Source organism: Eublepharis macularius, chromosome 6 (assembly GCF_028583425.1).
Source record: "Eublepharis macularius isolate TG4126 chromosome 6, MPM_Emac_v1.0, whole genome shotgun sequence".
Taxonomy (NCBI): Eukaryota; Metazoa; Chordata; class Lepidosauria; order Squamata; family Eublepharidae; genus Eublepharis; species Eublepharis macularius.
The window spans coordinates 29002315-29290672 of NC_072795.1; the positions used below are offsets into that span (position 1 = coordinate 29002315).

Sequence of the window (288358 nt, forward strand, 5' to 3'; positions counted from 1 at the left end):
AACTCAGAACATCATATGAAAAACCCAGAACATCATATGAAAACAAACATGGTTCACTGTTAACTTCATAAATATATACTTTAACATGTGTCAAAGTTAATGTTAACTGTCTGACATCCAAATTGTGTTGTGTCTTTTTCATAGGCATGTTCTGATAAGTATTTTTAAAAGTTTATCTCCTGCTGGTAAAGAGTCCAGGAGCACCTTTAAGACTAACCAACTTTACTGTAGCATAAGCTTTTAAGAACTACAGTTCTCTTCGTCAGATGCATGGAGGGTATGAAGAAGCTGGCCAGACATATATAGGTGGGGAGAGAAGGGGGGAGTAGATGCAATCTGTTGCAAAAGTCATGAAAGAAGTGGCGTGCACATCCAGGCTGGGTGTGACCCCTCCCCTCCATAGCTGAATCTGAATAGAATGCCTAAAAGGCAGTTACTTCTGATAATGAGATAACCATCCAGAGTCTCTATTCAATCCAAGTCTGACTGAGTCAAATTTACATATGAATTCCAATTCAGCAGTTTCCCTTTAGATTTTTGTTTTGAAAGGTTTTTGTTGAACTATGGTGACCTTTAAATCCTTGATGGAAGTCCTGGTAGATTGAAGTGTGCTTTCTGGATGTTGCCATTTTTAATGTCAGATTTGTGTCCATTTATTCTTTTGCACAGAGGTTGGCTGTTTTGTCCAATGTACAGATGGACATTGTTGGCACATGACCGCATATATTACATTGGCGGATGAGCAGCTGTAAGAGCCAGAGATAGTGTAGTTGACGCCATTGGGTCCTGTAATTTGTATTTCCTGGGTAGATATGAGGGCAGAGTTGGCATCTGGGTCTGTTGCAGGGTCTGGTACCTATGTTGGTGACATCACTTAAAGTTCACCATAGTTCAACAAAAACCTTTCAAAAACAAAATCCAATGGGAAGCTGCTGAATTGGAATTCATATGTAAATTTGATCCAGCCAGACTTGGACTGAATAGAGATTATGAATGGTTATCTCATTACCAGAAGTAACTGCCTTCAGGTATTCCATTCATATTTAGCTATGGAAAGGAGGGGCCACACCCAGCCTGGACTGTGCATTCCATCTCTTTCATGACTTTTGCAATTGATTTGCATCTACTCCCCCCTCCCCTCCCCACCTATATATATATCTGGCCCGTTTCTTCATACCCTCCATTCATCTGACGAAGAGAACTGTAGTTCTCGAAAGTTTATGCTACAGTAAAGTTGGTTAGTCTTAAAGGTGCTACTGGACTCTTTACCATTTTACTACTACAGACTAACACGGCTAACTCTTATGGGTTTATCTCCTGCTGGTAACATCTAGTCAACATTTTAGGAAGTGGTACTACCAGAATAAAAGTGGAGAAGAGGCCTGATTAAATGCTGTCTCACCATACCTGCATCCTATGGAAGGCTGAAAACTATCAAAGGAACAGAGTAACTGAGATTTAAGTATATTGGGCCATAAATTAAATAAATGAATCCTTCAGAGCCAAAGAACCTCTGAATACCAGTGACAAGAGACAACATCAGGGAAGGCCTTGGCCTTTATGCCCTGTAGTTGGTCCTCCATAGTAACTGGTTGGCAGCTGTGTGAGACAGGATGCTGGACTAGATGGACTAGCAGTTTACAAAATGTGTTGTTAATAATATCCTCACGACAATCACTCTGTGAGGTGAGTGGGGCTGAGAGAGCTCCTAGAAGCAGTGACTGACCCAAGGTCACCCAGCTGGCTTCAAGTGGAGGAGTGGGAAATCAAACCTGGTTCTCCAAATTAGAGTCCTACTGCTCTTATCCACTACACCAAACTGGCTCTGGTAACACAGAGCTTTTGCTAGACTCATCCTATTATATAAAAGGCTAAGCGTATTCAAGACAATTCACTTCCTACCCCAGTGTGCCACCAGAGGGCACTGCTGTGCAGAGAAGCTCAGAGGGGCAGACAGACCTCTGGAGAGCATGCTGCGGCAGGAAGCCCAGGCTGGGATCAGGAGCAGAGCAGGTGGCAATGCCTGCCCCCGCCTTCACCGAGCTGGGATCAGGAGCGGAGCAGCTGGCAATGCCCACCCCCTACTTTCACCCAGCTGGGATCAGGAGCGGAGCAGGTGGCGATGCCCCCACACACACCTTCACCCATCTGGGATCAGGAGTGGAGCAGGTGGCAATGCCAGGCCCCCCCTTCACCCAGTTGGGATAAGGAGTGGAGCACCTGGCAATGCTCGTCACCATTTTGGCAAAATGGTATGTATAAAGATGGTATATGGTAATTCTGATATTTATAAACCAGTCACATATCACACCTGTCCTGCGCCAGCTGCACTGGCTTCCAGTTGAATTCTGAATCAGGTTCAAGGTGTTGGTTCTTACCTTTAAAGCCCTGAGTGGGTTGGGACCAGCATATCTTCAAGACCGCCTCTCCTTGTATGTTCCCCGGAGACCACTTCAATCAGTGGATAAATGTTTACTGGTGGTCCCCATCCCTAAGGAAGCCCGCCTCGCTTCAACCAGGGCCAGAGCCTGGGCCTATTCAGTCCTGGCCCCAGCCTGGTGGAATGCTTTGTCAATGGAGACCCGGGCCCAGCAGGACATATTATCGATCCACCGGGCCTGTAAGACCGAGCTGTTCCACCTGGCGTTCGGTGGTTGAAGAGGGTGGTGCCATGTCGGCCTCCCACCGTTGGGGTGGGGGGGTTCTCCCCACCACTGCACTTGGTTAATTTATTTTATTATTCCTTATTGTATGTTGATTTTAGAATTGTTTTCTTGTTTTTATTGATTTTAACTGTTGTTCACCAGCCAGAGCCCCTGAGGATGGACCGTTTATAAATCGAAATAATTAATAAATTTAAAATAAAATATTTAACACTTATCATTTTCTATTGGCTTTTGTTGGGACTATGGGATTTAGACCATTACCATTTGACTAATTGATATTCTTTGTATTCCAGAAGCTACAGTGTAACTGAGAACAATTTCAATCTTGCATTAACACATGTAGGCGTGGTAAGAAGTTTTTGGATTTAATTTATGTTTACATTTTGATATGATTCTACTGGACATTGTTACTGAATGTCTGTACATTGTATTTTGTTGTAGAATTGCCTTTGTAGTTTTGCAACAGTTAATGACTGAAGATGTTTACATGAGAGAAAGTGAATGTATCCTGCTGAAGATTTCTTTATACTTTACCTGATGAAGAAATTGGATTCCAGAAACGGAATTAATACCGGAAGCCTGTTGTACTGTCACCTGTTTGTGACATTGTTTACATAAGACCATTGTTAATATACAGTAATTTAATTTGTTGACACCACATTATAACATTGAATTTAAAAGGACATTGGTGTTACTTGAGTAGCTACACACTGTGGCTCTGATGTGTTGTTGTAAGCATTACACCACGGTCCATTGTTTGTATTATAGGGATCAGGAGCAAAGCATGTGGGAATGCCCCCCCCTTCACCCAGCCTGGATCAGGTGCAGACCAAGACGCAATGCATGCCCCCCCCCATTCAATCTGCCGGAATCAGGCATGGAGCACATGGCAATGCCCCGCACCACTTCACCCAGCTGGAATCAGGCACAGAGTAGGAGGCAATGCCCGTCCTTTCTTCACCTAGCCAGGATCAGGAGCAGAGCAGGTGGCAATCCCCCCCGACTTCACTCAGCTGGAATCAGGCACAGAACAGGAGGCAATGCCTGTCCCTTCTTCACCTAGCTGGGATCAGGAGCAGAGCAGGTGGCAATGCCCACCCCCGTTTCACCTGGCCAGGATCAGGCATGGAGCAGGCGGCAAGGCCTGCCCCTTCACTTGGCTGGGATCAGGAGTGGAGTAGATGGCAATGCCCACTCCCCCTTCACCCAGCCGGGATCAAGTGCAGAGCAGGAGGCAATGCCCACCCCCTATTCACCTGGCCGGGGTCAGGGGCAGAGCAGATGGCAATGCCTGCCCCCCTTCATTTGGCCGAGATCAGGTGCAAAGGAGGTGGTTATGCCCGCCTGCCCCCTCCCCCCCACCTTCATCCAGCCGGGATCAGTGACGGAGGAGGAAGGAAAGCCAACCTGCCTGCCCTTCCCTTTCTAGAGCCCCTTGTATTTTTTCTCACAATGGGCATTGTTGCTAATTAAGCTAAAATGTTTCATTTGTCAACTCCTGGGAGCACATAACAGAACCCCCAAGCTTTTATTCTTGAGGTGAAAGTTGGCCTTTCCTCAACCTTAGGATTCTTAAGTTTGATGCTAAGTTACAGAAGTTACAAATCTTTAGCCAGTTTCCTTCCGACACTAGGCTCTGATGCAGCTACAGCCTGTTCCTAAAGCATTCACTTACGTCAGCATTCTTTGCCACAAAAGACAGACTCTGAGATCTATAGTGTATAGCCTCCCGAGGCAGATTCTCCCCCAGCTAATAGTCTGGAGATGCAAACCCTATCTCCAAATAGCCCCTGTTTTATCCTGCTTACACTCAAGACATGATCCCTCCATTCTCAAGACAAGATCCATCCAGTCTCACTATCTGAAGGCTCAGAATCCAATTTGATCAGTGTCGACAATGTGACAGATTCCCAACACACACACATACACCAAGTTTGGCTTCTTTAGCTATCCGCAGGCCCAGATTAGCTGTTAGCTGCCCTGCACACACATTAATCAGGCACCCAGGGGATTGCGACTGACAGAAAAGGGCATGACCTTTGCCCATCTGTCACAGCCTCCCATCAGAATCTCCAAATGATAATATCCCAAGGACAGGATGTCACTGCAAACCAAAGTTTAATGGACCATAGTTTCTCCATATTGTGGTTTGCTAGCCAGCTTCAAACCAATATTTAAGCTACTGGTTTGGCATGCAACCTCTAACCATGGTTCGATGATTTGGATGTCATGGAACTGTGGTCAAGACCCGCCAAAGGGAGGGATTCGAAGAACAGAATTCTAGAGTCCCTGGTGCTCTGAGGGCTCATGGAGTCGTGCCAAGATCTGGGAGACCCAGGTTCAGTTCCCGGCTCTGCCACAGTAACTTGCAGGGCGACCTTGAGTTATCACATTCTCACAGCCTACCTTACCTCACAGGATTGTTGTGAGTAAAAATGGAGAGGAGAATGATGTAAGGTACCTTGAGTCCCCCTGGGGAGAAAGGCAGGGTATAAATGAAGTAAAATAATAAATATATGCAGGACTGCCTCTATCCATATGTGTCCACAAGACAGCTCTGATCATCAGATGATAATTAACAGCTCCTCCAGCCAGTTTAGCGAGAACTGTTCCTGCTGCGGCTTTCATAGTGGCCGCTCCAGTTTTATGGAACAGGTTTCTTGTCAGGTCTTTGGTTGCTTTAAACACCTCTGCTCATCCCTGTTGGATCCCTTCATGATGATTCAGCATCCACTACAGCCAGGAGCCAGCCTGAGAACAAATTGTTAGCCTAGTTATGCTAACAGTAACTAATGTGATTTGTTTTCATATTCTGTTTGGGTTGGGTCTAGGATTAGGTGCCTGAAGGAATCTTTGTGGGTCTGTGGTGACTCTTGGTGGTCTGTACTGTGGCTTATTACATCTAAACCATGCCACAGAGTGACTCGGCTTTTTTTACATGTGTATGTGGTCAACAGACAACCAGGCAAGTGAATTTTCACAGACACACACAAAACAATATTAAACAGAGTTAACACCCTTCTGAGAGCTAAGCTAGAAGAAACGAATTACACGAGGATGCTCACATGAAGGGAGTCGCAATGTTAGCTGGGAAGGCTCTGTCAATTTCCCCTCTCTACAGAGCCAGGGAAGATCTCTCCTCAGAGGGTTTATTTATTTCCTGTTCGCCTTCTAGAAGGGGAGGTGAAACTGACAGAGCCTTCTGGAAGCAAAGTAGAAATTAGCAAACCCTCTGAGGAACAATATTTGCTGGCTCTGTGGAGAGGGGAAATTGAAAAATCCTTCCAATCTTTTAAAACTCAGCTTCCTGGCTAACATTGCGACTCCCTTCACGTGCATGTCCTCATGTAATTCATCTCTTCTGGCTTAGCTCTAAGCCATTGACTAACACCCTTAAGGACTGCCTTCTCCCATATGAACCTACCTGTCAACAGTCATATTTGGAGGCCTTGTTTTGGATGTCCCCACCATCTGAGGCTACATGAGTAGCAACTAGGGTTGCCAACCTCCAGGTGGTAGCTGGAAATCTCCCAGAATTATAACTGATCTCCAGGCCAAAGAGATCAGTTCCCCTGGAGAAAATGGCTGCTTTGAAGGGTGAAGTCTATGGCATTATACCTCACTGAGGTCCCTCCCCAAACCCCACCCTCTGTAGGCTCCACCCCCCAATCTCCAGGAATTTCCCAAACTGGACCTGGCAACCCTAGTAGCAACCTAAGAAAGGGCCTTCTTGGTTGTGGCACTGAAACTCTCTCCCCAGGGAGATATGTCTGTCTCCATTTCTTATTGTCTTCCACCAGCTGGTAAAAATTCTTCTCTTTCATTTGGTGCACCCCCAGTAATCTCTTATTGGTCCTCCTCCCCGGTTGTGTATGTTTTGTTTCTTTATATGTCAATATATTTTTCACTGTGTTTATATATGTACTTTAAATGTAATTTTAATATTCTAATTATGTGTTGTTGGGGCCCCTGTTTTGAGTGGAAAGGTGGCATATAAATATTTTAAACAATACATAAAATAATAATGAACTAAAAAGTGTATAATTGTGATTAGGATTATACCAGTAGCAATTTATCAGACCCTGAACAATCATGGATAGATCAAAATGTTGTGTACTTTGTACTTCCTCAAATATTAGTTATCAATATCACTAATATAACCAAAGGGGACTATCTGTAGGCTAACAATTATGTTACAAATGTATATGGTTCATAGAGTCACCATTGGATTGTTACACATATAAGTAGCCTCAAATTAGAAAAAAAAGACGAGATCTAACTTTCAGGTAATCAGAAACACTCACAGGGTAGTGTATGTATTTAAACATAAGCAATGAATTGTTCAGCATTATTCTCCACATTTTAGAAAGTATTGTATTAAAGCTTTTATTAAACAAGACATTTAACTAAATTATATATCACCAAGAGAAGCCATAGTGTAGTAGTTATTTGTTTTTAAAAAACCCAAGCGCAATCATTTTTGAACAACTCTTGCTAGTGCAGATGGAGGAGTCTTGCACAGGACTAAATAGGGCACTAATAAAATAAACAATTCAAACTGGATTTACTCTGAAAATGTGAAGATTTGTTCAGAAAAGCGTAAAGTCAGGGAGAGAGACAATGAACTTTTTCCACTCCAATAGACTGTACCCTAGAATGCAGTTTTTAATATAATGCTATCACAATTATTACTCAAATGTTTTCCATTTAAAGGACTGCTGTTTACCATTTATCTAACTCTGAATATTGTCAATAAAGCATATGATCCAGTCCAAGGGTCTTATTGCCTGCATTCTTGGACTGTTCCTTTACAACACCTGAACCACATTCCAAAGGATTTGGTGGAATGTTTAGAAAGAAACGCCACATGGGTTGCTATCAGAGCTGTGCAACCACCGAGCAAATAAGAGCCAGGAATTAGGAACCTGCATTGTAGCTTTGTGGTTAGATTGCTGGACTAGAGCTAGGGAACCTTGGGTTCAAATCCCTGCTCTGCCACGAACTTCGCTATATTAACTTGCGCCAGTCAATCTCCCTCAACTCAAGCAGCTTCACAGGCCAGCTTAATGGAGCTCAAGGCCAGTAACATGGAGGGGGGGGGGTCAAAATGAGGGAGGACCTATCCTGAGCTCTTTGGAGGTCAGGGGGGATAAAAATGTAATCGATACAAGCCAGAAATCAGACACTGGCTGCCCTACCATACTGAGGAAAGCCAGGAGGCAGCATTGTATCTTACTGTGTTTTGCAGCAGTATGATTTACGGAAGCATTTCTGTAGTAGCAGGAATTTTTCAATCAGTTTTAGAACTACCACCAATAGGAATTCATGAGGTTTATTAAGTATTAACCATGTGTCCATCTGAAGAATGATTCATGGACATTCTAGAGAGATGTGATTAATCGAATATCAAAGTCAAGAAAAAGAAATGCCAGCTTAGAGTTTTCAATATGTCATTCCTAGGATACTATATAGATGTATCCAACATCAGATACATCTGTTGATGGATGGGGAAGCCAATTTCACCAGTCCCCTGACTTTCCCTCCATGTTGTTCCTGGAAGTTTTCCATTCCAAAGGAGCAGCATTTCAGTGGAAAATTTTGGATGCAGCTGGAGTGAGGAGGCAAGGAAGCCCCTATCAGCTGGTGGAAATCCCTTCCATCAGCAGAGATTTTGCTGCAGATCCAAAATGAAATACTTCTCAACCAGAACAAGATCTGCAAGCATTCCTAGAACTACTCCACTGTTGTCACTTCTTGAAAAATGAAACCACCATAGAAGGAAGCCTTTGCTGGATACAGGAGTTTGGTAAAAAAAAAAAATGGTTTCGATAAGGCCTTTCAAAATATCATGAAGGTGCTGACCACTGACTTTGATTTTGCTTTCTACGTTGAACTAGGGTCACTGTATACAAGAAGCCTCATCCTTTGGCATTGGAGTGACATTCAGTCACATATAATCTAATTATCTTTCACTAACTGACTTTGGTTGAGAAAAACGATGCCCCAAATGATAAAGGAGCATTGGCTATCATCCCAGGAATGAAGAATTTTCACAATTACATCTACAGTAGCCACCTTTGAACTGAGGCAGCCTTTTTCTTGGTTTTGGTTCACCAAAGAAATTCCAACTGGAAGATCATGCTTCATACTTATGACCACACATGCCTTGGTAAAATTACTGGAAACCCTGCCTGCCACCATAGACCTCTAAATGCATTACTTTTTGCATCAGGAGGAGCAGTCAGCACTAAATAATTAACTCATATGGGGAAATCGTGTACTAATTCCAAAAGAAGAATACAAGATTATACTGCCAACACCACGTGCAGAACACAATTGTGAATAGAAGCCCTAACTGGAAGCTAGCTGGGGTCACCAGAAGTGGATAATGACATTGAAGGCTGATGAGGAAGTTTAACACTTGCCAGGCTGCCTACTACAACTTATCAGAATTGCCAAAGAAAAATGCTTTTTGCTGTACTTTTTCATAGCAAGAACTTTTTGATTGTTGTAGGTTCTTCTCCAGAATGGCTGGAGGCAACCCCTATTGTGGGTCACTTTCAGTTTGGACAATTGTGCTGTGTTCACCCTTGGAGAATTCCAAGGATTACCCTGTCACAACTTCATCTAGACTAGCATAATTGCATCTCATTATTCCAGGTGAGCCTGATCTCAGCAGATCTCAGAAGCTAAGTAGGGTTAGCCTTGCTTAGTAATGGGAGACCTCCAGCGACGACCAGGGTTGCAGAGGCAGGCAATAATCTCTTGCCACAAAACCCCACCAGCTGTTGCCATAACTCAGCTATGATTTAAGGGCACTCTCCACCACTATTCCAAAGGGTTGCCAACATCCAGGTGGGACCTGGAGATTTCCTAGAGTTACAACTGACCTCTAGACTACAGAGATCAGTGCTTCTGGAGAAAATGGCCACTCTGGAGGGCAGACTCTAAGGGATTATGCCCTGCTGATGTCCCGCCCCTCCCCAAACCCACACTCCCTGGGCTTCATCCCCAGTATCTCCAAGAATTTCCCTGCCTGGATTTGGCAATCTTATTGTTCTAGGTGAAGGATTAGTCAAAGGAGAGCAGATTGTAATTGAATATTGGCCAAGTGTTGTATCTTTCTTGAACTCCATGACACCCCAGTTTCCTATACAATAAACTACTCAGCTCTCATTCGGACTGGACCTACATTTCTAGTCAGCCTCACCGTCAAGCCTCAGCAGCCACCAATTAGCTGCAAGAGCCCTGAAGGGCCAAGACTCAAGAACGATAAAAGCGGAAAGCTGCCCCCTAGAGGCTGCTTGTACACATTACAACGATCATTTAACAAGAGCCAGTCTAGCTGAGTTCCTCATGAATTATGTCAAGGTTTACCTCATCCATAATATTACCGATTTGTGCATGGTTGTTCAGGTTAGTACTTTAAAAAATTATGACTACTACCTTTTGTGGACTGCCTTGCTGGTGCCTCTGCCAACTTTGCATCGAATGAAGATTTCAGCAGAAAGAGACTTTGCCATTTGCAGTAGCAACTGGGCTTTTTTCCAGCAGGAACGGGGTGGAACGGAGTTCCGGCACCTCTTGAAAATGGTCACATGGCTGGTGGCCCTGCCCCCTGATCTCCAGACAGAGGGGAGTTTAGCTCGCCCTCCGCACCACAGCACAGAGGGCAATCTAAACTCCCCTCTGTCTGGAGATCAGGGGGCGGGGCCACCGGCCATGTGACCATTTAGCTGAGGGCGATTTAAACTTTAAAAAACTCCCCCCTTGTTCCAGCTGATACAAAGTGACATCATTGTGCAATCCTGAGTTCCACCACCTCTTTTCCCAGAAAAAAAGCCCTGAGTAGCAACAAGCATTGTAAAGGCGATGTTAGCGATGGGGATAATAGCAGTAATAGTGCGCAATGATTTTTCTAAAATATTGGACTAGGATTCTGCTTTCTTCCATGGGCTCTCTCCATACAGCTGCCTTGAGTAATTGGCTTGTGTCACCTATGCTGAAAGGAAATTGACTGTAAGTATACGAATGCCCATGTACTTGGGAGAATGAAAAAGAGCATACAGTAAATTATTCCTCTGAGATAACAAGAGAGCAGCCCCTATTTAGAAAAATCACCAAATTATCTTTCAGATATGGCCAGTACACGAGCTAGAAGACAATGCAGTTAGCAGAGTCATTTTCTCTAAATAACAGTGTTGCTCTGACTGACCTGCTGGAACAAAATAGCGATACATTTGATGGGGGAAGTTCTGAGTGCAAGAACCGGTGACTTTAACAAGCATCCTTAAAATAGAGCCGGTTATTTTTATATGTGTGTGATTTGCTTCAATCTTCTGCCATCCCTCAAAATGACGTTTTCCTCTAAAGAGATGTAGGATTGAAAACTAGATTGAGAAAACTGCGAGGGATTACCACATTGTCTTGTATGGGCTAAATGAAATTTAACATTATGACTGATTCCTTATTACAAACATAGGGCACAATTTATCCCAGGTTATATACTTTAGGGCCGATTCCAGACGGCCCCCCGCCTCGCGAAACGTCGCACGTCGTCGCGCAGAAAACGCGATATTTCGCGTTTTCTGCGCGATGACGCGCGACGTTTCGCGAGGCGGGGGGCCGTCTGGAATCGGCCTAGGTCCTGTTGACATCTTCAGTGTGAAAGATAACCCGATCCTGTGAAAGCTTAAGTCACATAATGCAAGTAGGCATAATGGGCCTGCTCATAAGTAATTGTGTCTAGAGTTGCAGCCTGCGTTAAGCATTTGCTTAGATCTCTCAAACAGAAATTAAGGGAGTTTAACAGTGCAACCCTATGCGGAGTTATTTCTATCTAAAGCTGCAATCCTAAAAACACTTTCCTGGGAGTAAGCCCCACTAAATAAAATAGAATAATAGAATAAAACAGAATTTCCTGCTAAGTATTGCTACTTAGTACTGGCCCCTAGGCCCATGATTTCAGTGGCCTTAGACTGGAATAACTCTGTCCTATTACAAATACAATCCTATATGTCATGTCTACTCAGAAGTAAATTCCACTATGATCAATGGGGCTTATTTCCAGATAAGCACACATAGGGAGCCATCCTAAGCCAGCCTACTCAGAATTCAACTCAAGTCTATTTAATGGAGTTTACTTCCAAGAAAGCATTCTTAGGATGGTACTATAAATCTACCAAACTTTTGGTAGGATCTTGCTTGCTACATGGCGTGCAAGTTTCCACATTTGCATATATCAAAACCACTTTATGGCCAAAACTGGGCAGGGGTGGGGGAAGAATCCCAACTTTAAACAAAGATAAAAAGGTTTTGAGAAATATTGACACTCTAAAGGTCGCATTCCACAATTAAGTCAAGTGGGAAATCATTTCCCTCTTGTTTTGTAAGCAAGTATTCAGCCTGGACTAACCAACTTTACTGTTGCATAAGCTTTCGAGAATCACAGTTCTCTTCGTCAGAGATATTTCTCCAGTGTAATCTTTTGTGAGTCTAAGAGTGTGTCTGATGTATTCGACTAAGTGAGCTCTAGTTTACTAAAAAAAAAAAAAATTATGCTGGAATAAAGGTTGGTTGCCTTTATTGGTTGTCCTGTTTAATTTTGCATTTCACTTCATCGACTTTTCCTCTCTACCCCATCTCGTGGGCAGAGGGCGCAAGTGAGCAAGCCAGAGGCTTTACGGACTGCAAGCCCCAGAATCCATTTGCCCGGGACTGTGCCAATCATACGAGTTTGCCTTGGCGCGGAGGCTCCCGGGACTTGTAGGCCGGGGAGGCCCGAAGAGGCGGCGCGGCGCCCGTCGAGCCCAGCCCAGTGGGAGGGACAGGCGAAAGAGAAAAGGGGAGACAGGTACCTTGCGAGTGGCCGCAGCTGGGGAAGGGGAGGCGGGGAAGGACCGGGGTGACGGGGCCTGTCCAAGTGGGGAAGCGAGCTCCCGGGGAAACGGGAGCACGCCAGGAGGGGAGACCCGGGAACTGCAGCGTGCCTGGCGCCCGCCTGCTCCTTCGCAGCAGCCGGGCAGAGGCACGAGGCGCGCTTTCCGTGGGAGTCTTTGCATGTAAATCTCTGCACCAGATGCGTGAGGAGGGCTGCTTCGGGGAAGCCTTTGCACCCTCCCCAGCGCCTCCCGGGTTTGCAGGGGGGCCTGTGCGAGCTCAGCTCGGTGCCCGAAGCTGCAAGCGCTCTCTCCTCTCAGCCCCCCCCCCCCATAAAGACTTTGGGGTCTTCACAAGTTCCACGGGAGGGGGGCAAACGGAGCGCAGGGAACCCGAACAAGATAGCCGGTCAGGTGCTGCAAGGGGAAGGTGGCATATTAAAAAGCAGAGGGGAGTTTGGGGGTCGTTTCCTCCCAGGCAAACCTGACCCCTCTTATTTACTAGCCTCATTTTAGCTCTGGGAGAATCTAAAGGCTGGGGGTGGGGGATGAACTCCCTTGCTTTCATGCTTCTGCTTGATTCAGCTAGAGTGCCCTGCTGCCAATCACCCTCTGAAAGTGACTGGCATCGCTCGGACTCCTTGCAGCTCTCCTCTGCTTCTTACTCTCCTGGGAGAAGGGCCTCAATGCATGCGCATGTCTGGTTGGAACTGATACAGCTCCTGTGTCTCTCCCCCCCCCCCCCCAGCCCGCCGGTGTTTTCATTGTTTTCTTGTTTCTCAATGGGTCGGTCAATCGCTGCTCCTGGACCCTTTGCAAGCCCCCGTTCTGGGGCCAGATCTTCCAGCTGCGGTTGCATTCGCCGAGCGCGAATTGATTTGCTGTCCTGTTCCAGAGCCTGGGCAGTTGGGAGCCAGCACCCGGGAAACAGCCCCGAGAGGAGGGAGGCGGAAGAATTCTTTTGTGTGTGAGCTTGCACAGACTTGGTTTTCTTCCTCTCCTCCAGCCCAGTTGCGTAAAAAGCTTTGCTATGACACCCAGACGCTGACAGCTCTCTCTCTCTTTTCCCCTTGCCGGCTAGTACTCTCATGTGCTGGTCCATGCCGATCTTCCAGAAGGGAGCCATATGCTTGTTGGAAGCAGAAGGAGCAAGAACGGGAGACGGATCAGCCTGCCCTTGGCTGCGCGGGAGAGCGTGTGGATCTCCACATCAGAGCCACCCCAGCCATCTGTGACTGAGTTCCCTGAAAGAGAGGTGGACGAGGAGGAGGAGACAACGGCGGCAGCTTTAGCAGCGGTGGATAACCCTGCCCTCGGTGGGTTTGTATTACCGGCGCATGCACTGATTTGCTGCCTGGTCTTTAGACCCGTCCCAGTCATCGGGGGTGTGTGGTGCATGGTGTGGGGGGGGAATCTACTCTCTCGGTAATAAATGATAGAGGATACAATGACTTTGCTGTCTCTGTTGGGTCGGATCATGCGTTACTTCTTGCTGAGACCGGAGACCCTCTTCCTGCTATGCATCAGCCTGGCCCTGTGGAGCTACTTCTTCCATACGGATGAAGTCAAGACCATCGTCAAGTCCAGCAGGGATGCAGTGAAGATGGTGAAGGGCAAGGTGGCTGAGATCATGCAGAACGACCGGCTCGGGGGTCTGGATGTGCTGGATGCCGAGTTCTCCAAGACGTGGGAGTTTAAGAACCACAACGTTGCTGTCTACTCCATCCAAGGCCGGAGGGACCACATGGAGGACAGGTTTGAAGTGATCACAGACTTGCTGAACAAGACCCACCCTTCCATATTTGGGATATTTGATGGGCACGGAGGAGAGGCAAGTTGCTTTCTGTCTGTTGTGGGTGAACGAGCTGTGCTGGAACCTCCTCCTCTCTTTTCCTAATAACTATTTACGGGGAGGGAGTATCAAATATGTTAGTAGAAATGGGGGAAAGCTTAATTTTGTGTGTCGGTTAGCATCTCTGGCTTGGGTTTTAGAGGGTGCCTCTCGAGTCAGTGAGGAAGACTTGGACCTAATGTCTTCTATTGTAAAAACTGAGGGGGGGGGACAGCTTGTTTGGAAGAAGCTCTCGGAACGGAGCAGTGGGTGCTTAGATGATGGGGGGAATGAGTAGTGATTTCTGCAGGTCCTTTTAATGGCTTTGGTTAGAAGTAGCAACTTTATTGGGATAAGAGACATTTTATTACAAAACAAGAAGGGAAAGGAAATGCATGTGGAAATCCTAATGTTCCCTTTTGGAGAAAACAAGCCTGAAAGGTTTTTTTCCCTTCCTTCTGGATGAACCACATTCTTGTGTTGTCTTTTTATCCACCCCCCCCCGCCCCAACTTGTGCTTTATGAGTCTTGTTTATACTACTTTCTTTGGCTTCTGTTTCTAGGCAAGGCAATCTCTTTGTCTCGGACAGCAGTTTGAATGGCCTCTGTAGCTTTCCTTTTCTTTTCAGCGCGTACGTGGAAATGTTACTCTCCTCGTAGCTTTTGCAATTCTTAACAAGCAAAAAAAAAAATTAAGGTGTGTTGGTGTGATATTCTAGATGCCGCTGAATAACCCTTGTGGGTTAGTCAGCAAGAGGATGGGCAGAGTTTTTGTTTTGGTTGGAAGAGCCGTCAGGGGCATGTTGGGGAAAGGAGAGGCAAGATGCTAAAGTTAAACTCAGGACTTTGTATCAGCTGAAGCACTTGGCGTGCTGTTTGTTTTTATCCGCTGCTCTGTTCAGGGACAGGGTCTTCGGGTTTCCTGCAGCTGCTCTGCAGAGTCAAACTTGCAAGGAAAGCTCTGACGGTGAGCAGGCTGAAACTGAGCTGCCTGGTGGTAGCAGCTGTTGCTATAACTCCTGGCATGCAGTGTCTTTCACCGCCCTTCTGTGCGCATCGTCCCATAGTGGACAATGGCCTCCAAGGCAGTCCAATGTAGCGCATGCATGCCTTCTGGGAAGCAAATCCCATTGAATTCAGTGGTGCTTATTCCAAACAAAATGTGCATGGAGTTGCATCCCAAACTCTCAATGGATCCTCGAAATGAGTGTAGGACACTGCTGTGGCTGAATATATCAATTGCATTTCAAATCAGTCGATAGGAAAAGGTGGTCTTCTGCTGGATTAAGACAGACACACTTGCTCTGCCTCCCCACCAAAGCACACAGGCATGCACGTGGAGTCATGATCCGCTCTGGGTTCCCAAGTTCTCTTGTACAAGTTCTACTGAAATGAGCAGAAGTTGCGGAAGAACACAGCAGTGTGTGTATGCAGTTCTCAAACAAGTGTTTTAGTGCTGCTTTTTATTATTGAGAGTCCTGTTCTCTAAGGGGTATTAGTTTTATTGTTGATTTTATTGTTGGTAACTCCCCCACCACCGCTTTGTTTTCTCTTTTATTATTTTTTAAAAACTAATATTGTTGGGAGCTGCCTCGGGAATAGAAATGGTAAGAATGCAGAATAGAAACATATTAATGACATTTCTTTTAAGTCTTCGCACGAGGAGTTCTTGCAGATCCTGTTTTGCTAGTTACTCGGAATAGCAATGTGTGCCTCAACTGCCCTGAAACCAAAGGGACCCCCAAACTTCTCCCCCCTGAAGTCTTTGTACATTTGATTTTGAACCAGAGCTAAACATTTGTGGCAGAAATACAAGCTGGCCAAACACTTGCTTCTGAACAGTGTTTTAATCATTTCCCTACTGCCTACACTGGCTAGCCAAGCCATGTCTGGGACCGTGTCTGAATTCTGTTTCAAAAGCTTGATTGAAAACCTATTGTAGACAGAAGCATAATACTAGCATTTAACCTTTGGCCCAGCACGTAATGACAAGTCTTGTTTTGTTCTATCAGATGATACTTGGCTTGAAGGGGTAAACTGTATTGGTTAATGCGGAATGTATTTGGCCTCAGAAACCATTATTTAAAAATTATGTAAGATTACTGGGAAGAGTTTGTGTAAATACAATACATACTATTGAGTCGTTGTTCATACAGAACAAAAATCTCAAAACCCGCTTAGTGTGTATTAATTTCCTTGTATGCAGTCTCTTTTCCTCAGGAACAAGTTTGGTTGAAAAAAATGAAACTGAGATGGCTGTTTCTTCCCTTTGAATGTGGGCAGAATGGGGGATTCTGTGTTTTTTTAAATATTGGTAGTTAGTCTGGATTTATTAATCTGGAAGGGGAAGGAAGATGCAGTTGTGTTTATGTGGCCATAAAGTAGGATTTCTTCAAACTGGGATGTCTGCCCTTCTCAGACAAGAACGGGGAAGCCTGAAGGTTAGAAATAAGTTGGAGATATGCTTGCTGCTTATAGCACTGTACAACAATGTACTCCAGAAATGGAAAGTGAGCAACCTGAATTCATCCTGGTACAGGAGGAGGGCTCCTGTCTTTGGATATGAGAGGTACTCATAGAGTTTCACCTCTTAATAATGGAATCTATCCCCCCAAAAACTTGGTTTAAAATAGTGCCTCTAACATGAGATAATGCTCTAATTTAAATGTACAGTGTTTAATGTTATATTTACACAACAGATTTATTGATTTCTCTTGGGTTGGGTGTTGTTCGCGTGGTTTACTACTAGTTGTAGTGTTAGTAAGAAATGCTGTTAATCTGTAGCAGCTGCGGTGCTCTTAAGAACATAAGGCTGTGGATTTTGGCTTCTAGCATCCTTTTTAGATCTCTTCTTTCTCTGTCAAGTATTACACAGTCATTAGAAAACAGATGCAGTTGAAAGTCACAAGATTATGTAATTCGCATGGGTGAATTATGTGGGAGATGGTGGGATGTAAAGACGGCGTGGGTTTTTTAATCATTTGTGGGAATGTCCTTTGATGTATTGCAGATGAGTAACGAGATAGCAGTTGACCATTTCTTGACTGACATTAACAGCAGTGGTAGATTTTTCTGTCACAAAAGCAATTTTCGGTGGTTCTCCTGTTGGGGTGGGAGAAGCTCAGTGTTCTAGGAGACCATCAAAAGGGTTCCAGGAAATGTTGCGGTCTTGCCATTTGTCTATGACAAGTTGCTGGCTTTCATGCAAATTGGACCCATTGCTATCAGTACTTCAGTCACCACTTTTGAGGGGTCCTTCTCAGGGCAACTGCACATTGATTCTGATCTGATCTCTTTATGACTGAAGCCTGTGTTCACATGGGAGAAGTCGACGTTCTCTCCTTACCACGCTGGCAACACCCCTAGAGTAGGAATCCGCAACCTGTGGCTCTAGAGTCAACTGTGGCTCCGTATGGAACCAAATATGAAAAAAGAAAGTGGAATCTGTAAGTTAAGGTATATTGAAAGGGGGGCGGGGTCAGGTGGGGTGCTCGAATACCCACTATGTGAAGAAAATGGCAGGCAAAGATTTTTATGGAGATGTTCATAGAAATGCTTTACAGAAAGGGAAGTTATAGTGGTGAACAGTTGTCAGTGATCCAAGTGGAAACCACGCACAGATTTATGCCATGGAACTAAAACTGTGTGCGCTGCTGTGTATGTTTAGTATTTATCACGATGCCTTGTGTGTGCCACTTCCTAATCAAGGTCTTGCAACTTCCAGTGTTTGGGCTGCAGAAACATTATGGCTTATTAATCAACATGGCAGTTATCAGTGAGGTTAAGCAGTTATGCAAACTGGCTTTCTGAATATTGTCACAGTTTGCCTGTTTAATTACGAAGGGTTTCTGACTCCTGCTAAGCTGGTGTGAGCAGGAGGCGCGGCCTCCACTCTTCTGATGTGACCTCAGTGACAATGCTGGTGTGGTTACTGCCCATCTGAGGGTAGTGTTGGAAGCCCCTCCCCCCCACAGCTGATGCCCTTAGTCATCCAGGGAGCCACAATCATGAGAAACAGTAGGACTCCTCTAGTTAAGGTAGGCAGTTGCCCAAAGTTTAATTCAGGAACTGTTATCCTCTTTCTGTTTCATAGGTACCTTTGCTCCGTGTGTATTTTTGCGGTAGTCATCCTTCAGGCTGCTTTAATATTTGCTACAGTGATCCTCTCTTGAGTCCAGGTGTTAGTCTAGGTTATGTGTGCATTCTAGTTGTTTAGGTTTGCACTTGGCAAACAAAGGCAGGCGTCAGAAGTTGTTGTTTCATACTGTCATGTATGCTGTCAGAAATCGGCTAGGCAAGACATTAGTCATTGCAAACCAATTGCCTTTAATTTGAGTTTACTTTATCTACTAGTCTTGGTTTACTGACACTCCATCTTATTTCGGGACAGTTCTTAAATAATTGCCCCTGTCATGTTGGGTCCTTAGTTCAGATTAATAATTAAAAAGGTATCTTGAGGTCTTTCACATGGTAGTTTTGTGACTCTGTAACATTGTTTACTTTTCAAATGAAAAATCAGAAAGTGTTTTAAGAGCTCATCTTTCTTCTGAGAACATAGTTCCTTCCCTCCTTCGTATGCTGTTATCCTAAGTGGGTTTTTGTTTGTGCGTATGTGTGTGTGTATACATGCATGCGTGTGTGTTTTGTGGGTGGAAACCAATGTCTGCGTAAAAGCAAATAAGTGGTGTTATCAGAACAAAGTACCTGGTACTTGAGGTTGACATTTAAAATCCTTCCATTTGTTGCTGTTATCAACAGAAGCTTTCTTTATTTGAATAATCTGGGTGGAAAAGAAAACAATTTTTTTTATAAAGAAGAAAATGTTTTCCTTTTTCTTGGTCATTGTTGGGTGATTGTGTGTGTGTCCTCCGAATGCCTGGATATCAGATAAAAGTAGAAAATAAGAGTTTATGACTATTAGAAGTTATCAGGCCTTATAAATTACGTGCCTTGGAAGCCTTCATTTTTCTACATAAGGGGCAACTCTTCTGCCTTTTCTTGATTCCAGAGGCCAAATGGATAATACTGCATGGTTCTGACTGAGTGTAAAGACTTGTTTGGAAAGGCAGATTTGCTATGAGTGGGAGCCAAACGGGGGCATTTTGAAGCTGGAAGAGTTATTGTAACTTTTCTTATTATCCTGGTCCATTTAAGTTTAGGACTGAAGGGCAGGAATGCACCATCCTTTTTGATTATATGGGATGCTAATTGGCAGTATGGGATTGGAGATGCAGCAGAGCTCCCTCAACAGCTTTCTCATGCAGGTGCTCAGTTGCTGCAGAGAGACAAATATGTATGTGGCCCAAGTTCCCTCATCTGTATTATTGTTTGTGCCAGCAAGGGTACGACAGCTGCTGCTGTTTTATATCTGACCTCTTCTGTGCAGCCATTTAAAGTACAGAAGACGTATTCTCTGTAGTAGTGGTCCCCAACCGGTTTGATATGGTCATCCACACAAGTCCAAACATAATTGGTATGGTGACTCACTTTGAAAAAACATAACATACACAAATCAATAAAACTGCTAAAGCTGGGGAGCCACTTCCAAGGCTTTGCGACCCACTTTTGGGTCAGGTCCCACAGAACGGGAAATATTTCTGTATGGTATCTGTTCATTATAGGTATTGGTAGCCATCCTCCACTTATAATTGTCTGCATTGCTGGGTAACTGGCTGTTTTCCTAAAAATTGCTGTGAATAAATGATGAGTATGACAGTGCTCTGCTGTATTTTGGATCTGACTTGTCAATGAATATACGAGCCAGGATTGAAAAAATAAGGAAACCAGTTAAGAGAGCCCAAGGGGAGTTTTAGACTTGCTTTTTTAAATCAAGGCACCCTTTGTAATATAGGAGGGGCAACATTTGGAAATCTTGTTGGTTTATAGGAATACAAATATTGGGGAGAATTCCCTCATAGAATCATAGGGTTGGAAGGGATCTCTAGGGTCATCTAGTCCAACCCCCTGCACAATGCAGGAAATTCACAAATATCTCTCCCCCCACACACACACACAGTGACCCCTGCACCATGCACAGAAGATGGCAAAACGTCATCAGGATCTATAGCCAAACTGGTCTGGGGAAAATTGCTACCTGGCCCCAAGGTGGCAATCAGCATTACCCTGGACATGTAAGAAGGGGCCGCGAGAACTAAGCACTGAACCTCATGGTTCATGTTGGTATTCAGTGCCTGGGTTACACCTGCAGAACATGTGACCCACCAACGTGAATGCCTTCAGACCCCATCATTAGGCTGAGCGCCATCCTTGGATATGCAGTAGTCTCTGTATTTTGGAACTGAGCTCAGGGAGGTTGGGGGCAATTTTCTGTATTTTTTTTAAGAGGAGGAAGGGGAGAATAGCACAGTTTGTGGAGCCTGCTTCTGGACCGAACCCTTGTAAAGTTTGCCTCTCATGATCAGAGATTTTTGGGGAAGATCAGAGGGGAAAGAGAGGGAAGTGACAGATGCAGATATGGTAAATGATGCTTTTTTTGGTGAGCAGGAGATTTTGGCAAGCAAACAGTGACAGGTGGAAAGGAAGCTTGCATGGCAGGGCTCATGTTGGTAATATTTAAAAACAGAGAATTTCCCAGACCTCTGGCGAACACTTCCTGTTAGTGTCTAATTTTATCTAATTTTCAAATTTCTCTCCATGCCTTCCCTACCTTTTGGCCTCATCAGTGGTTTACAGAATTGTGGCGTACAAAATTAAGGCATAGTGTTAAATTCTGGAAGGTGTCAAATTGGCTGTGTGTTCCTGAACCTTCCTTGCAGAGGGTCATTGGCTGAGGGCCAAGCTACACATGACGAATGACACTTGAACGGCAAGTGGATTGAGTGGAGGGCAAGTGAACAGGGAGAAATACACTTGCTGTTCAAGTGTCATTCGTCACTTGTAGCTTGGCCCTGTCTAGCCCATTTGAATGGGAAACCTTTTCAAAGATTGTGCATTCCAGTAAGCTTTTGGATATGACTTGTAGTGTTTGGGGAATAGAGTTTCTTCCACACAGTCGCTTGTCTGTTTCCGTAAGGCATCTACGAGATATCATTCATGACATAATTAGTAGCAGGGGATACTCTTTTCACCCTATTCTGTCACATCCTATTAGCTGCTTAAGTCTGCTGTGCCATTATGAATCTTTAATAAAGTGTATTTTTTAATTTTACACTTAATTTTTTAGAGCTTTAAAAATTGCTTTGAAGACCGTGTGCCTTGCACACTGAAAACCTGAACTGTAGACCTGAAATGTTGCTAGACAACATCACAGTCCCTAATAAATACAGTCACCGCTCATACTGACAATATTGTATGCACGTTCTTGAGATTTTCCCATGTATAGAATTTTTTTTCAGTCTTTGAGACAACTTGTTGATTGGCCGCAGTTGGTGGAAATAAATATTTATGTAAATACTGCGGTTATGTAAAATTATCCAACTTCGGTCACTAACATCTACACTAGTAGCCCAAATGTTGGCAAGTATAACCTTAACTGACAAACTGATTTTTTTTTAGTTTGAGTAGCAAATCTGAGTATTCTCATTGTACATGAAAATTCATTTGATTGCAGTGCTGGAATTCATTTTACAACAAGGTTCTGCACGTATTTAGGCTCTGACCATGTCATACATCATAGGTTTAATAATATTTTTAAATTACCTACTGCAGTCTAGTTCCAGCAGTTCACAGCCACCCATTAACAATAGCAGCGGACTCCGGCAGGTAAGGATAGACACAACTATTTATGTACCACTTGAATCCTACAGTTTACACTGGATGCTATTTTGCCCTGATCTTTTCTTTTTTTTTTTTTGAAAAATTTTTTATTGGGTTAGAACATTTTTATTTTTACATTACAATCAATTTTCCCCTAATTTTTCGTTTCTAACCCCCTCCCTTTCCCCCCCTTTTGTTGACTTCCAACAGCTTTCCCACCCTCTGTCCCTTTTCCCTTACTTCTATTAAATTCCTCTGTCTAAAACAGATATACATTCTCCATTATATTAAGCAGTGCATCATTAACTCCTTTAATTATTATACACCCAAACTATACGTCTTTAGATAAACAATTTATCCCATTTTCCAGTTTTGAATAATTCTATATAAACCTATAAAAATATATAAACCATAAAAATTTCCCACATTTAAATCAAACAATTTGATTTATTCTCTATATATTACTCATTTCAACTTTTTATGGTAATTCTATATAACTCCTCAGATACTCAATCAATTTAACTCTTCTATACATTCAGTTTGGTGCATATAAATCTTGTCAAAGAAAGAAAATATTGTTAGTTAGTCAATCCTCATGTTTAAACCTTATCATTAATTATTCTCTATCAGTTGACCTATACATATCTATATATATCTCAATCAATTAATCTAACTGCTTATAAATTCACATTTCTCTTCCTCCCCCGGTAAAGTCACCCCTCTCTTTTATACTTTTATTATATTTCAGTAGTTCTCAAACTGCCACAGTTTTCCTCCCACCTCCCATTTCTTCTCCAGGTATTGTTTCAGCTTCTCCCAGTCTGTGTTGAACTGCCCTGAGTCCAGATCTCTCAGTTTTCTTGTCATCTTGTCCATTTCAGCCATATACAGCAATTTGTAGATCCAATCTTCAATAGTTGGTACTTCTTGTACTTTCCATTTCTGCGCATACAAAAGTACTTTTCATGAGCTTGTATATGTGCAGCCCCTTCTGGGTGGTGCCTGCTAGTGTGGTTGCTGCGAGGTAGTGGAGGGTTAGTCAAAGCAGCTGGCCACACAAAAAGCTGCACTTGCTTTCCTTTCCTGGCTGCTCTCGTTTTATGATTATCCAGCGATCTGAAGTTCCTCCAGCAACAAGGAGGCAGATTTGGGAAGAGGAAGAAATTCCAGTTGCAGAAATGTGCGGCCTTTTCATTTATGTATTTGATTTTTGTGCTATACTGTTCTACAGATCAACCCCAAAATGTGTCTATCATGGGGACCTGTTAGATAAATGTCCCTTACAGTAAATGATTCCCTCTCTACCAAATATGCACAGTTTGGAACCCGTTTTTAAGAATATATCAAACAACGCTTTATAAGGCATTTCCCAAACTGGTTGTGGGAGGTACCTGCATTAATCTGAAGCTGAAAAGAAAAGCCCTTTTATATTAGAACCAACCGAAACAACACAGGGCACCATGCTAGTGTTTGGGTTGGTCTTAATAAACCCTGTTCTGTGCTTTTTCTGTTTGAGACTTAAAATATACATTAAAAGGTGAACGGTGAACACTGTTATCATATGTGCCCTTATGTAATCCTTGAAAATACCAGGTGGGTCCTTCTTCCACAGCGCTGCCTTGCCAGTTTGAAAAATGGTTGTTCCTTTATCTTGGAAAGATGAATGTTCCAGCACTGAAGGAGCACATATCTTCCTCTTTTTTTAAAAAAAAAAATCCTCTTTTGTTGTTTTTCAAAGGGGGAGGCAGATACTTTGCCTTGCTGCATCTAATCCTACTGAAGCCCTGCTATCTCTCTCCCCTAAATTATCTTTGTACTGTTTTCAAACTGCCATGAAAAGATCACAGTTGCAGCACTGTAGTGCGAAATGGGAATTGCTTCAAACAGACATCTACTGCCAGGCAAAGCTGCCTGGTTGTATCTCAAAAGGAGAAAATGCTTGTATACTTATTTCTTATGGTGGTAGTTAAGCTATTTGTTATTTTGGTGTTGTGGTTTTATCTATTTTACCTCACTCCCCACCTCACCTCGTCGCGTCTACCTTTTTCCCGCCATCTTTCTCCTGGGACTGTATAAGTTTCTGCGTACTTGAGAGGCCATCTCTCACCATGTCTGTAGCCCTTTCTAGTGTGGTGGAGTCTTTGGGTTGTCCTCTTCTTTTGGTTGGTTTCATCTACTACTTCCAGAGCGTGGATGTTTTTGGTAGCTGATCTATCTTGTGGAATGTCTGCCAGAACATAGTAGACAAATTCTGGTTTCTAGAAACCCCTGCAAAGCAGACCTTTTAAAGAGAGCTTTTGAAGCTGCTTAAAGGTTAGTGTATATATCCATTGATTTATCTGGCTAGTCAATGAGATGATTGAATTTTGTGTGTAGTATTTTGTGTGCAGAATTTTGCGCTTTGTGAATGTTTTCTTGTCTCTTCATATACTGTACTGTAACTAGTGTTCAGCATTTTTGTAAACCCGCCTCTTGGGAGAAAGGTGGGTTAAAAGACTTAAAATAAAATCCTTCTTAGCTGCACTGCAGAATATCTGTTGCTTCCTTCAAACGAACTGTGGATCATTTTTTTAAAAAAATGTACTGATGTGAGTACTGTATTTTTAGGCCATACATTGCAAGCCCACATGTCAGATTTTCTACACAACCATGCCAGCAGTGGGTTGGGACTCATGACTTGGTTGTGGTAAATGTGTGCTCTGGGATCCCAGGTTCTAGCTCTGGCAACTCCAGTTAGTGAGCAGAGGTTGGGAAGAACCTGGAGTGCTACAGCCAATTAGAGTAGACACTACAGGGTTAGATGAATGGTGTGATTCTGCACAAGGCAACGTCATATATTCACCTGAGGATTGGCATCATTCTTGTTTCTCTTTTTAAGATAAGACTCTCTAAGATGTTACCTTGGTTAACCAGCAAGAATGCTTAGTCACCAGGGATACTAGGGTGTCTCTGTGTGTTTTGCGTGTCTAGAGTATCTGCAGCTTCTTTAATAATAGAGTTGTTGCAAAGTATCTCTCTCCTGTCAGGAGAGCATTTTTTTTTTCAAAATAGACGCGTGGAAACAAGATTCTTTGTCTATTTCTAACCACTAAACAGAGCTGTATTAAAAAGGCTGTTCTTTTCCTCAGCCTCTTTCTTACAGGCTGACAGCCTTCTGTTTGAAGTTTTATTTTCCAGATTATCAAGTGAAAACCATGGGTCCAGCCAATAATCACTCATTGTTGTCTTTTAAGGCTTTTATATATTATCAGTCAAATCAATCTTGAAATAGTCAAATACAAAAGACAGGTCTATATATCAGAAAATACTGAAAGCAGACATGCATACATGTTATCATCTCTTATTTTATTTAACTTGGATCTAAAAGATGAAATACTTCAAGAATCTCACCAAAGCTCTTTCTAAAAGATAGTCTCATGCAACTCAAGTCTGAGAAATTTGGGGGGTCTTTTGGGTGTGGCTATCTGATACAGGCTCAGTGATGTGGAAAAATGCATGACTGTACCAAAATCCTCCTATTTGTTACTATGTGAGTTTACCTCTGAGTTACAGAAGACCTGAAATGCATGTGACAAACTTTGTACTTCTTCAGAACAAGCTGTTGAGATTATTCTGGACATCCTTCTGACCATTGCTGCTTATCTCTGTCCAAGAATGGAACAGCGAGAACATATCCGAGAAAAATATGTTTTACAAATATGAAAATAAAGCAACCATCAGGCTCGGTTCGCTTGTTCAACCAATATGTGTTTCAGGACCAGGGTCTACGACTGCGTATTAGGTCTGGAATGTTACAAAAGCCATAAAATACTCTGATTGAAAATGCATAGTTTCGTAGAAAATTCATTCCAAGAAGGGCAGCCTAAGGCTTCAGAGTTGCCAGGTGAGTACTGAGGCCAAGTCTGATTGGATGATGCAATAAAATGGGGCGGGGAGGGAGGAGAGGAGGAAGGCATAATTCTTCTCAGTGGGAACTTTTAATGAGCTTTAGTAAGAGAGGTGGCTGACAGCACGGAGCACCAATCATGCCACTGATGGTGCAAATTGATTACGATGCTGAAACATTGCTGGCTCTCATCATTTCCGACCTTGTCTGATTCACAGCTGTGTGAGCAGCTGACATCTTCAACCAGACAATCAGAGGACGTGTGTTAACTGCTAAACCACAGCACAATTATCTTTTGCGTATCATGCAGGCAAACCTCAAAGCTCCCTGGGAGAAACAAACGTTTATTTTCATTTATTTCCGCTGTTCAAGTTTCTCTTACCCTTTATACATTTTCTAGTTGTCATAAATACTGGCAAATACTTTTTTTTCCAAAATGCCTTTAGGGGTAAACATTAATTATACTGTGCTTCCATTTTTAATAGCGAGGACCGTCATGCAGGGCTGAATTCATTCCACCAATAAAGTTTCGTCTAGTAAATCTCTACTTTCCCATTCCCTAGCTGTTATAAAACTGCTTCAGGGTACCGAACATTTCTTCTGATAAGGGGAAGTACATGGCCTGCAATGTATTTTTCTGATCAGCTGCAGTTATTGCATTAAGGGAAAGGGATAAAAACTTGTATTTAAACAAGTACTTGGTTATTTGCAGGTATTCCCAATAGGTAAATTCTGTTTAAATTATCTGCTTCCTTTCCTATAACCAATTGCAGGGTTAGTGGTTTGGGATAAACTTGTTTGGTGTAGTGGTTAAGAGAGCGGGACTAATCTGGAGAGCCGGGTTTGATTCCCACTCCTCCTCTTGAAGCCAGCTGGGTGACCTTGGGCTAGTCACAGCTTCTAGGAGCTCTCTCAGCCCCACCCACCTCACAGGGTGTTTTGTTGTGGGGATAATAACATACTTTGTAAACCGCTCTGAGTGGGCATTAAGTTGTCCTGAAGGGCGGTATATAAATCGAATGTTGTTGTTATTGAAACCAGGGCTTTGCATACCTTTTACGGACCTGTACGTAAAATGTGCCTCAAAATTCTTTGCATGAATGTGGATTGGGAAGGCTTCCTAGTTATTCCAGGTGGGTAACTGTTGCTGTATTGTAGAAGAGCAAGATTCGGGCCCAGTAGCACCTTAAAGACCAACTAGATTTCCAAGGTGTGAGCTTTCAAGAGTTTCAAGATATCTGACAAAGGGAGCTCTGACTCTTGAAAGCTCATACCCTAGAAATCTAGTTGATCTTTTAAGGTGCTACTGGACCCAAGTCTTGTTCTTCTAGTTATTTCACTGTCTATATCTCCCCTTTGTAGACTTCTTCAGAAATTATTTTTTAAAACTACGTAGCAGAAACTGCCTTGAGTCGATTTTCTGGAGAGGCGACACAGTAATCTTTCAGAAACAGTAAACAGCAAGCCAGTTCTGCAGGCACCTTGTTCTGCCATGGAGTAGAACAAGGTGCCTGCAGGAGAGGGGGGGAGGGGAGGGAGAGAGGCGGGGGGGAATGAGACAGAATTTATCAGAGGTCCTAAACTATTGGACTCCAGTGTGGGGCTCACCATCCCAGATTTATTCCCTCCCCATTCCACCTCAGTAAAAATATGATTCCTTTTGAAGTAACTGATGTTTTTTAAAGAAAGAGGGAAAGCACATAGTAGAGCAAAACTTGTCGAACTACCAAGCAAAGGGAAAATTAGATGAGAAATAAGCACACTCCTTAAGATCTGAAGCTTACTCCATATGAGACCGAATTATGAAGTAAAGAAAATAATCTCAGAATTATTACTCTTTCATCCTTTTTGTGCTGATTCTCTGGGTTTTTCCTCTTTTGTCAGGCTTTTCTGTTACTCAGCCGTTCCTGCCAATTCTAGTCTACCTTCCTCATTCTAAATAACTTTTAAAAATATCAGTTATGTCTTCTTGATCCCTGCTGGCATGGTTGGGAGATTTTCCCAGGCAGTCCATCAAGTCGGTCTACTTGGTGAGTGGTCCCCTTTGTATTCCTGTTCAGCCAGATGTTCCTGTTCCATTCCAGTTGAAAACAGACTGGAGTGAAGGAAAGGGCAGAGTGAGAATTGTAAGGTCTGCCTGCTCCTGCATTAATTTTCACATGTGACAAGTTACACTGGGCCGGGTTGCCAGGACTTAACCGTTTGTCATTGCATGGGGACAAGCTTGATGAGATGGTGGAAGATCAGTGACCTTTGAGCATTTTCAAAAATTGCTAAATAGCAGTTGTAAGGACTCTAATTTGGAATGGGGCCAAGGATTGAGGAGGGTGGGCTCTTCTCCCAGGCGCCACTTTCCTGACCTCATGATGATCTCTGCAGCTGCCATTTGCCTCATGGAGGGGAATGTGTTTATATGTTTCCCAGTGGGCCAAATAGCTGCTCTGAGGGGTTGTTTGAGGCTGAGAAAAATGGGACCGCCAGAGAAGGTGTTATATCGTGACAAGTTGTGAATTTGGTGATGTTCCCTTACTGAACTGTTTTCCCTTACTGAACTGTTTATTTTCCCCTGATCCCTTAGTTTGGTTTCACTTTCCCTTCTAGTTGTTGGCTGTTTGTTCTCTACTAATCAGAGGCTGGAGAAGGCTCTGCTTTCGTTCAAATAAAACTTTCAATACTTTGGTTTCAAATACAACTTTCAATACTTACGGTATTATTACAGAAGGGTTAACTCGAATCATGGCCTCTGTCCGAATTAGGGCTCCTGTGGCTGTTAATCAGGATTTTTTAAAAAAAGTCCTGGAGATGCAAGAATACAGATCTTCCAGTGTCTCATCTGGGTTGACTATTGCATGTTTCAGAATTTTTGCTTCAAAAGAGGTTATGAGTTTAGGGACGTTAGGTTGCTTTTTATAAGGGTGCCAGAAAATATGACTTAGCTTCATACTTCCTTGTTGACTGCAAATCCTGGGCAGGGAGAGCCTACTTGGGTTGTGTTTGTTCATGTCGAGAAGTTAAATAATCTTTTGCGAGGCTGAGAGGTGGATTTCTGTAACCATGTTGGTAGCAAGTGTGTTGTTCCTGAGAGAGCTGCTCCCTTAATCTATAGCAGTATCTTTGCACAGCTTCTGATATGGAGAGCTGGCAGACTACCTTCTCCAACTTTTCAAAGCCGCTTAATTAGAGGAATGTAATGGCTACTCCCTACTGCTGCAGTGGTGATGTTGCTGGCTGTGGGTCTGGGCACATCTTGGCTTGGGTGCTTTGCTTTACGTGCCCATCTGTCTATTATGCAGGGCCAGTGTGCTGAACAGAGCCACTTTTGTCAAGTCGGAAGCAAGGACAGGCAAGTCTGTTTTTAAAAAAAAAATTATTAGTAGTAATATAACAGTAAAAACAAATTACAGATTACAAAAAGAATGTAAACAGATAAAAAGAAAAAAGAAATATACAGCTTAAAAAAAGAAAGATATAATTTCACATTAATTCTAAAGCTCTCAAAATTCAACCCATTCTTCAAAACTTAAGAAAAATTTCAATCAATTAAAGTCTTATTATTGCTCCACTTACATTAAGTTACTCAACTTCTGCTATATTCTTCTAAACTTCTTCCACAACTTACCTTAATATAATATGCGTAATACTTTCCCCATCTTTCTTGAAATTCTGATTTGGGTCTTTTATTAATATAGTTTTGTTAGTTTGGACATCATAGCGTAATCCGCTAGTTTATCTTCCCATTCTTCTAGTCTAGGACAACAATCAACTCTCCATTTGACTGCAAATATCACTCAGGCCACTATTATCATAGAATTAAAATCTTCCAAAAATTTTCGACAAAATATCCAATAACATTGTCTTTGGATCAGAACAAATGTTATTTTCAAGATATTTTACATGATATCATGTATTTCTTTCCAATATTTTAAAGTTATTTTACATAATGATAAAAGGTACAGTCATGTTCTTTACATTTCCAACAATTTCCCTTATAATTTTTATCCATTCTTTTCTATACCTTTTGATATACTATACCATCAGAAAAAATATCTTATACCAATTTTCTTTTACCATTTGAAAAGACAAGCAAGCCTCTTCAAGGCGTATGTTTATGCCAAGCCAGGCCAGTAGCCCAACACTTGCTTCTCTGATCAGGCAGTAGCTCTATGGTTTCCAATGGAGACCTTTCCCTACCTGGAGGTAGCAGACCTTCTGCACGTGCTCTGCTGCTGTCTTTTGAGGATGTTTGAAGGTCTGGCCTTTTTGCCCTGTCCCATTTTGCTTCCTTCCAGTTCCTCAGTTTTTGTAAAGAGCTGATTCCTACTGTGAAGAACTGTTACTTAACAAGATGCTAAAAAACAAAAAAAGCCCCAAATCCCCACAATGACGAACGTATATCAAAACATCAGCAGCCTTCCTTGAATGTGCTGCCTTTCCTTTCTGCATGCTATTGTGTCCCTAATATTTCTTTTCCGTGCCGTATTGAGCAGTGTGCGTGTCCCTTAAGAAGAATATTTTAGATCTTTATGCTGAATCTTGCATGAGCTTGCATCTGTTAAGCGATATGGGACTGTAATCGCTGCTACCCCAGCATCCTTGATCCCGGCAAGTGGCAAGATGAGGAATTATCCAAACTGAATTAGTCATAAGCTGCAACTTGACCACCCCAGTTGCTGCTGAGCAGTGCGTAGGTGTTCCACGTTGACCCAGTGTAGAAAGTATTTTCAGTAGTGGGCCTGGATTTGTCAGGAATGCTCTGTCCGACCTACTTACCTCATCCTCATTTTGATTTCGATTTCAGCGAAAACGTTTTAAAGTTTATGCAATGGTGTGCATCAGTGAGTGTTTATGAAAAGCATTCCTCTCCCCTTTTCTGCCCTGGGGTAGGCACAGCAAAAATCCTGTTGTATGACCATGTCATAAATGGTTTCCAATTTGCGTATTCTGATTTTTATTCTGTAGGCTGCCTTGAACACCTTTGGAGGAATGGTGGCTAACATTTTAAATAAATAAGTACATATTCAATACTGGGTATATCAGGAAACAATTTGACTCTGAGCATAGTATGTGACTTTTCAAATGTCCTAATTCATGTGGGTATTTGTAGGATCCAGCTACTGCCTAGTGGCTTTAGCTTTTCCATTGCTTTATCAGTGGTCTTCTTTGTGGAAGCTGTCTTTGCCGTTGACGTGAATAAAGTATATGTTTAAAACACATCTGCCTCTGTCCTTGTTGTGCTTGGTGCGGTTCTGTCTCTGCTTTGGTGCTGCTTATTTCCAGAGAAGTTGGCATTTGAGGCCATGTTCATTTCTTGATTTAAAAAGAAATAATTAAACAGGATCACATCAACAGCAAGTAGTCTTTCTCTCTCCAACTTAGGATCGCAAGGTGTTGCAAATCGCTCTGTATAAGCACACAGCTATTATGTACAAGAGTGTAGGAGGAGGATGTGCATTATCGTTAAACACAGCAGTTCCTTCTACATCCAAATCGTCTTATTTTAAGGAACAAATACAGTTCTTCAACACTAATTACTTCCTTTTTTTTCTAGTGTGATCCAGCTGACTGTCGCTTACTGGAATAACACACTTTTCATGGCATTGACTTTTGAGAGACAGAGCCATCTCCCCCCTTTAGCTGCATAAAGTATTAACAGTTGGCAGAAAGTTGCACCTTTCTACCAAGTGTAACACTTCATGTAGCTGTTGGAGTGGGCTCTGACTCATAAATAAATTTGTTGATCTTTAAGGTGTTACAAGACACACATTTATGGTGCTGCAAGACTTCTGATATTTAGGTCTCCGCAAGCTAATATGGCAGCTAGTTCTCTGGAATGTGTGCTGATGTCTTCCGGCAATTGCAGCAGTATTTGACCCTCTGTATTTTCTTTCTCAATCTGAGTAAAAAGTTAGCATTTCATGAGGGGCAGGGGGGGAAATGCATTCTTCACCCTATGTTTACTTCCTCAGTGGGAATCCTGACAAACCATGGCTTTGTCATTGTATGAACAACCTGGAGGGTCTTTGGTCTTGCTTGCTCTTCCTTTCTTCCCCTATGTTACAGCGGTCTAGTAAAAAACTTCCACTTTCATAGTAAAACACAGTTTGTGATTGTCTGAACTACAAATTATGGCTCTTCATTCATTTGGTATGGAATGCTGGTTTTTAGATGAAAGAGTAAACTGTAATTTGTGGTTCAGGTGTAATAGCAAACTAAGATTTGCTGCAAAAGTCTTTAATTGTTGTGTGTGAGGAGAGGTGGGAGAAAAGGCCAAAGGGGGTTCCCAAGGCTGGAGCCATAGTTTAGTGCTAGAGTTATGTACTTTCCAGTCAGAAAGCCTTGTGCTGAATCCTCTGCATCTCCAGGTAGAAATATCAAGGAAATCATTTACATTAGAAGCTTAGAAATGTAATAAATAATAATAATACATAAGATCTTGGAGAGCTGCTGGCAGTCAGAGGAGACAATACTGGCCCTGACGGACAGATGGCCTAACTGGTAAGGCAACTTTGTGTGTTCATGTGCTGATAGAGTCCAAGGAAGTACGGTTGGGATATAAGTGTTTTAAATAAATAAATGATAAACTAGGCCAATGACTGCCAAGTGCTTGGATTAATAAATATACTACAGGTACAAACTGCGGAAAACACATCAATTTTAACTCAGGCATTCTGGCGCTTTGTGCTTGTTGGCACGAAGGCAACTTCATAGAAGTATTTCAGCATGCAGAAATAGAAGAACCAAGTCCTGTTTGCAGTTTTATGAAGAAGGCTGCAAAACCACCAGACAAATGGCAAAGCCTATGTGGTTGGCAGTTTGGTTAGAAATTATGCAGCAAATATTTGCATTCCGGTGCCTTTGCCATTTCCAGATGTGGTTGCAGCTCAAATACCTGTCTGAAGAAAATTAGTAAAAGATCTGGGCAAATACCAGATCAGCTGCCCACAACAAAAGATGAACCACTGGCGAGTGTTCGAGTGTTCGCTCTCTCTCTCTCTCTTTTTCCTGATGGAAAGATTATTCTGCGGTGCTTCATGAGCCAGAAACTTGTGCTGTTGTACATTGAGGAAAGGTCCTGTGCTAGGAATATGGCTGTGCCCTACTTAGCATTGCACCACAAAAGCAGCGCTCTTTTTTTTTTCTGCTGCAGCAATTTTTTAGCTCAGTTCTGCACAGGGATGCCGGAGGACTCTTTGCTATTGTGTTACCACAGTGAGTGGAATCGTGCTCTTGTGCTGGGACAAAACAACAATTTGACCCCTTGCACGAATGTCTGAGACCCTTATGTTAACCACTTAAGTTTCAAGAGAGCCTCTTGGCATACAGTACTTTGAATGTACTAAACTTAGGTGCCCGTGAGAATGACCTTGTGTGACCAAAGCAGGAAATAGCAGCTGCCATAAATTTGATTAACTTACTATGCCTTGTATGCTAAGAACTTAATGAAGTGTAAGACTTCTGGACAGTGTTGACAATTGCAAATTGGATGAAAGGCATACAGCAGTATTTCAGGAAACAGAAAAGGGGGAAAGGTAATTGAATTAGAGAGTCAAAATACATAGGATGTTAAGTGAAGGTTGTAGTACAGTTGGGAGATAAAGTTTTCCTGTCTTGATTCTGCAAAGTTTATGTTAAAAAGGTGGAGAGGGAGGTCTTTTTTCACTGTACTGTAGCATAGCGGTTAAGTGGTTGGGTTGTGAATCAGCACCTTGTTGGTTCAAATCCGACTACTGCCATGAGCTCTGTTGGTGGCCTTGGGTACACCATTCCTCTCAGCCCAGTTCCCCCCTGCACTGTGGGAATAATAATAACACTGACTTTGTTCACTGCTCTGAGTGGGGCACTAATACATATAGAAGAGCGGTATATAAGCGCAGTTATTCATAGTCTGAAGAGACTTCATATACACATTAATATCTCTTATACTCTGTGAGGAATAGAGTAGATGAGATGGTTGTTGTGGGTTTTCCGGGCTATATTGCCGTGGCAATACAGCCCGAAAAACCCACAACAACCATCGTTCTCCGGCCGTGAAAGCCTTCGACAATACATAGAGTAGATGAGAATTTTGAATTTCCATATCTATATGCATTTCTCTTTTCTCCCTTCTCCCTGACTTTTTCCTCAGGACAAATAGGCCTTTCAGATATTTGCAACCATTCTAAATCATGAAACAAAAATAGGACAAGTTTACACGCCACGGCAGTGATCCTGTTCTGTATTACATCCAACCTTTTCGATCTTAGCCTAACATTTTGAATTATATTTTAAAAACCTTCAGATTGGGACCACTTCTTTGACACAAATATACCACCTTTTCTCCAAGGAGTGAAGCAGAATAATTTTTAATTTATCCTCAAAGGCTGAGAGCCAGTATCTTGTTCACGGCAACATAATTTTTCTTTTTAATTTGTTTATATATTTATGCCACGCTTTTCTCCCACATGTAGATTCCAAGAGGCTTACAATGTCGTTCACCCGTCTTCCATTTTATAATCAATTGCAGCAGCTCCAGAAGATAGATTAGGTTGAGACGTTGCTCAGTAAGCTTGCATGGCAGTGTGAGTATTTGAACCAGGGACTTCCAGGTCCTCACCTGGCATTCTGACCACTATACATGCTGGTTGTCATGGTGAGTAGTAACTAAAAGGTTTAAGATGGTTGGCCTAATATCTCCATAAATGTGGCGAGTATTTTAATGAGGTCTTTCTGCATAAAGACTGCTTACAATTGGTGAATTTAAAATACCAAACAACCATATACAACCACAGTAGCCATGTATGTAGTAAGCTTGAGAACCTGTCTCACTGGCCAGAAGATCATGCAGACTTCCAGCAGGGAGCGAGTCCTCCCCTTTCTTTGGAACCTGAAAATAAACAAGGTCTCTTCCCAAAGCAAACTGATCTCCATTTTCATCTACTACTTCAGTACAGGAAGGTCATTCAGAGGAACTTGGGAAGTTATACTTTTGCATCCATAGGAAGCACACATTTGAAAACAGCTGCTTCTGTTATAGGAGAACACTTGGCTTGGAACCTCCCAACACAGTTTTGGCTGTGCCCCATGGCAACCATTTGGTGGAGGCGTGCATTGCCTCTTCACAATTCCAAAAGTGCCTACAGGCTCAACAAGGGTGGAGACTTCTGCTCCAGATAATGTCTGTGAAAAGCAGTTATGCTGGAAAGTGTTTCTGCATTAGGACTCTTAGGTTTGTTTTGGCTTGGAATCTCACAGCCAAAGCAAAATAGCTTCATTACAAGTGAGAGGAGGTTTTGACAGCCCTCAACAGAAGTAGCCGAGTATGTGGCTGCCATAACTCTGTTCAAGCTCAACTGGAAGCAATTTTGGCTGCCATGGGAGGGTTTATGGACATCTTGCCCTCTGTCATGAGCAAACAAGGATGACAATGGCTGAGCCCGTAAACTTTGGGGTTTCTTCTGCAGGGGCTTATTTGGAAAGAAGTGCCTGCCAAAGAAAAAGTCACAGCACATAAAAAAATATATCTGTATGAAAAAGTTGCCCACAGCAGTTTATAACTGTGGGCAAAAAAGCTCACTCGAGGACTCTCTCATCTTCCCCTTCTCCATGATTCCCCTTTGTAGACCGAACAGGAAACCAGTAAAAATACAGGTTTTCTCTCTCTCGCTGATAAGCCTAAATCTGAAATGTCACAGAATGCAGTAATCTGAGCTGTCTGCGCTTCCCTCTGTAAGTGAAAGGCCAAGAGGAGTTAATGATCCTTACACAATCTAATCGGTATCGTTGTCTTCTGCATTCAGTGGCTCCAGTTACAGGCTTAGGTGACATACCTATTCAGGGCCTTGGAAGAAAGGATGGTAAACTTTCCAAAAGCAAGCCAAAGGCAGTGTAACAAAAAACAGTACCCAAGATGAGATCTCCTTTATTGAAAGAGTAGTGGAAGCACAGGTGTATGCTTTAAATTCTGTGCAGGTCGAAACTGCCAGATGTGTGGGTGTAGCAGTCTATTTTGGTGAATCGAGTCAAGGAGATCATAAATCTACCTATGTGAAAGATAAATTTGTAGAAAGGTGGTTTGATTTTAGAATGTATTGGAAGTCTATATTCCAAGGTAGAGTTTTTCCCATGTGTGGGCTTTAAAAAATGTTGTAAACTATTTAATGCAATAAGTTGTCCTTCAGTGATTAATAAATAATAAGTTGGGAACCCACAGGGATGCGTTGTTTCCCCTATATTCCCCCTCCCCATGCTAATTCGTCCTTCACTCTCCCTGGCAGTCCCCATATCCTTGCCTTTCTTTGCATCCCTGTATCCACCCACCCTCCCACCAACCTTCCCTGCCCTCCCAGTGTTCACTTTTATTTAGTTTTTATTTAATTTGTGTATACAATGACTTTCTCTCCAATGGGGACCCAAAGCCGTTTATATTGTTCTTCTCTCCCCCAGTTTACCCTCACAACAATCCTGTAAAGTAGGTTTGGCTAATATTGTGTGACTAGACTAAGGTCACCCACTGAGCTTCCATAGCAGAGGGGAGAGTAGAACCTGGGTCTCCCAGATTCTAGTCTGAAACTTTAACCACTACACTGGCTTTGGCCGGGTGGCTGTGTTGAAAGTAGCAAGCAGTCAGGCCTGAGTGAGTCATGTAAACCACATGGTTGTAATTCTCCTGGTGGTTGCTACTGGGCCTGGCCCCAGTGAATTTTCTCTGAAAGGCCAAAATGGCCCTGGAAAGGGCCTTGTTGTTCCCCCTGCCTTTTCCAGACGGAATCCAGGGCTTGAATACTTTTGTGGCTGCCTGGCAAAGTTTGTAGAAAGATCTGTCGTCTTTATTCCTGGCTTCAGTCTCCAGATTTAAGTATCTACAGTTTGAGGCATGTTGAGAATTAGATATATTGACAATATAATGGCAAATTCATAGATACTGTCAAGGGTGTGCTCGCTGTGCTCTACCCTACCCAGAAAAGCGTTTGGAACCTTCAACTGGTACAGAATGCTTCAGTCAGGATGTTGCCTGCAGGGGATCATAGAGGAACATATCACTGTAGTCCTGGCCCAGACATACTTGCTCCCAGTCTGTTTCTGGGCACAATTCTAGGCCAGTGTTGACCTTCAAAGCCTTATATGGTTTGCGGACAACATACCTGAAAGACTGCCTGCTTCCTTATGAACCTACCCAACCACATAGCCATATTCTGTGGTTCTGCTGTAGGTGCCCCCATCATCTGAGATTACATGGGTAGCAACCTGGAGGAAGGACTTGAGAACCCAAATTCTAGGATAGAGATGAGCACGAAATGGGAAAAAATGAAACAAGAGTTTCGTGTTTCGTCGCATTCCATGAATCACAAGTCACGAACTTTCACAAAATTGTCCCGTTTTGCGAAACAGTTCGTTAGTTTCATGATTCGTCAGAACCCAGGGCACTTCAATGGCCCCTTTCATACCCAGAGATGCCAAACTCACAGGGAGGCTTCAACAGGCTCTCCTTCACCCACCTTCACCCAACAAGCAAGCAAGAACAAATGCTCTAAATAAGAATATAAGCCAAGAAAATTATAAGAAAAAAGGTAGGCCTCAGTCAAGGTAGGCCCCAGAGCCAGGCAATGCCCTGAGACTGGGGTTGGGGTGGAGGAAAGAAGGCACCCTCACCCAACAACCTTCCCAGCAAGGCCAAGAGCTGAAAATAAAAAAGAGGCTTTTCAGTCTCTTTTAAAGCAGCAGCAAATCCAGCCAAAAGCTCCCAATTCCACTCCTCCCTCCCCCTCTATCTACTGGAACTGAAAAGCACAATGCAGAGAGCTGTGCCTTATATAAGAAATGTTCACATAGAGCAGGACAGGAGGTCTCTGGTTGGCAGACAGACCTGCCTAACTGGGTTTGGAGGGATGAGATTGGTGTTCCCATGGCAACAGAAGGCCCATCTCCTCAGCTGCCTAGGGGATTAACCTCCTTGCTCCTTGCTGTATAGGGCAGAATGGAAACTCTCTAGTTGGCAGGGAGAGCTGCCTATCAAAGTTATGTGGGCAAAGTTATGTGGGTTTCAATGGCAACAAAAGGTCTACAGACATTCTGGCCCTATGTTGCCTAGGGCATCAATTGATTGGCACCAGCCTGTCTGGCATCACGAATCATTCACGAATTGAGCAAATCAGCCCAAAAAATCGTTAATTTTGTGAAAACTGCAGCCCCATGAAATGCATTTCTCCCCTGCCCTTCCTCAATATTTACTTTCTGTCTCTCTCTGGAGAAGAATCCATGGTCGGGATGGTGGCAGCGGTTTCTCCTCTTCCCTCCAGCACTTGCAGTGCTGCTGGAGAGGCAGTGATTGTGGACATGGAAGTGGCAGCAGTTCCTGGTTCTCCTGCCATCCACAGGGATGCTGCTGGAGAGGAAGAGATGACAGGGACGGCTGCAGTTTCTTCTGCTCTCCAGTGCCACTTACTGTGCTGCTGTAAGAGAGGTAGTGATGTGAGGCCTAGTGGCGGTGACAGATCTTCGTCCCCCACGATGACACCCACGATGGCTCTCCCATACACAGCGTCACTGCAGGGTGAGGCAGCGAGGCAGGTAACATCAGTGGCAATTCTCTGCAAGCTCAGAGAAATTGCTTTTGGAGAGTTTAACCCACCTTCCTCCATTTTGGGCTTTTAGATTTTTCTGCAAACCTGAGAGGTCCCCTAAGTTTGCAGAAAAATCTCTCCACCTGTCCCTGATCCACAGATTTAAGTATCCTCAGACAGGGCCAAGTTGAAAATTAGATGTATTGATCATGATCACTTTAAAAAAAAAGAAAAGAGCAATGCAAATTTTCAGTGTTGCAATAAAGCCAGTTCAGTGCTCAGAGCAAAATTCCCGGAACTGGCCTGAGTGAAGTTCTTCCAACAGGAATTAATGCCACAGAGCAATAACTATGATTACGTGTGTGAGAACTGAGGATGGAACATCAGGATGCATTTCAGTGCTAGACAGCTGTACTTTGGAAAAGGTGGGTGGTGATCAGAATTCTGGAGCTTGTGCCAAAAACTTGAGGCTAGGATCTAGCTTGCTGAGTTATGTGACTCGTACTCCGACTTCAGTGCTGTCATCTGACACGGAAGATTCTAGGGGTGTTGCAACCTAAGCCCCTAGTTTGGGCAAACAGTCTGCAGTCTTTGGATCAGTTAGGTCTGGTATAGTTATTAAGAATCTGTCCTTTTGCCTTTTCCTAGTCAACAGAGCTATCCCTTCTGCCTGTTTCAATTGCCTGCAGCTGATGAAAAGCACTTTCGGTAGGGGAACACTCATTCCAAATCTGGATTCAGGTGTGTTTACCCCAAAGCCCTGGTCTGTCCTTTAAAGTCAGTTTGGAAGCTTCATTAGGTCTGACTGCTGCAGCAAGATTGCTAGCTGGCGTGGACTACAAGAAATGTATCACTCCCCTGTTAAAAGATCTTTGCTGGCTGCTGCTTTACTTTTGTCCTAAATCTAGGAGCTGGTTTTGACCTGAAAAGCCATATGCAGCTTAGGGCTTAGGCACTGGACTTCCTACCATTATAAAGGGACAGCCTGACCCTGATGCTGCATTTTTCATCTTAGGGTTTCCTTCATGTCTCCCCACCTTCTGTGATGAGACAGGTGGGCTTTTTATGGTGCCCCCTGGCTTTGGGATGCTCTCCCCCTCTCTCCGTGTCTGGCCTTGTAGTTTTCTAACTTTCAGTGCTGAACCAAGATGTTTTTATTTCAGCTTACTAAATGGATGGTTGTTTAGTCTGTTCTCCCCCTTTTAGTCTCTATTGTTTGCTTTGAAATGACTGCTGGTTCTTGTTTATTATGGCTGTTTTAATTGCTGCTGTATGTTACTTGTTGCTGCTTTTGGAAATTGTTATATACTCAAAGTCTGATAGATTGTCTTGGCTGCGGTTGTGCCACGCTGCTGAGCCAAGTTTAAAAGCTTTTCTCCAGCCAAAGAGGCTCTGTCTCTGGCAGGCATGCCTCCTTGGTGCAGAGTAAGTGATCGAACTTTTGCTGAGCGGAACGGTAGAACACGGGTGTTGTTTTTTATTCGGTGAACTACGTCAAGCGCCTTAATAGAGAGGTGCTATAAAAATTAAAATTCTCTACACATCCGCTTCTAAGCGAAAAGATAGAGGACAACTTCTAGCCTTGGCAGTGGAATACTAATGCTAAAGGATTGTGGCCATTTTCAAGTTCTAAGGGATTGCAGGATTTGAGTCCAGTGGTGTAAGCTTTTGAGAGAGCTCCCTTCTTCAAGGGTGTGTCTGAAGAAGCACCTTTAAGACTAACCAACTTTATTGTAGCATAAGCTTTTGAGAACCGCAGCTTTCCTCATCAGATGCATCTGATGAAGGGAGCTGTGGCTCTCAAAAACTTACGCTATAATAAAGTCGGTTAGTCTTAAAGGTGCTACTGGACTCTTTACTATTTTGCAACTACAAATTAACACGGCTAACTCCTCTGGATCTATGTCTGAAGAAGGGAGCTCTGACTCTCAAAAGTTTACACCCTGAAAAACTTGTTGGTCTCTAAGGCGTCACTGGACTCAAATCCTTCTGTTCTAGTGCAGACCAACATGGCTACCCACCTAAAAGTTCTAAAGGATAACAGCTTTTCAGCACTGCTGGAGGTGAGCAAAAGAAAGTCTGAGAGCTAGTTTAGATTTTACAGAATAAGGCTTTTAAGTGTTAAATTTCTGAAGCAGATGTTAATGTTTGTAAGTAACCATGAAGTAAACCCATGCTAATGTGCCTTAGCCAGTTGCATTTCTTCTTCACAGTATATGCCGCACCATATGCCAGGATACATGATCACAGAAATAGCCCTTTTGGCTTTCGTAGGCCTTCTCGGCTTGGGAATGGGCAAAGCAAACAAATCCCACCCGCTTGCTTGATAACTTCTTTGTTTTGTCTCCTTGAGCTTGCTGTGTATAGCTGGTGAGTCGAGTTTAGCTTGTTTGTTCACAAGCTTTGTAGGCCTACAGTGAGTGCTTTAGTGGATCATGGATGCACAGGAACACAGTTCTGATGCTTTTTAAAGATAGGGAGTGATGATATCATCAACCCAACTGGCGCTCCTAATGGAGAGAAGTTGTGCTCAAAAACAGTGAGTCACTCTGTCCTGAGGCTTACAGTATCTCTTTTTAGAGGGCAGTTATATATCAGGATTCAAAAGCAAGCAGAGTCATATCTAGCCTAAGAATTGCCTTTCTTTTTAAATGTGGGCTTTATGATGTTGGAAATGCAAGAAGGTGCAAACAATTACTGTGATGCAGACTTAGACTCTTTCAAAGCAATGTGTGTGTTTATTGCAATTAGTTAATACTAACAATTGCATATATTTATTGGATTATGCTTGTGGAAAGTGGAAATATTCAAATATCCCAATAGTCCTCTCTGAGGATGTTGATATATGTAATGTCGCTTTTTTAGACATCCAGACCCAAGGTTGGATCACTTGCTGATGGAAGAAACAGGAAAATTTTGTCCCTTTCTCACCTTCCTATTGCAGCCTCCCAAGCCACATGACTGTAAGGCCCTGTGGGTCCTGTGATTGTGGGAGTAAACTTTCCTGAGGCAGTTCTGCTGGTTGGTAGGAAAATGTGGGCTGGGTCTACGACTGCTAGAGCCAGATGTCTGGGGGGTATTACGGATCATGGTTTTAGTGGTATTCTCCAGCTACGCTAATAAGACAGGATTCTAGAACCAGGTGTGTATCGAATACAAAATCAAAGCTGAAAGGGGTGAAGGATTGTGGTCATAAAGTGTATGGCACTTGGAATACTGTAAAAGTTCAACTGGAGTTGAATCGTTTGGATACTGATTGAGATTCATGTTGGATAATGCGTTTGATATTGATGGAGATCCCATCCTTAATTCTCGTATGGGAAAACTGAATCATCAAAAGGATATTTTTTATAGTACCTTGTAGCTTAAATGGCTGTTGGCTACTCTTCACGTAAACGGCTCTTCTGAGAATAAATATTTGCACAATAGCATCCGGTTTCTGGTGCTTAGGGAGTTAGCAATCTTTTCCCATTACCTCATGGAAGGAAATTTATAATTTTAGATGAATACAGTTTTAAAGATCCAGGCAGCAGGAGCTGCGTAGTTGTCTGAGATCTTAGTGCGCAGTATTACCTTTGGGGGGCACTGAAACCTACCTTTTAAGTAGCGGCTAGAGAGGTAATTCATTTAGAAATATGAATGAAATCTGCCAAGGAGTAGATGTATCCTGTCCTTGCTGATCATTGGCCCCTAAACAAACATTATTAAAAGAAGATGCATTTAGGAACTGAGGAACTAATTTTTTCCCATTCTCTTACTCTAGCAATAAAATCAAGATTGAATAAATTATTGACACCATGTAGATTATATGTTAATTGAATCTGCAAAATGTGTAAATCAGAACACTCAGTATAGTGGGCCGTTGAACCTGGTAACCTTAAAATGTAGCTGTCGTTCAGCAATTCGGCAGTTCTGTGATTGCCTTGTTCATCACTGTAGCTGGTCAGGCGGGACAGCTGCCTCATTTCAGTTCAGGAGCATGCCTAGTGTCCCAACCATCTACAGTTTTAGGAGCAAATGAGCATGAAAGATGAGTTGGGTTCAAGCAGCTGCCGTGATCGATAGAAGCCCTTCCGTTCTTGAGAGCACCAAAGCCCCCGAGTAGCAAAACTCACCGAATGATGGCAGCCAGTGATTCCATATGGGTTTTTATAAGGCAAAATATGTCACCAAGGCATCAGGATAAACCACAAGATGCTTTTTAAAAAAGTACATGGATTTTGGTGTCATGCTATCCATTATGATTACTTAACCATTTTTGTGAGTGATCGCTATCAGATTTTCAAATGCTTGTCATTATCTATGCATGAAGTGTGGATCTGAAGTACTCTCATGTCCCTGTATACATGCAAAGGAGCTTTTTAAAAACAGGGCTTCACTATGCAATCCCCAAAACCTGTCTTACTGGACCTCTGAGCACTTTAGGCCATCCTTTGCATATTCATAAAAATGTACCCCTTCAGCTTTCACGGTTCTGACCCTTTTATTCTAATTTATACCTGCCACAAGTGTCTCTCTTCAGAGGGAATGGTAATCAAGTAATGCACCTATTACTCTTATTTATAAAAGGCTTGCAACCTTTGCCTGAGCCTCTGGGCACATTTACATAATGAAATGGTTATCACCAGGCGGCAAGAATGCTTCCTGAATTGGTAAGTACATTCTGCTTAAGAAGAGGACAAAGATGCTGTCTTTGAAGGGGAGGCCTTCTGGAGAGGGCAAGGCATATGCTCCCTCTGTTCTGTGGCTTGGAACAAGAGCCAAACTGAGCCGTTTTGGTATAAATTTGAAAGCTAGCAAAGAACCTCTTTACATGTAGGGCAAAGACTGCAGAATAAAGATGAAATGGAGCAGCTAGGCCACACCAGCCCTGGCTCCGTGCCTGTCTCATCTGTGCATATAAGCCAATATTTAGAGGGCAAAACCAGTGATAGCAGTCAAGATAATATAAGTTATTGGGCCTGTGACTCAGGTTGCCCACCTTTGGCTTGGGAAATTCTTGGAGATTTGGGGGCGATGCCTAGGAAAGGCAGAGTTTAGAGAGAGTAAGGAACTCAGTAGGAATATGATACCATCCAGCCTGCCCTCCAAATCTGCCCTTTCCTCCAGAAACACTGATCTCAGTAGTATGAAGTTCAGCTGTAATTCCAAGAGAACTCCAAGCCCTATCTGGAATTTGGTAACCTCTACCAATGGCCTGGTGCTCTGGGTTGGTAGTGGCTGGGTTTTTAATGATTTGCTAGTTGAAATTATTTTCCTGATTTTTGTCTAGTTGTACTTTGCAAGCTGCCTCAAGCAGGCCTCTGAAGAGGCGGCATAGAAATTCTTTAAATAAATATGGTTTCAGACTGTATCAGGGGTCTCAACCTTTTTGAGCCTGTGGGCCCCTTTGGAAGTCTGACACGGAATGGTGTGGACAACCTAGGGTTCCCCTTTCCTCGGTGGTGGCGGGGGATCCTCTGCTCCCAGCCTCCCCCCAGCTACCTCTCAGCTGGCCGGCGGTTGGGGGGGGGAGGCCCAAGAGCAGGCCTAGGGATCCCCTGCAGTATGCATGCTCTAGAGCATTTTCACATCTTGCTGGGAATTACATAATTCCTAGTGCGATGCAGAAGCAATGGTTTGCGCATATGGCTGATTTAGTAAAACTTTGCCTCCGGGCTAGTATTTGGGGATTTTACTAAATTAGCCCCACGTGCATCAGGAATGACATCCCAGCTCGATGCAGAAGTGCTCTGGAGCTTGCATGGATTGGATCCACCCACTTTCATCCCTGGGGGACCTGGCAACCCTAGTGCAACCACAGAATAGCTGCTGTAGAAGGCAGAGCCAGTAATAAAAATGGCTGCCATGGGAAGTAGAGCCCCTTCGCCCACACACACAGTAAGCCCAAATGCAGGGAAGAAGAGGGGTGATTTTAAAAAATGCAGTGGAAAAGAGGAGTAAGAGAGAGAATAAAGTCAACATTGTGGTGGCAGCTGCCACTGAAATAATGTTACTGTTATCTACACTGCCAATCAGAACTCCAGTAGCCAACCAGAAGCCCTGCTGTGCAAGGGCCGTCTTTGTTCCACCAACTTTATAACAACACTTGGCAGGCATCAGGAAAAGTCTTGGCAGGCACCATTCCACTCACAGATGTCATGTTGGGGGCCCCTGCTCTACATACACACATTGCCCGGACTAAAGGTGAGCTGGTGATTCAGGTAATCTGTGTTACCTACTGCCCTTTATAGGGGATTCAGCTTGTGCTGAGCGAGAAATTTCTCCAACTGCAGAGCTGGGCCAGCATCAACAGCTCACTAAATCCAGATAAGACTTTATTAGCACCTCAGGTCATCTAGTCCTGCTGCAAAACATGCTCCAGCCGCCTGCAGTAGTGACTGCAGTGCACCAAAGGCCGGTAGTGTTCCCTCTGCAAGCTGTCCCAGTGGCGTAGTAAGTAAGGCATCTGGGTTGGCCTGTGCTGCCAGAGTTTCTGGTTCAGGATCTCTGGCACCTTCAGTGGCACACTGTCCAACGCATATAGATGGACAAGGCAGGCTTGGGAGGAAGTGTGTGTCCAGGGTAGGTGGGTGCAGTCCACTGCCTTTACATGCTTTTTCTTGTGTGTAAACAGTGTGTTATTAGACTACATATTATAAACCAGCAACTGAGATATATTTAGAATTCGGTGAATCCTGAGTGAGCCCAATGGGTACTCTGTAGCTGCTCATGAAGATGCTTCATATGTTTCTTTCTCCTTGTACCCACTCTTAAGGGGTGTACATAGAAGCTAGCAAAAATGCAAATCTTTGGCACTTCTTAATGCTGAGACACATGTTTAACTGTTAGCAAAATATGATATGGCGGACTATTAAGGTTTATTAAGGCACATGTGTTCCTGCTGCTTCTCTATGGAAGTCTTTTAAAAATGCACGTAAGAGAAAGTAATATGGGAAACAAACCACGTTTGTTAAGCAGGAGAAAGGTTTGGTGCGTCAGGTTTGCATCAGCTTGGCATGAGGGTAGCTGCCTTCTCTAGTGCTGTAATTCCCAACCTCTGTGCAGGAGTGTGCTGCTGTGCTGCCAGGGAACTGCTAATGCACTGTGAGTAATAATTAAAGATTTCTGTGAGCTCAGAGTAGCCACGGATAGAGACGGGTGCCCCTTACACCTATAAATATTTCATTGCCAAGCTCAACTGGCTTCCATCAAGGATGGGATATTCTGTCATATTTCTGCACTGGGTTCTGATTGGCTTATTCATTCATTCCTTATGCAGACAAACAGTGGAATAACTGGAGCTTCAAAGTAGGCTCCCCATTACTTGCATGCATCAATCTTTACTCTGATTTTGGCTCTTTGAGTCTTACCAGTGAGTGATTCATTTAGCAGCGTAAGGGTGGCCTCCTCTAAGGAACAGTAATGTGTACTTCTGCACACAAAAAGTGAGAGTGTAGTAAGCTTCAGCTGTCAGGAGTTGGGTCACCATGACTGTGTGTATGCTTGTTAGATTACACGGCCTTCTTTGACCTTGTTAACTGCTCACATCTCAGAGGCCGGCCAAGTACAACTTGAGCCTTAATTAGCCATCCTATTTACTCTTCCATCAAACCCTGGCTGTGCTGTTGTTGCTTAGACAGTCTGCAGGTCTCTCGACCTTGCCCGATCTGTTCTTGCTCCCAATTTATTGATGTTACTTAAACACGTTCCGAACGCCTGCTTCGATATTACACTTATGTGCACCTAAGTGCTTCCTTATACTGGATACTGCGTTGATTCTTTATATTCCATTCATTCTGCTTGTAGGTAGAATCTTGTGTCACGGAAAAGTGAAGCGGGGGATGTTGTCACATTCACTTGTCAATTTAATTCTTCTTTCAAGAATGCTCTGAAATTCATCATTCTCTCTCTTTCCCTTCTCTCGCTTCTCTCTCTTTTGTTGGAAAGTCAGTCCAATTTGCCTGGGCTCTTGATTTAATGCATTTCTCCACCTCGCCTTAGACTGCCCACTTGTCTTACCATCATAGACCTTTAAATTCAGTGGTTTGCTCCCTTTGTCAGTCCAGAAAATGCTCGTGCCACAATAAATCAGTTTCTGTAGTGCCACAGTGTCATCTTGTCCCCCCACCCACTGCTGCTACTGACTAACACAGCTGCTTTCCAATTTTTCCTATAGGTTATCTCGAGGACAGTTAGTACCTTAGTCTAAATGCATTTGCTTAGAATACATTCCATTCTTTTCAACAGACGATGCTTTCAGGTAGAAGTGCTTAGGGCTGTAGTCTGAGTACTCATTCGGTTGGCCAATCTACTTCTGGAGTAGACATGGAATTGACATGCAGAGCTTCCTTTGTTCGTACAGGGCCAGAAGTTATGGCCTTTTGCTGCCTTTAGGTGTAGACCTTTGCAGTTTCTCCTTGCAGCGTAAGGAGTAGGGGGAGATATGGGGCTGTTAAACAACTTACACTAATGCATGTGTAAGGGGAAAACTAGTGTGTAAGGGAAGGGGGAAACTAGTGTGAGGATAAGAAGGTCCAGGGCTGCTAAGAATCATCACCAAACACCATTTACTATGGACCTCATCACATTCAGAAGAACATACAAAAGATTCTTGATTGGAAGATTAGAGGTGTGCCCACTCACTCTGCCTGTGATATTTAGTAGTAGTTTGAATACTGAAGGAGCAGCTCTGCCTAGAGTTGCCATCCTCCAGGTGGGGTCTGGAGATCTCAGGGAGTTATAACTGATCTGCCTCCCACAGGAGAAAATGACTTCTTTGGAGATTGGGCTCTTTGGCATTACATTCTCCCTAATCCCCACCCCCAAATCTCCAGGAAATTCCCAACCTGGAGCTGACAGCCATAGATCTGCGTCCTGACAAGACTTGCAGCAGTACCATATGAAGCAACAGCCTTCAGATATCATCTTTCCCTGTCAAACTGTAGGCAAAATTAGATTTATAACCAAGGTTATACCCTGCCTTTCTCCCCAGTGGGGGCCCAAAATAGCCTACATTGTTCTCTCCCCCATTTTATCCTCACAGCAGCCCTGTGGGGTAAGTTAGGCTGAGAATGTGTGCCTGGCCCAAATTCAGCCAGCAACTTTCAGTGTCAAAATGAGGATTCGAACCTGAACCTCCTAAATCCTAGTCAGACACTCTACCTGCTAAGCCACACTGATTGTTATAAGGCAAGGAAGTTGTTAAACCCCATTGTTTTCTCACAGAGGGGATATTTTCCATCCTCCCTGTTGGAGCTGTCTGCACATTCCAGCCTTCTCTTGAGTAAACCTTTGATTTCATTGCAAATAGCAGAGAGATGTTGCAGAGCTAATCTGTGCCAGGGTGGTCCGACTCCCTTCATTTTGGGCACTGCAAGTTCCACCATTATCCTGAAATGGGTGGTCAATATTGAGACTCCTAGTTTTATTTTCTAATGAGTTATGCGTGCTGCAGATGGACAGAAAGATGGATGAATGGGTCCTTTGTTATTATAGATGTAGGCTGCTACCGTCTCGCAATGGCATCTTGCCTGAGCTTCCTAAACTCCTGGGATTTGTACCCTTAGTTCTCCCTTGGTCACCCTGATTATGCCTTGAAAAATTAAGCCACCATCCCCACAGCACTGTGTGTCTGTCAGAGTAGGAGGGTTCTGGGAGCATTAGTTTCTCTCTCCCACCAACACGATTGGTCACCTTATTCCAAAGGGAAGCATAAGGATGCCTTGAACTTCCTACCAGTTGGTAGTGGTGTGACTACATTAAAAGTACTATAATTGCTAGGGTTGCCAGGTCCTTTCACTCCCCCAGTGTGGATTGGGATACTGGCTTGCACATGCACACTCCCAGCTGGTGTGATGTCACTTCCAGGAAGTGACGGTCATCATGGGGATCAAAGGGTGGCCTGGGAGCGCTCCTGCACTCACCAAAGGGCAGAATCACCCCGCTGCAGGGCACAATTCAGCTCCAAATGGGCCCGCTGCGGATCGCGAGTTGGGCTGCTGTGGGCGTGGGAGTGTGCTGCGCTGCCCAGGGACACACCACACCACCCTGGGGGGCATCCCTCCTGCTGGCTAGTAAGTGGGGGTGGGGAGGAAGGTGGAAGCAGGGATCCCCCACACCGAGCAGGGGAATGGCACCCCTAATAATTGCCTATAAATTGTGGGTTTAGTCCTGTCATCAGGTGTTCAAACTGACCAAAACAAGGGGAAGGGGAAATGTTAACTTGTGTATCCTTATAGTTTTGGATGTAAATGAAGTTAACCTCTACTTTTAATTCAGAAACAGTGAATATTGATTGACTGGATTTATAATCCGCTCACCCCATGAACGAGTTTAGAGCAGATAACAACATTATTAAAATTTACAATCTGAGCCTTCAGTGTTAAAAAGTAGGAGGGGGTGGAATTGTCTTCCATATATAGTCTCTGGTACAATCCGGTAAGTCTCTTTGTCCGTGCTGAAACCAAGGGCCAAAATGAGCTCACGAAAAACACTGCCCCTTCAATGCATACATAGAAATAACAAAGTTAATCTGCAGGTGAGATGGTTTGCACTGAGATCCAGTTGTATGTTTGCTTTATATCTAGAAATATAGTTACTAAAATATTTCATCAACGGTTGACACAGGAGTCTGTGGAATCAGAGTTGTTCTTGCATACATGTGGATCTTAAATCAGCAAAACTGCTACATCATTCATTTTTCTATCATTTATGTACTGATGGCATAGTCTTTTAGAAGCAATCTAAATTCATTTCCCCTCGTCTATATAGATTTTACTTGGCAAAAAGAGAAGAATGGGCAGGGCGTTGGAATAGTCTCTCAATCCCATGCTAGGAAGGTTGCTGAGAGCTGGCTTCTAAAGTGGAACGTATAAATATTTTAAATCACCTATACTCGGAGAAAAACACAGATGTGTGCTGGTTGAATAATTCATTTTTTTTCCTTCTGGTTTAAATCCTGCACTGACTTCTGCCCTCTATCAATTAAACATTAAAGTTTGGGGCTTGAAAGAATCTCAGGACCACTTTTCATAAGATGTGTAGAAAATTTCTTCCTTATACCAAGGTAATATCTGTATACCACAATGAGTACACTTTTGTATTTTGCCATGTACTCAAGCAATATGACTTGAGTCAAGGGCCGTTTCCACACGTCTTACCTGTCGCCAGAACATGGTACAAAACACCCAGAAGACAGCATCTTCTTGTGCGAAATCGCGCCAGGAAGACACTGTCATCTGGGAGTTTTGTGCGAAATCACGTCTTCCTGGCACAATTTTGCGCAAGAAGACGCTGTCTTCCGGGTGTTTTGTGCGATGTTCCAGCGGCAGGTAAGACATGTGGAAACGACCAAGTTTTTTCCTAGGGTATGTGCAGCAAAAAAAAGAGAGTCATAATTTTGATGCAGTGTGTAGATTTAACCGTAGTTTACTGAAAACCATGGGTTGCATATTATTAGCCAGCCTTGAAAATGAGCAAACCCTGTCCCTCCCAATACAAATTCCCTTCTCCCTTCCTGTCTCTTCTAAGGACTGTTACATTTGCACAAGTGCTAATCATGTTCTTTTTTAACAAGTCTTGCGAAACATCTTTCAAATTCTGGTTAAGGTGGGAATCCTGATTAGTATTAATGATACCCACCATTTGTCTGGACATGCTATAGGGACATGCTATAGTTAGGCAGACAAAGGAAGGAACAATAGGAATTCCCACCAGATGTAAGTTGGGCTCCCACTTAGCATGCCACAGTTTGTAGGGAGCAAGGGTTGGATTTACATCAAGTCAATGTTGCACACGGGTACAGGCTGCTTTCCTTATGTAAAAGTGATGCCCATTTAGGAAAATTACCCTCTTCGTGAAGTTGGCCGCATCTCCGAAGGCTCAACATAAATCAGAGCTGTAAAACCACGCGCTAATTGGATCCAAGGCTTGCATGTCTAAGAGAGGAAGGGAACAGAAAGTAGATTGCAGGTTGTTATAAACTTTCAACATCATCAGGATTGTTTTCTCTGTTTTTTGTCCGAGCTGTCTACATGAAGCTAACTGGATCGATAGGGCAGGCACGGTTCATGCCTGGAGAGTTTGCTGCGGTTAGTGAAAGAGCCTTGGACAAACAGAAGTTGGCCTTTATTGTATTTTTTAAAAATCGATACTGACTGGTTTTGAAGATAGGCTACTGTTTCTTGTTAACTAAGAACTCCCTATGGTTCTAACGTTTCAGATACTGCAAATCTGTCCAATTCATGGCTTGTGGCCATATGCAGCTTGTCAGCCAAGTGTAGTGGCCTGCCAGGTGCTTGATTATCCTGTGATTGTGGCTTCAAGCAAGCCTTGGAAACCCATGGCTCTATCAAGTTCACAATAGGCTGCAGTACATGGCTGGCATCTAACCATACGCTGTTGGCTGCACAGAGGATGCTAGAAATGCTAATTGTGGAAACAGGTGTAGGCTCAGGTGGTAACTTTTCTGTTGCTGCATCAGAACTTGAGGTCTGGAGTTAACCAGGGGTGAGCAGTCTGAGAGCAGTGCAGCAGCAGCAAATCACTCATGCTTGGAAACCAAGCCAGAGAGAGGACTGGGACTAGGGGAATCTAACTGGACCCTTGCATCGTATGATTCCAGCTGCATTGGCGTGCTGCAGTTGCACCCCCTGGCCATGTGTATTGGTCATGCCTCAACCCAGCCAAAAGGAAGCCACCACCTTCCTCTTCCAGCAAAATAGATTCTGTTAGTAAAGTTGAAGACCCCCTGAGATCTTGTGAGGGAGTCAGTTTTTCTTCCTAATCGTTATTGATGATTATGAAATCTACTCCTATTTGTCCTAAAAGTATTTCTTTGAGTCCCACAGCGCAGTTCTGGGACATCTCAAAATAATAATGCAAGGGGGAAAAACCACCTCCTCGTGTGAGGAGGCAGAGCTTTAAAATGAAGCAGTTTCATGAAAGTTTGGGTATGTTAAATCTAGAGGAAAGTGTGACATGTTGAAGCATTGCAAGATAATTTCAGTACAATGAAATCCATCGGGGGCAGAAAGTCCATGTTGGTTTCAGCATGCACAGCGAGGTGCTTTTATTCAGCATCTTTAAAATTAGAGCTTTCATTCAATTAATCACATGATCTCCAGGAATAAATTACGACAGGCCATTTTCTCTGTTGGGTTTTCGGAAAGATGCTTCACAGCGTCTATTGCCGAAATAACCTACTGTAACATCAGACAGACATAAAGGAGCTTTTTAGCTAAGCAATTTATCTTGGTTAGAGAAATCAAAATATTTTAATGCTGGGCGGGGGGAAACAACAAGGCTGTGGATGAAATTGGGTACCTTCCCCTCCTTTTCATTTGGACCTTTGTAACCTGCTTGCAATCTGCTTTTCTCAAACTTCTTGGAGTCAAGCAAATGGTGTACCAGAGCATAGGTGTCTTTGCCATCAGATTTCTGCCTTGTATCTCCTCTGTAATCTGTTTTAATTTCACATTTTATTAGTGAATGGATATTGCCTGACCTTAAGGGAAAATAAAAGCTCTCTGAGACCAGGATGGAAGAAGCTTGTACTAAAGATTTGGCTGCAGATGACCTTGGCCTACAGGAAGAGGTTCTGATAAAAAGCCAGGCATGTTGTGGGATCATAGATATGGGAGGTAATTGATCAAAACGGAATTAGGGCTTTGCTTTGTTTTCTAGACACTCTCTCTCTCAGCCTGATCTACCTCACAGGGTTTTTCTGAGTGTAAAACAGAGGAGAGGAGAAAATGTAAACAGCTTTGGGCCCCTGTTGGGGAGAACAGCAGGGTATAAATGAAGTAAATAAATATAAGCCTTTAGCTATTTTTTTAGGTAGATAGGTATTTTGTCTTAATTTCTGTCCTGGCTTTCTTTCAGGGAGCCTGTTGCAGCTTCTCTGCAAGTTCTGGTTGGTCTACTGATAAGTGTATTTGTGTTCCCCCCTCCCCCCAGCCTTACTCACAGATTAGGACTGCATCACTTTTAGATAATGTATAAGATAGAAGAGTGAGGCAGTATTTGGGATACCAAAAAGGCAGCAAACTATCCCCATTTGGATTTTTTGACAGAGGTCTAGGTATTTGTGAGTCCGCTGTTTGAAGGGGTTTCAAATGCTCACTTCTGGTCTTCTTCACCTCCTCTCAGAGACTGGGACATAATGTTCTAGTTGGTGTATGAGAGAGATGGTTTCCAGTCATCACGTTTCAAGCTAAAGCACCAATAAAATACATTTGCTGACATACCCTCCAAAACAAATAAAAAAATCAGTCACATGTTTAGAATATTTATCAGACTTCTTCCAGTACTGTTTAGATGAGAGTTGTTTTTTATTTAGTGTATGGTTCTCCCCACTGCCGCAAAAAAAAAAGTCTTCCACTAGGCACTGTGCTGATAGATAATATCAGAAATTATATTTGCTTTTATTGGCTGCTCTGACTTCACAATTTTATGCCATTTTCTCCCCTTATCTGCTCTTTCACATTCAGGAACCTTCTCTCCTCACACAGAGTCTTATTCTGATAAAGTTATTGGAAGATCTTTATAGAAGAAGACTTCTTCAAAGATATTTATGATCTTAATGTATATGCTGTTGAGGTTAAATGTGTATCTCTCATAAGTCTGAAATCACTTTCTATATCAGGAAAAATAAAGTTTCCCAGTTTAAATTCTGTAGGTGTGTTTTGGCTGCAACCTTATGAAAAATATCTTTGCTTCATTTGGCACATGCCTAATATAAAATAATAGGAGGAGGAGTAAGTGGGGAGAACAGTTTTTAAACTTCTCATACACCAAGGTAAAATAACCCCTCGAAAGTATTCAGTTTTTCACACTAACAGGCACAAATATTTTGTTCCCAACTCATTTTCCTGTAAATTGAATTTGCTATGGGCACTGCTATTTTCATTTTGTAAATTGGGCTTATACATTGCAACTGTATGCTGTGGAAAAAGATTCCAACCGAATGCATGGGTGAAATGCCGATCCAAGAGCTCCAATTTTCAGGCTGTTTACCAATAATAATGTTTTGTGAGTTGTTCATCTTCAGCCACATCAATGATCTGGTTCAGTTAAGATTTGACTTCTTTGTTTTTTTCCCCTCCCATCAGAACTGAAAATATCAGAATATAACACTTTTAACTTTTAAAAATATTTTATATAAATGTTTAGTAATAAAAATCTTTCTGGTGTGCTTGATTCATGCCCTAACTTCAGGCGCTCTTTATATCAACACAAACATTTTTAAAATACCTGAAACAACACATTTTTTTCACTATAACACGTAAGATTTGAAGTGCTGCAATGCAATAGGAAGTGCTAGAGGACAGGGCTACAAATCATGATGACCTTGATAAGTTGGAGGAGCACTCTTGAGAGAAGCAATAAGAAATTTAATTTTTATAAAAGGGAGTTGTTTGTTAGCTGCTCATGGAGAGAAGAAAGATCCTATGTAAGATTAAGAAGGGGGCAACAACTCAAGCAGAAGGAGTAAGATTGTGTGGATGTGCAGTATCAGAAGAATGTACATCCATTTGGAATAAATGACTGGATGACTTGCACTCCATCAAAAAAACTAGCTTGAAGCTCATGAACTGTGCAGCCTTTCAATACTGGGCTTAGATTCATAGAATCATAGAGCTGGAAGGGATCTCCAGGGTAATCTAGTCCAACCTCCTGCATAATTCAGGAAATTCACAACTTCCTCCCCCCACCCCCCAGCCTGCACGTCCAGTGATCCCTGCTCCCAGAAGATGGCAAAAACATCCTAGGATCCATGGCCAAATTGGCCAGGAGAAAATCGTTTCCTGACCCCAAAGTCATGAATGGCATTACCCTGAGCATATAAGAAAAGGCCACGAGAACTGAGCACTGCCCCCTCTCTCATGATCTGGCTAGGTTCACAGAATCAGCATTACTGGCAGATGGCCATCTAGCCTCTGTTTGTAAACCTCCAAAGGAGAGCCCACCACCTCCCAAGGAAGCCTGTTCCACTGAGGGACTACTCTGTTTCCTGTGTGGAGTAGATGCAAAAATTCTTTTTTTAGGTAAAAGTAAGAGGGGAACAGGAAGACTTTGTTCACATTGCATCTTAAGCCTGTGTGTAATGTATATAATGGATTTATTGATTTTTTTTCTTGGCATTTTGCCTCTTTACTTTCTGTATCACCTTATATGTAAAATATACCTGAATTGTACATAAACTCAGTACAATGCACTAAATTCTTTTTGAAAGCTACCTCAGAAATTAAATTAAATATATTTATTTACTTCATTTATATACTGCCATTCCCCCAACAGGGGACCCAAAGTAGCTTACGTCATTCTCCTCTCCTCTTATGATGTAGGTTAGGCTAAGTGTATGTGACTGGCCCAAGGTCACCCAGTGATCATATATAGCAAAGCAGAGATTCGAACCTGGGTATCCCACATCCTAGTTTGACATGATAACCACTACACCATTCTGACTCTGATGGGTTTATTGCAGAATTTTATAAACCATTTATAGATATGGCTAAACATTCTATGATCACAATAAGCAGTGAGATCATACATTCACAAAAAAAGTTCCAGCTTCCTGGAAAGAAGCCATAGTAATTGTCAAACCCAAATCAGGGAAGGCTCTTACTTGCTTAAGTTCCTGTAGACTTTCTTTGCTTAATAATCATTTTAATATCTAGCCTTTAATCATTACTAAATGGTTAAATAGAATCATCTCTTAATATGTAGATTCTGATCAGAAGAGTTTTCTTGAGAATAGGAGGATGAAATCTAATATTAAACAAATCTTTAGCATAATTCATAAAGCTATTAATATTGAAGAGGAAGTAATGTTGATTTTTCTAGATGCCAAAAAGGTTTTTGATAGAGTAAAACATGATGACTTATTCAAAGCTCTGGATTCTTGGAGGAAAATTTAGGCAATGGGTATCATTAATATATGATAAATCATTGTCAGGAATCTCAGTTAATGGCAATTTTTCAGATTTATTCCCTGTCTTTCATGGTATGCATCATTTTTTTTCTTGCTCTGGAACCATTTGCAATTGCTGTTTACTGTAACAAAAAATGGTGTTTTGGAAACAGGAGTCTAAAACCAATTTATATGCAGATGTTACAGCTAGACCAATGCATTCATTGGAGAGAGAATATAGTTTCAGGTTATGACATTAATTTGTTAAAATTTGAATGATTAGGCTTCACTCTCTGGGAATAGTAACAATCGTTTTACAAAGATTTGTTATATTCCATGGAAAAGCCACCCAATTAGATTTTGGATTTGTCATGATTTAGGGCTTTTCACAACTATGATAGACTATGGTTGGAAATCAAAAAAAGAGCTAAACCTTTGGCGTACTCTTAACCTTTCTTGGATGGGAAGAATTTCTAGTACCAAGATGAATATATTACCAAAAATATTATTTCACTTTATAAATTTACCACTTGATATCAGTATTCTTTCATTTGGGGAAAAATTAATTAAAGGATTTTATATGGGCAAATAAACCACCAGATATGGCAATGAAGACACAATTGTCCTACAAAAAGGGGCGGCCTTGGGGTTCCAAACATAAAAATTACTACAAAGTGGTGAGATTAGCAGAACTGAAAGAATGGTATCTTTGTGACAAAGAGACACTTATTCTGGAGTCATATACCTCATAGTCTGCAGTTAAAAGATTTGATTTAGCTAAAAGCAGGGGTCATTTCGTAGAAAAAGAGCTGGAGGAACTAATTAGCATAACTCATTAGCATATGCCATGCCCCTTGGCATCACCAGCAGTGTGCCATTAGCATAACTGATTTGCATATGCCACACATCCTGACATCACCTATCCTGGCTGTTTTGGACCCAATCCTGGCCATTCAGGGCTGAAATTGGGCCCAAAATGGCAAAAAGGGGCCCAAAATGGCCAGAAAGGGGCCCAAAATAGTCAGGATCGGGCTGCTGCTGAGTGAGAGAGTGATCCACCACCAGTTAGAGGCCCGATCCGGGTCGTTTCGGCCCCAATCCAGGCTGAAATGGGCCCAAAATGGCTGAGTCAGGTGGGCGGGGCCACCTGTCATGTGACCTCTTTGGGGAACTGCTGGAACTGCGTTCCTGCACGTTCTCCCTCAAAATGAGCCCTGGCAAAAAGAGAAAGGGTTAGCATCCAATAGTAAATAGTACGTTGTTAGAAAATGGTCTTTGTCAAGTCCAGGGTTATCACCTTTATCTTTAGAAATTCTTCAGATAAAGTTTAAATTTCAGATAACAGTTTACAGGAATACTACCTTGATGGCATTAGAAAAACTGTTAGAAGACCAACAAATGTTGAGTTTTATATAATGAAAGGGGCTTAAATCACGATTACTTGTGGTATAGTAATTAATGTGTTGGACTAGGATCTGGGAGACTCAGGTCTAATCACTGTCTGCCATGGAAGCTTGCTGGGTGACCCAGGGAAATAAATATCTTATCTCACTGAATTCTGTGTAAGATATGTTTAATTTGTTTATAATCTGCTTTACTCACTGAGAACCAAGATTTGTAAAACAAACAAAAGAAACTGAAGGTAAACAGTGGAGTGAGTGTGTTCGGTTTTGAAAAGAAATGTGAACATGAAGTCAATCGAATTTAGTTGTTCCATTTGTTCCAGTGGAACACACACATCCATTTTCACTCTCTCTCTTAAACGGCATGGAGAACTCATTAAAAGGACTCTGGAACCTTAATCAAAGCACGATCGTAGCTTGTGCTTTTAAATTAATACCACCTATTCAAGTGTCCTCATTCTGTGAAGAAGACAGAGATAAGAGTTTCCATTTTTTGTCACAAGAGGTGTTTGAGCCAACCACAGGATCGTAGCTGGAGTCTTATCATGTGTGGATTTTCTTGTGAAGTTTTAGCTTAGTCCTACGCAGTTGCTGAGAAATAAGTTGTATTAAGATCAATAGTCCTGGTTTCAATTCTTTTTTAATATATACCACTATACCTCTTCATCAAATCTGCAGTAAAAAAAAAGGTCCCCAAGTAGGGTTGCCAGCCTCCAGGTAGTGGCTGGAGATCCCCCAGAATTACAACTGGTCTCCAGGCCACAGAGATCAGTTCATCTGGGGAAAATGGCTACTTTAGGGGGTGGACTCTATGGAATTATGCCATGCCAAGGTCCTTTCCCTCCCCAAACCCCACTTTCTCCAGATTTCACCTCCTAGATCTTCAGGAATTTCCCAACTTGGAGCTGGCAACCCTATCCCCAAGTTTTTTACATTGTAGGTAATGCTGGTCATTTTTTTTAGTATGGGTTTCTTGCAAACATGTAATATCTGCATTTAATATTTTTAGTTGTTTGAAAGTTTTCCTTCTTTTCCCTGGTGAGTTTAATCCATTAATATTGGTTGAAAAGACTGATATTGGTTTCTGTTCCATTCTTTTTTTCCTTTTTTAGTATCTTCCTTTTTTTCCCCTTGTGTCTGGCATTGGTTTTGGACTCTGGTGCCTACTCTTCTGTTTAGAGGGCCCTTCTTCTTCAGATGTTGTTGAATGGTCTTGAAGCTTAACATCTTCTTTTCCAACCTCTTCTTCCTCAGTTCTTCCTTCCTTCCTTTCCATCCTTCCTTTTTTCTCTTTTTCCATGTCTTTCCATAAAGTTATCCATTTTATATATCGAATCAATCTTAAATCTTTGTCTTTCATATTGAAAAGACACTCCTTCGGGTATTAACCATCGGAAAGGGATTGCTTCTCAGATCTTTACCCTTTGTTTGTTTTCATGTTTCCCAATGAGTTTGAATCCCAGTAAGAGTGAATCCCTGTATGGGTGGTGTATATATAAGAGGCTGATTTTGGAGATTATAGGAAGATCTTGCTTAAGTATTCTTTTTATTCGAGACAACTAACCTAGCAGTTAAATTGAATTAAGATTTGTGTCTGAATTAATTTGGATTCTAATTTTTTTAAATTTATCGAAAGCTCCAAAGCTTCTGAACATAATGAGTGAATGGTGAGTATAGTTCAAAGCAGTCTTTGTAATAGATGTTGTGTAAAAATTCATCACATTTCCACCTTGAAACATTGTAAACTGCAGACAATTTGTGGACAACACTCTGAGCCTGTAAAATAAAAAGAAATTCTCTTCTTATTTTCTGGGAACCTGCTTTGTTTTTCTTACAGTGCAAAATATTCCTCTTCACCAAACACAGTACAAATTTTCCTTTCCCCCTTTCCTAGTTTGTGAAATGTATTCAAATGTATTGCCTGGAGGGAGGCTCCCAGGGAGTAACTGGCTCTATGATAACTGACTCAGAGAGAGAGGCCAGAGGAAGTTTGCAAGCAGCCTCAGGTCTTATCCATGCACACTACAATATTTTCAAGGAATGTGAGCAAAATCTCCCCATATCAGTGGTGAACAAAATAAATAACTTGGCAGAAGATGTATGAATTTCACATTCGTTTTAGAGATGCTAAACGTTTTGGCTTTTCTTTTGTGTATCTCTTAACATACGTGTTGGTAACATGTGGACTCAAGAGTGCTATAGTCACGGAGAAGGAAGTCTCACCTTTAGCAAGAATATTCCAGGTCCCTTTGTTGAATTTTCAGCTTTTATTTTAAAAACAACAGTGAGCATCCTTTTTGGAGATATGGGAATGGGAGAAGTGCAAGCAATATGCTTTTCAGTAAACGAGAACAACTCCAAGATCCAGACAGTGCGTGCAAAGGCATTGGGATGATTGGCAAGCATTTTTAGATTTAATAAACACTAATTAAATAAAACATGAAAACTAGACTGTCTGGATCCAGAGAACATTTTCCACTGGCAAAGCAAACTTTCACCAGCAGAATGGAATTTCTACCCTCCTTCAGCAGCTGGTTGGACTTGTTAAAGTGCTCTTCTGGGAAAATCAGCAGCAGCAGGAGGGAAATCGACAACTGCCCCTGCCTTCCATTGGCAGAAAACTTTTGGATTCAGTCCTCAGCCATTTGGTTATGCTGTTTCACATTGGCTTTATTATTTATTTATTTATTTATTTATTTATTTACTATCCACCTTTCTCACTGGGACTCAAGGTGGATTACTCAGAGTAAGTCAATACAATCAACAGGATGGGACATCCAGTAAGCAGTGCGATAGAACTTAGACTGTAGAAATCCGGAATCAGGCAGAAATTAGAAAACAGAACTGAAGCAAAATGTAAGTATTAACATAATGTGAAAATGCAACATGATGCAAAGATTACATAGTAGGATCCTACTTACAGCAACAGGCAGCACGAGCTATACATAGTAGTATAGACCACAGCCCCTAAACTTTTACCTAATTAGCTCTAAACTATTCTGTACAGTACAACCCTAATACCTGTGTCGAAAATCCAGGTTTAATAATTCAGTTTGTCATCGTCTGCAGAAAGCCAGGAGAATGGGAGTTTTTCTGACCTCATCAGGCAGGCCATTGCATAAGGTGGGGGCAACAGAGAAAGCACTTGCGCGGGCATTTGTTGATTTTGTCCATTTGGTGTTAGACACCTGCAGAAGGTTCTGCTTGGGATGAGCAAGACGGTCATGGTGGGGCCTAGGGGGAGAGGTGGTCCTGCAGCTATGAGGGACCAAGGCCATGAAGAGCTTTGTATTTGATAGCCAGTATTTTTAGTTGAACCTGGTAACTAATGGGCATCCAATGGAGTTAGTGCAGAATGGAAGTAATAGGCATGCTCTGCCTAGCTCTTGATAATGTCCAAGCTGTATCCTTCTGCACCAACTGCAGTCTCCCTGTTGATTTTGAGGAGAGACCAATGTAAAGTACACTACAGCAGTCTAGTCTTGTTGTTATGGTGGCCTGGATCTTGGTGTATGTTGCCCTTCCTATCAACTTGCATTCCTCCTAGGGTTGCCTACTCCAACTTAGGAAATTCCTGGAAATTTGGGAGCGGAACCTGAGGAAGGCAGAATTTGGAGAGGGGAGGGAGCTCAGCAGGGACTTAGTGCCATAGAGTTCACTCTCCAAAGCTACCATTTTGTCCAAGGGAACTGTCTCTGAAGACTGGAGAGCACTTGTCATTCCAGGAGAACTCCAGCCTCCACCTGGAAGTTGGCGATCCTTGTTCTTCCCATCACCACATTTTTGGCAATAGGCTTGGGACTTAATTATTTCTTCTATAAGATGGCCTGCCTGATCCTTTTCAACCAATGCATAGAGCTGTTTAACAGTGGGTCAGTGAACTTGGGGTTGGGAGAAACAAACTTTTATTTATAAAATCTCAGTCGTAATTTTCAGCTTTTAACGACTTGCTATGAACTAATTTTTTTACTTGGGAATGTGCTGTTCTATGCTTCCCATCGGCCAAGGAAACTGACAGTGCAGTCCTATGGAGAATTACTCCAGTCTAAGCCCATTGACTTCAATGGGCTTAGACTGGAGTAACTCTCCATAGGATTGCACTGTGAATATGCTCCTGCTGTAGGTTTGGTGTACATTTGGCTGTTGCACGAATTTGCAATTTAATTTTTCACCTTGAATGCTTTAATCCGTTAAAGTTGATGTCACATTGTTTCTTTTGGTTTTCTTCCCTACGTGGCTGTATGGCACATACTCATTATATTGGAAACATTTCGCTCAAGGAATTAGGTTAATTATCTATTTATTGGAATCCTGAAGCACATACCCAAATGTTTGACTGCCTGAAGCAGAGCAGTCAGAAATTAATACGCTCCACTTGCCTGTATGTGATTGTAATATGGAATTACATATCTAGATTAAAGGAAGATGTTCTATTTTATATTAAGGTGGTTCAAACATTACAGTCTGGAGTTGGTTACCCACTACATCTAACTGCAAAACCATGACTTGGATTCAGTGCTGTGTTTCTAAGGACAGAATGATTTCTGCTGTGGAACATGACTTTCTTGTCCCCCATGCAGTTCAAAATACCCCCCAAATCTGTCCCATGGAATTGGGGGCAGGAGCATTTTAAGCTTCAGCTGAAAGAGGGAGGAGAGAGTCAAGATCCATGAGTGGAAATCATTTCATTTGCGAAAACACGTTTGGGTCCAGGCCTGTGGTTTGCGCTTTCTCTTCAAATCCAGATTGCAAGCTGGAAATCACAGCTTGCTATCTTGGCTTGCATCAAATATAAACCATTTTTTGCTTGTGGCAATGTAATGGGTGCTATAAACCACAGTGTTGTAAAGGAAGTCCTCAGGGCCTATTGTTCTGAATTTGTGAATGAACTCAGATTCAACAATCTGAAATTCAGTGATCCAAGGATCACGATCCAAGGAAAATTCAGCCAACAGATCAGGCAGAGAGTGATGAATGGTGTGAAACGAAAGAACAGCGTATTATTTCATGATATTTGGGTTTCCTCTGTAATCTATTTTAATAGCCGCATGTGATCTCTGTATATTACTTCTGAGTGGTGAAGTCTGTCACTTTGATTAAAGAGTCAATAGGGTTTATTTTGTCCCCTTTGGCTATGAACTGAAAAATGAATTACGCGTGGGATGTGCCAGTTGCTACAGTTTCCTTTCTTAAATGGGATAATAGCCCTTTGGCTAAGACTTGAAATATTTCCAGTCGATTAGCTATCCTTGGTTGCTCTAGTCTCCTACCATAATTCTTCTTTCTCTCTCAGTATTTTCTGATGCATACAGTTGTCACATAATGCAGTTAACAGGTTAATTGTCTAATCGTCTGCTGGCCTGCAGGAATATCTTTTCCGAAGTTAACAGATTTCATCACAAGAATTCATCACAGTACATGTATTAAAACAAGAAAAAATTACCTATGTAAAGATGCTTTGATATGAAAGCTGCCTGCAGGGGTGTCCCCCCCCCCTGCAAACAGGCAGATTTATTGAAGTGATCAGGCAAGTTTGCCCGTAAAGGAGTTCCATGTGAATCTTGCACTTCATGTATAATTCTGGATCAACGGTAACCTTGAAGCTAAAGAAGGAGTCATGAGGGAGAGGCCGAAGGAGTAGAACATATTGTTATAGTGTTAGGAAAAAAGGAGATAAAGAAGTTTTGAAGTCAGTGGAACTAATCTTGCTTTCCAACCAGGATGTGTGTTGTACTCTAAGTGGTACTATGAGGGCCATTTCAAGTGTGATAAAATGTTTACAAGTTTATCCATGCCACCACAAATGCAAGCAAAAGGAAGACAAAAATAGTCACAGCCATCAGTTTTTCAAACTTTTCTACCGTACTATTTGCATCTTCTACAGCCACCTTCTGCAACCAACTTGGGATTCCCAGATTCTAGTCCCGTCATTCTCATGCTACACTACACTGTCTCTCGATATGGCCCATCTGTTGCTATATTATTAAACCCCCCTAATTTATTTCAAGGAGCTCTGTCCAAATTCAGACATTGTATCAATCTAAGCTGTTTGCTTATGACTGGCATGAGCATGGTTGGCTGGCATTGCCTGCATGTTTCCCATCCCCTTAGGGATACCTGGTCATCTGGGACTCAAAGCGGAAGATGTGATGGGACAACGGGAGTACTTTCAGGAGTTGCAAGGTTCTCCATCCGTTGAATTACGGAAGGTGTATATTTGTCACTCCAATGTTTTAATATAAGTCTTTTAGCTGCAGTAAAGACACAGAGGGTTCATTTGAGTTGACTACTATTTAGGTTCCAGGATACAGGCAGGAAGTTTAAAAATGCATACACACCCTTAAAAACCAAATACAAAATTGAGTCGTAACTTCCTTCCAAAAAGATTGAATAACTGGACATTCCCAAAGCATACGATTAAGAAATGTGACCTGTAAGTTACAGTGCCAGCAGGTAGACACTACTTAGTCCTTTACTAAGTAAAGGACTTAAGTGTCCTAAGAAAAGGACACTGTGTTGTCCAGTATACTCTAAACATAATTTTTTTTGCTGAATAAGTAGCAGCTTAAAATCCATAGAAGTAACAGATATAGCATTTTAAGCTTTATTTCATTGTTTTGGCAAAATTGGGTGATCTTACTCCTTATTACTTTTTCTTCAAATGTAGGCATCTGGGCTAATTGGAGTTTGTTTCCTCCTTATGAGCTGAGATTAAATCATGGTTTAGAATCCTGGTTGAGGTTGGGAATAGCTTTTAATTTTTAAATGATGACAAGGCACAGCGGACCTGGTTGACAATGATGCTTACTTTGTGTAAGGCAATAGTCTTGCATATTGCTAGGGGGTTAGAAGATCAGGTCGTATAGAAAGGTGAGGTTACAATAAGCTGTATTTTGGGATTTCGTTCTGGTTGCCAAGTAGGCAGCTGGTGGGAAAGTCTTGTGTGGTAACTTGGAAGGGATGTAGTGACACGTTAACTGGGAAAAGGCATAATTTTTAGATATTGGCTGGTAATGCACATTAATAAGAGGAAGATTCCTAAGTAATAATAAAACCGTTTATTTCAACTTTGAAAAACATTATTGCATTTTAAAGACTAAGTTATTATTTGAAAGCTGTTAGATAGGACTAGAATATAATTGTGACAAGAAGTAACTAGCTATGTGAGCAGATGGCATATTTATTACACTTCTTTGAACTTCCTCCTTGGAGCATGCAGTTTGTGAGAACAATATATGGCTTCCTGCCTAGCAGTATTTTTCTAAAATGTTTAAAACAATTTTTTTGGACAGAGGAGTAAATTTTGCTTGTTAATTTTTTTAAAATAGTAAAATTGCAAGCTGCTAAGGTCAGGCAGCAGATTATCAGGTTGAGTAAGATTGCAACTATTTTTAGCAATTTACTAGTTTATTTATGCAGAAGAAAAATGGTGTTCCTGTTTCAAAATCAGAATGCCTACACACTCCAAAAAACCTTGGCGAAATAAAAAAGCATGCTCATTTTAAGCCCTACAAAGAAGCCTTAGGAGTGATCAATTGCGGTAGAAACATTGTGTTTTCAGAGATGATGAAGGTATATAATTAAGGCATAGATTTTTGCAGGGCTTGGGGAACGCGGGGGAACGGAGTTCCGGAACCTCTTGAAAATGGTCATATGGCTGGTGGCCCTGCCCCCTGATCTCCAGACAGAGGGGAGTTGAGATTGCCCTCCGTGCCGCTCAGCGGCGCGTAGGGCAATCTAAACTCCCCTCTGTCTGGAGATCAGGGGGCAGGGCCACCAGCCATATGACCATTTTCTCCTAGGGCAACCCACTGAGTTCCACCACCTCTTTTCTCAGAAAAAAAGCCCTGGATTTTTGTGTTTATTATGCAGAATCCATTTGATTAAAAGACTTTTGAATTAGATTGTCTGAGACATTGGTATACATAAGAACCACTTATGTATGTGGTTCTCAAAAGCTTATGCTTCAATAAAGTTGGTTACTCTTAAAGGTGCTACTGGACTTTTTACTATTTTTCAGCTACAGACTAACACGGCTAACTCCTCTGGATATTAAAGAGTGTATCTATAATATATGAAATTCACTACCACATGAAGTGGCAACTACTAGAAAATATTAAGGACTTTAAAAATGATTAGAGAAATGGATGGATGGATGGTATATTCACACTTCTTGTAACTGGGCTTCTTGTATTGTTTTTAAGCATTTTAAAGGGGAAATGAAGCATCTTTTTTCTTTTAAAATGTTACCACAGCACAGGGAACACAACTTCAATTAGCAAAAGCAAACTGGGCTTGAAGAGCCATAACTCTTTCCTCTCCCTGCACAACCCCAATCTAAATCAGGGATGAGCAAGGTGAGATCAAGCATAGGCTTCAGACTATAAGAGTTAACTGGGGCAGTATACCACCTGAGCCCAGACCAGGACAACCCAGGCTTGCCTGATCTTAGATCTCGGAAGCTAAGTAGGTGATCCCTCCTGGGTTGTTTCGCAGAGGCGGGCAATGGCAAACCACATCTCTTAAAAACATTTATGTTAACATTTTCATGGTTAAAAAACATGGTTCAAAAACAAGACTTGGGAGTATGCAAAATGACTGACCATGGAAATGAAATAAACACCATGCTCAGATTGTTTTTTTAAAAAGGCAAATGTAATGCATCTGGAACTATCCACAAAATGAAATTCAATGTCATCAATGAAACCTAAATTTAAACAAGAAATAAAACCCCAATGAATTTTCAAGAGTGCACTTGCAATTTCACTTGATACACATATGAGAAATGAGTCATTACAAATCTACCAACACAGGTAAAGAGCAAAGGAAGGTATCGTAAAAATGTCACAAACATGCAATTATTTCGGCAAAATGTAAAGAACACAAGAACTCCACCCAGCAGGAAAGCCTATTTGCTAGTGTACCAGAATTCAAGAAAGTGAATATAGGAAACGGGGGGGAGGGCACAACTGACCTATGTATTTTTAAGCAAACTAAAAATACATTTTTAAAAGCAGCTTCTCATTCGGGGCCATCTGCTGCATTTAATAGGAAGAAAATCAGACTGCGCTGAAAGAACTATCTCCCCTCATGTCCCTGGGACAGGCCATTACAGGAAGCTGCACAGTGTTTTACTATAGCTCCCAGAATCCTTATTGCCTACAACTCCCATACTGCACAGGTCCAACTACATTGTTAACCCCTTTATTGTCCATGTGCTACTTTGTGCTACAAAGCTCCAGTCAATTCAGATCATACACAGAAAGGGCTCTTTAAATTTTAGCCCTCCCCCCCTTCATCTGGCCTGCGGGGACTGATTAAAAACAATTCATCCTTTTTAATTGTTAAGTCAATAAAGAGGTATCAAAATTCAAAGAGGAGAATTACAGGGGATTTAACGTAACTACCGGGAAGAGTTTGAAGGGAGGATATGCAACAGAAGACACAACATCATGAACACGCAGAGTGAGGGCTGGTTGAGAGGGAGGGGAGGAGAACACATGATCGCGTGATCTCTTTGGAGAACTGCCGGAACAGAGTTCCAGCTCATTCCGGCAGGAAAAAAAACCCTTACTACATCTATAGTCTGCCTTTCTCACTGAGACTTAAGGTGGATTGCACTATGTGGTACCAAATTCATCTCCCAAGAAATACTGAAATAAATTGAATGTGCCATCAGTCAGTAAATGGATAAGGTCCAAACATTATTTGTTTTTATATGGAAATTTGTTAACAGAAACCTTGGCACAGGTTAGGTATAAGAGCCAAACCATGCTTTGGTCATCAAGAGTCTGTGGTTCAGTCATGTGTTCTTCTTCTCCTCTTGCACTTTGACTTCCTTTCTCACTTCATGATTTTAAAAAACTGCGATTTACTATTGTGTCTTCATTAGGTAAATTACAGGTTTGCCTCTAAACCAGAATTTCATAACTAAGTTTGAAGTGTACAGGAATTTATGAACCTGAGACATGATTCCATCCATCATCTGACCCAATTCTGTGTCTTGCTTTGACATGAAACGCTTTCAGAATTCTAATTATTGTTGTATTGTAAAGCATTAACTAATTTTAAAAAAGTCCCCCTTTTATGTTTGTTTTGTTTTGATCATATATTTAATAATATTCATATAAAATCATGTAGAGTGTGTTGTATGCTTTAAAAATAAACGGTAAGATAACATACTAATTTAACAAATGCTTTTTTCTGATGGACCCATTTTTCTTTAAAGGCCAATAGTGTTATAAAGTTTTAGCCTGTAAGTTATAAAACAAGTTTTAATGTTAATGCTCACTCTTTCCTTTTTCGTAGCAGATTACTGGGTTCTGTATTGACTGACTGCTACAAAAATTAATCCTGCCCTTTTGCGTTAGCTACTTCTCAATGGAGGTTTAAATGAAATGTATATTTCAGCAACCCTCATCTTTTGTTTAAGAGAAATTTTAAACTGTTAAAATACTATCAGTTGAAATGCAATACAATACACAGTTGTTTTTCTAGACATTATTTCAAACACACTCTAATTGCAAAAGTATATGAAGAGAGAATCTCCATTTCTTACTGAAATTCATTTATATATGGATTAAGTTTGCCAAAAGGTGCATTTTAAATCCTGTATTTAACAACAACATTCGATTTATATACCACTCTTCAGGACAACTTAATGCCCACTCGGAGCAGAGTTATTATTATCATCATGAGTCATGACTATCACCCTGTGAGGTGGGTGGGGTTGAGAGAGCTCTAAGAGAGCTGTGACTGATCCAAGGTCACCCAGCTGGCTTCAGACAGAGGAGTAGGGAATGAAACCTGGTTCTCCTGCCACTCTTAACCACTACACCAAACTGTCACTTCCCATTCGCCCCATTCCAGATCTGATTGCTCCAGAAGATACCCCTGAAAGCAGTGTGGTACATTCACCTTCAACTGGGCATGGGGCCAGATGCCCCATCTATGTTATATATCAAGATTCTAATCCAGTGGAGAAGATATGTGCATGGAAGTGTATGTTCGAAGTGGATCTCCTTTTGGTGATAGGAACAACTGTCTCAACTCTGTAATAATCAGTTCCTCTTTTAGTGAGGTTTACAAATTTATAGAGAATTTGTGGATGGCAGACTGAAGACAGACCAGAGAAATGTAGGTGTGGTTCAGTTCCATGTATTTTCTGTGAGATTTTAGTGTTATCAATTAGTCTGACAAGTCCATGTCTGCCGCCAGATTGTTTATTTACATTATTTTTAGTCTGCCTTTCTCACTGAGACTCAAGGTGGATCACATCATGTAAGTCAATACGGTCAAACATTCAAAAAACAATGCAATAGGGTACAGATTGCAGAAATCTGATACAGAATTGAAAACAATGCTGAGACAAAGCACAAGCAATTTAGCGTGATGTATTAAATGATGCAATATACATGTAGACTATATACTGCTGTGTAACTTATCCAAACCACAAAGACTGTGGACTATACTACTGTGTACCAGACAATGAGCTTTTGGATATTTATGTAGCAATTTGTTAGAGGATTACCATCTTCCACTGCCGAGTACGACTGAAAGCTGAGTCTTGAACCCTCCACAGAAGATGTCAGAGGAATGAGGCTGCTCCTTTAGCATCATACAGGTGCATGTCTGTTTAAGGAACAGGCTCTGTCCTCAAGGAACACTGAACACATGAAGCTGCAGGATACAGAATGAGACTATTGGTCTATTACAGTCAGTATTGTCTTAACCATTCAGTAGTGGTGGTTGGTAGTTCTCTGGAGAACTGCTGTTGGACACTCTGCCTCGGCCTAGAATCATCTCTGAAATGTTGTAGAATGATAAAATGAAATGGAAGGAAGCAGAGGACACTAAACAGGAGAACGTCTCAGTATCTCTTGCACTTTTACATGGTAAAGCATCTGTCTAGGTTGGGGACAGCGTACACTCTTCTTCCTTGCCCAGACTAGACTAACCAACAAGTGTAGCCCAGATGATGATACTTGGGAACAGGTTCCTAACGGGCCAAGGCCTTAACTGCTATCCCATCCACAGGCACTGTGGTCTATACACTGTAGATGCATATCAGAAGCAAGATGCATTGTTCAAAGACACACCCACATTCCCCATGATCAGTGCTTTGAAGAGCGAGATGAAAGGCCCATTCTTTGCTGCTGGTTTCCTGGACAAATATTTTGCGCATATGTACTTTACTTACTTACTCCACTTTTTATACTGACAACAGGAGAGATGTTAAAGCACATCCAAGCTATGTTAACCTAAAAAAACCTGTGAATGTGAGAATATATATGGTCTATATCTCGCTTAAGACTGCACGCAGCTGCCTTTGGGTAGAATACACACGTTGTTTGTAACTATGGGGCGGGGGGGATGTCACAGTGTCACGGAATGAGGATTTGGTCCTAATGAGTGCCTAGTCAATTGCAAACCATGATGGATGAGGTTAGTAACTGGGACTAATAAAAGATACACAGAAAAAAAATAATCTCCAAGTGTTCTAATTTCTTGGTCTACTTTTTGCATATTAACTATGCACCTCTATAGCAACACCCTTTGCATGGCTACACCTCTCGTCCCTGATTTATTTCCTTACTGCTGGAGTAATTACTTGGTATCTAATTAGATTTACAGTATTGCTTTATCACTTAAGCAATGCAGATGCACGGCACAGTCTTATGAGACAAAAGCATAGTTAAATTTGTCACTCGCCGTGCAGAATGGGTTACATATCTTCTCAGATTCTTTGTTTACAGGCTGTTAAGCCAAATACTTCTGCTTTATAGTTACACACTCCTTCTACCAGCCCTGGGGCTGTTGTGCAGCAAATGCTCAGAGGGGAGGAAGAGAAGAAGGGAAGACCCTGGCAGTGCTTCATCACTCCATGGGTTTCTCATTAGCTCACCCCTACAGAATAATCAGCTATAAATAGAGATCAGCTAATTTGATGAAGAGGCTTTAGGTCTGTGGATAATTGAACAAATATATCACTGTTCCCAAAGTATGCCTAGCCTCCATCGCTCCTTTAAACTCCAGAGACAAGAGTTGTAGGTAGGATAAGGAAAGACAACACAATGCAACAATGATAGATTTTGTACACAGCCCTCTTACCCCCCCACACACACACCCAATTAAATCAATCCACTTAGCAGAGCTTCCATTGAAGAAAGTAATTGTTTCATTCAGGGATTTCCTATTGACATCCTTTTGTGGAACAGAAAGACCCACTGCGCAGGCTTCTGTTTAAAGGGTAAGAGATTATTCATGTCTGACATTCACTGATGCATTTTGCTGTTCTAAAACACTCTCAACTTTTATTTTTAAAGAATGCAGTGAGTTATTCTGTCTTCACAGCACACAGATGCACAGGGAAAAGCTTTAGTAGGGCACCACAAGGAGGACGTAACACCTTGGACACCACTGTGTTTGTTTGCAGCAGTGCTTGGGGCGGGGGGGGGGGGGATAACCATGGAAAATATCTAATTTGTAGCCTCCTCTATCCCAAAGGTTCTGAGCTGGTACAGTAATACATCCCTAATTACACCAACTTATTCAATGAGGGGTGGGCAGAATGGGCTTAGTTCTCGTGGCCTTCTTACATGCCTAGGGTAATGCTGATCACCACCTTGCGGTCAGGCAGCAATTTTCCACAGGTCAGTTTAGCTAGAGATCCTGGAGGTATTTATGCCATCTTCTGGGCATGGAGCAGGGGTCACTGGGGCAGTCGGGGGGTTATTGTGAATTTCCTGCATTGTGCAGGGAGTTGGACTAGATGACCCTAGAGGTCCCAGCCCTATGATTCTATGACCTCGTTTGCCCTTGGCTACCGGGCTTTCCTGAAGGGCTGCTACCAAGAATACCTTTTTACACTGTTCAGCGTGGACTTGGTTCATAAGTGGTAAATATAAAAGGGTGTTGGCTAGCTTAGACATTTCTGTGGGTGAGAACAGCTTGTTCAGATATATTGGGGGCAGGTTTGTAAGTGCCTCTGTTTGACCAGCGCAGTTTAGGAGCACCCACTGCTTGGACTGGGCTCTTAATTAGAGTGCTCGTGTTCAACGGCTGAAACATAAGAGGCCTGAATAGCTTGCAGAGTCAGTGGCAGAAACAACAGCTTGCAAGGACAAAGAAGATGATTGCAGAGTCCAAGCTTACATGCCCTCCCCCTCCCAGCCCAATAAATTCGCAATGGCTAAGTTTCCATTTCTATTTTTGCTTAAAGAGCTTTCTCTGGGTAGGCAGCTCTTCCACTTTTAATGCCTAGTCAGCTAGAGTTTAGGACAGCATGGTCTCTGCCGGACAGCTCCTGAAAGGCATAAAGGCTGAATGCGAGGATTTAAGATAATGAAGGGGGGGGGGTGCTCCCAGAAAACCCTTATTCATCAGACTTGTTTTATATGTCATTTTATGGAGTGATCTATGCCTTTTGTGCTTCGTATAATGCCTGCAAGCCTACTGGGTACAGATTCTACATAAAGGGCTGTTTGTTAAATAGGCTGTGTGTATGTGTGTGTGTGTTTGAAATAAATCCCATATGCTGACATGTCATTTTAAATTCACTTAAGATTCCATGACAGTAAATGACAGTAATGTTTGACAGGGCTGTATTTTACCAGTCCTTGGTGACTGGACTGAGCAATTTCCTAAACAAGAGATGGGCACAAGAACAATGATTCATAGAGAAATAAATGAAGCATTTTCTTCCCTAACACGTTTCTAATTCCAGTTATTGACCATCATTACATTTTTTAAAGTAAAGTGGGTGCCTCTAGTGGGCTGACCAGTCAGACAGAAAAACATGAACATGTGTTTATGAATGTTCGGGAGAATTCTCAGATGTGAATCAAAATATTAGTTTGTGAGGGAAAAAATCCCCTCCCCAAGGCTTAAGAGTAATTAAAGACAAATTACATTTGGGATATCCCCATTCAGCAATGAAACTCACTGAATAACCTTGAGCCAGTCATTCACTTTCAGTCGCACCCACTTCACATTGTGAGGTTAAAATGTACACTCCTCGAAGGAAGGTGGGAGCAGAAAATTATACTATTATGAGAAAGATTTTTTTTCGTTTCTGTATCCTCTAAAAAAGTGAAATCTTCCGTTCCCTTTCCCAAACATAGCATTTCTTTGGAATCATATTTTAAAATATGCAAGGAGGGGGCCTCTAAAAATCCAAAACCCATCTCAGAAATCTAAATTCTAACAGATTCCCTCTGCCACCGTAGAAAAATTCTTTCTCAAAATTCTACAGTCTGAAATTCCTAATCTAATGAATATTGAATTTTCAAATTTTCTGGGAGGGTTTTGCTTTACTGGAGCAATTCAAAATTAGATACTTGACTTTAGCTGCATTAGATTTATACTTAGTTTAAAATGGCTTTTTTTTGTTGCCTGCCAACTCTACCTTACCACTGGCTAAGCTGTTGTGACATTGTGAAATGCTCATAAATATTCCAATGTCCCCCATGAACAATATTCATAAAAATTTCCTTAACACACATATGACCTCTGCAATCTCAGTGATGTTAATCAGTTGAGGGTGGGGAGAACCATTTGAGTTACAGCTATTAAGACATAAGAACACCTATATGCTGATGAATATATTGATGAAAGCCTTCTGTGACTTGGACACAGCTATCCATTCCTAGCATAAAACTGGAATAACCATAACTGATATTTTAACTAATACATGCTAATGGAGGAAGGCTTCACTGTATCCTGAGGAGGTTCTTTTGCATATGGATTGGTGCTTGATATGCTAATCTTCTCTGCAGAGCTATTGTCGGGTATAGAGTATTTTGTTAGCCTGGTGTTTTTTAGGACTGGAAACCATGCTCTATTCATTCTTAAGGTCTCTTCTGTCAAATTGAAATTGTTCAACAACAGCATTCCACACCCTGGGAAATTCTTACAGGATGACTCAGCCCAACCCTACCCTCCTGAGTAGATATAAATTACCTGCCAACTTCTTTTCCACACTGTAACACTGAGAGATCTCTGTCTTTTGGTGCTACACCTCTGAAGATGCTAGTCACAGCTGCTGGTGAAACGTCAGGAACGACAATGCCAAGACCACGGCTATACAGCCCGGAAAATCCACAACAACCATCGTTCTCCGGCCATGAAAGCCTTCAACAATCCATACTATAGTCATGTTGTAGAAAAAGGTGAAATTCACTTGCCTTTCCCTTCAGTGAGCATGAAAATACCTTGTGAGATCTAAGTTACAGCTTCGTGTTTTGTTTTGTTTTTTGCTTTGTGGTGCATAAAAATGTGAAGGCTGTATTCCATAATGAAAATTAATGGTGACACAGATGTTAAGGCATAAGTGCATTATTGCTGAAAAGCTCTTGATTTGTGCTGTGGATTTTTACCTTTACAGACTTGGCTTGCATTGTGGCATGCAAAGTTCAAGTGAAATTAATTTGTTCTGACTTCATAGTGGTTTAGAGGTTGCTTCTCCCTTGGAACAATCAGACAATTCAGCACAAATAGTACTAGGTGCTTCGGAGAGGTTGCAAAGAAATAATGAGAGAAAGGTGCAGGTTGTATTTAATAACCTTCTATCTCAAGCTGGTAGAATGATCATGTAGCACTAACCTATGTAATAATTTACCTTTACACGATACTTGTATTTTATCATATTACATTGTAATTGTGTTTAAGAGGCTTAATATCTATAATAATAAAAGGAGTCATCTGTTTGTCTGTGGCACACATACATTATAAAAATAAAGGTGTCTCTGTCTCCCTGTCCACCTGCCTGCCTGTCCATCCATGACACACAGACTCATTGAAAATAAAGCTAGGGGTCTCAAAACTGGCTGCTGGCTTCAGGATGATTGAAGGAGTTGCAGTTAGAGATGTGCACCAAAAAATTGTGGTAAATCCAATTTTTTTCCCCCAGACCTGAGAAAAAAATTTGGAATTCCTTGAATCCCTATTGATTCTCTAATTCGATTCAGCCATTTCCAAGAAATTTGGGGATATTCAGCCATTATTCCCTATGAGGAAATCACTCTGGGGGGCTATCCAGTGGACCTGAGGGAGTCATTTTTCAACCAAACTTCATCAAATTTGGAGGCAGAATCAAACTGAAGCAAGGGAGTAGAATCCTCCCAGAACCAAAAGAAATAAACTGAAGCAAGGGGGCGGCTTGTGCTTATGGCTGGGTACTGTTCTGTGGTATTCCCCCACTGGCCAAACCCAGTGCCTGGCTACTGTGAATGACCCTGGTTCTGTTGGGCTAAGTTGCAAGAGTGTCCCTTGCTTCAGTTTGGTTCTGTTGGTCTTTCTCTGAGATGAGCTCAGCTTACGTTAGGGAGTGTGCCTTGGCCATGGCAGCCTTGCCTCAGTGTGTTTCTACAATGGGAGTCAACTTTGACTTTTTCCCCATAGGAAACAATGAAGTGGTTGCGGGTACCTTGTTCAGGGGCTCATAGAAATGGACCCGGGAGTTCAATCTTCTTGAAACTTGGGGAGTCTTTAGAAGACAGGAGTTCCCCGCAAATTTGATGAAGTTTGGTTGAAAAATGACACCCCCCAGCCCACCAGATAGCCCCCAGATATTTTTCCTCATATGGAGTAATGCAGAGTGGGGGCACTTTCTTTGGGGGCCCATAAAATTGACCCTTGGGAGTCCAATTTTCATGAAACTCGGGAGGACTTTAGAAGACAGTCAGGAGTCGGTTCCCTCCAAATGTGCTGAAGTTTGGGTAAAAATGACCCCTCCAAACCAAACTGCACACCTCTAGTTGCATCGCCAAACACAGAGGGTATCAAAACATCATGACCCATGTCATTTCCAGAAACTCCACCCCATGGACGCCATGGTTTACTCTGGCAGGCATAACTCAGCCAAAAAGAAAACTAGGCATTTAAAAATGGGCCACCAAGCTCAGGATGATTATGGGTGTTGGAGTGCCAAAAATGGAATTGGAACATCCTGACAAGATTAGCTGTGCAACACCCCTCTTACATTTACAATGAAATCAAACGTTTACTCACAAGAAGACCCTGAATCAAGATGGCGGCATAGAGACAGCAGCACCAGAGAAGGCTTTCCACTTTATATGCTCACAAGAAGGCAGGGCAGTGCAGACAGCACTGACCAGGAATGTCAGACCAGGATCAAGGAGACCAAGGTTTTGAATCTTCCCTCCAACCATGAAATGTTCCTGGCTGACCTGACTTTGTGCTAGTCACACAATCTTGGCCAGACCTCTGATATAAACAGAGGGAAACTGGAAGTTTCTTACCATTTTAAGAACATCTCCCTCCCTCAAATCCTTAGGTTTCGTTCCAAGAAAAGAGGTAATATTCTAGAAGGTGTACTACTCACTTGGAAGTCCAGGCTTTCTTAATGAGTATTTTCCTTATGGTTATATTATTCCTAGAAATAATGGGCTTTCCTGAGCCTTTCTATTGTGGTATACTGTCACCTCTGTGAATGATGGATTACAAGGAGAGGAGGAACCTTTCAAGGGCGATGATGTATGTTCTATCTTTGTTATGACTATTTTAAGTGTTGCTGTTCTTTTTTTACTAGAACAATGTTCAGAAGGTAATACTTTTCAAAATGGCACAGTGCCTCCCTTGTATCTTTATACTTTCGTTCCAAAGACTTGACTCTTATAATCTCAGCTACAGTTGATTCATATGTAATACAGACTGAGCTGAAGTATTTTAGTTGTGTTATGTTCCTTTATGAATATATAAACTGAACTGGATATGTTTTCATAATGCATACCAGGAGTTTCACACGGCAGTTACTCTCCCCTCCCCACCCCATAATTCGTCCAGTTTCTGAGTGATGCAACATTGTGTGACATTCTGTTTTAAGATAAGCTTAGATTATCTTCCTTTAACCAGAGTGTTCTTTAAAGCTATGGAAAATAAAGTGAAAGCCTCCTTTTTACTGTAATGCTAAAGAAACAACAGCACCGTACACTTTAATGCTATTCACTAGTTCTAAGCGGAATATTCAAGGATCTTTTGCCTCATTGCTTCATTTGAAATCTCAGAGGAAAGATGTCACTGTGGTGTATTAATAATATAAAGGGTGGGTTCCCCCCTCCAATCCTCAGTGTCTGATTCAGCGGAACTGAATTTTGGATGGGAAATGAAAGCCAACATTGGGTTATATCCAATACTTGTTTTTCTGGGGAAGAACACTTCTGTCAGTGGGAAGGTGTGATTTTAGCTGCCATTTTCTAGATGTCATTTTGAAACTCCATAAGAACATCCACCCTTTGAATGCTAAAGATGTTGACAGTAATAGCAAATGAAAAGTAGACAGATTTGTCAAGGCACATAAACTGATTTCACCTAGAAATTGCTTAATGTCTTTAATTCCAGGCTTTTCAGACAGAGCCTATAGTGGGACTACTCGGGTGTGTGTTTTCCCCCCTGTGCATTAAAATCAAATACCTTTTTGTCATCTAGAAATCTAATAAGAAATGGTTGCATTTTTTATTTGGAATTAAGATCTGTTAAAATGTTGTGCCTTACTTCCAAATTGGGTTTGTAACAGAGTAATAAAAGTTAACGAGCAAGCAATGGATATAGATCTCCAGTTAGTTTAGGAACTCACAGATGTTTCGTAAGTAACATTTCCACACTTAAAATTGTATTGGACTTCAGTTGGTCTTCCTTCGGGAATGTAGCTTTTGCATTTTTGCACGCACGCTCCTAATTTTATATATATATATAAAAAAGAAATTTGCTCATTCTGTAAAATATGGTTCCTCTGAGGTCACGGTGAAGTTTATCCAAATACTCTCTGATGTCTGGACTGAGACAGGAATTCATTTTATTGTCTTGACACATTGCCTCCAAGCAGTGGGTGGATTGGTCATTAAGTTGGCAAAACAACTTTAACTTGAAAGTGCTGGATATTTTATCTGGAACGCTTGTCAATTTCTAAACGCAGGCTATAAATAAAGATGTAATCTGAAAAAAGGAAGCCAGCTTCACAATCCATACAAGTCCTTAAAACAACCAGTCCAACCCACTGTTCAGTTATAATGAAGTACTTAGTTTAAACCCGTTTAGACTGATTGTAGCAGGATTAAAAATGTATTTAAATACATTTTGTATTTTTATGTCTTGGACTGCAAAGGCATGGCTCTGGGAATTGTCTGAAGATATATGATGCAATTCTACTGGTCTGGATGAGAGACTGCCCGCAACTCATATATAGTGCAAATAGAGCAACTCATATGTAAGCAGCTCCGAGCACCTTGTGGGGTGGTACACATGTAATGAAACACATTAATCTACAAAAGCTGGTGCTACAGAAATGGAAAATCCTCTGCCAGACAGAACCTTTTTAGACGCCTGCTTCTATTTTGTAGAACATTGGACTTTGAAATTAGTTTATCGCAATACATTTCTTAAAACATACTGTATTAGGATTTTTAAATATTTGGTATACATTTCTCATATATGAATTACACATTTTTCGTGAGTTTCGTTGCTGTGACTGTAGGAAAGGAAGATATTGGGTGTTGTATTTTTTAAGGAGAGAAATCTTGTGGATTGCAATTAGATGGATAGGTGTAACAAGAAGCATTTCTGCTTTAACAACTTCGGGTATTTCTGTTTTTCCTCCAGAAGCCAGAGCTTGCTTGTTGCTTGCTGAAATCAAATAGATTTTAAAAAAATCCTTCCCAAACAATTTAAATAGCACTGTGTGTCAAAATTTAGTTTTTGGCTTCCACAGTTATAATTTCAGACAGGTAGTCATGTTTAAGGGTGTGCACCAAATTTTTTGGGGGTAAATCTGAATATTTTTTTTTACCAAATCTGAGAAAAACTTCTGAGTTCTGCATTGATTCTCTAATTTGGCTGTTTCTAAAAAAATTAACCATTGTATTCTATGGGAAAATCACTCTCGGGACTATCTGGTGGGCTGGAGGGGTTGTTTTTCAACCAAACTTCACCAAATTTGGCGAGAACCTACTCCTGACTGTTCTCTAAAGACCCTCCCCCCAAATTTCATGAAAATTGGCCACAGGGTCCAATTTTATGGGCCCTCAAAGGTGCCCCCACGCACTCTCCATTATTCCATATAGGGAAAATATCTGGGGCTATCCAGGGGGCTGGACGTGACATTTTCCAAGCAAATTCCACCAAATTTCCAGAGGACCTACTCATGCCTGTCCTCTAAGACCCCCCCCCCCAAGTTTCAGGAGGATTGGACCCCAGGGGCCAATTCTATGGGCCCCTGAACAAGGTGCCCCCAGCCACTCCATTGTTTCCTAAAGGGAACAATTCAAAGCTGACTCCCATTACAGAAACACACTGGGTCAAGGCTGCCGTGGCCAAGGCACAATCCCTAATGCAAGCTGAGCTCATGTCACAGAAAGCCCAACAGAACCAAACTCTGAGTCTCTCTACATGAGACGTCTTACGCGAGGATGCTCAAATGTAGGGAGGCGCAATGTTAGTCAGGAAGTGTCGTTTCAAAAGACAGAGCTGAAGGCTCTGACAATTTCACCTCTCTGCTTGAGGGTAGTTTAAACATAGCTGGCAGAGATCGCTCCTCAGAGGGTTTATTAATTTCATCTTCACCTCCCTGAAAGGCCGTGAAATTGACAGAGCCTTCTGGGAGACAAAGATGAAATTAACAAACCCTCTGAGGAGTGATCTGTTTTTTAAAACTTCACTTCTTGCTAACATTGTGTCTCCCTACACTTAAGCATCCTCGTGTAAGATGTCTTGTGTAGAGAGACTCACACATGGCACCAATGACTACAGTGCACCAGGCACATGTATCTGTATTTCCTAAAATGGAAATATTTGTAATCTGGGTAAAAATCATGGCAGGAAATCCACACAGGTGCTGATGTTTTCCATGACACTAGATTTGTAGTAGTGTTTATTCCACCAATATGGCACTATAACCTAACTAGACTCTAGTATATCTAGTAAAACCTAACTAGTGGAACCAGTTTGGTTTAGTGGTTAAGAGCGGCAGGACTCTAATCTGGAGAACTGGGTGTCAGACTGTGGCTAAATAAGGCACTCTCTACCAGGTTTCCTTTAGAAGCAAGAACAAGTCCAGTGTCTGGCAAAGGAAACTTTATTGCAGAAAAGGTCCATTATAGTCCACTGTCCTGAATAGGAGACTCAGGATGGTACATGATCATTGTTACCAATGAAGAGCAAGCATAGGATACAGAGTAACAATACCCATCTGGAACAGCCTCCCCCCACAGTTCTCAAAACAACATCCTTCAGTCCTGGGAAGCTGCTCTCCTTCAAGGCCAATGCTTGGTGGAACGGTGTTAGACACAACAATCTCCTCTGGTGGGAATGCTGCCTGGGAACTGGTGCACCTGGGGAGAAAGCACTTAAACACTAGAAGCATTAGAAAATGGAGTCAGTACAGTTTAGATATATACTGGACCTGACATTCTGCCCCCCTTAAAATAGATCCCCCCCAGGCTTATATGGATAGCAAGTATGAAAAGCTTTGGTTAATCTAGGAGCATGAACATGTGCAGAGTGCACCCACTCATCGTAACCAGAATCAAAGTCCTTCCATCTGATGAGGTAAAAAAGCTGATTTCGTTTGAGCTTAGAGTCCAAGATCTGTTGTACCTCATAGTGTATTTGATCGTCTATCAAAGTTGGAATGGGTGGAGCTTTGATGTGCCATTTGTCGTCGGTGGGAGCTCTCTTTAAAAGGCTGACATGGAAAGCATCATGCACATGGCGCAGGTTTTTGGGCAAAGTTACAGCAACAGTCACTTTATTTATTATTTTGCGCACAGGAAAAGGTCCCAGGAATTTTAGAGCGAGTTTGCGGCTGGTCTGAGCTAGTTTTAGGTTCTTTGTGGAAATATACACATGATCTCCGGGTTGTAATTCCCATTCGGCCACACGATGGCGATCTGCGTATTTTTTATAATCCAGTTTGGCTTTTTCAAGGTGTTTCTTAATAAGAGTCCATTGCTGCGCCGCCTCCCCCCACCATGAAGACACATCGGGCAGTTTAGAGGAATGGAGAGGGGGTGCGTCCAATGGGAAGGGATTGAAGTGAGTCCCGTATACAATTTTGAATGGAGCCTCTCCCGTTGAAGCGTGTACACTGTTGTTATAGGAGAATTCGGCTAGAGGGAGAAGGTCCACCCAATTATCCTGTTGAAAGTTGATGTAGCAACGAAGGAATTGTTCTAAAATTTGGTTAGTTTTTTCGGATTGCCCGTCGGTTTGTGGGTGGTGGCTTGAACTGATGCCCTGCTCAATATTCAACATTTTCAAAAGCTCCCGCCAGAAGTTGGCAACGAACTGTCCGCCGCGATCCGAAATCACCTTGGACGGAAAAGAATGTAATTTTACGATGTGCTTTAGAAACAGATCCGCTAGCTTTCGAGCGGAGGGTATAGCAGTACAAGGGATAAAATGAGCTTGTTTGGAAAACAGATCTACCACAACTAAAATACAAGTATGTCCTTTTGAGATAGGTAGATCCGTGATAAAGTCCATGGATATCACTTCCCAGGGTCTGCTTGGCGTTTCCAATGGTTGCAGGAGACCCGGAGGCTTCCCTTTCCTGGTTTTGGCGCTGAGGCAAACAGGACAGGAACTAACGTATTGGGAAATGTCTTTGCGCATGCCCGGCCACCAGAATTGTCTTTGGATAAGATGCAAAGTTTTCAGATACCCATAATGTCCAGCAGTGGGAGCATCATGACAACGCTGCAAAACCTCCAGTCTGAGGCTGTTTGGGACATAAAACTTGCTCCCGGCTAACCAATCCCCTTGTGGGGATTGGATCAGTTTGCTCCGCGGAGCTCTATTCCCTTCCTTCTCCACTTCATTTTTAAGTTTCGATTTCCATTCTTGGTTGGCCGGGAGGGGCTGTTTGGCACGGCTGCGAGTAGTCACCACGCCCCCAAGTTGCGTAGGCGAGAAGACCGTGTCGACAGTCTCCGCCCGTTTGCTCTTATGTTGGGGCATGCGCGATAGGGCGTCCGCCAAAAAGTTAGTTTTGCCCGGGAGATAATTTAGAGTGAAGTCAAATTTGGAAAAGAATTCTGCCCACCGCAATTGCTTGGCATTCAGTCTGCGTGGGCTCCGGAGGGCCTCCAAATTCTTATGATCTGTCCAGACCTCAAAAGGGTATCGCGCCCCCTCCAGCCAATGCCTCCAGTTAGTAAGGGCTGCTTTTACAGCAAAGGCCTCCTTCTCCCACACATTCCAATTCCTTTCCGCCTCCGAAAACTTTTTAGACAAGAATGCACAAGGACGCAATTTCCCATCCTCCCCCTTCTGCAGCAAAACCCCCCCTATTGCCGTATCGCTGGCGTCGACCTGTACTATGAAGGGGGATTGTTCGTTGGGGTGGGAGAGGATGGGTTCCGTTACAAATTGCTCTTTTAGGTATTCGAAGGCCGTTTGGCAATCGGGGGTCCATTGTAATTTGGAAGAGGGTTTTTTAGCTTGGTCCCCTTTATCTTTGGTTTTCAGCAACTCTGTTAAGGGGAGTGTGATTTGGGCAAATTTTGCTATGAAGTCTCTATAGAAGTTGGCAAAACCCAGGAAGGATTGCAGTTCTTTGCGGGTGGTGGGTGTCTGCCAATCTCGGATCGCCTGAATTTTGGCTGGATCCATTTTCAGACCCTCTTGGGAGATACAATATCCAAGGTAAGTGAGTTCGGTTTTATGGAATTCACATTTGGACAACTTGATGGGTAGCCTATTCTTCATTAGGGTGGCTAGGACTTTTTGTACCGTTTGGATATGTTCTTCCTCAGTGTCCGAATAAATTAAAACATCATCAAGGTACACCACCACCCCTTTGTACAGAAATTCGTGTAGAACTTCGTTTATCATGGACATGAATACAGACGGGGCTCCCGTCAATCCAAAAGGCATAACTAAGTATTCATACTGTCCGAGGGGCGTATTAAACGCAGTTTTCCACTCATCCCCTGCCTTGATACGAACGTGGAAGTAAGCATCTTTTAGGTCTAATTTTGTAAAGATCTTACCTTGGGCCACGACGTTGAGAAGGTCTCGGATGAGCGGTATAGGATAGGCGTTGTTGGTGGACACTGCATTCAGTCCTCGGAAATCCGTGCAGAGTCTGAGCCCCCCATCCTTCTTTTTCACGAAGAGGACTGGAGCGGCGTGGGGGCTAGAGGCTGGGCGGATGAACCCTCGTTGGAGGTTGGTGTCGATGAATTTCCGGAGCTCTTCGCGTTCATGGAGACTCATGGGGTAGAGTCGTCCTTTGGGCAGTGAGGCTCCGGGTAAGATTTCCACCGCACAGTCCGTTCGTCGATGCGGGGGTAGAGTATCAGCTTCCTCCTCCGAGAAAGCATTTAGAAAAGGCCAGTAAGGTTCGGGTATTTGGTTGACTTCTTCTTGGGTAAGGAGGGCCTTTTCTTTATGAGTGGGATTTTCGCCCCAGTTTTGATTCCAACGGTGATTTTTACAGTTGGCGTGACTGAAGGTAATACATCCTTGTGCCCAGTCTATGTAGGGATTGTGATCACATAGCCATTTGCTACCTAGTATTAACGGGTACTTGGCAGTAGAGCTGATGACAAAGGACCTCTTCTCCCAATGTTGTCCCATGCCTGTGATCACCGGGATGGTTTCAGTTGTAACAGGATTCATGTTGGTACCATCCATTTGTTCAAAGATTACTGGATTTTGTAAATCCCGAGTTGGTAAGACCAGTCCATTAACTAGAGCTGGGGCTATGATGTCTCTCGAGCAGCCCGAGTCAATAAGAGCTTGTACTCGAATGTGCATTTTTCTCTCTGGGTTGATCAGAGTCACGGGCATGAATAAAATGGACCCAGGCGGCCGGTTCCGTGTAGGGACGGGCTTGGGGCGGATCTGTCGTTTGGGCCCTTTTACGACAGATCCATCTCGTTTCCCGACTGGGGACTTTCCGGATTAACTTCTAAAGATGGGGAAGCGGGGTCGTATTCCATAACTTCTTCCGCTTCCAGCCCTCTCTCTGAGGCTGGCCTTTGGGAAGTGCCGCGGCCTCTATTCGCCCGGGGTGCTGGAGTTGGGCGTTGGAGCGTAGGAAACGGAGCCGGGGTTGGACGCCGTAGTTGGAGCGGAGGTCTTTGCACAGGCCGGTAAGGGCATTGTGCTGCAAAGTGACCAGCCTGTCCGCAATGCAAACACAGCCCTTGTTGCCATCTAGCATCTCTCGCTCCACGGGTGGCGTAGCTAGCTCCTCGTGCTGCCCTCTGTAAGGTCAATGGTCTTCTTTGTCCCGTTTGTTGTTGTTGTTCAACCAAACGGACTTCCAAAATGCGATTCTCCACTTCGCAAGCAAGTTGGATCCACCCTAACAGCGTGGGGGGATTGTCTTGCATGAGGGCTCTGTCCAAGAGTCTCGGGTTAAGGCCTTGTTTGAACAGAATAATTTTGGTGGACTCCTCACACCTAGGGCACTTGGCTGCTAATTGTCGGAATTTTGTAACATAGTCTCTTGCTGACAGGCTGCCCTGTTTAATGGCTTGCAATTCTGTTCGGGCCCTGGTTTCCTCTAAGGGGTCTTCATATTGAGCACGGATAGCATCCACCAACCCCTGGAGAGTATCTAGTTCTGGGGCCCCAACATTATATAGTCCTACATACCAGTCTGCTGCTTTGCCCTGCAAACGAGATCCGAGATGTTCGATTTGACTGGCCTCACTGCCGAAAAGGTGCCCCCATCGATTGAAAAACTGCACCACTTGTACTAAGAAAAATCCCAATTTGGAGGGATCTCCATCGAAGGTGGCTTCCAGCTTCACCCAGCCCATCGGGAGTTCTTGTCTCGGAGCAGGCGCTGGGTAAAAGTCCATCGGCAGTTCTATTTGCCCTTGAGGCACATGAGGAGGTAACTGGAGCCTCGGTCGTGGTAACGGTGCCGGCTGTACCGGCAGCGGTTGGGCCGGCGGTGCCGGCTGGGGTTGAGCTGGTGGTGCAGGCGGAGGTTGGACCGGAGGTGCGGGCGCTGGTTGCCGGGGTTGCCCTGTCGGGGTTGGCCTTGGTTGGGCCGGAGGCTGCAATGGCGGGCGAGCAGGAGGCGGCAGTCTCGGTCTGGCGGGTAACACAGGAGGCGTTGGCGGTGGCTGTCGAGGTGGAGGAGGTTGATGTGGTTGAATGGGGATCGGCCGCTGCGGAGGTGGTTGGAGGGGCCGTAGTGGTGCAGGTCGTCCCGGTTGGTTCGGGGGTGGTAAGACGGGCTGGTCCTGGGGCTGCTGCACCGGTATGAGCTGCGGTCGAGGTGAGAGGGGCCGCAGCGGCGAGGGTTGAATAGGTGGAAGGCCGCGCGGGCTTGCCCCTCCGGGCGTTGTTAATCTGGGAAGTAGCGGCTGGCCTCTGGGCGCTGTTGGACCTTCTCCCGTAGGTTGCCCGACGGGGACAATGTCTCGCGGTTGACGAGGGGCTCCCTCCTCGGATGGAGCAGCGGGTGCTCCCGCTTGGTCCGGCCGGACCGTTATAGGAGAGGTAAGAGGGGGTATTACCGGTGTATCACTAGGCTTTTCTTCCCCTTCTGTTGGTCTCTCAACGGGGGTCTCGTCTGGCGGCGCGTCCCCTTCCTGGTTAGGAGGGTCGGTGGGAGTCTCTCCGGGTGGCTCAACCGGGTCATCCCTTCTCGGTGGAATTTCCTGTTGTGCGGGAAGTTCCTTGGGTTGCTCTCCCGATTCGCCCGGATAGGTGCCCCCCTCGCCGGTAACTGACGGCCGCTGCTGGACATCCTCCACCGGGTAGGAGATGACACTTTGGAGGGTAGCTATCTGTAGCGCCATCTCTTCAGGAGACAGTCTTTCCCCTGCTCCCATTGCCGAAATTAAATGGATGGCATGAGCCAAACTTTCTTCCATCTCCATCAGTTTAGCTTCTAACTGTTGCATTTGACTTGGCCCCGGTTGCTCGCTTATGAAACCTTCATTCGTTGCACTCACCGGGGAAAAGGGGCCCCAAGGAGGAGGGTCCCCTTGGACGACTCTCGATCTCGCGGCGAGAATCCCCTTGGTCATACCCGTCACGGCCGAGATGCTGGTATCCACCGCATAGGTGCGACCTTGTATCTGCTCCCAACTTTGTTCAGGGACCTCCGTTGGCTCTTTCCACGGAGCAAGTTCGGAGTAGTCCCAACTCAGGGCGCCGCGGCGAGACATATCTCCCTCCTTCTCCTCGAACGTCCTGTTCCAATATCTCCATGGTTGGCTGCTGTCTAGCTCCAGGACGGTTCCTAGGCTTCGGCGCCTTTCCATCGAAACTCGAGGATGGAGTCCACCTGCCCGACGCTCTCTGGTTTCTCGGGGTCTGGCACCCCACTCCGACGGGGTGGGTACCGAAATCAAGGGGAGAGCGGTCGCTTTCGGCCTTGCCCCGAGGTCTACTTTGATCTCGTCCCGAGTACTGAGTTCGATGAGAGGCGGGGTGGAAGTGGAGGCTCCGGTTCCGTTCCCGGCTGCTCCCAGCTCCTGGGAGTCTTGGGCTTGCACGGGTTGCACAGGTTGATTGTCGGGAGACGCATACGGATCGAACAAAGGATCCCTGTCCGGGACAACCTTGGATTCCGCTGGGCCCGACTCAGACATGATTGGTAACAAAATGTCAGACTGTGGCTAAATAAGGCACTCTCTACCAGGTTTCCTTTAGAAGCAAGAACAAGTCCAGTGTCTGGCAAAGGAAACTTTATTGCAGAAAAGGTCCATTATAGTCCACTGTCCTGAATAGGAGACTCAGGATGGTACATGATCATTGTTACCAATGAAGAGCAAGCATAGGATACAGAGTAACAATACCCATCTGGAACAGCCTCCCCCCACAGTTCTCAAAACAACATCCTTCAGTCCTGGGAAGCTGCTCTCCTTCAAGGCCAATGCTTGGTGGAACGGTGCTAGACACAACAATCTCCTCTGGTGGGAATGCTGCCTGGGAACTGGTGCACCTGGGGAGAAAGCACTTAAACACTAGAAGCATTAGAAAATGGAGTCAGTACAGTTTAGATATATACTGGACCTGACACTGGGTTTGATTCTCCACTCCTCCATTTGAAGCCAGCTGGGTGACCTTTGGACAGCCTCAGCTCTTTCATAGATTTCTTAGGCTCACCCACCTCACAGGGTGTCATGAGGATAATAATAACACACTTTGTAAACTGCTTTGAGAGCTAAACCACATGAGACGAATGACATGAGGATGCTCGAGTGAATGGAGACACAATGTTAGCCAGGAGGTGTAGTTTGAGTTTCACCTCTCTCTACAGAGCCTTTGGGGAGGCAAAGAGGAAATTAACAAACCCTCTGAAGAGCTATCTTTGCAGGATCTACAGAGAGGTGAAATTAACCCACTGAAGAGCGATCTAACCAGCTCTGTAGAGAGAGGTGAAATTCAAACTACGCTTCCTGGCTAACATTGCATCTCCCTTCACTTGAGCATCTTCCTGTAATTCATCTCATGTGATTTAGCTCTAAGTGTGGCATTAAGTTGTCCTGAAGTCAGTATATAAATTGAATGTTTAAAAAAGTGACATCTGTTCAGCTTTGGATACAGGAACACTGCGAATATTCTGCTCCCCAGGTGAAGACTGTATTTGCTGTTGTAGAAAAGTCGCCTTACGTAGGTTAGAAGGATCGCAGTGATTGTCAGCCGTGGGGGAGAGGGGCTGATAGGATAAGAAGACTTTCCTGGGAACGTCTTATTGAGTAGACTTGCTTGGCATTCATCTGTAAATCGACCAAACTGTTAATCTGCAAATACAATTAATTATAGATTGGTTCAGACAATATTTGGGTAAATATTTCTTTGTGCACACTAGATAGCCTTTTCCCCTCTGTTCCTTTTATGTTTTTTTATTTTAATTAATTTATATTCCACCTTACATAGTTCTCCTCTCCGCCACTCTGTCCTCACAACAACTCAGCAAGGTAGTTTAGGCTGAGAGTGCGTGACTGGCCCAAGGCCACCCAGCAACCTTCCTTGGCAGAGTGAGAATTTGAACCTGAGTCTCCTAGGTCCTAGTTCATCACTCTCGCCCCTAAGCCATGCCTAACCTACCTCACAGGGTTGTTGTGAGGAGAAAATGGAGGAGAAGAGAACAATGGAAGCCGTTTTGGTCCCCAGGTGGGGAGAAAGGTGGCGTATTAAATGAAGTAAATAAATAAACTCCACTTCTGAACATACATGCAGGGTTTAATGCCCAAATCAGGTGCATGCGCTTTCACACCAGGCAGTTAATTCTTAGATTCAACCAGGAAATCAACACATGATGTGTGAGCATGTCTGTCCAATTCAGACATGAAGCAACAGTGAAGGTTTTAGCACACTGATTGGGATGGGATGGAAGTGGAAAGCAAGCATGCCCTCGGTGCTCTTGTGCCTACATGTAGCCAAGGGGTCATCTGATCTGGCTCAGTGATTTAAAATAGGTATTGTTCTTGATGCTTTGAGACAAGTATATTGATACTCAGTAGTGGGTAACAATATATGTGCAATGCACAACAGTAATTTGAATTACTTTTGTAGGAATGTCCCTTCTGCCTTTCCTGGTAAGTATCCCAAATGAATGACAGTGGTGTGCACGCAGTGGCGTAACGTGCACACCACTGCCCCCCCTCCCCGCTTGCCTCCCTGCTTCCCTGCCTGCCGCACCGTCGGGGCGCGCGGCACTGCCAGTGAAGGGGCAAGAAGGCAAGTGAGGAGACAGCCTGCTTCCCCGCTTGTCTCTCCACTTCCTCGCCTGCCACGCCGCTGGGGCGCCCAGCAGTGCCAGCGAAGGGGTGAGAAGGCGAGCAAGGAGGCAGCCCGCTTCTCCGCTTGTCTCCCTGCTTCCCCGCCTGCTATGCCGCTGGGGTGCCTGGAAGTGCCAGTGAAGGGGTAAGGAGGCAGCGTGCTTCCCTGCTTCTCTCCCCACTTCCCTGCCTACCACGCCACTGGGGCACCTGGAAGTGCTGGCAAAGGGGCGATAAGGCACGTGAGGAGGCAGCCACCTCCCTGATTGCTTCCCTGCCTGCCATGCCGCTGGGGCGCCCGGCAGTTCCGGCAAAGAGGCAAGAAGGTAAGCGAGGAGGCAGCCCACCTCCCCGCCTGCCTCCCTGCTTCCCCACCTGCCACGCCACTGGAGCGCCCAGCAGTGCCAGCGAAAGTGCAAGAAGGCAAGTGAGGAGGCAGCCCGCTTCCCCGCTTGTCTCCCCACTGTCTGCCGCACTGGCGGGGCACCTGGCAGCTCCGGTGAATGGACGAGGAGGCGAGGGGGGAGGCAGCCCACTTCTCTGCTTGTCTCCCTGCTTCCTTGCTTGCTTCCCCGCCTGCAGCGCCGCTGGAGCACCCGGCTCGCTGAGCACCAAGGCAGGTGGCAGTGGCAAAGGGGCGCCCCCAGGTGGCATGGACCAGGTTCCCCCTCAAAATTTTGCGCCCGGGGCAGCTGCCCCCCTGACCCCCTGCACGCTGTGCCTCTGTGTGCACGTAAAATATTTGCAAAAATACAAGCACAGGTTTCACACAGAACTTTTTGGTGTTTGTTTAGCTTTATGCTTATTCTATTAATATTTACGTACTTATTAAGGTAAATAAAATAGAACAAGCGGAAACTCTGAATGTACATTATTATCACACACACACACACACCATGCTTCTGTTCTGCCTTTCTCCTAATGTGGAATCCAAAGCAGTTTACAGATATTAATAAAAGCAAACATTAAAACTACATTAAAATCCATTAAAAACTCCGGAAATGCTAGTATTGAACTGCTTAAAAACAGGCCAGGAGCAGTGTAGCATATAGATTGCCTCAGAATGGGTAACAACAGGAAAGGGATCAAAGAGATAGAAAAATATCGAAGCACTTGTCAGGCAATTCCAGTGAACAGGACAGGTTTGCTTGGCACATCAAAGACAGCAGAGAAGGGAGCTACCTAAGGCAAACCTATGTTAGATAAAGGCCCACTCTACAAGGCCAGAGGCATGCCGAGAAGGGCTGCCAACGATGACCTCAGCAACATCAGTGTCAAATAGCATGTAATGAATGTGAGAGAAAAACAAAATTTTTAAAATGTTCTGCTTTTCTGGGAGGGGTTGCAATTTTATATTTTTCATTGATTTGGTCATTGAAGCTTTTTTTTTTTTGCAGAACCAAAACTGTCAACATAGCGTTATTTTAATTTGCTTGGCTTGATGAGCATCATTTTTAGCTTTTCTCCAACAAATTGCTTGCACAGTGGATGGTAGATGGGTGTGTGATTGTAGTTTTCAAGAAGTTGGCATGAACAAAGTTGTTCTAAGGTCTGTTGTTATTTTCCCATAATGTGAAGCAAAATTACAAATACAATTCTCTCTTTTTTAAAAAAAAATATGCATGTTTCCTAAATGTTCAGCATTCTTCAGCACTCTTTCACAAAGATGGCCCGTAAGTTTCTTGCTAATGGCCAAAATATTGAGCATCAAAGAGGCTAGAAAAAGCCATCTTTACTGGCCTAGTTAACCTTTTCCACAGCGATGCAGAAATAATTAATGTGAATGTATTCATGCTTGCATCTCACATCCGAAATTAGGCACGTAGAGAATTAGGATTTCTTTGATGCATCAGTAAACAGTATTTTATGCTATTTACTGTGATGTGAACCTGCTTTTCTCTTCTGAAAACCTTTATCCATGATATGGTTTGGGGAGAACTGATTCTGACATAACATTACCAATGCTAATCCCGCAACCCCATGACTAATAGTTTGAATGTGAGCTGAATATTTCTCCCGAGTGAGAAACGCATTGAAGTCCCAATATATTTATGCCATAGATGAACCACAGATTTCAGTCACACAGGTGAGCATTTATCACTTTAAAATGCTAAAGATGTCAGGTAACATCTTTAAAAAATAAATAAACCCTTTTCTGCCAAGAGCAAGAATGTTTGTATCTCCGTAATTCTAGAGCGGCATTATTCATGACTTTTTCACATCCCTTCTATTAGACACAGTTCTGGTACATGTGAAGCTGCATTATACTGGATCAGACTGTTTCTACAACTGACTCAGTATTGTCTTCTCTGACTAAAAGCACTTCTCTGGGTCCTCGGGCTGCTATCTGAAATCCTTTTAATTGGAGCTACCAGGGACTGAACTGGGAACCTTCCAAATGTGAAGTGGATGCTCTAGCATTGAGCCATAGCCCATGTTGTTTGTTCAGTGGAATAAATTAGGATTTTTTAAAACTTCATGTGGGGTGTATATAGCATCACAGGGGAGCTGTCATCAGACTTAGGTCTGGATAGATCTGCATTTCACTCCACATACAACTTGTTATTTCCTAGCTACGAAGGAACTTTTCTTGCTATTTTCTTGGGAGTCTTCCTTCAATGAACCATTGATGTAAGGGTCATTAACTAGTAGTCTGTAGGGAGTGCTGGGAAACTGTGATGTGACCCCCTGAGATGGACTGCTTTGTAGGCAAAAGCGAATTGCAGTGAATCCAGTCAGCTTTCCATTTTACTTACCTGGCTATAGTTACCCTTGAATGAGCAGAACTTTCAAAGATTGCATATAGAGTACAATATCTTCAAAATTATTAGAGCGCTTAGTCCTACAGAGGGGTTTTTGATTTACATGGGAGCATCACAGCTTTTGGGGGCAACTAGACTAAAAAACAAGAGCAGCAGACCTATGTTTCTAAACACAGTTTTACCCCAACCCCATTTAACGAACATGGTCAACAGTGTGATTTACACTGCCAGAGGGATCCATGGGTGAAAGTACTAAATCCTGCACTTCCCTCCACCCTCCTTAAGAGAATGAATTCTTCTCTTAACATGGTCATAGATCCAGAGGAATTAGCTGTGTTAGTCTGTAGTAGCAAAATCAAAAAGAGTCCAGTAGCACCTTTAAGACTAACCAACTTTACTGTAGCCTAAGCTTTCGAGAATCACAGTTCTCTTCATCAGATGTGTCTGACGAAGAGAACTGTGATTCTCGAAAGCTTAGGCTACAGTAAAGTTGGTTAGTCTTAAAGGTGCTACTGGACTCTTTTTGATTTCTCTTAACATGGACTGTGAGCTCAGGCAAGCGACGACTAAGCCATTTTAAGGGCTGGATTCCATGCTACGTAGATCCTTCAAGACCAGAGCTCCTGATGCTTTTATTTTTCCTTGAGAGTGAAAGGGGACATTTAACTCTACTCCTCATCCTGTTTCTTAACCTATATCAGACACACAAATGTAGCTTGCTAGTAACTCTGAGTGTGGAGGCTTACATTGGGGTCTGGTTTTGGCTCATGTTGTTATGCATTATGTCATTTAGGCTGGCTGATCTGTATAACAGTTAGACTTAAAAAGTTCTCAACTCGGGTCAAATGCTCCTATTTGCCAAATGCAGTGACTCTTTGGGTATGGGGCACACACATCCAATCAGCTCACATGCTTTTATGGACCAGGTGAATGGGAAGGACAGAGACAAGTCTGCCCCTTTTTGCAGTATCTTATCAATCCCCTTTACAACAACAACAATAATAATAACAACAACATTCGATTTATATACCACCCTTCAGGACAACTTAATGCCTACTCAGAGCAGTTGACAAAGTATGTCATTATTATCCCCACAACAAAACACCCTGTGAGGTGGGTGGGGCTGAGAGAGCTCCAGAGAGCCGTGACTAGCCCAAGGTCACCCTGCTGGCTTCAAGTGAGGAGGAGTGGGGAATCAAACCTGGCTCTCCAGATTAGAGTCCCGCACTCTTAACCACTACACCAAACTGGCATATGCCCTGTTGGTCTGGACAGAAAGTCACATCTTCTGTGTAATCTTTCTGTAAGTAACAATTTATTGTTGTATGCCATAACATGCCAACATATACCCCAACATATAACAATATACCACAACAAAAAGGTTAAAATGTACTTACATTTTTACATAACAGGGTAAAAGTTTAAAGCTAAGATAATAAGAAATAAATGCAGCAAAAAAAGATACAGAAAAAAACCCATGAAAAAACATGGAATTACAATTTGGCTAAAATTCTTGCAGAGTTAGCAAAAACTAATTTCTTCTTTATAGTTATTGATAAAAAAATAAAAGTAGCCACTTTGAAAGTAACATCAGCCAATAAAAAATTGATGCATTCCTCATCTGAACCGGAAAAAGGTACAAGAAGCTGATTCAGCAGTTTATTGTGAACGGGCCCCTAGAAAGGGCAATGTAGAATGTAGTGTACGATATCTTCCACCTGATTAAGACCGCAGGGGCAGAAGCGTTGTTCTGCAGGTATTTTATGAAATCTGTCCTGTAAATATTCAGATGGCATAGTTTGAATACAAGCACTAGTAAATGCCTTTCTTAATGTAGCATTAAAAAGGTCTGCTAAATAATGAGAGAAGACTTTGTTTTTCTTAATGCGAGGATACCACTGAGAAAATTTAAATCGCCAAGCTAAACCAATATCATAGAAGGCATCTTTTTCAAAAAGCCAATTATTAATTTTACTTGAATCCAAAGCTTTACAGCCTCTAAGGAAGGCAAAGAATATAATTGCAGAATATGGGACTGCAAATTAGACCACTGATTCCCTTCCTTGTAGTACCAGAAACAAACATTTGCTGGATGGTTTTTGAAAATACTGTCAGGTTTCTTATAATATTTTAATAGTTTCAAGTGGGCTCTTGTTGTAATAAAGAGAAGTCCAAATTCTAACCTTAGGTGTGCAGCAGGAGTTCCCTGAGGGAGTCTCAGAATTTTCCATAGAGTTGTTCTCAATAATTTCAAGCCGGTCAAGTATTTTCTCATTCCACTCCCGTATTTCGGCCCCAAGAAAGAGCTGTGTAATAACTATGCCCTGGAATACTAGTCTTTCTGGGTGAATGGGAAGCCTCTGGGTAATTGGAAAAGTTACTGAGGAAGGCTGACATCTGCATTTTAAAAATTCTCTAGTGGTCATCTGAACAGTTAAGAAACATGAGGAGAGCTTGATTTATATATATATATATATATATATATATATATATATATATATATATATATATATATATATATATATATATTTAGTGGTATAATCTATGCATAACTAAACCTTTTTGTTGTAGCGTTCAATCTCTTCTCCTGGGTATTAAAAGTGGAAAAGATTATAAATGATTTACCAAGGCAGGGGAGAGGGTGCTTCAGGAACACTCATCAAAATTAACATCTGGTGTGGCTAGCGGTTAATAGTGGCAAACAGTGGCAGGCCTGTATGTAAACTGAAGTATTTTGTAGTGCCAGCCATTTTATTTTGAATTTTATTTTTACAATGTGCAATTTGGGGATTATTTATTCACTGCAGAAGAGGAGTCACTATACCACAAGCCATTGAAATAGGGCTGCCATTCCCCCGCCTGAGGTGGGGGAATCCCCTGCTCCCACCTCCCCCCCCCAACCCCACTTACCTGGCCAACGGGGGGACACCCCCCAGGGCACCCCCCCAGCAGTGCAGCGCACTCCCGCACCCCGCTCCCGTGCCCCACAACAGGCCCATTTTGGGCTGAATCCCGTGCCCCACAACAGGCCCATTTTGGGCTGAATCGAGCTTGCCGGGAGGGGGGAGTGATTCAGCCCCTTGGCGAGCACGGGAGCTCATGCTGGGCCACCCTTTGCCCCATGTGATGGCGTCACTTCCCAGAAGTGACGCCATCACGCACGCTGGGAGCGTGCACATGCTGAGTGCACGCATGAGGAGCGAAAAAGCCAACTGCGGAGGGTGAGTATGAGGTTCCCAGGTCAAGGGACCTGGCAACCCGACACCAAAACCTTGTAGGCAACCTTAGGTCCAGTTCACACAGTCATTTGTGCTACCACATAACTATTTTTGTGCACGAGTATTCCTAGACAGTAAGAGAATACTTGGAAATGTTCCTCTGGAGAACCAAAAGAGCGTCCAAGTTTGCTGGGGACAATTTTTACAGTTTCTGCTTGGAATTTGTCATCCATGAATACCCTCTCCCCCCACCCCCCACCCCAAGCTGTTATGTACCTGAGGTGAGAGCCCAGGTCACACTTAGAAATGAACAGGACATTTTGTAGCCATTTGTAGAGCAGTGTGACAAGAATTAACCCAGAATGGATTATGAAATGTTTATAGGTGGAAAATGCATTGCGGTGAAAATGTTTTCTTGACCTAAGTTCCATATGCAGGCTTTTCCACATGCTCAACTTAATCCTGATTTTCTTGACAGTCAATCCACAAGCACTGGAATTGGTTTGGGCACGGTTCTTCAACATCTCTGCCCTCCTTCTGCATTTTTACAGTTGTGCTGGTTTATTTTCTTTTGTGCATGTCTTAAATAACAGGATTTTCAAGGGAGGGTGCTGTCAGCACCCCTCTTTTTATTTTGTGTGTGCTTATATCACTATAATGGCTGGATTTTTTAAAAAGATTGAAAAGGAACATAGACTAAGGGAAGAAGAGAAAAAACGGGAGCTCTACTGACACAAGCAAGGCTGCCAGTGGGAAGGACAGCTGCCATTAGCTGCTGGAGAGGATCAATGTGAGACCTCCATGCGATGTGGGGATGGTGGTTTCAAACCACATTTTGAACAGCATTTACATCCATTGTGACCTGTATGTGAATGCTATGTTCCTTTCAATGATGATGATGACGAAGACAGCCCACTCAATTAAAAGTGGGTTGGAGGTGGGTGAGTGGGCAGGACTGGAAAACCCTTGCGGGGCGGGGGGACAAATGGAAGAGGAAAACAGGTGACAGAAAATCAGCTTTCAGGAAAAACATGGGATAAAAATGGTCTCAAAAGAACCAGAAAAAACCCTGTGCGGAAAGGCCTATGGTTATGGAGAAACAAAAACTTTTGTTCCTTCTAAAAAGAACTCCTCGTAATGCATGCTGACTTGAGGAGTTGAAGTTTAACGCTTAACATGAATTTTTCAGACTATAGGGAGCGTGTGAAGGAGTGAGCATAGAACTCCAGCAGAGGAGCATAGTAAAGCACATAGATGATTCCCTGTTCACATCCAAGCTCTTTTGTGTGTACATGTAGTTTTTCTATGCATTCTTTTTTGTTTGTATGTTTTGTTTTTACTATTGCAGCCTCCCCTGACAGATCACAACACGTGAAGAGAAATTAGCCAGTACACAGGCCTCAGTGGATGGCAGTCACCATGTAGTTTAAAATTGTTGGAATGTCTTTCTATCTTGGCGGACCCAGGTTCAAATCTCACTTGCTATAAAGCTTGCTGAGTTGGAGGATAAAATGGAGGATTACATTACACTATCCTGAGCTCCTTGAAGCAAGGGCAGGATTAAAAAAAAATTAAATAAATAAATTTGTGGCTTCTGTTTTATCACATGTCATAGTTCGTTATTTGCATTCAGACTCAGATGCCAAGGATTCTGCTCGCCCTCCGGACCTTTGATTGGTGTGCCCCTTGGAGCATTCTAGCAGTTGGACCACTTCCATCTGGGAGCATTCAGGGGAAATTCCTGCCAGTTTCAAGGGACCCTGCTTGAAACTGTCTTGAAACTGTCTTGATACCAAACTGTATATTTTATGCAGGCCCCTTGCAGTCAAGTCAGAAAATCTTTTGGGGGCTGATCAAATGCAGACACCTCTAGGGGTGGAGTTGGCTTCATAGGTAATACTACAGTGTAGTCCTAAGGATAGTTACACCCTTCTAAGCCTTGAAGTCAGAAGGCTTGAAAGGGTGCAACCCTCTTTAAGATTGCACTGTTAATCCTTAAAGAGCATTCATGATGATTCAACACTATTTGTACACTCCATTTTGGAGAGAGTTGTCATCATGGTCAATATAGGATGTGGAGTAAAGAGCTAAAATCCAGAATCTGCACTGAAAATCCAGGTCTTCTTGATCTCCACCAACCTATCCTGGTTGGAGCAGTATTTTTTAGAGCACAGTTCTTAGCAGGCCTACAGATCATTTTCAGCCTGACCCTCCTTTCTGCTCTTCTAGGTCTGCAGGAGTGATGCTTGTTTCACTTTCAGGTGACACACATCAAGTATCAAAAGCAACCGCGTAAAAATAGCACATAGCCAGTCAGCAGAAATGCAAGAGGAGCTGGCTGTCCTTTTTTTCGCTGTGGTGGTCTTTTGATTGCTAAAAATGCATTCATATCTAATCCATGAAATGCATGAGCAAAGAAGAACTTAACCGGCTTGACTTCATGAATGCATTTTTAAAGATTTCCTCTTGCCTCTGTGCACAATAATAAGCCGAGAGCAGTGATGTTTTCATCCTAGATCCAAGTTGTTATTGATTCTGCTCCGTCTGCTTTCTCAAGTACCAGTTTGGGTGCATGAATTACTCCCAAGGTTCAGAGTTTCTGAAATTCCAGTAGCTCTTCCTTATATCCTTTAGGGCCGGTATGCACATCAACTTTTTTATATGAAAAAAGCTAGAAATTAGCCTCTGAGTAATGATTCACCTTCATAACATTTGCTTTGATTAACCTTGAACAGGTGAAGCTGCCTTATGCGGACCCAGACTGTTGGGCAGCGACTCTTGTGGGTCTCAGGTAGAGACCTTTCGTCCCACCTAACATCTGATTCTTTTCATTGGAGATACTGAGGATGAAACCTAAGATCTTATGCATGCAAAGCAAGTGCTCTACCAGTGCTAATGCCAGACTTTGGCACCAAGAGTGGGCAAACCTTGTGTCTGGAAAAATCATAAGGCAATTAGCGGTACACATTATTCCAACATGTGTTCTTAAAAAGAATATGAGGATTTCCCCCTTTAAAAATAAAACCTGAATGATAGTCAAGAGTGGCTGAAACTCAAGTCTTTGTTGGTGAGAAGGAGAAATGGGATGCTAGAAGGTGTTGATGGGCACCATTAGTTTGTAACAGATTTCCGTTGACTGATAAATAATTGACTGAAACCAAGTCTTTGCTGTTGCCGCTGTGAATTTCAGGCACATCTGTGACTTCTAGGTCACGTTTTCCCAGTCACTCGCCTCCTGCATATTCTTTCCATATCTTCCATGCATTTGGGGTCCAGTATACTTGGCCTTTCTGAAACCTTTCCAGCACAAGCTTGAAAGAGCCAATATGCAATTTTACCCTTTACTCTGATGTTGAAATCAATTTAACTGGAACTAACAAAGGGTGACCTTGCGATTATGAAGTAATTGGAATTTTGGGCATGAAGAATTTCTAAAAGAGAAACAAATTGTTTTGAATTTCTTTTTCAGAATAATTATACGTGTAGGCAAGCTAAACATTGTGGTTGCTGCTTACCTCAGTGGATGTTACTGTTCAGGTGGCCTATTTAAACAGAGTTTAAGGCTCCATTTCTTCTTGCTTTTGCCAAATAATATGTAGGGTATTTTGATTAGTTTCCAAATTTGCAGTGCAAACGCTTCAAGCAGAGCTGCAAGGTAGCTGGCAGCAGTGTTTATCTTAGCTTGCATTGCTTTTGGAGCGTATGTTTTCCTTCCGCACCTCGTTTTTTGCCAACCCAAGGTCATTTTATTTAAAAGGTAAAGAGGAGGGTGATAAGCTTAAATTCTCTGCAGCATATATGCAAGAGATTTTAAATGTGTGGGTCTCGTTCAGTGCCCAGAAACAAAAAGGTGTATAGTGCATGCCAGGTTTATTTCCTCTAACACTGTGTAAATGTCAGTGAAGTGTGTTTTGCCATAAGGAGAGAAGGACAGGAAATTAATGGATTTTGGATCTGTGGTAATTGCTTGGGAGTCAGTGTTTTATTTACTTAGTGCTGCTGTATTGAATCAGTCAGCAGTGAAACATTGGTCATGTGTTTCTTTTAATTTAGAATTTATATTTGGTGGTATTTGCTGCTATTTCTGTCTTTTTAAAAATCACATATTAGATCTGGTCTTGAGTTTCATTCTAGTGGATCAGCAACATACATCTATTTCTGCAAGCGGCTGTGGTGTGTTCAGCTCATCCAAGAGACACTTGATGTATGGCCACTGTAAAGCCCAACTGTTCTTTGTTTGACTGTGTGATATAGATGCAGGTACATGAAGTAAGCCATGTTGGCATGGGCAGTCTTGTACCATATCAGATTTTTCTCCAGTACTTTTTCCAGGCTCCCAATGGATGCCTTTAAAAGTGCACTAGACATAGAAAAAGGTAATATTCAGTATTTATGGCATTATTTAGTATTCAGGGGACTTCTTATACATTGAGTAGATTCAGATATTATAGTTAACTGTCGCTTGTTTAAACTATGGTTGGTGCAACAACTTAATTTCATCTACCAGGTTTATATAACATATCTCAATTTGTGAATAAAACCTGGTTAGTCTGTTTCTTTTCTCTCCCAGCAAAAACGACGTGCTCCAAAATTTATGACTATGGCCAGGCTGTTGCAAGGAATGGCATTGGTCAACAATGCCATTCAGACATCACAACAAACTATAACTACTGCAAATTGCGGTTAACAAGCCAAATATAAACAACTTTGAAATTCCAATTTGTTGCCAATCAGCAACCCCTAGTTTGTTGGGTTGTCTGCATGTAGTCTTTATTTGTACATAGCGAAGGCACATATGTGTTTTTAATGTGTTTTTATATGCTTTTAACATTATAACATTATTGTTTTTGCTGTAGTTTGTCTATGTTCCCTTTTATGCATCCTAATTGTAATGGCCTTTGGTGCCACATAACGCTACCTGTCTACATCAGTTTAGTATAGTGGTTAAGAGCGACAGGACTCTAATCTGGAGAACTTAATTTGATTCTCCACTCCTCCACTTGAAGCCAGCTGAGTTACTTTGGGTCAGTCACTTCTCTTTGGAGCTCTCTCAGCCCCACCCACCACACAGGGTGAATGTTGTGAGGATAATAATGGCACACTTTGTAAACCGCTCTTGAGTGTAGCATTAAGATGTCTTGAAGGGCAGTGTATAAATCAAATGTTGTTGTTGTCATCATTGCTGTTATTATTACCTGTCTACATTTAGACTTCGTAAGTAACTAGGGTTTGAGTTAATCACAGTTTATCGTGACATCTGGATGCATTCGTAATCTAAGTGCAGAACAACATGTTGCAGGTAGTTCCCTGTTTCTTTTAAGAGACACTTGTTTTTTAACCAAACACATATACTAAGGCTATGAACTCATGAGGCTGCTATATACTGAATCAGGTCAGTAATTGTCTACTCAGACTGGCAGCTGCTCTTCAAGGTCTCAGGTTGATGTCTTTCACATCACCCACTACCTGATTGTTTTCATTGGAGATGCTGAGGATTGAATTTAGGATCTTCTGCATGCCAAGCAGATGCCCTGCCATAAAAACACCGCTCCTATAATTTAAGTGGGACTTGTATTCAGGGGAACAGAATATTTTCTTCCATCCTGAAAGTTGTCATGCTCCAAGAGCTGCTTTCATCCCACTGGCATTCTGTACTTTCTCCTCAGTGAGGCCAAAACCAGTAAAGGGGCCATTTTTAGCAGGAAAACTGCAAGAAGGAAGCAGTCTAAAAACTGCTGCCCTTGGGATGTCATTCTTTCCCTTGAAATTACTTCCATTTTAATGGTGGAAGGAGTTGTTTTAAAGCTTTTCTCCTTAAACGCTGGTCTCATAGCTTTAAATCATAACCCTAGCGGCTGCATTTGGTAAAATTTTGGAAAATGCCACTTTAAGAAGATCACAGAATATGTTTGATATGTATTTCTGCCCTTGGAAATCCAGCAAAATAGTCCAATTTATGCCTATAATCCAAATGAGGCGGTAGGGTTTACAATTGAAAGAGCGCATCTTTCCTGGGGCTAACTCCTCTGGATCTATTTCCTGAGGCTGTTTGTGAACATGACAGGAGTAAGTCTTGAACCAAAAACTTCCCGGTTCACAGCCGCAGCCTGTAAGCCACCATGCTACAGTAGCCCTCTGATGAATAGAGGTGGCATAGCAGCAGTGCTTGACAGATTGCATCCTAAAAATAAAACATGTGTCATGGGAAATAATGACAGCCAGGACAGGGTAACCTCTGAAATGTGCAGTATTCATTATCGGAACTCCTTGCTTATATGCAGAGCTTAATCACAGTTTGGAGTTATTGGAATTCAGAGGTTGTATTACGTTTTGTAATGAAGGTCTCTTATATATTACCTGTGTCTGGACTTTTGGTGGTTGCTTTTTCAGGGGTTTTGCAGGGCAGAGGGGAGACTTGATGGATGAGTCAGGATGGATATGGCTCAAGTCTGGTGAAGTAATAACAAATATGGGGATGGCTTTGAGCTTCAATAAAGAATTTCCCCCCTAAATGCTTCATAAGGTCAATTAGGATCTGCGCATCCAGGTTCAGTTCCCTGCTCTTCCATGGAAGCTTGCTGAGTGACCTTGGGCCCATCACAATCTCTCAGCCTAATCCACCTCACAGGATTGTGAGGAAAAAAGGAGGAGAGCAGAGTGATGTAAGCTGCTTTGGGTCCCCATGGGGGGAAAAGACAGGGTATAAATAAAATAAAAATTGCCACCATGAGCCCTGGATTAAGAAAACTATAGGTTTCAGATCAGAAGGTTTAGCTTCTCGATAAATTTAAACAATGCCTCCCATTTTAGAAATTATTCCTGTTAGTGGAAATTTCCGTCAAGTTATAGCCAGCTTATGGCGACCCCTGCTGGGGCTTTCAAGCCAAAGGGACTGAGGTAGTTTGCCATTACGTGCTATGTCGCCTGCTCTTCGTTGGAAGTCTCCCATCCAATTACTAACCAAGGCTGATTGTGCTTAGCTTCTTAGCTCCAGCTTGCCTGGGCTATTCAGGTTGGGGAATGACTGATTAACTGCTGGCATTTCTATTCTTTGTTCCAGTAGCCTGTGGTGCAACTTGAAACCTGTTTTGTGTCTGGCACTGCTATACCCTTTATTCCATTTTAACGTTTTCCAAGCTACATTCTTGGGGTCTTGCCATTGTGCCCTGAAACTTCACGCACACCCCTTTGTGTACTGAATATCTATCCCAGTGAAGAGTCCTAGAAAACTCACTGGACTGGATTCAAAGTATTGTGATTTTCCTGCCTCCTTCAACAGTACCTGAAATTCTGCACCTAGGAACTAGGAGCTTCCTGAACAACACATGCAGGCAAAGTTGGGGAGGAGGAGAGAATCAGCCACACGTCACACACACACATGCCAATGGTAATGCCACTCTACTGGTGGAAGTTCTGTTACCTATGGATGAGCATCCTTGGTACCAACCCATAGTTTTGTGAAACTTCAGTGAGTCCTAATAAAAACTGTTATATATGACTGTTGCTTTTGAACACACATTAAGAAATTGCTAACGCTTGAAGGTGAAAGATAATGTGAAGAGTACTCCTAGTTATGTATTGATCTACAGACATTGAGAAATGATCACATTATAGAGAGTACATGACTTTATTCAAACTCTAGAGTTTTTGTTTCTAAAATATAGTAGCAGTTAGCAGGGCTTTAGGGTTGTCTTCTGTTGCAGTTAAAAATACCTTGTGGCTTTCCAGAACAGGCTAAGTGGCCACTGTTTTTCAACAGAATACTTAACATGATAGGCTTTGGTCTGAGGCTGCAAAACATTTCTTTTGCATTCATTTTTATTGCAGGAAAAGCAAGTCTTAGTTTAAATCTTGAGGTTCAGCAAGAAAGAGTCCCTTGCAAGTGGTTGCTGAGGTCCTCCTTACCTGTTTGTTTATTTCATGGGTACCATTTAGGGAGTGCAAGCGGTTGTGTAGTGTTTGTTCCAGTCTCAACATACTTTAGGTTCCTGGAAATGGGGCTCTCTCTTATCTCTGCAGTGCTGCTGTTTTAATATTCCAGATGCTAGGAGTCATAGGACATGTCACTTTCACAGGGTGCCTGATATTGTTACTGTAAATATTCTTAGTATAAGTGAAAGGGGGAAAGACAAGAGAGCTGAGCCACGTGCATTGTCAATGAAGAGGAGTTGGTTGAAGGATTGAAAAGGAAAGTCCCTCCAGAAAAGTAGTAGCCAGTTAAGTGGGTAGAAGAAAAGAGTCTTTTCCAGCCTAATATCCAAGCCAGATAAGAATTCCAGGCTATGATGCTCACCCATGTATTTAAGCACATGAGTCTCTGATGTCTTATTTTTAGCCAAAGAATTACAAACTTCAGCAACATCTCTAGTTCTGTGAATCATCTCAAGGGTTCCCACTCTTGTAGAGCCTGTGAGCACTTTGGAATTTTGAGAACAGGGAGTGGGCACCACTACAAAATGGCTACCATGGAGGAGTGGGAACTGTCACAAAATGGCTGCCATGAGGGCAAGGTCATCATAAGAAGTTGGGAAGTTCCACAAAAATGTGAGGAAATGTGAGGCGTTTGTAATAGGTTGTAAAAAGAAAATGATCAGAATAGGGTTTTTTTTAACTTGAAGAGTGTTAATAGTATGCTTATTCTTCTAATGAATGAATTTGTAGTGTACTGGGAGCTTCAAGCAAAAAGGCTTTCATAGCAAGGTTCCATACAGCTGCATTCCAATTGGCCATGTTGTTGAGCTGGCCAATCAGGATTCCCCTACAGACTAATGAACTAGCAAATAGGGTTTCTGGATACTGGGTGTTTGCTATTGGTTGAGTTTAAGTGTGAGCATGTTCTGGAGGGGAGTTGATTAGAAGCTCCAGAGGCGGCTTTTCACAAAGAGGAACCTGGACTTCAAGACAGCCTACGAGGAGGCCATCGGCACAGAAGCCACAGAGCAGTCAACAAAGAAGGTCCAGCAGGCGCGCAGCCCCCTCCTTCCTGCAAGACCGAAGCATTCCACCAGGGGCGCATGGAGAACTTTTCCTCAACGGATGAGGACGAGGAGGAGGTCTTGCACACGAAAATCGCCAGCTGGAAGCAAGAGGGGCTCCAGTCATTCCAGGGGGTCCCTTGCACCAGCTGTGGGGGGTCCTACCAGAGAAGGTCATGTAGGTTCCGGGGAACTGCATTGTAGGAACTGCGGGAAAACTGGACACATCTCCCATGCTTGCCGCTCTGCTCGGCTCCATGACGGATCGCCACGGGCAAGTCGCATGACACCACCGGCATCCAGAAAGACGTATGCGCCAGTTGGAACCAACAGTGTTTCTCTCTTAACGCTACAACCACTGACATGCCAAGATCAAGGTGACGGTGAGGATACAAGACGTGCCCTGTGAGATGGAAGTCGACTCCGGGTCTGCACTGTCCATCATCTCCTCCAGCACATTCCAGCACATCTGTCCCAAGTCATCCAGCTGCTGCCTCGAATCAGTCGATTTGCTCCTGAAAGACTTCCAGGGTCGCCAAGGGCATTGGTACGTTCTAGGTAGCCTATAAGGACTTTAAGGGCCCACTTCGATTGCTGGTTGTCCAGGGTCACCAACCAAGCCTACTTGGCCTAGAATGGTTCCAGCCATTGGGTATCCTAGTGACGGGCGTACAAAAGATCAGCCATGTCGACGTCACAGCTGTCTGTAGGGAGTTCCCCACAGCGTTTGACGGTTCCTTGGGGAAGTATACCAGCCCGCCAGTATCCTTCGACCTCAACCCACCAGTGGCTCCTATTCGCCTGAAGCCCCGGCAAGTTCCTTTTGCTCTCAAGACGAAGATAGATGAGGAACTAGACCAGCTGATCAAGCAGGGATTCCTGGAGCCGGTTCCACGTGCAAAATGGGAGACGCCGATTGTCACGACACTCAAGCCCAACGGAGCAGTTAGGATCTGTGCAGACTACAAATGCACAGTAAACAAGGCATTGCAGCAGCATGCTTATCCGGTGCCAGTCGTGAGCCACATTCTGGCATCACTGAATGGTGGGAAGTTCTTCGCTAAACTCGACCTTGCCCAGGCCTACCAGAAACTGCCAGTTGACGATGCCACAGCAGAGAGACAGACGATCGTGACGCACAGGGGTGCATTCAAAGTCAAGCACCTGCAGTTTGGTTTCAGCGTCACTCCCGGGATCTTCCAGAGCATCATGGACGGTCTTCTCTGTGGAATTCCAGGCGTCATTCCATATTTTGATGGCGTCTTGATTGCCGGAAGCTCCGAGACTGAACTTGCTGGGTGACTACGGACTGTCCTCAGAAAGCTACAGGACGCAGGCCTGAACGTTAAGAGGGAGAAGTGTCAGTTCAGAGTTCCACAAGTCGAGTCCTGAGATTCCTTGTAGATGTTGCTGGCATTCACCAAACCCCAGCCAAGGTGCGCGCCGTCCACAGCGTGCCACCACCTGCGTCTAAGAAGGAACTGCAGTCCTTCCTGGGGCTCCTGAACTTCCACCACGCCTTCTTGCCACACAAGGCATCTGTCGTAGAGCCTCTGCGTTGCCTCCTGGAGTCTTCTACACCCTGGGCCTGGGGCCGAAAAGAAGCCACAGCATTCACTACTGTGAAGGACCTCTTGTCATCAGAGAGTGTCCTAACGCACTTCAACAAGAAGAAGCCCCTCATCCTCGCTTGTGATGTCTCGCCATATGGCATGGGGGCCGTCCTCAGCCACAAGATGCCCTGCGGGCATGACGCCCCTATCGCCTACTTCTCCAGGACACTATTGTCGGCAGAGCACAATTACACACAGATTGACAAAGAGAATTGTTTATTAAAGACCACTGCAAAAGTAAATACATTACCAGAAATGCTATATTTAAAAACTGTTACATCAATTATATTAAAATAAGAAAAGATGATTAAATAAATTAATACAGAGCTATAACAGACTGTAGCAGCTGCACAACTTTATCCATGATCCAAAGCTCATGCTCTGAGAGGAGAAAGGAAATATACAATTGCTCTAATCTACCTGGAATTTTGCGGGGGGAGGGGGGGATACGAGTAACAAAATCATGCCTAAGATTACATATTCCTTCAGTGTATATAGTATTTATTTATTTATAACATTTCTGTGCCATCTTTCTACCAAAATAGGATCTTCAAGGCAGCAAACATCAAAACATTAAAACATTTCAATACTAAAACAGCATTTAAAATACAATATATAAAATATTTAAAGAATTCAATGAAAAAAAAACTAACATAATCCAACCAGGGAGGAGGGCCAATAACACTTACTGAGGATATGCCAGACAAAACCAAAAAGTTTTCACCAGGTGGTGGAGGACAAGAATAGAAAGAGTCCCTTGAATGAAGGGGAGAGAGTTCCATAGTTTTGGTGCCACAACTAAAAATCTCACCAAAAAGCTGACTTCTGATTCTGGAAATCACCAGAAAGCACGGACTGACTCTGGTAAATGGGAACAGTTGAAATCTAAACAGTGCCTTTGAACCTTGCTGTGAATTAAGGATATGTTTTCAGATGTTGCCATCATGAGTAGGTTTGCCAGTCCCCCCATTGGGGATGGAGGATCCCCTGCCCCGACCTTCCACCCCCTGCCCCCACTTACCTGGCTGGCGGAGGGGACGTGCCTCCCAGGACACGCTCCCAGGTGGCGCAGTGTGCTCTTACATGCTGCAGCAGCCCAATTTAGCCAATTCATACCAGATTTGGGCCAAATCAAGCCTGAATCGGGCCACTGCATAGTATGCTAAAGTCACCCACATGCTGAAGTCACTTCCCGGAAGTGACATCGCATGAACTGGGAGCATACACACACTCTGCACACATGTGCGGGGGAGGCTAAAAGGTAGGTACCAGGCCTCCAACCTCACGCCCAGGGGATTGGGGGACCTGGCAACCCTAAATGTGAGCCTTTTTTCTTCCATCCATTTTTGCTGGTGGTGTTCCCCATTTACCCTTTTTGGGTCCTGACTGTGTCTGGAGAAAGACCGGGTATATAGCAACCCATCCATAAGATTCTTTTATGTCATTTATATGCATCTGGTGAAAATTAGTTTTAATTTAATTCTATCAAATTTCATTAGTATAGTCAGAAAAATAACAGCATTTTTTTATGTTAATGGTGCCCTCAATTTCTACAATACTTGTAGAGTTTCATGTATGGACACAGCCATATCTTGCTTTTAAAAGAAGGATAGTGGTCATTATTAAAGATACCCATTTAACAGCACAAGGCCAAAGTTATGTGTTCATGGAGAACTGAAGCATCTCTCATGCCCTAGCAGTCTATCTGTCAGGGTAAACCAGCTCTCTAGAATAGTCTTGAATGAAAGATACATGAAAGGTCTGAATAAATAGTAGTTTAAATGAATAGATGGTGTAGAAAATAGTTTAATAGAATCGCTTTCATCAAGCAAAGCTCTTTGGTTTGCACATGAAATCACTGCCTCTTGGGTTTCGTTAAAACATAATCACTGCAAATCTGAGAAAAAGGGCTCTGAATGATAGTGGTGTGAATAAAATCCCCCAACCTGCATGATAAATGGCTGTAAGCAAGCTATGAGGAAGCAGTTATCATGGGTAGCAAAGCCATTTGAAATGGCTTCTACATGGCAGCCATTTTATGTGCAGTGGACTCTAGAGCATAACCACAAGTGACAAAAGGCACAGATTGGACACTTGTCAGCTTCCCTCAAATTTTGATGGGAAATGTAGGCAGCTTGGCGGAATGTTGGACAAGTGACAGTTGAAAAGTCCATTGGACAGCAGTCAGAGAGCCAAGCTACGAGACCAGGATGCCTACATTTCCCATCAAAACTTGAGGGAAGCTGACAAGTGTCCAATCTGTGCCTTTTGTCACTTGTGGTTCTGCGAAAGCCTGAGACCGGTTCTTTCTGAACTAAAAAGTGTACATGTTTGTTTCCAGACTTAGAGAAGCTGAGCACAAAGATCATCAGATGAAGCTGACACAGGGAGATATTGGTATTTGTGCTAAGCCTGTTGGTGAAATTCTTATCAGCTCCATGTTTCCAGAACTGCACACCAGCTTTAAGATGTAAATCTGCTGTGTGATTCTCAGTTGATTCCTTACAATTAAAAAGCTATTTCATTTAAGCATCCTGAACCACTAATATGTTTAAAATCTTCTCAGTGTAGTCAGATCATTAAAATTGGTACCAGAGCAATTTCTAAAAATGCCTTTGGCATGTTTCTTCCTTCATTAATATAAATTACATTTTTTCTAGTTGATGTGGACTTGTAGTTTATTTAAGGGAAATGCTGCATGGCTTCTAAAGCAAACAAATTCTTGTGTGCTTATTGGATTAACTTGTAACCTTTCTGGTTGTTTAAAAATAATGCTAGAGATAAATAAGCTATTGTTTTTTCCAAGTTATGGATGTGCTTTCATTGTAATGTCTTCATTTTTCATTTTCATATCTTTTTTTATTTTTTTCTTTCACTGCAGTAACAATAATGTGTTTTCAGTAAGTGTGTAAAATGAAATGTATACAGATATGCTATTATGGAAGAAGAAGGGATTACATTGCTAAAATCTGTATCCCTGCTTATATCTGCATCTTTATTGTGGTTTATATTTATGATTATTCTGTGTTTTCTATCCTAAATTGTCCCTTTATGGTTATTTATGTTGCAACAGTATCTTTGTGCAGGTCACATCAAGGTGAGATTACTGTAATGCATTCTGTGAGGGTATGAAGCCTTCTCGGAAACTTCAAATGGTCCAAAATGCTGTAACAGGGGTATTGACAGAGATATGCTATGATGGCCATACTACTACTGAGCTACAAGAATTTCCTTGGCTCCCAATCAGTTCCCATCAATTCAAATCTTTGATTTTTACTTCTATACTCCTCAGTGGTCTGGGCCCAGGGCATTTCTGGTAATGTATGAATTCTTCTGTTTGCTAAGGTCATCTAGGTTAACTCCACCAACAGAAGTGAGGCAGATGGTGACCACAGATAGGATCTTTTCTGTGGTAATGCTGCATCTCTATAATATATTTCCTCACAAGGTTCATTTGGTACCTAAATGTCAACAAAGAAGACAGCAGGCAAAAGGGTTTTTTTTTTAAAAAAAATGAACGTTTTTCAGTGGAAGTTGCCAGCTTTGAATCTTCCCTTTGCCCTTGGCGATTTGGTTTTGATCTTATCTTGCCCTTTTTTATTTCCCTCTTAGCAATCTGCTGCCAGTTTTGCCAGGTCCCCCCTGGCAATCAGCGGGGGCAAGAGGCAGCAGGAGGGAAACTTGCCTGTTCCTGATGGGTCCTTGCCAGTAACCTTGTGACATCGCCAGCAACATGCTGACGTGCTTCTGGAAGTGACGCCGTGTTGTTGCCTGCCAGAACAGCTCTGGTATTTGAACAAAAACACTATGGGTTTTCCCCAAATACCACGACTTCAGCCAACAAAGTGATGCTGTCACTCATGGGCATACAGGATCACCAGTGATGTTATGACATCATCCAAAATGTCTCACTGTGACCTGATACATCCCCCTCATTCTCTCCATTCTCCCCCACCCACTGGCCAGCTTAGTGCAGGGGGGACACAGGCTGGGGGCAGCCCTATCTGGTTATTATATCCCATTTTTCTTATTATTTTCATATTTATGTTTATTGATTGTTTTGTTATTTTATTGATATGATCCATTTTGGACAAATTTTGTTTAAAATGTTTTAATAAGCAGTGCTCAAATATATAAGAGCATTTGGACTGGGAGGTTTATTTCAGCTCTCTTGAGGAAATCTTCAGACTATGTATTCTGACTACGTATTCAAACCGTGTTCATCATGAATGATCATAAAAAGCAACAGCCCACTATAAGTAGCCTAAAACTAACAAGTGCAGGTTCCAGAATTTTCTCTCTGGAAGTCTGTGGGACTGTTCTACCAAAAGTGGCTAGTAGGAATATTCAGAAACCTATAGGTACAGAATCTGAAATCAGCCAGTGCCTATGTAGTTTAACATTTTCAGCTGTTACTAGGTTTAAAACAGACCCATTTTAAGCTGCTTGTTGTTTTATGTTGTTATATGATATTATGCTTTGTTTTGCAAGCCACCTTGGGCAAGTTCTCTGACGAGGTGGCCTAGAAATTTTCCAAATAAATAACACATAAAGTTCCTAGTCCAGTTTCAGAGTCTCATTTACTGCCAGCAGGCTCCCTCACCTCCCAACAAGCTACTCCCCATAGTTAGAGTAGTTTTAGAAACATGTTCTAATAAAGTGTGTGACATTGTGAAAAGTCCCAATAGCAGAAGCAAACACTTATGTGCACCTTAAAGGGGCTTTTTGAATTGTGCTTACGGTATCTCAAAACTCAAGGCAGGTAACAGCAAAGGTACAATTACGTATCAGACCAAAATGGTTTACACTGTATAGTTCAGAGCATGGTTGTAGAGCAGATGAGTTAGCAGCCTTATTGAAGCTCAGTAGGTCTGACTGGTGAATGGAAGGGAGACTTCTTGGGATGCCCCCTCAGATTCCATAATGAAGAAAGGTGGGATATAAATAATTAAACAAGACTGGTATGATAGCGTTACTAAGGAAAGAGTTTAACAGTTCCATACCACATTTCAAATAATATGATCTAGAAGTTTCGGAGTAGGGGCTGTATCTCTCCATGGTAGATCATCTTCCTGAAATGTAGAAAATGCTAGGTACAGTCCCAGACATCTCCAGTTATAGAAGGATCAAGTAGTAGGTGACAGAAAAGATCTGAGACCCTGGAGAGCTGTTGCAAGCTAGAGTAGACAGGAGAGGACTGTCTTTGATAGCCCAATGATCTGAGTCTGTATGAGGCCACTTCATGTTTGGTCAGTTTCTCAAGAGAGAGGTGTTGGTACTTCATCATGCATGCCCTTTTTATTTATCTGATCTAATCCTTATCCCCTCATTCCAGCAGTTTTGGGGCTGGCTATGATTCATTGGGAAGGACTGAAATGCACTCCATACATCCCCCTCAAATGCTTTGTGTTATTACTTTACTTATTTGGAGTCTTTACACTATCTCCAGTTAAACAGATGGGCTGCTTGAAAGGCTGATGCTGCAATCCTATAAACACTTTTCTGAGAAGTCCCATTAAGGAATATGGGACTTACTTTTGAGGAGGCCTGCTTAGATGGCTGACTGAGCACAGCTCTTTGCAAACTCAGACTGTTAGTTCATTTGTCCGTCAGGAGCTACAGTCCGAAGTTGATGAAGAGAAGGAAACCAATAACTTATTCTGTGTAAAGGTTCAGACGGATTTTTCATTCGGGAGTATATATAAATAAAATAATATGAGAGGCATATTGCTTCCAGAGCAAGAGGCAAGATGCCTTTCTTTTTTAATATACATCTTTTTTTAACGCAGTCTCCAAAGTCCACCTCTGCTCTCTAGAAGTTGGCTGAACACACCTTGAGCAGAGACTACAGAGGACAAGTACTGTGATGAATGAAAAAGAAGAGAGTGAAGTGTGTGTGAGTGTGATCCCTGCTGACAGCTGACTTTGAAACAAAAGTTCAGCATGTGTCTCTGCAAGGGGTTAAGAAGCAGAATAAGTACCAACTGTGTTCCTTAGATTTTGCAGAGTTGAGGTAGAGGCATGTCTGCCATTAGTACAAAATGCCTACAATGAATCCCTGTAAATGTTCTGGAAACTAGAGTTTCCAACTGTGGGCCTCTATGTTGACCCTCCAGGGAAACTGGTTGGCTACTATGGGAAACAGGGCCCAAGAGGGCACATCTTATGTTCTTAACTAGTGGAAAAAATGCTCTGGCTATTTTTATTCCATTTACAGTCCAGTCCAGTTACTAGAAAAGCAAGTAGCAAGGCTGTTTTTCTCCCCCTTGACCTTTTTTAAAGCTGTACAACTAAGGTTTTTAGATAAGATTGCAAACTGGACAGGGGGGAAATGGCCTGTCCCATAAAGAGAAGTTTAATGAGTGAAAACAGGCAGCTGAAGTTTTTTCATAGCACGAAGTTAAATAACACTCGTAATGGCTTGCAGTTATTTAAGGGACAGCTAGAGGGTCCAGTTCAAAAGTCGGCATCCCTGTCTGTTGATGGTTTTTGCACTGGGCTCTGTCTCAAGACCCAACCAGAAACCCATCTGATCTCTATTATGAGCCAGACCTAACAGTTGCACATTCCTTATGATATGTAGGATTTGCATCCAGTGGCACCTTAGAAACCAACAAGATTTTCAGGGTGTAAGCTTTTAAGAATCAGAGCTCCCTTCAGACAGCTCCCTTCGTCAGAAGAATCAGAGCTCCCTTCTTCAGAAGGGAGTCCAACACAGCTACCTACGTAAAACTATCCTTATAATCCAGCAGTTCTGATGTGCACTGCAGTGCTCGAATGTGTACACAGATCACTGGATTCATAATGCTTGCTCCATATTTGCTTAGAAACCAGGAACTGTTCAGTTCATACCAGAGGATTCTCTGATGCAAGCTCATGGGAGCATATTGCCTACATAGTGCCTTGGGGAGCTTTGGACTGTAGACACAAGAACAATTGCAGCATCTTTAAAGAAAATAACTTTTGAACCAGCCCTTAATCACTTGCATAATATTGGGTGAGGTCATGCCTGTTGATCTTTCAGTTACCTTATTTACGGCAGTGCTTTTTTAAAACTAGAATTCCCTTTCCCCCTTGAGAAAGTAGTATAGTTAGATCTCTTTGTACAAACCCTTCAGTGGCACAAAGCAGGGGCAGAATCTACCATTAATTTCTTTCCCAGCCAGGTCCTTTTTTACTTGTAAAACAGTCTCTCTCTTGACATGCAGTCTAAAAGAATTGATGGTTTCTGAAAGGGCAGACATGAGGACAATGAGAGGCCTAAGCTAAAATATATAGTAATCTGGCTAGTGTGGCATCCTCAGGGACACAAATCAAGCTGTTTTAGCACATTGCTTGTAGGTTTCTCATAGATCTTCTTGTGGCTCCCTACAGATTGAACCCCCAGTAGACAAAAGCGTAGCTGTAGACCAACTACATTTCATGGCTGTGCTCCATCTCAAGATGAGGTGGTTTGATCTGAGAAAAATCTGGGGTAAGTTTCATTAAGCAGATAGTCTTGCTTCACACAGCAAATATTGTAGTCACAGGTTCGTGGCCTACAGCTGACATGCAGCTGTTATTAAAACAGTAAATGACCTTAACTTTGTGAACAGATGGTGAATTCAAAGGGAAGAAGTGTGAAGGCGAACACATCTAAAAACTATGCTTTGATTTTAATTTGGAGAATAGTTATTGGCTAAGCTACTTATGGCTGCTATTCAAGATAACTAAGGGTTGTAGTCTTGATTGTCAGAGTCTACTGTAGTTACATGAAATTGGCCTCCTGACTGTCTTTATTCTCCTTTTCTTTGTCTTCACCATCTTCTTACAATGCTAAAATTATTTACTAATAGTCATCACTCTCTCTGCCATAACATCTAAGGCCCAGTTTTCGCAATTCACATTCATAATTGGATGTCTGGCAAGATTATTATATATTTATTTATTAAAATATTCATATCCCTCCTTTCCTTGAGGCTAAAGACACCTTACAAATCACACTTTTATTATATTTATTATTGATTTACTTGATTTTTACCCCACTTTTCTCCTCAGTGGTGACCCGGAGCGACTCACGTAGTTCTCACCTCTATTTTATCATCACAGCAACCCTCTGATGTAGTCTAGGCTGAGTCTGACTGGAACGAAGTCACTCAGCCAGCTTCCATGGCAGAGCAGAGAATTTAACCTGTGTTTCCTAGATCCCACTCGGAAACTCTTACCACTACATCAAGCCATATAGAATAAAATCAAGTCCCAGATAACACCCCCCCCCTCTGTGGTTTGTACCCCTTGACAAATAAAATAGTGCCTCCTAAAACTAACTAAAGAGGTCATAAACAGCACCTTGACTTGAAGTCAGAAACAAACTGGCTGCCAGCGTAGCTGCCTTGAAATACATTCCTGTTACCAGGGATTTTTTTCTGGGAAAAGAGGTGGTGGAACTCAGTGGGTTGCCCTTGGAGAAAATGGTCACATGGCTGGTGGCCCCGCCCCCAATCTCCAGACAGAGGGGAGTTTAGATTGCCCTCCGCACCGCCGAGCAACGTGGAGGGCAATCTAAACTCCTCTCTGTCTGGAGATCAGGGGGCGGGGCCACCAGCCATGTGACCATTTTCAAGAGGTTCCGGAACTCCGTTCCACTGCGTTCCTTCTGAAAAAAAGCCCTGCCTGTTACATTCCTGTTGGCTAGCTCCTGACAGCAGTTGTATTGCTGCATTTTGAAGTAGATGCAGTTTCTGGGTTTTCATCAAGGGAAGCCTAGTGTAGAGTGCATTACAGAAGTCAAGCTATGAAGTTACCAAAGTATGCATTAGCATGGTCAGATTGACTGGATCTAAGAAAGAAAAGAGTTGGCAAACCAGATGCGGCTGATAGAAGCCACTGGTCACTCTGCTGATTTTTCTTTTTTGCAAGGTCATGAGTGTTGATTGCTGCAAATGTTAACATGTATTGCATGATGTAAATGATTTTTTTTCAAATCCATCACGGTGTGTTTCCATCTCTCTTTCAGACCTCTAGAGGTTCTATATAACATTGAATTATTACCAGCTATTTAAAGGAAGTTATAAGAACCATTGTTTTGAAACTTGCAGGTGGCTAAATAGTCTCTGCTCTTTCAGACCATTTGGAATCAGAACTCTGTGGCCCAAAAAAATACTAAAGCCTTCTTCCCTGAGAGCATAGTGCTAATGTTATAACTGCCACATGCAAAAAAAAATCATGTGACATCATCATGGAGTTCTTGAGGTGGATTTCTAATGGCACATGCTAACCACTCTACATAGCCAGTGCATTAGGTGACTTTTCTACATGATCAAATATGTCATGTGAAAGCAGAAAACTCCCCATGCTGAATGTATCATGTAGGCTAGACCAAAGGACAGTCATCTTCTGGACAAGGACCTTCACTTTGTAAGTTTTTCAGCACTTAGCAGCAGCACCAATTACATGGAACAGGGATAAAGGCCGCATGACAGTAATCTATGTGGGAAGGGTTCTTAGATGTCAGGGCACTTTTCAGTCACAATTGTAAAAGGTAGTTCAATTCACCCTAGAAGCTGATGTCCGGGGCTGAGAGCTGCTTTTCATGTTGTTTATAGGCAAAAACATTCATGATTCAGAATAAAAATTAATTACGCACCAAACTTCAAATTGTTCAGCTAGTTTGGAGAGAAGTCTTGTAAACATTTAGACTCAAATCTTCATCTGAGGGAGCTGAATGAATTGTTTTCATACTATATTTTTAGGTTTGCTCAAATGGTAAGGTAACAAGACCCATTGCAGTGTATCATCCTGTTTCAAAGATTATATACAATCAGATATGTGCATGGATGAGTATGCATGCACAGTCTCCATTAATTGAAGTCAGAGGAGCTGATCCGCATGTTCAAATTGAATTTGCATACAGTCCATTAATTGAAATTAATGCAAACGCTGTTACAGACAAAAGACCATTGGATCACCCATGCCCAGAATAGATCATTGGATCAGTCAATAGTTAAAATGCAAAGTTAGGCCATGGCCTTTAATGATCCATAATCACTCTCACAGATTCTTCTGCAATTTCTCAGTAACGTCTCTATCAGACAGCTTTTTTTTAAAAAAAAAAACTAAGATATTGGATTTAGGTGGATTAATATTCTTCAGTAGCTGTAGAGAGGAATCTTAGGCAGAACTACTTGGAAGTAAGCTCTGACTCAATCTCAGTCTCTTCCTGCAACCAGCTCTGCCTCCCACCATCTCTTCCTACCCAACTGGTAACAACTAAAGCATTGGTCACCACTAGGGAGATTCCAGTTATTGGATTTTTTTCTTGTATAATAGTGGAAGAGATGATCTCTGCTCCACCTCAGATGAGTCTGAATGGGAGAGATGTTCTTGAGCTCACTCTTCCCTGCTTTCACGCCCTCTCCTCCCTTCTGGGTCTCTGCCTCCCTAGAGAAGGGCTGTCTGTCAGGATGTGTGTTCCTGCTTAGCCTTAGCTGCCTATGGGGCTTAGGTGGGCCAGAATTAATTTTGCAGGGATCCTCTCTCCCCCCAAATATCAAATGCTTTAGTTTCTAAAAGAGTTTTATTCCATTAAATGTCTAAGCTGGAAGCTCAATTAGTGAGTATTTTACAGGAAAAGAAAATACAGTAGGGTACCTCGTGAAAAACAAACATAAAACAGTGCTAGATAGAGTTAGTTTACACTCCACTGAACATCCACCATCTTCCTTGTGTTGAAGGATGGGTCAGTCTCTGCTCCACCTCTGAAAAAGTGTATTGGGCCTCATATGTGCAAGATTCCAGAACTGGAAACAGACGAAAACAAGACTGACTAGTTGATCAAGAAGCACATGCCTGCTTCCAAACGGGGAGGATCCAAGCCCCAAGCCCAAATTATAAGGGGAACCCTTTATAATTTGGGGTTGCAGCTTGGATCCTCCCTCTTGTTTTGGAACCATTGACAATTGAGGGTTTTACTCTCCATTTCTTGCCACAAACCAATTCACTGGTAATATTCTCAGTTACAGATCAGAGGATTTCTGTCCCCCCACCCCCAGCCTTTACTATGGTTTTTAATCAATTTGATTCTGGTCTCCTCTGAGGCAGGGGCTTGATCTTCCATCAGAGGAAAGGTGATAGTTTAACAGATCATGCCCAGATTTCCTAAGTCATGCATCACACTAAAGATGCCACATCTTTCCTGGTAGTGCTGCTGGGGATCTGATTGCCCATGCCAGCAAATAAACTTGTATTTATTTTAGCCTCAGGGCGACCCATTTTATTCAGTAGGACTTACTCCCAGGAAAGGGTTTAAGCTGCTACTTTTTTTTAATTATGCATTTACTTATTTAATGGCCTGCTATGTGATTGGGAGAAGTGAGATTGGGGGAATAAATAAAACTCAGCTATTTAGCTGAGTTTTATTTATTTACTTTAGTCACTGGCAAACCTTTCAAGACAGTTAATACACTCATCTGAATTAACTAGGGAAAATTTTAACAACTATATTTTATTTATTTACCTATTTGTGCCTGCTTTTCAGTCACAGGAACATAGATTACTTCAGCACAGGAACAAGGTCATGTGAGAGAAGGGCCGATTCCACACTACCTTAGCTCCCGCTTTTCTTGTGCAATGATTGCTCCATCTGTTATTGCGCGTTCTTCGCTTGTTTGTCCACATCACCCTTTGAATAGCGCTTCTCCTGCGCAATCCGTTGATCACATCCCCTTTCAAAAAGATGGGTAAAGGGGTGGGAAAAACCCGAACGGCCCCACGGTTGTTTTTTTTTTATATAAAAGGACAAATTGACGCTATATCGACGAGTAAGCATCCTGGTTCAATGGTACAACGACACCATTTATATAATATATTTTAAAAAATCACCCGAGACACTTATGATGAGCACTCGGAACATCACAGCCTGCATGCTGGTTGAAATCATCCGGGAATGGGTGAGCGGTCACGATCACCTACAGCAGCATCCCACAGCAGTTTCATTTTGTCTTTGGAAAATTGACATCTGTGCCTAACTCGTCGGCACAGTCCATGTCGGGGTGTAACATGAGCCATGATTTCAGTATCATGTGGATGCCCCCCCCCAAATATATAAATTGAATTAACATATGAAATTGTTCCTCTGATATTTGAGGTCTGCCTGCTTTTTTAAAATGAGATTAATATGATGAGATGTCGCCATATCGACACGGTACTCTTTTATTTTTTTAAAAAAGGGGTGGGGACAAAGGCGGAGAATTACTCCTTAATTGGGAGGCGGGTCAAGAGGACAGTTATTTGTCAAAAGATAACCCGCGGTGAAAGTGCAGTGGGCTGTAGCGACGCCATGCCGAATTAATGACGGCTTCGGAGACGATGCATGTGAACAGATGAAGGAATGGCGCTGCGGAAGCGAAAAACTGCCGCGAGAACGATGGTAGTGTGGATTCGGCCAAGGTGGACCTTGAAATACCGTAGGGACCCAAATAAGGGCTGATTCCGCGCACGTTGGATAATGCACTTCCAATCCTCTTTAGAGACCATTTGGAACTGAATTTTTCGTGTGTGAAACAAAAAATCCACTTCCAAACGATTGCTAAAGCACATTGAAAGTGCATTATCCAATGTGTGCAGAAGTAAAGGTTAAATCCAGCACTTGGTATTGGTAACAGAAACAAACTGAAAATCAATGAAAATGTAGCAAAGTCACAACAACCAGTAGCTGTATTTTGAATCTATTGAAATTTCTGATATTTTTTTCAAAAACAGCTGATTGTAGAATATGTTTCAGCAATCCCAGTAGAAAAGTCACCCATGCAAATGTGTCCAGATCATATTTCTCCCGGAAAGGCTGCACCCAGTGTGTTTGCCTTAAGTGCTATTTATGTATTGGCAAGGAGTCTTTTTATGGGGGAATGTTTGCTTTGCTTTGCTTTTTTTATAATCCGCCTTTCTTGCTAAAATTCAAGATGAATTACACAGTGTAAGTCAATGAAATCAATATGATATGACACCTATTAACCAATGTAATCAGACTAGGATTTCAGAGATTTGAAGCAAAGCAAAAGTACTAAATATGTCTTAACAAAGAAGAAAATTGTTTTGAGTATCCTGGTGGGAGCAGGATAATACATACAGGAAGCATGTAATACATGCCATGCACAGTAATCTAGTCCACAGTCCCATACTTTGTAAAAAGCTCCTTCCTGAACCATTCCATTATAATACAGCCCTATTACCGTTATAGAAACATCCTCCTGAAAAAATCTCTTTTGCATAGTTTGTGGATAGACAGATATGTGGGAGCCTTCCTGAGCTCTTCAGGCAGGCCATTCTACAAGGTAGGGCCCACAACAGAGAATACACTTGTGCAAGCAGTTGTTGATCTTGCCCATTTGGAGTATGGCAAGTCTCTGCTCAGATGAACGAAGCTCATTTATTCAGTCCCACTGCAGCTTGAAGTGGTACATCCCAGGAAAAGCATCACTGTTTAACTCTGCAGATCGATTGTATACCAAATAGATGTCAAAATTGTCAGCACTGACTGAACTGTTGCCCGGAAGCAGGAACCTGGGCTCTGAACTAATGCTTATTTCCCAGCACTATGGAAAAAATGACCAGCAAACCTTTTATATCCATCAAGGCCACTGTTCTTCATTCTATATAAAGAATGCTTCCAAGGACTGTGTTTAGATTGCATCAATAGATCAAAGCTTCTGGATGCAGAGTCTTGAATAGAAGCCCATAAAACTCACTCAGGACCCCTTCTGGTTTGGCCCCGTTCATCTCTAAAATAGCATTTAGAAAGGAACTTCTACAACTTTAAAAACCAACCCAAATCAGTATTTATTACAGCTGCCTGCGATAATACTACAGTATTATAAACTAAGTTCACGGTGGGTATGTAGTAAGGCAGTATTTACTGAAGGTAGTGTGGTGTTCCAGCATGGTGAGAAGATGAGTAGCTTGAGAAATTGTGAACTTGCTTAAAAAACAAAACTGCAAAATCTCACCTTGAAGGAAGGCAATGCAGAAAATCCCAAGAAACAGGGACTGTATTTTTGTGAACGTGCACTGCTGGGATAGTGACCTGTATCAAACATGATGAATTTTCACCGGGGCTATGCCTCAGGCCTGCGTTTTCTCCTTCTGTGCTCAGCTGTTAGGCTCCATCCACTGTCTGAGACTCCACTGATTTTCTCCTTTAATATTCTTGCTATCTGCTGACAAGGACCCTCACTTCTCCAACCACACAGTGCCTGAGGGCCAAACACATGATCCTAAAGGGGACGTGCAGCACTGAATGCTCGCACTTGCAAATAAGACCTCTTGGGGCTGTTTCAGGTTGGGAAAATGGGGGAAGCAGAAACCCCTCCTCTCCTTGTGGCACTGTCCCAATCAGAATGAGACCCTTGCAGAGCTTCTAAATTGAGACACCACAGGGAACTCGCAGCTTCTGTATGGCTGCAAGTCTCCATGGTGATCACGTGTAGAATGTAACGTGTAGTTTGTGCCTGATTGGACCTTTGCTGCAGTTCTTTCAGGAAGAGAAAAGGAAGCAAGCTTTGAGCAGCTGCTTTGGATCTAGGCACTCAGATGTAGCATTCTGGGATGCTTTCTGTTTGTATGCGTGCATATATATGTGCTTTATGTTTCCCCTTTTTCTTACTGTTATCATTGGTCAGCCATTCTGCTCTTACCTATACGACAGTGCTTGTCCTTGATTGTATCCAACAACCACCACCAAAAATAAATCTGAAAATGCCTTCTGTGCTTAATTTGGAGCTACACCAGAGAGATGGAGAGCACATTCGCATAAACAGGATCTGTATTGTCAACACACAAACAACTGCATTCTCATATTTTTCCTTTTATGGAGCCTTGTTGGCATGAAAGAACCTTCTCTGCCAAGTTCAAGATACAATTGAGCTGTTTGTTAGCAAGCCTTTAAATTCAGATAGCACAATAGACTTTGCCCACTGCAGTGTCCTAGTTCATGATAAGGTGGAGGTTTGGAAAGAGGACATTCTTCTCATGCCTGGGTGGTGCACTTCAAACAGGAGCAAAAATAGTTTGCATTTCTCCGATCATGCTCTGCAGGCCTTTGCCTTGTGCACTTTCAATGTAAACAACCAGATAGTAGTAAAGGGATAGCAAAGGGATCCCTCTGGCTTAACTCACACTGTTTGCTGCTCCCTTATTTCTGTTTATGTTTGCTTGTAATACACAGTATTCCCCCCCCATGTGTGTGTGTGTGCTGTATCAGATCAGTGACCCATCTTATCCAACTTGCTGTTTCAGACAACAACCGGCCAAGTGGAAGGCCAAACAAAGAATGCATAAAGGCCAAGGCCTTTCCATGTGAGGGCTCAGTGCAAAAGGGGAAATCTCATTCTCTCACCCTCTTGCTCCACCTGTGAGTCTGCTTGCCTGCACTCCACTCCACCTCTGCTTCCTTCCTCCAGTTAAGGATGCCATTCCCCTGCCTGGGGTGGGGGATCCTCTGCTCCCACCTTCCCACCCCCATCCCCACTTGCCTGGCCAGTGGGGTGCGTGCTCCCCAGGGCGCCCCCCCTCAGGCCACAGCAGGCCCATTTTGGCTGAATCGTACCTCGCAGTGGAGCAATTCAGCCAGTTGGGGCAATTACCGCGCAGGTCAAAGGGCACCCAGAGCGCCCTTTGACCCACGTGATGACATCACTCCCCAGAAGTGGGCGCGCGTGCACGTGAGGAAAGAACACCATGGAAGAGCCAGGTAGGAACCAGCATCCCAGTCTCCCGCTGAGGGAGCGAAGCGACCTGGCTATCTCCAGTGCTGTATCTTCCCTAGCCAACCATCTTCTCAATCCTTCTTCTTCCCTGTCTGCTTGTCCAATTGCCCATTCCGTCTTTCCTTTTTCTGCCTCTTGTCCCATCCACTCTTTCCTTCTCTTACTTAGTCCCTGTGATTTCCTCCTTGTCCTTTCCCGGCTTTTGTTCCACTCTCCATCCATTTTTTTCTTTTGTGCCTCCTTTCCAATGTATCCAGCTCTGCCCCCCCAACCTTCCCCCAGACTCTTTTTTTTTACCTCTTTCCCTCTTCCTCTTTTCCCATCCCCAGCTTTCAAGCCCTTACTCGCCTCCATTGTCAGGTACTATTTTGGATTGCTTCAGCAACCCAAAAGGTTGCTTGGAGTTGTTCTAATTTCCTGTGACAGCTGTGTTTGTGCACTCATCACTGTTACTGCTTTGGGAGTTTCTTTATCCCCCAACTTTTCATGTTTTTGTGCAAACCTGGGTTTTTCCTTGCATTTTCAGAAACATATACCTTATCCTCCTGTGCCCTCTTTGTTATTTAGACAACAGAGCCATACTTGGCTGATATATGATGGATGGGACATCTCCTTTGAAGACGCTCATGTGATATCCCACGAAGGTTGGGATATTGGAATAAAAGTTGGTGTGCTTGGGTCAGAAACAATTCTCTGTTTCACTTTCAAACACCTCTTCAGCTCCTGCGACATGTTTTTTATGGGGAGAGGAAAGTTGCCCAATCCATTGAAATGTAATATCTAAAGTGAAACCTCTTGGCCGCTGTGATTAATTAGCACTGTTGTTCATGAGGATGCTGCTAGAGGAAAAAAATCAATGTAGTTCTAACAATGTCAGATATACAGAAGGCTATTACCACTGCTGTACTGATGATAATGGGAGGTGCCAGTTTTAAACAGTTTCTCTTACAGGGTAAATGTCAGAGACAATATTTCATTGGAGCACTTGGTTCTGTATATGTTGCTATTTACTTCCTGCTGGAAGGTCCTATTGTCTTAATGCAGATGGTGAAGTACTGGAGAATTGGCTGACCTGTGGATTGGCTGGGCTTCTGTGTACCAGTTTGGTAGCATACCCCAGTCTAAGTATGTGTATGACGATGTCACTCCTAGGATATCTAGTAATGTCAGTAACAGACAAATGTCATTCAGTAGTGCCAAAAATGTACAAATGTCATTGTGCCGATGTCACTTTCAGTGGTTCTCCAACTTGTTTGCTTATGGCTGCACTTTGCACTCTTTTTTTCCATTATCAGTAAAGACTCAAGACCTGAAGATGACACTGCATGTGTGCAGTTAGCATCACTCTCATAGTGTCCCCTGCAGCTCTCTAGCTAGAATAATAAGGTAGTTCTCTTGTGTTTTCTGCATTTGGGGGGCCGGGGGCGGGGGGTGGATATCATCCTTTCATCCAGCATGGCTAGTTACATTTCTGGCTGTGTTTAAAATGAGATCTTAGCACTTTGGATAGTTCTGCCAGATGCCTGGATTTTCTATCAAAATTAGCTTTTCAGCATATGGAAGCTCGTTGCAAATTGTTCACAAATAATCTGAGCAGATTCTGATACAGTAAAGCCCCTTTATTTTAATTGGATCATCTGGAATGAACAGTTGTGGTTATACCTTTGCTACATTTTTATGTTCTTTGACATTCAGCTAAATTAATTGAAATGTTGCAGAACATATTCTCACAATTTTGGTGTATAACTAGGTGTTTTTCTAGTCTGATGAGTTCTTAAACTGCTCATTTCTAACTTTTTCCCGTGTGTGTTTGTGTTTGAGTGATTTGTTTTGCAGGGTTGTTTTATTCCTGCATAGTAGTTTTCCATTTTGTAACATTATAATCTAAACCTTAAAACTCACATTTTTTAAGTAAATTTGAGACATAAGGGTGAAATGAACAGCTGTCACAGGAGAAACAAAGGATTATCATCAATGCCATATTTTCCTTATAATACTAATATAGGAGCTGGAAGGTGTATTTGCTTAGAAAAATCAGTGTGTAGAGGGAACTGTCTTCTTTTGTAAATGTCCAGGTCCTTCTAAGCATGGAAGCTGAAACTTGGTCCATCTGAGGGAAATGTGATCATGGGAAAGAACTGGAGGGCATTGGAGAGGTTGAAAATTCTTCCTTTGCAAGTCCCTTCTGCATTTCAGTCATCACAGCAAACAGTGTCCTAAGAAACAAGCACTTCTGTCTGAGCCTTCTCAATGAGCTTGCCCCAGTAAGCTCAGTGGGGATAAAGTCTTTTCTGTAGTGGCACCCCAGTTGTTGAACACTCTCCCAAGCACACTTGTTTGACATTTCAATAGCTTAGAAGTGCTAGGTGAAGACAGTTTTATTCTCCCAAGCTTTTAATTGATGAGAAATCTTTCCCTTTTTTTCCTGTGTTCATTGCTGTTTTAATTACTGTTTTTATTGTTCTTTATGTTTTCATTGCTGGTTTTAATTTATTTTGAACATCTGTTTTTGATTGCCCTGAGAGCTTAGGCTGAATGAAGAGGTAGAAAATGTAAAGATAAATAAAATTAAAAAGCGAGGTTGGAACTACCCTGAACTTCATTCAAATTTCCAATTAAAAAGAGGTCATTAATGAGATGAACTTCCATTTGTGGCATCATGTTCATGCAGACAATGCTTAATGTCAGGTTAAGGCTGTGTTGGTACAGCATTAGCACAATCCCAGGGAAAATAAGTGGGTTCAATTAAATAGACAGAACTTCAGGGCAAGAAAAATGCTATAGGGAAGTTCATGGAGAGTCAGAGAAAACCAGAAAAATGACCAAAAATGACCAAATCAGGCAGGCTCAGGTGGACAGAAGTCAATATGATGCAGAATATGAAATTTTAAAATAAGTAAATATTGGGCACAAGGACTGAGGCTGTGTTTCTGTGGAAGACCACATTATTAGCAAGGATAGTCCCAGGTTTAATTCCTGGCATCTTTGGTTAAAGGGTTTGGGGTAGCAGCTATTGGGGAAGAATAGACAATAGTGAGTGATGCCTTATAAGGCCTATTTATAGGTGTTCTGAGCAATCTATTTTAGCCAGCTGCTACTTTTTTCTCTTCTTTTTTTCAGTATAGAGAGTATGGAAAGCCAGATTTGAGCAGATGCAGGGCTCCTTTCTGTAGAAAATGATATTTCAGTATGCACAGTTCTTATTACTCCTATAGGATCAGTGCCATCTATACGCTACAGGACAGAGCCTGGTTTATTTGGGATCTGGGCACCATCTATTTCATGTTGTCTTATTTCACATCTGCAGAGCGCAACTGAATAGCAACTCCTAGAAAGCATTTTTACCCAGTATTTTTTTAAAAATCCGAAAATTAGATGGGTTGGAAGCAATATCTTGGAACGGTGTTTAAAAATATCAAACCTAATTTCCTGTCTGTCTGATTTTTAATGAGGAACTGTGTCAAAATAATACACTCTTCCCATGATTGGATTGTGATAGTGATGATGATGTTAAAAGGTTTAAAGTGTTATAAATCACTTGACAGTTAAGGTTGGGAATGCCAAGCGCTCATCTAAAAGTTGGCTCATGGCTTACCTGTATGTATTAATTTTATTAGAAAAAAGTCTTGACTAATGCGTTTTTGGGGGAGAGGTTTTTGGATTCAGTGACAGGGGAAATGAATCTCCTTAAAACATGCAGAAGTTTCATTAATTAGAGAACGGAAGACCGTGCAGAGTGTGCACAGAAATGGTGTGATAAGAAATAACACAACAACATAGAATTTGATATTAGTCAAGTTCCCACTTAACAGAACACAGAAATACAGTACAAGCAGGAAAAACAAAAGTGCATGGATCATTTCAAATTTGCCTTTCCACCACAAACACTAACAGGGCAGCTTCTTTTGGAAAAGAGAGCAAATATATGGGTTTTTTTAAAATAGTTTATTTGCAAATAAATGGGGAGAGCAAATATTTCAGCTTTATAGAAACAGGCCATACTATTTCCAAATCAACCTTGAAACTCCAACCTGCTTATGCCAATTCAGAAAACGTGTTACAAGCCCAAAGTAAAATGCCTCCAGCTTATGCCCACTGCCACGAGTGGAACCCATCGGGTGTGCCCGTGTAGAGGTGTGGGTGTAACACTCATTCCATATCCTTGGAATAAACAAAGAGCACATTTGTTCACTTCAGTTAGGGAAAAACAGGGCTGATCCCACAGATCTATTCTGCTGTCGGTGGCATTTCCCAGTGTAGGGAGGTGCCTCCTGATGTAAGTGGCAAAAGATCTTCATGCATCATGGGAAGGTTCCTTCCACCAGAGGAAAGCACCCCACTAGCAGAATGAATCCACTGGATCTAACCTTGTGTACAGCATAATCTGAAATCGAGTTGCAAAATACTAACTAGAAAGAATCACGTGGAGGATCACTGTTAAATACTGGAGATCAAATAAGCATTTGCTTCACAGGGGCCCAGAATTTTGGTTTGGACTATTCCCCCTGGCCAGCAGGGTTTTTGTTTAAACCAAAGCAATCACTAAATTTTTTCATTATCTTCTATCCCGGTGGAAGAAAGGAAATGGCTCTTTTTTGTAGCTTGTATGAGTGGTGAGTGTTTCAAAGCTGGCTGACCATGAATTATAATGTTTTGCTAAATCTGTTTCCATCTCAGGATGCCCACAGTTTGGCACATTTTCTTGTCTGCAGCACTTCTGTCCTGTTCTTGTAAACAAGTCTCCTTTTTTGAGTATATGGTTTCAGTCTACAAACTCTTTTTAATTGTCCTTCTTATATTGAAATGGCTGGTTCATTGTGACTGGAATTATGCCAGTTGTGTTTTGCTTTCTGCATGAAAAATGGATTGTGATCCTAAGTTTGTTTATTTGTGTTATTTATAGTCCGCCCTTCTCACTGAGACTCAAGGCAGATTACACAGTGTAATTCAATATAACCAGCAGCTGGTAAACCCAACAAACAATACAGTGGGGTATGAAGTGCAGAAATTTGGAAAACAGGCATAGAACCAAATACATAGCAGAGGCAAACATAAGTAATTGAACATGAACATATTAAATGATGAACAAAGACTCAGTAGGAGCATATCTATACCAACAGATATAGATAGATATCCCAACATGCCCTGTCCCTTTATCAAGACATCTGTCCAATCCATTTCTTAAAGGACAAACCTAAGTCCTTTTCTGTGGTCTGTGGAATGCTTAATAGATTTGAGCCAGCTTGAAGACATCTGCTTTGAACATCATCTGCTATTTTTAGTTATTTAGCCATTGCTGACATTGCCCAAGTTCTTGATTAAAAGTTCAGAGGAAGGGTTCCTGTTGCTAGAAAATGGTGACTGGCTTGAGATATCCTTGAGAACGTTCTCCAAACTGGGGAATGATACCATTGGGCCATTTTCGCCTAAAATGAACAAACTTCAAAACAGAAATACAGGTAGGATTTGGTACGGTTCTATGATAACAGTATAAGTTTATCCGTAAAAATTTGTACAGAGAACACACATAAGCACAGCATTGTAGCTCAGGAGGTATTTTATGGATGTTTCCAGAGTTTTCTGATGATGCTGTGCTTTCATTGTAAATAACTGGATTCTAGTTTATGTACACATCCCATCATGCAGTGTTGGCAAAGTGAACATAACAGGTGCATGGAGAGTTTGCCTGTTTTTGAGCAGGCAAATTATGTAGATTCCTGACCTGAGTTCCTAAAATAATATGTAATGTTTCATTTTCTTGAGCAAACACAGTATTCATAAGCCAACAAATCAAATGTAATGAGAATCCTTTATTTTGTGTTTGTTACGCAGCTTAAAAAGATGTTGGACTTCAAACACCAAAGATATATTTTCCAACTTTTTCGGCACATTATTGCTGCTATCTCTTACGCATTTAGCTGGAAGAAAGTCTCATTGAACAAACTGTCCAAGTAAACATCCATAGAATTTTGCTGTATATGTGTTTCTTTCCCTACTGTACTAAGATGTGCAGTTAGACAATGTATGGGGGATTCCGCATTATCGAGTTTGTATGGACTTTCTGAGCAGTCGTGCTGCAGTGGAGTCTTACGAATCCACCGCTCCCCAATTCCACATTAATGCTGTTGCTTCGCATTGACATTCCATTTCCCCATGCTCCAAGTCCATCGTGCGGAATTTGCTCACATTAAAATCGATTTCTAAGCGTTTTTTGAGGGGAATGTCGACAGACGCCTTTTCTCCATTTTTAATTTTTTCCCCCCAAAAGACATTGCTCTGTATAAACATTGCATCAAACAAACACATAGGATAGGTCAGAGCATTTCCTGCCGCTATTGTGGAATGAGTATTGGTTATTGACATTTGGAGGGGAAAATGTTACTGATGACCCCACCTCTATCTTTTCTGCCTTCTTCGTGAGCGGGTGTGGTGGAGTGAACACTGTGGTGTTGAGGCCGGGGTGGTGGTTGGTATCAGATCTATCCTGTGAAAATGAGGGCTCGAGCAGTGATTATACTGTCAGCAATATGCATAAGTCCAGGGTCTTTCTCCCTCCATGACACTCCTCAACTGCCATTCGAATGCTTAGTCCCCTCCATCCTTCCCTCTGCCTCAGAAGCTTTCAGCAAGCGCAAGGCAGAAAATTTGGAACCTTGAAAAGGGGACCTGCTATTGGACAGCTGTCATCACGTGACACGGGATATGTTTCTGCATGGACATGAAGAAACTTGCAACACTTTTTAAATTTTTTTAAAAGGAGGGAAACAAGAGGGGAAGGGGAAGGTGGGGTGTGGCTTACAAAATGTGATTGACCAATCAAATTAAGTTGATTTGACGGGCAGGAGAGGAGGGCAAGGGTGGGGAGAACGTCGGATAAAGAATTTCACACGATTAAAAACCTTAATCTGCAGCAAATGGACACATAAGTCGGGGTAAACCAGGATGGGAAAAAAAACAGACAAAACCTGCAGTGACTTCGAAGCTGCTGCTTGTATCGCCTTCCCACATGTGGAAACACAAATTAAAATGAGGTAATTTGGAAGCTGGACCATGAAAAACAACTAGTGTGGAATCACCCTATATTTATTTCCCATTAAAGTCGCAAAAATGGATTTGATTTCCAGATCTACTCTCAATGTCAGTCGGTAGAAATTACTGCATGTTTCCTTTAGATATGGCAGATCTTCACACTTTTCAAATGGTTCTTTTTACTGAAATGGAGCTGACAGCTGAATCAACTGTTAAAATCAACCCTGTGAAGACTTTTGCTTGTCCTTAGAGGGGAAAAAAACAAGACAGTTTTGGATTGCTTTTTTATTAAAGGGCAAGTCAGTACCGCAGACTAATCACTTACTTGGTATACAGAATGGTTTCTATCAATCAAAGTATTGAAATTTCTCATTGTTCTAATAGCAGTAGATTTATTTAGATTTCACTGCCTGAAGTCAGTGGAAAGGCACCTAATTACCATTCTTAAGGGCTGATGCATTCAGTTCCACCATTTCCATTCATTTTAACAGCGAGGCTTTAGCTTAGCTGTAAAACCCCAGGAAACTTGGCCCTGCCTGGAAGAGTTTTTGCATATATTAATTCATAATTTTCTATTTAAACAAAGTTGATTGAGGGGTGGAAATCGGTAGGTGTCTTTGGAACACAGAGACATTAAACAGAATAATTACTGAGAGAGGGTTTTAGTTTCCTTCTCCTTGACAACAAAATGGGGTGTTACATAGAAATGTAAATTGCCAGATTTAACTTTAAAAAACACTTAAAATGAGTGAGAAGGAAACCAGCCACTGAAAACTGGCCACTATGGAAAACAACTTATCCAGAGTTCCAAGCTGTATTTTTACTTTGAAGATATATTACTGAATGAATATTTATTACTTAGGAAAGTGCTGTGTGCTGGTCTCTTTCATTCTTGAGACTTGGTATCTTCAGAGAGCCAGTGTTCTGAAAGGAACAGAATGTAGGACATTAGGAAGGGTTGGCTTCAAATTCCCCCCTCAGTCGTGAGATACACTGGGTTAACTTCCCATCTTACAGTGCCATCCCAAGAACATTTACACCCTTCTGAGTCCATTGGAGTCAGTGGGGTTAGAAGGGCGTAACTCTGCTGAGGAAAACATTGCACAGTAATTTAAACGTATAGATAACATTTTAAAAAGAGCTACCAGGGGGGAGAATTGGGTATGAAACTGAGGGTGTGTTTTTTTAAAGACAGATGATATCTAAATAATAGGATGAAGGTTGAATGATGACATTAAGAGATAGCAATATAAACACTGAGATTGTAATATAGCTAGAAAATTTGATGCTGTCTTCATTTATTAGCTGCTAGTGGGAGAGAAAAAGCAACAAAAATAATGATCTTTTTATAGGAACAAATCCAGCCATGATGGGAGCTAAAAACAATGGATACTTTATGAATTCTTGTCTGGTAACATAAAATCAGATCTCTTTTTTTGTATTTTCTCTTTCATCATCATAATTTTATTTCCTGAAATCTTGATCCTGTTCCGTCACTGTCTATGATTTATAACATACGTTCTACGATTTCTATGTAATATAAATTCTTGTAGAAACAACAAAAATCGTTCCTGTTAAAACTTGTATGCAATAGTTTTCATTGCCCATGAGTATAAAACTTGGGAGGTAAGGGATTTTGTAATGTTTTAAATCATCATTTACAGCACTTCTTTGGTAGATTTGGTTTTTCCATTTACAGAAATTCTCTGTTCTTCCTGGTCACATCTCCATGCTTTAACAAGCGGTCTCTACAGATGAACATAAATTGAAATCAGAACTTCAAAAGCAAGGAGTTGATTAAAATTTCCCAAGCTTTTCTTCTTATTTGTTGTGGAGTGAGTTAAGTGGAAAATGAAATTAAATGTTGCTTTAGAGAGCAACCTTTGAAGGGAGGAAAATACTTGGATTAAATGCAGTGTGTCACACTAATTTGTTCTTAGTTAATATTTTTTTATTTTCTCTCTCTTGTTTTGTTTGTTTCATTTAAATACATTTTTAGCTCTGCAGATGAAAATCATGCAAGCTCGGGATTTATTTGGCAGGATGTCAAGTGAGTTTGTTTTGTACCAGGATAGATTAACAGTAGTCAGGGTTCAATTAGAAAGGCCAGGCTAAGCAAATGAATCAGGTTTTGCTGTACTGAGCTACCATATACATTGTACATGGGTAGCTCAAGAAATAGAGGAGGGTGTCCGTGAGAGCTAATATATACACTTATACAGCTAGTTCCCGTGTTTACAAGTGTCAGCTTTCTTCCAAAAGTCCATTTTTGCATAGCTTGCCACCACTGATAAGCACCATAGAAGTAATAGTCCAAAGAGCTGGTTCTCTCAAAATGGGTTAATCTCTGCTGTAAAGGAATCACTAAGCTCTTATGTGCCCTAATGTATAACAGGGCGCTGAATAATACCAGAAATCCATGGATTTGCCTGCAGAAAACAACTTGGAAGTTAATGGTGCTGCCAGCAGTATTAACAACTGATCTGTGAGATCTTCAGACTTGTTGAGGATGAGGAGCTATATGAATAGTGGTAGCCCTCAAGCAGTAGAGATAGTGCTTCAGAGTTTAGTTTCCTTTGAATGAAAGAGTGTGGTTGACTTAAGGTGTTCTTGGTACTAATTGGATATTTACAGACATACAAGCTGAGTGGAAGCAAATTGGTTCCTGCAGCAAGCCTCAAAACTGCTGACATTGCATCAGATTCCTGTACAGTACAATCCTGAACTGAGTGACTGCTGTCTAAGCCCCCACAAAGCATTGCACAGGTAGCCCTGTACACTGGTCCCAATCTAGTTTCGAGTCACAGCTCTAAGCATTTTGCCATTATATGTAGAAATTTAAACTACCATCACATAACTATTTCATCAAACCTTACGCACATCTGCTCAGTCCTGCATCCTCATCATGTCCATTTGGTTATGGGAATTGGCCCTTGAGATGCAATTTCAGCTTGTTAAAAGGTTGGATTCCCTGATTCTTTGAAAATCCCACTCTCTGGATAATTCCATGTGGAATAACTGTAAAAGAGTACATAAAGATTTCTATTGTTGCAGCTAATCTGGTATCCTTCTAATGATGTAGTCCTACCTGTTCCCTAAGATCTTCACCAGAGGTCTTGCTCTACATGCTCCCATCAACTGAACAGAGGAAAGCTGCCCCTTTGGACAGGGCCTTCTCAGTGGTGGCACCATGACCACCACCAACAACAACAACAACAACAACATTCTATTTATATACTGCTCTTCAGGACAACTTAACACCAACTCAGAGCGGTTTAATTATGTTTTTATTATCCCCACAACATTCACCCTGTGAGGTGGGTGGGGCTGAGAGAGCTGTGACTGACCCAAGGTCACCCAGCTGGCTTCAGGCAGAGGAGTGGGGAATCAAACCCGGTTCTCCAGATTAGAGTCCCTCTGCTCTTAACCACTATACCAAACAGTCTTCCCTGGGAGGTTTGCCTGGCTATCATTTTGGTACCAGGCAAAGATATTTTTTATTTCAGTTGACTTTTGTTTAGTAATAATAATAATAACATTCAATTTATATACTGTCTTTCAGGATGATGTAATACTCTCTCAGAGTGGTTTACAAACTATGCCATTATTATCTCCAAAGCAAAACACCTGTAAGGTGGGTGGGGCTGAGGGAGCTAGAAGCTGTGACTGACCCAAGGTCACCCAGCTGGTTTCAAGTGGAGGAGTGCAGAATCAAACCCGGTTCTCCAGATTAGAGTCCCGCACACTTAACCACTACACCAAACAGGCTCTGTCATGATTCGTGATCCTGGATTTACCTCTAAAATTCTTTTTGTTGTTGTTGCTTAGAAAGACAAGTGGCAATTTTTTACCTCGCTATAATAACGTCTGTTCTTTTCAGCGTTCCATTGGCACAACGAACACAAATATTTACCACATTATCCCTCCCATGAGCTTGATTGTTATGGCTGTGGGACCCATGTGGACTAATAGACACATGGGACAGGTGCTGCCATGAGGAAAGGAAGGGGCAAGAATCATCCCCTTCCTTGCTGTACCACAGGTGCAGCTGCACTGATGAAAGAGAGGAGAGGCAGTTTTGGCCACCACACTACCCCCTTGACCCATGTGGCTGTTAGTCCACACATGTCCTGCAGTCCTAGTAATCAGCTTTCCCAGGAGCAGTGAATCCAACCCCCTAATATCACATAAATGGATATTTTGACTACTGCTATGTTTCGTTGCATTTATTGAGGTGCCATTTCTCATTTTAAAGCTGTGTTTTTAATTTTTTTCTTGCTGTTTTTAATTACCGTGCCTTGCTTAATGTATTATGGGAATATTTATTTTAATATTTTCAAATAAATAAAAACATCTATAACATTTATTGCTTTTTTATTACCTGGTAATTTGCGATTAGACATTCTGTTGGAAAGGTAAGGGGACCTAGGGTTGCAAGGGTCCGAGGGGCCCAAGCGGGGGTACAAGGGCCTAGGGGGTGGGGGACAGTGGGGTACCCACTTCCTGTGCACGTGCATAGCATGTTCTCCCGTGCTCCCCTGTTGCACCAAAAATGATGTCATTATGGTATTTAGATTGTAATTTTATCGTTAAACAATTTTACATTCTTATTATCTTATTTAAATGTTTTTAATTATGTTTTTAATTATGTGGCTTTAAATTATGTATTGTTACGGTCTAAGGACCGTAACAATTAAATGAATGAATGATGTCATTTTCCTGCGTGCTGAAGCAGAGCACTGTGAAAACAGCCCTTCTGGAGGCAGTTTTCACTGAGCTCTGCTTCAGCCTGCCCCATGAATCTTCCATTGTGTTGGGAAATTAGTGCATTGGACGAGTCACTGTGTACGCTGAAGCTCAGCTCAGTAAAAACCGCCTCCAAGGGGGCAGTTTTCACAGTGCTTGGCTTTGGTGAATATTGTGATTCCTCCATCGCCAGTGTGATGGGGGAGTGCTGGAGCGCATGAACATGTTTCTCCTCCTCATGCCTCCCCACCCCAGTGGCCAGATGAGGGGGGGCGGCAGATAGGGTTGGGGTGGATGGCAAGCCTAGAGGGATCTCTTAAATAAATCTTTTGTTATGCAGATTGCTGTTAGGAATGTCATATGTTATATACTGAATATACTGTATCATCATGTGCTCAAGATTGTATCTTTTAATCCATGAAAGCAACGTGCATATTGTTTGTATCTGCATAAATTGAATTTATTTTTATTATGAAATATGTTCACTAGAAAACAAATGTTTATAACAGACATTTCTGTACCGTGTGAAACTAGCAGCACCATAGAAAACCATGCACAAGTTTCTAGCAGGAACTGGCAGCCATATTGCACTGCGAGTCTCTGGTGGGAACATTGTGTACAAATGCTACAGGGGTCCAATTTGGCTCTGGTCTGCAGTACAGGGGGAGGAGGGGTTCATGCCTCCCATGCCATTTTTTCTGAGCTGAAACTGGCAGTGCACATGCACCCCCTGGCTAGGAAAATAACACCTGCCAGGCCATTTTGTTTTAGTCCAAATCAGGCATGTCTGTTGCTTTTACTTGGAGTTACCACCAGGAACTCTGAGCTGCAGTATGGCAGCAAAACCCCGTTTGCAAACTTGTGTGAAACATAGGATGTCGCTTAGGCCTCTGCATGTATTGTTGAGGTTATGCTTCTTGATGTGTCCCCGTCAAGATTAACAGTGCAATCTGCTTAACTTTTTTTTTTGAGATTGCACTGTAAATGTATTAACACATGGATTCTCACTTGGATATGAATGAAAAAATAGGCCAAACTGAGGAGTATCAACCAACCTAGTCAAACTGCTTCTAATCTCTGCTGCTCAGGAGGAGATCTTTTTTTATTTGCCACTGCTTTGTGTATTTGAGGATATTTAAAGCAGAGATTTTGACTGGTGTAATGTCAGTGGGATCATAGAAACAGCAGAAAATTCGTTCATAAGGGATTGTTATTTCAATCTGCTTTTAGAAAATGGAAACCGTGTGCTCAATTACTTGGTGCTTTCATTAAGCTCGCTCTCAGGGAAGAACCGTATTGTACTGCACTTTGTTATAGCATTTGATAGGAATCTGAGATATGTTGTATCTTCCTGTGTCTTGTGCACCTGTGGCCGGACACGGAAGGTGATTGAATCATGCACGTTCCTCAAAATAGAAAATGCAGAACTAGCACTACTGGATCAGTTGCCACTTCTGTGTAAGATACTTGTCAAGAATGATTTGAGAAGAATTTGTTTTTGTTTTGCCTCACTTCCTATGCAGATGTGATATTAAACTATAGTTAGGACTCAAAAGGGAGAGGGCAGTGTTTATTGGAGAAGGGTGGAGGAGGGAGTACAAGATCCTGCAGTCCACTCCCAGCCTGTGGTTGCGTGATCTACAGTAGTCTGTTCACATAAGTCAATATACACACTAAGCAATCAACATCCCTACATTACATTACTATATGTAACCTTGGCTCTGTGATGAAAGCCACCCAACAGAGCAACAATGGTCTCTATCTACTCAGAGGCATCCTTGGTGTGCGGAAAAACATTGTCTTGTAAATTAACCCCCCTCACAAAGCCCCTTCATAAATCAGTTTAATGAGAACTAAACATGCTCTGAAAGAGATGTAACGTTGAGAGCAACTAGAGAAGGATTTCTAAATTGTTCCTTCCTCTCATGATTCCTTGTGGGCCCCCATTATGTTATCTATTTGCAGTATTCCAGGGAGGTGTGTAGTCTGATGATACGCTGGGGCAACAAATATCAAGCAAACTGGGTTGTTCCAGCTGTTCCATTGTGCTTTCAGGGCAAGTGACTTTGCTTGAGTTTTTCCATTTGTACTCTCTAGAGTGATTAAGGTTTTTGTCCTTCATCTGTTAAGGTTGTAAATGCACTCATTCATCTGCCACCCTTGTCTTCTTTTCTCATTTCTCTCCTTTTGCTTACTCCCCTAATACTCCATATGTCAGGAACAGCCTTCTCGGATGAACATCTATTTGTCAGGCTGTTTCTCTCTCCTTGCCTTTCTTCAAAGTCTTTCCTTAAGCAAAGCCTAGCTTGTGTCTCACCTTTACAGCTCCTCCTTTGTCACTGGGCCCTTCCCCATCACCTCTCATTCCAGATTAATAAAACCTTAAACCTTTGAGCAGAGAGTGTATTGCTTTGTGATCTCCATGCACAGTAATAACAACAACAACATATACACCTCTTTTAGGCCGTTTAATGCCCCACTCATAGCACTGAACAAAGTCATTGTTATTATTATCTTCACAATCCAGGTAGGAAGCTGGGGCTGAGCAGAGTGGCTTACCCTAGGCAGGCCGCCTATTAAGCTCATGGCAGTAGTGGGGTTCAAATCAGCAGGGTGCTGATTCGCAGCCCAACCACTTAATCACTGTGCTAAAACAGACATTGTGTGTATCAAATATGTCAAATAGAAGACCCGAGAAAGGGGTTGCTAGGTTGTTACAGAACTATCCAGTGTAGCCCTCAACATCCCTAATCATACCTCACTAATGTGATCCATCATCAAGTCTAGGAAGCTGTTGATGAAGAAGATTGATTTCCCTGTATGAATGTTTTAAGAGAAGATACATTGACACAGGTGCAAGAAAAAATATCTAAATTTTCCAACACAATGTCTAATTGAGGAGGAATTGGTGGCTGAGTGTTGAATTTAGGTGCAATTGATGGTTTGCAGTGAAAGAAATAATAGGCATGGTCACTTTTGGCATCTATTTGGTGGGGGAATATGGCCCTCCAAGACATTTCAGTTTGATCCCCCAGGTCTATATGATTAGCAGTACTGGGAACTTGTTTTTCTCATTACAGATGTACAATTTATTTTTTATTTTTCTATTTTGCAAGTCTGGGATCCACAGACATGAAAATGTCTATTTCAATGGCAGCGCTTGGATTTCTTCTTTGGAAAGGTTGTATCCCTTTGCACCACTTAAGCACTCAACCAGCGAAGCTTTGAGTTTCACTGTAACTCTTGACACCTGCCATCTATTTTTCAGTTATTTTAGAAAAGTTGGCTCAATCCTATTTAAATTCCTCTTCAAACTTTGAGAAAGGGCGGGGGGAGGTGAATATTGTTGGTAACTTTCCAAAACGTTAAGCTCCTTTGCCAACAGTTGCCTTGTTACATGTTTCCGATAAAGGTACACACGTTCTGTAATCTCAGGACTTGCTGTGAAATAGGAAAACTTCAGGCTGTGCCAGGTTAAAATGCACAAACACAGTGAGTGATACAAAAGGCATGAAATCAAAGCAGAGCCATTATCTCATCAGACCAGGAGCTCTTTCAAGGAGGTTCTCGCGGAAAAGGCAGCATAACTTCCCATCGTGTCTTTGAAGTTCTCTGTTGCGATATCACGAGTATTAAACGCACATTATGACTGCTCTCTGAAATAGCTAGAAATTGTCAAACGGAAGCAAAAATTGCAAACGATGTATTTGGTAGAATATTTCAACCGTCTGACATTTAGAGTGAGCTGCTTTGGTATCAGTGTGAAATAAATGTTCTCATGCTGTAGTAAGCTGCCAGTATGATACTGATGAAATTTAAGGGGTGGACATTGTTCATTGTGGAGTTGAGATCTGCAGAGATCCTATGGGATGTGATGGTTACAACTCATACTGTAATGGTATTGCTGCCGAGTTCACAGCATGTGGCCATTATTGCACTCAGTATGTAGCAAGACTCTGATGGACCTTGTCTAATGGTTTGTTCGTGCCACAAGCTTAATTTTAGAGAAGCTGATTGTCTTGCGAGGTCAGGCAAAGTGGTCCCATTCTTAAAATGGCTTTTCCCAGAAACATCAAACCATCTGTGCACAGTTTGCAGCTACTTTGGGGGAGAAAGAAGGGGAAACTTGAGTGTCACCGGTGAATCTTGGCTTCTGTAACTGTATTGTGTTTCTGAACTTAATTATTACTGGTTTCAAGCTGGGGGACAGGGGGATTATGGGAGGGGGAAATGACTTGGAAATCCCACCATTCTCAAATCTTCCCCTATATGTTATTGGTGGCAAGCACGGGAACTAGTAGACACAAAGAAATTTAGGATATGTCAATCCTGTGTATTTGCTGTGCTTCTGCATTGGCTGAGGCAAGAGCAATGAGTCATGTGACAATCAGCTCCTGCCCAAATAGAAACCGTTCCAGCCTGGGCTGGCATAGTGTCCCACCACATCTGCAGCTACAGTGCCCTCCAAAGCCAGAGGTGGCTGTTCTTTAGCTTGGAATGAGATAGGCAGATCAGTGACGGCTTGTCTTTCTGTGTCAGTGCCTTTACTTGGTTGGTGAGTGGTTTGCTCCTGTCCTTGGATAAAGAGACGGAAGCAGCAGTTTTTCCCTGAAAGAGCCTCTCCATTCCCGACAGCACAGGTCAATGTCCTTGCCTTCTAAAAAAAACCCTGCAAGGAAGAATGAGCATCAAGGAAGGAGCTATAATTACAATGAAGCAGAGTGCAGTGAATCAGAAAAGTTATTACCAGCACAATATTTAATTTACATGTACGCCGCTAAAGGGAAATGTCATCTGGCCCCCTGTGCTAAATTCTTTTCAAAGCCCAGTTGTTGGAACTTTTTTTCTTAATCATTCTTGGCAAGCTATTGACACAGCTACTGGAGACCGAGGGGGGTCTTCAGCCTGAAGACTGCGACAGGCTGAACTTTGTCCAGCACTGGTGTCTCGTATTTATTCATTTCTTGCATTCTTGAAATGGACATGAACAGCACAAAAATAAAATGCAGATTCTGTATTTCACCTGCAGGTTTTCCATATCCTATAGCTAGGGAGCAAAGAGCTGTTTTCAATGAACTCTCAGCAATTTGTGCTCACCCACAGTGATTTTTAACTTTTAATTTCTCTTTGAACAACACACTTTGATGCTTTATTTTATATCTCCCCTCAGTTTAAAAAAACACATAAAATGAGGAGTTATGAAGCACAAGTCTAATTCAGTCTGGGGCTTGGGAAACTAGTTTGATGGTTCTTTGGATTCTGGTGTGTTTTAAATCCTGAAACGGATTGTGAATGGGATTGTGGCTTTGTTAAAGGACATGCTTTGCATGCATAAGATTACCAGGTTCATTCTCTGACATCTAAAGATCTCAGGTTAAAAGTTGCTGGGAAAGCTCTTCTGCCTGAGAATCTTGAGAACAACTGCCAATCACAGAAGACAGCATTGAGCTTGATGGACCAATGATCTGACTTGGGGCCAAGCTACAAGTGATGAATGACACTTGAACAGCAAGTGAACAGACTCACGTGTATTCCTCCCTGTTCACTTGCGCTCCACTTGCTCTCCACTTGATCACTATCTGTTCACTTGCCGTGCAATTGTCATTCGTCACTTGTAGCTTGGCTCTTAGTGTAAGGCTCCCTCTGTCCCGCTCTGATGAGCTGCTGGAGCATAGTGTTTTTTTAAAAAAATTGCTAATGCCCTGGTGGCCCAGGGATGGTGGAGGGACGCTTCCACTGGCAGAAAAAAATGGAGCTGCTGTGGCATAGTGGTTAAGTGGTTGGGATGTGAATCAGCACTCTGCTGGTTTGACTCCAACTACTTCCATGAGCTTAGCAGGTGGCCTTGGGTAAGCCACTCCTCTCAGCCCCAGCTCCCCACCTTTATTGTAAGGATAATAATAACACTGACTTTGTTCACCTCTCTGAGTGGGCACTAATCTGTCTAGAACAGCAGTATGTAAGTGCAGTTGCTGCTTCTGCTGCTGCTGCTGTTATTTCTCCCTCTCCCTTAATAATGTTTTATCTTTATTTTCTTTTTAATTGCAGACTTGTATTTCATGCAACAGGAATCCCGTGGTGCAGAATGGTAAGCTGCAGTACTGCAGCCCAAGCTCTGCTCATGACCTGAGTTTGATCCTGGCGGAAGCTGGGTTCAAGTAGCCGGCTCGAGGTTGACTCAGCCTTCCATCCTTCCGAGTTCAGTAAAATGAGTACCCAGTTTCCTGGGGGTAAAGTGTAGATGACTGGGGAACACAATGGCAAACCACCCCGTAAAAAATCTGCCAAGAAAACGTCGTGATGCGATGTCCTCCCATGGGTCAGTAATGACTCGGTGCTTGCACAGAGGACTACCTTTACCTTTTTTAACCTATTCCATGCAACACAGAGAGAATTTGTTGAGATGCCCAAACAGGTTGTTTTCAGTCTAATGGTCACGATGGCATATAGACTGTCTATAATAAACTTAGTCAGGCTTTCTTGATTGGAGTCACCTTGCTGGAAAAGTTAGGAAGAGCACAGAAGGAGGAAGAAAACGTCTTAGTTTTAATTTCTGTGCTTGTATTGCAAAGATCAGCTGTGTAATTTTAGAGTGAAAGACATTTCCTTAAAATAAGGAACATCTGGTAATTCCATATAGAAGAGGAAAAGCTGTTATAATGGATCTTACTTCTCCATTTTAAAAGTTGTTATCATTGATTATTTTTCCCTAGCTATGAGTTTTTAGAGAAGGCCTAATGCAAATGTACAGTTCACTGGAGTTTAGGGATAAGAAGACTACAGAATTGTGTGCGCTCTTTCTAGCAAATGTCCCGCCTCTAGGGGAAAAAATCTTTCTTCCCAGAATTATTAATTCAAATCAAAGTGAATCTAGACATACTCCTAAACTAATGTGAGAACCCAATTTTAATCAGCTCTTTTCTCTAAATTTCTCTTACAAACAGCCACAAGGGGGCTGAATTAGACATTGAATTGGCATTGGGGATCAGGCTTAACCCTTCAACTGTGTTGTTTTCCTGATGTAATTCACTCTCCTGTACAAGCTGCTGTTTGCTGTATTGGGTAAAATTTTCAGACATCCATTAATTTTATCCAGGGAAACTTGGGAGGATGGAGGGTGGATGGAGGGTGGTTGACATCAGGAAAATGACGTGAGTTGGGGAGGGGGTTAACCTCTCTCCTTACCTAGTGACGTGACCCAATTTTGATCCAATATACACTACAGATCTTCATCTAGTTTAATCTTTTACAATCCTAAAAATGTTTTCCCGGGGCTAGGCCCCGTTAAATAGATCCGGGTTGTATTTTAAGTAGAACTGCTTAAGGTAGTACTACTTAGGTAGGGAAAGGATGAGTGTCCTGTGAGTTTATTCTCTAATCTCCAGTTTGTACATTTGTGCTATATTTTGAAAAGGTGCTTCAGACAACAAACAGAATTTAAATGCTTTTGCCAACAAGTTTGATACTAGTTTTTTGTATTCTTTCCATGTCCTCTAGCCATGTGACCTGTGTTTGCAGTAAAAGCAAGAAACTCTGTCCCAGAATTAATCCAGACCATTTTCTGAGAGACAAATGAAACCCGCAGCTAAAGATATTCTTATCATTGTTTGTCTGCAGTGGACCATAGATAAGTCATGGCAAAACATTTAATCCTTTTGGCTCTCAGTGTTTTATTGTCAGTTACAAACTTCAGCTATGTGCTTTCCTGTTCTTCTCTAGTATACCTCATGCCTCTCAGTGAGACTGGCACTTTGCATTTATGATTTTAATACATTTCAAGTTTCTTTGGTTTTGTGAAACCTCACCTTGCTTGTATCTTTAAATGCTACTCATCAGTGGACACTTGGCAAGCTGAGATAGCTCAGCTCATGTAAGCATTTCCTGAGTATAACCTCTTGCAATGGGAAGATGTTTCTTAGAGCATCTCCAGAAGTACTACTCTTGAAGTCATTCCATTTGGTCCTCTTGATTAGTTGGCAGGTCACCAAGAGCACACAATGAAGCCGATGGGGAGTGGAGTCAGGACAAAGTTGAGGGCCTCACTGCCACAAGATATAGTGATGGCAACTGGCTTTAACAGGTATTAGACAACATTTAGGGAAGATAGGTCTATCAATGGTTATTAGCCATAATGACTAAATTTAATTGCCATGTTCTGAAATAGTATATTTCTGAATGCCAGATGCGGTGTGAAACAACAAGGGAAGCTTTGGCCTTTGTGTTTGTGGCCTTCTGGGGCATCTGGTTGGACACTGTGGAGAACAGAACGCTGGACTAATTGGACCATTGGTTGGATCCAGCAGGGCTGTTCTTACGTTCCTGGGTTTATGGACCAGCATCTTCAGCGCTGTACATGAAAGCAGCCCCCTCTCCTTTATTACGATCCTTATCAATTCATTTTTTGTTTTTCTTGAAAAAAATTGATAAAAATATTGACAATATTCAAACCCTTTCTTATCTTAAGGATTTTGGTATAAAAATGGGAAATGTATTGTCGAAGGCTTTCACGGCCGGAGAACGATGGTTGTTGGGGGTTTTCCGGGCTGTATTGCCGTGGTCTTGGCATTGTAGTTCCTGACGTTTCGCCAGCAGCTGTGGCTGGCATCTTCAGAGGTGTAGCACCAAAAGACAGAGATGACATCTCTGTCTTTTGGTGCTACACCTCTGAAGATGCCAGCCACAGCTGCTGGCGAAACGTCAGGAACTACAATGCCAAGACCACGGCAATACAGCCCGGAAAACCCCCAACAACCAAAAATGGGAAAGTTTCATGTTTGAATTAATAAGAGTCAACTAGAAGACAGTTTACAGTATCCTTGAGAGTATACTTTCTCTAGCTTCCCCTGCTGGTAGGTACTCTTTCTCCTAAACTGAAGTACAAAATTCAAAAGCAGCTTCTGTTTCCAAACATTCATATCCCTCAGAGTAATTTGCAGTTCAGAAGCAGCCATGTCCAGAATTTGCCTACCTTTGTCTGCAGGACAAATCCACATAAACCTTAATTGCTATCAACATCTGCTGTTCGAGAAGCTTTGGTGATATATGCTGTGTTAGTCAAATATTAGATACAGATAACATTTTCTAAGAGGCAATAACATACTGTAATCCTGTTACAGAGAAAAATTCCTTAACTTCTCTCTCTCTCTCTCTCTCTCTCTCTCTCTCTCTCTCTCTCTCTCTCTCTCTCTCTCTCTCTCTCTCTCTCTCTCTGTTTATGTATATAACAAAAATGTAAATAATTGTAACATTTAGCCCTGTTTGGGATGATGCGTGAAGAGGAGCTGGAGCGTAGGTGTAGAAATGCACAGCTTGTAGAAAATTTGCTTGTTTACAAGAACATTGTAATAATTGCTAGGCTGGTCCATACTCAAGATCTATCCAGTTCTGTAATCTGCCTCAGACAGTAGACCACCAGGTGATCCTGTGAAACTCATAAGCAAAGAGAGGTGAATACTATTCTCTGTCCCTGTCTTTGTGTCCTTGGTATCTGATAGCTGGAAGCATACTTCTGTGGATATATCTGATTCCTAGCTCTTGTAGTTCATAGCCAGTAATAGGCCTATCTTACATAACTTTTATCTAATCCATCTTAAACAGTGGCAGCTGATCATCTCCGTAAAATCACTTCCTAATGGTTGTTGTGGATTTTCCGGGCTGTATAGCCGTGATCTTGGCATTGTAGTTCCTGACGTTTCGCCAGCAGCTGTGGCTGGCATCTTCAGAGGCGTAGCACCAAAAGACAGAGATCTCTCAGTGTCACAGTGTGGAGAAGAAGTTGGCACGTAATTTATATCTGCTCAGGAAGGTAGTGTTGGGCTTTCTAATGTCTGGAACTAGTGACCCTAAAAGCCACCCACCATCTATTTCAAAGTCACATGCCCAGAGCTGTCCAGTTATCCTTCCTCAGTGAATTCTGTAGGTTAATTAAGCATTTCCTTTGGGCAGGGTGGAGCCAGGGTGATCTTTTTTTGTGCTGCCATTGTGGACTTCTGCTCCACATTCAGTGCTTGGAATAATCTTAGAGCATGTCTCTGTGGGAGTTCTCTGTGCTTACAAATTAACTCTAATAACCTGGAAGCACTAGTAAACAGGGTTAATAGATATAACCTATGACATAAAAACGTTTTGTTTATTCTAGTGTTTATATCCTTGACTTCCTCACTATAAATAGAGCTTCTGAAAGCAAATTGAAACTAGTAAAGCAATAAAGACAGGAACAGCAACACATGATAATAATATATTTCAACAAAAACCATAACTTAATGGCTGTTGCCCATGGGTAGACAACTGAGGACTAGAACAAACTGAGCTCAGAAAACATCTAGTTTGGAAGGGCTAGATTTAGGACTCTGAGGATACATGATTCCTTTACTAAAAATCACATGCAGAGACTATCTCGAGGGCTCCATTCACTTGACCACAGTAGAACTTGACAGACACTAAAGGGATCAGGAAAGAAGTTTGAATCTTTCTTTACAATTTTCTGCAGCCCCCTCAAGAGGCCTGATTCTCATTTTGAGAAACTTTGGTCATGATGAGTTTCCTAACTGGACATAGAAGGAATAAAAAGATATAGCAGTTAATGGAGAGCAGCTGCAGCAACTTCACCAGATTATTAGAACAATAAAGGTGCAATTGTTTTGCAAAAAAAATATTCACACAGTTGTTTACAGTGGAATGTTCTCATGTGTATAACTTATATGGCAATACTGTATTGTATAATGTTTAATCGTGCTATCAGAGAGACTCCAGAGTGGAAATTAAGAAAATACCAATAAATCCACTGAACTTGTTAAGGAAGTGAAGGCTGAAATATTGTAACCTTCTCAATGTACAACTCTAGAGAATTCACAAACACATAACATGTTTTGATTTGTGAACTGGAAGATGTAACAGCACCATTGAGAAGGGATGTGTGTTAGTGGAAAGAAGCAAGTCCCACAATGGATCAGTTCATGATGAAAATGAGGAGGATAGGAGAAAAAAACGTGATTACTTTTAATACTGTGAAATGTGCTATAATTAGGATAATAGTTGTGATGGCACTGGGTTCCATACTGTGTAATGGAAACTGGGATCTATACTTTGCAATGGCTACTAGTATACCTGAAACTTTGGTAACACTTTAAATCCTGGGTCAGACCTTCAGCTCAGGAGTAGCACTTCCATCTTGTCAGGATTAAGCTTCAGTTTATCAGTCCGTATCCACCCCAAAACTGCCTTCAGGCACTGGCTCAGGCTCTCTATAGCCTCCCTGGGATCTGCCTGAAGCATAAGATAAAGCCGAGGCAACAGCCCTGCCCCCATCTCCACATGACCTCACCCAGTGGTTTCATATAGATGTTAAAGAGCATAGGGGACGATGGAACCTTGCAGGACCCCCCAGTCTAAAGGCCAAGAGGTTGATCAGCAGTCTCCTAGTACTAACCTTCAGGTATGACCTGAACCACCACACAGTGCTGCCTGCCAATACCAGCCCAGAAAGGTGGGCCAGAAGGATACAATGATCGTTGATACTGAAAGCTGCTGAGAGGGTCAGAAGAATCAACAGCATCTCCCAGCACAGGTCATCTACTACTACTACTACCACTATTACTACTACTACTACTACTACTACTACTACTACTACTACTACTACTACTACTACAACTACAAGGCTGTTTCAGTCCTATAGCTATCCTTAAAAACAGATTGGAAAGGATCTAAACAATTTACCTCACTCTAGAAAATTGGATCTGTTCTTAGTCCCTTTTTGTTGACAAGTGGATCCATTGCCAGTTAGTAGTTCATAAACATACCATGACACCAGAGTTACTCAGCAAGTGCAAGCGGCTAATTTCTTTAAAACCCAGGCCTGTATGACATCGTAGTGCCTCAACCAATAGCTAAGGCGGTCTCAAGACCATGTCTTTTTTCAAGTTTTTTCAGGACTTTAATAGTGAAATCAGTAAATTAATTAATGTTCAGTGCTTCCATTTTGACACCTCATTTATCTCTTTAAGTCATAGTTAGTGCCCCAAAGTAGCATCCACACTGTGTGTATTTGGAATAGGGCAGGGATCAGAATTGTATATGTGATAGCTAGAATATACAAGCAAAAGAGTGGATCCTAATTATGCTGCCGATCTGCAATGACAGACTTCTTTGCTTCCCTTTCCTTTATTTCTCCCAAATGATCTATCTGTTTTAATGCAGATTGCTTCACACAGAATTTGTCTCCTAACAACACACTATTAGATATTCAGATAGAGGATGCTACTGAAATCCAAAATAGCAAAGAGTCCAGTAGCACCTTTAATTTGAATGAATGATAAATTCATTGTATTGTCGAAGGCTTTCACGGCCGGAGAACGATGGTTGTTGTGGGTTTTCCGGGCTGTAATGCCGTGGTCTTGGCATTGTAGTTCCTGACGTTTCGCCAGCAGCTGTGGCTGGCATCTTCAGAGGTGTAGCACCAAAAGACAGAGATCTCTCAGTGTCACAGTGTGGATTCAGACCCACCCGAAAAATACAACAGATGCTACGATCAGCAAAAGACAGTAGAGACCCCCTCACCTCTGCAGGAGTATACCGTATACCCTGCAGCTGTGGACAAGTTTACATCGGGACCACAAAGCGTAGCATCCAGACAAGAATAAAAGAACATGAAAGACACTGCAGACTTGGACAACATGAAAAATCAGCAGTGGCTGAACATAGCCTAACTCAAACAGGGCACAGTATCTTATTCCAGGACACCAAAATACTGGACAACACTTCCAACTACTTTGTCAGACTGCACATGGAAGCCATTGAAATTCACAAGCATAAGCAAAACTTCAACAGGAAAGAAGAAACCTTAAGAATGAACAGAGCATGGTTTCCAGTTCTGAAAAACACCAGGCTAACAAAACATTCTATCTCCGACAATAGCCCTGCAGAGAAGATTAGCACATCAAGTACCAATCCATATGCAAAAGAACCTCCTCAGGATACAGTGAAGCCTCCCTCCATTAGCATTCCACACCCTGGGAAACTCTTACAGGATGACTCAACTCAACCCCACCCCTCCTGAGTAGATACAAATGACCTACATCTTTTCCACACTGTGACACTGAGAGATCTCTGTCTTTTGGTGCTACACCTCTGAAGATGCCAGCCACAGCTGCTGGCGAAACGTCAGGAACTACAATGCCAAGACCACGGCAATACAGCCCGGAAAACCCACAACAACCATCGATAAATTCATTGTTTGTGGCCAAAGGCCATTACAATCATACAGATATAACATATAAAACACTCTAGCATGTAAACATATGTACAAATATTAAAAAAATGATCTAGGCAGAAAATGCCAGTCAGATAAAACCATTCCTGTCTCTGGACACAACTCTAGCCCAGATTTTCTTGGCTGCAGTAGCACCTTTAAGACAAACCAACTTTATTGTAGCATAAGCTTTCGAGAGCCACAGCTCTCTTCGTCAGATGCACTGAAATCCAAGCATTCTTTCACCATTATGTTTGCACAGTGATTCTATTTATGTGTTTGCTTATTATTTATTATATTATATTTTATCCCATTTTTGAGCCAAAATTGGCTCCCAGGGCAGCTAACAGAATTTTTTTTTTAAAGGTGGAAATGAGCTTAAAATGAACTACAAATATTCTTTGTGGAGGTGGGTCCTCAGCTGAGCCAGAGGGGGTCTTCTGGCCCCTCTTCTGATGACCTCAAGGTTGTCAGTTAGAAGTGGGAGAGAGGGAAGCAGTCAGCAAGAGTTGAACCCAGGCAGGATGGCAGGGGTGCCTGGTTGCTTCCAGCCCTCCCTTTGATGGTTGTATTGAAAGCCACTGGGATTTAATTTTACTGAACAAGATGCACATAATATGTTGGATCCAATCAACCTTTTCATGCAGTGCGTATGTAATCCCACCTGGGGCAGGGGAATAAAGCCTATAAGGCTGGGCACAGGAAGACCCCACATGGGTAAAAGCAGAGCCCTGCCCCTATGATCTTGATCGAAATAGCACTTTGTAGCGCTTGGGGAAATAAGTTCTTCACTGCTGCTGTCCGGCTTGGGGGAAAGACTCTTGTCCAGGCATATCCCATGATCTTCAGCACAGATTGGATCCATCCTGTTCATAAATAACTGCACACATTTTCTGCTACTATCTTTATGATTCATGTAGTATAAAAGGCAGAGTAGCTATCCTTTATTGCTCTCATTATGCTGATTCCTTTCTGTTTTAAATAAATGAGCTATTTCAGAAGAAAAATTGAGAAATGGATTTTGGACATACGACCATGATTATTTTCCCCACTTCGTTCTGTTTTGTCTTTCAGTTGTGCAGCACTATTATCTGGACATGCTAATAGTCATAAATCCACAAATGGACTGTGTCAAGGAGGATCAAGCCCTCCGTGTTTGAAGCATAAAGCCAGAACGATGTCCTATAACAGATGGCCTTTTCTTTCCATTTCATGGACACCAGTTCTCGCTGGGCAATTCATTATTTTCTACAACTGAAGCAGCTGTGGATTACTGTAATTATGGATTTAATATATCCTTGACACTTCAGCATGAATACTAATTCAAATTTCATATGTCTCATTGGAACCAGATTCATTCTCCCATGATTATATGATTTCTGATCAGAATAAAGACTTAGAGAGTTCAGTGTTTTAGCTCTTATGGGATCAGTGTTTGCTGAAAAGACTGACCTTAAATCTTGGGAAAGCCTTAAGAGGGAATTTCTGAGCTCTATCTCCGAGGTCACGGCCCCTGCATTTTTGCTGTGGAAGATGGTCAGATGAGAATTTTAAAGGACACACTGGACCAATAGGCACTTCTTCCTTTCTAAACATTTAGCAGCATACCAAATATGCTAAATATGTGTTTAATCGAGGGAGTGATCTTACTGAAAGAGTTTCCCACAACTATTTTTTAACGTGTTCCCATCCTTTGAAGTATAACCATTAGAGATGGGCACGGAACAAAAAAAAAAAGAACCTCGTGGTTCCTAGCATTCCACGGAACCTTGATCATGAACTTCCGACCTTTTCCCAGTTCGTGGTTCGTTGTTCCATGGCATTTCAACTGCCCTGCACCAGCTGCTGAAGCCGATGGACTGAACCCAGCACATGGTCTGTGAAACTGACAGCCTCTTTTCCTGCTGCCCGGGCTGTCAGTTTCACAGACCCCACACTGGAAACGATGCGGGGTCTGTAAAACTGACAGCCCGGGCAGCAGGAGAAACAGGCTGTCAGTTTTACAGACACTGTGCCGGCTCTAGCGCGGGGTCTGTTAAATGGACAGCCCGTTTCTCCTGCTGCCCGGGCTGTCCGTTTTACAGACCCACAGCGGGGTCTGTGAAACCAACAGCCTGGGCAGCAGGAGAAACGGGCTGTCCGTTTCACAGACCATTTATTTGTTTGTTTGTTTGTTTGTTTGTTTGTTTGTTTGTTTGTTTGTTTGTTTGTTTGTTTGTTTGTTTGTTTGTTTGTTTGTTTGTTTGTATCATATTTGTGTTCTATCCTCCCCGCAAGCGGGCTCAGGGTGGATAACTATCTTAAAATCATTTTAAAACATTCCATATTAAAACATTAAAACATCATATAAAAATAGCAGCACTCTTTGCCTGGCGGCAGCAATACAACTATTAACTAGCAATAAAGCAGTACAACTAGATATAGCAGCACAGTAACAGCAGCTGAAAAACAAACAGTGGTGGGCAGCTTTCACAGGGAGGAAGGTAGATGTTGTATGCTCCGGCCAGCGGAGGCCCAACCTCAGCCATGAGCCTAGTGGAACAACTCTGTCTTACAGGCCCGGTGGAAAGATAGTAAATACTGCCGGGCCCTAGTCTCAGTAGGCAGACCGTTCCACCAGGTAGGAGCCAAGACTGAGAAAGCCCTGACTCTAGTTGAGGCGAGGCAGGCCTCCTTGGGGCCGGGCAGCAGGAGAAATGGGCTGTTCATTTCATAGATCCTGCACTGTGGGCCAGAACAGCAGGAGAAAGAAGCTGCCATTTCACAGACACTGCGCTGCTTCCAGCGTGGGGTATCTGAAATGACAGCTTCTTTCTTCTGCTGCCAGAGCAACAGGAAAAGAAGCTGTCATTTCAGAGATTCCATGCTGGAATCGGCGCAGGGTCTCTGAAATGAAAGCTTCTTTCTCCTGCTGCCCAGGCTGTCAGTTTAATAGACCCTGTGCTGGAACCGGCACGGGGTCTGTGACTCTGACAGCCTGGGCAGCAGGAAAAGAGGCTGTCAGTTTCACAGCCCCCATGCCGGTTCCAGCGCGGGATTGTCTGTGAAATGACAGCCTCTTTTCCTGCTGCCTGGGCTATCAGTTTACAGATCCCACGCTGGTTTCCCGCGCTGGTTTCAGCCCATCACCTGGACCCAGCGAAAGGTCTGAGAAACTGACAGCCCCTTTCTCCTTCGCAGGGGCTGTCAGTTTCACAGACCCCGTGCTGGGTTTGTCAATGGGCTGAAACTGGCGCGGGGGTCTGTGAAACTTCGAACCCAGCCATGGAACAACTGGAAAAATCCATTTGTTACGTTTTGGTGCAAATGTACCAGCCATTCCGTATGGAATTTTGTTCCGTGGTTCGTTTCGTGCCCATCTCTAAAAACCATTCCTTGCAACTCTCCTTATTGCCTTTCCTAGTGATTGTACTATCTTCCAAAAGGTGTGCTTTTAAAAATATTTTAGGGTTTTGCCTTGAAAAGTATTATCAAGAGTCTGCCATTCTTTTCAATTCGCAGGAGTCTGCTCCAGTGTAATTCCATTAACTTCAATTGACTTATTCCTGTGAAGGAGCCAAGCTAGCCTCTAACTGCCTCAGAGTCGTGACAGATTCAGTCAGCTGTGAATCCTGAATCCCAGTGCTCAGTTCTCTTTGAAAGCAATTCAAATTGTATATGTATTTCTGGTCAGTTTTTAATATATATATATATATATATTATTTCCTTGATTCTAAGGGTGTCATAAATGGATGTTCTACCTAGTTGTTCATCATTTTTATGTAAACATTTTCCTGTGACTGAGAAGAGAGTTAAGAATAGTACATTTCCAAAACCCTTTGGCTTCATTCAGACCACCTATGAAAGGAGGGCTTGGATGCAGACTGGCGTTTCCAAGGGAGCAAGGATTTCTACCCTCAAAATGCAACTTTCCCACTGCCAATGACAGCCTGAGATGCCCCCCTGAAATGCTACCCGGTAACTGGCTGTCAGAATTGTAACGGGAAAATCACACTTCACAGACAAAAATCCTTGCACTCACAGAAACCCATGTCTGGATCTTAGCCGGCATTTGCTTTGGCCCTTTCATATGGGCTCCGTAACCCATTTTGACTTCTGAAGACAAATCGGTTTTTAAAGGTTTCACACTTTAAGAATAAAATGCTGTTCTCAGACAGTTAGTGAAGCTTTAATTGGGTTTTCCAAAAACTGTTTTGCTCCAGTTATGGTATGTGAAACCTTTAAAAAAATCGCTTTGCCTTTAGAAGCCTAAGCGGGTTAAAGAGTCTATATGAAAGGGACTCAGTAAAGGAAGCCACAACCTTCAGTTTGCAAGACCTAAGCTAGGCTGTCAATTATAAGAATAGGGTCATATAACACTCACACTCAGTGAAAAGGAACTCTGTGACCTGTGCAAACAAAGCTTTCTACTGTGCTCACAAGCTCACCCTCACTGTGTCCCCAGCTTGTTACCTTTGTCAGCTGAAGTTTGTTTCCTCCTCATAAACCAGGGTTCTAAATCTTGGATTAATCTGAGGGCCAAGCTACACATGACGAAAGACACTTGCCTGGCAAGTGGATTGAGTGGAGGGCAAGTGAACAGGGAGAAATACACTTGCCATTCAAGTGTCATTTGTCACTTGTAGCTTGGCCCTCAGTTTAGTGTCCTGCTTTGTGGGAAGGAAACAACCTCCAGTTCACCCAGGAGCCCCCAGTAATATATGGAGACAGCCTGTAGTTTAACTGAAGACTTCTCAAACGGAAAGAGCATCATCAGCCACTTTCTGCATGCAAAGGTAGGAGAGACGAAAGAGGGCAGCAAGCGCTTGAGAAGTCTTCAATTAAACAACAGACTGGCTATGGGACTGCATATGATTGTGGGCTAGGGTTGCCAGGTTCCCTTGGGGGAACCCGGCACTCACTTTCGAGCTGTCCTGGGAGCCCTCCTTATGTGCACATGCCCCCACACCTGCATGATGACATCACTTCCAGGAAGTGACATCATCATACAGGCATGGGGGCATATATGTGTTTCACAGCAGGCCAATTTGGGCCCAAAGGGCATGATTTTGGCCCATTCAGGGCCCAGATCAGCCCACTGCAAAGCACTTGAGCGCTCTTGGGGTGGTGTGATGACATCACTCCTAGGAAGTGACATCGTTGCACCGCCTCAAGAGGCCCATTCCTTTGCCTTCCCCCCTTCCCCCAGGTAGATGATAGCAAGGGGCAGAGGGAGGAAGCGGGGATTCCCCCACCCTCACCAGGGGATCTGGAATCCCTATGGGGGCACTTGAGTAAACTGGAGGTTGTATTTATGTATTTGAGTGCTGTCAAGTTGCAACTGACTTATGGTGACCGTTTGAAGAGCAGAGGTGGTTTGCCATTGACTGCTTCTGCATAGCAACCCAGGTGTTCCTTGGTGGTCTCCCATTCATGTACTGACCAGGGCTGATGCTGCTTAGCTTCCAAGATCCTATGAGATAGAACTATTCCCTGCTGCCTTTCCACTTGAAAGAAATACCCCTTTCCTTTCTTACCAACCACAAAGCTGGTTGGTTCCAACTCATAGCGTTTTCCCCCCTGTAATTTGTATAGGTCTACTCAAGATGAAAACATGAATATAGTGAATATTTCTTAGCATGAACATGTCTGCAAATATGAGTACAGTAAACCATTCAAAGTAGTAACTAATGAAAGCCACAGGGTGAGGGGGTGAACATGCTGCTCAGAATGGGAATAAAAGCTGGGGAGAAGAAACAAGAAAAACATGGTATTTTTTTAAGTGTCTGAATTAACAGTGTATAATTCATTCACTTGGTAGCAGAACACAGTTGCTGGGAAGGCAGGATGAGGTTAAAATAATCTTCACAGTGTGTGTGTGTGTGTGTTTGCGCATGCGCACGCCGTCAAGTCACAATTGACTTACGTTGACCTCAGCAAGGGGCTTTCAAGGCAACTGAGAAGCAGAGGTGGTTTTCCAGTGCCTTCCTCTGCAGATTCTTCCTTTATGGCTGCCCATCCAAGTACTGACCCTGCTTAGCTTCTGAGATCTGAGGAGATCGAGCTATACCATACTTCCTCCCTAGTCTTTACAATAAAAGCCATAAATTTGTCATGAGGGCTGTGGAGAAGGAATCTGTTCTGATGCAAGAAAATCAGTTTTAGAAAAGATGACCCACCTTCCTTTTAATCCCTTCAAGTGCGTTATGTAACATCAGGCTTATCATAAAGGTAATTAAACCATGATGTACTTGCGTATATATTTTTTCTCCCAAAGCTTTGGGAGACATGCTTATTCCTATATAACTTCAATGCATTTGGGGATTATTTGTGTGGGTTGGGAAATTCAAGCAGTTTAAAAACCTTTTTATAATTGTATATTAGTTTGTGTTGTTTTTATCAGAGAGGAGCCAGGATGCATCACTTTTCTCTAAAATTAGCTCTCCTGCCCCTGTCAACCATGCATGGACATTTTTGTAGGTGACATTAATAATATACTCCTTCCTTCCTAATTACTTTGTATAGCCGGCATTTACACTTCACGGTAACACACCAGCTGTTACCCAGTAGGAATAGGCAGTGATTAAAAAGGATATTTTTACGATTAGATCTCTATACTGTGTTCAGTTCATGAAGGTTTATGACAGGTCAGTTTCTATCCTGTTGTACACCATTTAGTGTAGTGTTGTCCAGAATTCTGATGGCTGGCTGACTTCTTTTTTCTAATTTAAATTTTAAGACATTCTTCATTCTTTCACCCAACTGGGTTTATTTTTTAGCATTTATAAGAATAAGAAGTATTTGCCCGCAAAAGTTAGTCCTATGTATTTGTATGAGTCACTAATCTTGGTGTGCCTTTAGTTGGAAAGAGACAAGGACAAAGCCCCATCATTCAAAAGCAGAGACAAAAAAGGCAGCTCCACTGGAGGCAAGTAATCTTACTGTGCCTTCACAATATGATTGATTGAATGCAGAGATGCAGAAGAATTGCCCATTCCCACCAGAGGCTGATTGGAATTTGGACAGGGGGCAGGAATAGAGGGGAGTCACTCGAGTGACACAAAGGTGGCCGCTGGGGACAAGTAATTTTGTTGTGCCTTTTTATCAGTTGATTGAATGGTCCAAACACACACCATGCAGTGATGCAGCAGCAGAGACTGACTTGAACCATATAAAGACAGAACAGGGACTCAGTCAGAGACACAAAAGTAGCTTCCTCGGAGAGAGGAGCAGAGATTTGCTGTGATTTTTCATCAGGATTGATTGAATGATCCAATTACACAGAGTGCAGAAGTGTAATAGAATTATCCATCCTGAACGGAAGCTGTTTGGAAGGAGTTCAGGACCAGAACAGTGAATTATGCAGAGACAAGGTAAACATGTTCTATAGTACTCTGGTCTCTCGGAAGACTTTGCGTATTTATTTATTTATTTCAGCTCCCTCATAGCTTGTTCCTATGCCTTAGCACACAGTTTGAGAATTACTGCTTTAATGACAGAGAATTTGCTGGTCAAACATTTCAAACTGTACGATGTAACATAAATATCCAAGGCCAACATTTTTATTCTCTTCCCCACCCCCCACCCCAACACACACATCCAAAAAAGTCTGTGACTTCCAGCAGATACATATGGTTAACCCAAAACAATGTTATGTGCTGTACATAATTTGATGAAAATGAAGAACTTACTTCAGTTCTTCTTAACTGGAGCCATACAGCCCCATGATAGTATGCAATTAGGGCATTTTTTCTGGAAAAAGAGGTGGGGGATCTCAGTGGGTTGCCCTTGGAGAAAATGGTCACATGTCTGGTGGCCCCGCCCCCTGATCTCCAGACAGAGGGGAGTTTAGATTGCCCTCCTCCCCTCTGTCTGGAGATCAGGGGGCGGGGCCACCAGACATGTGACCATTTTCAAGAGGTTCCGGAACTCCGTTCCACCGCGTTCCAGCTGAAAAAAAGCCCTGTGTGCAATATTTGATGAACAAACCTTTTGAGGGCCAATGAGAGACATTTGGAACTTCCAACAGCACTTTCTCTCCATTTGCAGTGACTTCTGACAGAGTTGTTTTATACTACGTACTCTGCCCTGAAGATAAAATCCCTATATTTCTCCCTCAGGCCCTTAAAAATAGCACACAGTGAACTGGAATCAAACGTAACATTAAAGAGTTGGCTGGTGGCCATTGGTCACAGGGGTCTCATTGAACGTATGCCTGAGATCTATGTACCGTATGTATATATCACAAATTAACCTACACCAGTTAAGTTGCTTTCTCTGGAGTGTTATTCTTCTTCTTGCATGGAGGGGGAGGCACTTAGTAATAATGTTGGGCACTTGCGTGGGGGCAGCAATGAGTTAAAAGTTATTCTTTATGATTTGGTCTTTCTGATCACAATCACCTTCTGCATAACGTCTTCTTTGCGGACACACCAGCACTGTTTCACAGGAGGCTGAGAGAGTAGGGGGAGTAGGGTTACCTGGCGGAGGTTGGCAACCAGTGGGGGATGTCATGTACCATCATTTCCAGGTTGTGCCTGGAAGTGACATGCCAGTGACTAGCCAAAGCCTTCCCCTCCCCCCTTTATTTTTCTTGCGGCCAGCAGTAATCAAGTTTCCCAGGAGTTTGCCCACCATAAGCAGGCAAATGGTAAGTCTCAAAAGGAGCAAAGAACTTGGTAGGAACAGCAAAGGATCTATGAAAACGTGAAGAGGTTCACTAGCCTTTCAAAGATAAGTTGCCGTTTACTTTCCTGATTGCAGAAATAGCTGGATTGTTCTTTAAATATTAGTAGCTTTGAGCCAAACCAGAGGTTCAGCAGCAGAGCCAGCGCTGGGAACCTACTGTAGGGTGCTACCAGGCAGCTGCAAAACTGTAGAAAAAGGATGTGCTTCTGCTTCAGGGGCTTTTGGATGTGGGGATACCTGACCCTTCCTCACCCACTACTTCCCCGTGATGTGACAAATGTAACCAGAACCCTAACTGGGGAAGGGGGAAGCAACTGGAAGAAGTGACAGGTGGAAGGTGTTGGGAAGGGGATGGATTAAGCACCCGTCCTATTTTCTACTGCTGATCATGCCTTCCTTCCTACCCATTTCACTACTGGTTGGTAGTGACATGGGTTCCCAGACCTGGATCTGTCGATAGATAATCAGGTTATGTCTTAAGAGCCTCCTAAAAGTAGATCTCTGAAGGTCTTTCAGAGATCTGTGAAAGCCTTCGACACCGCCCAGAGCCCCTGGGGATGGGCAGTATATAAATTGAATAAATAAATAAAATAAATAAATATGTCTTTCACATAGAAGGCATAGAAGATTTGTTCTTTGCTGCTTCAGAGGGCAAAACTAGACCGTACCCTTTATGCCGTGCTTCCCAGCAGGATTTTTAAAAGTAAAAATGACACTGCGTTTCCATAATGGACTTGAGGACACAGTATCATCTAGTTTGGCCCTATGTCTAATTGGCATAAATCCACCTTGAGTCTCAGTGAGAAAGGCGGACTATAAATAATGTAAATAAGGAAGGTAGAGCATGGTTCAGCATTAGGATAAAACTTCTTAATGGTGAGAGTAGTTTAACAGCAACACCAGTTTGCTAAAAGTTAGGTAGGCCAAACAGCCATCTGTCAAGAATCCTCTAGCTTTGGATTTCCTACACTGAGCAGAGATTTGGATTAGATGGTTTATGAAGGCTGTTACAGTTCTCTAATGGTAAGTCTTGATAGAGTTTTCCTCAAATCCCTGTGGTGGCCGTGTGCCCATCATTCTCTTTCAGTCTTAGTATTCCTTCTGTGAGGTAAAAATAGCAACCTACCTGCAAAGGTGGACATGGCAAAATCTGTAAACTACTTTGCACTTGCACTTTACTTTGTATAAATTATTGCTTATAATATTAAAAGACTGCTCTTGCGATCCATGCTGGCACTTTTGAAAGCTCCAAAACACACATTATTAACATAGATGTGCCACTTTTCTTCACCCCATTAGTCTTCCTGAATAGATTTACGGGGGAGGTGTGAGTCACTCTAAGCCCTGCAGTTGCTTCCTTGCACACAGAATACTAGTCTTCAGCAATTAATATGGATTTTAAAGTTCCTTTGGTTTTACTATAGATTTTTCATTAAGCAAAAAGACATGATGTAGGAAAATAGACTGCAGCTGAAGGACACTTAATTACTTCTCAGATGGAGGCTGTTACAAAGTGCAAGTATTACAGGATGTCCCTCTGAGGTTTTTATAAAAGGTTTATTTAAATGACTGTGGAGAAATGTGTAATTTAGTGGGCAGTGCTTCCTCTTCGCTCCGTTCCTCCTTGAGATGTCAATTTACGTATGTAATGGTCAGGTACCAATATGATCCAGTCAAATACTGAACTTCAGGGATACCAGTTACCATTCTTTACTGACTTACTCTAGTGTTGTCCGAATTATTATTGTCGTTGTTGTTGTTCATTAGATTTATAACCCGCACTTGCTGCAAGCAGGCTCAAAGTAGGTAACATCAATTAATAAAAATCACATTAGAATACATTAAATACATTAAAATGTAAGAATTCGTGCAAGAAGGCAGCAGCTCTACACAGTGGCCCATATGCCAACCCCAAACCTAATGACTAATCAAAGAGAAGATCTGTCTCTGGCTAAGACTACAGTGAATTCTAATGTCTTTCCGCTAACTGAGGTTTAGTGCTCTGGACACTAATGGACTAGGATTAGAAAAATAATGTTTAAGTGATCTGGTGCAGGTTTTTCAACATCTATTTTAAGCCAATAATTACACTTTTACCCGGTAGGGCTTGCTCATGTGTTCTCTATTAGCTTAAATTGCCATTTTCCACTGTTGAGTGTTTACTGTAGCAAAGTTTTTTTTTCATTAAAAAGAGTTTCAGAATGCCAGTCAAATACATCCTGACCCTTTGCCCCAAAAGTGGTTCAGGGAAGTTTCGCTCCCCCACCCCACCCCACCCCACCCCAAACCTAAGAGCTCTTGGTTTCCTTGCACATAGTTATGGCAATCAAGAGATTTTAGATTCCATTTCCATTCATTCAAAAATATCTCTCTGAACGGATTTCTGGGCTAGAATTCAAAATCGGTTTGACTTGGTGTAGTTGATGGGACTCCTTTTGTCAAAGAACAACCAAAAAGGCGTACCTGAAGAGTGAGGTACACTGATATAGCTATAAGAATCAAGGCTGTTAAAAGTGTTTTTGTTCAGCTGAACTACAGATATATTTCCTTGAACAGTATTAAACCTGAGTATGAGTTTCTCCAGGGCCTCATCTTCAAAGAAGATTGACTCGCAGTGTTTTCAGCTGTGTTTTCCCCAAATCTAATTGCATTTTTATAGTAACCAATCTCATTTTCCCCCAGTTTTTCTGCCTCTGTAATAAAGAGAAACATCTTCAATGATCAGTACAGGATCACTGTACAGTGCAAAGTGGAATGAAAAAGACAAGCACATATTCTTCACACATCATCGTATACATCTATAAAAAGCTCAGTGGCTTTCCAGCTTCATTTAAAAATCTGTTAACGTTTTACAGGCAGTCATGAACCAGAGTGATATGTCACACATGCCTCAAATATTTCCCAAAGCAAAACCCTTTTGCAGAGGACATTTTTCTCAGCTCTGCTTTAACAAGGTTCAATGCTGCACTGGAATATATGTCACGATGCTGTAAGTATACACACATCTGAAATATATACATTTTTATTGGTCTATGCAGCTTTGGATTGAGTGCTACCTCTCTGGGTGCTCATGTTAAATAGTTATGTTCTAAGAACATCATCATTATTGCTCTGCTGGGTCAGCGTTCTGTCTTCTTGACAGTGTGCTGCCAGCTGTCTTTACATGTTCATAAGCAGGGCATGATAGGTATCCACTCTTACCTGCCTGCCCCCAGCATCTAGTACTCAGCCCATGATATGCAGATTCGATATGATATTTTTCTCAACCTGTTTAAAGGTCACCAAAGCTGTTTGCCATTGAGCACATCTTGTGGTAGTGGATTCCATAAGTTAATTGTCTCTTGCTAGAAGGACCATTTCTCAGGTCAACCCCTTTACAACTACTAGGGGTGGCACAACAAGAAGGGTGCCGATGCCCCTAAAGAGCTTGCTTGGCTACCAGCCATGAGGGGCCTGAGAGGTAATTTGTATTATCTCCTGGGCCAACACTGCTGCCAGCCAGGTACAAGGTTTTGCAGAATTGCTGCAGAGGTCATGCTTGGAACCCAGCTGCTGCTGGCGGCATCGGTCCAGGACAGGATGGGTGCACTTTACTTGGGGCAACAATTAACCTGGAACTATCCTGTTGGTAGATGTGCATATTAAGCAAAATAATTGTCAGGAACAACTAGCTAGCCTTCAAGCAAGGGCAGTCTGTGTAAAATTTCATGAGCTTCACTTATTCTAAAACGTGTGATGGTGTTAAATGAAACCAAATCATCTCCATTTGTTTTGGGGGTTTTTTTGTTAATATATTTGCTTGGCAAAAGGCATAACAGATAACTGATATTTCTGTTTTTACTGTTGAGTTCTAGTTTTGTTGATGCTACTCTGCTTTTACAAAATTGAACAATATTGCCTCAACCTTGAACTGGTAGTTATAACTGTATATGCTAGTGCAGGCGTTCCTTATCTTTTGACACACCTTTAAAGCGCACATCCTTGCAGCTAGTTTTAAATGATTGCTGCATTTGTAGGAATAGAACTCTTGCTATACAAATCACATTTATGTACAATTAAATTAAAAGAAAGCTTTTTTATTTTCAAAAAAGTTAGTTGAAAGATTGTTCCCGGATTAACCATAGATGCGTCAAGAAACTAATATTTGTGGGATCTCTGGATGATCTTATTTCTTAACTAACTTGTCCTGATTGGCAAAGAATGCCTCAAAGATTAAGTATACAGAACAAATTATCACAAATGTAATAGCATAATAGAATCCAAAACATTCACATAATCAGAAACTTGGCTTTAAAAAAAGATATATGTTTACATGAGGAACATCCATGCCTGGGATTTCAGATTATGGTGATGAATAATCTCAGGGTAAATGTGAGCCAGTACAGGTTGATATGAAATACCAATGAGAAAGGGCCCAAAGATACTCCTTTCATTTTTGGCTTCAGACCTCCCAAGAGAGACAGCACCAATAAGAAACTTAAATTACTCTCACCCATGATGTAACATTTAAAGATATATATCACAATGGCTTCTTTACCCATGGTAAGCATTGACCTTGACTTTATCCTGACACAGCAATTTGCATGACAAACCAACCAGTCTGTGAGATTGAATATTGAGTCTTTAAACGGCCAATTTGCATTTATGCATTTATACCTTCATTCTTCACCTTACTATTATTGACAGTGATACGGCATCATCCTTGACTGGTATCCTGGCATATACCTTTAAAATGTCATTATAATAAGAAGTAATAGAAATCTTGCTGTAGAAATCACAGATGCATAAATCAAGAATATAATCAAGTCAAAAGACAGGCAACCCATTCTGCAGATTTTCAGAACTTTTTTTCCAGAGCTCCACCTTGAAAAGGCACATTAGCATTTCTAAACCAGCCCCAATTCTGTTCTTCTGTCTTCATCCCCAACATGTTTAGTGGTGAGGGTTGTACCATGTTTTATATATAATAAAGGAAAGAACTTTTTCTGACCTGCAAACGGAATTTGAAAAAGACTGCCATAAATCATTGTAATGACCCAAATATACCATCCATGCTGCAGGCATTATGAGTGGTGCTAGGCCCAGGACTGTTCTCTCTCTCTCTAGTGGGGTCTTTATGAAACTATTAGCTGTAATTCAGGAATCCATTTTCTTTGATCTAATCAAGAATTGTGTGTGTGTGTGTGTGTGTGTGTGTGTGTGTGTGTGTGTGTGTGTGTGTGTGTGTGTGTGTGTGTGTGTGTAGATTTGCTCTATAATAATAGTTTTGCCCAGTTTATCCTTAAAAATGATAACACTGGATGTAAATGCAGGCTACAATCTTTGAAACCTTCCTAGCTACTGACCAAGAATCTGTGGAATCATGGAGCACTCCCAAACACTAAGGAATACAAGTGTCAGCGCAAAGACCTACAGACAGAAAAAACTCCTATCTGAGCTGGAAGGAACTTGCAGAGGAGTAAGGAGACAGCTATAATCAACTGTACAGATTTGTGAGTGGAGGAGTGTGTATGCAGTGTATATATGCATATCTGAGGGGGTGTTTTCTGTAGAGTTCCCAGGTCCCCCACCCCAACCGGGGGACACCACCTATTCCCAGTCCCCCTGCCATCTCTTACCTGGCTGGCAGGGGAGTGCAGGGAGGAAGCTCTGAAGCATGCTCCCAGACGCTCCAGAGCCTTCATTGTCACTCCAGGAATGATGTCATTCCCAGCAGGACAATAAAGGAAAGGCCCCCATGTGGGACTATTTTTGCTTACAATTTGCCAGTTTGGGTACGTTTCCCCTGTCCCCCATGACTCCTCCCACCAACCCCTGGTTTGGGCCCCGGGCAGGCCTGACAACCCTGCTTCTGTGAATTTGAGAATAGTAGGAGAGGAGGATGTATGCGTGCTTTGAACAGATTATCAGCACATGCAAGATATTGCCATGTATATATTTCTGACCTGTAAAAAAAACCTGTGTTTGTTTGTTATATCTTATGCTTGAGAAAAACCAAACTTAAGACCAAACAAAAAAATTTTTCCCTAGAAAGTAATATAATCCCTTGTGTTAACAAACTGAGTATCATCTGTTATTTTTTTCACCAAAGTATTTTTGAGATAACCTAATAAGGTCTTGCTGAAATTGAATAGCCAGTTACCAGATCAATATAGAGCAATAATAAATTATAAAATACTAGCTATGTTGTATTTACAAAATATATGCAGAAAAGCCAACCCAATTTCCCCCTGTATCTTAGTGTATTCCAGATAATAGATCTGTTTAGCATATAAGAAGTTATGTAAATGGGTCTTACAAAGCTCTCCTTTAAGTTAACAGATATTAGTCGAGATTAGAGATGGGCACAAACTGAAATACAAACCAAAATTCATGACGAACCAGGCTAGTTCGTGGTTCATGAACCAATGGTTCATCAGATCCCATTTCTGATGAACCACCACGAACTTTAGGCTGGTTCGTTTGGTTAGTTTTTCAGTTCATCACTGCAGACAGCCTGACACCGATCAATCAGTTTCCTAGGCAACAGGATTGACTTCCAGCAGACCTTCTGCTGATCCGGAAGTGACCTTCTGCTGACCTGGAAGTGACCTTCTGCTGACCCAGAAGTGGCGATTTGCTGGCCCAGAAGTGACATTTTCACACACCAAAACGAACCAATTCATGAACCGGGGCAGGTTCGTGAAAGTTCGTGGTTCGTGAAACATGACGAACCATGAACCTCATGGTTTGTTTTTTTTCTGGTTCGTGCCCATCTCTAGTCGAGACGATGTACACCACCAAATCCCATGTTGTATATGAAAGAGAATTGGAAAACACAGATCTCTGTCCCATTTGTTTAGAAAAACTGAGTGTTTTTATTTCTGGAGAGAGATACCTGAACATTCCTCCTGAGTAATGCCTTAGTATTGTCTAATAGTAGGAATATTTTCAAATGTATACAATTTTCATACAGATCTGCATTTTTAATGAGATCTGCCACTTCATATCTGAAAGAAATGATACTGGGCAGTCATACTGTCGTATTTAATTTTCTTTCCTTTGAAATGATAAAATCCTTACCATTTCCAGTTAAATTACTTCATATCACTAGAGTTTGAGTTTCCCATAATATTTCATCCACCTGGGTTATAATTTCTATTGATTTGATATTATCGCTAATATAACTCATTACCATGCTTTTCACTGGTTAAGACTGAGCGCATCTGCAGAGCCATCTTACAACATTTCAGCTAGTTCCAGCCAGTATTCTTTACTTACCCTCTGTTTCTCATCAATATAACTTTTAAACGTTTAAGGACCATCAAAATAGCCCTTCCTTCTTTAAATAAGGTTCAGTTGCCAGTAAAAAACATTCAAATATTATGTGTCAGCCATTACTTTATGCCAAAAAAATAATAATAAAATGGTTCAGACTTGTAAAAAGTGGGGTTTGGCCCGTGTTTTTTCTCTTTTGTAACTATGGAATCTGAAGTTAAGGAGACTGTGAAAACACTTCTGCTTAGATTATAAAATCAGAAAAAGTCATCATAATCCCACAGCACGCTAATCAGTTTAGATTAATCATGCAGGTCAATCGCACATGATAGCCGTACCACAAATTTTAATGTTCTGCAATTGAATACTTTACCATTCCTCTCTTCTGGACTATCCTGTTCATCTTAATGTTGTTTTTCCACAAAGCCTAAATCCAAAGACCAGATGTCAAAAGTTAATGATATGTTAACTGTAAGGAAAATGAATTTTAAAAGTACAACCAAGTGAATTAAAATGTGTTTCAGTGGCTGTTGTTTGTATCGTCATGGCCCATTTGGCATGAATGCCAAGTATCTGCCAAGGGCAACCAAACCTTGTCTGTCCTCCAAAGTAATGAAAGATGAAACTCTGGAATATCTTGTCATGTAAAGGCAAGGGGTAATGAGGGATGAGAGAAGGAGGCAGAGAGAGTTTGAGGAGAAGTGCATGGACTTCTTGGAGGAAAAAGAAATGTATTTCAACATGTTATATATATATATATATATATATATATATATATATATATATATATATATATATATATATATATATATATATATATATATATATATGTCTGTTTTTTAAAAAAAGGCCTTTTCTGTTCCAGCAGTTGTCTTTTTCTACCTACTGTACCATACTCTTGGTTAGCAGCCCATTTACATTGATTGAACTCTTGAGCTGTGCTGAACTAGTTTAAAAAATGACAATCCTAAAGTGGACAAAAGTACACAAAATAATAGCACAGGAGCCTAGCTAGGAGTGTAACTGACAAAGTAAAAGAAATTGAACTTATTTCAAAGGAAACCATTATTAAATGGGATATGTTTCTATTGCACATGATTACAATAAACAACCCAAAAACATCACAAAATTTTGTTTTATGCATCTTTACCCACAAAAAAAATTGGTGTTAAGCACACAGCCTCAGACAGACAGAACAAATACAGCCCATCAGCAGGTATCATGGCCAGCTAGATGTTTGACATCCATCTTTCTGCTTTTTGAGTCCCTGGCAAGTAGGAAAAACAGAAAGGTAATCTGGCTGGTGGCCTAAACTCTGCTTGGTTCATCAGAATTTGTGCAGGGATAGTTTGGAATACTGATGGTACTAGCTTTTGGAAATGGGGGAGCTCAAAGAATAATTTCCTCAATTTGGAAAATATCAGATCATTGCAAATTAGCCAAAATGCTCACCAAAGTTCAGCCAGGTTTTAGTAGTGCTGGACGCCTCATCTTTAAGTCTTGGATGATCACATGGGAGTCTGTTGCTGGTGAGAAATGCGTGGAATGTTGTTAGCAGTGAACATTCTCCTGCATGCTCAGGAAGGAACATCATTGCCTGAGAGAGAAAATAATCATGGAGCACCCAGATATTAAAAACGGGATCTCTGATGCTACTGCGAATCCTCTCCTGCTTTTGATTCTCTCCTGGGAAACAGCAGGAGAAGCTGTCCCACCCAGGTTCATATTATGAGCAAGATGAATTCTTAGAAAAAGCCAGGATTTTAAAAAAGAATTCCCCAAGAAAAATTCCCCAGGAAATCCCCAAGAGTCGCTTCTAAATAGAAACAAAGAGAATTTCACTAGTCATTAGTTTAGAAAGAGAGAAGAGAACTGGCTGTGCTCCTATGGGCTTTCTTTATACCTTGGTTAATATATGTAATCTGTTGCATTAGCAAAAAAAAAAAAAGCCATTGCAGCAGTACAAAACAAAATCAAGTATCCAACAAGGTAAAATCTATGAACTTCTACACATTTCCATAGGAGGGATTAAAATGCATAATCGTTTAAAATATCTCATAATAAAACCTCCTCACCTTGGGTAATGATATGGACTTGGGGGCAACCAATGAATTTTGTGAACAGTAGATATAGGACAAGCAAAATAAAGTACTTTGTCACAGAATGTATAATTAACTTGTGAAACCACGCAGGATATGGTGAAGGCCGCTAGTATAGGTGGCTTTAAGAAGGGAGCAAACAAAATCATGAAGAACTGAGCCATCATCAACAGTTTAACCATGATAATTAAATAGATTCTCCATCTTCAGGGATGGTATTACTCAAAGCGCTCGTTGGAGATCAACTAATTCGGTCACTGTGGGAAGCTGGATGCTGGACTGGATGGAGCATTGATTTGACCTAGTAGGGTTCTTCTTATGTTTTAATCATACACAGTCTGTTACCCTTGATTTCTGTCTCAAGTGCCGCCGCACATCACAGTCTACTCTAATGCTTATTGTAATGTACTGCCTGCATAAGTGCCTCAGGAGCCTGTGGGGCTGTTGCTGGTTTCTTGCCATTCTGGCTCTCATGGAAGCAACTTATAGATGTTAAATTTAATCATGTTAGATGCCTTCCATATGTTCGCAACAACGTATTTTGCAACTGGTTGCCATCTGTCCGCCTTTCGTGGCTTCCAAAGAACAACTTGGATTCTTCTTAAGTTTTCATAGATAATGATATTTCAACATATGCTTAAAATGCCACAAAAATAAAAAAAATGAGGAGGGACACCCAAGTGAAGGAGTGGGGGAAGCGCTTTGAAATCCCATTTTATATCAGCTGGAGAAACTGAAACAAACTTAATAGAACAGTTAAAAGTACTTTACTTTGTCTGGGTTATGCTCATAGACTTCACCATTAAAATTCAATAGTAATAGTGCTACAGTAGGTCCAAGAATTGTATCATTTGTTGTGTTTCTTCCATCTTCTAATGCATTTGTCCTCAACCTGGCACCTGTGGGCACCCTGGCATCCACCAATGGGTTTCCAGGCATCCATTTGTCGTCGTCAAGAGGCACCTCAGAAGAACGCAGGACTCATCATCTCTGTGTTTGCAAGGAACACTGATTGAGAAAACATCTGCCTCCATCATAGGAGGTCGCTTCGATCAGCTAATAAGCAGCTGCTGATTGTCCCTGGCCCCAGGGAGGTCCGTCTAGCCTCTACCAGAGCCAGGGCCTTTTCGGTCCTGGCTCCGACCTGGTGGAACTCTGTCTGAGGAAACTAGGGCCCGGCGGGATTTGTTATCTTTCCACTGGGCCTGCAAGACAGAGATGTTCCGCCAGGCATTTGGTGGGAGCTAGGCTGTCCTCTCGCCGGCCATACCTCTGAAGACCATCCACCACCCATGCAGGAGCTCATAAGTGTGATGCAGGGCATGATGTAAGAGCCAAGCCCTGTGCCTAAAATGCTGTATTTTAATATCTATATCTGCCAATTGAGAAATTTTTATTGTATGGAATAGTGTTTTAAATGTTTATTTATAATGTTTTTACTGTTTTTAGACTGTATGTTGCAAATTGTGTGTTGCCCTGAGCCCATCTGACAGGGAGGGCGGTCTAGAAGTGCAATAAATAAATAAATAGGAGAATGCTTAGATTGCATCATGCCCATGCTTTGTAATTGACTCTCACCCTATGGAAGACAGTATTTTATGGTGATGCCTACTCCTCATACTCAAATTCCAAAAATGTCTATAGGCTCATCAAGATTGGGTTCACCTACAACTCGACCTATAATGTCTCCCTCATTTTTTTCTTTAGCCCAGCTCAATTCTAATTTGATACATTGATAACATTCATTTTCCTTGCATTATCATATGCCTGGTCAACAAGATAGATCTTATTGGGTAGCCAACAAGAGCTACCCAAGAGCTGCGGCTTACGAAAGCTCATACCTTACCACAAATTTTGTTAGTCTTATAGGTGCTCCTGGACTCTTGCTCTTTTCTACTGACCAGCAAGACAACTAGAAAAAGTACAGTGTAGTGTGTTGTTCAACACTGTATATTGCAGTGTTTAGAAGGAAATCTAATTTGGTCCAAACAATACAAAACATCTGTAGACACTGCAAGTCCCTTGCAAGGAAATCCTGGAAATGTTCAGGGAGCATGCTGATAGTAGACTATATAGCAATCATTTTACTCTGTCTTCCTTCCAGTGCTGGAAGCAAATGACTATTTAAAACCTAGCATTAAATATCTTAAGCTTGTGTTGCGGGTTAATTTGCATTTTATGGAATAATTTCATTCGTTCTGCACTGCCTGGCTTCCAGTCAAATAAAATGCAACTTTCAGTGATATTTTAGGTTTCCTAATACAATTAACTGAAGAGTTAGGGAAACTAAATATAAACCTGCAAATCATGTGACTGTTGCATTACAGGAGATAAGTTATAGCTAACTTGCACCAATAAAATATAGCATTTTGTTTATTTAGCCCATTTGCCTTGGAAACAGGAAGGCAAGTGCAAAGATTAACCTGGGTCTGTTCCCAGTTCTTCTGAACTGTGCTATAGTTGCAGCCAAGAGAAGGACACAAAGTTTCTACTTTAAAGCAGTGCAATGGATACAAAAACCAGAAGTAATGATCGCATCCTGTATTTGCAGGAGAAAGCATAGAGCTGAGGAGTCAACATAACAAAGCGCCTTCTGTGGTTACAGAATGGATGGTTGTCCAAGGGAAATAATTGCTCCGTTCCCACCTGTATAGTGTCTACAGGTTTTTCTTCTGTGATAACAAGAAAATTGGCCATCTTGCTACAGTGTTGATACCAAATGGCAAGTTGAATTGCTGCTGGCAGGGGCAGGTGTGAGAGAGCATAGCAACCATGAGCACTGTGGAAATACAAGCCCATTTATGTTTCAGGTGGGTAGCCATGTTGATCTGTAGTAGAAGAGCAAAATTTGAGTCCAGTAGCACCTTACAGTCCAACAAGATTTCCACAGTATAAGCTTTCAAGAGTCACCCATTTATGAGTGCACAGTCCACATGAAATGCTCTATTAATAAAAGACCCATCCACCAAGCAGTGCATCCATGTGAATTGGTGAACATAGATTGGGGGGGGCAGCAGTTCTAGTTGTGGCCAGCCATTCCCTACCCAGAAGCCAAAACCGGTAATGTTCCTTATTCTTCCGGAATATTTAAAGACAATACAGCAAGCCACTCATAGTCTGGCACCTGCAATCAATTCCCTTGGAAACTTAGGCAGGGATTGTCTGAACTCTGTCTGAACTCCTGCTGTTGCCCTGGAAACCCCAATCTAAGCCCAATTTAGCTTGATAGGCAGGTCTTCCTTTCAAGTGTGGAGCTCCAAATTTGTTACAGCAAAGGAGCAAAGAGCAGGGGGGAGGGGGGCACCCAGCTCTGACTTTGCAGACAGTGGAGAGGGAAAGAGACTGTTGCTGTTGGCATTTTGATAGAGTGCATTGGAGCTTGAATTTTCTGTGTGTGTGGTGGGATAGGGATCTACCCCTTCAAGTTCCAGGATTGCTGCCAGACTCTGGGCCAAGCTATTATTTATTATTGGTACCTTTCCTACTGCCTGTTCAGGTAAGGTTTCTGAGAGTGGAGCGGTAGGGATCTACCCCTTCAAGTTCCAGGGCTGCTGCTAGGCTCTGGAGCCAAGCTATTATTTATTATTGGTACCTTTCCTGCTGCCTGCTCAGGTCAGGTTTCTGGGAGTGGTACAGTAGGGATCTTGACTTGGATGATGGCTGGAGGAGAGCCTGCTGGCCCCCACAAACAGTCAACCATGAACATGTTCGTGAACAGGGCCATGTTCATGGTTGTTCGTGAGTCCCTGTTCGTGGATGGCAACAACGAACATCATGTTCGGGGGGTTTTCTGTTCATGCCCATCTCTAATTATAGGCCACTGAAGTCTCTCCCCTCTTCAAACTCCACTCTCTCCAGGCTCCACCCTCAAAATCTCCAGGAATTTCCCAACCTGGTGTTGTCAGTCCTATTTAGAGCTAGACACAAGTCAGGGGTAGTAGTGGAACTGTGTATCAGGTTGTATATGAAAACTAATCAGCAAGGTCATCCTGGAGACTAAGAGCTGAATCAGACATTTGAATGTTTTTTGATAAAAGTTATTTATTCAATACATTTATTAGTTGCTTTTTAACTTGAAAAGTTCTCAAAGTAGCTTACAAAATAAAGGGATGAATCTTAGTGTCACAATTCTTAACTGTATCTCGTGGAATGGCTGTTAAACGCTGAGATATTCTCTCCCTTCCTGGCTCCTTTGCATGTTGGTAGAACCCAAAGGATTTCTCAGGAGAGTGGAAAGCATAGTAAGTTTTGCTTCTGGTTTTGGGACTTTTTAATATCCATCATAGGATGTCATAGGGAAATGCATCCATTGCCCCAGTTCAGGAGATATGCACCCTCACATGCAGGGGGATAATGCATAAGTCTTTATTGTGGATGCTACAAGGGTGCACTGATCTCTTGGGCTTCCTGTTGCTCCCTTTCCCTGTCTTTGCTTCCTTCATTCTCCTCTCCTCCATTTTATCCTCACAAGAACCCCATGAGGTAGATTAGGCTGAGAGCGTGTGTGTCTTGTCCAAAGCCGCCCAGCATGCTTCCATGATAAAGCGGAGACTTGAACCTGGGTCTCCCGGTTCCTAGTCAGACACTTTAACATTACACCACAAAGTTCAATCTTAAAAGATACAGTTTCATTATATGCCATTGCATGCACATGTGGGGTTAGATCTGACCAGTTTTTTAAGCAGGTGAAAAAGGAAAGAGGGATATCCTCTCACCCAAAAAAGGATATGCTGGGAAATACGGGGCCTGCATGAACAAAAGCCACGTAGGACAGGGTCTAGAGAAAGGATGGGGATTGGACAAAACTGTGTTTAAAAGCTGGTTGGATCCAGTCCAGAAGCTGAATTTCTTGTTGGGCTACCTCTCCTCTGCAGTGGCTTGGCTTTGTTCATAATTGTGTCTGCAACTGCCTTTGGTCATGTTGGAGCCTTGCCAACTCGGCTGGATCACATGGAATATCCTGAATCCAAACATGGCACATATTAATCTGTGTTGATCTGAGAAACGTAGTTGCATTGTTGATATTTACAAAAATCTGTGGAGTTAAAGTGGGATGAGCAAATTGTCAGGCAAGAAAAATAAAGCCCGTCTACATCATGATGTTGGAAGTGGTCCTTTGTTTCCCCGCAAAGAAAGACTTCAGTGATGTGGATGCTTTGCAGGTGGCAGATTGTGGCAGCGCTCCTGATTGCATCCAGGGTCTCTCTAACTTAACACAGCTGTGCCACCTTGTGTTAGTGTCTGCCACAAGTTTGATGCACTGTGGCATTTAATCTCTGCCATACAGAACTGGTATGTGCTGTTTAAAGAATTCCTCGCTTTCCAGTGAGACACACGTGCGTTGTGATTCCTTTGCGACATTCAGGTTAAACCTTTTGTGCTTGAGTAAAAAGTATTAACACTTTGTAAGGTAGCTGGAGACATACACTCCAGAAAACTGAAACTCGTAATCTGGAACACCTATAAATCAATTTTTTTAAAAAAAAAATTTCCAAAGCTGTTGCTGGGTATATGAAGCATGGTGAACATCTCCTTAAGAAAGCTAAAGATGCTGACATCATAGGGTGTTGAAAAACAGCTGAGACAAAACTTTCCAGTTACTGTTGTGTCATGTTGAACATGAAAAGCTTCAGTTAAAGCTTCTGCTTTGTTGTTGTCCATTTTGCTCAACCGTCTCTGTTATGGCAAGCATTTTCAGTTGCGCCACTTTAGTGTTTAATTAACATGGCAAAACATGTGCTGCAAGGTGAGCCATTAGACTTCTGCTGCAAGAGGGAAAGGTTCAGCTGCTGTTCTCCTGCCTCAGGGATGCTCCCTGCGCCAAACATTCAAGAGCCATTAATTTATTGGGTCATGATTTGTACCTTTGTTAACAGTTTAGTTTCACTTTCACATTTAGTTTATTCACTTTCTGCCCTTGTGCCTTTTTTTTTAGCATGTGTTTCTATGTGTTTGGCCTAATATGTCCAAGAGGTTCTTCTGTATATATAAAACAAAACTGAGTATCATGTTTAGAACCTGTCAAGTTCAGATCATTGTTTGCATTTTACCATTCTAATGCTTGCACATTCTGTTGGTCATGAAACATAGACAATTTGTCCTATCCGTCTGAATTGCCTTTTGATTGTCTGCATATTTTGAACGCCTCCCAGGCCATTTATACAAGTAGAGCTGCTTTGTATTACTGACTAATAACCAGGGTGATTTAACAACAGTTTGTTTGTGATTGAAGTGCCCAATTTGCTATAGATGTTCTGAATAACTTAATCAAACAAAAGCTAATAGGATGAACTGTGCCTAAATCAAGCGTTACTGTGCAGTCATCCAACTGAGATGCCTTGGGGTCATCCAAGTACACTGTTGATTCAGTAAGCAGTTGTGACTTGCTCACCATATGCTGACTGTACAACAGCAATAAAATGTAACAATATAAATGGAAAGTGCGTTCTTGTTTACACCATAGCAAAGTGATAGCAAAGAAAGCAACCACTTAGAGTGGCATCTTCTGTTTACTTCAAGCTGTCTTTGAGGGACAGTTCATGCTTTTGTGACAGTCATGTATGCTATCTCTGCACTACAAATGTAAGGTGGAGATGTACTTCATTATATCGTCATTAAAGGAGGATATAAAGAATGTGCACAGCGGAGTTATGATTGGCCACAGTGTGCTAAGTACATTTCCATCTAAATTTCATACTTGAAAGCAGCAAAACATTGTGAGAAGCCAGTGTTGTATAGTGGTTAGAGTGTTCAGCTAGGATCTGAGAGCCAGTTTGGTGTAGTGGTTAAGAGCACGGGACTCTTATCTGGAGAACTGGGTTTGATTCCCCATCTCCACTCCTTCACTTGAAGCCAGCTGGGTGACCTTGGGTCAGTCACAGGTTCTAGGAGCTCTCTCAGCCCCACCCACCTCACAGGGTGCTTGTTTGTGGGGATAATAATGACATACTTTGTAAACCACTCTGAGTGGGTGTTAAGTCATCCTGAAGGGCGGTATATAAATCGCACGTTGTTTTTGTTGTTACAAGTTCAGATTTCTGCTGTGCTACGGAAACTTGCTGGGTGACCTTAGGCCTGTCACTTTCTCTCAGCTTAACCCACCTCACGTTATTGCTGTGGAAAAGAGCAAGAGTCCAGTAGCACCTGTAAGACTAACAAAAATTAGTGGTAGAGTATGAGCTTTATTGTTGTTATGAGGATAAAATGGAGGAACAGAGAACAATATTGTAAGTCGCTATAAATATTGGGTTATAGACAGCAAACGCAACTGGTATGTAATGTGTGAATCAACTCTTACAATATTAAGAGAAAGCCATATCCCCAATGCACGGGTTTCTCTGTGCCATCTAAGGCTAGGATCTTCCTTCTTCAGCACTAGTTAAAACAATAGTAGGAGCCAAAAGATTTTGTGAGTGCATGCATGAAGAAACTGTGGGACGCACCCACAGAGAACTGAAACCTTGGCCTGTGGCTATTTTTGAGATCAGTTGTTATAAGAATTGTGCCATTATTTAAATACTGACCAGTTGGCTAGCCTTCCATTTTTGGGCAAGGTACTCAAGGTGGAAGGTAGACTGGCTACATGCCTTTAGACAGTCTTGGAGGAGGCAAATTATCTAGACCCATTTCTATCCGGGTTTGGGACAGAAATAGCCTTGTTTGCCCTGACCGATAATCCTCACTGGGAGAGTGAGACAGGGAATGCATCCCTGTTGGTTTTTCCAGACCTCTCAGTGGCATTTGATATATCAAGCATGCCAAGCCAAAACATTTCTTTTTATCCAGACTGTTATCTGTTTTATGGTGGTTTTTTAGTATGCTCATTTTTATGCTGTTTTTATGTCCTTGGCTTGTTGCAGTTGTTATTTGATGTTACCACAGTGTGCCAAATGTTTGTGCTGTTTACCAGCTCGGATTTTATCCAAGAATTTAGGAGTCAGTGAGGTGTGGCATGTTCCAAGTAGTGCAACTGTTTGAAGCTGTTCAGTTGTTATCTTGTCTATGCTGCTATTTAGTTAGTCTATTGTTGTTGTTGTTGTTATCATTGTTGTCATCGTCATCATCATCATCATCTATTGCCTAGATGTTTAATTACTTCATTGTTGTTGTTATTGTTATTGCTGTTAAAAACATTTTGATGCCATCTCTCCAGGAACCAGCCCAAAGAGGCTTACAAAATAAAAACAATAAAAAATTAAAAGATATTAAAATTCAGCATTAAAAAAATGGCCCAGCATAAAAACATAGATCATAAAAACAGGCCACTGATAGTGTTTAAACAGTCAGCCTCTTAAAGGCCTGAGTGAACAGAAATATTTTGGCTGGCGCCTCAAAGAAAGCCATGTGGGCACCAGGGGAGCCTCAGGAGGAAGGGCATTCCACAAACACCGTGCAACTGTTGAAAAAGCCTTGCCTGTGGTTGCCACCTGTCTCACCTCTGAAGGCAGGGGTAGAGAGATCAGGGCTTAAGAGGCAGATCTTCTGGCAGGTTTGGGAGGAGGTGGTCCTTCAAGTACTCCGGCCGCTGCAAGTCATTTAAGGCTTTAGAAGTAGGAACCAGCACTTTGAATTGTGCCCGGAAACAAATGAGCAGCCAGTGCAGATCTTTCAGCATTGGGGTGATATGATCCCTGTATCCCAACTAGCATTCCCAGGTCCCCTGCATCCCAGACTTGGGGAGTTGGGGGGCACACGCCTTGGGAGTACTCACCTCACACGCTCCCAAGTACTTCCTTGTCATGCCAAGGAAGTGGCACGCACAACAAGGAAGTGAAGGCTGGGGGAACGGGGTCCCTAATCCCAATCCTGACAACCGCCTGGCTGCTTTTAGACAAGCAGAAGTTTCCGGGACCATTTTTGAAGGCAGCCCCACATAAAGTGCATTATGGTGATCTAATCCGTATATAATCAGAACATTGATCTCTGTGGCCAGATCGCACTTTTGAGGAATGGCCATTACTGTTGGATCAGCTGAAACTGATAAAAGGCACTACATGCTACAGAAGAGATCTGGTCCTCCAGTTGTAGGCCAGGATCCAACAGCACCGTCAAGTTAATGGATTGGTTTGTTCTCATAGTGATAATTTATGATGATTTTAAGGTTTTCTGTTTTTGTTACAATGTCTGCTGAAAGACCAGAACTAGGATATGATGTGTTTTTTAAAAAACAGATGTGCAGCTCACAGTGCTATCTACTATGAAAAAGTAGTAGATAGTTAATATTTAAAAGAACTAATGTAGCAAGAGTCTAAGCAAGCCCAAGCATATAACTCCTCTGATACTACTATGATAGTCGAAGTGTAATAATACATTAACTTTATAATAAAGTATAATAATACATCGACTTAGAAGGGTGTAACTCTGCTTAGGATGGCACTGTAAATAAATGACAATTTGTTGCTTGTGTTAATGGTACCACAAAAGTTGTCATCTGAAGTGGGCTACCTAACCTTGCCTAATGGTAGGGTCAGCCTCAAAGAAATCGTTTAAAATGGAGGTAAATGCTGATAGCACTTTAGTGTCACACTAAATTGTTGAACAAGCAGATATAGTTCAGAAATTAAAAATAATATAATGAAAAAGTAAAAAAAATTGAAACGTTTAACGCTCGACTTTTGGCCAACCTAATGAAGAAAATAGAGATGCTTGATTCCCCCCCACCCCCCGCCCGCCAACTTCTAATGTTTTGGATTTTGTGAAAGTGTCACCTTAGTATCGCCATTTTATCCATATTTTTGTGGAAATGTACATTCACGTGTCCAAAATAGTGTAATGTATTACACTAGCTAACTGACCTCTTTTTTTCCTTTCTTTCCTTTAGTCAGCAGCAGAATATGTGAAGTCTCGCTTACCAGAAGTCCTAAAACAGCATCTGCAAGACTATGAGAAAGATAAGGAGAATAGTGTATTATCCTACCAGACCATCTTAGAACAACAAATTTTGTCAATTGACAAAGAAATGCTGGAAAAGTTGACTATGTCGTATGATGAGGCAGGTAAGTGAACAATTTATGGAAGAATTCAGAATACAATCTTCTGTCTCTCTTAAGTTTCCTGCCACGTATCTGTCATTCCTTCTAATAGTAAAGTAGGGTGATGGAAGGGATGGCCACTGAGTGGCAGAGCATCCCTTCTACATGTGGAAGATTCCAGGTTAAATCCAGTTAAAAGGGTCAGATAGAAGGTGATGTGAAAGACTTCTATGTGAGACCCTGGAGAGCCACTACCTGTCAAAATAGACAGTACATAGCATCTTACCTATACCTTTCTTAACTTCCAAAACTAAACATTTTTGCCACTCGTAAAATGACTGCCCATCAACAAGGTACAAGATATCTTTGAAACTGTAAATATCCAGGTGTACTTTGCGCTCCGTTCTGCTCAGAATGGTCACAAGTACCCTCCCTGCTTCTTTGAGTGGTGAGAAGTTCTGAGGGCAGTTCTTACCAGAGCAGATGCCTTTTGCATGAGAGAACGCTGGAGCAATGGCGTTTTGGTAATATTTTCTTTATTTTACAGGTAGATCAGCCATGGAGGCACAGATATATTCCCTCAGGGTAGCAGGTCCACTACACCCAGGGATCTGTATCCCCGAGGTGCTGCTCCCGGTAGTGTCCTCTCTGTCTCTCAACCAGGACCTAAACTATTCTTTCTTCACATGCACGGACACATATCGACTCCGTTAAGCTGGGCAGGGGGAAAGTCTCCTGCTGCACACCTGGATGGACAGAGCCATTGCTGAACAACTCAGTCCAATTGAGCAGATATCTGCAATAATTAAAAACATTGCCACTTTTATTAAAGCTCTGCCTCCTCCCAGGCGTGCTGCTGTAGACCAAGCTAATGTAATAGGCCCCATTCATAATAACCAGATTCCAAACTCGCAACAGTGTACATGTCTCTCTAAAACAACATTCTGAAGAGGAATAGCTGTCCATCTGTATAAGGGTTGTTTTCCCTTCAGCTACATAAATGTAGACCTTATACTACAGTCGCTCTCCTGTTTATCTTGACACACATGGCTGGAGCCCTCTGTCTTCCAGCCATTAAGCCTGTAACATCTGTTTCTCTAATTGTCCTTTAAAACAATTCATCTGGCCTATATATATATATATATAACATAATCAAGGTCTGTAATTCAGTTTTGTATAATGCAAAGTGCAGGACACAAGCCAGTGCAGTGGCAAACACTTGCAAAAGCTTTTCTGTATATACCCTCTTGAGAAGGAAAAAAGTGAGAAAGGTACGTTTTAAAATCCTGAGCAGGGTGGGTTGATTGGGTGTCTATTCAATATTAGGCGTTTTGATAAATGGATAGTCCTTTCAGTGAAAAGGTAATTGGAAGGAAATTATAGATGCATGAAGGAAAAAACCAACACCACCATTCCACCTCTTTTTTAGAAAATACATGCTTGCTGCACAAAGGAAATGAAATGTAATGTGTCTCAGATAAAATGTTTGGGGATTTTAATGTTAAAGCAAGCAATCATGCCCGAGTAAAGAGCTGCATAAGCACGCCTAGAATAAAAAGTCTTTTGTGTGGTGCAATTTTTAAAAAAATATATATCCTTAGAACACCACACATTGCAACAAAAGTCCTGTATTTATGCCCATAACGAGAAAAAGACACTGCCTTAGCATTCTAATCAAGTCTCTTGTTTGGTACAAGAGAAGTAATGGTGCTACCTGTTCTGAAGCAAGGCCTGATTACTACTGCTGTGCAAAATGTGTACTCTTTAAAAAAAATAATTGCAGCAGATGTTCACAGTTCAGAATCCTCCAGCCATTCAAGTTGCGTGACAATTCGAAGGGTACCGTTTTCTCCAGTCATGACAGACTTCGGCGCTTTGTCATCTCCTTTCATTTTAATGAGAAGGTCGAACCGTTTCCAGTTCCTACGTGGTATCCTAGTAGGAGGGCTCTTGGGGAAGTGGGGAAAAGAGGGTAGTTTTAAAGTAGAGCAAATTATAACCATTTCAGGTGGAAGTATGCATCAGCAGGATGGCAACAGAACCGTATCCTCTGGCTTCCTCTCAAGTGCTTAACATTTATAATCACAAACAGCTGGAGTTCTCTTAAGTGCCAGCCAGAAATCTAGTCTGGAATTAAATCTCTGAGGCATCTGACATTCTGAAACGTCTACTGTGTATATATCCTATAGTGGGGCCCAGTTCTTGGTAGCATTGAAATCAATAAACACACCAGGTTAGACTTGTCTACTAATTTGTTTAGAATAGAGATACAACTTCCTGAGTTCTTTGGTACAGTCTGTGGGTTTTCCTTAGGCCCATGTCCGACATTATGGATAGTTGAGATGAGATTTTACTGAGTGCTTTCTGGCTCGCAGATCTCACAGTCAACCACTAAGGTATGTGGGACCCAATTCTTAAGTTTACAGTTTCAATTCTTAATTTTTCTCCAATTTATTCTCTGCCAGTTGAATTTCATTGTCTTCTTTGAAAATTGCCAGGGAGTGAAAGTTCGCTCACACATGCAAGTTGCCACTTGATGTTACAGTCAAGTGTGAAATTGTTGGTATGCCTCACATTATACTATTTTTCTGGATCATCAATCGTCTTGGGCAAAAACAATGTGTATCTATATATTTTTATCTCATCCGTCCTCCAAAACGTTCATTGTGGTATACATGGTTCCCCTCCCCCTATTGTATCCTCACAACAACCTTGTGAAGTTGTTAGGATGAGAGCAAATGACTGGCACGAGATTATCAAGTTAATTTTAGAGCCGAGTCAAGATTTAAACATGGGTTTCTCAGATCCTGCTCTGATAAATACTGCATTGGCTCCATAACGTTTTTGTTGACCTGGTTAAGTCCATTTAACTGCGAAAGACTGAGACTGAACCCAAATTTAGAATGACTAAATTTTACTGGCTGCAATCTTGGAAGCTGATGACAGCCTGGCTGGATCCAGTCCCCTGGGTATTTATGAAGCCACTACAAGATTGTGGCTAAAATAACTGGAGACGAAAACAAGCAAGATTAAATGTCAGTCGTGTAGGTCAGTAAATTCATCTCTCCCTCCCTCCCTCCCTCCCTCCCTCCCAAGAACATTTGGAATGTGGTAGCACAGGGAAAATAACCTTTTTATCAGCAAATATGAGGGGCTATGTCCAGCTTGCTTTTGTTGACAAAACTGTGTTGAAGACTTGCTCATTAACAAATGACAGAATGGCCATTTAATTAAACTAAAATGGGAGGAGTAAGAGCCGATACTTTGTTTGTTTGTTTGTTTGTTTGTTTGTTTGTTTGTTTGTTTGTTTGTTTGTTTGTTTCATTTATAGTCTATCTTTCCTCCAGAGACTCAAGGTGGATTACATAGTATGAGATTAGTACAGTCAATATCAAGGACATTTCAATAAACAATGCCATAGGGTATATAAATGCAAAATTACAAAGATACTACATTAGCAAAAATCCAATACAGAGTTGAAGAAATGCTGAAACAGAGCATAAGCAATTCTAAGACTGACATTAAACAACATAGAACTACCCAGTAGGATCACACTTAAAGGAATAGATAGGGCATAAGGCAACAGATAGTACATAGTGGTGAAGTCTAGGGTCCCTATCTCTTTAGTGAAGCATCTCTTTGAGACTACCTCCCTACCGTACAGCCTTCATATCTCAGTTAAAAAGCCTTCTTGAATAATTCAATTGTGCATTGTTTGCGGAAAGCCAGGAGAGTGGAGGCCTCCTCAAATAAGTTGTTCCATAGCCACCACAGAGAATGCATGTGTACGGGCAGCTGTTGATTTTGCCCATGTGCAGGGTGGCACCTGCAAATTAGATCTTCATTCAGATGTCAGACACTTGTGCAGCCTCTGGCAGAGAATCTACATCCTACAGTTAGACATGATAGATTATTTGGCTACAAAAGTGGACCATCCCTTACTTGGACCATGGTTTATGGGGCCTACAGTTGCTTAGGAACTTGTTTTGTAGAGTCTTTACATTTATCAAAGACAGCAAACACTCTTAGAACTTATTATCATTATCTACACTTACCAACTCTACCTTCTGCTCTGGGTGGTTATACTTATATATGAGTTCTCACACGCTGAATAAGAGATGAAAAACTGAACAAGTGACGAAGTGGCACCCTTCTTCAACATTGTGGGTGTTGTTTGTGTGTATATGTGTAATTAAAATTCCTGGGATGAAAATAAAGAAAAGATATTTTTTACGGTACAGATTCTGTTACTTAATATTAAACTGTTCCCTGAAGTTCATGCATGAAATGACATTCTGCTACATCTGCTCACGAGATCAAAAAGATGGTAAATTAATAGTTGCAAATGCGCCTCAAAACTAAAATATTTATGTAGATGTTAGAAGCAAAAATATTTACAACTATAACTGCTTTTATCCAGTCATATATGATAGCTTTTATATCAAGAATATATATATATATATATATGATAGCCTTAATTTGTGATTTGCTGCCTAATGAAGAACTACTTGACAGTTCTCACAATGTAAAATGCTATTCACATGTGTTAGATCAAAGCACATCATAAAATGGCTCCATTAAGTAGCTTTGTAATGAAAGGCGTTCAGTGTCCAGTCTTTTGTCCAGCTGTGTTGCAGAGTCACTTTTGCGTTCCATTGTAAGTCCAACATTGTAAAGGGCTGTGGCTCATAGTAGAGTGCATGCTCTGTGCACAGAAAGTCCAACAATTGGTCTTTGGCATTTCTAGTTCTAGATCTTATGTAGCAAGTGTTGGGAAAACTTTCGTCTTCCTGGCACCCTGGAGAACCACTGCCAATCAGAGTTGAGTTAGATGACTCAGTGGTCTAATAGTATAAGTAAGAATCATGTGCTGATGTGCTCATTCTGAAACCTATAAAGGACAGATAAGATAAGAAATAGGCTAGTAGTCCAGTCCTGTGAGCTGCTGTCTTAGCAAAACCAAGTGTTTGAAATAAGGTGTACTGACTCTAATGTCATGACCTCTGGGAACAGCATTGGTGTTGCAGGCTGCTCCTAACTGTCATTCAGGGAAGATTGCTAACAGTTACATTCAGGGAAGATTGGCAATGATCTAAGACTCTTGTAGATGAAATCCTATAGACAACTTGTGTACTTTACCACCAGCCTTGCTAACACAAGCCCAATAATCTTTGCGTAAGTTGTTCTGTATACCATCCAGCTGAACATAACTATAGAATCAAAATGGAGATAGATCAAGATGGAGCAAAAATTTTGTTAGTCTTACAGGTGCTACTGGACACTTGTTCTTTTCTACTGCTATAGAATCAGGGCTTTTTTTCTGGGAAAAGAGGTGGTGGAACTCAGGCCCGCACAATGACGTCACTTTGGGTCAGCTGGAACAAGGAGGAAGTTTTTTAAAGTTTAAATCGCCCTCAGCTAAAATGGTCACATGGCCGGTGGCCCTGCCCCCGGATCTCCAGACAGGGGAGTTTAGATTGCCCTCTGTGCTGCTGGTGCACAGGGCAATCTAAACTCCCCTCTGTCTGGAGATCAGGGGGTGGGGCCACCGGCCATGTGACCATTTCAAGAGGTGCCGGAACTCCATTCCACCGCCCTGTATAGAATCAGTGTTAAAATTAGTAATAACAACAACAACATTTGTTTTATATACCGCCCTTCAGGACAACTTAACACCCACTCAGAGCAGTTTACAAAGTATGTTATTATTATCCCCACAACAATCACCTTGTGGGGTGGGTGGGGCTGAGAGAGTTCCTAGAAGCTGTGACTGACCCAAGGTCACCCAGCTGGCTTCAAGTGGAGGAGCGGGTTATCAAACCCAGTTCTCCGGATTAGAGTCCCACCGCTCTTAACCGCTACACCAAACTGGCTCTCGTCTAAAGAAAATGTTGCTAGATCCTGTCAATGGAAGTCCATAGCAAAGCAAAAATTAGCCCTTTTATATTTTTTAAAAATAGATGTTTTGCCCTGTTTAACCAGTAAATATGTATTAAACAACTGAAAAACATTATACATATCATCTCAGAATATCATTTTCCTCTGTTCATTCTTTGGATGCATTATTATGGGTTTTTTTTAACTTTATGCTTTTATCCACTCACAGCAACAAAATCTATACATTTATTAGCTTTGAAATTTTGCTTCAAAATGGAGGGATTACTTTTTCTGGTTTTTATTTCAATAAAGCAAGGGAAATTGGGTAGTAGTTAACTTTTTGCTTTGCATGTCAGTTGTGACTTAAATCATTTCAAAACAATTCTTTTGCTTGTCTTTTGCAAATAAACTGTAAAAATAGCTAGTCATGGACAGCAGGTATATTGGCCAAGTATGGGGTGCCTCCGCTTACTAGGTGCTGCATATTTTGCCTTGATATTTATTTATTGTTTAGGTTGGTTGGCCAGCCCCATCCCAGGAGCCTACAGCAGATAATGTATAACATTGGGAAAAATTACAGTAGATTCCCATTAACATATAAAATATTAAGGTAAATTGCTTTTAGAAAATGGGATATAAATATTTCAAATTATATATTACAAGTTATTTAAGAGCTTGCTTAGGGACACAGTGGTGGGCCATACATTTTGGGAGGGAGGACTAAGCTAAAAAAAATTAAATAATAGGTGCCATCTGCTAAAAGTTGAATGAAAAAAATCATCCACAGAAAATGTTCTTAGATTCTGTAAATGGAAGACCTTAATAGCAAAGCAACTATGTATATGGATTTTTGCATATGTAAGATTATAGCTAAGAAGTCTCTGTTGATTAACTTAAGTAGGAGATACAGGATGTTTAAGGTAGGTTAGGTACTGCCAAACCCAGTTAGGTTTTTCTGTAGGTCAAATCAAGTGTTCTGTCTTTGTTGTGTAGCAGAGGCTGCAGACAAGTAGCAAGTTGGCAGAGAGCCAATATTGAAACAACCCAAACAAAGCCAACAGTATAGATATAGCCCAAGAGCATCATAAAAAGCAATTACATCGCTTTTACAGTAACACAGGTTCCCCTTGTCCTATCTTGTCCCATTTCTGCTCTTTTGCTAAATTAGACTGTATAATCCACATTCACTTCAGTTCCTCTAGAGACCACTTTTGATGCTAAATAAATAACTTTTAAATACACGTGTGCTAATAGGTTGCTTTGCTGTTGTTGTTAAGGGCTTCATGTAAGCAATCTTTATGTGAAAGTGCCATGAAGCCAGCCAGAGAGTGGACAGTTATTTATGGCTGCCTTGATGAAATTAGCTGCTTGTCTGATATATGGCCGTGCTACTGATGTGTGTTAGTCCTTCATAAAACCTGATTGCCAGAGCCTAGGGATAATGTGGCCGTAGTTGAAGCAATTTGTCAATTGCAATATCCAATCCTGAAGGGGATTTTCCAGCAGAAGTGGCCTGTTAATGTTGGTGCGAGATGTCTGCGGCATCTACAAACTAGTCATTATTTATAACGCTTGTGATGGATCTGCTAATTAAATCCCTTGGGTTGACTCGAGAACTTACCAGCTGAGACCTTGCTTAAGATGGATATTTATTGGAAACTGGGGGGATGTGCACACCACAGACTCCTCCTGGCCCATTTAATATTGGCAAACAGTTCAGACTGTATGAAGACCTCAAACGGATCTGGGTTCAAGTGGAGATCAGTCCAAAGTAGTCTTTAATATCAGGATTGTTGATATCAGGATTCAGTCCATGAACAGGAAGAGTAAATAAAGAAGAGGTTAGGTTTGAACCATGTTTTTGCCTCAACCCCGAACACCCAAAGCAGATCTTCGTACAGCTCAGCAACAGAGTAGGTGTAAGGTGAAAGAGCCAGTGTGCTGCAGTGGTTAAGAGTGTTGGACTAGAATTTGGGGCGACACAGGTTCAAATCTTGCCATAAAGCTCAGTGGGTGACCTTGGATCAGTCATCCTAATCTACCTTACTGGCTCATTGAACGGAAAGAAATCAAGCAGGGCACACTGTCTTGAGCACCTTAAAGGAATGTTAGGATAAAAATGTGATGGGAAAAGTAAGCATAGCAATGAAATGCTGGGAAGATACTGTCTGTTATTTTGATACAATCAAAATACTGTAAAATACTCCATGAAGTCACTAGTTGGGCATCAGTTTACCTTTGTGATGATGTGATTTGTTAGTAAAGATATCAGCGAGGGTTGTTTGCCCCCTAGCCCTGAAATACTCAGGCATTCTAAGTTAAAGTCAAATATCTCAAAAATTAATTTCATTCTCTCACAGTAAAACAATTAACTAACGCAGCTTTGTAATTAGCATAACTATCAAACGCATGTCTTTGACATTCTTGAGATGTTCAAACTTCAGCAACACAATCCTAAAGGCTGCTGCAGCTGTGGCAGCCAGCTGCTGATGCAGAAGTGGCACCAAGCATCCTTTCCCTATGGACGTTTTGCAGGGGGATATAACCACACGGGCCCCATATTCAAGGCACAGGCCAGATTTTCAGGACAGAGCACTGCCCGAGTCAGGATGCTCCATGAGCTGGGCTAGAACTGGTGACTGAGTAGAGTAGCAAAAACTGTGCTGGCCATGCTCCCTGTTGAATTACCACCTGAGCAGATGCTAAACTGAAATATGTGCAGTGATGTCAAACAGCAAAGATGCCATGCAGGCCACAGAGATGCTGTGGGGCCCCGGCAGGGTCGGCGTTTCCACTCCCAGCAGAGCTCCGTTTGCCAAGAGTTCTAAAATGAGAACCACTGTCCACACTGCATGGACTTTGCTCATCACCTTGGTTGTCATCACACTACACTGGTTCTCTCACTTGGCTCTCTCAGTGGTGCTAAATACCCTCTGTGTGCCTCTCCCTCCACCAAAATGGAATGCTGTACTCTCTAAATGTGCATGACAGATACCTCTGAGAACTCCACTACAAGAGACGAATTACTCAAGGATGCTCACATGAAGGAAGTCGCAATGTTAGCCGGGAAGCTGAGTTTGATAGAGATCGGAAGGCTCTGTCAATTTCTCCTCTCTACAGAGCCAGCAAAGCTTGCTCCTCAGGGTTTATTTCCTCTTTGCCTCCTAGAATGGGAAATGAAACTGACAGAGCCTTCTGGAGGCAAAGAGGAAATTAGCAAACCCTCTGAGGAGCAATCTTTGCTGGCTCTGTAGAGAGGGGAAATTGACAAAACCTTCTGATCTCTTTTAAAACTCAGCTTCCCTTCTAACAGTGCTACTCCCTTCACATGAGAGTCCTCGTGTAATTCATCTCCTGTAGCTTAGATCTGAGACAAAGTACTGTGCTGTACACCCTACCTACTGATTGAGGCCAAATTTTCTGCTACCATACCCTATTATGTCTGTTCACTGAACGTCCTAACTGTTGTTCATTATTGTATTTGTTCAGTGAATGTCCTTGCTGTTGATTATATTGTGTTTCATCTGCACTGTGTCATCTGCCTTGGGTCTCAGTGAGAAAGATGGACTATAAATGAACAAATAAAATAAATACCACAGCAGTATAACAGGCCTCCTCCCTGGGAAGACACCTTTGAAATCAAAGGGAATTGCAAAAGTAAATTATGATACAGCAGGGTGGGGGTGGGGAGTGTGTTTCAAAGAAGACGAAAAAGCCTCACTGGGTTTGCTTGAACCGTCTGACATCTTTAAAGTAGCCCTTCGGGTCTATTACTGTTTCAGTGTTCTTAAGTAATATGGCAGATTATACCTGATACTGCAGCACACTGACAGAAGTAAAAAAAATACCCACAACACACGTTGAAGTAAACAGTACATTACCAAAAAAGAAACATTTTATAATATCTCAGTTCTGAAGCTTGTAGTATGCAATAAATGGAGACTAGTCTGTCCAGAGTTAAAATCCCTCCCTTATGGGTACAGCTAGTATACATGGAACATAATAGTTTAGCTACATTCTTAAGTCATTTTGCTGCATTCATAAATAAAGAGCTATGAAAAGCTGCTCGGGAGCAAAGACTGGGAAAGAGCACTTAATCCTTTCTTGGACCAGCGTTTTGGTGCTCTATATAGCTCACCAGCATGGCTTAATATATGAACATGTCATGGGGAGAAGCCTCGGGGGAGTGTAATTTGGACCAAGGAATTGGCAGTCAAGTTAAGCACACACCCTTACCCTCCTCTGCCACTTCTCTACCCAGTCAGCCTTTCCCAAAGTGACTTTTCAAGTGAGAAAAAGATCTCTTAGGTTACACTCAGTTGAGAGGTTGCCTTCTATTGTTTGACTGAAGTCAAATGTGGAATATTTCATGAAATCAAGAATGCCACTGCAAATATATCCAGATTGGAAGAGATGGATGGCTGCAACTGACTTGTTTTTAATAATCATTGGTACCTTTGCTTTATTTCTCTGTTAATTTCTATTTATACTTTTAAAAGTCTAGTCCTTCCCTGGTGTTCTACAATAAAAGCCAAAAAGAGATATGCAGTGAAGCAGTCATATTTATAGAAACCGGTTTTTAAAATAGAATGAACTATTATAAGTTTTAATTTCTTTGGATTGGATCCAGGGAACCGTGAATGGAAGAGATTCACAGAATAGATCTTTCTTCCTTCTGCCTTCTCCCTACAGCCCCACTCAGTCCCTGAGCGATAGCTAGGGTTGCCAGGTCTCCTTACCCTCCTGGCGAGAGGGGGGCCCAGAACTTACATTTTTGATGTCTTTGTGCATGCACAAAGCATGCACATGCTCATAACATGGTGCACTGACATCACTTCCGGGAGTGATGTCATCTCACAGAGCCCGGGAGTTGCCAGCTCGAAGCCCGGTAGCACTCCTGGGGCCTGCGCAGTTGTGCCGCTCTGGTAGCATGCTCCGGGAGGCCCATTCCCACACCTTTTCCCATGCCGGCCAGATAAGTGGTTGCAGGGGGAGAAGGCTGGCAGTGGGGGATCCCCCGCCCCCACTGGGGGACCGCCAACCCTAGTGATAGCTGATTCAAAATGTGAAGGGAAGATTCTTCCTCATTCTCCTTGCTGTGGCCCTCCACACCATATCTCACTTGGTTTCCCAGGGCCCCCTGTCCCACAGAAGTATATTTTGGTGAGGGAGTACAGGAGGTAAAGACCGGGCATATTTTTAGGGTTCCCAGATCCTGGGGTTAGGGGCAAATTTGCTGGGTTAGGGGCAAATACCTGAGAATCCCCAATGAACCCCCAGAGATGCACTGATGCCGCTGGGTGCTCAGAGAATGACAACAGCACATCAGGAAACTGCCAAAGTTTTCCCCTCTGCCTTGCTTCCTGCTATTTTTTCTCATGCCAGCCATTCGTATAAGTGTCAAATGTGTCGAACACGTTGGTGATTAAAGTATCGTTGGTGCTCCTCTAATAAAATTAATGCCCTTTAAATATTAGATCAAAGCTTTTTTGATGTGTTAATTTCTGTGTAATGTGAAGCTTGACTCTAAGGGTGTCTTCCCAAACTAAGACAGGCTAGTACTTTGGTCACAGGCCAAACACCATATTTTTTTTCTGAATGGCATAAATTGGATAGAAATTCATAAAATGGTGATCTTTCTACTATAACAAGTTAACTATCGGGAATATTAAATTTTGGGTATTTTAGTCCCATTTTGTTTGCATTGGGCTAGTCACAGCTCTCTGGAGCTCTCTCAGCCCCACCCACTTCCCAGGGTGTTTGTTGTGGGGATAAAAATAACATACTTTGTAAACTGCTCTGAGTGGGCATTAAGTTGTCCTGAAGGGCAGTATAGAAATTGAATGTTGTTGTTGTTTTAATTCCCTTCATTCTCTGGCTGGATTTGATTACAAGGCCCTATATTTGTTCACAGATGTGTGCTTTAACATGTTATTCCATTCAAATACTTTACAATCATGGAACTGGCATACTGTTAAGAATGAGCCATACCAGTTTAAGAATGAGCCATACCAGTTTCTGTAGTCAGAGTTTGCAGAAAATCGTTAGTACAGAGAGCATCAAAGAGCTTGATGTTGAGGGAACAAACCTGTATCAGAATACTGCAGCTCAGGATATGGCTCTAGGCATCTTTTTCTGCCTTGGAAATTGTAAGCCTTCATATCACTGCTCAGAGTAACAGAAATGTCATTCTGTATCTCCTTCGGCATTCATCAGTTTTGCCGAAAACACAAATATGTTCCTGCTGCAGGACATTATTTGGCTTACTTCTTTAAAGCAAAAATAGTACTACAGATACAAATCTTGAAATGTTTTTGGCACTGAGGTTTAGGGGCTCTGCTATTTGTCTGAAAGCACTCATGGAAATTCTAATAGATCGTTCTGACCTCTTCCAACCCTCCTTTCAAATTTGGGATATTTTCATGCTCTATTATTTTTTTTTAAAAAAAACCTTAAAGGTTTTTTGGCTTTATATATGCTGATTTCTACCCATAATGACCCAGATCTATTTTTTAAAAAAATAAAGATTACCATCACAGGGCTATTTGTTTAATGAGTTCTCAAGGTTTAGCTTAGTGCCTCTGAACCATTCTTCACCAGGAATTTTGTGGGATTGTTTTTAGGCTATTCCACAGGGAATGCTGAGACAGTATGGAAAAGATACCTCTTTATCTTCTAGTAATTATTTTTTTGCTTCACGTTTCTAATATCTAATAGTCAATTCAGTAGATCAGTTTCAGCTAGCATAGCGCAACTCAATGCACAGCTGTGTATGTGTGTAGCAAGATTTGAGTCCAGTGACACCTTAGACAGTGTAAGTCAAAGCTCCCTTCTTCAGACACATCCTGCTGTTCTACTGCAGACCAAAATGGCTACCCACCTAAAGTGTGTGTGTGTGTGTGCATGTGCGCATGTAAATCTAGAATTAATGTAAAGAAAATACGTTTTTCACTTCATCGCTTTTTCCTGATGAATATACCCGACCAGATTATTCCTTTCCATGCATCTCAAAAGTCTCAGGCATACGTGCTCTCATATTGACAAGGATCTCCCTATACACTTCAGTGCACACAAGTGCTTTTCATTTTCTCTGATGAGAGGGAGATATTTGGTGCTCATCTTACAGAATTTATATTGGCATCTGGAGCATTTCTCCCTTACAGACAGCAATAGGGGAGGGGCTGTAGCCCAGTGATAGAGCATCTGCGTGACATGCAGAAAGTCCCAGGTTCAATCTCTGGCATCTCCAGTTAAAAGGACCAGATAGCAGCTGATGTGAAAGACCTCCACCTGAGACCCTGGAGATCTGCTGCCAGTCTGAGTAGAAAACACTGGCCTTGATTGACCAGTGGTCTGACTCAGTATAAGGCAGCTTCATGTGTGTTTAGGGAGCCCTCAACTATCTACCAGATATAGTCCCAGCTTAATGTTGGATTTCAATGGGATTTATGTGCCTGGGCAGAATAATCTTTGCCATAATCAGTGGAATTTGAATAATGGAATTTTTTAATGGGAAGAATTATATATTTGTTATTATCCTAATTCTCCATCCGAATCTGTCTGCATAGAAACAACAACCAGATGCACACATTAAAATTGGCAGCCCTAATGAATAACAAGGAATAGATATGCCACATTGACAGTTAAACCATTTCAAGAATGTTCTATATTGCAAAAAAAAAAAATCACTGAATTGCTTCTGGATTTTGGTCTTTTTCCCCCCTAGAAGAGGACATAAGTACATTAAGACAGGACAGATTTTTTCAATATCAGATTTTGTTAGATGATCACTGGGTTTTTGGAACACAGATGTTGTACTCTGCTTTCTAGCCTTCGGATGATAGCATAAGCTTTGGAAGGTAGCACAGGCTTTGGCCTTTGGTCAAGATAAAAGCTACATAAACAGTGCAATCCTAAACAGAATTACTCCAGTCTAAGCCCGTTGACTTTAAGAATGATTGCAATATGCTCCACTCAGGATTGCACTGAAAATGTTAGATGTGTTTGTTTACTGCCACATTAACTACTGTATCATCTTGTGGTTTACATTCTTATAATCAGAGTAGCATAACTAACTCCATGCTCCAACCTGATATATTTTTACAATTGAGAACAATTGGCAAGCTCTTTCCATATTATTTTTTTAAAATTATTTTTATTTAAAAACATTTATTTATTATTTGTTTGTTTCATAAAACTTATATCTCACCTTTCTGTCCCCACAAGGACCACCAAGGCAGCTAACAAATTAAAACATATATAACATATATAATAAAATCACATTTTTAAACCATTAAAACCAACCAGAAAGAACAACGTACCAGTAAAGCAATTAAAACCAGAATTAAAATGCATACGATACTGAGGAACATGAACCGTGCAGTCCTAAGCAGAGTTGCTCCAGTCTAAGCCCATTGAAATCGATGGACTTAGACTGGAGTAACTCTCCTTAGAGAGCTGCAAATGAAACAAAAAAGATCTTCACCTGCTGGTGGAAGATGACTACAAAAGGGGACAGATTAAGCTTGCCAGCCTCCCTGTCCCCCCCTGCCACTCCCCTGCCCCCGTTTGCCTGGCTGGCAGGAAGAAAGGCCCCGGGGAGCGGAAGCGTACGTTCCCTCACTGTGCTGGAAAATGACATCATTTTCTGGCACAACAGGAGAGTTACAGGTCGCACTGGAAAATGACGTTGTTTTCTAGCATGACAGGGGAATGTGGGAGGTGAGAACCTTGCTGTCCCCCCCCCGCCCCTTGTCCCCCTGCTAACCCTAGGATAGACGAATCTCCCAGGGGAAACAGTTCCAAATATTTATGATTATGCTTGCAGGTCAAATGTTGGGATTGGAAAAAGGATTTACACAAGTTAGGTGGAAGATGGCTACTGCCCATGCATACTAGCTAAAGATTTTGTTTCTCTTACAGAAAGAATTATTAAATGAGCTTCGACATATGTTTATTTTTATATGACATGCTACAGAGATTCACTGACATGAACTAAGACCGTTTTGTGCTAGTCTTGTTATTTGAAACCTCCTTGGGTACTATAACAGGATTGTAATATAACAAGTTAACGTTTATGGTATAATAATATTTCTGTCTTGCAAAAGTGTCATGAGAAATGTAAAAGGTTAGGCCCAGATCTATTTTTTCACCCTGCTTGTAATGACTACGCAGTTATACTCTTTAACCAAGCAGCAAAACAAACCCAAAAAAACTCTCAGAAAGCTTAGAGCCAGTTCATGTGGTCAGAAAAAGCAGAAATATTAATAATATGGTGTGGGAATACATATCTGATCATAAGAATTAACCCTGAATATTATTGAGACATTTTGGAGCAATTATGTAGAGTTATGTTGTATTGCACAGCAAATGCAAGCCTGAGGTTACATGAAGCCTAGTTTACCTTATTCTCAGTTCTATGATTATGAACATTTTTCAGTTCATAAACATTTCAGTTACATCCTACAGTTGTGATTTTCAGAGCTGCTAGTTTAATTTCTAGTTCTGTACTTAATCCATTAACCCCATTCAGATTTATTCAGCCAACTGTGGAGCGATAAGACTTCTGCATTCTATTCCTAAATCTGCTGCTGTCAACAGCTGCTGGAAACTGGAGTCAAACAGTTTTCGCTACATGTTTCTAGGGTTGCCAGAGGTCCCAGAGGCCAAAGCGGGGGTGCAGGGGGCTGGGTGATGGTAGAGCAATGGGGTACACTATTTTCCAGCATGGATTTTACTGAGCTTGGCTTCAGCGCACCCTGCAGCTTCCCTCTGCTTTGCCATTTTGCCTACAGTGACACTTTTAATAGGTACTTCTGAAAACATTATAACTGGAATAATTTAAACAAATGCAGACTGCCACAGACAGCACATACCCCATGTAGGAGTACATCTAGGGGATTTAAAACTTATAACAGACACATTTGATATACTCCTACCACCAGCACTTCACGACTCCCACGGCTTCTTGAGCTCTAGTAAATGATACAAAACCAAGGGAAATGTTACTACTTTTTCTAGGAATAAGCAAGAAGAAATGGGGGGGGGGGTCTGTTGCTCCATAATCATCCTCCTCAATGGATCTAGTTGTGATGTACAAGATGGTTCTACTAAGCAGGCTAGTGTTCTCTTAAAAGCAATTGGATTAGACCTTATATATCTTTTTAATGGTTTGTGATAACCATGAAATATTCTCTTCGAGTATTTTTATAAAAATAAAACTAAAAATAAAGCACTGGGGATGGACAGGTTGAGGGCACACGAAGAACACCAGAGACAGGTAGGCAGCCAGTAATAAGACGGAGTGACAAAAAGCCCTCCAGAGAAGTTTGAGATTTGAGGAGAGGATGTAGAGATTTGTTCTGGATCTCCACAGAAGTCTGCCAGTTAGATGGTCTTAAAGGTTTACTGAGGCCCTGTCTACATGTGCAACAGAAAGAGGTGGTAGAATTCTGAGGTGGCAAAAGGGGCAATACCCATTCAGATTGAAAGTGGGAGGGGGGGTCACATCTTCAGTGTTTCCTCATCTTAAAAAAGTCCCTGCAAATAAAAAGTTAACACATCAGAGACAAAGGTTGTGGCCTAGCCTGTCACATGCTATTCTAGTTTTTGATTTACAAGGAATTATTTGTCTTAGGGGAATTGGGGGGGGGGTGTTATCCCTCTCCTGCAATCTGAAGTGACAGTTCATGGTACCACCTCATTTTCTCCTGCCAGGCCTCTGACTAGAAGGCTGAGGAGATCCTAGAAATTATATAGGTAGCAAGCTACTAAAGACTGACTTCCATACAAAGCAGATTTCTCTTGTATTTATCCTGATATAACTTCAGGCTGTAATGAAATTTCCTTCCTTTGAGAAGCTGGTATGGTGTTGAATGAAGTAGGCACCTGCAGTTGTCAGCATCCACTGTTGCTTTCCTTCTTCAAAGGTAAAAAAATACCAATCTCCATATTTTTTGCCTCTTGAGAAGAAATGCAGCTGAGAGGCATATGATTTTGAGCAGACAAATGGCTGGATAGGAAAGGATTAAACAGTCTGTTGTCATCCTCCCCCACCCCCTGTTCTTTGTTGTTCTTTGTTGAACCTCAGGCTACTTACAGCCAATTTACTTGCTAAAAGAAGAGAATAGTCACAAAATTACATCCGTTATGTAGTTCCACCCTCCATGTAGTGGAAAGATCAACATCTCTAGATTTACAATTCCTCTCTTGTATTATCTTTTTTTGAGAAATGAAAAGGTAATTAATCACCCTCCTTTTGTCTGGTGTGAAGATGTTGGGGTTGTACTGCCATCCATTTTCTTGCTGAGAGCTGCCTTATATTCATGAGCCAGCGCAGTGAACAGTCCAGAAGATGGAAAGGCTGCTGGAAAGTGGTTCCATTTTTTAGTGATTAACTTTCCCTGCTTTGATACATAAAACCTAATGTCACCCGAAAGATTTGTTAGTTGCTAGCTTTTCCTCTCCACCTTACTTGTGGGGTGGGGGGGCATCCATATTTCCTTTATCAAAAGAACAGATTTTAAGCTATAGAAACACATTCCTGCAGTACCTAAATCCTTTCAGCCTATAAATGTTTCTAGAATTCTTCCATAACAATAGCAAGTGAAAAGGATTCATGTGAATTGTACCTGATATATGAAGAAAAACAAGTCTAATAATCTGCTTGAAGAATAAGGCAACTGCACTGCTTTGTGTCTTCTGGATAACCATTTCATAACAGCAGTTAAATCCTTTAAAAATGCTACTGGGCAGTCCCAGATGCTCCTGTGTTGCTGACACATTGACCATAAAGATATTGGCATCATAGCACAATATGTTACCTCAGGCCACCACTAGAAGTGAGCATTTCCAGAAGTTTGGCACTACAGAAAACAGTATGTAATAAATTACAATTGGACTGAAATGATACTAAGCTCCTTCATGGCATCTTATGGGACGAACCCTTGGAGGCAGGCTTGGGGCACTTGGATAGTGAGGTCATCCAAGGTGAGGAAGGAATTTGATCCTGAGACATGGGAAGAGCGTTCATTTCTCCATCAGGCAAGAGGTGAGTGGACTGAATGCCTCCTGGCAGAGGATACTCCCTGATCCACACCGGATTTGTAAAGGGGTCTGCTGTCTCATTATCCTTCCCAAATTCCTTTGAGATGCTGGTTTCTTCTCAGAATAGTTTCTGGGTGTTAGGAGGAAGTAAGTGAGTCAGTCGTCTTCCTGTTATAAAGGCAATGTTTGAATTAGTATACCGCTTCACAGATTCTTGTAGCAAAGTTGTCTGCACACAACCCAGTGTAAAGCCATGCTCACCTGCTGGGAAGGGGGAAACAGAAAGCTGAGTAAGTTCTGAAGGGGAGCTCAGTTACAGAGTTTGAGAAACTTATTTTGTGGAGAAAGACTGATTGCATAGGTCGTATTTCCCTTAATACAGTTCATCATCTGTGGGTTTAATGGTAATTTTCAAAATGTTACCTAGCAGAATGCATAATCCTCTGAATTACTCATCCCTTGTAAGAATATTGTGAAGAGCCAGAATGGCATAGTGGTTAGAGTGTCAGACTAGGATCTGGGAGACCCAAGTTCAAATCCTCTCTCTGTCATGGAAGCTCACTGGGTGTCCTTGGGCCAGTCACACCCTCTTAGTCTAATCGAACTCACGGAGTTGTTGTGAGGAAAAAACGGAGGTGAGGAGAGCGATGTGAGCTCCTTTAGGTCCCCATTGGGGGAAAGGCATGGTATAAATGAAAGAAAATGAAAGAATGCAAAGGAGAGAGAAAGAATATAGCATCACCATCATCATTTTTATGAACATAAAAGTAGCAGTGCTGGATTAAACCAGTGGTCCTTCTAGTAGGGTTACCATCCCCGCTTCCACCCTCTGATCCCCGCCACCTGGCCAGTGGGGGGCGGGGGAGGAAGACACAGGATCGGGCCTCCCAGACCCGCTCCCAGGGCAGTGCGACAATGTCTCTTCCCTGAAGTGATGTCATCACACTGCCCCAAGAGCGCGCTCATACTTCACAGCTGGCCAATTTGAAGTCCAAATCAGCCTGCTGCAAAGTGCATGTGTGCTCCTGTGCCTGCACAAAGACATCACCCAGAAGTGATGTCACTGGAACGGACGTCATTGTGTAGGAGCGCATGCGCATGCAATGAACACAGAGAAGGTGAATGCCTCCCGCCGGGAGTGTAAGGGTTACCCTACCTTCTAGGCAGCATCTGCTTGTCAAGTATTCTCCATTTTGCTCGTTCCCACTGTGAATGCACACTGGCAATGGATCTAGAACATAAGCATAATACATTATGATAACTTTCTAAAAATTCTTCAAAGAAAGTGAAAATGTGTGGCTCGTAATTGGAACGGATATTACCAGCTAATAAATGCTAATAAATTTGTTCTCCCCCCCCCCCCACACACACACACACTGTTCCCTTGGGTTGCTGCAAATAATTGCATGATCTTTAGATTGCTGAAGCTTGCAAGTATTAGGTATTGCTTAATTATGGTGTGAATTCAAGCTTGAACAACAGTGGGAAGAAAAATACGGGGGTGGGGGTGGTAATTTATGTTAAGTCCACTAACATGAAAACATACCACATTTTATATTTCTCACCTTCTATTGTGTGTTTTGGCTTAATTGAGTGCTAAGAACTGTGAACTAGGTAAGCCAAAAAAATGCAATGCCTACTTTCAGAGATAATAGGTGAGCAGACACTTCTAATGTTCGAGTGTGGCTTTTGTCCCCCTTCCATAGTAACAGGCCTACATCTTAAAAAGACTGACAACTTCAGGCATCAAATTTTTTGTGCCACTAACAGGTGGCGGATTTGCTTGTTGAATTTGGTGTTGCATTTTTATCATATGTTGGGAAGGGAGTTTCCATTTGGATTGCCATCCCTGGCACCAAAATACCTGGGTCATCCTTGTTTTAGTATTGCAGGACTGACTGTCGATACATGGAAGAGAACTGAAATAATTTGATCAACTGGTTTAAATGGATTGGCAATTTGGCCTTGGCACAATGAGTCCACTGATCTGATGTATACTATAACTATAAATTGCCTTATATTGGATGATGTTTATGTAGTAATTAAAGAGCAAAAGTACAAGCGCAGGGAAGATTGAAGTGCAGTTTTAAATCATGGCCATCAATCGATTCCTAAGTATGGTGCAAACTCATTTAGAATATCTTTCTGGGGTTTTTTTTCTTCACATGTATGCCAAAAGAAGAAGGGCTGAAAAGAGTTTGAAGAGGTATGCACAAATTTGGCCCTGGTCTGCTTTTAAATCAGTTTTCACTCAGATATAACTCAATGCTGTATTCATTATACCATATCGCACCAACAGAATAGGATTATTCCATATGGACAAAGAGAAATTTAGGACTTGTGTAGCAAGCCTGAAATGCTTTGGCAAATCAACTTTATATCATTTGCCATTTGTTTCTATATTGCATCGGAGTTAAGCTGCAGATATTGCTTAGCAGATTCTCATTTAGTTCTAAGGAATTACCCAAATGTAAAAGCAACAACATAGCATCTCGCTGTTACGTGTTGGTATATTTTCCAAGGGATAAAATGTAATATGTGCACAGTGGATTGGAGCCCACTGAATCTAGTTTGCTGGAAGGGAGTCATTGGTACTAGATATAAAAGTGGTGAAATTGACTCTAGTTTGTGAAGTGTGCCGTCTGAAAACCGCAATCTGTAACAGTTGCTATTTCGTGCTGGGGCTGCTTCTCTGGCTTGGGGAGCTTTGCAGAATGCACTGTCCCAGGACATAAGACACCTGTTTTAAAACAGCACAAAACAACCCAGCATGACATTATGTAGCTACTAATACTAAAGTTGCACCTGTTTGCAGTGTCGATTGTGCACAATTCAGGTGTTCATCTGATAAGCAGTCAACCTGCAGGTGGGCAGCTGTGTACATTCAGCTGCAGGTTTAAAATTTGCCTCATTTTTCTGCAGTTTAACTATTCTTCCCCCCACACACACACCTTGATAACCAATAGGTAGTCGTTAGGCACATGTACATTTACATTAATTACTGCATGGAGCATAGGCTGTGTGCGGGCGCGTGTGTATATTTTCTCCCCCCTATGAGAGAAGCGGTAAACCTAGTCCTTGCTGGAAAAGCCTGTTTTCCCCCATATCTTTTCAGCTGGCACAGGCATGTATTTTGTTTCTGTATCCCTGTTCTTAATATTTCTTTAGCAGATTTGTTTACCTAGATTGCTTTCTCTTTATTGTTTCATGATTGCACAAAGAACTTCCCAACTGTGCTTGCCAGCAGGCCTCTTTCCCTCCCTCCCCGCAACCCATCCCTGATCCAGTTTAGGGGAATTCTGCCTGGCTTGTGTTTGCCTCCGTATGAGCTTTATTGTTCAGGTAAGCATCTATTTTTCTCTAAGGCTGCCACTGCAGCTACTTTTTGCATGCTGCTTAATCTTGAAAGCTCTGATCCTCTGGAGCTCCTTTAATCTCCAGATCTATTGCTGTTTTTTTAAATTAAAAATGTACACGGCTTTGCCTATCATTACACAGGGCCCATAGCCAAAATAAAGATAGGATCTCGAAAAAAAACTGTAATTTTTAAGAGATCAAATAAGTCCTACTTCCTGCACAGTGCAGTGGTAACTGTTCAGAGCTCCTGCTCGTTCTTCCTTGATGTCTGGTGCACCCTAGACCACGTACAGAGAAAGGGAACAGGAGCATGTCAAATATTAGGTCTGCTGTTTATCTTTCACCGGGTTCATCATAGGGTTGCCAGCCTCCAGGTAGTAGCTGGAGATCTCCCGGAATTACAACAGGTCTCCAGGCCACATAGATCAGTTCACCTGGAGAAAATGGATACTTTGGGGGGTGGACTCTATGGAATTATGCCATGCCAAGGTCCTTTCCCTCCCCAAACCCCACTTTCTCCAGGTTTCACACCCCAGATTTCCAGGAATTTCCCAACTTGGAGCTGGCAACCCTAGTTCATCAGCAATTAATGAAGAAGGCTCCTTAGATTTGCTCATTTTCCTTGTGGCTGATTGTCTAATTTGTCAAATTAGCAGAGGATAAGTTTATCAGTGGTTACTAGCCATAATAGGTTAGTGGAATTTCCAAGTTACAGAGTAGTTTACCTCTGAATACTAGTTGCGTGGATGGGGGGGAAGCAGAGGAAGACTTTTGATGCCATGTTTTGCATGTAGTTTCCTAGAAGAATCAATGTAATCAACAGTGGTTTATAACAACAGATTATTATCATAACAACAATGCTGGATTATATTATAGACCTAGACTGATCCTGCTGGCAGAACTTATATTATACATTTATTTTACAGTCTTCCTATACTTGTGAGCAAAATGGTTGTTGGGGGTTTTCCGGGCTGTATTGCCGTGGTATTGGCATTGTAGTTCCTGACGTTTCGCCAGCAGCTGTGGCTGGCATCTTCAGAGGTGTAGCACCAAAAGGTCTTTTGGTGCTACACCTCTGAAGATGCCAGCCACAGCTGCTGGCGAAACGTCAGGAACTACAATGCCAATACCACGGCAATACAGCCCGGAAAACCCCCAACAACCATCGTTCTCCGGCCGTGAAAGCCTTCGACAATACATCTTGTGAGCAAAGTTTGGGTACGGGGCTGGATTATGATCATATGAAAAGATACATCGATTTCCTATCAAAAGGTTCAGATTTGATGGGCAAAACAGTGAGAGGAAGGAAATATTAAACTCCTTCTCTGTTTATGCTGTATCCCCAAACGGAATTGGGGCCCCATGAAGCAAGAATATGCTTTTCAAAAAAAACTGGAGATACCCAGTTGTGGCTCTCCCAGCATCTCATCCAGTTAGGCCTGTAGAGAAGCAGACAGAGAATTTAGTGATACACAGAATAGATGCGTCATGCGGAAACAAGTACCAGGGAATGACTCAACACAACAGCAAAGATTGAATACAGAGGAGAGAAGCCTAATCAGGCTTGATTAATTAAAGACAATTTCATTTCAAAGAACACCTGGCTGACTCTTAGAGCAGGCTAGTTGTTATATTGGCAAACATTGCTGAGACAATGGAGAGGAGGGGTGGCATTTACAGGGTGGCAAGAGAAGGTGGCTCAGTCCATGTGCATCTCGTAGTGTACTTAGGTGGAGTCTAGACTTGATGGTCTTATGCTGCCTCCTTTTAAATAGTAATGTATATTACTTCACTTACTTCAGATACAAAACCTTAAGTTCTACCAATTATGAGTTCTAAAGATGTAAAAAGAAAAGGAATGGCAAGGAGACACCCACTGCCCACACAAGAGCATTTAGAGGACCCACCAGCAGTCTGCCCAAGATTTAAGGGGTCCTTCCAGTGTACTTTCTGCCCAAGAATATTTAACATTTATTTTATGAGTCAGGAGTAATGTAGTACTGGAAACTTAAGTTCAAATCCCAATGAGCTGTAAAATGGCACTGGGTGACCTTGAGTCAGTGTCACTGAGAAGTTCACTGTGACTTTGAGTCAGTGACCTAATTTACCTCACACAGTTGTTTTGAGGATAAAATGAGTGGGGAGGATCTCATTAAGGTCCTTTGTAGAAAGACAGAATTAAGTGCAATAAATAAACAAGATAAATTAAAGGATCCCTTTAAGGTAACATGGTGGGCCTCTGCTGCTGTCACTGCAGAGTTCAGGAAAAAACAGAGTTGCCTTCACAGGTCTCACTTTATTCATTTTAAATATTTCTATCCCACTCTTAAAAAAAAAAACCTCAAGACTGATCCCACTCTTTGCAGTGGTGGGGGGGGATTCAAGAAGAGCATCTTAACATGAATTACCATTCAAAACTAAAACCAGGTCACACACAGTTGGAGGAGGAAAAAACTATACTTAACATACCACTGTAGGAATTTTGTATCTTACAAAACATAAGTTGGGTGGAAAGGCAGCTTAAATACGTTTTAAATAAAATTTGACTTAAAAGCTTTTGTTTATTTCTTCCCACAAGTTGTCTTGGCTGGGTCGTAAGTTAGAATGCTAGCCATTACGTTGTGTTGCTTTTCACCCTGGAAACTCATAGTATCAGTCAATTCAGCAATGCGTCATCTCTGTCTTTCACATTAATGAACTTTTAAATGTTTGAGGCACCATATCAAGATGAATCATCCATCTGTCTTTGAACACTGACTTGTGACCAGCGAAAAGTCCAGTGGGACAGAGCCTACAAGCTCTTCTATTGTACTGGATTTGTTCTTGCCATAATATCAGATGCTAAAATGTCAAGGCAGTTGATTATTTCTGCATGATATCCACCACAAACGTAAAACGTTTCTATGATGATTCCTCCAAAGGAACAGAATTAGAGCTTGGTGTTGTTTTACTTTTTTATTAACTTGTAATTTGCAGTGTTGGGTAGTCAAATGAGGGGAGGAAATGAATCATGCAGCATCTCCATGGGTATTTGGATACACTGTGGCGATAGTGAAGAATATGAAGAGGCAACGTGCTGCTCTCGTAGTTAGCAGTGGTAATTAATATTCAGATTTGCCAAACAATGGAATAAAAGTAATTACCATGCCACCTCTCTTAGTCTGTAGGCACTCCCCAAATGAAAAGGCAATAAAAGGTAAGTGAGCAGAAAACTCGCATTCAAAAAGATCTCGGAAGGGATGAGTCTAAGTTTTTCAAATGCCACAGGAAAACTGAAGGGTTTGTTCTTCTAAACACATTTGCAGTTTGACACAATGAAAAGCGCTTCTATGTCTCATCAGTTATTAGAGCCCAAAAGTCTGAGCAGACTGACCATTTTTTATTTTAAAGAAATAAAACGCAGAGGGCACTTGCTGAAGGATAATAGAGATTCAATACAGTCTATTTTTGTAAAAGTCACTGCCCTGTCCTGAAGCCCCTAGCACTGATACTTTAAAAAAAAATTCAAAAGATTATACCCTTCAACATTTTGCAGCCAAAAATAGGTACATTTATCTGTGGTAATGGGAACTTAGAAAGGTCCACCGGGTCCCACAAAGAACTAATCCCAGCCTATTATGAAGGAACTCAGTGTGCTTACATGTGAGACAACTTGGGCCTAACTGCAACCATTACTGAAGCCATCTGTGTCCCCCTTATACAGTGCCACACAGTATAAATCTCCCTGCACAGGTTTGGGGTTTCACAGGCAGTTCAGGGCAGTAACTATTTGCTACTCACCTACTCCCTAATTATCAGGCAGAGAGCCCTGACCCAAATACACACAGAGTACCCTCTTTCCAGGGACTTCACCAGATAGGCAGCCCATTCCCTACAGTCAGTACTAGAGATGGACAAGAACTGGGGAAATGGTGGTTTGTTCTGGTTCGTGGTTCAGAGTGTTTCACAAACCAGCATGAAATTGCCCAGTTCACAAACTGGTTCGTTTGATTTGTGAAAACGTCACTTCCAGGGCAGCAGAAGGTCTGCAGAAAGCCCATCTTCCTCCCCTGTTGCCTAGGAAACTGATTGATCAGCACCAAGCTGTCTGCAGTGACAAACCAGAAAATGAACCAAACAAACCAGGCTAAAAATCATAGCGGTTCATCACAGGTCGTCAGAAATGCCCTTCGACGAACCACTACTTCACAAATCGAAAAACAGCCCGGTTCATGACAAACTTTTATTCGTATTTCGATTCATTCCCATCTCTAGTCAGTACCTCTCACCTAGCTACTGCCCAGGGCTTTGAGGGAAGGGAACTCATATATGCTGCCACCATTTAGCTAATTAGGCATGTTGATCATGACCAGAATGCTGTGTGTTATTTTTCCTCAGCCAACAACTTCCAGTCAGCCAGGGTTAAAAAATTAAAAAATAACTTTTATTTACAAGATTTTTTAAACCAGAGTGAATTATTTAAAACACATAGATATATTGTTAAGAGATGCACCTGTAATCCCACATCTCCCAAAGAAGGGCATCTGAAGATAACCACAGTGGTCACATAGATTCACAAAGGAGTAGGTGATCCTTCAGGTGTGTTGATCCCAAAACATGTAGTGCTTTGAAGGTCAACACCTGCACTTGAATTGAGCCCAGAAACAAATTGGGAGCTAGCATAGATGGATTAATACTAGAGTAATATGGCCCTTATGACCCACTCCAGTCAACATCCTGGTTGCAGCATTCTGCACTAGTTGAAGTTTCTGAATACTTTTCATGGGTAGCCCCATGTAGAGCACATTGTGTAAGAAGCTCCACATGTGACTTTGTTCCTCTCCGTGCATGCACTCTGCAACGTAGGCTCTCACATGCCCTTCACCGCACCTAATGTGCTATTCTGCCTAACCCATTGCACTTATCTAGTCTAGATGTAACCAGGATATGACCACAGTTGCCAGATCTTTTCTGCCCAGGAAAGGGTACAGTAGACGAAACAGATGAAGCTGGTAAAAGATTCTCATGGCCACATCTGCTTATCCAGCAGTAGGTCTGGATCCAAGAACATCCCCAAACTACAGACCTGTTTCTTCAATGGGAGTACAGCCACATCCAGAATGGGTGACACCTGAATTCTCAGGTCAGATGTTTCATTCATCAGTAGCACTTCTGTCTTGTTGGGTTAAGCTTCAGTTTATTAGCCCACATCCATTCCAAATGGCCTCCTGGTTAAAGGTTTCTGTAGCATCCCTGGGATCAGCTGGAAGAGTGAGTTAGAGTTGAGCATCACCTGAATATTGGTGACAACCCAGCCCAAATCTCCTGATGATCTCACCCAGTGGTTTCATGTAGATGTTAAAGAGCAGAGGGGATAAGATGGAACCTTGCAGAATTCCACAGGTCAAGGAGCTGAGCAACAGTCCCCCAGCACCACCTTCTGAAATCTACCCTCCAGGTAGGTCCAGAACCACTCCAATCAGGGCCTCCCAGTCCCAACCCAGAAACGGTCCCAATAAAAAGTAGAAGGGTCCCCTAAATACATTCTAACAATTATTGTTCCATCTTGCAGGATGGATTGTAGTAACTCCAATAGTTTCTATATGGTAACCATATTTGTACAAATTTCTGTTATTACCATACTTCACAGCCCTGTGGTGATCACTTTATATAGTATAGCTTTGGATGTCTTTTTTTTGCTTGTTACTTCCACTGAGTAATACCACCACCACCTCCTCCTCCTCCTCCTCATTTTAAACTCTTGTTAATTAAAAAGACAGTTTGGAGCAGTATAGAAAATAGAGCCCAAACTGGGAGAGCCTTTCTCATAATTGGAGAGCAGCAGTATTTCCTTGATCATAGTAATTTATGGAGCATTAGTTGCCATAACGATGAAATACAGTTTTTAGGGGAGCCATATTGGTCTCCAGTAGAACAGCAGGATTTAAGTCCAGTGGCACCTTAAAGACCAGCAACATTATCAGAATGTAAGATTTTGAGAGTTCCCTCCTAAGATATCCCTTCTTTAGATACAGTTTTTAGGGTGTTAGTGTAATCACTAATCACCAATGTAATCTCTGCAAACTGAAGGACTCTGTTTAGTTGCAGAGATTACATGGAACATCTAACACACTCATGCTAGTGTCTTTAAGGTTTAATGATTTTTTTTAAAAAAACAAAATTTAGCACTGTAAGAGTGTACAGGTCCATAGATAATCCAGTTGTTCATACTAAAGCCAATGGTGACTGAACTTTATTTAATATTTAGCATGTAATTATTTACTGTAACATTTGGACACCATATGGGGGCTCAGCTAGGGAAAAAAGAGTAGGTAAAAAGTGCTACTCAGCCAGCAAATTACACGAATAAACAATTACATCTTACACAACAGTAAAAAGAAGCAGATAAAAAGAACCTTGCTATTTTTGCAGCCATTAACCATCCTCAGATGCCCTAAACATTTCTGTTTTATGTGTCTAAGGAATATGAGGATAAATACCTTCCTCACATTTTCTGGTAGCATTTGACACTACTGTAAACACTCATGACTAGCCAGTGGCTGATTTCCACCCTACAATGTTACTCAAATAGGAGGTCTCCTTAATTAGTTGAAGGAATTAACTATAAAGAGGAAAGCAAAAGGGGGTAACTGAGACTCCCCACCAATGTCTACGGGGATTATTCTCTTAGAGAACTCTCAAATAAATCAGACATGTTCAACAGGAAAGGGTTTTTATTAAAATAATAAAAAGGGTAAACACATAAAAATCATACACAACACATGTTGATGGCTAACTAAGAAAATCAGGGAGGAAAATGGGAGAAAGCAGTTTTAGGGAGGGCGATAGTTACCAGTCTCGAAGAGCAGAGAGGTCTACAGAGGCAGCAAAATGACCAGTGTTTCATGGAGAAGTTCAAATGAATTGGGGGCATGTGGATGGATCCAGCACACACACACAACACATGGCTGAAGAGCCCAGTTATAGGGTGAAATGCTCCCTGGGGCAAGCTGACAACTTCGCCTCAAAAACAATGGCTTAATGGGTTGCCAGAGGTTGGACGATAAGTTTGGAGAAGTTTGATGGTTCCTTTCTGAGGTAGACTATTGGTGAAAAAGTGTTTGATGACCCTTTAAACACCGGATTGGAAAAGCAACCAGGTTTGCTGAATAGCTCTGATTACAGTAAGTGGGTGAGGGGAAACGAGATCACACATTGACGAGGTAAGTCAGGAGTTTCCTGGGAGTCTCATTGTTTAAAGTTTTGTGTCTTTCTCCAGGGTGTGGAGGGGCATCAGTCAATCAGCTGCTCTGACTCACAATCTGGTCATTTTCTGGGCTCCCACCAGCTGGTATCTGCTCTGGGCCAGGCAGTGCCTTGGACTTATGAGGGGCATTTATGATATTCCATCCATAAACTGCCCTCTTAGTGTGAGGAGGGGGTCTGACTGCTAACAACAGGAGGAAAAATAACAAGACACAGCACCAATACCTATTATAAATACATTAGTTAGAAAGCAATGGAATAGGAATTGTAACTTCTTGTATAAAACCTGATGAATATGAAGTGAGTGATGCAACAATAGTGGGGAAGGGGGGTGCAACTGTTCTGAAAACCCATGAAAATTCAAAAGACACCTGCTTGACCTACAACATTGCAATGTTTCATTTTATTTTATTATTTTCAGCCTCTTGGTTATGTGGGGAAAGCAATGCTTTTCACTTCAGTTTAGCTTTTAAATTTCCTGGAGAGTTCTTTTCCTTTCAAACTGCACAGCAGGCTGTCTGGGGACTAATACTCAACATGTGTTCTCAATTTTGGACACTTTGTGTTAGGAATTTTCCACTTCGCCATTACATTAAATCTGGAGGCAACTGAGAAGAGCACAAAGCTAAGTTATACTATACAAGGTTAAGCGAGTGGAATAACAAGAGAGGGAAAGGAAAACAAAGTGAAATGGGTTTCCTCCTGACAACAGCCTGCCAAGTAAGGTCAAGGGCTTAGAGCTGACCTGCTGTCAGTCATCCCTGCAGCTGAAGATGGGAAATGGACTTCCATAAATCACATTGAAAATTATGATCCTGCTGATGCTTCCCTTGCCCCCTTTTCATACCATGCTCAGAACAAAACAAGAAGCGCATACTTCCCCAAGAGCAAACATACTAGACATACTAGGAATGCTTCGGAAATTCTTCTTGTCTGGATTTTGGAGTTCCAAATTACCTAGTATATTATTCCTGCAATGGAACCACAGGATTAAGAACTCTCTGTTGTTCCAGGGTTTTTCCCCCCAACATTTTTTTTCCAGAGCTCTGTATATGTTCTTTTTCTCACAGCTTTCAATTCCTCCATATTATGTGCATCTTGATCATCTCTGTGCAAGGAAACAGTGATAAAATACAGCAAAATAGCCACCTGGGGGCCGTTTTAGTAGTATCAAGGTTCTTTTGGGATAGTGTTTTACCAGTGACCATGAGCACATCTGCAAATCAGAAACCACTGCCAACACAGGTTCTTGTTGCAATTGTATAGAAAATCATATCAGAGTTACTTTTGTGTAATGTTTTATCAATCCACATGCACACTCTGGTAATGTAGAAGGGAAAGGGAGCTGAATGAACTGAACTATATGCTCCAATTCTGGAATTTTAGAAATTTCTCCCAGCTACAGTGAAATTAAAGGGAAGGGCTGTACAGAACAATATTTTGGAAGAACAAAAGAGCAGAACGGGGAGATCCATACTTCTTCAACACTGCATTAAATATTCTATATACTGGTTTTTTTCCCAGAACATGGCTTAAAATATTTTTTCACTACTTTCTGGTAAGCCTTTCCTTGCAGTCAGTCTTAAAAGAGGAGGTGGTGGAGAGTGTTGTCAAGTCATAGCTGACTTATGGAGACCCCGGTGGGGTTTTCATGGCAAGAGACTAACAGAGGTGTTTTGCCATTGTCTTCCTCTGCAACCTGGGTCTTCACTGGAGGTCTCGCATCCAATTACTAGCCAAGGCCAACCCTGCTTAGCTTCTGAGATCTGATGAGATCAGGCTCACCTGGGCTATCCAGGTCAGGACCAGTCTTACAAGTATGTCCCTAAAATAGGAAAAGAGAGCTACTACAGTGTGCTAAGAGCCTGAGTTGAGACAGGCAACTTCCATCTTCTCAGGGTTCAAATCTTACCTCTGCTATAAGCACAAGAAGCCGTAAAGAAGCCAGCATCTCTCAGATAAGAATACTAAACTACCTTCTGTTGTAAGGAACAGACAACTAAGGTGAAATATGATTGAGAGCTATACACTTTTACGTGGGGTAAAGAAAGAAGACGAGTCAATTTCTGCACATGTTATGTGCCCCGGTTCCAATGCTGTTGGTAAGTGGGGTGAGTTTTCTACTCCCCACAGCATCATGGAGAGAAGCAAAGATGTGCTTCTTCACTCAATAAAAGAAGCCATCTCCTCCAGTTTGCAGGATCGGAGCAAGTCTGTTAATGATAGGATGTTTGGGAGATCTTTCATTCATAGGGTTGGAGGCGACTTGATGGCACATAACACACATACACACAGCTTCATGATGCATTCATGCACATTCTGGGAGTTCCCTGGCTTTTCCCTGATATTTCTCAAACCTGCTTTGCTCAGAAGTTTTGGGAAAGATTGCAGTAAAGCCTGGATGGCTGCTGTGAGGGTAGTAACATTGGGATTTTCCTGCCCACGTGGCAGCTATTTTCCCTGATCCTGTATCCCCAGCAACCATCCCACCCAACACCAGGGTGCTTTTTTATTTTTAAAAGTATCAACACTAGAATATCATTATATAAACATACATTGTAACAAAAAGTGTAACAGGTCTCTAGCCCTTTCCCTTGTGGAGATAAGGGAAATGCATACCTTCACAATGGAAGGGGCTGGGAATTCACAGAACTTCTTACATTTATTTTTAAAACAGTATGTTGGGATAAGAATATTCCAGTGCCAATTTTTTTAAAAAATTGCAAAAGCCCCAGTGGCTTTTGCAGAAGCACCCAGTCTTGGGTGACTAGGGCAGAGAAACTGCCCGTGTGGAAGTGCCATTGCCGCTGCACACGGGCTCCTTCCCATGTGGAAACCACTAGAGAGAACTTTTTCTCTCTCTCCCATAGTACAAGAACTAGGCGGCACCCAAGGAACCTGATTCAGGACAGACAAAAAGGATGTGCTTCTTCACGCAATGAGTAATTAAAATGAGGCATTCACTGCCAGTGTATGTAATGATGCCCTTGGGCATAGTTGGCTTTAAAGGGGGATTTGACAGATTCATGAAGAATAGACCCACCTATAGCTACTAGCCAATGCCATGATGACTAAGGGATCCGATGAATGCCTGTGCTGGGAAGCAACATGAGGGGGAGGTCTTAACCTCTATGCCCTGTTTGTTGTTGGACTTCCGGTACAACTGGTTGGACATTGTTTTAAAACAAGATGTAGAATTAGAGGGACCAATGGTCTGATCCAGGAAGGTACCACTTAATATGTATGGAGATAATATATGAGAAAACTTTAAATAATTCATGTTGTATTATTACGTGTACTGGTGAGAGCCAGTTTGGTGTAGTGGTTAAGAGTGGCAGGACTCTAATCTGGAGAACCGGGTTTGATTCCCCACTCTTCTGCTTGAAGCCAGCTGGGTGACCTTGGGTCAATCATAGCTGTCTCAGAGCTCTCTTAGCCCCACCCACCTCACAGGGTGATTGTTGTGGGGATAATAATGACATACTTTGTAAACCGCTCTGAGTGGGCTTTAAGTAGCCCTGAAGGGCGGTATATAAATCAAATGTTGTTGTTGTTATGGAATGGCTTATGATTATTGGTTTATATAATGGCTCCCCAACATATCTAGCTTTTCCTTCCTCCAATGCCAGTTTATACTTTTTCTAAGCACTTGAACACAGCAGTACCAAATTCTGTAGCCATATAGAACGGGCAACTCCAGCCCATTGGGGAGGGAGAATCTCCTTTCTTCCTAAAAATGGTAGAGTTAGCAAATGTGGAATCACAGCAGTCCATAAGCTTTAATATATGCTTTCAATAGTGTAATTTCAATGCTCTTTAGCAATCATTTGCAACTGGATTTTTTTGTTTCACACTGGGAAATCCAGTTGTCAGAGATTGCTAAAATGCATTGAAGTGCATTATGCAACGTGTGTGAAAACAGTGTATATCTTCCCGGGACTCCAAGTTATGCGTGTTTTTTCCTTAACATATATTTCAGGGGCCTGTATCCTATCACTTCAAGCCTTCCTCCAGCCTAAGGAGCCTCCTGCAGCTTAAGTGTCTCTTCTTTTGACAGAAGAACCATTTAAGTTGGAGGAACACTTCAGACTTTTCGGAGCAGAGAAGTAGGGCACAGGCTCATGACAAATAGTTGGTTTATATAGAAGTTTTTGCTTCAGTATTGATTTATATAAGGCTCTTATCATTGCACTGAAGATTTTAATCAAAGCATGTTGGGCTTTTCTTAATTTTTATTGCACAGAAATAATTCAGTGCCTGCCAAAGACCTCTCTCTTTTTTCCTGTTTTATTTGTAGTGCTGTCCCTTCATCCAGTGCTTGTGTTTTTTCCCTTTCTGTGCCTATGCCTCATTTGGGTTCTGGGATATATCTCCATTGCACCATAGAAGAAACTCACATGGAATTCATTTAAAAGTTCAAGTAATGGTGTAAAAGGCAATCCCTTCAAATGCAACCATCAAGAGGCCCAGTAGGGTATAGCAGTTAAAGTGTTGGACTAGGATCTGAGGGACCCAGGTTCAGATTTTCACTCTACTGAGGAAATTTGCTGTGTGAACTTGGGCCAGTCACTGTATCTCAGTCTGCCTTACCTCACAAGGTTGTTATGAGGATAAAATTGAGGCAAGACAAATGCTGCTACAAGCAGTTTTCAGTCTCCATTGGTGAGAAAAGTAGGATATAAATATCCAAATAAATGAATTGTCAAAGATGTTGTATTGGGGAGCCATTTGGAAAATATATACATATACATACACACAGGGCTTTTTTTCTGGGAAAAGAGGTGGCGGAACTCAGTGGGTTGCCCGCAGAGAAAATGGTCACATGGCTGGTGGCCCCACCCCCTGATCTCCAGACAGAGGGGAGTTTAGATTGCCCTCCATGCCGCCAAGTGGCGCAGAAGGCAATCTAAACTCCCCTCTGTCTGGAGATCAGGGAGCGGGGCCACCAGCCATGTGACCATTTTCAAGAGGTTCCGGAACTCCGTTCCCCCGTGTTCCCCCTGAAAAAAAGCCCTGCATACACAAGCACTTAAAAGTGTGTGTGCGTGTGTGTGTTGAAAGACCCAGCTTTGTCTTGATTTTCTGATTAGATAAATGAACACAAGCTGAACAGTAGCGGAGTATAACTCTACAGCTTATATCTTTATCGATATACCTGCCTCTGTAGGCCTGTTTACATTGTTCTTCTATCAACAATCTAATTCCTTTAGTAGAGGAGTGAGCAGGTGCACCCCTCTGCACACTCACATTCACACCAGGCACATTATGCAACATGGGCTTCAACACTCCCCACAGAGACCCGATTTACTCTTCATAAAGGAACTAATATGCAAACTGAACCTTGTACATCAAGAGTGTTGCTGCACCACAGCACACATTATGTGAAGTGCAAGAAGAGTATCGGTGTGTCGAGCTAAGTATGCAAACTGGTCCATCTAAGCGTTGTACAATAGATATCAATCTCTCTCTCTTGGAAGGGCTGGACCATAACAGCCTAGTAAGTAGGATATACTAGTGCTATAACTATCATACCTAAACTCTGTAGTTTTGTAGCAGGCTATCTCGTTCCCAAGAATTGAGACCAAACAGAATCTTCAGGAAGGAATGAAGTTTATTGCCGGCAGAGCCCAGCGTAGCTAATGCCACAGAGAACTGAGCTCCCGAATCATTCACAGTTCCTCATTTTATACATTCAGCATATAGACACATCACATGGTGTTGGTATCCGGGTAAGCTGAGCTCATTTCATATAAAATACATCTGTTTTCTCATTTAACAGCGAGGCACTTCAACTGACATTTTAGATAAACATGTCTACGTTGCTTCTGCTTTCACTTTGAGTGCAGGTTATTTTAGATAACAAAATCCTTATCATCAAGACCATTGCTCCAGACATGACCTTTCCTTAGTGCGGCATAAATTCAGACATATTCTCATAAATAATCAGTCTTACGCTTCTAAGCAGTCTATTCTAAGATACACAATGCTGTAACTTCCTCTTTTTCAAGCTACAAGCTTCCTGTTTCAACAGTATCTAGCTGAGTCAGCTTGTCAGCTGTATTTTATACTGAAGAAAGATTTACCTAATCCTTCTAAATGTTAGTTAATCAGAACAGTATTATAACACTTATTAGTTAATAATCAATTTCCTCGGTCCTAAAACAACTTCCTTGGTCTACATAAATTCAATTAGCTAAGAATAACAGACAGTGTTAAATTTAAGCAAGAGACAAGCTGTTTGAAGCAAGCTGAAAGTGATTAGAGAGACCATTGTTCATAACTATTGGCTATGTGTTAAATTTACCAATTTCCTCGGCTACATTTCCCCCCTTTTCGGCCTTGATAGCGAAGCAGAAGAGGCCGAACAATAACAGTATATCTTCCCTCTAGGGTCAATACGCCCCCTCCTCCTCATCAGGTCCTGAGGACTCTAAGCTGCGCATTTTAAGTAAGCGCACCCTTTCTGGGGACAGTGTCAGTAATTGGGCCGCAGGTGGGGCTCCCTTACTGGGCAGAGGCGACACTGGAGTTGCTAACATTGTCAATTTTTGAAACAGTAGACTGTATTAAGCAAATAATGCATGAAATATAATAAGGAAGAAATATAATTTCAGTTAGAGCACACCCCCACTAAGAGCAAAGCCTTTTCTACCAGCTTTCCCTTAAGATAACACACACCAGCAAGATACTTATGATGACATTGATCAGAAATTAAGTCTGGATATAATGTTAGGATGCCTCTCTTGTGGTGGCATCTCCTGGAGTGGGAGAGCAGGAGGAGTAGACAGGAAACAACGAGGACAAGGTGTATTATTATAATGCTGACAGCCACAGTCAGGACAAACTATTTCTTGGATACCTGTCCTAAACTTATAGAAGCAATAGAAAAGGAAAACAAAACACAGGAAAAGTGCACAACCAGTAAAAGTATAGGAGAAAACACGAAAAAAAACATTAACTGTTACTGTAGTCCACCGATGATCAAAGCTTCAGCTGTGGGTAGACTAGCCAGCCCAGGAGTGGCTAGACCAGAGCTTCTTCAGAACCTGAACAGCCTTCTGGAGTGCTCAGGTACCAGGCCCCGGAACTGTTGCCTGTGAATCTCAGCCTTTTCCGGTAGGCTGAGATCCAGAGGGTAGCTTCTTCAGTCAGAGACGGAGGGCATCATCTGGACAGATCTCTGAAACTCAAGGCGTGGCAGCAGGTTTAATATTAGTCCAATGAACTCAAGCTGCAATGCCTTTTACCTTTACAGCAGTGGGAGTTGCTAACAGGACAGTGTATGGGCCCTTCTATTTAGGTCCCATTAGAATTACTTGCCAGTCCTTTACCCAAATCTCATCTTTTGGCTGAAACTTATGGACTGGATTAAACACTGGCAAAGGCTATTGTTTTTCTACATACTTTTGAATTTTCTGCAAAGTTTTACCCAGGGCTATAACTTGTTCCCTGAGTCTCAGATCTCCCAACTGACAAGGGTTTCCTGTAACACCTTGTAAAATAGGAGGTGGCCTACCAAACATTAACTCAAATGGGGACATTTTCAAATAACTGCTGGCAGACCCCACCGTCCTACAATTTCCTTTAAGAGACACCGAACTACCTCTTTGGCCTTTTCAGGTTTACAAGGAAATGCTTTTACTCACCCAGAATATGAGTCAACAAACACTGACAAGTATCGGAATACTTGGTACCATGGCAATTCAGTAAAATCTACAACTAGTGACTGAAATGGCAGAGACCCCGGGGGTTGGAACTCAGGAGGTGGACCTGGTCCTTGTCGGGGGTTGTTTCTGGCACACACAACACAGCTTCTGGAAACAGCTGCACACAGTCCATGTAGTTTAGCAATGTACAAGTCCTTGTTTAGTAACTCTGCTATTGCTGACTTTCCATAATGAGTGGCTTCACGGGCAGCTTTTACTACTGCATGAGCAATTGATTCTGGCTTAAAGAGTCTTCTATCTGGAAACTGAAGCCAGCCATCACATCTCTGGGTATTCTGAGGACTAGCCTAGTCCTCCTCCTCATGGGAATACTTTGGAGTCCAATCAGACATCTGGACTTGGAAGAGAGGGCACTGAAGACTCAACGACTGTAAATACTCTTCCCTGGCAGCCGCCTTAGCTGCTTCATCTGCCCGACGGTTCCCTTTTACCACTGGGCTCAGTGGCTTCTAGTGGGCACGGCAGTGCATAACAGCTACTTTCAGTGGGGCATTTACGGCTTGGAGCAGTTGCAAAATCTCAGGTCCATTTTTAATTCCTCTCCCTGAAGCAGTAATGAGGCCCTTTTCTTTATACAAAGCTCCATGGGCATGCAGGGTCGGAAATGCACATTTAGAGTCAGTCCAAATATTAACTTTCAATCCCTCTACCAGCTGAAGGGCTCTGGTTAACGCAATAAGTTCAGTTTTCTGAGCAGAGGTATTAGGGGGCAGGGGTTTAGCTTCTATATTCTTAGTCCAGGTTACCACTGCATAGCCTGCCTTTCTGACCCCATTTTCAACAAAACTGCTACCATCAGTAAAATAATCAATATCTGGGTTTGGCATGGGACATCAGTCAGGTCCTTTCGGCTAGAGTAAACTTCATCAGTGGTTCGGAGACAATCAAGGGTTGGGCTCTCCTCATCTACTGGTAGTAAGGATGCTGAGTTGAGAGCACTAATTACAGTTAGCTCCACTTGTGGGTTTTCAGCAATCTCTGATACGTGGTCATGCATACATTTGTGAACAAATCTCTTCCCTGTAGTCCATCAGGGCGAGCACAGAATGTGGGACTTTAACACAGACCTTCGGTCCCAAAGTCAGCTTCTGCGAATCTTTGACTAGCTCTGCTGTGGCTGCTACTGCACGGAGACAAGCTGGCCAGCCCTTTGCTACAGCATCCAACTGCTTAGACAGGTATGCTACTGGCCTCTCCCAATTTCCCAGATGCTGGGTTAATACTCCAGCTGCTGTGCCATTCCTCTTATGCACAGACAAGCAAAAAGGCTTCATAAGGTCTGGCAGACCCAGGGCAGGGGCTTCCAGCAACTGTCCTTTAAGAGTCTGGAATGCTTGCTTCTGCTCTTTTCCCCACAGAAAAAGGATCCCGTTCTCCCCCCTTTGTAGCTTCATAAAGGGGCTTTGCTGTTTCTGCAAAGTTGGGAATCCAAATTTGGCAATACCCTGCAGACTTCAGAAATTCACACACTCACCTCCTGGAGGAGGGCTCTGGAATGGAGCAGACTGCTTCCTTGCATTCATGGCCCAGGGACCTGATTCCTTCTGATATATCAAATCCCAAATATTTTACTTGGGGCTGACAGAGCTGTGCTTTCTTCTGTGACACTTTGTAGTCAGCTTTGTATAGCACCTTTAGCAACTTCTGGGTAGCCTCATAACAAATCCCCTTACAATGATTGTTTTATCTGTCACTGGGACTACTGGCTGAGTTACTACTGAACGTTCAGCTCCAGTGTCCACTAAGAAAGAAATATTTTGGCTCCCCACGCAAATTTCAACCATGGGCTCCTGGGGGCCAAGATTGTAGGTGCTCAGTCTGGCCTATGCCTCCCATTCTTTGTCCCATTCAGAGTTTATTTGCCACCCATATTTGTTCTCTCTTAATGCTGCTTCCATGGCTGGTCCTCATCTTTTATACATTCCATTTCGGACTTCCCCTCGGCTCTGGGGGTCCCATCTTTTCCTTCTTCTATCATCTCGTCCTCTTCCACATCCCCTGATACTCTGTAGCCTCTTTTTGCACTCATCTTTCCAATGCCCTCTTTTAAAACACCACGCACATGTTTCAAAATCTAGGGGCTGTCTGCCTCCTCTTCTCTCTCTCAGGGTACCCCCCATACGTCCCCTTCCAGGGGGGTACTGTCCCTGTTGGGGCTGCTGGGCCGGTGCTACAGCCAACAATTCTGCCTTCTTTTTCATTTTCCTATCAGTCTCTCTTTGTGCTTCCTGTTCACAATTAGAAAAAACTTTATGGGCAATTTCAAGCAGCTGCTCTATATTCATTCCCAGGAACCCTTCTTGCTTCTGTATTTTCCTTCTAATGTCCCCTGCTGCTTGGGTGACAAAAGTGTTCAAAACCATTCTTCTATTTTCTTCTGCTTCTGGGACATAGGGAGTGTATTGACGGTAGGTCTGGTAGACCCTTTCTAGAAAAGCACCAGGAGGCTCATTTGGTCCTTGTTGACACTCTTGTATTTTTCTTTTTCCTGCAGCCTTTATCCCTTGCATCAGGGCTTGCTGGTACCTGGTTAGTTTAGCCATGCCTCCCTCTTCATTGGCATCCCGGTTCGGATTTGCCATAGGAAATGCCTCTTTCACCTTTTGTTTCTGCATCCTCCCCTTCTTTCACTAGCTTTGCTAGGTATTTCCTAGCGCCTTGTATAATACGTTTGCGTTCCTCTGTATTGAAGAACGTGTTCAGGAGCTGGTTACAGTCCTGCCAAGTTGGTTTATGGCTATTAATTATGGACTGAAACAAAGTAGTCACCGGTTCTGGCTGATCTGAGAATGGAGGTGTTTGAGTCTTCCAATTGTACAGATCAGTAGTTGTAAATGGTATATATATTAAGTGCAAGGTCCCAGAGCGAGGGTCCATAGTCTCTCTTAAGGGACAGGCTTTAGTTTCCTTCAAGGGATAGACATTGCTCTCTTCCCCTTCTTTTTCTAGCTCTGGGATATCTTTATACTCATCTTCTGCCTCTGCATCTTCTTTCCGTGTCTGAGATCTGGTTTTGGCAGGGATAGCATTGGAGGGGTTTCTTGGTCTACCCCAGCTCCCCCTACTTGCTCTTCTACAGGCCCTTCCACTCTCTCTCCTCCTCTAGGCAGTGAGGGAGCATATGATGGTGGGGGCACCTCTTCTTCTTGGGTTTGTTTTAACAGGTTTAGCCTTTGGCTGGAGTCTAGCTTCTAGAGGGGCAGTGGGGCAGGCAGTATCTCGCTTTACTGGCACCACAGGATAAATGCCTCCCTTTGGTGGTCGCCTTCTTGACTGTGGATTCATCCTCCTTCCTTTCCCTAGGGCCATAAGCTGCACCTCCTTCTTCCTAGCCCGGTACCCCAGCCAGTTCTTAACCCAGGGAGGGGGATTCAAACAAGTATCAAACCATGACTGTGCATATATAATCTGATCATCATGATACTTAAGAGTAAAGTGATAAACATCTAGGGCAGTTGTTTCATCAAAAGTCCCTTCCTTTGGCCTGCCTAAATCAAATGTAGGCCACTCTAAGGTACAGAAAATTTCCAACAGCTCAGGGGTTGGATTCTCCCCTGACTGAACCCATCCTCCACACACCTCCTGGAAATGTTTCAACATCAATGCCAGGGGGGTATTTTCTGGGGATGAGCATGAACCTCCCATTATCAACACAGAGCCCAGACAAGACAAGACAGACTAGGGAGAACAAATAACAGCAAGAAACAGTAGGGGGTCTGTTTCTCAGGGGTCCCTACGCAAACGCTTCTCGTCTTTGACGACCTGACGAAGTCGCCCAGCCAGGAACTGCGTCTCAGAGATTCAATACACCGATCGCCTTATGGCGTTCCATTCATGTCATTCACACGGCAAGTTTCCAACCCAGTACCTACAGCAACAGCGGGTTCGGAAGAGTCCCACCGACTCCCCTACTTGGGCCGTGCTAGGGGGTGATCAAGCCCCTCTTCGTTTCAAAAGGAAACGGTAACCCCAGTTACTCCATACTTACTTGTCCCGGGACTTTCCTGGATCACTCGTTCCTGATTCCGTCACCGGGTCGTTGACGCCCCAGTGGCGCACCGCTGACACCCGAGGAAGGCAGGGCCTGCTCCTGAAAAACTCAGGGGGCGCCCACAGGTCCACTACCAGTCTGGAACCAGCGGCCACGGACTGGGGGTCAAGGGGGCACCCCAATGGTCCCCTCAATCCCGGAAGAACGAGCCCCCAAAATGTAGCAGGCTATCTCGTTCCCAAGAATTGAGACCAAACAGAATCTTCAGGAAGGAATGAAGTTTATTGCCGGCAGAGCCCAGCGTAGCTAATGCCACAGAGAACTGAGCTCCCGAATCATTCACAGTTCCTCATTTTATACATTCAGCATATAGACACATCACATGGTGTTGGTATCCGGGTAAGCTGAGCTCATTTCATATAAAATACATCTGTTTTCTCATTTAACAGCGAGGCACTTCAACTGACATTTTAGATAAACATGTCTACGTTGCTTCTGCTTTCACTTTGAGTGCAGGTTATTTTAGATAACAAAATCCTTATCATCAAGACCATTGCTCCAGACATGACCTTTCCTTAGTGCGGCATAAATTCAGACATATTCTCATAAATAATCAGTCTTACGCTTCTAAGCAGTCTATTCTAAGATACACAATGCTGTAACTTCCTCTTTTTCAAGCTACAAGCTTCCTGTTTCAACAGTATCTAGCTGAGTCAGCTTGTCAGCTGTATTTTATACTGAAGAAAGATTTACCTAATCCTTCTAAATGTTAGTTAATCAGAACAGTATTATAACACTTATTAGTTAATAATCAATTTCCTCGGTCCTAAAACAACTTCCTTGGTCTACATAAATTCAATTAGCTAAGAATAACAGACAGTGTTAAATTTAAGCAAGAGACAAGCTGTTTGAAGCAAGCTGAAAGTGATTAGAGAGACCATTGTTCATAACTATTGGCTATGTGTTAAATTTACCAATTTCCTCGGCTACAGTTTCACTGTCATTGCAATGACATTGTTTCCTCATTGCAGGCTGGAATGGTATCACAATTTCTAGGCTCAGAGTACACAAAATGTACTCAAGAGTACACAAAATGTATTTCTGTTTTATTCCTTTATATTTCCTTTCTTTTCATGCATACACAAACAAGCACTTTTCATAATCAATCTCCTGCCTAGTTGATAATTTGCCCCCCTTCTGAATCTCCATTATATTCAAAGACAGATGTCTCAGTCTTATGAATAATCAGATGTAAATTAACTAACTGAGGTGAAAATTCACCTTGCACTCCTCTGGCCCATATAAAAAGGGAACGAAAGCAACCATGAAATTAATTTTATTTACCATTAAAATGATAACTGGAACGTGAATTGCAATGATGTGAAAATAAATTAATTTTCAGCAGTCCTCAAATAAGTCAAGTTAAATGTCAAGTGTGTTCCATGAAAACGTTACAGAACAACTTTTTAAAAGACTTGTTTCCCTGCTTCTTCACCCTCGTGAAAGGACGCATGAAAAGGTGGTCATTTTGGAAAAGAGACCTAGTTCAAAATACAGGCAATCAGGATTCCTTTCAGTATAGATATAGAAACTGTTTGGGCTGATTTAGATGTATTACTAGGATTAAAGGGGGGGACACCAAAAAGGCTGTCTGTTGTTCGAGCTTTCTGCATCATTTATCAGAATGTGACAGGAGTTCCATCAATTCATTGTATATTTATTAACTTACCTCTGTGAGGTAGCTTACTTTGGTATTAATGTTTGTTTTGCACAAGGACTATAAAATGATTACTTCTATAAACCAATTACATTCTATATTATCTCAGAATTTTTGTTCTGGGTCTTTCATCGGTTAACTCTTTAAATTCATTTTAAATAAGGGAGATTTTCGCCAAACCCTCACACTCCAAAAAAATCGCTCAGAATGAGCTATGACATTGCTGCCCAAATCATAATACAATTCCCAATCTTTAAAGATTCCTTTTGGCCTTCACAGCTTAGTCCTAGGATTTCATACAGCAACAAATAAATTAGAAGAGGTCACTCATAACTACCACTATAATAGTGTTACATAAACTCTTTTGCTATACCAACACTGCAGTGGCATTGTTCCTGTGCTGCAGAAGGGAAATTAGGGTTGTGTGCACTTCAGCATTTCTGTTTAAAATACACTTGAAAATATCTTATGGTTATTTTCCAGGTATATTCAGGAATCCGGATTTATATCTGATATTCTCCGATATACTGGTATTCTGATCCTGGTTATCCCCCAAAATATTTGGGAATTACCAGGGCTGGCATTTTAAAGGTCGCAGCAGCTTGTTTTTCTTCCTTTTGGGGGTATCCCAGGCAAAAAAGGGAGAGGGAGGGAGGCAACTCTCATATGCTAATGGCATCACATGTTAAGGGGAGCTCAACTGTGTGCCCAATCATGTTGATTTTCTCATAGTCCACAGAAATGCTGGCCCAGCTGCAGGTAGCTTCAGGGCACGATTTCTTGGAGCGCATGCTCCTGTGCCTTACTTTTGCTGCCTACCGCAAGGTTGGCTCTGCTGAGATACTCTGGTTTTGTTGGGCTTTGTTGCTTCTTTTTACATTGGGAAGCTTTGGGTCAGTGATTGCTTTTGTGTGTTTGACTAAGGCTTCTTTGTCCTGGAGAAAGCATGGGATTTTTCCCCCATAGGAAACAATGGAGAGTAGCTGAGGACACCTTCTTTGAGAGCCTGTAAAATTGGACCACTTGGCCCAATCTTCTTGAAACGTGGGGGGGGGGGTAGTAGAAAGGCCACTCTGCTGCAATTTTGATGCCATTTGCATGAAAATAACCACTGCAGCCCTCCAGAACAACTCCCCTATGGAGAATAATGCCCAGTTAATTTCAGAATCCTGAAAAAAAAATGGATCTGAATACCAAAACAGTATGGGAGGACCGGAATATTGGGGAATATGGCGTAGATCGCTTGTCAGAGCTGGCTGAGTGTTTGCCTGCCCCTGCTCTCGGTCTCTGCACATCTAATGAATTTATTCCAAGTCACATGTTGCAATACCTGACCCCCACCACCATATTGTTCTAGGATCAGCTGGCAGAAATGGATGGATTGACTAAACCCAACTGGAAACCAAGGAGTGCCTGTTACTCTAGTATTTCTTTCTCTAGGCTTGTTCCCACTCTGTGCATGTAAATTCTGCCCTGGACTTCATTGCCATCTCTCATTGGTGGCAGCCAAGTCAGTGGTTGTGGATCCTGGTACCTTCTTGTAAGAATGACATTGCCATTTTAGTTGGCTTGTTTGATTTCAAACCACAGCACAGCAAGATGTTTTCTGTTGAACCACTAACTTTAGCAGTCACCATACACCTTAAGCAGAGCATGGTTCAGTCCAAGGCATCTAAGATAATAGGCCTGGGGGAAGAACTCTGCTTATGAATCCTTGGAGATCCACTGCCAGCTATCTGTCTGTCTGTCTGTCTGTCTGTCTGTCTGTCTGTCTGTCTGTCTGTCTGTCTGTCTGTCTGTCTGTCTGTCTTAGTCCACCTTTCTCACTGAGACTCAAGGCGGATTACATAGTATGAGATTAGTACAATCAATATCAAGTACATTTCAATACAGTATCAAGGACATTTCCATAAACAATGCCATATGGTAAATAGATAAAAGTTTAAAAGACATAGTATTAGCCAGAATCCAATACAGAGTAGAAAAAATACTGCAGTAGAACATAATCAATTCTAGGACTAACATTAGACAACATGGAGCACAGGTGGTACATAGGAGTACATATTTAAAGCAACAGATAATATGTAAGGCAATATAGTGATGAAGTCTATGGTTCCTAACTCATTAGCAAAGCATCTGAGACCCCATCCCTACAATACAGCCCTCCCATTTGAGAAAAAAGCTTTTTGAATAGTTCCGTTTTGCATCATTTTCGAAAAGCCAGGAGAGTGGGGGCTTTTCTGACTTCCTCAGGCAGGTCATTCCACGGGATAGGGGCCACTACAGAGAAAGCTTGTGTACGAGCTGCTGCTGACTTCACCTGTGCGCAGCCTGGCACCTGCAGGAGACCCTGTTTAGATGAGCGAAGCTGCCATGGAGGAATATAGGGAGGGTGGTGGTCCTGTAGGTATGCCAGACCAAAGCCGTGAAGAACTTTGTATGTAATAACTAATACCTTCAACCAAGCACAGTAACTGATGGGTAGCCAATGGAGCAACTGTAGGATGGGAGTGATGTTCATGCTCCTGCTCACTCCTGATAACAGTTGAGCTGCAGCATTTTGCACTAGTTGAAGCCCTCCTAGTTAACTTAGATGGGAGACCTATGTACAGAGCATTACAATAGCCGAGCCTTGATGTTACCGTAGCATGGATCCAAGTGGCCAGGTCAGCCAAGTCAGGTTAGAATGTACAGCACTGGGTTAGGTGGACCTATCGTCTGAGTAAGTGTAAGGCAGTTGCCTATGATGCCTATGATGGAGCACCGGGTATTCAAATGCACAGCAGCTGCCTGTCCGTACTTCCTTGTAAAGCTTGTAGGCTGCGGCTGCCCCAGATGTACATTCCCCCCCCTACATCTTGTAAATGGAAGTAGCTGTCACTCATGAGCCTATGAACAGGCCGAAATGTCAATAGGAATTTTCTCTTTTATTACTCTCCTTGCCCAATGGGAGACGACAGCTGTCAGGTTATCACTGGAAATGCATTTCCCTCTGCCTCTTGTAATTTGCAGCCCATTTTCTAGTGTCCGTTAACCCACTGCATATTTTGTGTGCGCTTGTGTGTGCTTTATCAAGCATTTTATTCATTACTTACGTAATTACAATCATCCAGAAAAGATGGATAATCTATATATGCTGGGTTTCTTTCTTTAAAAGGTCATTTTTCCAGACAATGTGTTAAAATTAACACCGAAGTGACAAGGCAGGTAAGAAATGCTATGCTGGAGAAATGACCCCTGTAATGCCAGCCTAAAATCTGATAGACTGAAAATATTGGGGGGGGGGTGGAGGAATTGTCTGCCAGATTTGATCAGGGCTATTTAAACACACTGTCATCAGAACACTAGATGTTTCGTTCAGATACAAACGCAGCCGCTGTTCCCAGTGACTGCTAAATGCAGATAACAAAGGTAGGGAGAGGAGTGTTGTATAAGCAATAGTGATTTTCAATCCACTGTCTTGTCCGTCCCCCGCCCCTTCCTTTCCCTTTTCCAGGTACAACATGCTTGATTGCGTTACTGTCAGATAAGGAGCTCACAGTGGCCAACGTTGGGGATTCAAGGGGCGTCTTATGTGATAAGGATGGAAACGCTATCCCTTTGTCGCATGATCACAAGCCCTATCAACTTAAGGAGAGGAAGAGGATTAAAAGAGCTGGTAAGCTTATGAAGTTTGATGTTGGCTTCCTTGGGCACTCTGATAGAATATGGCAATAGTCTTGGGGTTTGTTTGGCTTTTCGGTTACATAATTGTCTGGAGTCTCTCCTTAGGGAGGCCATCCTATATCTTTAAGAACCTAGTGTATAAACAGAGAGTCTTATGAAATGGGAGAGACCAGAAGGACCTGATGTTATGAAGAATCAAACCAGATGCGACAAGCATCCGGATTTTCCAGACACTTGTAAAAATACATTTCATGAACATGCAGTCCCAGTTCAGACTTGGAGGCAGGGGGTGGGTTTAAGCCTTCTATCCGTGCTTGGCTTTGCTATCAGAACCACCGCAACCACCTCTTTTGTGACTATTAGCATTGGAAGGAAAAAAGTCAGGCCCCAATCTTTTTGTTCTTCTAAGACTGATAGGAATGTTGGAGGGGACAGATTTGATAGGGGAGGGACCATGGCTGAGTGGTAGCCTGGGTCTATGACAAAGTCCGAAGCTGAGTGGAAAGATTCAAGTTCAGGGGCACCCTAATGACCAACAAGATTCTCTGGGTACAAGTTTTCAAGAGCTGTATAAGTTTTAGTGAGTTCCTACTTGTATCTGACGAAGGGAGCTTTGACTTTCGAAAGCTTATATACCCTTTAAGGTGCCACTGTTCTACTACAGACCTGAGTGGTAGAGCTTCTGTTTTGAAGTTTGCATCAATGGCAAAACTTACTGCATTGATTAGAGAAAGGACATTAGTTAACTTCTTGACTGAATAGAAACCGTTAATAGACTTTTTACATGAAATGGATAACAAGAATTTGATGACATCTGCATTTATGGATTAAGAAACATGAAGAATAGAAAAAAGAGGGGTTTTGTGACTAACCTAGAATAAGTGCGACTCTAGAAATGATATATACTTGTTGCGGAGGAAATCGGAACTCAACCTGTAGTGTAATCTAGTTTTTTTTGTTGTTGTTTTCTTTTCCCTTTCCCTTTTAATTATATAGATATATGTATTGTTAGTGTGTCATGTTTAGAATTGTGTGTTTTTTCTTATTCTCTATGTTTATTGTTTATTATGTTATGGTGTATAGTTTATAGTTTAAATAAAGAAAAAAAATTAAAGGAAAAAGGTGCTACTGTTCTACTAAGGTGTTCATCTCAGGTGTGACTGTTCTGCTACAGACCTGAGTGGTAGAGCTTCTGTTTGACGCACAGGAGGTCCCAAGTTCAATCTGTCTGGTTAGAAAGAGCAGATAATAGGTGATCTGCAAGATCTCTCTGCCTGAGAGCCTGGAGAGCTGCTACTGGTCTGTTCATGTGTGGAAGGTGGAATTAGCCATCAGCGGCAGGCTTAAACCTCCTCTCCTCTCCCTGGGTGGCTTCGACCTGAATCAGATGGGAAATGTACTTTCTTAAAATACTGATGACAGCCAGTTACGGATATCCGAATGTCTTTTTTTTTAACCCAAAGCCTGTTAAGAATCCAGAGAACCAAAGGAAAGAAATTAGAGAAAACTGGTTGAGTCAATATTCTGTAGGACAGAGAAACTGTTCTAAGGGCCAGAGAATTCATCTGAGATATTTAAATAAAGTGTTTTAATTGTTGCCTTCTATTAATATGCAACTAGCAGCACTATACTCCACTCCTTTCCTCAATTCCAGTTCATGACTATTAATTTTTAATTTGGCCTGGGCATGTTTGCCATGGAGATCAACATTCCCCAGGTATGTTTCCCTCATACCAGCTGTCGTATCAAGAACCACTCTCTATATGAATTGAAACCATAACATAATGAGTTTCCATCATCCATATTGGCTGGCTGCTGATAGGGAAGCTTACAATGTTGTGACCCCAAATGGTAAAGTACATGATAATTGACATCATGGCTGCAGCGGTGACATAAAGATGTCAGTTCCATAGCCTGAACCTGTGGGAGAGTCCTGAGCCATTATTGAGGCTCAGGTTTAAATGATGAGAGTTATAATGCCTGATGCCCTGACCTGGATGCACCAGGCAAGCGCGATCTCATCAGATCTTGGAAGCCAAGCAAGCAAGCCTGATCTCGTCAGAACATGGAAGCTAAGCAGGATTCGCTTTGGTTACTAATTGGATGCGAGACCTCCAAAGAAGACCAGGGTTGCAATGCAAAGGCAGGCAATGGCAAACCACCTCTGTTAGTCTCTTTATGGCGGGGCGGACCAGGCCATCTCGAATAATTCATGTGCTCTGGATACTTTTCTGTCTGGCCTCAGACCAGACTATGGGACAGAAATGGCACTGGTGGCTTTAGCTGATGATTCCCATTTGAATTTAGACAAAGGTCTTTTTTGCTCTGATTGGATTTATCTGCTGCCTTCTATACAGTAGAGCATGTTACCTTGTTGACACTTTTGGAGCAGATATGAGGACAGATGGACTCAAATTCTAGCTGTATCTGAAGAAGTGAGCTGTGACTCACGGAAGCTCCTACCCTATCACAAATTTTGTTAGTCTTACAGGTGCTACTGGACTCTTGCTCTTTTCTACTACACGTGAACATGTGAGGCATATCAAGTCAGACCCTTGGTCTGTCAAGGTCCATCTTGTATTCTCAGACCGGCAGCTGCTTCCCAGAGTCTCCAGCAGAGGCCTTTTGCATCACCTCCTGCCTGAACTTTTCAGCTAGGGGTGCTGGGACCCTCCGAATGCCTAGCAGTTTCTCTACTGCTGAGCCTTGACCCCTCCCCTCCAAAAGATTGGCAGAGACGCGTTATCCCACCCAACCCCTCCACCTCTAGTCTGCAACCCCAGTCTGAATTCCCGGCCCCTATCCTGTGGTCTTTGGGGTCTGTTAAAAATGTGGATCATCCCATGACATATCTCTCAGGTCAAAACTAACTTGATCCTTATGAATATAATTCTGGTTTTGTTTGATTGGGGAGTGAAAATAGTGTAGTGTGATCAGCCAGATCTGCACTGTTAACTTGCAGTTAGCTTCGTGTAGATTCATACACACCTGGTAAGTTTATAGGGGAAAAAAACTTAGATTCAGAATAAACTTGACACCTCTGCTTGCTAATACTGCTTTATATCCTATAATAAGGAGCCAGGCAAAGAAGGCAGTAATTCTCTATTTATCAAGGAGCAGGGAAAGTGTAGATTTCCCCCACACCCTTAGAGAGTACAAAATAGTCTTTTAACAGCATAGCACCTATTAGCAATTAACATTTGAACCTGATTATTGTAATCCAGAAGTGGAAGCCTCATTAAAAGAGATGAATATTCTAAAATTCTCACTAAATAATCAGCAGAAAGCACCCCTGCTGACTGGAAATGCAATTTTATGTGATTTTGGCTCTAAATGGTATATTGGCCTCGGTGTTTTTTTAAAATTATATTAGAACTGTTCTAGTTGTTTTGGCGGGGGTGAGGTCATTTTCAGAGTAATTCACATCTGTTATCTCTGATTTAGCCATATTGGCTGGCTGAAAAGGATAAGAGAGCGTGCTTGCCAGCAGCCGGTGTACACATTTTTAGCATGTTATTTGCATCTCTGAGTGTCACACTCCAGCATCTTCTGAGATGTTGCAAAGAATCCAAAGGATACTTCTGTCAAATTGTGGGGAGGGGCATCTGTTTGGGACCATAGGATGCTTTGAACTGATCCCGTAAGTGAGATACTCATCCAAGTATAACAGGCATGTAAACAACCCTGTGAGCCTACCCAGAAACAGCCTTAGTGACGATGGTTGTTGTGGATTTTCCGGGCTGTATAGCCGTGGTCTTGGCACTGTAGTTCCTGACGTTTCACCAGCAGCTGTGACTGGTATCTTCAGAGGTCCAGCACCGAAAGACAGAGATCTCTCAGTGTCAAACTGTGGAGAAGATGTTAGCAGGTAATTTATATCTACTCAGGAAGGTGGGTTTGGGTTGCGTCATCCTGTAAGAGTTTCCCAGGGTGTGGAATGCTAATGGAATGCTAATGCTTCACTGTATCCTGAGGAGGTTCTTTTGCATATGGATTGGTGCTTGATATGCTAATCTTCTCTGCAGGGCTATTGTAAGATGTAGAGTATTTTGTTAACCTGGTGTTTTTCAGGACTGGAAACCATGCTCTATTCATTCTTAAAGTCTCTTCTTTCCTGTTGAAGTTGTGCTTATGCTTATGAATTTCAATGAAACAGGGAAGCCAGATCTCTGTCTTTCGGTGCTACACCTCTGAAGATGCCAGCCACAGCTGCTGGCGAAACGTCAGGAACTACAATGCCAAGACCACGGCCATACAGCCCGGAAAATCCACAACAACCATCGTTCTCTGGCCGTGAAAGCCTTCGACAATATAGCCGAAGTGACCTTTGTCCAAACACACAGTTCCGAAGACTTTTAAGAGATTTTCCTATGGCAGCAAATTCCACCACTTTCCTCCTCCCACTGCAGTCCACTGATCCCCCCCCAAAAAATATTGTTCAGGGAGGGTGTATTTCAGTGGACAAGGAGGGAACAATATATGGGACAAAGTGGGGGATCATCAGTGGGATGGGGGAATCAGCAGAAACCAGGGCCTTCCATCTTCAGAAAGTCTGGTTGACTACATGCCTGCATCCTGACATTCTTGAGGCAAGTTAATGCTGTGGCACAGTTTCTCCCAAGCCTCAGTGAACCATTCCAACCTCTGGAAAGACCATGTGGAGAATCAATAACAAGATAAGAACCCAAGATTTGTCTTGCCAGATCAGACCAAAGCTCCTTCTAAGCTGGGCATTCTTATTCTGAGAGTCGCTAACAAGGTACAATCCTCATAAGAAAAAGGCTTTCCCTGTCCCCAACATTTGATATTCAAAGGGAAACTGCTTTGATATATGGAAGTTCCATTTAGCTGTCATATGACCTAGCTCAATAGATTTCTGTATGGCACGTGCATTACATGCCAAAGGTCCCAGGTTCAGTCTGTAGCATATCCAGCTAAAGGAACTCAGATAGCAGGTGTTAAAGCCCATTGTCTGATCCTTGGACAGCTCTTGCTAGTCATGTATATAAGCATGGTTATTAGTCAAAGCAGACTATACTGCTATCAGGATTCCTAGCCAGTTCAGCTAGGGATCCTGACAGTGTTTTGCCATCTTCTGGGCATGGGGCAAGGGTCACGGGGCATGTGGGGGGGGAGGAGAGGTAGTTGTGAATTTCCTGCATTGTGTAGGGGATTGGACTAGATGACCCTGGAGGTCCCTTCCAACCCTGTGATTCTGTGATTCTATACTATGCTTAGTGACAGCAGCCTCATACCATCATGGCTAATAGCCATTGATACCCTGACCTGGATAGCTCAGGTGAGCATGATCTCATCGATCTCAGAAGCTAAGCAGGGTTGACCTTGGTCAGTAACTGGATGGAAGACCTCCAACGAAGACCAGGGTTGCAAAGGCAGGCAATGGCAAACCACCTGTGCCATGAAAGCCCCAACCGTGGTCACCATAAGTCAGTTATGACTTGAGGGCACTCTTTACCACCAATAGCCATTGATAAACCAACTTGTTAAAAAGCCACCTAGGCTAGAGGGCGTTAGCACATTATGTGATGATAAATCCCATACGCTAATTAGATGTTGTGTCAAGACGTGCTCCCATTTTGTCAGACCAGGGCCTTCTGCCAATCCACTTCATTGGATGACCCAGAATTTTATGAGAGGAGAAAAATTCTCCCTCTGTTCTTTCCAGGCCTTTTATCATTTTATAAAACCTTTAGCACAGGAGTAGGCTGTGTACTAAATCATTGCCAGACCATTTTGCTTAGCACGCAGGGCCAGTTCCTCACCCAAAGGTCCAAAGTGAGCCACTGAGCCTCGTTGGCAGTCCAGCGGGAACTCCACTTGTTCCCTTTCTCTCTGACCAAGTATAACCCATGTTTATCTTCCCTTTTGTCTTCCCAGCACAAATACATTTTCACAGGTGGGGGGGCTCTTATCACTCGGGCTGGAAAAGGTAGCATAGCCTTGCTTTATCATGTCCTCCCCCCAAATTAAAAAAGCATTACTGCTTTAGCCTTTTCTCCTTGGGAAGGTTCTCCAGCCCCTTGATCTTTCCAGTGGCCCCTTTTTCTATCATTTCAAGCCAACCGTCTCATCAGATCTCAGAAGCTAAGCAGGGCCAGCCCTAGTTAGTACTTGGATGGGAAACCGTCAAGGAAGTCTAGGGTCACTATGCAGAGGCAGGCAATGGCAAACCATCTCTGAACATCTCTTGCCTTGAAAACCCTATAGGGTTGCCATAAGTCAGCTGCAACTTGACGGCATGTTCCACCTCCAAGCTCTGTGGTTCTTTTTGGACGTGACTCACAAACAGATGATTTTTCCCATGCAGATTTGTGTATATTTGCATGTACAAATTAGATTCCTGCCATGGGCAAGTTCCACATGGAATAAAGACATGCTGAGTTGTAGAAACACAAACTGCATGTTCCTGATAGAAACATAGTTCAGTCCTGTCAACTTGCACTCTTCTAACAACAAAAAATAGCAATGCCAATGAATTTTCTTAAAAAAAAAGAAAAGAAAAACCTCAAAACCTTCCTCTTCATTGCAGCTAGGAACACATGAAGTTTGGTTTTGTAATAAGAATTCTTAAGTGCTCTTTCAAAGGAGGGGGGGAACCATGAAAAGTTTTAAGAAAATAACTTCTCATCCAACCCCAGGCAACACCACATGTGCTATGCAAAGATTTCAGTCTTTTCGTTACAGAGGCAGTGAAAAGTCACTTTCTATGCATAAGCACTGGCTGTGGAAGTTTCGATAAGCAGATCATACAAGTCAATTCCATCAGCCATCTCCTTTCTGGCAAAGATGAAAAAAGAGCTCATGAATATCACCCTTTAAAAACATTTTTTTTTCGGCAGGTGGTTGTTGAGCTCAAATATTTACGCTTGCCTGCTGTAATTCCAATTTTTCATAGAATTTCCACCAAACGTATTTATAAAAGCTAATATGTGCAGCATTTATAAGGTGCTGTCAGGACTCAGATCACTTCACAGAGAGAGAGAGAGAGAGAGAGAGAGAGAGAGTCTTCTTATAATCCTACAGACTTGTAAAGTGGGCTAGGATTATTATCCCCATATAGCAGATAGAGGGGTTGAAGCTGAAGGAGAACGGCTTGACTGTTTTTCTAAATAAATATCTTTTAATGCTTTGTTTTTGTTCTTGCTTTGTAAGCCACCTTGGGCAGGTTCCTGGAGAGGAGGCATAAACATTGAACGAACAAACGAACGAACGAATGAATGAAAGTCCATGGCAGAGGCATGGTTTTAATCAAGTTCCTCTCCTATCAGAGCTCATTCCCTGAGTCATTCTCCACCAGATCCTGATGAAACATTTATTTAACAGTCTTCCTGCAGATACCTATCTATTCTTCAAAGGATTTTGACATTTTACCCCGGTGCATTGTTCCAATACAGCTTTGCATGTTGAGTCTCTTTGTCTCGATTAAAGAAACTGTATTATATGGTCTTGGAAAACTGAATGAATAAAGCAAATTAAGGGTTACATCTACACTCACAAGGCACAGATGCAAAAGGCAGAGATAAGAACCAGTGATATATTGCTTTTGGCTCATCTGCCATGTGCAGCTTTGTGGGAGTTCATCTGTATTGCATATAAATTATCTCCTGCCCATTACTGCATGACCACGCACTCAAAAGGAAGGTTCAATAGCCAATGTATCCCTTATATAAGAAGGCAGCATCTCCTCTCCAGTGCTAACAGAAACAGAGATACTATCTGAGTGTTCTCCTCCTACATACCATAATCGCTCAGTCTCAGGACCAATCTAAGACAGAAGCAAATGGGTCTGAATAGCTGAGCTAGATCAGGATCGGGCTGTGGTAAAACCTCTTTCATATTGACAGTGGATGAAGAAGTGGGCTGAAGATATTTCTGTGCTTTGGCTAGCAAAGGACAGAGTCAGCGGGCAGACTTTCAGCCTTTGTTCAATTCAATAAATGCTTAAAGGTAACCTACGGTCAACCAACGAAACAGGATAAAATGCTTGCATTTTTTTTAGCTAAGTAAATTATATTGCAGATTTCCTGCAGTCTTAACAAAGAGGTCTCCTTTTAAATCTCAAGAAACAGGCCTTCTGCAGGCTGGGTCTAAACACATTGCTCGTCTAAACACATACTGTTTCCCCAAGCCAACAGCAGAGGCCAGCACGACTAACCCTTTAAGGAAAGTTGAAATCCTACGGAATGGCTCTTTGAGATGGAGAGCGGGGCCTAGATTCAGTGTGCTCCATTTCCTTTCCATGTCAAAGTGCTGATTGCCAGGATCCCTGTTGTTTGGAAAGCACTGTGCATCCCTTAAACCATAGCAGTTCAACAGATGTTCTGCTACGTGGGGAGTTGCTGAATCTGAGAGAATTTTGCTAATGGGTTTTCATATGACAGGAGTTTGCTAGCTCTCCCCTAGGTACCGTATTCCTAGCTTAAAGAGAGAGGATTCTTTTAGCACCCAGATTCCCCCGTTCACCTTCCCTTGCATTATCTCTTCTAAACTCAAAGCACAGGGTGATTATTTTCACAAGACTTTTCTGGGTCATTAGCATTACAGCTCAACCAAGGACTCTTGATGGAAAGGAGAATAAACCTCCTCTGTGTGTGTTTCTTCCTTTTTTAAAAAATGCCCTGGAGTAAGATTTTTGTCTTTAGAAGAGTGTGTCTGATGTCCCACCTCCTTCATAAATCTCTGTAAATGAGTGTGAACCTGTCTTTGAATTGCACCAAAGGGAGACAGAGGGCTTGATTAGAACTGGAGGGCAGATGGCCTGAGCAGGGAGGGGGGAAAGATGGTTTTCTATATGGCAGATTTGTTGAGATGAAGGCTGGGGTTTCTCCCTGTTCGGCAATTTGTCATATCTGTTTGGTAAGATGGAAAAAAAAAATATTTAAGTCTGTACTTGCCTCCATGTCTCAATTGTTTGAATAGCATTGGCAGGGATACTGATTCAGTTCTACTCCTTTATACCATGTTTGGACATTTCCTTGAGTTCAAACATATCTTGGATTTCAAGATTCATAACATGAAATATATTTTAAAAACTCAAAAAGAGTCCAGTAGCACCTTTAAGACTAACCAATTTTATTGTAGCATAAGCTTTTGAGAATCAAGTTCTCTTCATCAGATGCATGTTACAGAGACCATCATGCATCTGACGAAGAGAACTTGATTCTCAAAAGCTTATGCTACAATAAAATTGGTTAGTCTTAAAGGTGCTACTGGACTCTTTTTGATTTTGCTACCACAGACTAACACGGCTAACTCCTCTGCATTTTAAAAACTGAAAGTTTAAAAACTGAAAGTGAATGGTCTTCTCAGTCCATTTACCCTGGCTTCATCAGTCCCTTTTGCTACCTAGTATGCTTTTTTCTTCTTCTCGCAGCACATCTTTTTATAGTCCAATCCTATATGTATTTACTTCAAAGTAAGTTGCTCTGAGGTTAGAATTTATTTCCATGTAAATGTGCATAAGATTGCACATTTAAGATGGAACTCTACGCTACTTGCAACACTGGGATCCCACTGAAAATAGCATCCCTGTGTCAAGTTATCCCTCTTGTTCCCAGGTAACATGTAGGGATATTTGCTGTGCGTTTGTAAGTGGCAGCCAATGAAATGGAGCCAAGGGAGGGGAAAACGCACAATGTGGTTGCATCGTGAGTTGTGTAAGCATTCCTAGATGTTACTGAGGAAGAAAGGAAGTGTATGATCCAGAAGTACCATTTTGAGTGCTATCCCCATATCATGGTGCAATTTCAGCCTCATAATGTGATCCTGTGCAGGTTTTGCTCTCTTGTGATGTGTGAGACTTGGAGGAGAGGGGACAGTTCATTGAACTGGAGTTCTATCAAGTACTGTTACAAGGGGATAGTCCCCAAAGACGAAGAGTTCCGTTAGAGAGCCAGTGCAGTGCCAGGGCTGCATTGACAGTCAGCGATCTGGGAGGCCCAGTTTCAATGGGCCATGAAAGCTTGCTGGGAGACATTGGCCCAGTCACATATTCTCAGTTTAACCTACCTTACAGGGTTGTTTTGAGGAAAAATGGAGGAGAGGTAAAAGATGTAAGCTACTTTGGGTCCCATTGGGGAGAAAGACAGGGCATAAATGAAGTAAAATAAAATAAAAATTTTCGGTTTCCCCTTTTCTAAATGGTATTGCTTTCTGGTTTTTCCTTTCCTGTAGCTCAGTAACTGACATATTAGTGCATGATGGGAAAGAACTGACTATATGAGATGCAGAATGTAAGGGCAAGAGTATCTGAGGGGAGTGTAAGAAGAAATCCAACGAGCAGTAATCATTCACTAGATTTTATTAACCCCCCAGACTCAAAAACTTCAAAAAATTAGTGCATACAGAATCAGTTTAATAGATCTTCTACATATGTGGTTGTTTTGTTTCCTTTCCAGGTGGCTTCATCAGTTTCAATGGTTCATGGCGTGTTCAGGGGATCCTGGCCATGTCGCGCTCACTTGGAGATTATCCGCTGAAAAATTTGAACGTCGTCATCCCCGATCCTGATATCCTGACGTTTGATCTGGACAAACTCCAGCCGGAGTTCATGATACTAGCATCCGATGGGTTGTGGGATGCTTTCAGCAATGAGGAGGCTGTTCGGTTCATCAAGGAACGCTTGGATGAGCCCCACTTTGGAGCCAAGAGTATAGTCCTCCAGTCGTTTTACAGAGGATGCCCTGACAACATAACCGTCATGGTGGTGAAGTTCAAGAATAGTAGTAAAACAGAAGACCAGTAAATTTCTCGTGTCTCTCTGCCTCTCTCTTGGTGAACTACTTTAACAAACCTTTACACTTCAACACAGTAGACCGCTGTAGCAACCAAACCAGCCCTGGAATGAGGGAAATCGCTCTTTTGACAAATGGCAATGCAGCAAATACATTCAAAACCAATGTTTAAGAAACAAATCCCTTCCCCGCCACCATTTTCTTTCTTGCAGCTCTGTAAGAATGTAAGCTTAGTACATTCTTCCATTGTAAAAGCTGAAGACTCCTGCTTCGAATACCGGCAATTTATCCCCTTTCAAAGACTTGCTGGTTCTTGAATCCATACTTGGATTAGCATAGTAGGGCCAAGACCGAAATGGCTTGTCTCTCATAAGCAACAAGTGACAGAAACGCACTGGCTTTTCAGCAGCGTCACCATCTCCATTCTGCTATGCCACTGCTATGTCTCCCCCCCCCCCCAATCTGCAGACACAGGAAGGCAGGTGGCGGAGAAATTTGCAATTGTTGATCTGTCCTTTTCCTAGACAGATGGAGAAAAGGAGCCTTTCAGTGCAAAGCAGGCAATCCTCCTTTCTCTTTTCATAGTTAAACATACCCTTTCTGCAACATAATTAGGGACACGCTCTTGAGCTTCTCCATAGCTGTGTTTTATGCTGTCTGTACGCATGCCTTTAATGATGCCTTGCATATCTAACTCCAACCCACAGAGAGCTTCTGGGGTCCTTGCTCATCAGAATATTGCAAAAAAACAGCATTAACTCTTGCTTCTTGTTGGGATGGGGCTACAGCTGCTTGATAATGATCAGAGATGGTTTTCAGGATTGGAGTGTGTAGCAATGAAGGAAGTCAACGCATTTTTAGCATAAGAGATGCCTAGATAAAGACTTTGATCTTGTTTCCCTTATCAACGTTAGGTCAAATGGGGGGTGGGGGGCAGGGATGCTACAAGCAAGAAATGAAAAATAGCTGCCTAATAGTTTTGGGTTTCTTAAAAAGAACCCGAGTGTTTCAGTAGGAGAGAAGTTAAGTTGAAAAGATAGGGGGGAAATGGTTGTGACAACCTAGGCAGGGCTTTTTTTCAGGGGGAACACGGGGGAACGGAGTTCCGGAACCTCTTGAAAATGGTCACATGGCTGGTGGCTCCGCCCCCTGATCTCCAGACAGAGGGGAGTTTAGATGACCCTCCACGCCGGGCAATCTCAGCTCCCCTCTGTCTGGAGATCAGGGGGTGGGGCCACCAGCCATGTGACCATTTTCTCTGAGGGCAACCCACTGAGTTCCACCACCTCTTTTCCCAGAAAAAAAGCCCTGAACCTAGGTAAGTAATGTCATTAATCCAAGGCCTCTATTAGAGATGAAAAGTCACACTTAGATTGAATTATAATGAGAAGCCTGTATGCAATGCATACTGTATGCTGCATTGTTGAAAACTGACCTTTTTCAAATTTCAGTATTCATAATTTAGGTGTGAGTTGGCTACTTAATCAGTTATCCCACTCATGTCATCAAAGGAGTGGGCAGGATGTCCAGTGGCGCAGCATAGGAGCCTGGGGAAGTGGTTGTGTTTGTTAAGTTTGCTCAGTGGGGTAATTTTAAGCTATTGCTCATCCTTCCCCAAAAATCTGGCCTATTGGTGTCCACTGAAGTGTCTAACCTACTACTGGCAATTAGTGGACCCCCTAGAAGAAATGGGTCTTTTATGCCAGCAGGTCTGATGTGCTTAAAGAACCAGATTTCTGTGGACAGGAGAATATTATGGGGGTGCAATCTCTGTCCATTTGTAGTTCTTCCCTTGGGGAAAGTAAAGAGAAACAGAAGTCCATATGCACATGGAGTCTGAATAACCGACTTTTATTCAAAGCCCAACACATGCAGGAGTTCCCAGTTTATGGAGAGGGAATCTTGAATGCAATCCATCATGTTATGAGACATTTTCCTTCTAATGAAAGAGAACACCCTGCAAAAACTGGGCTTAGCACATTCACTGGCCTGTGGCTAATGAATTTAACTACTTTTCTATGACGAGAAAAGAGTGATCTAAGCTGATGCTTTAGGATATACCCTTTCATTTCCTTGTTCATTGTCTATAGCTCTGTGCTCATGGGCAGCCAGGAAAGTGTATTGTAGTTTCTCAGAATCGGAGGATAGGCTTGAAAACAGCACAGAGAAAGGCTTAGCAACCCAAAGTGTATGTTAGCTGTTATCCCAGCCTTCCGATTTCTGCATCTTGCCCTCATCTATGACTTCTGCTCCATGTTATTGTCTGCATTTTCAAAACAAATTAACTTGCAGGGTTCAGATCCAGTCATTCTGGAAGGAGATATGTGCAAAATTCCTTCACCTGTCTATGTTTTGCTACCCTCATATTAATACCAAATAGATTTTTTAATTGAAAGATTTAATTAAAAGATCAATCTCTTCTGGCAAAGGAAACAATACAACCAGATTCTTAATTGCAGTTAAGTTGAAATGCAGAAAGGAAACACTAAACTGAAAAAAATGAAATTGTTTCTGTCTGTTAGGTTTCCAAACCTCTTCTGTGGTTTTGCAGCTCGATGACATGTGTTGTGTAAGAGTTTCAGGATTGTCCTTTTAACCTTGTATTATGTTGCTAGTAGAGAATGTATTCCGAGATGCTGCTTAGACAACACTAAGCAGTCAATTCCATGAGGATTTTGCCGTTTCCTGTGTGTTTACTGTACAAACATATGAGCTATATATTATAAGAAAAGAATTGAACAGGTGTAGAAGATTGTGGGTTGGATCCTTGCCCACAAGGGGTAGGCAATTTTCTCCGATTCCTCCACTTCCTCAGCAGCCCTTCAGCATTCCCCTTATGCTGCTCCTAGGGGTCCACCATCTCTCAAGGGCAGCATTGCAGGAGGCATTTCAAACTGCAAGGAAGGCACTTGCACTTTCATGCATGGAATTTAGATGGGATCCAACCCACAGAGAACAGCTGTAAATGTTGCCTTTCAAAAGAGATTGGTGCTCTGCTTTAGAGCACTGGACATGTGCCATCCACACATTCATGGTGCCGGCCCCTCTATGCTGATCACTGCTAGTCGAAACAGATTCAGAGCTTGACTAGGAAGAATTGTAAGGCTCTTGCTGGCCCACATATAATTTTTAACTGCCATGATTGCGCTTTGATTTGAAAGGAAAACACTGTCTCTAGCCATTGCAGTGCCAGACAAAGGATTAGATTTCTTGTTGGTAGTGTACATAAAGGATATAAGCATTCAGCTCCAGCAGAGGCCATTGAAAGGTCAATCTTAAATTTCCATGGGAGTAGGATCAAAAACTAGGAGCAGTATTAGGTTACTGTAAATTAGTAAGAGTTGTTTATGATGATGTCACTTAACCTTGGGCTAATTCTCATTCTGTACAGTAGCAAAATTAAGGTTGGAGGGTTATTTTTTGTAAAATGTAGATAGGCAGATGATGCGAGGGACCATCCATAAAGAATTTAACATTTTCATCAGCGTTTTCAACCTTCCCCCCTCATACCACAATTTTACCTACAGCCAAGTTTATTACCAACTTCTTTGTTGCCTGACATACTTTATCGATGGTCTCTGACCCTTGCAAAATCCTTAGACATAGGCAGAAAAGTGTTTACCTGCATTTTGCCCGTATGACCTATGACCCGGAACTGCAAGCAATTCTGGAATTGTCTGGGGGCACTAAACTCTGTCATAGTAGTTTACAGAGTCTGTTGTCAAGATGCACTTAAATAATACTGGTTTTCAACTGGTTCGCCATAACAGGACCTAAGGTAGATCTCACTAGTGGCGTCACAACTATCATTCTGAAAAAAGGAGGAGAATTCTAGCTAGATAGATGTAGTAATGGTGAAAATAATGTGCAGGATAAAAAAGTAAAAGAGGTGACTAGTTGCAGTTCGGGATGGGTCTAGCAGCGGTGAAGGCCAATGCTGCAGCAGAACCAGAACTAATTAGTGTGGGAGAATGAGCTCATGATTATAAGCTTTAAAAACCATAAAAAGTATTAGAGAAAGTCAAGAACAACTGAACATTTATTTCCCCAATCTTCCACAAGTGATAAGTCCTCATCTAGTCCCTCCATAAATCGAACTAGGCCCACTTCAGCCTTCCTAGTGCAGTCTACCGTACTCTCAGAAAACCACACTTGAGGGAGATTAGCATGTGATGCCACACAAGGGACTGCAGCAAATGGGGGGAGGGAGGATTGGCAAAACTCTTCTTCCCCGCCTCCCCATCTGTAGAAATCCGTGCAAGAATATGAGAGGAGAGTCCCATGATCCTCAGGAGCAGCTTTTCGGGGAAGCATGATGGGTTGCACCAAGAATAGAAGCCAGCGAAAATACTTTCCACAAATTCACGTCATTCTCAGGAGGGTTAATTTAGAAGAATGTTAAACCTTTACCCAACTTGATAGCTATTGTGTATGATTTCTTTTTTAGACCACAAGATACTACATTACAGCATAGGACAAAATGAGTAACAAAAAAAGAGATTTGACATAGCTGAAAAAAATGCTCAAGGTATCATACATAAATAGAACCAGTGAGCGTCTTTGTTAAGTTGTATACTATTGAAAGTAGTGTTTATTATCTAAAGAGGTGAAAATCTCAAGTAACAGTCAATAGACCTCAGACAATTCTAGAATAGTTTATATTTAGTTAACTGTTAAAAAGACCTCATTTGCCCACCTAGTCAAAAAGAAAAAAGTCTCATAGACACGAGTTCCTTAGGAATTACTAGCTTCAAATGCATATTTATAGACTTGTTTACAGTTTTCAGCTTGTAGGAAAGACTCCAATACTAGGAAATAAAAATATAACAAGAGAACAGGGCATATCAGCATAACGGTATTGCAGAAATTATAGTTTGACTTGAGAAACATTATTATATACATTATTTCTTCATTCTTGAAGGAATACTTGAAAACTGTTTACTGTCACATGCTCAAATTTAGGGCATTAGGAAAATCAAGTTTTTGGACAAACTGCAGCTTTCCTTTGATGCGAAGTTCAAAAAGAGTACTGCCAGACTCTGCCGTCCTCATTATAGTCCAGAACTCCAGCTGTATTGCTGTGGCCTACGCAACACATCAGAAACGCTGATGAGAAATACACAGTTGTGTCTTATTGGTGTTTATTTCTGTCCACTTCTAACTCCATTCTGGGTTGGTGCAGACATAACTCATAACCATTGTTCGTTGCCTTCACTCGATTCAGACAACAAAACGTATTGTGAAACTATAGTGTAGCTTTCTTGGTCCTGCTGAAAGATAAGAGAAGCTAGTGAGATGTGCTGTTCATCTTGCCAGCAGATAGGGCGAAGAAGTGAAGAAAATGCCTGAGCCGTGACTTGCCTGGGTCAGATGATTAACCAGGATGGGGCCATTGGCCACCCTGGCCCTGTGTGAGGCTGGCAGGAGCCTCGGCCACCATCACCGCTGCAATCTGGCTGCCCACATTTTGCATGAAGCAGGCCAGTGTGAGCCAATGGCTCTCTCTTTGCACAAGGCAAGCGTGCACTCTTCCTCCTCTCCTTCATGGAGGGGGTGCCTGGAGCAGGCCGAGAGGTATGTGCCTTTTCCAGGGCCATCTTGGCCTCCCAGTCTACCCCTGTTATTAACACATCACAGTTTGCAAGAAAGTTCATATTGTGGCTTCCCATCTTACTTTGTGGCAAGCACTATAGCCAGTGTCTATTTGTGGTAAAAGAGTAAGTCATCTGCTTAACCATAGATAAGAAAAACAACCATTGTTAAGCTTTATGGTTGCAGGGAAAGAAAATGTAGCTATGATCTGGATAGCAAATTAAAAAAAAATAAGGGCAATTGGTTGATGGACACATAGGAAATCTGGAAGAATGCTAGTATACTTTGTGAAACCTTGCTTTCATACTGTCTTCAGGTTTGTAAGAATTCATATCCACTTGCCGTTTATGTGGAAATAATATATGCTTTCTGTTTTTTCCCCCAATTGTGAAAGTATTCAGGGCATTTTCATAGAACACAATCTGAAATCTTGTATTCACTTTCTAAAGAAAATGCACATAGGAACTGCATCAAAATTACACAGAGTTTTGGAATAATCTAGGTCATTAGATGTGAATTTTGCAATTGCCTGTATCAAAGCTTGCTGAAATTGCATATCCTTGTGTAGAGCCCTGTATATGATGCTTTCCATGAGGCAAATGTCATTCTCCATGAACATTTATTGTGATCATTTATACTCACTGGAAGATACAAAAAAGGTTAGTTTAATGCAGGGCATTTTTTCTGGGAAAAGAAGTGGTGGAACTCAGTAGGTTGCTCTCGGAGAAAATGGTCACATGGCTGGTGGCCCCGCCCCCTGATCTCCAGACAGAGGGGAGTTTAGATTGCCCTCCGCGCCGCTGGAGCGGCGCAGAGGGCAATCTAAACTCCCCTCTGTCTGGAGATCAGGGGGCGGGGCCACCAGCCATGTGACCATTTTCAAGAGGTTCCGGAACTCCATTCCCCCACGTTCCTGCTGAAAAAAAGCCCTGGTTTAATGTTCATGACATTGCTAGTATAACAATTAGGAAGCAATAGAACTATAGATGTGTTTCAACCCCATTATAATCTACAATGCCACCATAATCCAGCCTCAGTTAATTATTTTGAACCCCATTGCTTTCAATGGGAAAGTTATTGTGTGCTCAGATTATATCTACCAAAATAATTAGGATGGGAAAGAGCTCAATTTTCACAGGAACATGCTCTGTGAGTTTAAAATAAGGATTGGTCCACACTGTTGGTTGTCATCTGTACATAAACACCTCCATTTTGTGTGGATGTATTCTTGGATGTATGTGCACCTGAATCACATGGAGAGAACATACAGTGGTATACCACTGTACTTCCATATTACACCTACCTAATCCATTTTTATTGTCTTTTATAACAGCAGTTGCATGAACCAGTGTATTTACTATGCACCATGCATCCTGCACACAGTTTGGGTGAATACGTACCTGAAGGCAGACCTGTATGGATGTTCTGTCAACTTTGTGAATGAATTTAACTGTCTAGGTATAATATGTGTAATACTTTTGGAATGAAAAACATCCTGTGTCCAGCAATGAAGAGATCAAAGTGCTACAATGTCATTCCATGCCTTTTTTTGTATTTGATTTCTCAATATTTACTCACTTTGGTTACATTAATGATCTTCTCACAAGATGGACTTGCCCTTGAAAGGGAGTTGTATTCTTTTGAAAAGATAAATATTTTAAATAGTCAAGTTGGTTCATTCCAAACATTGCAACAACTCCCCACCCCCAAAATCCAGCATAATACCTTTTTATTAGGGTCACCCAAATTGTCACAAATTGGTGAAGACACATCAGGGAACTCAAAATGTTTCTCTCGTTGTATTGTCATAATTTGGGTACTCCTAATGAAATGCTATTACACTGCTGCATTTTTTGGGGTAAGGGTGCAAAAAAGAATTCTTGAAAATGTGTTCTTTTTATTTAAAAATAGAAGTCCCATAATTATTTTTTATGTCATCTGACCCCCTATTCGCTCATCATGGATATGATGTTGCAGCCCTTGTACTGCCATTGTGTCATCATTTGTGTCAAATATAGGAAGTCTATTCCTGTATTTTAATATGTCTTTCATCACAAGAATACAGTGAATAAACAGAACCTCTAGGTCAAAGATACAGGAAGGTAACAAAAGAAAAAGTATCTAGATATCAGATTGGATCCTGCCATTCATTTTACTAGCAGCAAGTCTACTGCTGTAGCCCTACAATTTTCCCCTGTTACTGTTCAGTGGGAACAGGGAGACAGGAGAGTTCCAATCACTTCCATTAATGAAAATTATTGGCAGGATCCAACTGAGAGGGTTTATTGGTGCTACAATGCAAAGTTTAGCTGGTAAATGGGTTAGATTATGCTATTAAGAACCTACTGATTGATTGAAAAAGCAGCCCCAATTAATCATGACAGATTTTTAAAAGCATTAGTATAAGTACTTTAAAAAACATTGGTGGTGGGTGCCATCTTAGAAGAGGCATCCGGCTGCTTCCATGCTGGAGAGAATGCCTCTACTTACCTGCCACAACATAGGCATGCATCATCTGGCTGCAAAGAAACAAATGCTTTGCTCTTCAGAACTGTTGTTATATAATACTAATTTATGCAGATTCAATCATTACGTCATGGATTAAAATTTGAAGTTAGCTGACCATGGGGCAGTCTTAGTGTGTATAGTAGTTTTCTTATTCACTAAAGCAATGCTTTCACTAATTGCAGTATAACTAAACAGACAGCTAGCTTTTGGCCCAGTATTTCATTTACCAGGATGTAACAAAGACTATGATGCCTAATGAAAGCAGCACTTTTGAGGAGCTGTTTCGCCTTTCTTTTCCAGCCATAAACACCTGAAATAATTTCCTTAGAAGAGGCACGACCCCTCTTTGTAGAACACCGCTTAATAATAATGTTAGGTGCCTGAAATTCCAAGTAAACCTAAAGAAAGGAAAGTTTTTGATGAGTTTATGGTGAGAATTCCGGCTGTCTACAGTAGGAACCATTAATCACCCCTTGTTCTACCACGTCATAAAATCCAGCACTGTTGCAGTGCTAATTAGCAACAGTTTCTGAGATTGCAGATAACAGTCCCTGGCCAGTCTATTAAAATAGAAACGTGTTTGTGGACAACAAAGACTTGGAAAATATTAGCTCATTCATAGCTGGAATCTCAGAGCTACTGTGGTGACTCAAAAGGGCATGGTTTGCAGACATGATGCCACAATCTTGGTGTTCTGGGTTTGGTCAATGCCTCAATGAGAGAGAGTCTGAGAACTTCATGTTCCAAGGCAGAATATCACTGTAATGTACCTTGAACCACTGACTAACCAACTTTATTGTAGCATAAGCTTTTGAGATCTACAGCTGTCTTCGTCAGATGCATCTGATGAAGAGAACTGTAGTTCTCAAAAGCTTATGCTACAATAAAGTTGGTTAGTCTTAAAGGTGCTACTGGACTCTTTACTATTTTGCAACTACAGACTAACACGGCTAACTCCTCTGGATCTTGTACCACTGTGAACTGACACCTTATCACGAAGCAGTAGGACCTGAGAAAGATGACATATACTACTTCAGCTACAGTTAACCTGTGCTTCTCTACCCACCCCCATCCTGATAAGACACCATAAACAAAAACCATATTAGGACCCAGTTCTGAAGTGTTCATGATGTTGTACTGAGAAAAAGGGTAGAGCCATTTGTGCCATGGTAGCTAAAGCCTATTAAAAGGGGCCTCTGGACTTTCTAACGCAGGCTACACAATTGGGGGAAAGCTTTTTGAAAGAGCCACCAAGACCTTTTCCACTTGGCTCGTCTTCCAGAATTAATTTTTGAAAACACAAGCACATCCAGATGTGCTTCAAGATGTGTATAAATACATGAAGTGGAACGTGCACATCTGTTTTCCAAATAGGACATCAACAAGAAAAACTTGGAAACCAAGCCAGAGATCATGTACCTTGCCCGGTATATATGTTGTGTTGGGCTAACACCTGCAAATATCTTAAGCTATGGACATACACCTCCCTGGACTTCAGAAAGGTTTTGAAAGCAAGTCTTACTACCAATTTAAAAGTGAGTTAATTATATCATCTACAATTATGCCTTGAAGTCACATCTAGGAACTTAAACCTATCAAAGTCCATTGCTTTATCCATACTGCACAGCAAGTGAAGGAACTGGTGAAACTACATCGTTCTTGGGACTCGTAGAGGTATTCTTTTGTACCTAATTCTACATCTGTCTCTAAGAGACAATTTGAAACATGGGTCAAGTTTAATGTAAATATTATTACATTCGCTGTAGTATAACCCAAAAGTGACAGTGCTTTGTCACTTTCGCTGTATGTAATTATGGTATCTTCAGTGTGTGCATTAGAGATAGATTGTGTGAACTTGTGTTTTTTTTTTCTTTTCAGCTGGGTGAAAAATAAATGTTTCATGCAACTGCAGATTCTGTATTAATGTCTACAGGAAGTGTAAACTACTGAGTAAAAACAAACATACTTGGTTGTATGATTTAAAAAAATAAAGGCTTTAAAATGAACATATTTAAATAAATAAATACAGAAAGTGTATTTCTGTTCACTTTCATTTGGGCTGACTTATACATAGGAGCAAAATATATGTATGGCAGTACTTTAAGCAGTACTTCAAAGTATATAGTAGTAGGGGAGAATTTGTAACATTAGGTATAATGAAATCTGCTTTGACTTTGGCTGTAACAAAGCCAAAAAAGCAATTTTGGCAATTTTGAGCATTTACTATATTCCTATTAGGAAGCAGGAAATCTGTCTTTTGTACATTTGAGCACCATCAACCATTTTTTTAAAAAATACATAATAACTGGGTTAAAATGGAAGTGTAAAGGGGGCTTGATGAGATTGATTCAAATTGGGTAGCCAGTTTGGTGCAGTGGTTAAGAGCACGGGACTCTAATCTGGAGAACCAGGTTTGAATCCCCACTCCTCTGCTTAGAGTCAGCTGGGTGACCTTGGGTCAGTCACAACTCTCTTAGAACTCTCTCAGTTCCACCCCACCTCACAGAGTGATTGTTGTGAGGATAATAACACACTTTGGAAACCATTAAGTTGTCCTGAAGGGCAGTATATAAATCGAATGTTGTTATAGTGGGGGAGTCTGACCACTGCAGTGACTGATCCCCTGCCAGGCCTCCAGGGAGTCCATGATGTGGAACGTCACCCTCTTGAATTTAGTCTGACATTAGATGGCTGTGGAGTGAAGCTGGTTTTTGTGAGCTCCCTGGCGATAGCCGTGTAGACCGCAGTTTCTCTGGTGGGTGCTCAACATCAGTTCCCTGGCATATCCTGACCAAAGAAAAATCTTTAGCTGCTTGGACACCCCTTGAAGCCACCAAAAAGTTCCCCTGCTTCTAGTTGGAGGCATGTTTCGGCTGGTGTCCAGATGTCACAATGCAGCAATGTCCCTTCTTACATAGAAAATTTTCTTGTCAATCAACTGATGATTATCGATCGGTGGCTCCCTTGTCTTGACGCTTGGACAGACTTTGTCCGGTTTCTTTTCCTGCCCCACTCCTACTACCAGGGGCAGATGGGCTTCCATAGTTGTTGCTTTCGCACCCATTTCGTACACTGGCCCAGGGAAGATTGTGGGAGATGCTTAGTGCTACTCAAGTGCAATGATTCAGGCGCAAAGGAATGTCCTGCTTGCAAGTAGGCTTGTAATCCAAGGCTTTGGCAAGCCACAATATTAAATGGGGGCAGGAGCAGGCAGGCTGTTGTGGCTGGTGTTTTGTCAAAGCCTGAGTGCATGGGGAAGAACAAGGGTAGCACCATCATATTTTTCCCCACTATAGTCTGGCAATAAGCATGCAGCAGAGATGCAGTAACAACAGATTTTTAATTGAAATCTGTAAACAGATGAATAAAAGGGAAAGCCCTTTCTCCCACATAGACATCAAACTGAAAACAGGCAAATGAAGCCATAAAATAATCCTCCCTCTCTTTCTACTCACACATCCAGGGCTTTTTTCTGGGAAAAGGGGTGGTGCAACTCGGTTGCCCTCGGAGAAAATGGTCACATGGCTGGTGGCCCTGCCCCCTGATCTCCAGACAGAGGGGAGTTTAGATTGCCCTCCGCACCACTGAGCAGCATGGAGAGCAATCTAAACTCCCCTCTGTCTGGAGGTCAGGGGGCGGGGCCACCAGCCATGTGACCATTTTCAAGAGGTTCCAGAACTCTGTTCCACCGCGTTCCTGCTGAAAAAAAGCCCTGCACACATCAAACTGTAAACAGGAATCTGAAACTAACGCCGCACCCCCTCCACACAGACATCAGGGAGTGCTTGTTTTGATATTTCTAGCAAATATGTCCCACACTTCCTTGCCAGCCCATCACCTGGAGTCGTTCAGCCCCAGACGTGGCTCTGGCGGTGGAGGGCAGCCCTGCAGTTCAGCAGGCCCCTTCATCTAGCAAACATTGAACAAGATAACACAGGGCCATAATTATACTGGTGATGTTCTCCTCAAAAACAGTCTAGAGGAGAGGCAGCGCCCCAGTAGCATCAGGGAACAGGCACTCCTGCAAGAGTGAACCATCTTTGTCTTTCTCGGTGAGACCTCCTCTTGCAACCCAAAGGAAAAGGTTTGATGGCCAATAGTGCCATGAAAGATCTTAAAGCACGCTTTCTAGCAGACAGATTCCTTAGAAACAAAGACTAGTCATCCATCCAATGGCCTGACTCAAGGCCAGCACTACAGTTTTTGGAACCATCATGATTCCCTGAAAAATCCAAACACACAACTGAAAACACACCAAAGCAATTGCTAACAACTGCAGTGGCTGCCACAAAAGTATGCAAGTCGAACAGTTGTGCAAAAGCACTGTTTAGGTTTCCCTCCAGAACTCCAGAGCCGATCACCTCGCCACAATTCAAAAGCTAGATTGGTGGGCATGGGGCTGTCCAATCAGTGACTAAAGGAGCAGAGGGAGGGAGGGGAATGCTGGACACACTATGTTGCAACATTGCAATGTTACAATGTATGGTCAAAAGAAATTTTTAAAGGGGGTGATGAGGATTGCAACCCCCCAGAAAACCCAACTCCACACCAGCCCATTTCAACATGTCTGGAATGAAAAACCAGATACCAAATCAATTTGCTGTCATACAGTGAGGAGCGCTGGAAGCCCAAACTGAATCAGCCCTGATCAGCATGAATGCAAGAAACGCTGGATTAAATTTAGTGTGCGGAAAAGGCCTTGGTTGTTACATTAATCCTAAATTCCAATACATTTGTAAATGATCAGAAAGGTCACAGTGAACTTTGGATGTCAGCATGAAGACAGAGTTGCATAGTATCCCTTCCCAAATACATTTTAGGACTTCATTAATGTCATTCCAATTCCTATACTATAATTTAAAGAGGCCAAAAGAGTATGAGGTAGACCGGCCTCAGAGTTATTCCACCAAAATCCCGTACTACTGAAACGAATGAAACTTTACAACTTCAGAGGGCAAGGGCGTAGACTTTCCAATTTCCCGGGGGGGGGGGCTGGGGCCAGGCCAGAGGCATTGCTATGCCAGTGACATCACAGGGAGGAGCCAATGATATCACAGGGAGGGGCTTCCATTGCTACCATCTATGGAGGCGGGGCCATGGGAGATTTAGGGAGGGGCTCTGCACAAATTTAGGGGGACCCAGGCACCCATGGGGACCCCTCTAAAAATGCCCCTGAGCTGGGCCAAACCTAGAAAAATGTGGGAGTTGGTCAGTGGTTATAGTGCTATCTCAGCGATCTCTTGCTGTGTCCTGTTTTTTAAATTCACTTTTAGGATAGTCACTTTATGATCTATAATTATACATACCATGTGTATAGGACAAACTAATGGTCACAAATTTGACACTAAGAAAGGCAACACAGAAAAGCCTGTAAGGGAACATTTTTAAAGTTTTCCTGGACGTTCATTTACAGGAGTCTTGATTCTGCCTTATTCATAAGGGTGACTTAGTACTGAAATTTACTAAATTATGGCATTGCAGATGCCTTCATTTGGTAAATGCATGGTTGAAGTCTGAACCAGGGCAGAATACAAAACAGTTACCGTGCCCTCGATTTCTGAGCAGTGTACAGAGTACAAAGTAGTAGCAAACTCCCATCTTCTCACTTCAAACTCGTATCCTGTAAGTGCGTACAAGCACATTTTGAGGCAATTCAGAACAGTGCTAGTCATGACCCCAAAGAAAACTCGCAGTTATACTACCTAGGATTTTATATACCTTGCTTTCTTAGCACACTGCTTAAACTCTACCTTAAAAGACATTATTAACCAAATCACAGCCTGGACACAGGGCAAAAAGAAATTTTTAAAAGGCCTCTGACCTGCACCCCCCCCTTCCAATCTTGTTCATGCAGATAGGGCTTCTCATTGCTTCAGAGAGACAGCACTCATTTTTAGGAATTGTTCTTTTCTGCAATAGATACCACCTCTCCATTTAAACATGGAATGGAAATTGAAAGAGGACTTTAGGAGTGGCTGAAGCAGCCTCCCCCCCATATATTACCATGAAAAAAACTAACTGTTCTCCCACACCCAGCAAAAAAAAAGCCACAAACAAACAAACAAAGCTATTTCAACAAGGAAACATAAGGCCTACCCTTTCCCAGTGTTCCATTTCCAAAATACAATGTAATGATAAGGTTACTGAAAAGTAAAATAGATACTCACTTTTTTCCCTGTTAAAAAAAATAGAAACTGGTCCTTAACAGAGTAGTATTGACTGCAGAGAAAACGTGATGATGGGTGGCTGGAGCGTGCTGGCTGGTGTGAGTGTATAAGTTTTAAAAGGGAAGCAGTTTTAGAAAAAAATTAGTTTTAAAAAAGAAGTCAAGAGTTCTTTATTATAGAAACTCCATACTTTGATAGGAAAGTGAAGAGAGCTTCCTACCTACAGATCTGTTCTGAGGAGAAAGTCCTCATGAGTAGACATGGACATGGAACAAAAAAACCCCAACAAACCAGCAGGTTCGTGATTCGTGGGTTTCACGAACCACAAAACTGGACCAGTTACGAACCATTTTGTGGTTCATGGTTTGTGGGGTTTAAATACCCCTTTCTGGCCTTAACAGCGGCAGGGGAAGGGACATTTAACAGTTTAAAGGGCCCTTTCCTGCCTTGCAAGTGGCAGGTCCCTTTAAACTATCAGCTGGCAGGCGGCAGGGGGGATGCCCCCCCCGCCGCAGCCTGGCAGCTGATAGTTTAAAGGGGCCTGCCTGGCAGGTCCCTTTAAACTGCCCAAACACCAGCCCCCCCCCCCATCCTGCCCCAGCCCCAGCCCCACACTTACCTTATCCTGCAGTGCAGCATCCTTTCTCTTCTCCCAGGAGGGGCAGTAAGGCCATTTTGGGCCTCTTCCACTTCCCTGGGGACCTGCAGGGCAATGGAAGAGGCTGAAAACAGCCTTCCTGTCCCTCAAATGGCTGCCGCAGCAGCTATTTGAAGGGCAGGAAGGCCGTTTTCAGCCTCTTGGAGGGCAGGTGTCAGACTGTGGCTAGATAAGGTACTCTCTGCAAGATTCCCTTTAGAAGCAAGAATAAGTCCAATGTCTGGCAAAGGAAGCTTTATTGCAGAAAAGGTCCATTATAGTCCACTGTCCTGAATAGGAGACTCAGGATGGTACATGATCATTGTTACCAATGAAGAGCAAGCATAGGATACAGAGTAACAATACCCATCTGGAACAGCCTCCCCCCACAGTTCTCAAAACAACATCTTTCAGTCCTGGGAAGCTGCTCTCCTTCAAGGCCAATGCCTGGTGGAACGGTGTTAGACAAAACAGTCTCCTCTGGTGGGAATGCTGCCTGGGAACTGGTGCACCTGAGGAGAAAATACTTAAACACTAAAAGCATTAGAAAATGGAGTCAGTATAGTTAAGATATATACTGGACCTGACATTTCTGCCCCCCTTAAAATAGATCCCCCCCTGGTTTATATGGGTAGCGAGTATGAAAAGCTTTGGTTAATCTAGGAGCATGAACATGTGCAGAGTTCACCCATTCATCGTAACCAGAATCAAAGTCCTTCCATCTAATGAGGTAAAAAAGCTGATTTCTCTTGATTTTAGAGTCCAAAATTTGTTGTACCTCATAGTGTATTTGGTTGTCAATTAAAGTTGGAATGGGTGGAGCTTTGATATGCCATTTGTTGTCGGTGGGAGCTTTCTTCAAAAGGCTGACATGGAACGTATCATGCACATGGCGAAGGTTCTTGGGCAATGTTACAGCAACAGTCACTTTATTTATTACCTTGCGCACAGGAAAAGGTCCTAAGAATTTCAGAGCGAGTTTGCGGCTTGTCTGAGCTAGCTTTAGGTTCTTTGTGGAAATATACACATGGTCTCCTGGTTGTAATTCCCATTCGGCCACACGATGGCGATCTGCGTACTTTTTGTAATCCAGTTTGGCTTTTTCAAGGTGTCTCTTAATGATAGTCCATTGCTGCACCGCCTCCCCCCACCATGAGGATACATCTGGCAATTTAGAGGAATGGAGAGGGGGTGCGTCCAATGGGAAGGGATTGAAGTGAGTCCCATATACAATTTTGAAGGGGGCTTCTCCCGTTGAAGCGTGTACACTGTTGTTATAGGAGAATTCGGCTAGAGGGAGAAGGTCCACCCAGTTATCTTGTTGAAAATTGATGTAGCAACGAAGGAACTGTTCTAATATTTGGTTTGTTTTTTCGGATTGCCCGTCGGTTTGTGGGTGGTGGCTTGAACTGATACCTTGTTCAATATTCAACATTTTCAAAAGCTCCCGCCAGAAGTTGGCAACGAACTGTCCGCCGCGATCCGAAATCACCTTGGACGGAAAAGAATGTAATTTTACGATGTGTTTTAGAAACAGATCCGCTAGTTTTTGAGCGGAGGGTATAGCAGTACAGGGGATAAAATGGGCTTGTTTGGAGAACAGATCTACCACAACTAAAATACAATTATGTCCTTTTGAAAGAGGTAGATCAGTGATAAAGTCCATGGAGATTACTTCCCAGGGCCTGTTCGGCGTTTCCAATGGTTGCAGGAGACCCGGAGGTTTCCCTTTCCTGGTTTTTGCGCTGAGGCAAACAGGGCAGGAACTAACGTATTGGGAAATGTCTTTGCGCATGCCCGGCCACCAGAATTGTCTTTGAACTAGGTGTAAAGTTTTCAGGTACCCATAATGTCCAGCAGTGGGAGCATCATGACAGCGCTGCAAGACTTCCAGCTTAAGGCTGTCCGGGACATAAAACTTGCTCCCAGCTAGCCAATCCCCCTGTGGGGATTGGGTTAGTTTGTTTCGCGGAGCTTTATCCCCCTCCTTCTCCACTTCAGTTTTAAGTTTCGATTTCCATTCTTGGTCGGCCGGGAGGGGCTGCTTAGCACGGCTGCGAGTAGTCACCACGCCCCCAAGTTGCTTAGGCGAGAAGACCGTGTCGACAGTCTCCGCCCGTTTGCTCTTATGTTGGGGCATGCGCGACAGGGCGTCCGCCAAAAAGTTAGTTTTGCCCGGGAGATAATTGAGGGTGAAGTTGAACTTGGAAAAGAATTCCGCCCACCGCAATTGCTTGGCATTCAGTCTGCGTGGGCTTCGGAGGGCCTCCAAATTTTTATGATCTGTCCAGACCTCAAAAGGGTATCTCGCCCCCTCCAGCCAATGCCTCCAGTTTGTGAGAGCTGCTTTCACTGCAAAGGCCTCCTTCTCCCACACATTCCAATTCCTTTCTGCCTCTGAGAACTTTCTAGACAAGAATGCACAAGGCCGCAATTTCCCATCCTCCCCCTTCTGCAGCAAAACCCCCCCTATCGCCGTATCGCTGGCGTCGACCTGTACTATGAAGGGGGACTGTTCGTTGGGGTGGGAGAGGATGGGTTCCGTTACAAATTGCTTTTTAAGGCATTCGAAGGCCGTTTGGCAATCGGGGGTCCATTGTAATTTAGCAGAGGGTTTTTTGGCTTGGTCCCCTTTATCTTTGGTTTTCAGCAATTCTGTTAAGGGGAGTGTGATTTGGGCGAAATTTGCTATGAAGTCTCTATAGAAGTTGGCAAAACCCAGGAAGGATTGCAGTTCTTTGCGGGTGGTGGGTGTTTGCCAATCCTGGATCGCCTGTATTTTGGCTGGATCCATTTTCAACCCCTCTTGTGAGATACAATACCCAAGGTAAGTGAGTTCGGTTTTATGGAATTCACATTTGGACAATTTGATGGGCAGTTTATTCTTCATCAAGGTGGCCAGGACCTTTTGTACCATTTGAACATGTTCTTCCTCGGTGTCAGAATAAATTAAAACATCATCAAGGTACACCACCACCCCTTTGTACAGAAATTCATGTAAAACTTCGTTTATCATGGACATGAATACAGACGGGGCTCCCGTCAATCCAAAAGGCATAACTAAGTATTCATATTGTCCGAGGGGCGTATTAAACGCGGTTTTCCACTCATCCCCTGCCTTGATACGAACGTGGAAGTAAGCATCTTTTAGATCTAATTTCGTAAAGATCTTACCTTGGGCCACGACGTTGAGAAGGTCTCGGATGAGCGGTATAGGATAGGCGTTGTTGGTGGACACTGCATTTAGTCCTCGGAAATCCGTGCACAGTCTGAGTCCCCCATCCTTCTTTTTCACGAAGAGAACTGGAGCGGCGTGGGAGCTAGAGGCTGGGCGGATGAACCCTCGTTGGAGGTTGGTGTCGATGAATTTCCGGAGCTCTTCACGTTCATGGAGACTCATGGGATAGAGTCGTCCTTTAGGCAATGAGGCTCCGGGTAAAATTTCCACCGCACAGTCCGTTCGTCGGTGCGGGGGTAGAGTATCAGCTTCCTCCTCCGAGAAAGCATTTAGAAAAGGCCAGTACGGTTCGGGTATTTGGTTGACTTCTTCTTGGGTGAGGAGGGCCTTTTCTTTGTAAGTTGGGTCTTCGCCCCAGTTTTGATTCCAACGGTGAATTTTACAGTTGGCATGATTGAAGGTAATACATCCTTGAGCCCAGTCTATGTAGGGATTGTGATCACATAGCCATTTGCTGCCTAGAATTAACGGGTACTTGGCAGTAGAGCTGATGACAAAGGACCTCTTTTCCCAATGTTGTCCCATGCCTGTGATCACCGGGATGGTTTCAGTCGTGACCGGATTCATGTTGGTACCATCCATTTGTTCAAAAATTACTGGATTTTGTAAATCCCGAGTTGGTAAGACCAGTCCATTGACTAGAGCTGGGGCTATGATGTCTCTTGAGCAACCCGAGTCAATAAGAGCTTGCACCCGAATGTGCATTTTTCTCTCTGGGTTGATTAGAGTCACTGGCATGAATAAAATGGACCCAGGTGGCCGGTTCCGTGCAGGGACGGGCTTGGGGCGGATCTGTCGTTTGGGCCCTTTTACGACAGATCCATCTCGTTTCCCGACTGGGGACTTTCTGGATTGACTTCTGCAGATGGGGAAGCGGGATCGTATTCCATAACTTCTTCCGCTTCCAGCCCTCTTTCTGAGGCTGGCCTTTGGGAAGCGCCGCGGCCTCTGTTTGCTCGTGGAGCTGGAGTCGGGCGTTGGAGCGTAGGGAACGGAGCAAGGGTTGGACGCCGTAATTGAAGCGGAGGTCTTTGCACAGGCCGGTAGGGGCATTGTGCTGCAAAGTGACCAGCCTGTCCGCATTGCAAACACAGCCCTTGTTGCCATCTAGCATCTCTCGCTCCACGGGTGGCGTAGCCAGCTCCCCGAGCTCCCTTCTGTAAGGTCAATGGTCTTCTTTGTCCCGTTTGTTGTTGTTGCTCAACCAAACGGACTTCTAAAATGCGATTCTCCACTTCGCAAACAAGTTGAATCCAACCTAACAGCGTAGGGGGATTGTCTTGCATGAGGGCTCTGTCCAAAAGTCTCGGATTAAGTCCTTGTTTGAACAGAATAATTTTTGTGGACTCCTCACACCTGGGGCACTTGGCAGCCAATTGTCGGAATTTCGTGATATAGTCTCTCGCTGACATGCTGCCCTGCTTAATGGCCTGCAATTCTGTTCGGGCCCTGGTTTCCTCTAAGGGGTCTTCATATTGTGCTCTAATAGCATCTACCAACCCCTGGAGAGTATCGAGTTCTGGGGCCCCGATATTATATAGTCCTACGTACCAGTCCGCTGCTTTCCCTTGTAAGCGGGAGCCGAGATGTTCAATTTGGCTGGCCTCGCTGCCGAAGAGGTGTCCCCACCGGTTGAAGAATTGCACGACTTGCACTAGAAAAAAGCCCAGTTTGGAGGGATCCCCATCAAAAGTGGCGTCCAGTTTCACCCAACCCATTGGGAGGTCTTGCCTCGGAGCCGGTGCTGGGTAGAAGTCCGCCGGAAGCATCAATGGCACTTGAGGTATGGGGGGACCCGGTTGTGCTGGCGGTGCTGGTTGCGCTGGCGGCGGCATCACCGGTTGAGCCGGGGGTAGCGGCCTCGGCTGGGCTGGCGGTGGTGCTCTCGGCTGGGCTGGTGGCGGCAGTCTGGGTCGGGCAGGCGGCTGCAATCTCGGTCTGGCTGGTGGCAATGCCGGAGGTGCTGGCCGTAGCGGTTGAGGTGCTTGCAGTTGAGGTCGGTGCGGCGGAGTAATGATCGGCCGCTGAGGGGTGGGTTGGTGGGGTCGTAGTGGTGTAGGCCCCATCGGTTGGTTCGGAGGTGGTTTTACGGGCTGTTCCAGTGGCAAACGTATCGGCTGCAGCGGCGGGGTTAGTTGTGGTCGAAGCGGAAGGGGCCGCAGCGGCGAAGGCCGAATGGGTGGAAGGCCGCGCGGGCTTGCCCCTCCAGGCGTTGTTGTTCTGGGAAGCATCGGCTGGCCTTTTGGCGCTGGTAGACCATCTCCCGGAGGTTGCCCGACGGGAACAGTTTCGCGCGGTTGACCAGGGGCTCCCTCCCCGGATGGAGCCGCGGGTGCTCCCGCTTGGTCCGGCCGGACCGTTATAGGGGAAGTATGGGGGGGTATCACCGGTGTATCACTTGGCTTTTCCTCCCCTTCCGTAGGCCTCTCAACGGGGGTCTCGTCTGGCGGCACATCCCCTCCCGTGATAGGAGGTTCGATGGGAGTCTCACCGGGTGGCACAACCGGGTGATCCCTTCTCGGTGGAATTTCCCGCTGTGTGGGAAGTTCCTTGGGTTGTTCTCCCGATTCGCCAGGATAGGTGCCCCCCTCGCCGGTAGGTGACGACCGCTGCTGAACTTCCTCCATCGGATAGGAGATGACACTTTGAAGGGTAGCTATCTGTATCGCCATCTCTTCAGGAGACAGTCTTTCTCCTGCCCCCATTGAGGAAATTAAATGAATGGCGTGAGCCAAACTTTCTTCCATATCCATCAGCTTAGCTTCTAATTGTTGCATTCGACTTGGCCCTGGTTGTTCGCTCAGGGAACCTTCATTCGCTGTACTCACCGGGGAGAAAGGGCCCCACGGAGGAGGGTCCCCTTGGACTATTTGCGACCTCGTGGCTAGAATTCCCTTGGCCATACCCGTCACAGCCGAGATGCTGGTATCTACCGCATAGGTGCGACCTTGTATCTGCTCCCAACTTTGTTCAGGGACTTCCGTTGGCTCTTTCCACGGAGCAAGTTCGGAATAATCCCAACTCAGGGCGCCGCGGCGAGACGTGTCCCCCTCCATCTGCTCAAACGTCCTGTTCCAATATCGCCATGGTTGGCTGCTATCTAGTTCCGGGACGGTTTCTAGGCTTCGGCGCCCGTCCATCGAGACTCGTGGATGGAGTCCACCTGCCCGGCGCTCTCTGGTTTCTCGGGGTCTGGCTCCCCACTCCGACGGGGTGGGTACCGAGATCAAGGGGAGAGCGGTTGCTTTCGGCCTTGCCCCGAGGTTGCTTTCGGTCTCGTTCCGAGTACTGAAGTCGATGAGAGGCAGGGTAGAAGTGGAGGCTCCGGTTCCGTTCCCGGTTGCTCCCAGCTCCTGGGAGTCTTGGGTTTGCACCGGTTGATTGTCGGGAGACGCATACGGATCAAACAAAGGATCCCTGTCCGGGACAACCTTGGATTCCGCTGGGCCCAACTCAGACATGATTGGTAACAAAATGTCAGACTGTGGCTAGATAAGGTACTCTCTGCAAGATTCCCTTTAGAAGCAAGAATAAGTCCAATGTCTGGCAAAGGAAGCTTTATTGCAGAAAAGGTCCATTATAGTCCACTGTCCTGAATAGGAGACTCAGGATGGTACATGATCATTGTTACCAATGAAGAGCAAGCATAGGATACAGAGTAACAATACCCATCTGGAACAGCCTCCCCCCACAGTTCTCAAAACAACATCTTTCAGTCCTGGGAAGCTGCTCTCCTTCAAGGCCAATGCCTGGTGGAACGGTGTTAGACAAAACAGTCTCCTCTGGTGGGAATGCTGCCTGGGAACTGGTGCACCTGAGGAGAAAATACTTAAACACTAAAAGCATTAGAAAATGGAGTCAGTATAGTTAAGATATATACTGGACCTGACAGGCAGGAAGGCCGCTGGGGTTTGAGCAGTTTAAAGGGCCCTGCCAGGCAGGCCCCTTTAAACTATCAGCTGCCAGGCGGCAGAGGGGGGGACCTACTGCAGCAGGGCCCTTAAAGGGGCAGTTTAACTGGCCATTTAACTGGGGAAATGACCATTTAAACTGCCCCTGTAAATACGACCCAATGAACCAGCATACAGTTCGTGGAAGTTCCGTGGAAAGGAGCTTCCATGAACCCTGGTTCGCGAACCCTGAACCAGCCTGGTTCGTGGTTTTTTTTGGGTCGTATTTAGGTTCAAGCCCATCTCTACTCCTGAGTAGTAATCTACACGTCAAAGGGCAGTAAAGGAATAAACAGTAAACAGATGCTCTGACCTGTCTATCTTTCTAACTCTCTGGTTTCTCCCCCTCTGAAACCTGAGGAATGGGACAGCATTAGAAGTGGAATCTTCTAACATTCCCTTAATGTAAATTGTAGCCAGGCACTTATATTGCACTTATATCCCGCAGAGGTCTTGCAATCTGACTGTTGCTACATTGAAAATGGGTGGAGCCAGCCAGGGTTAAAGGCTAAGCTAATTAGTGTGTCATAGTCAAAGGTATTTTAAGGCAGTGTATACGTTCTTTTTTATATAAAATTTATTTTTATAAATATAAGCAGAACAGAAAAAAAATAAAAACAATAGCACAATTATAATTATGTCAAAAGAAAAAGAGTAAACATAATAGAATAAACAATATAAATAACTCATGTTTTTTATATCTAGCACATATCAATCCTTGAATGTGTTTGGTGTCTGTCATAAAAGAAAGTATAGTCTCCAATATTCAGATTTTTGATCCTACAAGCATCTTCCAATTGTAACATTTCCATATAATTAAACACATTTTGGAGAAGATGGGGGGAAGTAATGAAAGGGGAGAGACTTCTGAGGTAAATGCTCTCTGGATTTATGGCTGTCAAAATCTCATATGCTCTCTGGTCCTTTCTTTTATTTATGTAAACTGCTTCAGTCGCCCACAATGTAAAAGAGACACAAGCTTGGTTGATAGTTTGTAAGCTTTGTGTTCCCTTTGTAGGATCAAAAATCTTTTAGGAATTTAACCCACTGAAGCCATCATATACTATTTAAGATATTACTTCAAAAAATAGTTTCTTGATAGGAGGGGAGAAAGCACATTTTGGGGAAGTTTGCCTTCTTTGTTTTTGTTTTTTCCACCTTTTTCTTAGATCCATTACCCCATTCATGTTTCCGAAGATCATTATCTTCTTGAAAATTGAAAATGGATTGGAAAACATTTTCATAAAAACTTTCTCTTGCATTGTTTGGTGCATATATTGTTGCTAGTGTGTAAATCTTGCCATCCAGGAGCCTGATTTTCAAAATCAAATATCTTCTATCAGAGTCTCTTAATTCTTCTGTAACATTTATTTGTAAATTGTTTATACAAACCACAATACCTTTTAAAAATGATAAATTCTTAATAAACACACTAATACATACAAGCAAAAAAACGGGAACAAAGCCCCAAAGAATCATAGAAATTATAATATGATATAACAGGAAGGGGGGGACAATCCTGTGTTTCATCGGCTATTGTAACTGAGACCCTCATGTGAGATCTGAGGGGGCTTGAGCCCCTTAGCCCCCATGTAGTTTACACCTATGTCAGAGGGCATCAGTGGCAAGGAACTGAAGTCTCTTTCATTATTTCTTGCCAAAACCTAATCATTTCATGAGGAGAGATGCCATGTACTGCAACCAAGTGCTTGTATTTACAGATATCAAAGTTAATGCGATATAAAAAGAAAAGTTCTACATCTTCTGGAATGTAGACACTCACACCAAGAATACTTAAACAAATCCCAACATAAACATCTTCAAACTTGATGGGTTTGACATGATTCATCATTTCATAAACCCTGCAAGCCAGTCTGGAATTAAGGATATAACCAAATCCACTACAGTATGGAGGATAAACATTAAATGGATACTCATCGTAAGAAATAAATCGTTTCTTGTAAAGTCCTCTGTAAGTGGGATTATTAATTAAGGGATATCCAGTAATGAAGTTTTCCAAAGCATTTGATTTCAGAAGGAATTTCACTAAGTTGCCAGTGTTGATGAAAACATCAGAATCAGTTTTCATAACATACTGAGTATTAGAACAAAACTCAGCCACCCATCTGAAGGCCATGATAGTTTTCAAGGTAAGGTTGTCATAAGTGTCAAGGAAGTCTTGACGGATTATGTCTCCATAGAGAATGCTTTCATCTTCGACTGATAAGGTTAAACTATTGTCTCTTTCTCTTCCTTGGCCCAGTAAAAACAGTATCTGAACCTGGTTGCCCCACCAGGATTTCTGAGAGCCCCACGTTATCCTAATGGCTTGTCTCGCCTCCACATCCATAGGCACTGAAGTCACCAAAATAACCAGGAATGGGTTGCTCTCTTCACATTTTATTCGCTCACGTAGCATGAAGACAAATTTCTGCTTGTAGACCAGTTCGTACTCGTAGAAATGTATCCAGTTTATATGTTCTATAACAGTGTGGGAGGGGACTGCCACATACCATATCATTAATATGGCAGAGATAACAGACACACTCCAAAAAATCCTTTTCAAGTATATCAGGGACATACCAGGCTAGGCTATAAATTCTTTCCTGGAAAAGAAAAATCAGATATCAGTACATGGAAAATAAAAGCTTTCAAGTTTAGAATACCAAATCTATGTAAAAAACGATGACTAAAGACATGATTATCACAATAGCTACTATCCATTCATTTTCATTGCCATGAAAAGATGCATCAGCCACATAGTAGTGGTGACAGGGGCGGCGCAAGGGTTTGCGGCACTCGCAGTCGGCTGGACGGGTGCCCTCCCCCGTGGGCGCTTGTGCGCGCGCGCACCAGCCTGAGTGATGACTTCACACATGACATCATCACAGGAGCGCTGCCTCCAAGCTCTCTTGCTCAGTTGCCTGCACCACCACAGATGCCTGCCCGTGGCGGCTGTGCCTGGGCGGGGGCTTGTGCTGGCAGCGGCAGCAGCAGTACAGGGCGGGAGGGATAGGGGGCTGCTGCTTTGTGGCGCGCACTCCTGCCCCCCATGCCTCCTCTGGCACTCCCTCCGGCACCCCGTACCTGAGGCCACCGCCTACCTGGCCTCAATGGGCGCGCCGGCCCTGAGTGGTGATAAGAAGATCTTGAGGGCAGAGGAAAAGACATTAACACAACATCTTGCCCTCTTGGGCTCCCACTAAAGAAAGAGCCATTTGGGTCCATGGCAGAGTGACGGTGGCACAAAGGAAGAAATTCCACCCCCATCACAGGAACTGACAACATCTGGTTGCTAAACAAGAGGGGCATTGCCACCAGCAGGCCATCCCCAAAGATGCACCGGAAAAACTATTCGATTCTCTGGGTCAGACTGAAGGAAGAGCTTTGGATATTCAGCTTCACTCTCAATGGGTCTCTGTTTGCTGTATCATGTGATTGATATTGTAATCTTTCTTGAGGGCCGTACATGGTAGAAACAGGGTAGGGGATCTTGTAATAAAATACAATCAGTTTCTCATCACAAAGCAACTGTGCACAAATATAGCATTTGATCTTGGGTTGATTCATGCTTCTTTGCAGTGTGAACATTGTGTGTGGTGAGGTATTGTTTCCACCTATGTGCCCAGCCCCATGCAATGTAGAACATTGCACATATATTCTTTCTTTATTTTCAGTAAAACAATCCATAAAGCACAGTGGCTTGTAAGACTTCCTTAACTTGTTGCCGCAACACAAATCACATATATATTTTATATGAAAATTAAAAATCACGCCCCACTATTCTATCTATCAACATGAAGTTTTACTGCCAATGAAATAGATTTTACTGCTGTTTCTGTATTCCTCTTGCCAGTCCTCAAAAGAAGATTTAAGAGCTGGTAAGTAGCCATAAGAAGCTCTAATGTGTTGACTCTTAGCTCAGCATACAGTTTACAGGGAAACTTACAACTGTACAGGGATATAACCTCTGCTCTTGGACAGTTGTGGTTGTTGCGCTTTTCTCACTGAGATCCAAGGCGGATTACACAGTACAAGTGAATACAATATAATCAACAGCTAGGGCATTTACTGAGCAAAACACAGTATGATCAACAGTTAGGACATTCAATGAACAGCTACAATAGGTAAGGTAGCAGAAAATTTGAAAACAAGCATAAGGTGGAACACAGAGATGAAACTTTTCTGAAATGGAGTGTAACTAATTAACATAACATTTTTAGTAAAGTTGAAACTACCCAGTAGGAGCATATATACATCAGCAGACAGTACTCAAACAGCCTAGTCTATAGTCCTTGCACCTACCAAATCATCTCTCTGAGCACATGGCATCTACATGCTGGGGTGAACTACATGAATTAATCTGCTGGTAATCATAGAACCCCACTCTGAAGATTTCCTGTCGGTGTGGAAGGTTGCAAACTCGATAATGTTATCTACACTGAAATTTCACATCCCTTATATATTAGGTTAGCAGCCTGTTTAGCCCAGTTTGGCCCAAGCTTGTCAGGGCTTGGGAGCTAAGCAGGGCTAGCAACAGTCAGTAGTTGGATGGGAGACCATCAAGGAAATCTGGGGTTGTTGTGTGGAGGAAGGCAATGGCAAACTAGCTCTGCTTATCTCATCCTTGGAACACCCCATGGGACAGGTTGACATGAGTCTGCCATGACTTGATGGTATATTATTTTTCTTCTAGTTTCTTGGGTTAATGAAACTCTGTAATGGAGGACCACAATTATTTTAGTTAATGAAACACAAATTTGATATTAACACTCTCAGTAGTCAGAAAGCTGTGGGGGAATGGTTCAGTCTTTTGGGGACCGAACTGTTCTACTGGAAAAAAAAACCTCCTTCAAATGCAGAATCCAGCACAACACAAAAGTGTGAAATTAGGATTCATTTCAAAGTTTAATATTATATCCCGCACCCTCACGGGTTTGAAGAAAATGGAGGATTTGACTTACTACAGGTGCTAATATTTTAGCATAAGCCATCCTTTACTGGAAGGCAGTAGGAAAAGAGAAAGACCTAAAATGAGACGGCCTGACTCAACAAAAGAAGCCACGTGACATGTCCTCCAGTTTGCAGGATCTGAGCAAATCTGTTAATAGTAGGATGTTCTGGAGATCTTTCATAGGTCAGAGGCGACATGACAGTACATAACACACACACACATCCTTTACTAAAATCAAAAAGAGTCTAGTAGCACCTTTAAGACTAACCAATTTTATTGTAGCATAAGCTTTCGAGAATCAAGTTCTCTTCGTCAGATGCCTGATACAGATACAGTATCTGTATCAGGCATCTGACGAAGAGAACTTGATTCTCGAAAGCTTATGCTACAATAAAATTGGTTAGTCTTAAAGGTGCTACTGGACTCTTTTTGATTTTGCTACCACAGACTAACACGGCTAACTCCTCTACATCCTTTACTGATGTTAAATGGCTCAGCAAAAGTCTATATGTACCTGATTATGCTTATTATGTCTCACCACATACTCGCCTGGTTTAGTTCTGATGTTAATCCCATTTTTCTTATCCATTAGTTGAGAGAGATTCCCTTAAGTCCAAGCGATTTGTTACCCTTTTGATTGGCTCTTCTTTTAAACTGGCCTCTCTTTGTAAAATCTCCCTCTCCCTGCACTGACTTTCTGTTTGTAGCTCTAAGTCTATGTATATCTGCCTAATAGAGATACACTTCAACACACCTGATCAAGTGAGCTCTAACTCAAGAACACTTATGATGGAATGTCTGTATTGCTGCCTTACACCCTTTGATGCGTACCTTCCACCTAGTTGCTTTTCCATCTCAGTTACTGATCATCACCCAAAATGCCATAAATTACTTTCACAGGAGTTTCAAGAACAATATAATAGAATCATAGAATCATAGGGGTGGCAGGGACATCTAGGGTCATCTAGTCCAAACCCTGTTCAATGCAGGAAACTCACAACTACCTCCCCCCATACCCCCAGTTACCCCTGCTCCATGCTCAGAAGATGGCAAAACACCATCAAGAGTGCAAGGGATGACACAATAAAAGTGTGGATGGGACCCTCAAAAATGGTTTGGTTGCCAAACCAATGCAAATGGCACCTAACTCACTAGCCTTTAGGCAACTCCTGGTACAAACATATTGAACGTGAACCAGGAAGCAGGTATTAAAAGCCCAGTATTTGATTTGGCTGTTTTCATATTTGTTTAGGAGATTTTCATGCAGCCTCTCCAGAGTTCAGTTTGACCACAAACAAAATGTAGATTTTTTCTCTCCCCTCCCCCTGCAATGAGGACCTCTAACAGTTTACAACATCGTTTTTCCCTCCTCCATTTTATCCTTGATATTTTTGAAATAAAGGTCTGCAGATGCATTAATTTTCAAAAAGCAACTCAAAGAGGTTTTAATACTTTTTGAAAAACAACAACAGCTTTTACATTGACCAATTTAGTGTAAAGTCTGCTAAAATAAGAAGTGAGCTAGCCCAATGCCAGATTTCAGAGCTCAGTGGTGTTGGCCCTAGTTAGTGCTTGGATGGGAGACCACCAAGGAAGCCCAGGTTCGCTATGTAGAGGCAGACAGTGGCAACCCACCTCTTTTCATCTTTTGCCTTGAAACCTATATGAGTTTAAGTAAGTCCGCTGAGACTTCTATGGTCACACAAACTAAGGAGATGTTGTAGAAGAGTTTTGCCACTAGAGGGAACTCTTATAACTTCATATGCACAACCAAGAGAAATAATGCCAGGAAATTTATTGCTTAGTGTAATCAATGGATATTAAGATATACACAAGAGATTGTATGCAAATTCTGGAATGTATACTGCTTTATATAAGATCAGGCAGCTGCCTTATATAGGAGGGGAAGCAGCTCTCCAGTTTATCACTAGTTGGCCTAGCAAACCACTCAGTCTCAATCAGAAACATGGGAAATAATAATATAGATCTATCTAACAGCAAGTTGGATCCACACAACCTTCTAATTCAATCTCACCCAGTTTCCTGTCTTAGTTACCACTGCCCAGTCCCACATGGATTTTGTCTGTGCAGTACCGATGATTTCCAGCTTAGCCTTTTTTGCCAGCCAAACAAGATGCCTTCTTTCTATTTCACCAGCAACAAAGTTGGCTGGATCCAACCCAGGCTATTTGTAATACTTAGCATGTCTTCATTTTCCCCACACTCAGGGTGGCTGAGAATGAAAATTGTATTTCTACCTGTGCTTGTGTATCAAGCTTTTGTGTGTTCTGTTTGTACAAGCATACGCTATCGGCACCACTGACAGTCACTCTACATTTTATGGTATTGTGTGCACGTGAGGCGGCAGAAAGGGGGAAACTTTCCTTCCCCTCACTGCTTTTGCACGGGGAGGTGGGGAAGCTTGGGAGAAAGGCGGGAGCTCCCCCCCCCCCCCCCGCAGCAGCTTTCTGAGCCTATTTTTTAAAAAATAGAAGCCAATCCCTGAGGTGAGGTGTGTCTGCACAGAGCACAGGTTGTCTCCGTAACCCATAAAAGAAAGAATGTGTAAGCAAGAGCACCAGTTCTGCTCTGTTCCCACCTCCATTCCCCTAGCAGATGTTGCTGTCTCTCCCCTGGGGGGGGGGCGGCGATGTCATACATCTCCCTACAGTCATACTAGTCACCTCCACAGGGGGAGGGGGTTAACATGCCTTTTCCCCATTTTGTCAGTTCCCATTTTTCCCCTTCTAGGTTCTGTAAAACAAAAACAAAAACCAAGCACCAAACATCTTCTCCCAATACATTTAAAAGCAAGGGCTTCCATTATTCCATTACGGATGCGTGGAGGGAGGATATATCTAATCTTCCTTCTGAAAGTCTCGTCTAAATGACTTAACCAGCCTTCCCCCCAAAAAATTAGGGGAAGAGGGATTTGCGAGGTATCTGTTGACAATGTTTGCTGCAGTACAACAGGACATATAGAGATCTGTTTCCCTGGATGCAATGGATGCTTTGGCAGGATGGGCTGTTAGAGAAGCTGAAAAGGAACCTCAAGGTACTAAAGCAGTATACTTTCATTAATCTATCCAACCCATCATTCAATCCCTATAGAAGTTTTTCCCCAAATTTGTGCCAGAAAGTTTGTTCTGGAACTTTGCTACTTTAGTGAAAAGTAAACCTTCTCCATTCCAAAGGGAATGTATAATGCCTCAACAACAGCTGTTGGAAATATCAGCTCAATGGAACTTCCATGTGCTAAGATCAGAGTTACCAGTTACATTCTGAGCCGGAGACACTCACCTTCTTTGTGTCCCTCATGCACAAAGCGCATATGTGCTCCCGCATCTCCATGATGACATCACTTCCAGTAACATCACTTCTGAACAACATCATTGTGCAGGAGCACGTGCATGCTTTGCAGTAGGTCAATCTGCTGAGAAGTACGGGAGCGCTCTCGGAGCATCACAGTGATGTTACTCCTAGGAACTGATGTCATCACAAGGCCCCGAGAAGCCCATTCCATTGCCTTTCCCCCCACCAGCCATGTGAGTAGGGGAGTGGAAGGTGAAAGTGGGGGGTCTCCACTACCATTAGGGGATTGGGAACCCAGCCTTGGGTGGGTGGGGGGTCCCTGCTACCACTAGGGGACTGGTAACCAGCCTTGGTTGGGTGGACTATAGCTGTCGAGGTGTCTTTTTTTTTCAAATTAGGATGGATAAATTAGGATGAGCAGTAACACCCTGGCACAAATCATAGTTGGGTGGCTCATAATAGCCAACTTTGGAGCCTCCCTGCCCCCTGGTGATCTGTGCTTGTAGCTTGTCTCTGATGGGTAGTCATGTTGGTCTGTAGTAGAAGAGCAAAATTTGGGTCCTGTAGCACCTTAGAAACCAACTAGATTTCCAGGGTGTGAGCTTTTGAGAGTCAAAGCTTGGAGCACTAGAGCAAGCAATAAATCATGAGGTGGCCATTTAATCAGGATCTTTAACTGACTGCATTAACCCTTTTGGTCTGCTGACCCGCAAAGGACACCGACAAGACTCTTCCAGAGCAGGAGAGGGGCACACCAGCCCTATAGGGCTGTGAATGTCCCTCTGTCCTGTAGTTTAGTGGACATTCCATATATTTGATTGCATTTGGGGACTTCCCACTGATGAAAAGATGTCTCATCTTCATTGGAGGCCTTATTATTAACCAACACTTACCCTACCTAGCTTTCAAGATCTGATGAGATCAGGATCTCCTGGACTATCCAGGTCAGAGCACAGCCCTGTTACCTGTGTAAAAAAGTCCTCTTGAATAATTTGGTTTTGTATAGTTTGCAGAAAGCCAAGAAAGTGGGGACTTTTCTGACCTCTTCAGGTAGGCCATTCCATAAAGTGGGAGCCACCACAGAGAATGCACAAGTAACATGCAGCTGTTGATTCTCCCATTTTCAGGGTGACATCTGCACAAGACTCTGTTCAGATGAGTGAAGCTGCCATGGTGGGATATAGGGACAGAGGCAGTCCTGTATATATGACCAAGGTCTTCATACGCAATATCCAAAACCATGAAATTCACAGGGTATGGATAGTTCTTTGACAGTACCCAAGATGTAAGGAGAATGCTTCCAGTGACTCTCTACTGAGAGTCTTTTCACACTTTACAAATTCTTATGTAGTATAGATATCCGATAAAAGCTTGCAAGCTGAATAAATCTCAGTGCAATCTGTAGGACAGCTTCACTCTTCTTAAGTCAACTGAAGCCAGTAGACATAAGAGTACAACCCTAAGTAGTATTAATTACAAACACATCAGATGTAACACTGTACCATCTTTCAGAAGACTTCAGCGCGACTGGCATGAAGCAAGAAAGGCTGTCCAGGGTTGAGAATTCCATGTACTACCTTCCCCTGTCTGCAAATCAGACCAACTACTACATCCAGAACCTGACACACGAGTTATCTGGAAGTGCTGGAAATGATGGATTTCCAAAGGAAGATGTTTCTTTAATTTTCAGTTCTTTCCCCTGTGCATGTTCAGTCAAAAGGTCCTTGAGGTTGATAGAAACGTAAGCACAGCCAGTGTGGGCACAAAGACGGAGAGGAGATGATGGGAAGAAAGAAAGGCAAGACTGTGGAAGCAGATGAGATACCAGCCAGGTAAGAAACTGGGTCTGTAAAGGCTTGGAGCCAGGACTGACAAAATGGAGGGATCTACCCTGTGTGGGAGGCAATGAAATGAAAATGAGGGGAGGTCATTGCAGGGATTACAAAGGAATGGGTGGGGTGAGCCAAGATGGTGTAAAAGGTCTTTGGCCTTTACCTTTAGTTCTTATAACTAATGAAACAAAGGCCAAGGACATATTCTTGCATTCACTCACATTCACCCTTTGTGACCTTTCTGCTGACTGTTCTAGTGTTGAAAATTCTAAGCTTTTTCCGTAGGTGGGTTTGAAAAGCAGCAAATGACACAGTATAACTATTCATATCAACAATTTTGGCCTCTTGTGAGAGGGGAATGGTGGTGGTGTCAGCTTCTACCACACTGATAACCATGGCTTTTTTCTGGGAAAAGAGGTGGTAGAACTCAGTGGGTTGCCTTCAGAGAAAATGGTCACATGGCTGGTGGCCCCGCCCCCTGATCTCCAGACAGAGGGGAGTTTAGATTGCTCTCCGCGCAACTCCGCCCTCAGTGGCGCCGAGAGCAATCTAAACTCCCCTCTGTCTGGAGATCAGGGGGCGGGGCCACCAGCCATGTGACCATTTTCAAGAGGTTCCGGAACTCCGTTCCCCCGTATTCCCCCTGAAAAACAGCCCTGCTGATAACTGAGTGCTGCCCTGGGTTAGAGGCAGGGGAGCAAGTTGAAACGAGATAGATAACACTTTCCAAGCAACTGAACCGTTGTATAAAGATGCATAGCAAAAATCAAGTTGTGAACATACGGCACTTTTAATGTTCATGCTTTCTTTTCATGACACTTTCATCAGCATTCCTGAGAATAATTACAAGATGAAAGGCTTCATCAACAAAGGAAAATAAAATATTTACCAGTCAATGAGGGCTGGGGGGTTTTTTCCTCGATGTTCCTTCACGCTTGTTAGGAAGTTTTTCCAGTGAATAATTTTGAACTGAAACAGATGTGATGAAATACCTAGATTCAACTCATGTTCTCTTACCTAAAGGTTTGTCAGGAAGTGTAGGCATCCTTGCAGCTTAAAGTTTAGCATTTACAGTGCAGGCGTCCTTGCAGCTTAAAGTTTAGCATTTACAGTGCAGGCGTCCTTGCAGCTTAAAGTTTAGCATTTACAGAGCAGCAGGGAGGGAAGTGCAGGCATGGGACACCTTTCCACTCTCAAGGTGCATCACAGCATTTTCCCTTCCCCTCACCCAGCCTGGCCCTGCAGAGCGACGCCTGGCTGCACCAGGAGACTTTAAGCTGCAAGGACACCCGCACTTCCCTCTCTGCTGCTCTGTAAATGCTAAACTTTAAGCTGCAAGGACACCTGCACTTCTCTCCCTGCTGCTCTGTAAATGCTAAACTTTAAGCTGCAAGGACGCCTGCACTGTAAATGCTAAACTTTAAGCTGCAAGGACGCCTGCACTGTAAATGCTAAACTTTAAGCTGCAAGGACGCCTATACTTCCCGACAAACCTTTAGGTAAGAGAACACGAATTGAATCTAGGTATTTCGTCACGTCTGTTTTGAGTCTTTGTTATCGACACATATGCACAAACAGCAGTCACAACATTGTGATGTTAGTTCTCTCAAGGCCAGACAGTGTTTAACATCTTCAGGAATGGAGCATGAGTCTCATCGATGCCAAAATCTTCCCCATATAGTAGTAGCTTGTTTTTAATCTTAAAACAAGAAATGTATTTTGTCAAGTGCTGTTATTACGGACATAAACACAACTCCTTCAACTAACCACATATCAAAACCGTAATCCTATTCATACTTTACTTGGAAGTAAGCCTCAGGTCCAAACTAGATGTGGTATTTAACATGTGATTGTCACAGGGACTTGTAGTCAGACTGCAGCTGTCTTGTGGGAACTCCATTCTAAACTGCCGCAGGGACCTGATTCAGATTGGAGGCATGGAAGATTGGGAAGGCTGAGCCTCTCTACCCCCACGCAGTGGTCCCATTCTGAATTGGGCCCTGCAGTCCTTCAGAATGGAGTTTGCAGCTGCAATGTGAAAGCCCCAGTGGTGGTCAATATGTTAAACATCATGTCATGTTGTGGCTTCAGTGAAATGAATGGGACTTCTATGTGAATGTGCACACTGTCATGCTAAATATTGTGGAAAAAAATGTAGAAAAATGCTACGGTTTGAGAACAGCATACACAGATTAAAGAAGAGTCCTGTTACTGAGGCTGCCGAATGACTTGAGAAATATCAGCCTGGACTGCTCCGGGGCCTGTTTGTTACCAAAATAGTCTTTATGCACATAGATTAATGTGTAAGAAATGCTTAATGTGCAGGAAATGGTGATTAATGTATAGAAAATGATAATAATACTTACCATTTACAGAACTTCTGAATGTTCGAAGTTTCACATACACTGGGTTGGATTGAGTACTCCACAGACACAAGGACTTGAGATCTTTCCTTCATTCCCTTGTGTCAATCCCAGGAAAGTTTATTCTTGGGGTTGCAGAATCCATGCAGTCATGGGGAAGGGGGTAGAAGTTGATGGGTAGCTGGTTCCAGCCCTTACGATCCTTACAACAATCCTTAAGATAGCTGAATATTATTCCTATATTAAAGACAGAGAGCTGAGAAAGTTGCATGCCTAAAGTCACCCACTGAACCCATGGCAGAGTTCAAAGTTCAGACTGGCCGCTGTCAGTAGAGACCTCAGAAGGAATGAGGAATCATCTACCTTTGAACATGTTTATTTTAAAGCACTGATATCCCCATTGTTCCACCTAAGAGCCAAGGCAGCTAAGAATGTATTATCAAAACATCTTACAAAAAAGTCTAGTCACAAACACATACATAAAAGAAACTTCACCGGAACACCCTCTAAAATAGAAAAGTCTTAATTCCTCTTCTCATGCCAATACTACTATTCAGAGGCAGTAGCAATGCTATTGGGCAATAGTGAGTCCTTCTGAAGACTTGGCCATGATGAATGTGAATGAGGAAATACTAACATTTTAGAGTGCTTACATCACTTGAAGCAAGGAATATGGACACGTGCAATCCTGGGAAACAGAACTAGTCTCTCTAATGAAAATCAAGAACTTTTACTGTATTGACACTGCCACTCACAGAAGTCTGCCCATGTTCCTTATGCATCCATGATAGGTCCCCCTGGTGGAGGTGGAGGATTTCCTGCTCCCAGCCTCTGCCCGCCCCCACCACCTGACCAGCAGGAAGGAAATGCTCAGGAACAGGGCTGAAAACTCCAGAGGGCACAAGCTCTGGAATGCTTCAGTATTACACTGTGAATGATATTCCCAGCATGATGCAGAAGCAACAGGTGGCGCGACCCAACACTTCCCCATTGTTCCAGGAATGACGTCATTCCCAGTGTGACGTGGAAAGCATTCCATAGCATGCACATGAAGGCCCCGCTGGCACCCTTCCATCCCTGGTTGCCCCAGGGCAACCCTAAGTCCATGAAGTTATTCTTGACAAATGTTGTAAGCAAAATGGAAAAATACAGGAATTCCATAGAAAAGTTAAACTGAGAGGTATGCAGGTGCCCTGTTTTTGAAAAGGATCTGCATACAAGACTCTCAACAATGCCCTGCCTTTTCGACTTTCATATCCATATAAATAAAATAATTGTGCGTGTAATAATACATTATGTTTATCGTGATAATTACAAGCGTAGTTACTGGTTTCTTTTGTGGAGCCTGTGCATTTAACAAATGTGAAAAGTTATTATTCAGGGAAAGAAAAACATTTATTCTCAGTTCTGAGAAAAAGCTTTGCAAGAGATGGCAGAGTTCACTTATAGACAACAAAGAGGCGAACGTGTTTTAACATTAAGAGAGTGAATGAAACTAGTTTCAGGTAGTAATGAAACTAGGTAAAGCCATAAGATAAATTTTGAATATGAACAATTAGATTTCCAGTAAGAAATGGCTCCATTAGACATAACTTCCAGTGGTGGTTAATTTAAAATGATATCTATAATTTTCAAAGTACAGACTATGGAACCTGACCAGACTCTATTGTATGGACAATACTGAAAACAAGCTGAGGAGATACAACTCTCGCCCCTTGCTTTGCTGTAATGTGATAGTTGCTGAGAACTGTAAGAAACAGCATGAACTTCCTAAGCAATTGGTTCCAGGATCTCCCCATAGATATTGATTCTGGACTACTGGATCAAGAGCTACTCCCTCAGACTCCTCAAACCTTGAAAGAAATTTATCAGGCCCCTGGAGATGAGAAGACTCAAGCTCCCATTCCTCAATACAGGAGAAGGCATGTCCTGGTAATTGAGGACTTTCTACTGAGAGGGGTAGAGGGTAAAATGTTCCAGCTAGACTTGTCATCTCAAAAAGTATGCATGGCGTTGGCGCAGAGGAGAATGGACGCTTCTTGCTAGAGCTCCGTTCCTCCCCAGCACAAATCCCTGCTTTAAAACATCACAACTAAATGAAAATCACTCAGAGTATGAAAAAACAGTCGAATGAAAAGAAGAAGCAAAAGATAAAAGCTGTTAAAAACTTAGAGGAGTTTTTTTCGAGTCAGGAGGCAGCAGCAAAGCTGGTTAAGAAGCAGGAAGGGGAAGACAAAATGGCGGCCGCAACTAAATGCACAGAAAATAATCAACTCTCCCAACAGCAGAATGTTGTTACAAGCTTAATCCAGCGGATGGAGCAAAACCTCCTTGAGAGAATGTCAATGCTATCACAACAATTCAAAGACCAATGTATTGTCGAAGGCTTTCACGGCCGGAGAACGATGGTTGTTGGGGGTTTTCCGGGCTGTATTGCCGTGGTCTTGGCATTATAGTTCCTGACGTTTTGCCAGCAGCTGTGGCTGGCATCTTCGGAGGTGTAGCACCAAAAGACAGAGATCTCTCAGTGTCTCAGTGACACTGAGAGATCTCTGTCTTTTGGTGCTACACCTCTGAAGATGCCAGCCACAGCTGCTGGCGAAACGTCAGGAACTACAATGCCAAGACCACGGCAATACAGCCCGGAAAACCCCCAACAACCATAATTCAAAGACCAATTTGCTGAAATGAAAATCGAACTGAGTAAAGCAGTGCAGGATGCTAAATCTGCTATTGATATCAGCAATACTGTACAGAGTGAAGTTAAAGAAATACAAAAAACAAATGTAAATTTTCAGGAAAGAATAATAAGGCTGGAAATGGCAGCGAGAAAGAGGAATATCAAATTTAGGGGATTCCAAGAGAATATAAATGTCAATGAAGACCTGTCTGATTTTTTAGGTTCATGGCTAAAGACGCAGCTTCAGATGGAGGAAGAGGAAGATATGAAAATAGAAAATGCATACAGAGTGGGGATAAGAAATAATGCAAAGAGAAAATTTCCTAGGGACATAATCGCTACAATCCCGAATGGAAATATCAGAAAAAAGATTTTTGAAACAGCCAGAGCCAGGGGAGGGCTGGACTTTAAAGGTACTCAAATATTAGCCCTTACAGACTTATCCCCAGAAGTATTGAACAAAAGAAGAGACTTAAAAGGCATTACTGAAGCTTTAAGAAATGCTAAAATCAACTACAACTGGAGCAACTTAACTACACTACAGGTCAAACATAAAGACAAAATCTACAGAATATCAGACCAAGAATCAGGAACAGCATTTTTAAACCAAGTGGGAATTGAAACCTCAATGGACGTAGAGAAGAATTCACAAAAAAGAAGAATGCCAACAGATTTATCACCGCATAAGAACAGTAAAATTCCAGTCCGCTGGAACTAGTGCCCACCCTGCTTGGGCTAGCCCAGCCCGTGACAGAGGCATTGTTATTGGGTGCCATCATTGGCACTCCCTCTTTATTTATTTCTTTAATGAGGAAAGAGACACAGTGAAAGATAATATGAAGAAGACACCCTCAACCTCCACCCTCTCCAGCCCCTAAATCTTCAGGAATTTATCTACCTGGAGTTGGCAACCACGGTGTCCATGCAAGCCAGCGGAGGCAGGAAAGGCAGGCAAGCTGAGAGGCCCTGTGAGCGCTCGTGGGTCGAGGCTACCAGCCCCACGCCGCCACTGGCGGCAGCTCCCGGAGCTTTGGGCACATGCCGTAGAGGCCCCAAGGCTGCCCGCCCACCACTGCCACCTCCTCTAGCTCCCCGTGAAGGGAAGAAGAGGCGTCTCGGTGGGCAAACCGAGAGGCCGTGTGAGCGCTAGCGGGCCGCTTCCCACCTGCCGCCGCCTCCTCTAGCTCCCTGTGAGGGGAAGGAGAGGCGGCTTGGTGGGCAAACTGAGAGGCCATGCAGGTGCTCGCGGGCCAAGGCCGCCAGCCCCCGCCAGCTGCGGGTGCACAGTGTAGAGGCCCCGAGGCTTCCCACCCACCATCGCCTCCTCCTCTAGCTCCCCATGAGGGGAAGGAGAGGCGGCTTGGTGGGTAAACTGAGAGGCCGTGCGGGTGCTCGCGGGCCGAGGCCGCCAGCCCCCGCCGCCGCCAGCTGTGGGCGTGTGGTGTAGAGGCCCCGAGGCTTCCCGCCTGCCGCCACCTCCTCTAGCTCCCCTTGAGGGGAAGGAGAGGCGGCTTGGCAGGCAAACTGAGAGGCCGTGTGGGTGCTCATGGGCCGAGGCCGCCAGCCCCCGCCCCCGCCAGCTGCAGGCATGTGGTGTAGAGGCCCCGAGGCTTCCTGCCTGCCGCCGCCTCCTCTAGCTCCCCATGAGGGGAAGGAGAGGCGGCTTGGCAGGCAAACTGAGAGGCCGTGTGGGTGCTCATGGGCCGAGGCCGCCAGCCCCCGCCGCCGCCAGCTGCGGGCATGTGGCGTAGCGGCCCCGAGGCTTCCCGCCCGCCCCCGCCACCTCCTCTAGCTCCCCGTGAGGGGAAGGAGAGGCGGCTCAGTGGGCAAGCCAAGAGGCCATGCAGGCACTCGCAGGCCAAGGCCATCAGCCCCACGCCGCTGCCGCTGCTTGGTGCTGCGGGCGCGCAGCGCAGAGGCCCCAAGGCTTGCTGCTGTCTCCTGTAGCTCCCCATGAGGGGAAGGAGAGGCGGCTTGACAGGCAAGGCGAGAGGCTTTGCGGGCGCTCACATGCTGAGACCACCAGCCCCACGACGCCGCTGGCTACTGGAGCTGCGGGGTGCGCAGCAGGAAAAAGGGAAGCTGGGGCGGGGTGGGGCTGGGGCTGCACCAGGCTGGGATCTCACCAAGGTGAGGCTTGGGCCGAGGTGTCACCAGGCAAGCCGTTGGGGCAGGAAACAAAGAAGGCAAAGCCCAGGGCACCCCTCTGTGCGCTGGGCTTCTCAGCTGTGCGCTGGGGGGTTAAAATTCATGCGCAGTTGCGCACAAGCACATGTTAGTGGGAACCCTGGTTGTAATTGTGGCACATCTCCAGCCACCACCTGGAAGGTGGCAACCCTTCTCAGAAGTTAGCCCCATTGCCTTCAGAAAAACTTATTTCCAAATAATTAGGATTTCCACGTGGCTTTTTTCCATTGATTCTGGTACCACTTGGATTCATCCCCTGACTTTGGCACACTTTTTTTTTTTGCCTTTAGTTTTGTATAGGACTTTAGCCAAAGGCTAAATGGTAACAATTCCCATCCCACCTTTCCCTGGAAGTTTCAGGCTTAGTGAGAAAAAAATTCAGTGGCTGACTCTAGGATTTACTAAAGAATTTATGCACAGATTTCACAAGATCAAGCTAGAACTGGGAGTGGTTTGTTTACGACAGAAAGCTGTTGGTCTTCTTAGCTTACTCTAAAGAATGTTCCTGTTACCTTGCAAATTCATCAGCAGTTTGGCATGATCATTCCACATCCACTCTATCATTTAGACATTACATACCAATGTGCGCTAGATTTTCTAGCCTTGCTTTTTAAGAATTTCCCCCTTCTCACCCTTTGTTTTATTCTGTGCTAAAAGACGGGGATGAACATCTACCACAGCAAGCTCTGGCTTATTCTTCAATGCCGCAATAAATCTGTTAAAGATACCACAAGACACTTTGCTGCTTTGGCTGAAACAAAGGACCAAAGCTATACCTTTGGGACTCCTCTCTATTTAGCATCGGCTTCTGCATTGGGAAATGGCTGTGAATGGAGGAAGCCTTAATCTACTGTTGATCGGTTTTGCAATCACAAAAGTTGATACCTATATAAATTCCATTTTAAGATTTCTCAAGCCTGATGGTTTATGTGCTTTATATTATTTGCAAGAGCCTTTGACTATAAAACAAGATTGCATGCTTGGCCTGTTCTAACCATCCTCTAACCTGAACCGCTATGTCAACAGTTTAAAAACAGTCATAAGCGCAAACGCTGCAGTGCATCTAATTTGTGCCTGATATGATCCCTACCTTTTAGCAATTTCAGAAGAGATATAAAGGATGGTCTTTATTGTGACAAGAAATCATTGGATATCAAAATAAAGCAAAATACAAAAAACAAGATCAACTTTATCTTGTTTGCATAAGGCTTGAAGGCAAATATAGAGGATAATCTTTGAATGATCATGGGGGAGTAGCGCATCCTCCCCTGCCCTTCATTGTCTACATACCCCTTCTTTTCGATCACCCTCCCCACTGAAACCCCTTCCATGTGCTCTGCTCACCCATCCAAGTGCTCTTCGGCTCCTTCACCAGATCTTTTTTGTTTCGCTTGCTCCAGCATGAAAAGTGATCAGTTGTAAACTAGCCTCCTTTAGGTATTTTTCCTGTATTCAGCTGGTACTTCAGTAAATCCTTTCGCTGTAAAGCACAAAAGTAAAAGGTCACTAAACACAGAGAAAATCATGAACAAAAGACAGGGCTCAAATGACAATTGCCTTGTCCACAAACAGGCAGTTCTTGTTACCTGTGACACTCCACCATCCCTCCTGGGAGTCAAGATAGCCAGCCCTTTAATCAACAGCAGGGTATATTTCCTCAGCTCCTCCCCACTACAAAAAAAATGTAAAAGCAAAGGTAGATGGTTATTTTTTTAAACTCAGCTCTTCTTATGTGGAGAAAGTATGATTTAAAATGTTAAAACATTGAACGTTTGCAAAGCAAATGCAACCTGAGTTCGGAGAGGAGAAATAAACTGGTTGTCATTACTACCATTGTACTGATGGCCAAGGAATGTGGCTAAAATAGGATCACCAACTGTGACTTGGAGAATTTCTGGAGATTTTGTGGTGAAGCTTGAGGAGGAAAGGGTTTGGGGAAGGGAGGGACCTCAGCAGAGTACAATACCATAGAGTCCACCCTCCAAACTTGCCATTTTCTGCAGTTGAACTGATTTTTGTAGTCTGGAGATTAATGTAATTCCAGGAGATCTTGAGGTCCCACCTGGAGGTTGGCAACCCTGGGCTAAAATTAGGCACTTTTTATATGGCTTCTGTTGACAAACCTGGTCAAAATCCTCTTTTTGCAGGTACAGCCAATGATCTCTGTCATGTAGATATGATTAGCCACCTATCAGGAGTGTGGCCTCTTTAACCACAAGAGTTATGATACAAAAGGCTGGCTTCCAGCCCAGGAGGTGAAGGCTGACAACCAGAAATTGTGTGAGTCTCATGGGAGATCTTTGAATAATGTTGTTCTGCTTGTTTGTGAGGCTTCATTTTTTTCAAGAAGACAAAGGCTTCACACAGACATACCCCATAACTAACACTGCAATCCTAAACAGACTTACTCCAGTATAGCCCCCCATCCCCCGCTGGCCAGGTAAGTGGGGGAGGGGGAGGGGAGCAGAGGATCCCCCGCCCCAGGCAGGGGAATAGCAAGCCTAAGGCACATGCATATTTCTGTTTTAACATGGAGCACGAAAATGTTTAGAAATCAAGAAAAACTTGTATTGAGGAAAAATAGCCACGTAATAAGGACAAAAATTCTTTATTTGCAAGGCCTGGCTTGGTTCCTAGAAAATATGCCTGGGGAAACCCTCTTAGTTATACATAATTTATCTAGTTTTCCCAAAAAACGTTGTCTATTTAGAGGAGTTTAAATGCAGTTGTCAAGCAAATCAGGTTCTTGGCAACCTGTCTCCAGTTTAATAATCTTTCTTACAGTAGGTGGAACTCCTATTTTAACCCTTAATATGTAGGCAGGAATGATTCTGATATACCTCAAATGGTTTTTAGCGGTTTGTTTTGGGACAACCATTCCTAAAAGACTGTAACAGCTACAGATTTCACATTTATAGAATAACTGAGAGTATAAATATGATATTAAAATTCCCACAGTAGGTGCAATGGAACCTGCATAATCCTGGAATACTTGGAAATGATTGCTAGACTTTTAGCGTTGCTGATTCAAAATGTTTATTGCAACAGGTGCCACCCCCATGCCCCTGGATAGCCCCCATAGTTTCCTCCATAGATAATAATGGAGATCGGAGGTATCTGGGTACAAACAGGCAGGAAAGAGTTGGTTCTGGCTGACAGCAAGAAATGCTGCTGTGATTTCCAAAGTGGGGATTGCCCACCCCCCTTTGCATAGATGCCCCCCCTTCCTGGCAGGCCAAGCTGCAAGGAATCAGCAGAGCTGTGGAACCCCTGTTTTCAGCCCCACCCCCAGGAAACCCAGTGGGTTTTTTTCCCAATAGGTCAAATTGAGTAAACAAGCCTCCCTCTCAGAAAAGTTGCAGAGGAAGGTTTGAGCATGCACAAAGAGAAGGTGCATCATGGGATACCATCTCTCGTCTAGGAGGAATGGGGAAGAAACATGTCACAATCCGAGCACGGGATCGAGTGCAGTTTGGCCGTGGTGTGAGGGTGAACCAGAAAGCAATGGGGAAACTTGTGTAAGTGCATTCACGTGTCATATGCGTGTAAGTCGTCTTGTGTAGTTTGGCTCTTAGTTCTTCCCATCAACACTTAAGATGTTCTTAGAGCAATAGGTACTCAAAGACCTATAACCAGGGTTCCCGCTAACGTGTGCTCATGTGCAACTGCGCATGAATTTTAACCCCCCATCGCACAGCTGAGAATCCCAGCACACAGAGGGGTGCCCTGGGCTTCGCCTTCTTTGTTTCCTGCCCCAACGGCTTGCCTGGTGAAACCTCGGCCCAAGCCTCACCTTGGTGAGATCCCAGCCTGGTGTGCCTGGCGCAGCCCCAGCCCCGCCCTGCCCTGGCTTCCCTTTTTCCTGCCGGAAGGGCCTGGTCTGGGCCCATCCATGGTGCAGAGGAAGAGGGAGCTGGAGGCAGCGGCATGGGACAGACAGCCTCGGGGCCTCCCTACCATGCACCCACGGCTCCAGTAGCCAGCGGCGTCATGGGGCTGGTGGTCTCAGCATGTGAGCGCCCGCACAGCTTCTCACCTTGCCCACCAAGCCGCCTCTCCTTTCCCTCATGGGGAGCTACAGGAGACAGCAGCAAGCCTCGGGGCCTCTGCGCCACGCCCCCACAGCACCAAGCGGTGGCGGCGGCGTGGGGCTGATGGCCTTGGCCTGCGAGTGCCCGCATGGCCTCTTGGCTTGCCCACTGAGCCGCCTCTCCTTCCCCTCATGGGGAGCTAGAGGAGGCGGTGGGGGCAGGCAGGAAGCCGGCCCGTGAGCACCCGCATGGCCTCTCAGTTTGACCACCAAGCTGCCTCTCCTTCCCCTCACGGGGAGCTAGAGGAGGCAGCGACAGGCGGGAAGCCTCAGGGCCTCTACGCCACACACCTGCAGCTGGCGGCGGTGGGGGCTGGCGGCCTCGGCCTGCGAGCACCCGCACGGCCTCTCAGTTTGCCTGCCAAGCCACCACTCCTTCACCTCACGGGGAGCTAGACGAGGCGGCAGCAGGCGGGAAGCCTTGGGGCCTCTACGCCGCGCGCCTGCAGCCGGCGGCAGCGGAGCCTGGCAGTCTCGGCCCGCCAGCGCCCGCACGGCCTCTCGGTTTGCCCACCAAGCCGCCTCTTCTTCCCCTCATGGGGAGCTAGAGGAGGCAGCGGTGGTGGGCGGGCAGCCTTGGGGCCTCTACGCCGTGTGCCCAAAGCTCCAGGAGCCGCCGCCAGTATCATCGTGGGGCTGGTAGCCTCGGCCCATGAGCGCTCACAGGGCCTCTCATCTTGCCTGCCTTTCCTGCCTCCGCTGGCTTGCATGGACACCGTGGTTGCCAACTCCAAGTAGATAAATTCCTGAAGATTTAGGGGCTGGAGAGGGTGGAGGTTGAGGATGTCTTCTTCATATTTTCTTTCCCTGTGTCTCTTTCCTCATTAAAGAAATAAATAAAGAGGGAGTGCCCACTGATGGCACCCAATAACAATGCCTCAGACCATTCAAAAGTCTTTTAATCAAATGGATTCTGGTTTTAGAAAAGGCATGGCCACTATGGTTGCTAGCTCCAGGTACGGAAATTTCTGAAGATTTGGGGGCTGGAGAGGGTGGAGGTTGGGAGTGTTTTTTTCATATATTTTTTCCCAGGGTCTCTTTCCTCATTAAAGAAAGAAAGAAAGAGTGTCCACCAATGGCACCCAGTAACAATGCCTTAGACAATTCAAAATTCTTTTAATCAAATGGATTCTGGTTTTAGAAAAGGCATGCTCAAAACTAGCAAGTTTCTGCTCACCAAGTAGATTTCTGGCTCACAACACTACACCGCTTAGAGGGAACATTGCCTATAACCCATTTTTAATATGAGACAAAACTACCATGTAATCAACATAAGATCAGGTTTTTCTTGTTGTCAGTAGAGGGAGGGGAAAATTGTATTCTTTTAATTCTCCTGTGATATAACAAGCAGGGAACTGCAAGCACTCTCAGGGGGATCTTTTCTATTCTGCTGGTCCGCCTCCCTGTTCTATCTCTGATTTCTTTCCTTCAATCTTCTTTTCAGCCCCTTTATTTTCCAGTATGGCAGTGTGGTGTAGCGGCTAGAGTGACAAATTAGGATCTGGGCAACCCAGTTTGATTCCCCACTCTGCCATGGAATCTGACTGGGTGACCTTGGGCCAGTCAAACTCTCTCAGCTTAACCTATATCACAGAGTTTGTTGTGATGAAAATATGGAGGAGAGGATAATGTAAGCTGCTTTGGGTTCCCATTGGGGGGAGAGGTGGGGTATAAATTAAATTAAACAAATAATAAATCAAAATAAAATCTTCTCATTCCCTGTTTTCTCTCCTCACTTCAGACCTTTTGCTTCATTTTTCTTTCTTTCTTGTCTCCCTCTGTCCTGCCCCTTCAGCTTTGCTCTACCACATCTTCATTCTTGACCAGCCTGCCTGTCTTTCTCCCACTACTTATCCTGAGATTCAAAATGAAGCTACTGCAGCAGTAATTTCAGAAGTTCTTGGCATTTTAAAACTTTGTTTTATTTTATCTCTCCTTTTTCTAAAAACCTAGAGCTTTCCTTTGGTTTGTAGAAACATCCTTATATGTATAGGACCCCATTGTGAGGATTTCTTTATCCTCATTCTCAGGCCACGTTCAGATATAGGCTTATGTAGGATAATTAAGCACTGTAGCATAACGTACCATTATATAACATAATGAAGCACTGTACATAATGGCTTCACTATCTCATACCTTGGGTAACAGGAGTCCTGTTGGATTATAGTTCCATGTTATGAAAATTGCGACTGAAGACTGCAAGTATGGTCACCTATTCAATTTTTATTGGTAAGATACATTAGAAATAAAGGTGTGCAACATTATACAGCAGGATTTGAATCCAGTGGCAATTTTCAGGGTGTAAGCTTTTGAGAATCAGAGCTCCCTTCTTCAACCACAAGTATGAATGGAGATCCCTGAGCATTTATATCCCAGTCAAGGTCGATGGGTTGTCACAAGAGCGGGCATCAGGACGCAAAGGTACAATGCAGCTTGATTAGATGGGAGGGGTGAAGCGTGAAAGATATCAGGATGTAAAGGTATAATGGTATAATGAAGCTTTGCTTGGATCCAACAGAGCATTTCTGTGGATGAAAGGACTTCAACCCGCAGAGCATGACTTTCTTGCCTCTTCCACCTCAGCCTCAAATGCTCCTAGTAAAAATAAGTCTGGTTAAATTGCCATTTCCGTTCCTAATCTAAATTTTTATCCTCTTCCCTCTCTTACAGTGTGAAATGTATATCCTGATTAAAATAGGTAACCAAATAGTCTTTTTCTATCCCCAAGGGAGAAATTAAACAAAAGTAAATATAAAGAGCAACTTTCATCTTTTAGATAGGATACCTGGCTTTTGTTTCTTGTTCCTTTAAAAGCTGTGTGATCATTAAAAATTCAACAGGAGCAGTTTACCAACAGGGATGATGATCGGTTCTGTTTATTATGATGTTTTTAAAGGCACAGAAAAACGCCAGAAACAACAGTAGTGTAATACCCTTTTTACTGGGAACCAAAAGTATAACAAAACAGCAATCAAGCTTTTGAAATTCTTACAGTGTTTTATCGGGCTGGATATTTATCAGGTTGATCCCCCCCTCCAATCTTTTTTGTTGTTTTGTACTGATCATCCCAGCTGATAAAGAGTCTCAAAAGCTTGTTCACTATTATGTGATATTTTGGCTGGTCGTAAATCATGTATCATGTTGAACAGGTTATGGCAGAGCAATTTGAGGTATTTCTGGATGGAATATCTGCCGTTAATCTATTTCAACCTGGCTTCATGCCAGGTTTTGGAATGGACCCTATCTCGACAAGAAGCCTCCATGGAATCAACATGAACACAAGAAGGACCCAAATTTGTGGATTACCAATCAGTAGAATGTGAATGCTATATATAATTTTTAAAATAATTTTTATAATTTATAAAGTGCAAAGTGCTCAAAAGTGAATAATATGCAACACATTATATTACAAATGAGATTCAATAAATATACATTCAATATTAGATGTTCCAGGTAATAAATAAGTTAGCAATAAATATACACTATCATATGAATAATATACTCTATACAATACTCTGGGACCAAAAAGTTCATAAAAGTGCTTGTCTTCCAGCACTCTTAAAGATATACAGATGTCTTTGTGGACAGCTGAGTCCATCACTAATATTGTTCCTGCAGTCAATAAGTCAGTCCAGTAGTAACCTGTTCCATGATTAAAAGTAAGTAAATCAATAACAAATAAGAGTTCATGAATTCCTCTCTCTTAACTTCTCATGTCTCAATTGGTTATAGGTATAATACAACGGATTCTGCAAAATGATCAGCAGTTGCTCGGCTGCCTTACATTTCCAGATTACTAGTATCACCAGGGACAGAAGCCCCTTACCAGAGTGTATATCTCAAAAATTATCCATCCAGCAGGCGGCTAGCTTTTTAATCCTGTTTCATCCACCTTTTTCAAGGGCATCATGGATTCAGATCATACAAACCAATACGATCCAATTTATACTAAACTTCGATGGAAGTTCTGCAGGGCAGGGCATTTTGTCACACTTTTAAAGCCCTTCACAGCCTAGGAGCTGCATACTCTCAAATCAATCTTCCAGTCTTCTCCCATACACCAGTTGCATTCCTCAGACATCCTTCTCCTGGTAGTACTGTCACCCAGGATAGTCTATTTAGAAACAGTTTGGTCACAGGCATTCTCTGTTGCAGGTCCATTCTTCTGGAATGGCCTACTAGAATGGATGTGGCAGGTGCCTTCACTTGCCACTTTCAGAAAGGCATGCAAATCTATTCAATTCCAGAGGGAATTTGGTGGAGGTTGAACAGTTGTTTAACTCTGTGTATAGATTTTTAACTCTCTGTATTAGCTTTTAACAGTGTTTAATTGTATATTAGTTTTAACGTCTTTGATACATACGATGTCTGCTTCCTGTAGATTTTGCTCTTTTGCTTGCCACCTTGAGTTTGCAGAGATAAGCTGCCTATAAATGTTTTAACTGAATAAATAAATTTCTCTCCTACATTTTCTCATCTTCATAAGGGGTCCTGTTCTGATCATGAATCCATTTCTCCCTGTTTACCTGCATCAGTGCAGGTATACCTCCATATTTTTTTCCACTTTGAGCATATTAGTGCTATTGTGTCACAATTCCAGGAATATTAGCCAACAGTAGAAATAGAATTGTGGCAGTCCTATAACAACCTCGCTATGGTAGCCATGGTAGAGGGGTCACTATTATTCTTTGCAAGTTCTTCAACTTCTGCAGAGCTCCAATACAAACTATAGCTTGGTATGGACTGCATGTTCCTGTCTCTGGGAATTAGACTGAGTATCCTGGGCCGATTCCAGACGGCCCTCCCCATGCCGAAATGTTGCGCGTCGTCGCGCAGAAAAAGCGAAATATCGCGTTTTCTCGTGTGAGTTTTGTGCGTCGTCGCACGACGTCACGCGAGAAAACACGATATTTCGCGTTTTCCGCGCGATGACGCGTGACGTTTCGGCATGGGGAGGGCCATCTGGAATCGGCCCTGGTTGTTTACAGACCACTCAGCTCCCCCATAAGCACCGTTTCTGAATTGGCAGAGCTGCTAGCAGACATCATGTTGGAGACCCCATGGTCTGAAGGCAAAAATGAATATAGCCCCAACCCCTCAAAATGGGAGGTTCAGTTAAAATGATTTGCCCACAGAGGCTCATAGTCCCTTCCAGATTCCAAAATACCTTGGGGGATTTTAGATTTCCAGACACATGCTCCACAGAAGCTGCTGTAGAAGCATGGAACACAAAGCTCCTTGAAGCTATTGACACCATCGCTCCTTGTCAACCCTTTTGGCCCTTGGGATGGAAGCCAGAACCATGGTTTACCTCAGAGCTGGCTGACCTGAAGAGGGTCAGAAGAGGTCTAGAAAGATGCTGGCAAAAAACTCACACGGAAGCTGATAGAGCTTGCTACAGAACACACTGGAGGATCTATGAAATGGAAATGAAAGTGGCAAGGAAACTTTATTTCTCGGCAAACATTGCAACGGCTAGTTATTTTATTTATTTATTTATTTTTATTTATTTTCGATTTTTATTCTGCCCTCTCCACATCTACAGCAGGCTCAGGGTGGATCCCAGTTGTTCAGGATATCCAGACACTTTCTAACTCCTAAATCTGAACCTTTACAGCCCCAAGAACAGACAATTAGTTATGAGGCCTTTGCTAGGTTTTTTGCTGATAAAATAGCAAATATACACTCTGATCTAGATGTTAGCTGCAATGCAAACAAGATAGAAGAAATGTTTAATACACCATCTGGCCTACATTTGGACTATTTTGAACCAATTACAATGACAAACCTTAACAGGATCCTGCCATCTATGAAAACCACTATTTGTGTGCTTGATCCTTGCCCATCTTGGCTGTTAAAGTAAAGATCACAAAAGTGAACCACTAAGAGCTGGTGTAAATCAATTGCTAATTCAGGGCACCTTTGCCTGGCCGCTCAAATGGCAATTATCCATCTGCTAATTAAAAAACCATCCCTAGACAAAACTGATGTGGCCAATCTGCCCTTTCTGGGCAAAGTGATTGAGAGAATGGTAGCTGACCAACTCCAGATCTTCTTGGATAACTCTAGCACTCTAGACCCTTTCCAATCTGGATTCAGACCAGGACATGAGACAGAGGCAGCACTAATAGCATTAGTGGATGATCTTCATCTGAATATAGACAAAGGCCATGCCTCCTTATTGCTCTTCCTGGATCTATCTGCAGCCTTTGACACAGTAGACCATGCCATCCTGTTGAGGCATTTAGAAACAGAAGTGGGCATCTGGGGATGAGCCCTGGATTGGTTTAAATCGTTCTCATGGAATGGACTCAAAGGGTTGCTGTCGGAGATCAGCTGTCTCCGGAATGGGAACTATCTTGTGTGGTTCCGCAGAGCACAATCTTATTCACCCTCTAAGTAAAACCTTTAGAAGAACTCATTCACAGCTATGGAGTTGGATGTCATCAATATGCAGATGACATCCAACTCTATATCTCGTTATCCAGGTCCCCACAGGATGCAGTAGAAATCTTAGATCACTGGCTGACAGCTGTGGTGAAATGGTTGAAAAACAACAAATTGAAATTGAAATTGAACCCAGCTCAACTCACCTAAAGCACTAAAATTACTTGCATATAAGGTTAAGAAAAAACGCTCAGCTAATAATGTAAACATATTATACGATCAGAATAAAATGCCTCACTCTAAATCCTCTGATATTGTCAAAATCTTCAATAAATTCTACAGTGAGCTGTACACCTCTAGAGACCCTACTCAACATAAGATCTCTAATTTTTGGAATTCGCTTAAACAAGTTAAAAAATTAGATGACAAACACCGTTCACTATTGGATAGCAAAATAACACAACAAGAAATATTAGATGCAATTAAAAACTAAAAAAACAACAAATCTCCAGGCCCAGATGGTTTTTCCAATGAATTCTATAAAAAAAATTGCTTCCTTGCTATCAACTCCACTCATGGAAGCTTGCAATTCGATAATGGACAATGGACGAATTCCCCCTTCATGGTCTTAAGCAACAATTATAGTTATACCCAAACAAGGGAGGGATGCAACTAACCCAGCCTCATACAGACCCATATCTCTATTAAATCATGATTACAAAATTTTCACTTCGATCCTTACAAAACACATCAATTCTTTTATTTCTGATTATATTCATACTGATCAATCTGGCTTCATTCCTGGTCGCAATATAACTGATAATATTTACAAAACTCAACTTGATTTCCCACTGTAAAGCCAACAATCTAAAAACATCATTTCTTTCCTTAGATATAGAAAAAGCATTCGATTCCTTAGAACCATCTTATCTATGCAGGATATGCCAGTATATGGGATTTGGCAATAAATTCCTCACTACAATCAACTCAATATACTCACAGCCCTCTGCTAACATTAAAGTAAACGGTATTTTTTCAGATGCCATACCTATAAAAAGGGGGACCAGGCAAGGCTGCCCTTTATCCCCAGCTCTATTTGCAATCGCTATTGAACCCTTGAGAATCTTGAGTATTGCTAGACCATCTACACAAAGACTGGGCATTTATTTCACACCAAAGCAAAAAGACAAATCAATACAAATGAGTTCCTAGGAAAAAATGAAACTATAAGAATGAATGAGAAAGAATGAGAAAACAGTGAAGTGATGACAATCACATCAGAAACCAGTGTTGTAAGTGTGTGTGCAATTATGCTTCAGTAATTGAGCAACATTTGACTAGTGTGGAACCAACCACTGTTTCCCCAATCTAACCAAAATCTAATTATATTCAGACCCTGTAGTGTCATCTTTTTTTTTTCTTTTGAAGTAATGGGATTGTAGTAACAAGCAATTTGGATGATTTTTGAGAGCTGAGAGTAAGGAGGAATTTTTTAATTTGATTTCTTAGCTTTAGCAAGAAACAAATTAAGAAAGTCAAATCTGGTATGCAGAGTAGTTTCCCTCACTAGAATAAAACTCCTTGTGTGTAACAAATTCAGTTTTGTATTGAACAATTTGACATTCTCTCAATTTAAATTGCCTATGGAGGTTCACAAAAATAACGAAAACACAGATTTTTAAAAAACATTCAGTATAGATAGATGATTCAAATTTAGAAGGCATCAAATGATAAAACAGACTTGTATACCCTAAAAACATAACTGAACAATCTAAGATACCAGCAGCTTTAAGGAAAGAGGTCTGGGTCCACCCGAGAAACCACTCCGTCTACCTTCTTTGGAACTTACCTCTTTAGGAGCCTGCTTGCTCAGAAATTTGTGGGTCCCCCTGAAAAGCTTCAGCAGTGGCTTTAAATACCAACCATAAAACCAGAATCAAACGAGCAAAAGATGTATTTGTATCAGCTGGTACAAGGAAAATTGCATGCCTCTATATGTGCTGAGACAAATGCCTAAGAAAACAACTTAGCATCTAAAGCTGAGTATAGCAACTTTGGCACTAGGCAAATCACTATAGGGAGGCAATTTTAAAGTCTAAATCCCTCTGCAGAAAATCCCTTGTTTCTGGTCATCACTCAGCCTGCCTCTGAAGAAGGGGAACAAACATCAGGGACTCTGCATCAGATCTTGGTTGATAGGCTATTTTGTGTGGCCAACAGGACAAAGTTTTGAGAGCTGCATGTTACTTGCTTATATTACCTGCAGTGTCAAACTTCTTTCAACAAGGTCAGGTACATCATAATTAAAATATACCTTTAGTTGTAACCAGGGGTCATTTCGTAGAAAAAGAGCTGGAGGAACTCATTAGTGTAACTCATTAGCGTAACTCATTAGCATATGCCACACCCCTTGACATTACCGGAAATGTATCATTAGCATGACTGATTTGCATATGCCACACACCCTGACATCACCTATCCTGGCTGTTTTGGACTCAATCCTGGCCATTTAGAGCCGAAATTGGGCCCCAAATGGTAAAAAAGGGCTGAAAATGGCCAAAAAGGGGCCCAAAATGGTGATGATTGGGCCGCTGCTGAGCGGGAGAGTGATCCACCACCCATCAGAGTCTCGATCCAGGCCGTTTCAGCCCCAATCCAGGCCAAAATGGGCTCAAAATGGCTGAGAGTCAGGTAGGCGGGTCCTGTGCTTTCCCCCTCAAAATGAGCCCTTGTTGTAACTCCGAATACCAGATGAGTAAAAAAGTTAATTAGAAAAGCCTTTATTGCTTTTGGTGGTCCAAAATATATTCTGAGCTCTCTTTTCTCTCTTTATTTTTCTCCACTATCTTTGCACTTTTTGAAGAAAAACTTTAAGTAGCAACAATGGTGATGGTGCACCATCCATTTTTTAAAATTTCTCTGCTGCCACTCCAAGAGGCATAGTGGAGGATTTCCTGCTTCTGCAACCCTAGTTTTTTTAAACTCCCTAATGAGGGGTTTCAAGGCCATCATTTTTGCACTTCTTTCAGGAAAGCTTAAGCAATAACAAGGGTGATGGTGCCACTATCACGACGACTAGTGAAAGCTAAAGGATCCTCAGCTTTCCATGATCCTAGACACACCTTCCGCCCCTCTGGTGACAGCATGGAAGCCATGACAGGAAGAGGGAGGAGTCTGTTTTAGGATCTCACTAGTGGGGGGCTCCAAGTGCACTTAGAAAAGGTTCTGTGTGCTCTTGGAGCCCCCACTACCAAGGTCATAAAATAGATTTTTCTTTCATATTCAACTTATTGGTTGTTGGGGACAGTGATGGGGTGGGGGAGAGAAGGCAAGGGAGAAATTTCGGAGGGTGGGATTGAACCTACCTATATAAAAGAATCTTCTCCACCATTCAGTGACCTCTCCTCACCTTCTAGCTGCTTGTCTCGGCATGCTTGCATAAAGAGGCAGGAGGCCCTTACTTTCTACACACATGCAGTTAACAGTAGATCCTTCCAAAATCCACAAAAAAATGGCAGACCTTCAGGCATTCCTGCTAGTAGGGCTACGTGAGCTGCACCTATATGACGGTTACCTGACAGGAAGAGGCACAAGGTGCTACACTACAAGTGAGCTCTTTTGTGCAGTTAAGTTTGCAAAATGAGTAATTATTTGTGTTTATGTCAAACAATTGACATCTTGCTTGGTTACTCATGTTTTCACTGAGATATCTGTGTTTCCTAATAGCTCCTTAAGCCACACTACTTAACCTATTGTTTCTTGTCAGAAGAACATTGTAAATTATGCCCAGAGTAAATTACTTATTTACAATGATCTTGCACATTTGAAAAGTTTTATTACTTATTTACATTGATCTTGCAAATTTGAAGTCTTCGTCAGATGCATCTGACGAAGAGAGCTGTGGTTCTCGAAAGCTTATACCACAATCAAGTTGGTTAGTCTTAAAGGTGCTACTGGACTCTTTACTATGGTGAGATTTGTGACATTTTTCACTGAATGGCAGATCTCACACCTTCTCATAAAGAGCTTGGAAAGTTCTTTCAATTTCCTCAGTTATTTTGCTGTGTGTGCAGCGTAGAGAATTGCTGCCCAAGAAACACGTACAAAGTCCCCTTGGGCACACTAAACTACTTCTGCAGTTCTGTACAACTGCCCCCCATACACACGCTTCTAAAGCTGAAAAATGGAATTTGTGCTCCAATCCTGGAAGAATTTCCCAATGCAATGAAAGGCCAGAACCCAGAGATTTGAACTGAGCAATAGTTTATGCACACAGTAACACAGACACTCCCAGTGCCTTCCAAAGACTTCAGATCCAAGTTCCAGTGCTGATGAATCTCATACTTTATATGTATATTCTGTACTGGGGCCTCCACACCCTTATTCAGTTCCAAGGTGTTGGCTGCAATGGCTACCCATGGGCATACCGAAGATTGCTGAGATGAGGTCTCTGGCCTTAGCTTACTTGGCAGCCTGGGTGGATTTTATTGTCTTCCTCAAGACCTGCATCCATGTCTGTATGGAAACTATTCTCTGGCTGCCTCCTTTTCTGGAGCTGTCTTATGTGATCTGTTTTGCAGTTGCCCCAGAGGATGGAAGCACTCCAGTCAAGTCTGCCCTGATGACCCCATTGTCTGTGCCAGGATGAAGGCAAAATGCCTGGTTCTGGAAGCATTAATCACCTTCTGCCCTGTCTTATATAAGCTACGAGTGTGTGAGAGGCCCAGTCCCAACATAACATTCTCCTGCAGAATGAGCTGAAAATCTGCTGGTACACAGACAACAGTTTATTTGGATGTGGTTTGGGAGCTGTGTCACGTCCTGTGATGTACACACACGGGGCTGGGGGGGAGGTTTCGTCTCTGCTGGAAAGCTGCCTGTAATAAATCAAACCGCACCAAAAACAAAAAACCCTAACATAGGCTAGCTACCATCTATATAATTCTGACACCAAAACCTGACAGAGTTAAACATGCTTACTCTGATTAATTTCAGTGGGCTCAGTGTGTGCTTCGCTGTCTGTTGGGGTTATAGCCCAAGTGCCAGAAAAATGCTTTTTCTAGAAACCTGTGTTAAGTCACAGTTCACAAACTTGATCAGGCTACTTACAAAGGATTTTTTAAACCTTCCATTGTTACTCTTGGATAAAAAATCTCAACTAGAAATGCATCTCTGGCTGACATTTTCCATTAAGGACACTAGACATCCATTTTTGGTAACAAAACCCTGCATCCTGTGATTGGATGAAGGTTTGATCCTGAATGAGTGTGGGTGAGTAGTCTCTTGGTTACAAAAATTCACGTTAAGGCACTGATGGATTCTATAGTGGTGACTAAGTGATGTTCTTGCACAAAGCCAAGCTGTGTTGCGTTCAAGGATCCTCCAGCTGCAACAGAGCTTAGTAAGGTCAGCCCTCTGATCTCCTCTTGAAGGAAAAGTGGCCCCTGAATTCATTCCACTCCAGCAGCAGAGACAGGGGTTATCAAGCCAACAGGACTGATGGTCCTTGCTGTTGTGTATATATGGTATCTATACTTCCAGTTGCTGGCTATGGTAACCCCTCCCCCATTTTAGCAGCCATTTGTATGCATAGAAGACCTGGGACATCTGGCATTCTGGAAAACTTCGGCCTTTTCTTGAAACAAAATATAATCCTTTTTATGTAAGCCTCACAATGCTTTTCAGTCAGTTTGGTGATTGAACTGCTGGATTCTGAGGTAGAGAAGTCTCCCATCCAATTACTAACCAAGGCCAACCCTACTTAGCTTCTGACAAGATCAGGCTCACCTGGACTATCCAAGTCAGAGCACTAGTTTCTTAACAGTAGAGCAAAATAAAGGTTTACACAGCACAAGAAACAACAGGAACAAATTAATTACAATAAAGAATAATAATTATTTCCTGATTTACAAAGAAGTTTAATCCAAAAACAATCATAAACATTTTTGTACAGATTCACAATATGATCAAAGTGTCCGTAATCAATAAAAAGGCACACACACCATAACACTTGGATGACTTTGCAATGTATGAATCTTGTTTACCTAATAGAAACAGAGGGGGGGGAGGTATTAGCAGCCCAGCAGTAGCCAGGGGGCCGCTTCGAGGCAGGAGGGCTACTTGGGAGCAAGAAAGGGAAGGAAAGGGCAGGAAAGAGTGGAAGGAGGAGCGGCTGCATGCAGAGAGGCAGGGCGGGATTAAGAATTAGGCCCCAGGTGTGGCTGCCTAAGGCAGCTAGAGTAGCCACCCAATTGCTGGGCATGAGACTGGAGAGTGAAGGCTGGAATTGGTGAAGGGATAAATGGACAGTCATCTAACAATCTGGAGAGGAGTGTATATTGGTCGAATCCACATTCACCCATTACCCGCATGTTTATCGGATATCTTCCGTTTGCCTCCAATCCGCGATTTTTTCCTCTTCGTTCACATTCCTGCTTCCAATCCGTCTTTCTTGCGCGTCCCTCCGGTCACACGGCCACTCGAAAATTGCTTTTTTGGGCGGGACCTTTTTTCCCCGCCCATTTTTTAAAAAAATTTTGAGCGCACTTTTCCGTTATTTCGATCTTGCCTTATAAAGAAACATCATTGAAGATAATGATGCCTCTCTTTCCCCCACTGACAGCACTGATGGCTCTCTTCCATTTCTTTTTTGGAAATTTGGAAGAATGTGGGAAGCTTTCGTGGGCATTTCCTATGCAGGACAGTTCAGTGCCTGAATTTTACTGAAGTTTCACTTCCTTGGAGTGTCATTATTTTGATATTTCATAATTTCGATATTACAGTAATATAAAATTAAAAAAATAAAAAACAGTTAAAAAGGAAGTTTCGCAAGTCCGTTCTGAGGATGGATTCACCCCAAAGTGATTTTTCAAACTACCAGATTTGATTCAGAAACAGCATAATCAATAAATCCAATGCTATGAAGTCAAAAACAGTCTTTTGCAGACTACGGAGCACTTGCAAGTTGAATCAGCCAATAGGAACTCTCGGAACAGCCGGAGAGACAGGAAGGGGGCTGGTTTTTAAAAAAAACGCGTAAATTGCACATTGGCCCATTCACGGCCAACGTGAAACTCCCGTTGAAAACCTGTGACCACATATTCGGGAGAAATGTGAATGAAATGCGTCTGTTTAATGAGGTAATGTGACCGGCACTCGGGATTGCGTGGGGAATGTGGGGAACATGCGACTTAGAATGAGTAATGTGGATTCGACCATTGTCTAACCAAGAGCACCCAGAGGTCAGAGCTAGTCCAAGAGAAGAGGGACTCGGGTGCTGCTAATCCGCCCCCTCTCTTTCTGAGACTTCTGACACCCTGACCAGCCAGCAGAGGTCACCATAGCCACAGATGACTAGGCTGATAGGGGTCCAGACAAGGGGGATCCCCACACTGATACACCTATCATTACAACTTAACTGCGCTATAGCGCTAATATACATTTTTTTAAAAACCCTGGAACTGCGTGGCAAAATAAAAAGGCAGTGCTGTTGGAAGCACTGTGGATATTTTAAATACTACTACACAATGAATGGGAAGTGCATTGAAAACATGAGAATGAGGGGAACAGTTTTTTTAAAAAAAATGGCTCAACCTCACATTGCAAACAAAATGCAAGTGGCTTTGTATGAAAAGGTTTTTAAAAACCAGGTGTGTCTGCAAACAATGGCACCAAAAATCTGCTAGCAACCAGCAGATTTACAAAGGTTGTGTGAAAAGGGCCTTACTGCAGTTATCTCTCCAAAATCATGCAGAGTTACTCCATTGAAATAAGTGGGCGGAGAGGAGACTGGAGTAACTTTGCATAGGATTGCATGGTTGGTTATTTTTATCTTTTATCTTTAGCTTTATGTGGACGGGTGTACAGTGGGGAATCATTTGAGGTTATTAGGAGTAAGGAGTAAGGTTGTCAGGTCCTCCCCTTACCTTTCCAGCAGGAAGAGGAGGGTCCCAGCACTTACCCTCCTGTTGGTCCTGGCACACTATTCACGAATGCATAGCCACACACCAGCGCGATGATATCACTTCTGGGAAGTGATGTCATCACACGAGGCTGGGGGCACATGTGCACTTTGCAGCGGGCCAATTTGGGCCCAAATGGGCCTGATTCAGCCCATTTGGGGTCCAAATCAGCCCACTGCAAAGCACAGGAGCAGTCCTGGGGCAGTGCAATGATGTCAGTGATGTTGTCGTGCCAGCCCCAGGAGTGTGCCTGGCCGGCCTGTTCCCTGCCTTTCCCCCTCCAGCCAGGTAAGTGGTGGCAAGGAACTAAAGGGGGAATGGAACTACTGAGGGAATGGGATTCCTAGTAAGAAGACAGAGGGGAAGGGGTTTTAAGCAAAACCCATGCCCACCTCCCACCCACTTTTTATTGAAAACTCACAGCTTCCCTGAGCTTTTTTAAAAAAGGAAACAAAGAAGCCAAAAAAAGTTAGATCTGAGACTCTTTTTAAGCAGGGGAGATACACTGTTTGTACTCCTGATAAGCAATCTCACTCTTGCTGGTTTTTCCTTGCCCAGTCAACTATTTGGAGCAGAGCCGATTATGAAATTCACTCCTCCTCTTCTGTACATTTTGACTGGAGTTACCCTCTTGCTTTGCAACAAAGAGCTCGTTGCTGAGGGAACAAAATTCTTCAGCAAACCAAGAGAAGCAACTTGTAATGATACTTCATTGATGAGCACATCCCAAGTAACACCATTTCATTCTGAATTGCCAAGCGTGCTTGAAACAACCCGATCTTATCCATGTTTACTCAGAATCAAGTTCTTCTAACTGCTGCAGCCTCCCACACAACAATAACCAGTCTTTTGTGTGACAGCAAGATAAACTATTTCAAGAGCCAGGGCTGGTGTCGAAATCTCTTGAAGTGAGCTCACGCAGGAGGAAAGGCAGATGATTCTAGGCCTTTGGAAGAACATACGCTTTTAAAACGGGCTTCCAGTAAAGACTGATACCACTCAGATTAACTAACTATACAAATCATAGGTGCACAGTCCACATCATTAAAGGCAATGGCAAAACTCCAGTGATTTGAAAGAACTGGACTGCATCCAGTACTGAGGAAGAAACAAGTTTAGCTGGAACTGGATATAAAGGAACTATTAATATGCTTCCCATTTTAAAACATTGTAATCAGATTATTAGCATGCAATATAAAAAATGTACAGAACAAAATACTAGTTTATTTTTAGATCACAGATCTGCTGCCATCATTTCAGCAAATGGTTTCT

General features: G+C 42.7%; 2 protein-coding genes across 4 annotated transcripts; one reads left to right on the forward strand and one right to left on the reverse strand.

Annotated features, from left to right (window-relative positions):
• The first annotated feature begins 12455 nt into the window (after positions 1-12455).
• PPM1L (protein phosphatase, Mg2+/Mn2+ dependent 1L) lies at positions 12456-230318 on the forward strand. 2 transcript variants are annotated; one of them, XM_054983164.1, is made up of 5 exons: positions 12456-12519; positions 13626-13860; positions 172699-172873; positions 218305-218466; positions 228893-230318. In XM_054983164.1, the coding sequence occupies exons 3-5, from the start codon at positions 172837-172839 to the stop codon at positions 229237-229239; spliced, it is 546 nt and encodes a 181-aa protein (XP_054839139.1). In that variant the 5' UTR covers positions 12456-12519; positions 13626-13860; positions 172699-172836; the 3' UTR covers positions 229240-230318. The 2 variants fall into 2 exon arrangements, with proteins under 2 accessions (XP_054839139.1, XP_054839138.1); XM_054983163.1 differs by lacking the exon at positions 12456-12519 and having other exon boundaries at positions 13604-13860.
• A 22522-nt stretch (positions 230319-252840) lies between these two features.
• Positions 252841-270265, reverse strand: B3GALNT1 (beta-1,3-N-acetylgalactosaminyltransferase 1 (globoside blood group)). 2 transcript variants are annotated; one of them, XM_054983664.1, is made up of 4 exons: positions 270235-270265; positions 269993-270128; positions 263785-264018; positions 252841-253926 (listed from the first exon to the last, which is right to left on the reverse strand). In XM_054983664.1, the coding sequence occupies exon 4, from the start codon at positions 253899-253901 to the stop codon at positions 252939-252941; it is 963 nt and encodes a 320-aa protein (XP_054839639.1). In that variant the 5' UTR covers positions 253902-253926; positions 263785-264018; positions 269993-270128; positions 270235-270265; the 3' UTR covers positions 252841-252938. The 2 variants fall into 2 exon arrangements, with proteins under 2 accessions (XP_054839639.1, XP_054839640.1); XM_054983665.1 differs by lacking the exons at positions 263785-264018; positions 269993-270128; positions 270235-270265 and adding an exon at positions 262308-262356.
• Positions 270266-288358: the final 18093 nt, after the last annotated feature.

Bases quoted from the DNA above. Each gene is read 5' to 3' on its own strand.
- PPM1L (XM_054983164.1), top strand. From the start codon at position 172,837: ATGCTGGAAAAGTTGACTATGTCGTATGATGAGGCAG. The intron at 172,874-218,304 runs GTAAGTGAACAA...TCCCTTTTCCAG, and splicing joins TATGTCGTATGATGAGGCAG to GTACAACATGCTTGATTGCG. The intron at 218,467-228,892 runs GTAAGCTTATGA...TTTCCTTTCCAG, and splicing joins GAAGAGGATTAAAAGAGCTG to GTGGCTTCATCAGTTTCAAT.
- B3GALNT1 (XM_054983664.1), bottom strand. From the start codon at position 253,901: ATGTCCCTGATATACTTGAAAAGGATTTTTTGGAGTGTGTCTGTTATC.